Source organism: Stigmatopora argus, chromosome 2, assembly GCF_051989625.1.
Source record: "Stigmatopora argus isolate UIUO_Sarg chromosome 2, RoL_Sarg_1.0, whole genome shotgun sequence".
NCBI classification, from domain to species: Eukaryota; Metazoa; Chordata; class Actinopteri; order Syngnathiformes; family Syngnathidae; genus Stigmatopora; species Stigmatopora argus.
The window spans coordinates 9,896,687-10,176,661 of record NC_135388.1 but is presented as its reverse complement, the minus strand read 5'-3'; the positions used below and the strand labels follow the sequence as shown (position 1 = coordinate 10,176,661).

At 39.9% G+C, this 279,975-nt stretch overlaps 26 protein-coding genes and 3 long non-coding RNA genes across 43 annotated transcripts in view; 20 read left to right on the top strand and 9 right to left on the bottom strand.

Annotated features, from left to right (window-relative positions):
- ctcf (CCCTC-binding factor (zinc finger protein)) overlaps positions 1–6,090 on the bottom strand; it is an 8,201-nt gene extending 2,111 nt beyond the window's left edge. The window contains exons 1-11 of one of the 2 annotated variants that reach the window (XM_077590280.1): positions 5,924–6,090; positions 3,866–4,135; positions 3,605–3,784; positions 2,006–2,372; positions 1,735–1,905; positions 1,508–1,641; positions 878–998; positions 637–786; positions 404–564; positions 119–301; positions 1–26 (exon numbers count right to left, since the gene is read on the bottom strand). The exon at positions 1–26 is cut by the window's left edge and continues 116 nt beyond it. In XM_077590280.1, the coding sequence (XP_077446406.1) occupies positions 1–26; positions 119–301; positions 404–564; positions 637–786; positions 878–998; positions 1,508–1,641; positions 1,735–1,905; positions 2,006–2,372; positions 3,605–3,784; positions 3,866–4,114 (1,742 nt within the window). In that variant the 5' untranslated portion in view covers positions 4,115–4,135; positions 5,924–6,090. Of the gene's footprint in view, positions 27–118; positions 302–403; positions 565–636; positions 787–877; positions 999–1,507; positions 1,642–1,734; positions 1,906–2,005; positions 2,373–3,604; positions 3,785–3,865; positions 4,136–5,124; positions 5,749–5,923 lie in introns of those variants that run through there. The other variant, XM_077590288.1, reaches the window with a different exon arrangement.
- Positions 6,091–7,687: 1,597 nt separating this feature from the next.
- LOC144067046 (uncharacterized) lies at positions 7,688–14,544 on the top strand. Its single transcript, XM_077590524.1, has 8 exons — positions 7,688–7,895; positions 8,713–8,816; positions 10,698–11,166; positions 11,397–11,489; positions 11,561–11,597; positions 11,797–11,868; positions 12,268–13,395; positions 13,931–14,544. The coding sequence occupies exons 1-8, from the start codon at positions 7,797–7,799 to the stop codon at positions 14,179–14,181; spliced, it is 2,253 nt and encodes a 750-aa protein (XP_077446650.1). The 5' UTR covers positions 7,688–7,796; the 3' UTR covers positions 14,182–14,544.
- On the bottom strand, positions 10,578–49,237 carry cog4 (component of oligomeric golgi complex 4). 4 transcript variants are annotated; one of them, XR_013297817.1, is made up of 25 exons: positions 48,889–49,237; positions 48,242–48,324; positions 48,024–48,138; positions 47,343–47,517; positions 46,877–47,070; positions 46,710–46,815; positions 46,247–46,404; positions 46,116–46,174; positions 45,555–45,679; positions 45,350–45,468; positions 44,885–45,051; positions 44,641–44,809; positions 44,345–44,407; positions 44,157–44,270; positions 43,993–44,085; positions 43,840–43,923; positions 43,650–43,751; positions 42,766–42,894; positions 42,181–42,344; positions 34,010–34,075; positions 26,412–26,576; positions 23,561–23,707; positions 22,000–22,091; positions 15,546–15,663; positions 10,578–10,927 (listed from the first exon to the last, which is right to left on the bottom strand). XR_013297817.1 is itself a non-coding variant. In XM_077590503.1 (20 exons), the coding sequence occupies exons 1-19, from the start codon at positions 49,021–49,023 to the stop codon at positions 42,210–42,212; spliced, it is 2,325 nt and encodes a 774-aa protein (XP_077446629.1). In that variant the 5' UTR covers positions 49,024–49,237; the 3' UTR covers positions 33,425–34,075; positions 42,181–42,209. The 4 variants fall into 4 exon arrangements, 2 of the variants coding, with proteins under 2 accessions (XP_077446629.1, XP_077446636.1); XR_013297819.1 differs by lacking the exon at positions 10,578–10,927 and adding an exon at positions 13,788–14,134; XM_077590503.1 differs by lacking the exons at positions 10,578–10,927; positions 15,546–15,663; positions 22,000–22,091; positions 23,561–23,707; positions 26,412–26,576 and having other exon boundaries at positions 33,425–34,075.
- Positions 15,376–18,706, top strand: nudt21 (nudix hydrolase 21). The gene is made up of 7 exons (XM_077590571.1): positions 15,376–15,683; positions 16,610–16,810; positions 16,883–16,946; positions 17,276–17,365; positions 17,486–17,561; positions 17,631–17,745; positions 17,954–18,706. The coding sequence occupies exons 1-7, from the start codon at positions 15,562–15,564 to the stop codon at positions 17,973–17,975; spliced, it is 690 nt and encodes a 229-aa protein (XP_077446697.1). The 5' UTR covers positions 15,376–15,561; the 3' UTR covers positions 17,976–18,706.
- On the top strand, positions 19,187–25,736 carry ogfod1 (2-oxoglutarate and iron-dependent oxygenase domain containing 1). The gene is made up of 13 exons (XM_077590536.1): positions 19,187–19,428; positions 20,081–20,226; positions 20,477–20,523; positions 21,250–21,350; positions 21,428–21,544; positions 23,282–23,373; positions 23,440–23,568; positions 23,661–23,774; positions 23,897–23,976; positions 24,515–24,720; positions 24,792–24,914; positions 25,033–25,091; positions 25,483–25,736. Exons 1-13 carry the CDS (start codon positions 19,266–19,268, stop codon positions 25,630–25,632), a joined length of 1,527 nt encoding a protein of 508 aa, XP_077446662.1. The 5' UTR covers positions 19,187–19,265; the 3' UTR covers positions 25,633–25,736.
- On the top strand, positions 25,998–30,556 carry tradd (tnfrsf1a-associated via death domain). The gene is made up of 5 exons (XM_077590557.1): positions 25,998–26,095; positions 27,318–27,469; positions 28,158–28,438; positions 28,684–28,795; positions 29,952–30,556. The coding sequence occupies exons 2-5, from the start codon at positions 27,319–27,321 to the stop codon at positions 30,248–30,250; spliced, it is 843 nt and encodes a 280-aa protein (XP_077446683.1). The 5' UTR covers positions 25,998–26,095; position 27,318; the 3' UTR covers positions 30,251–30,556.
- gnao1b (guanine nucleotide binding protein (G protein), alpha activating activity polypeptide O, b) lies at positions 32,227–40,709 on the top strand. The gene is made up of 8 exons (XM_077590546.1): positions 32,227–32,716; positions 32,892–32,934; positions 36,701–36,842; positions 37,208–37,368; positions 37,534–37,662; positions 37,886–38,015; positions 39,183–39,336; positions 39,425–40,709. The coding sequence occupies exons 1-8, from the start codon at positions 32,599–32,601 to the stop codon at positions 39,610–39,612; spliced, it is 1,065 nt and encodes a 354-aa protein (XP_077446672.1). The 5' UTR covers positions 32,227–32,598; the 3' UTR covers positions 39,613–40,709.
- A 237-nt stretch (positions 49,238–49,474) lies between the features above and the next one.
- LOC144070706 (uncharacterized) lies at positions 49,475–53,875 on the bottom strand. The gene is made up of 3 exons (XM_077595137.1): positions 53,437–53,875; positions 51,891–52,631; positions 49,475–50,251 (listed from the first exon to the last, which is right to left on the bottom strand). Exons 1-3 carry the CDS (start codon positions 53,675–53,677, stop codon positions 49,920–49,922), a joined length of 1,314 nt encoding a protein of 437 aa, XP_077451263.1. The 5' UTR covers positions 53,678–53,875; the 3' UTR covers positions 49,475–49,919.
- Positions 53,876–54,944: 1,069 nt separating this feature from the next.
- gfod2 (glucose-fructose oxidoreductase domain containing 2) lies at positions 54,945–60,211 on the bottom strand. Of its 2 annotated transcripts, none has more exons than XM_077589034.1 (3): positions 59,701–60,211; positions 58,564–58,914; positions 54,945–57,491 (listed from the first exon to the last, which is right to left on the bottom strand). In XM_077589034.1, exons 2-3 carry the CDS (start codon positions 58,814–58,816, stop codon positions 56,599–56,601), a joined length of 1,146 nt encoding a protein of 381 aa, XP_077445160.1. In that variant the 5' UTR covers positions 58,817–58,914; positions 59,701–60,211; the 3' UTR covers positions 54,945–56,598. The 2 variants fall into 2 exon arrangements, with proteins under 2 accessions (XP_077445160.1, XP_077445149.1); XM_077589023.1 differs by having other exon boundaries at positions 59,727–60,210.
- A 547-nt stretch (positions 60,212–60,758) lies between these two features.
- On the top strand, positions 60,759–62,446 carry LOC144065857 (L-rhamnose-binding lectin SML-like). Its single transcript, XM_077589057.1, has 9 exons — positions 60,759–60,908; positions 61,020–61,052; positions 61,120–61,188; positions 61,326–61,461; positions 61,681–61,790; positions 61,866–61,910; positions 61,987–62,119; positions 62,185–62,288; positions 62,373–62,446. The coding sequence occupies exons 1-9, from the start codon at positions 60,875–60,877 to the stop codon at positions 62,390–62,392; spliced, it is 684 nt and encodes a 227-aa protein (XP_077445183.1). The 5' UTR covers positions 60,759–60,874; the 3' UTR covers positions 62,393–62,446.
- Positions 62,447–63,767: 1,321 nt separating this feature from the next.
- thap11 (THAP domain containing 11) lies at positions 63,768–66,457 on the top strand. Its single transcript, XM_077589045.1, has one exon. It carries the CDS (start codon positions 63,901–63,903, stop codon positions 64,765–64,767), a length of 867 nt encoding a protein of 288 aa, XP_077445171.1. The 5' UTR covers positions 63,768–63,900; the 3' UTR covers positions 64,768–66,457.
- Positions 66,458–69,233: 2,776 nt separating this feature from the next.
- Positions 69,234–73,496, top strand: nrn1lb (neuritin 1-like b). The gene is made up of 3 exons (XM_077589644.1): positions 69,234–69,500; positions 70,532–70,679; positions 71,501–73,496. The coding sequence occupies exons 1-3, from the start codon at positions 69,440–69,442 to the stop codon at positions 71,802–71,804; spliced, it is 513 nt and encodes a 170-aa protein (XP_077445770.1). The 5' UTR covers positions 69,234–69,439; the 3' UTR covers positions 71,805–73,496.
- A 394-nt stretch (positions 73,497–73,890) lies between these two features.
- On the top strand, positions 73,891–80,167 carry slc38a8b (solute carrier family 38 member 8b). 2 transcript variants are annotated; one of them, XM_077592739.1, is made up of 10 exons: positions 73,891–74,556; positions 75,618–75,816; positions 76,512–76,668; positions 77,262–77,366; positions 77,448–77,505; positions 77,606–77,720; positions 77,799–77,946; positions 78,510–78,712; positions 78,869–78,923; positions 79,421–80,167. In XM_077592739.1, exons 1-10 carry the CDS (start codon positions 74,368–74,370, stop codon positions 79,521–79,523), a joined length of 1,332 nt encoding a protein of 443 aa, XP_077448865.1. In that variant the 5' UTR covers positions 73,891–74,367; the 3' UTR covers positions 79,524–80,167. The 2 variants fall into 2 exon arrangements, with proteins under 2 accessions (XP_077448865.1, XP_077448856.1); XM_077592730.1 differs by having other exon boundaries at positions 77,262–77,505.
- A 2,939-nt stretch (positions 80,168–83,106) lies between these two features.
- On the top strand, positions 83,107–88,492 carry cmtr2 (cap methyltransferase 2). Of its 2 annotated transcripts, none has more exons than XM_077592710.1 (3): positions 83,107–83,240; positions 83,950–85,229; positions 86,058–88,492. In XM_077592710.1, the coding sequence occupies exons 2-3, from the start codon at positions 83,970–83,972 to the stop codon at positions 87,096–87,098; spliced, it is 2,301 nt and encodes a 766-aa protein (XP_077448836.1). In that variant the 5' UTR covers positions 83,107–83,240; positions 83,950–83,969; the 3' UTR covers positions 87,099–88,492. The 2 variants fall into 2 exon arrangements, with proteins under 2 accessions (XP_077448836.1, XP_077448844.1); XM_077592718.1 differs by having other exon boundaries at positions 83,162–83,240; positions 83,955–85,229.
- A 9,926-nt stretch (positions 88,493–98,418) lies between these two features.
- On the top strand, positions 98,419–108,866 carry LOC144069776 (calretinin-like). Its single transcript, XM_077594830.1, has 11 exons — positions 98,419–98,712; positions 103,552–103,628; positions 104,579–104,668; positions 104,791–104,871; positions 105,361–105,417; positions 105,659–105,736; positions 106,123–106,178; positions 106,255–106,294; positions 107,094–107,147; positions 108,155–108,226; positions 108,299–108,866. The coding sequence occupies exons 1-11, from the start codon at positions 98,619–98,621 to the stop codon at positions 108,413–108,415; spliced, it is 816 nt and encodes a 271-aa protein (XP_077450956.1). The 5' UTR covers positions 98,419–98,618; the 3' UTR covers positions 108,416–108,866.
- A 3,088-nt stretch (positions 108,867–111,954) lies between these two features.
- Positions 111,955–117,822, top strand: LOC144066711 (aspartate aminotransferase, mitochondrial-like). The gene is made up of 10 exons (XM_077589972.1): positions 111,955–112,128; positions 113,959–114,115; positions 114,201–114,329; positions 114,401–114,460; positions 114,567–114,728; positions 115,276–115,380; positions 115,533–115,683; positions 115,969–116,134; positions 116,212–116,362; positions 116,769–117,822. Exons 1-10 carry the CDS (start codon positions 112,046–112,048, stop codon positions 116,889–116,891), a joined length of 1,287 nt encoding a protein of 428 aa, XP_077446098.1. The 5' UTR covers positions 111,955–112,045; the 3' UTR covers positions 116,892–117,822.
- A 501-nt stretch (positions 117,823–118,323) lies between these two features.
- On the top strand, positions 118,324–125,358 carry slc38a7 (solute carrier family 38 member 7). The gene is made up of 13 exons (XM_077594834.1): positions 118,324–118,384; positions 118,615–118,772; positions 119,346–119,763; positions 120,417–120,470; positions 120,741–120,885; positions 121,995–122,133; positions 122,834–122,932; positions 123,412–123,466; positions 123,547–123,661; positions 123,864–124,011; positions 124,080–124,279; positions 124,354–124,405; positions 125,113–125,358. The coding sequence occupies exons 3-13, from the start codon at positions 119,509–119,511 to the stop codon at positions 125,213–125,215; spliced, it is 1,365 nt and encodes a 454-aa protein (XP_077450960.1). The 5' UTR covers positions 118,324–118,384; positions 118,615–118,772; positions 119,346–119,508; the 3' UTR covers positions 125,216–125,358.
- A 1,682-nt stretch (positions 125,359–127,040) lies between these two features.
- Positions 127,041–130,907, bottom strand: LOC144069259 (lysosomal protective protein). The gene is made up of 11 exons (XM_077594509.1): positions 130,601–130,907; positions 130,150–130,261; positions 129,935–130,072; positions 129,095–129,253; positions 128,938–129,029; positions 128,776–128,860; positions 128,572–128,718; positions 128,357–128,505; positions 127,681–127,843; positions 127,484–127,573; positions 127,041–127,415 (listed from the first exon to the last, which is right to left on the bottom strand). Exons 1-11 carry the CDS (start codon positions 130,771–130,773, stop codon positions 127,332–127,334), a joined length of 1,392 nt encoding a protein of 463 aa, XP_077450635.1. The 5' UTR covers positions 130,774–130,907; the 3' UTR covers positions 127,041–127,331.
- Positions 130,908–131,554: 647 nt separating this feature from the next.
- On the top strand, positions 131,555–136,989 carry drc4 (dynein regulatory complex subunit 4). Its single transcript, XM_077594495.1, has 11 exons — positions 131,555–132,050; positions 132,167–132,262; positions 132,982–133,179; positions 133,265–133,465; positions 134,021–134,075; positions 134,612–134,817; positions 134,911–135,066; positions 135,303–135,383; positions 135,455–135,664; positions 136,551–136,616; positions 136,705–136,989. Exons 1-11 carry the CDS (start codon positions 132,048–132,050, stop codon positions 136,825–136,827), a joined length of 1,395 nt encoding a protein of 464 aa, XP_077450621.1. The 5' UTR covers positions 131,555–132,047; the 3' UTR covers positions 136,828–136,989.
- Positions 136,990–139,733: 2,744 nt separating this feature from the next.
- On the top strand, positions 139,734–159,911 carry LOC144093031 (stereocilin). The gene is made up of 29 exons (XM_077626291.1): positions 139,734–139,806; positions 139,906–141,024; positions 142,184–142,208; positions 142,318–142,858; positions 143,894–144,781; positions 144,858–144,920; positions 145,224–145,349; positions 149,713–149,879; positions 149,948–150,134; positions 150,225–150,340; positions 150,790–150,922; positions 150,991–151,173; positions 151,321–151,359; positions 151,424–151,600; positions 151,941–152,090; positions 153,282–153,340; positions 153,631–153,754; positions 153,888–153,970; positions 154,082–154,217; positions 154,527–154,732; positions 155,458–155,548; positions 155,624–155,795; positions 155,866–156,029; positions 156,678–156,833; positions 156,916–157,058; positions 158,213–158,361; positions 158,571–158,668; positions 159,241–159,388; positions 159,572–159,911. Exons 1-29 carry the CDS (start codon positions 139,734–139,736, stop codon positions 159,658–159,660), a joined length of 5,805 nt encoding a protein of 1,934 aa, XP_077482417.1. The 3' UTR covers positions 159,661–159,911.
- Positions 159,912–161,855: 1,944 nt separating this feature from the next.
- Positions 161,856–204,478, top strand: furina (furin (paired basic amino acid cleaving enzyme) a). 3 transcript variants are annotated; one of them, XM_077622104.1, is made up of 16 exons: positions 161,856–162,041; positions 167,039–167,363; positions 182,415–182,513; positions 184,393–184,488; positions 185,823–185,951; positions 186,161–186,237; positions 190,709–190,797; positions 194,549–194,721; positions 195,577–195,789; positions 196,535–196,635; positions 197,035–197,138; positions 197,362–197,479; positions 198,014–198,193; positions 198,286–198,410; positions 199,577–199,684; positions 201,657–204,478. In XM_077622104.1, exons 2-16 carry the CDS (start codon positions 167,118–167,120, stop codon positions 202,253–202,255), a joined length of 2,457 nt encoding a protein of 818 aa, XP_077478230.1. In that variant the 5' UTR covers positions 161,856–162,041; positions 167,039–167,117; the 3' UTR covers positions 202,256–204,478. The 3 variants fall into 3 exon arrangements, with proteins under 3 accessions (XP_077478230.1, XP_077478239.1, XP_077478249.1); XM_077622113.1 differs by lacking the exon at positions 161,856–162,041 and adding an exon at positions 164,859–165,025; XM_077622123.1 differs by lacking the exon at positions 161,856–162,041 and adding an exon at positions 166,909–166,959.
- Positions 204,479–205,185: 707 nt separating this feature from the next.
- fes (FES proto-oncogene, tyrosine kinase) lies at positions 205,186–216,089 on the top strand. 3 transcript variants are annotated; one of them, XM_077624463.1, is made up of 17 exons: positions 205,186–205,522; positions 206,443–206,616; positions 206,773–206,869; positions 207,030–207,213; positions 207,969–208,106; positions 208,186–208,305; positions 208,404–208,526; positions 209,578–209,776; positions 211,018–211,197; positions 211,304–211,426; positions 211,544–211,597; positions 212,546–212,664; positions 212,753–212,847; positions 213,291–213,414; positions 214,134–214,291; positions 215,344–215,466; positions 215,561–216,089. In XM_077624463.1, exons 1-17 carry the CDS (start codon positions 205,310–205,312, stop codon positions 215,701–215,703), a joined length of 2,367 nt encoding a protein of 788 aa, XP_077480589.1. In that variant the 5' UTR covers positions 205,186–205,309; the 3' UTR covers positions 215,704–216,089. The 3 variants fall into 3 exon arrangements, with proteins under 3 accessions (XP_077480589.1, XP_077480585.1, XP_077480591.1); XM_077624459.1 differs by having other exon boundaries at positions 211,015–211,197; XM_077624465.1 differs by lacking the exon at positions 205,186–205,522 and adding an exon at positions 206,069–206,209 and having other exon boundaries at positions 211,015–211,197.
- Positions 216,090–224,558: 8,469 nt separating this feature from the next.
- Positions 224,559–230,199, top strand: LOC144091821 (ammonium transporter Rh type C). Of its 2 annotated transcripts, XM_077624483.1 has the most exons (11): positions 224,568–224,919; positions 225,722–225,914; positions 226,327–226,477; positions 227,245–227,392; positions 227,465–227,631; positions 227,696–227,833; positions 227,998–228,134; positions 228,362–228,486; positions 229,348–229,421; positions 229,525–229,598; positions 229,693–230,199. In XM_077624483.1, exons 1-11 carry the CDS (start codon positions 224,703–224,705, stop codon positions 229,724–229,726), a joined length of 1,458 nt encoding a protein of 485 aa, XP_077480609.1. In that variant the 5' UTR covers positions 224,568–224,702; the 3' UTR covers positions 229,727–230,199. The 2 variants fall into 2 exon arrangements, with proteins under 2 accessions (XP_077480600.1, XP_077480609.1); XM_077624474.1 differs by having other exon boundaries at positions 224,559–224,919; positions 227,245–227,631.
- A 417-nt stretch (positions 230,200–230,616) lies between these two features.
- Positions 230,617–242,214, top strand: LOC144068913 (uncharacterized). Its single transcript, XR_013298334.1, has 3 exons — positions 230,617–230,709; positions 231,319–231,348; positions 240,885–242,214. It is a non-coding gene; the product is annotated as an uncharacterized LOC144068913 (long non-coding RNA).
- Positions 236,903–244,787, bottom strand: LOC144068906 (uncharacterized). The gene is made up of 3 exons (XR_013298333.1): positions 244,471–244,787; positions 243,612–243,812; positions 236,903–237,058 (listed from the first exon to the last, which is right to left on the bottom strand). It is a non-coding gene; the product is annotated as an uncharacterized LOC144068906 (long non-coding RNA).
- A 2,025-nt stretch (positions 244,788–246,812) lies between these two features.
- On the top strand, positions 246,813–249,243 carry LOC144068898 (uncharacterized). 2 transcript variants are annotated; one of them, XR_013298332.1, is made up of 7 exons: positions 246,813–247,029; positions 247,211–247,296; positions 248,381–248,497; positions 248,562–248,678; positions 248,744–248,860; positions 248,926–249,042; positions 249,106–249,243. XR_013298332.1 is itself a non-coding variant. In XM_077593818.1 (6 exons), the coding sequence occupies exons 1-6, from the start codon at positions 248,261–248,263 to the stop codon at positions 249,144–249,146; spliced, it is 513 nt and encodes a 170-aa protein (XP_077449944.1). In that variant the 5' UTR covers positions 248,201–248,260; the 3' UTR covers positions 249,147–249,243. The 2 variants fall into 2 exon arrangements, 1 of the variants encoding a protein (XP_077449944.1); XM_077593818.1 differs by lacking the exons at positions 246,813–247,029; positions 247,211–247,296 and adding an exon at positions 248,201–248,264.
- A 934-nt stretch (positions 249,244–250,177) lies between these two features.
- LOC144069278 (uncharacterized) lies at positions 250,178–251,932 on the bottom strand. The gene is made up of 3 exons (XR_013298435.1): positions 251,797–251,932; positions 250,356–250,432; positions 250,178–250,272 (listed from the first exon to the last, which is right to left on the bottom strand). It is a non-coding gene; the product is annotated as an uncharacterized LOC144069278 (long non-coding RNA).
- A 1,019-nt stretch (positions 251,933–252,951) lies between these two features.
- On the bottom strand, positions 252,952–260,757 carry kif7 (kinesin family member 7). Of its 2 annotated transcripts, none has more exons than XM_077594825.1 (20): positions 260,588–260,757; positions 259,398–259,788; positions 258,666–258,863; positions 258,176–258,575; positions 257,736–258,083; positions 257,241–257,433; positions 256,953–257,120; positions 256,627–256,779; positions 256,401–256,513; positions 256,176–256,291; positions 255,924–256,079; positions 255,654–255,859; positions 255,379–255,576; positions 255,170–255,295; positions 254,924–255,100; positions 254,638–254,853; positions 254,363–254,572; positions 253,802–254,000; positions 253,575–253,736; positions 252,952–253,500 (listed from the first exon to the last, which is right to left on the bottom strand). In XM_077594825.1, the coding sequence occupies exons 2-20, from the start codon at positions 259,726–259,728 to the stop codon at positions 253,130–253,132; spliced, it is 4,041 nt and encodes a 1,346-aa protein (XP_077450951.1). In that variant the 5' UTR covers positions 259,729–259,788; positions 260,588–260,757; the 3' UTR covers positions 252,952–253,129. The 2 variants fall into 2 exon arrangements, with proteins under 2 accessions (XP_077450951.1, XP_077450952.1); XM_077594826.1 differs by having other exon boundaries at positions 254,363–254,569; positions 260,588–260,756.
- A 1,683-nt stretch (positions 260,758–262,440) lies between these two features.
- On the bottom strand, positions 262,441–268,864 carry LOC144065729 (fibulin-7). The gene is made up of 8 exons (XM_077588766.1): positions 268,662–268,864; positions 267,042–267,201; positions 266,798–266,968; positions 266,325–266,450; positions 265,555–265,734; positions 265,338–265,475; positions 264,485–264,620; positions 262,441–263,924 (listed from the first exon to the last, which is right to left on the bottom strand). Exons 1-8 carry the CDS (start codon positions 268,728–268,730, stop codon positions 263,561–263,563), a joined length of 1,344 nt encoding a protein of 447 aa, XP_077444892.1. The 5' UTR covers positions 268,731–268,864; the 3' UTR covers positions 262,441–263,560.
- Between the last annotated feature and the right edge of the window lie 11,111 nt (positions 268,865–279,975).

Genomic DNA, 279,975 nt, shown 5'->3' with positions numbered 1-279,975 from the left:
TTCTCGGCATGGCGCAGCATGGTGTTCTGCGCAAACAATAAAGACAAAGTGACAGACATTTATTAATAAGGGCTGTGATGCGAAAGAGAGCCAAATGCGATCGAACGTGTCCACCTACCCTGCGGGTGAACGTCTTGTTGCACTTGCTGCAGACGAAGGCGGTGGGCACAAAGCTAGGGTCGTGGTAGCGCTTGAAGTGCATGTCCAGAAGCTGCTTTTGTCTGAACGTTTTCTCGCACTGACTACAGGAAAAAGGCTTCTCTCCGGTGTGTGTCCGCTTGTGCATGATCATGTGGCGTTCCTGTGAGGAGGGGGGCATTTGGACAGGCAAGTGGTTAAAAAAATAAATGAATAAATCAAGCAATCTCAATCTCAGACACTCAAAATATTTCCCACGACGTGCCTGTTTGCAGCAGTAGTCGCACTGGTCGCACTTGAAACGTTTCTCATTCTTGTGAGTCTTCTGGTGCTGGATGAGAGCGTATCGCTCGTGGAACACGGCGTCGCAGTAACGACACTTTTTTCCCTTCTCGATAAATGAATGCTGCTTTCTCAAGTGAACCCCTGAAACAGAAAGAGAAATGTTGGGTACGACCACATGCGGACGCAGCGGTGAGCGAAGGCGCCGTCTTTTACCCAGGTCGCTCTTGCGGGCGATGACGGTGTCGCAATGGGGACAGTGGAACTTGGCCACATTCTCCGTGTGTTTCTGTAGAATGTGCATCTTCATGGTCCCGCTCTGGGTGAAACGAGCGTGACAAATGTAGCACTCGTACGGCTTCTCGCCTAAGAGAAACGAACGGGTAAGTGGACTATCCTCACATTCTTTGGTTTCCAATGACATTGCAGAACAATTGCCACAAAGGAGTAGTCCCACCTGAGTGTGTCCTCATGTGTCTTTTCAGTTTGTACGTGTCCCTGCTAGCATAGCTGCAAAGACTGCACTGGAAGGGACGCTCCCCAGTGTGAGAGCGGATGTGGCGCTTCAATTTACTCACCTAGAAAAGGGGCAACACAACACACTAGGTTCTTACAGCTTTCATTACTGACATTAAAGAGTTTGTAAGACCACTAAATAACAGTTGTTGTGGGATGATATATTTACCCTGGAAAACTATAGAATTGTTGATTTATTTGGTTTGGTAGCACAGTAGTAAGGTTGTTGATATGTTTTCATAGTTTCACTGTTGCACTTAGTAATACGTCACAATACTGTGGTCAATGTAAAATATATATATATATATATACACATTTTTTTTTTAATCTAGAAAAGTCCAGTGCTGGTAGAAACTGAAAAGAAAACTTCCCCAGTGCTTTATTTATAAAATATATATTTTGGGGGGTTAGTAAGAAAACCTAAACGCATAAAAACATTGCACGGGAACCCAGGTTATGATGTCGCAAATGAAAACAAAAGCAATCACTTGTGCTTTTATGTTAGTGGCAAGTATGAGGTAACAAAGAACACGCCTGATGACATCGTGTGGTGGGTGATGCGATGGCTCACCTCCACACTGCAATAGTCGCACATGGAGCACTTGAAGGGCTTCTCGTGCGTGTGCTTGTAGCGACGATGGCGCACCAACTCTCCGCTGGTCACAAAGGCCATGTCGCAATCTGTGCATTTGTGTGGCCGAGTGCCTACAAATTTAAGAAGGGGACAAAAACATACAATGAGGACCAATTCTTCTCCCTCAATTTCCACCGACTCCTTGGCTTTGCCGTTTGCCCTACCTGTGTGAGTGTTGAGATGGTTTCTCAGCAAGGTGACTGTTCTGAAGGCCCTTCCGCACAAGTGACATTTGTGCGGCCTTTCGTCCGTGTGGCTTTTCATGTGTCGATCCAGGTTGGAGCGCCGGGGACAAGTGTAGCTACACAGTTCACACTGGAAGGTCTTCTTCACTCCTGCTCAAGTCATGTCAAAGTAGTAAGTGCACACCTATTTTTCCTCACAAACAACCCCTCCACCCCTAAAAAACTAACTAAATGAATAAAAATATCGTACCCTTTTTCTTGATCTTAGTGGGCTTGGGCGGTTTCATGTTTCCAACTACTTTCTCTGCATTGACCTCTGACAGAAGCCCTTCCTGTTGCTCTTCCTCAAAGTCGTATACAGACACATCCATGTCTCTGTCACCCTCTGCATAGCGCAGGCGGCTCTTTTTCCCCTTCTTTCCTTTGCGGATTGTCGCAATGGGCTGATAGTCGGGGTCCTTCTGCCATCCGGCCTGAGACTCAGGAGGATCCTGCTCGGTCACGTCGCCGTCTTCCTGTTCCTCTTCTACCCTCGTCGCTTGGAGCTCTTCGTGGACCGCATGAAGCTCCTCTTGCTCTACTGTCTCCACTTCACCATTGGCCCCCACTTTTACCACCTAAATGAACAAGTAGTCATGTTTGACAGACATACCCGTCCAGACTAACTAAACAACGATTATGTTGATTGATTTTTTTGCGTTTCAATGAAATTCAATACTTGGTTAATCAATATGTCATTCTAGATAAGAGCGAATGAATTTAAATGTGCAAAAAATAACATTTAACAAGACAGTTGAGTTATCAGTTGCTAAAGTGTGTATGCATTTTGGGGACACCATGTGTGCCTGTGGGTTTATGCATGTTAATCAGAAACAATTAATACATTCTGGATATTGCCCCTCATAACACTATGTTTTTAATGACAAAGTACAGTGGTACCTCGAGATACGAGCTTAATTCGTTCCGGGACTGAGCTCGTATGTCGATATTCTCGTAACTCGAACGAACGTTTCCCAATCAAATGAACTAAAACAAATTAATTCGTTCCAAACCTCTGAAAAAACACCAAAAACAGGATATTGGATTGGGAAAAAAAAGTTTTATTTCTTCTAATTTGCCATCTATCAACAAAGTAACACATAACTAGTGGTTTGATATTACTAAAATTGTGTTTAATATTAACAAATTTAAATTAACTTTGATTACGATGCAGACACTCAAAAATAAGTTTAATCTAACCTTACACTAAACTTAATTCTAATTTTGTATTTAAGTTTGATACCTTTATTCTCCCGGGTTGGCTGTATTTGCCCCGCCTCCACCCTGACTTTCAATATCGATGGGCTGTTTGCTTTTGTATTCCCTTCAAAATATTCTGAAAATGATGCACACAAATGTCCTCACAATAGTATAACGCACGACCACTTCCAACGAGAAGTAATATATATACTCCTCGTAATAGCGATTGCTCCGCCATTCGCGCTGAGTGACGGGAAAAAAAACACTGAAAAAAATGCAACGCTCCGCCCAGTGCTCGTAGATATCTGTTATACACGAAAGAGATACGGCAAAAAAGACAGTGCGCTAAAATCATAAACAGCCTCTCATACTTTACTCGTATCTCAAATTGCTCATATGTCGGGGTGCTCGTATGTCAAGGTACCACTGTATTGCACTCATTTGCTTCCATTGACTATGATGATGTCCAATTGATTGAAACTGAGATAACCTGGCTGTGAATTCTTGGATGAAGTAAGAATTCCAATCAATGTACTTCTCTTTTGAAACAAGGCTGCTTATTGTGCAGAGAAAGCTTTAACACTTCTCCTCCCCAACAGATCCATCTTACCTGGAAGCCTTCAGGTAAGGGCAGGGTGTGACAGATAACTGGCTCTGCATCTTTATTAGATGATCCATCTACATAGGTCGCTTGGAGGCCATCCACCGAAGTTGAAGTGACGGGAACCTGCACTAGTTGAAGCTGTCCAAGTCCTAGAGCAGCTCCAGCCTGTTCCTCCATGTTGACAACCTACACCCAACAGTCAGCATTTCAACGCCAACTCAAAACACCCCCTTTAATCAACACCCAACGCCTCATTGTCCTACTGACCTGAAGGGTGATGATCTGACCCTCATCCCCACCAGTTACAGTAACCGTGCCGCCTCCTTCCAACACCTCTGTCTTCATTTGTAAGAGGGCCGGGTCCAGCGCGTCCATCACCATCATCTCCATGTTGCCGGGAACCTCCACCGCCTGCGAGGCTCCCGTGGTGCCTTGGATCACGGCGTCCCCGGCTTCGGGCAGGACCCCGCCTTCGGGAGCCAGGGCGGTTTCCATGGAAACGACGTCGCCCTCCATGGTAATGGGCCGGTCAACACTCTAAAGTGTAGTGAATGGGAAATTTGCAATGAGCCGATTTCATAAATTTTGCGCGATCAGCTATCAGGCAATGACTAATATAGCGGGTTTGGCGTAGAGTCCATTATTGTCGTACACTACAGTCATCTGATTAATGTATTTTCTTTGCATGAATTTGGCCAGATATCTGTTTAGTGGTCACACTTTTAAGATGATTAATCATAACAGCCCTAATTTAAACCAACCCTTAGAACTGAGAGTTGAGGACATTCTACCAAGCTACATTTCAATTTCGAGTTCTATTTCATTCATTAGGTGACTTTAACTCCGATAGACAACCCCTTCATTTTGAACTCTGGTTATATCCCTCAATATCACTCTAAAGTTGAATAATAATAAATGTAATAGCATTAAGAATAAATGCTTTTGACACACTGTTCATAAGTTTGAAAGTGATCAAACATTTTCAACATATAGAATTGCAATTTTACCTTTCAAACCTTTTTGAATAAAACTAAAAAAACAAAGGGAATATTTACAGTTATCTCCCTTTGTTTTTAATTTTAAAAAGAACTCAATAATTTTACAAAATATATACAAATAATACATTTGTTATTATGGACTCATTGCATTTAATTGACATGGGTAAATAGTCAATCAATTTAAAATAGGAGGTACTAACTAGGTATGTTTACAGTCTTTAGACTTTACGTGCCATTGACTATCATAGACGTTCAACATATTTTCACTGGGAGGGGCTAAATCAAAATGAATTGGACGTCGATCGCCGTTTTATGGCTGCTGAAACCTGATCCCTCAATGCCATACTTCCCAGATTAATGCGATTGGATTTTTACCAACGCGAATTAGCCAAAAAAGACCATCACAAATGACTTAAAACTAGTCAGTGGGCTTTTTAAAGGCATTTTAAGACTTCTGAGCTATCGGGTTTTTCAGGTCTTCCCGGCCGTAAAGCCGATGGCTTAAGTTTAGATTGAGATACCGCTTACCGAGGTTCAAAATCGTCCAGGCAAAGTTTGACGGGTTCGTTTGACCTCTTTCTGGGCACATCTGATGAAGCCACGAGTTCCACGCGGGTATTGCAACAGGAACTTAGTTCGGGGACATATGGGAGCCGTTTGGAGAGGGGCGACCAAACGTCTCTCATAAACTGGACATCAAACGGCATCAAAGCGGATGGTTTGATGAGGGTGGAAACAAGTCACTTAGCATCCTCGTGAGTCCAACCTGAGCTTGAGCGGCTAAGAAAGACACTCGCTACGGTAGCGTGCTGCGGTTTTGCCCAAGTGGGGCTACCACGACGGGACTATATTCGAAAGTGTCTATTTTAAAACAGACCCCCACCCTTCAAAATCGACTTTATCATCCGAATCAGGCGTTTTGCCGTGCGAACGAGCGATTGAAATAGCAAGGTTTCGAGCGGCGCCAACTAAAATGAGAACTTCAATTTGTTTGTTGACTGGGAGGCGCGAGGACGATTGAAAACAGGAAACAAAGGGCACGATAAGATGGACGTCAGGCCTAAAGTAAGTTAAAACATTAGCACACATTCGGACGACCATCGCCAAGTGGTTTACACGAAATCAGACGCAAAAAGCACCAAAACTGTCGCCCGACACGGGGAGTTGGAGTTTAGAGACAGATTTAGTGAATATTGGATAACGATAGAGGGAGACAAACACCCCCCGCCAGTCGGTAACGTTAAGCCCCACCGTGACACCTAGAGGCCGACGCCAGCTCCTACAAAAACGTTTCCGTATTTGCGGGCAAAGTACGGCTTCGACTTACCGAAGAGTGCTTGTTTTATGCTTATATACACTTCAGTGCCTGTGGAGTGCGGCCGGTAGCTTCAATCCTCCGTGGACGTGCGAGAAAGCTGTGCGCAGGCCCGATAATTTTCTCCCGCTTTAGAATAGAGGGCCGCACACAAAATGGCGGTCGCTAAGAGTGAAGGCGCATGCGCACACCCCGGGCCCGGCGGTGAAGGGGCGTGGCCCCGACAGGACCTAGGCGCCAGATTTGAATTCGCGCGTAGGCGTGGCCACGCAGGCATTAGTCGGGGATGACGACGTGCCTGAAAGTATTTGGAAATATCATAATCATGTGGGCATTTTTTCATGCAGCTGCTCGATATGTGTTCTGCCAGCTATGGTCATAAAAATGTTAACATTTGGTGAATTAGGAAGTCGTTTGCAGAATTGACCACAGGGGGGCGTCTGGTCGGCCACTTCTGCTCCAACTTCTGCATTGAGTTTTATGGAGGGTGCGGGCACTGCTCTTGGTTGAGGATCAAGATAAAAAAATAAATAAACTTGGCGACCAACATAATATTTGCATTTAAATTTTAACATGGGCTGCTCAATGTATCCATTTTGAAAAGCGAATTTGGTCCTGGTCTAGAGTATGCTTGCTCACTGTTCAATAACTTTATGATTGACAAAAAGGTAGATTAAGAGTAAAGTTCATCATTTGTCTGTTTTATCATTTGTTTTGGAACTGTCTACGGTGATAAAAAAATAAATAATAAACTCACCTTTCCTGTGTATTCTTTATTATTGTGTTGTTTCTTATCATTGATTAAGAATTATTATATGGACTTTTTTCTAATTATTTTTTTTAAGTGAAAATGTATTTTAAGTGTTTCCCCGTCTTTAGCTTTTTTAAGGTTGTATTGAAATGTAAACATTTGATCTGGGAAAGCTAACAGTTTTGATGTCACTGACGGTGATAGATGTCCAATCCATTTGAAGTGATGGAGCTGATAGTAAATGATTGCTGCTAGCCATCCAGTCAAGATGGATTTGACGTCTGTCGCTGTCAATAGCAGCCACCAAGTTAACACTGCCCACAAATTGTGGTCAAACAACAATAATTCATTTACTGCCAGCCTCCCAGTTCAAATTGGATTTTATGTTTATCACTACCAATAGGGGCCAATCAAATATTTGAAAAAAATCCAAATCCGACTTTTACATTTTTGCCATTTTTTTCCGCAAACACTTCAAACATAAAACCATTTGAATGAAAACAATCTATCAAAAAGATGACTATTTTGATCAATGTTTTGTATTTTGCTTGATCAGATGGGATCCTTCCTTGACCAATCAGTGTATCCTCCAGAAACGTATAGCTTTAAAATCTAAAATCAATTTGATCTGAATTTAAACTGTCGCTGGGGTTTCTGGTATATTATCCTTGCGATAACCAAGGGACTCGTGCAGTCTCGAAAACCCCACGAAGAAGACGGGGGTAACTCGGAATCGAACCTACGAGTTCCAAACTGTAAGGCGGATGTGCTGAGCGACTTGGTGCCACATGTAAAATAAATAATGAATCCATTACATAACCATTGGAACACGATGTCCATTTTCATTTCATATCATCCAAGTGCACCTCTATTTTTCGTGAATCAAATGTCAGCATTGTCACTCCATGGCTCCACGTTTACGTTCTTATCCTTTTTTTTCCCCTCATCATTTCACTCTCCGAGGGGAGGGGGCATAGGAAGGCGAGGCCCCGTCAGTCTGGCCGGGGCCAGCTAGCCCCTCCCACCTCGGCAGAGGCATTACATATTGCTGGTGCTTGCGCTCTTAGCAACGGCGCCTCGGCAACAGAGCCCAGGCAACAGAGCTCCACGGCAACAGAGCGCCGTGTCTCCCCAATGGAGCTGCCATTGGGCGGACCAGCGCTCAGGCACTACACCCAGAGCCGACCGAGACCCCACCGGCAAAAACTCAACTACCGTCCCGGCAGAGCGCAGGTACGGCGAGAGATGAATCCGAGAAGGAACCTTTTGCTAAGGGAAGGTGATGTGTGCGTGCGTGAGGGGAGGAAAAATGGAAGGGAGATGTATTAGGGTGCAGAGGGGAGAGGCAGGGGGAAGGGAAGGGAGAAACAGAGGGGGGAGAGCCGCAACGCAAAGAAGCCCGAGCCATTGTGCCGGTAACTGGCTGTGTGAAGACACCACAAATGCCATTTGCCTTGATCTCCAAGAGCGTGATTGCCTTGAATGGGCTTGCAGATGGCAGCTTGGCTTGAATCTGGCTTTTCTTCACTGACAAAAAAGCCTGCAGCCTTCTATTTATTTATTTTTTTCCTCCCAATGTTTTGCATTAAAAATGTGCATCATGTGATTTGTTTTCACGGCTCCCCGACGGTCGACGTGTAGTCACTCCCTTGGAGTCGGGGAGACCGAATCCCGACGATTCCCTCGGCTCGTATCGCATGGCAGTGACTTCTGCTAAATTTGCACTCTCCTGCAAGATGGTCCGCTTTTGTTGCAGCTTGTGCTCACAGATCGCGATCAGGATGATTCAATATTGATTGATATTGCATTATCCGCGTTGGCCAAAGCAGGAATCGTGCACGTCGAATCATGTACGCACGTTACTGAGCAACTGCCTCTCAGGAGAGGAGACTGAAGCCAAAATATTCCAAGGGAGAGTCAAGTGAAAGACTGTGTGGGTTTTGTTAGGGTCAGCGTTACATAACATGAAGTTACATTTTCAACCGCAAACCGTCCTGCTTTGACTGTGATGTAAAATGAACATTTTTGTATCTTCTACAAATGCAATCAGGAGACAATAATTGAGAGTGAAAATGAAGTTCTTGAGCTCATCGGGCGTGTCGATGAAGGAGTGGAGGAGTTCTTTACAAAGAGAGTTCTTCCTACTGATACAGAGTGAGTATCACCAGTTGCCCTTTTCTGTACTGTACAGTCCTCTGCTTTGTCTCTTGACACTATATGTACGGGGTCAATAATCACCATCAAATGCCTTTGGTGTCCAACAATCCCTCAGTCGTCACGCCAGTGCTGCAGAGTTATGAAAGACTGAAGTTTCATTATAAGTTGGCAAACCTCTGAACACATTCCAGATCAATGTCGTATACGTTTTCCTCATTTTATTTTTGCAGATTTTGGAAAGTCCTGCATACTGCTCTGCTGACGACAGTATGTGCAAAAAATGTGGTTAAATGATACTTTGAGGTTTTTTTAAACTGATTTACTGTCCACAACAGGTAACCTGGCTAAACAAGTGATTTTGATCACATTTTTTTAATGATATGCTCTACAATATGTGTGGAATTAGGGATTCTGGGTAATTTCTGCTTTGAGAAGGCCTCTAACTGATAAAAATATTTATTTATATACAGTATAATATACAGTATATAATGTGTTTATTTTTTCATTGGAGGTTGAAACTGTGGATAAATGCCAACTAAATAATCACACCTTACACTTTCACTTTTTATAATACTATGACAATGTTATGTTAAGATTCATATGTAGGGAAATATTAGAGGATGAAGATTTTAATAACATTTGTGGCAGTAAACTGTCAACTCAATAATTTAAGGATATTTCTAAAAGAATCTCAACCATCGTAAATTTAAAATATTTGTCAACTATTTCCACCCTGTCAGCAAGTGCCCTTATTATATATTTTGTAAATTTCATGTATCCAGTCTTATTAAACTTTTAGAGATTAACCACTATGCCTTTAAAACAGCATTATATGATATATAAAAATATGCGATCCATTTAGACTGGCAGAGCTGGCAGTGAATGTGCTGATGATATTATGATCTTAACTTGAAGTAAAATTGTAAAACAAAATTAATGATTACATGACAGAAATCTCATTTGGTGACAGAAGTGAAAATATAAGAAATTCTGCCATCAAGTTGTTCCTTTGATGCAGTATCAATCTTTAATTAGGGGTGTCCAAAATCCAGTCTGGGACATTTATCTAATAGTTGTGTCGAAAAAAAGTGTCAGCTCACCACATTGACATTCGCCATGAGTGTGGCGCTACTTACAGCTACTACAAATGAATTGATTTTATACAGAGCTTGTCTAGCAGATAAAAGATGCAACACACGCTTTTTGACTAAAATAGCATTATCACTCTTCATTCAGTCAATGCCTAAACATAGTTCACGTTCAGCAGCAAAAATGGTTTGATCCACTTTCTGCCAAAGTGCACTTTGTCAATGAATCACAGTTAACACGCCTTACCTAAACACTGTTAGAACAGGTCAGTGAGCCAGCCCCCAAATTGTGGAAAATCCTCAACTCTTTGGTTTTCAAAAAATAGACTTGCTTGATTGAATGATTTAAGCGAATGTATTGAATAAAAAGCGGAAAACATCACAGATTTTTCATGTAAGATGCCCTCGTAGACAAAAGTCTTAAACAGAAGTGCTACTAAGTTTCATTTTAAACCATTTATGTCTCCTATAAATATTGGAGATAGCCATCGGGGTCGAAATGTTACCTGATAAAAAGTTTTCCATCAACATGCCTTGAAATAATCATTTGTTTATTACAGGGAATCTTAAAATCTCAGGTTAGAGTTGACATCCTTTTCCCTTTTCAGCTTTTTTTGCGTCTCCTATGTAGGGGAGAATGGGGTTGTTTGTCAAAATTTGACTCCATCATGAATATCTTCCCATTAGTAACCTGTGTGACAACCAACCCTTTTTTCCTAGATATTACTACTATTTGAATCTAATATGAGCATGTGTTGATGATAAGATACATTTAACCTTTGACCCATAGGCAAGCACCAGATGAGGAACCTGAGTCTATCACAGTGGATGAAGTGGTTCCTGCCACTTCTGTCCCTTGTGTCCCTTGTCCACCCCCAACGAAAACACTTCGGAGGAAGCTGGGGGATTTCTTTACCCTCCGAAAGCGAAGAGGTGTGAAATCAGAGACGGGCCACGAGAGTCGACCCAAAAAGGCCTCCATCGCTGATCTCATTCGCCCTCTTAGGGAGGCGGCCAGAGCTGAGAAAGAAAAAGATAAGGACAAAGTCAAGGAGCAAGACAAGGAGAATGAAAAGGAAAAAGGGAAAGAGCAGCCCGGTGGTGTTAGCGCAGAGGCAACGGCGCAGGAAACACCTGCTTCTGATGCTCCGGCACTCAGAGGTGAAGTAGCGCCACCCCGTCGTGCTCTCAGGGAAGGGAAGTCCCAGTCTCTTATTTTACTGTCGGGATCGGCAGCAGGAAGCGCCAATGCCAGAAAGGTTAGTGCCGCCGCACAATCAAAGAATGGAAGTTCATGAATTAATGAAATGGAAAAAAATGACGAATGCCATTAAGAAGAGTAGAAAGATTGTGCTTCTGTTTCCTTAGATTGAGTGTTGTAAGTGTTAACATACCTGAGTTGGCAGTGTAAAAATAAGTTCATTTTTTTAGAGCAACTGTTTTTGGCAACCCATGACTTAAGATGTTTTTTATGTCGGGTGATTCGCAGAAACAATTTGAAGGCCAACATAGCTTTGAACAGAAACTTCATCTTATGCTTCAACGTATTGGAGTTTCCAAAGCACAGCCAGAAGAGACGCAGGTTTGGAAATGCATGACTTTGTATGATGTATACATTTTCCCATCACTTCATGGTCTCATTTATTTCCATAGAATCCAGAGAGAGAGATGAAAAAGGCAGAATCCGAAGGTACGTCCATGACATCAACATGAGTCACGATGATGAGTGAAAATGGGCCAAGTTTGGACATTTTACCTCGATCATTGAACCATCTTTTTGCATTACATTATTGATTAAGAATAAGCAATTTATTAAATGAATGTACCAACACTAGAGACATTACTGCCAGCTAAAACCTTGCTTGTGTTTTCCTGTTTCCATCTCTTAGGTACCATAATTGACAATAAAGCTGAGCCCACTCCAACCTTTGCAAAACACAGAACTATGTCAGCATCCTCAGGTAAAGCAAAAGAAAAAAAAACACGAACCAACATTTATAGTCACCTATTCACGTTTTTCCGCGGTCAAAATCTTATACTGCAATATCCTAAAAAGAACAACATTTATAGTCACATATTCACGTTTTTCCACGGTCAAAATCCTGTACTGCATTACCCTAAAAAGAAGGATTTGTAGCAGCTGCTCAGATGAGGTTCTCAGCAGGCTGTACTGATACAGCAGGGTCATGTAAACCACTTGATATCAATGGAACCGCCATCTGTTCATCAACTTTATGAACCTTGAAGTATAACCTGAAAACTTACAAACAGATGGAATAACGCACACAAACACAACTCAACTTGTTTTGCTGCCAAGTGAGTAAGATTGTTTCATTATTGTTGTTTGTTTATTTCTTCAGATACAAGACGTCAAATTCGTCCAAGCATGTCAGCACATGAGTCAGCTGGAAAACCGGCTTTGCCTCCAAAGCCGGTCCTCAAATCTGGGCTGGGCCCCTCAACATCTGGCCGCAACACGCCTGAGAACGACTTGGTCCAAATAGCGGAGGGGGAAACAAGCACACCCACTAAAGAAAAAAGTCCAACTGCTGCTCCATCTGGCCCCTCCACTCCCGCTGAAATGTCAAGCGCAACCCTCCAGTTGGCTGACGTGACCATCTCAACTTCTCAGCCGGATGTGCTCACCACTAACACGATGCCCGCTAATGGCGGAGAATACGACGAGAAGGCTTCCGACCCTGAAGCTCAGTCTATTAGCTCCGAACCACACGCTTCGAGCACCCAGTCGGTCCTTAACGGACCCCCCAACGCTCTCCCTTGTACTTCCCCAGATTCTCCCAGCCCCTCTGCTGCTTCCGACTCGACAACAGTAACTTCCATTTCTGCCCTGGCAACGCTCTCTAGTAAAATCAGTGAAAGCGAAGCAAATATGGCCGTGAAACCGACAAGTCCAGTATCGAATGGTTTGGTTTCCGTTAGCGAAGTGGCTATTTCTGTCAGTTGCAGCGAAGAAGCATCTCCTCCAGTCCCTATGCAAACTGGAGACATCAAATCCGACCCTGCTACCAGTCCTCCTACTCTAACTGTTGAAGATTTCGGCGCAGCATCTCCGATCGGTACGAAAAGCACAGATGTGGCCCCGAGCTCAACTCCTCCTGAATCTGATAGCTCCATTACCAGCTCCCCCACCCTTCCTCCTACAAGCACCACCTCCACTCCCACCACCAGATCTATGGACTGTGTGGAGTCTTCCCCTCCCATTCTTCTATCAACCTCATCCAAGGAAACCAAGCTCACCGAGTCCACCACCGCCACCAGCGCTAATGAGGTTGCTTTGATGACTCCAGATGCAATTAGCTCTGATCCACTTTCCTCGAAGAAGACCATCTCTATCGTCACATCAGCCACCACCGCTCCTGGAGACTCCGGCGTTACCAGACAAGGTCTAGTCGTCGCCCGTGAAAGTCCAAGCCAAGATTTACAAACTAATCTTGACGAAAAATCAAGCCCTACTGTAAAAGATGCGGGTAAGCATTGCTTCAAAGTGTAAACCCGAGGTGTCCAAACGTATGAATCCGAGAGTAAAGTAGTACAGAAAAATAGCAGCGAGGGGTGGGGGAAGGCTCAGCGGAAGAACTGACTAAATGAGTCATCATGCTAGCATGGGTGGGTAGCTCCCTTTAATCACGGTTAAATCGGTTATTCATTGCTGACTTAAGAAAAAATCTGGAGTAATTTGACTATTTTCATTATGACATTTTCCAGACAAAACAATCTCTAGATTAGCATCTGATTTAGAGCATTTTGATTGATCTTCCAAGTTGAAGTTCCAAATGACAGTTTTATGACTTTGTTAACAGGAAATACCAAATTAAAGACAATCTTCTTGCATCACAAATTTTAACTTTGCTTCTACAGCATTCCATTCTTTAGACAGAAGAACATTGGCTGAACTCTCCTTTGTGACCTAGTTGGGACACCTTTTGGGATCTAATCCTTCATTTCTTTTATTTTGATCTGAATTTCGATGTTTAATCGTCTCGTATCCTCTCTGATTACCAGATATGAAGGCAACATTGGTCCAAAAGCCCAAACGAGATGAGGAAAGTGCCAACGGTGAAGCCATGGCCGATTGTAAAGAGGGAGAGCACTGTCAGAAGAAAGCCGCTCAAGACGACGTTGATGAAGCGGCAAAGAAAGAAGCCCGAGAAGCAAATGTGGAAGCTGAAGACATCACAACTGCGAGTGAAGAGGGGGCCACTCAACCTGCACCAGAGAAGGAGTTTCCAAATAAAGCAGAAATAAATAAATGAAATGAAAATAATAATAGTAAAGTATTGATAAATTGGGGACCAACTACTGTGATGAAGGCAGGTTAGGCCACAGTAAAAGAAAATGGTTAAATGATCCATGGCACTTCCTAAACAGGGACCACCATAATACAGCAGCACAGCCCACACCTGGTTGGACCAAAGAACTAAGATCCATGGTGTGATGTAATCGACAAATCCAGCAGTGTCTTTGTCTTTTTGTTTTTGTTTTTTTTGAACGTGTTGGAAATTGCATTGCACGTATGATTATGTACCATAAGACAGTACTGTGTTTTAAAGAAACCATGTTTACAATAGATGGATAAGATAAAATAGATATGACTATTAAATGGAATATTGAATTGAGTTTTGGAAAATGCTTTCTTAAATTAATTAATTTAACAAAGACATCCCACATCACCCCGTCACTCAGTCACTGGCGCGCGTGTGAACACAACATCTCAAGCAAGATAATGAACAATTCATATAAGGTCTCTCTACTATTCCCAAAGAAAAATCCCCAATGTCATGCACTTGACAAAATTCCAATTGCCTTACTAATGGGAATTCCTAGCCACAGTGGACAGGACTTCTTTCCCCGAGAGAATAAAGCATCCTGTGTTCATTGAGGACACATTATATTGTACATTAATGTAGGTCTCTCGGGTCCAAGCCTGAGTGATGAAAACAAGGAGATTCTATTATAATGGCTTGCTTGATTCAACATAATTAATATACACCTATAAAAAATTATGAGACTACATTTTCATATTTTTTTGGTGTGGTCAATTTGATACCTGGTAGCACTCGAGGAAAGACACAATTACTATATAGAGCAGAGACCAGTCCATATGATTGGGAGTGGTCAAAAATTCAACCAAAAATAACACTAATGTTAACTTTTTCAGATACATAAATTAGCATAACATAACGTTTCCAACTCCCTTTTTTCCTGACATGGAGATTATGTGGAGAATCAAAAACCGACGTTTGAGACAATGGTGTCACCGTGGTTACGGGCATTTTTTGTTATGACCCAATCTCAGAGATCTATACCCCACGAGAAACTATTGTCTTAAAATATCTACATTTGTGAGTGGCAAATTTTCCAAGCAAAAAAAATTAACAGCATACAGAGACTCCGACGGTCGGATGTAACTACTCACTCCAACCAGTAGACGGCACTGTTGTTATAATCGCCTCGTATTTGACCCGGAAGTGGAGCCACGACGGAAACGACTGCGTTCGAATTGTAAAGCATTTTCTTTTGTAGTCGTCCGTATTCATCTCCTGCTGCTATTTCGAACCTCACGCCATTTTCTAAACACATTTGGATAAAGTTGCCTTGGAAGGGAACCGAATCTTACCGTGCACAAGCGAGATATGTCGGTTGCGCCTCCCAGTCGCTCGAACACAGGTTGGCCGCGCGGCGGGGCGGCTCAGTTCGGAGGCAAATACATGACCGGGCCGACGAAGCCTCTCACCCTGGAGAGGACCATCAACCTGTAAGTTATCTTTCTTCACAAATATTCTTATTATACATTGGTGACTATAATAGTTACCGCATTTCCATAATGGTGACAATAATAATTACCGCATTTTCACAAACCCGCCACAAGTTTTTGTTGCTAATTTCAAATCTTCCATCCTTTTTTTCCTTTTCCCTTTAATTTACATGAACTAATTGGTATTTGGGATACCCCAATTATTAGACAGATTCTTCATATATTAATAGAAAAAAATGCAGAGGCTATTTTTAAGTGCCCACTTTGGGGTAAATGTATCTATTGCTTTGAAATACACAGAAGAAAGTCTGGAGAAGAAAAAAAACAAATAACCTAAAGGGAAAAAAGTAATGTCAGGTTTACGTCCACCACTTACTAAAACATTCTTTTTCTGAGTGAATTTACTATTCTTACTAGCAAAACAAACTTTAAAAAAACGATCAAAGAACGCGTGAAAATATTTTTAATGACAAATTGAGTTTTTCTCTTGTACTCACGTGACCAAATCGAAATTCTAATTTTATTTAAATGCTTTATAAATGTGATTGTATCGTTGTTTTTGAAGTTTATTTTTGTTTGGAATATTTATTTCAATAAGCATAATGTTTCAAATATTTATTATTTGTGGAAAGTGTCGCTCACAACATGTCAACAACCCTCATACCAGTCCGGAACCTTCTTAAAATAGCTGAAGAAGAAGAAATCAGTGAATGACATGACATGATAGACTTTGAATTGCCATTCCAAAAGAATGGCTGGAGGAATTTTGCCTTATTTCGGTAAAGCTTCGGTTAAGCGTCTTGAGCTACTATATGTAACCCAGTTACTCAAGTCGTCAGACGAAGAGCATTTATCTCATCTCAGGAGGTGCGACCACCATAAAGACAAACACGACGCTCACAATAATAGACCTCGTGTGTTTTTAGGTACCCGCTCACCAACTACACGTTTGGGACCAAGGAGCCTTTGTATGAGAAGGATAGTTCGGTGGCTGCCAGGTTCCAACGGATGCGTGAGGAGTTCGACAAGATGGGCATGAGGAGGACAGTGGAGGGTGTGCTGATTGTCCACGAGCACAGACTGCCGCACGTCTTACTTCTGCAGCTGGGCACTACTTTTTTTAAACTGTGAGGGTTTCATGTTCGTCGGAACATTTTCTTTCAATCATCGTCTGATGCTTTTTCTTCTCGCTCTCTCAGGCCTGGTGGAGAGTTGAGTCCAGGAGAAGATGAGGTGGAAGGTCTGAAACGCCTAATGACCGAGGTACGTGTACTTTGGAATGGCTTAAATTTGCTCAATTTTAAACTAAATCCTAAACTAGACAGATGCAGTAAATTGCCTGATAGAACTGCAGTGGGTGTGGCTTGCAGTCTAAGAATCTCAGTACAGTCGTACCTCGACATACGATTGTAATCAGTTCCGAGACTGCGATCGTAACACGAGCATGTTGTAAGACGAGCATGTCGTATCACGAGGTACCACTGTACAATATCGAGGGCATGTTTTTCAGTCCAGTAACCCAAATAACTCAATCCAGTTGACATGTTCAACGGCGATTTAAGGTTTTCTATTGTCATTCTTTTGAATGTTAGATTCTTGGACGACAGGACGGGGTGAAGCAAGACTGGGTGATTGATGACTGTATTGGCAACTGGTGGCGCCCTAACTTTGAGCCTCCGCAGGTTTGTCCTTTTCAACAAGTTTTTTGTTCGAAACTCGATCCATTTTGGAGTGGCTGACAGCGAATGATGACCAAACTATGATCAATCAATGCCATCAACAAATGATGTTTTTTTTGGCAGTATCCCTACATTCCAGCTCACATTACCAAACCTAAGGAGCATAAGAAACTTTTCCTGGTTCAGCTTCAGGAAAAAGGTCAGTATATCAACTTTTGACAATGTACAAACACAATTATTAGATATGTATGGATGTTTTTTCCCCCAGCACTGTTTGCCGTCCCAAAAAATTATAAACTGGTGGCAGCGCCCTTGTTTGAGCTGTACGACAATGCCCCCGGATATGGACCCATCATTTCCAGTCTACCGCAACTCCTGAGCAGGTATTTCCTAGATTTTTTATGTTGCGGATTCATGTGTTTTGGTTTCAATATCCCATAATAAAATATGGACACCTACCGCTCATAGTCATGTATGTAAAGAAAATGTTTGTCAGTTCATCATTACAGTCCTTGAGAACAGTCGCTTTATTGAATGATTTAAATTTGGACAGTTGTCTGAATCATTGAAAATACTCTCTTTTTTTTACAGGTTCAACTTCATCTACAACTAAGTAGGCCTGGGCGATAGATCAATGTAATTAATTATTCGAGTTGTTTTTTTACTGAGTATGATTTAAAAAAGAAAAAAGAAAAACAATCAGTTTCTTTTCCCATATTGTGGCACATGTTTCACCTCCAAAATAGCAGCCATTTTTCTTTTTTTTCCCAGGATAGCTAATACAGTTATTTTATTGTTTTTTTGTTGTTGTTTTTACTTTACAGCAGCGGTTGGCAAGTAAGCCATAGACTCGCGTGTACACGCGTCAGGGTCAAAGTGCTCCTTAACTCATTCACTGCCATTGATTGTGATACACACATCCTTTTCAATTGAACTGGGTGGGTTGGCAGCGATCATTGAGAGATTTCATATTTTGGTCATATCACCCAGCCCTACAACTCAGTGAAGTTCATTTGGCTGTCTCTGTGAGCGCAGCCCCATCCAATTGAAAGGAAGTGAAGGTCATGTGGCAAGTGCAGAGAAAAGAGACTTTTCACCTTAACTTTCAGAAGAAAAAATGTATCCTCTTCTGAATATATTGACAGTCTGGATAGTTAAAAAAAAGTTCTGTTTTTAAATCACCATGACATGCTTGTTTTTGTAGAAGAGCTGTTTATATTGTGTTAAGTTCAGTCTGATTTTAAGCCTTCTCAGAAAAGGTTTGATTAAACCAACAATTACTTTGTGTTTACTTTTATTTTTAATGTTGTTGTTTTCTTTTAATAAAAAAGTCATTTAAATGTGTGTGCCTTTATGTTTGATGGGATGTATGTTCCCTAGCAATGCATTGCCTGAACAGCTTACTTCAATCTCTGGCAGGCTTGATGCATTTATTTTGTGTGTAAATAATTTCAAATAGCATTAATAAGGACATGTTTGCCTACAGGTGGAACGAAAGTGTGTAAATTAAAATAGCTCTAAATTGCTTAATCCTCAAGAAATTTCCCCATTAATTTATGAAGATGGTTTAAAATAAAATAAAAACAAATACTTTTCTTTGAAAATTCAACCATAACCATATTTCCATGTTAATACGGTTTATTTAATTGGAAATTTAGTCGAGTTGAGTAGGTTCTATTCGAGGAAAGACAAGATTTAGGTTCGCCGCACAATGAAACTTGCGTGGAAGTAAACTGCTTTAAGATGGCCGCCGGAAGTGACACCGCCGATTCTGACTTGTCGCATCTACAAACGTGATGCCCAATTTATACTGGCCTTGGAAAAAACGACATCATTTTCCTGCGACACGTCCATCTACGTCACAGTAATGGGGACATTTTAACGCGTGTTAAATTCCTCAACTATGGCAAGCAAAAGGGCACAAGGGGATTGTTTTAAGTCAAACAAGAAGAAGAAGAAGCTGAATAACTGCGGAGAAACGGCAGAACTTTGCTCTGTCGTTCGAGACGAGAACGTGAAGCGGGCAGTGAAGGAAGCTTGGAGCCAGAAGTCCAACTATACTCACGGTTCGTGAACTCAACACAGGCACGAACCATTGGACTCGATCTTAGCAGTGACAACATACACATTGTTTGAACATTGCTATGCATATATTATAAACTATTACATGTAAACAATACTCGTAGTCGCTTTTTCCCCAGTTGAAGCTATTTTACACAAAATATTTCCACGTCTGTTAACACGAGTTTAATCCTTTCCTTGGATTTCCACAGTTGTTTTGTCGTCTCTAAAGAGTCATAAAACACTTGAGAAGCATTTCTGATACGGGTTATAAAATTGTTGCATGAAAAGATTGGGTTTATTTAGGGCTGCCATAATGTAATTTAAATTAATTGATCAATATGGGTAGGAGTGAGTGAGGTATGACCAAATTAGGGTGCCTGGTGCCCAGAGTTGGCTGGGGTAGGCTCCAGCACCCCCCGCGACCCTTATGAGGATAAGTGGTTCAGAAAATGAACTCTCTGATATGTTTAAGAATTTAGAGTAACCACTCGTAGTTTATGACATTTCTAAAAATGTAAATGCAACTGTATGTTGCTTTACAAAGAAAATCACAAGGTTTTATTACATGGATTTTCTGGACAATTAGTAAATTATATATGGTCTCTAAGTTGGACAATTAGAATGTGAGCCAAATATTTTATTCATGACTCGCAGGTGATTTGGAGTTGGACTGCCATCCTTTCCCTCATTGTATCATTAAAAACTTCATCAGAAGTGAGAATTTCTTGGAGAATGTGCAGAAAGAACTGCTAGCGCTCAACTTTCACGTCAAGTCCAATGATCTCTACAAATTTCAACAGGTGATCCTCTATTTTTAAATTCCCCATGGGATGGGTATGTTCAAACACGGGGGTCTGCAACCATAGACTCTGGAGCCGCATGCAGCTCTTTAGGCTAATATAATAGTGTTGCCTTCATTATAAGAAATTTATTTTATTTTTTAGCGCCTCCTGACATATTTGATGTTTTCATCCACTATGGCTCTTTCAACATTTTGGGTTGCCGACCCCTGGTCTAATAGCATTTATTTTGTTTCCCCCCCACTTACAGTCAGTTGGCTTGAGAAAACGGACTGAACCACACATCGCAGGCGTGAGGTGAATTTTTAATAATAACATAATATTGCAAAGCAATTTTCTATCACCTTACTTTTCCCACAATTTATATAGTTTTGTCTGAACTGTTATTTAAGTGTAAACCAGCAATATATTGCTCCAATGTAAAAACCTTGCCATGGAGGATGTTGCATGACTAAACACCACCGTTAGAGGGTGCCAGAGAATTCCTTACATTTTTAAATTGTGGTGTTTCATTTGGAATGGGTCAAATGATCCTAAAGTTAGTGGAAAATACGATTAATCACGATTAATTAAATACGACTCTATGTCCAAAATGAATAAAAACCAAATTGTTTAATAAACCTCGGGTTCTGAAATATGACCACATCCCAGCATTTAAATGAATACAAGGCTCAAACATTTTGATTTGTTTTAGAGGGTGAAATACTCAGTGTATATTTTTTTAAAGTAACGATCTATTTAGAAAATGCAGTCCCTAAGGCAATCCACCCCAGTGAATGCAAACCCTGATTAAAGCAAAACGCTTCCTCTTTGGATCATTTATTATTTATACTGCAACAAAATGTCATGGCAGCTTGGAACAGTGGATGAATTTACCTCAATATTGAGACCTCCAGCATCTCCATATTAAAACATTTTACCTACTAGTTTATTACAGATCTGTATGGAGAAAATGGTTCAAGTGGACACTAGTTTCCTGTTATGTCATAAAATTGTCTTGCAAATCTTCGTGTCTCATTCCAGATCAGCTCTATTTACTCAATTTCGGCCATGGCTGGAAGAGGTTTTAAACGTGAAATTGGAGCCACATGTGGACATTTCTTGTTCTAAATATGAATACACGGGTAAAAATGTTTTAAAAAGCATCATCTTGTCTTTTTTATCGTTTGAGTTGACATTTATCTTTCCAATTTTTTCTTAGATGTTCTTTTGTGCCATGATGATGAACTAGAGGGGAGGCATGTTGCCTTCATTCTTTATCTTGTCCCTCCGTGGCTGAGCAGCGATGGAGGATTCCTCGATCTTTACCAAACGGACGGTGTGTTTGTGTTTGAAAGCAGCAGACGTGAAAATATTTATCCAAAAATATCACTAGTAAAAAGGTAGGAATATGAAGTCAACTCCCACAAAAAAAATAAGATTCCGACGGACTTTCAAATGTACCATACTAAAAATGAACATTTCTAATGTCAACTTTACATACCTTAATTTCCGCGCAATATATGACACCACCCAAATATCAAAATATTAGAGAAAAAAGAGCAAACCAAACTAAAAGCCACAGTGTCCATTTTAGCATGGGATAGTGACATAAAAATATGTTAGACCAGCGATTTGATTGATCCAAAAGGATATTTACTAAGCAAGTTAACATGAGTGTTGCTGCTCGTTAGGGGCGCCAAACAATATGATAAGTTCCACAAAAACATCAAATCACCACTTGAAGCCAGATCGCTTACAATTACTGAGAAGAAAAATGAAAATACACTTTACCTTAACTTCTTAGGCTACAGCAGCTTTGGCCAACTTTGATCCTGGTTGGCCCCTAACCAGTCTGTTTTCCATGTCTCCCTTCGCCAACACACCTGAATCAAATCAATAGGATCGTTATCACATTTCTGGACAGCTTGCTGATGAATTAATCATTTGAATCAGGTGTGCTAGTGGAGGGAGACTGGATAGGGGCCCCCAAGGACCAGATTTGGGCACCCCTGTATTAATTTGTATTCCATTGCATACCTGTCAACCTCGGCCAATTGCCCCCCTTATTAATGATTGCAATTCACCTTATTAAGCGATTTAAAAAATGCAACGCGGCACGTAATTACTCACATTAACGTCTAAAATGATCTCCACAGGGTGCCCAATCAGTTTGCACTAAATTCAAGATTCTATAGATGTCGCTGTATGACCCTGACAGCCTGACTCTCTGAGTACATTGCTTGCTGGCACGTTATATTTATATAGTGAAAACATACCTGTCAACCTCTGCCGATAACTGCCCTTATAAATGATTATGATTCCCCTTACAAACCCCCCAAAAACCTTACAAACACCGTACGGTCGTACGGTGTTTGTAAGGTTTTTGGGGGGTTTGTAAGGGGAATCATAATCATTTATAAGGGCAGTTATCGGCAGAGGTTGACAGGTATGTGAAAAGGCGGACGTGTGAAGGGGGAATTCGCGTGCGCATATCATGCTTAAAGCATGACAATATTAGTAGTCAACGATGAAAAAAAAATCCTGTACAAAAGTTATCATACGGCGTACACAATTTGAAATGAACGTATAAAATATGGGGAAAAACGCATAAGTTAACAGATATCCCATAGTATCAATTCATTCAGTCGTCTTTCGCATCTTTGTACGGGTGTCTGGAGCCTATCCTCATTGACTTCGAGCCAAAGGCAGACTACACCCTAGACTGGTCGCCAGTCAGCCGTAGGGCAAACACAGAGACAAACGACCATTTGCACTCACAATCATACCGTCACCAGCGGGAATCGAGCACGCGCCAAAGTCAGGCGAGTGAACCACTACACCATCAGGCGTTTTCGTGGTACCTATGGTTAGCTGCAAATCATTACTTTTTAGTGACACTGACAACAAGTGGGCATGTACAGTAAAAAAAAAAAAACTAGCCTTCTCGCAAACGTGGCCTCAGAAATGCTATCAACATGCTAGTTAACTATCCTGAATGTACCCAATGTCATTGAATCAAATTAACGCCCCTTTTTGGTCATTTTCTTGACTCCCAAAAATGTGTTATCCTCAGCTCATGTCCAACCACAGAGTATCGTCAAGTCCATCGTGCCTTCCTGGAACACGCTGGTCATTTTTGAAGTGTCTCCGGTTTCCTACCACCAAGTAAGAGTTTTTGTTATCGGTTGTGCTTCGAGGAGGCAAACATTGACGTCGTTTGTGCCCTCGCAGGTGTCTGAGGTGTTATCACGGGAAAAGTGTCGCCTATCTCTGAGCGGATGGTTTCACAGGCCCACTCCGGAGCGTCCTCCCCCCTACGTGGAGCCTCTCGTTTCGCGCGGCGAACACTTACCGAGAGACGTGAGTTGAAATGCGCACACGGCGGGATTAATGGAACTATTTGCTGATTTGATGCCCCCGTCCGTCCGTCCGTCCGTCCGTCTCCGTTACAGGAAACAATCCTGCTAGAGTGGATCAATCCACTCTACTTGGATATTTCCTACCAGGAGCAGATTCAGGAAAAATTTGAGGAATGCTCGGAAATTCAGCTGAAAGATTTTCTACGGGTAAAGCGCTTCTCGATTGGATGGTGTTAACGCACGGGGTGCCGTTGACGGCCATGTACGTCCAATCTTGTCAAGTGAGAGAAATTGCAAAATTGTGTGTGTGTGTGTCGTTGCGGTATCAGGAGGAGAAATTCAACCAGGTGCGTGAAGCTGTGCAATTGGCTCAGATTCAGTGGACGCGGAGGGGTCCCGACAATAAGAGGTTGGTTTTAATAGTTTGAATTTGGACAAAAATAGTAAGAAAAAATAAATAAATTAAAGCCCCATGAACACCTACTGTTACTTGACATAAGCCACAATTTTAAAATGAGGTGTAACTTACACGAGCCAAAGTGTGATGTCCACATAAATATGTATATTTTTATGAATAAATGAAAAAATATATGAATCAAATGTGAATTAAAAAGAAAAAGTACAATAAATAAATGTGGTTATGGCCCTCAATTACACTCAAGTACAGGGCAGTTTTATCTTTTTTATTTGTGCAAAAAGAAATCATGAAAATAAATGATTCAGAGAATATTGACTATTTTTTGTCATTTTTTTTAAGTTTTAGAAGTAGCTACACATGAAAATATTTACTATGTTTTGCCTGCCATTGACAACTATAGAAATCCAATTCATTTAAACTGTAGTGACTGGTTGTGAATGCTCATGTGATCGCTAGAGTTTGGAGATTTGGCGCCTAGCGGCGTACCCTATGAAGCATAAGATGCTGACACATTTCTCTTATAATCCAGACGCTACGACACAGCCTGCATGGACACTTTGCCCGAGTGCGTGAACGCTTGTTGGGAGCTCCTTCGTTCCGAAGCCTTCTTCCTCCTCCTGTCCAACTTCACAGGCCTCCGCTTACACTACCTGTGTCCCGCTGACGACGATGACGACGACGAGACTAAAGACGAAGAAGCGGCAGGCGCCTCAAATGAAAGGCGCGAAAAGTCAGGTGGGTTCAAATTGCTTTTGCGTCTTCCTTTGTTGGTTACCCCACTCAGTGTTTGGCGCTCGTCCATTTAGAGCCGAGCATCCCCAAATGCTGCGGTGAACTGCGACGATGGTCACACGGCGGCTACACTTTGATGCACGATTCGGCGCAAGCGGAATATGCGCTGGACCTCCTTTTGCCTTTTTGCTGTGCAGGTGAGTCCAACCCTGACAGGAAATTGCCTAACAACACTAAGCTACTTTTTAACAAAGTAATTTTTCTTCCATTATATGATGTTAATTTACTCCCGTCAAATGTTTGAATACATTTCAGAATGGAACGCAGAGTTCGGAGGCTACACTTGTTACATTGCGAAAGAAGAGGACGAGGAGGTGAGTCCTAAACGGACAGACAAGCAGATCCAGCGGTTTATTAATAAATGCAATAAACTGAATTTCATTTTTCCAAAGTGCTATAATGGGGGAAAGTCGAGACTAGAAATGAAAGGCATTTTTTTTTAAAAATCATTAAGTTGCGACGTTATTAAATAATCCTGATTAATCGCCGATATCCATTTTGTTTTGGACATATTTTAAGATTTTTATATTTTACTACTCTCCACTTTCCCTATATGGATTGTAACGAGCACCTCAATTTTATTGTAGAATTGTGCACACGGGTGTGAATATTGTTACTACCTAACATTAATGTATAAAGCATTTATACGAGGTGTTGCCTTGCACTTTAAGTTCTCTAAAAGTTTTGTTTCTTTTCTTTTCAAAGTTGCTGACCATCAATCCCGAAGATAATTCCCTGGCCCTGGTGTACCGAGACAAGGAAACTCTCAAATTTGTCAAACACATCAACCACAAAAGCACCTGCGATTCTACTAGCAGTCGATTCTATGACTTTTCTTTTGTGTATTATGAATAAAATGAAAGAAAAAAAAGAAGTCTCTTGCACATTCAACTTGATTTAAAATAAATATACGTAATATCAATGTAACATTATACAATCTGCACATAAATGACAATCACTACATGGCTAGAAAGACATATTTCTACTGTGCTTTTTTTAAATAGATGACAGTAATATGGATGAACGAATCTCTAATTGCATTAAATAGAGCGAATACATCCACATTTCATTAAAAATGTATGACCCATAACCGAGAACGAACGTAACTGCTGCCCTACTTTTAAACTCGAGATTTCTTCCTGACCGAAAAAACCCTCAACCACTTCCTTCCGGGTTTTGCCTCGCCCTGAGAAGGAATTCACCAATCAAAATAGTTTCTCTTTGCGCCTCAGCCAATAGGACGATTGAATACAGTTACTGTGTCAGCGGGTCAGCGTTTAGAAGGAAGTGTCACCGAGCAGTGTAACAAAAGTTTTCGGTAAGTTCGCTAACGCTTTAGTCAACAATAACTTTGCAAACAAGGCAATGGGAGTAATTTCTACAAATGTTAGTTTTTCATAAAGCAAAAATTAACTCGTAGATTTAAGCTTTAGGGGGCAGTTGAGGTATCGGCGGACTATTGCCAAAACAACCACAATTCCAAATATATTCTACACGCTACATCGTATATTAATTAATGCGTCGTATGCATGCTTTCCCACCTATTTTTTATATATTTATAATATATATTATATATATTCACTAAAGTCAAATAAGATATAGGATCATTTTTAGTCCTTAGAATTATTACTAACCTTGGATGATGGTGTTTTGTTGCCATTGACGGGTTTAAATGTCCTATCCATTAGCCACATACTGGCAGATCCTGGCAATGAATGGTCGCTGCCAACTCTCCCAGTTCAAATACAATGATGATGTCACGATGGAGGGTAGTAAACTCTGGATTCTTGACGATACAGCTGTTGAAACAAGGTTCACATGAAGAAATCTCTCAAATTTGGCAACAATAATGGGTACATGCGTCAGCAAATTAATCTACAATACAACTATTACATAGAAAACAGCTGCAGTTTGTGCAATACAAAATTATTGCACAAACGGCTGTTTTTAATTATTGCAAAGTGATTTTCAGTCATTCATGTTCAAATACATAGCATAAAAAAGTGAATTGTATACAATCCGTTAAAAAAACCCAACAATGTTAACTATTAATGGAGAAAAAACAGAAAAAAAATCTCAACTCCATCACCATGAGATGACAGAACTGTAAAATCTAAAATATTTTTGAGCAACACACACCAAACAAATCATATTTTAAACTATCTTTAATCCCCATACAGCTGCCAAACTAATCTCACGGTAAACTTTCAGAGCACCCTAGATTAGATTGCATTTAATTAAATACTGGCTAAATTGTTGCGATTCCTGAAAAGCCAAGTGTCATGCGTCCTGTGTATTAGTGAAATCTGAGGGCATGTAGTATAATCCATCTGAAACCATGCTCTTTCCCTGCGCCGCCTTGTCCATTCTGTGTATTGAAACGGCGTAAGTGAGCAGGGCCTCTAGTTCATCCAGGGTGTGGGAGACGGGGGCCGTCACCGGATTGGAGGGAGGGAGGCTTCATAGTTCAGATTAAGTGTGTTTTTATGTCCTGAAGGTTGCATTTCTAAGTTGTGCTTGTGGCTTTTCCATATTTATAGCATGGCTGACAAGGTTTTAGACGGAGGACCCTGGACAGGCTGCGCTGTTATGTTTCTGCGCTCGCTCTGCCCAGATGCAAACCTGCTATCTCTCTACAAGAACGAGGAGGGAACGTTCCTTCTTTTTAAAGTCATCAAACTGACTCTTAGGGGTGAGCATTGAATTTGGAATGTACACTATGAAACCCTCGTGTAACAAGCACTTGTCTTTGGAAACTGGGCAGCAAGGCAGAATCCAAGTAAATACATTGTCCAACCAAATCTACAGACTTAAAACCTAGTGAACATCCAGAGGTATCCTCAAAAGGAATAGTTTTAAATGAAGCAAGCAATAGTTTGCTTGGTTCAGTTCATGGTGACAGCAATTTTAGTGCCCACCACCACCAACTAGCAAGATTATAGAGCAATGTTATTTTTTTAAATTACACATTATATTTGAGATTTACAAAATATAGCATAATCACAATAACAGCTAGTGTTGCAAATTTGGGCTTTTATCTTTTTCTTACTTGTAGAATCTAGATTCTAGCTAGCTAGTACTGCTGAACAAGTGGACTAACACATAAATAATTCAAGTAAAAACATGTCTTCTTGTTTTGATTTGATGCCTAACTGGGTCACATGAGGTAGAGTGAGAATGTTAACATTTTATAAAAATGCAAAATGCCAGGACACATATTTCACTCCTACCATGATAAAAACATTTTGCTCGCAATTTTGCATAAATGTTGAGGAACGCGTGTTCCATGTATAATAATCAATATTTGAAATAGAGAGAAAATGTAATTTAGGTGGGGCAGTATATGAATGGCATTTTAGGTGAGTGTATTCTTTGATTAGATTCCGCAGGGGGACTGGCCGGTTACGAAATACTGAAATTTCACGACGCCGATCCCTACTTTGGAGTGGAGGTGAAGTTTGTGGATCTCGTGGCGTGTCGGCAGTTCCTGGAGAGCTACGGCTCCGGAGCGGTGCGTCAGGCCATCTCTCAGCACGCTTGTCGGCTCCTCGCACTGGCTCAAGAGTTCACCGTGGAAACGCAGCTCAAGGCGGGAACGCATATCTTGGATCGATGTTTGGACAAGCCGGAGCTTTGTCTGCAGCAAATTCATCTCTCCAAGGTAGGGGTAGATCGGATTTTCAGGCAAGTACATTAATTGGGGGAAACGAGGTTGTTTGTCCCTGGGGTTGGTTGTCACAGATGTTACAACTCCATACTATTTAAATATCAGAATCGGGTAAACGCGCTAACCGCTCATCCACTGAAGGTATTCATGAAAGAGTAAAAAATGTGGCAAAACACCTCCTACTAGTTCTACGACTTTTTTTTTTCAGTTTACAGCCAAATGTTCTTATTTTCTGACAGCCCGAGCGATTGCGCGATGAAGAAATCGAACGACTGGAGGCCCGTCTGAAGTTGCAAGTCCTAGGGCCGGAAGTCCCCAGTAACTGCTTCAGGTTTCAAAATAAAATTTTGGGTGAGTTCAAAAAATGTTACTTACTATTTATTATTATTTTTCGAACACATGCTGCTTTGGGCAAGAGTAATGTAACGTGTAAAAATGTCAGAGAACATCTGTTGCGTTTGTCATGCGTTCATCTTGCTGGCAGTTTGACAGATGATTCCATAATCCAACCATTTATGAATTGATGGTCACAGTGGAAGGGGAGATTAGCGCAGGGTGGCAGATATCTGTGGATTGCATTCATTTGAAATTGCCATTGAATTGTCGGTACATGGTCGATTGGTCGCCGGTCTTTTGGTCGCCGGTCTTTTGGTCGCCCGGAAGGTAAGTGATAATTACCATTTAAATCGTTTCTCAAATTCCCTAAATACAAACTGCAAATTACTATTTAGTCATACTTAATGCCCTAGTAATTATTAGGCTAAAGAAAAGCTCCAAATTTCCCGGACTTCCATTGTTTTTTGTTGGAGAACTTGCTAAGACCCTGACTGACGTAGCTTCTTAAAGGGACAACTCATGTACATACAAACTCTTATACACTCACACGTTGGCTCAGTGAAACTGCTCATGGCCATTGTTGGCTTTTATTGATGCGTAGACCGTGTTATTTTACCTTGTTTTGTCGCCGGTCTTTTGGTCGCCCGTTGTCGCGGTCGGGGCGACCAAAAGACCGGCGACCAAAAGACGGCGACCAAAGGACCGGCACGGAATTGTCTTGGATCAAAGTATAGGCGCCGTCAGCTATGCAAACATCAGCTCAAACTACTTTTTGGTGACTTGTCGCTACGACCTAATTTTTATCAATTTATTCCACAACTATTTTTGAAAGGGGATTCATCATTTAGACGCGGTTGATTTAAAAAGTGTCAAAATACGTTGTTGGGGAGATTCCTAATCCCTTGATGTCTCAATTTGTATTGAACATCTATACAAAAAAAGGAGAACTACATTGTTCAGATATTTCTCTATTATTTTAAATTGGTTGCCATTGACAGGAACAGACATCCAATCCAATCCAGTTGGCAACGATTCGTTCATTCGCACGTCGACTAGTGAAAAACTCGTAGAAAGAGTTTTCATTTCGCTTTTAAGAGTCACATGATTGGACATCTATCATCCTCTGTGGCATGTCTAATTTTAGTTTTTTTGATTTTTCCTTTTCAATCAGAGGACCGAATGCTGACGGCGGCAGACGTTCAGAACTTCGCCAACGGAGTGGGCCGTCAGTGGAAGCACGTGGGGAGGACCCTGGGGAGGGAGTGCCGCGCTCTGAATGATACGGCCATTGACAACCTGGCCTACGAGTACGCCAGGGAAGGCCTTTACGAGCAGGCCTATCAGCTCCTGAGCCGCTTCGTCCAGGCGTCGGGGAGGGCGGCCAAGCTGAGCCGGCTGGTCAAAGCGCTGGAGGACTGCAAACTCACCGGCCTGGCCGAATCCATTCTGGACATACAGCCGCGAGAATGACCCCGCGCCAACGCGGAGGGAGGCGCAGTGGTCGCCGGCTCAGGAAGCGAGGCTCACCTCTCAACTTTTTGTCCTTCCTGCTTTTACACACACACTGTCAATTCTTCATTCCTGGCGTCGAAAAGGATTTCTAGCTTTTACACTGAGTTTCGCGGGGGTCTAACTCGTAATCGTGGGGTAAAATCATAGCGGAATTCGTATAAATAATTTACTGTTTGGTCCCTTTCTTTACATGCAAAGCTATAATAGTACTCTGGTAAAATCATATCTGTTTTGATTCAATAAAAAAATCACCATTAAAAAACATTGACTAATTCTAAGTTAACTTTTTTTTAAGTAACCAAAATCAACGAGAAATATACTATATTACACGCAAACGCCACGCAGAAAGATGGGAACCCTTGATCCCAAAACTCTGAGGCAAACCAGCTAACCACTCTCCACTGTTTCACCAAGACAGATTAGTATAACCCCCCCCAAAAAAATCCACTTTGTACTCATGCTTCGTTATGCCCCACAACTGCATTAGTGTAATTAAACCCCAAAAACATTATTTTCACCAAATCAAATTCCCCCTGGTATATTTGAGCATTAATCCTCCTCCCTTTGCTCTCATTCCCATCACTCTTACAGAAACACACACACACACACGCTCATATGATTAAACTGTTGCTGCCGAATGTGTGCTCGTGTCACATTGTTTCAGTGCAATAAGGCAAATACGGCAGTAGAGCCATGTGTGTTTCCAATTTTTTTTTCTATCCTGGCCCTAGAAGTTGTGGTGCCATGATCTTGTCTGCTTTCATTCAGGTGGAGTGTCAAAGCCCACCAGCCCTTTGCTATACCACTTGGCCCTCCATCCACGTGTGATTTGTGGATTAGAGTTTTTAAAACACTCCCACACATACACACACACACACTGCCCCGCTGTCAGATTTCCAAGTTATGCAAAATACATTTATCACCTCTCAAAACTGTAGCCACAGCTGCCATCAAGGTGATTAGTTCTGTACATTTTTGAGTTACTATGTTGAAATTGATTAGATCTTAATAGGGTGGCGCACGTCCAAGCTTTTTAGTAATTTACATGATAGAAGGGTTCATATTCTCCGTTTGCAGCACTAATTACAAAGATTATATAAATATATATGTGTAAATATAGTGCTATGTGTTGGCAACCGATTCAACCTTGCAGCTCATGTTGGTTGGGATGGGCTCCAGCATCCCCCGCGACCCTGGCGAAGATAAGCAAGATCTAGCTAGGTGTCTGCTTGGTTTGGAAAATCTAAAAAAGTGAAATATATATTAATAATCTAAAAAAATGTTTTAAAAAACATCCCATTAGAAATAGAAGCAATTGATTACAAATACATACACTTCAAAATGAGTGAAATCCTCTATGTTTTTAAGATAGATGTATTATTCTAAAATCACTGGGAATTATTTCATCTTTATGATTTTTAAATTTCAGGATTTTTTGCTGCCTTTTCAATTGAATTGTTGAGATTTTTTTAAAATACTATTTTTCGTATATCCCTACAATTTCTACACTTTTGCCCACCATGAGCGTTCATTAGCTGCCACCCTCCCACTTCAATTGGCTTGGACGTTTCCTCCTGATAAACCCCTCTCAACTCCCAACAGGAGGACGATTGGACGTCTTGCATCGTCGATTGTGGCGAAAGAGCATGATGATAGCTTCCATTACTCTATGAAAACGATCTCCACATGAAACTAGTCATCTGACTGCGACCCCCTAATAGAAAGACAAGGAGGTCACCGTTTGCCATTTAAAGGTCACTTGCCTCATTTGAATATTATTATTTTCTCACGACGTGATTCGAAGCCGTGACGTCAACGAAATCGTGTGCGCGAGGTGTGTCTCTTGCAGGGAAGGGAGGAAAAAAAAAAGGGGGGGGGGTGCGTGGGGGTTTAGTCGCGGCAGTACCAGCGCCGCCCTGAAGAGAGGGAGAGAGAGCGAGATAGAGCGAGCAACCCACACCCCCTACCAGCAGCCCTCTCCTCCCCACCTAACAACAACCTCAGCCCCGCAGCTAGGCTCTCTCTCACAACGACCCCACCCCGCCCCCAACCCCTCTGAGAGAGGGGACGGAGTGAGACGCGCACCGAGCAAGACGAAAGGAGAGCGAAAAAAAACCGACTGGAGTGCTTCGGGTTGCCCTCAATCCGGGCCTACTAATGCTGTAGCGGGAGCCGGTGAGAGCGTCGACAAGGAAGGCGAAGGCACTGATTGAGGAGTCGGCGGGCGTCGGGCTGGACCAAGGCGGAACCCGCGCGGGGGGGAACACGACGCTGCTTCTTCCTTCATTCGCTTGTTCGTCACCATCATGGGATGTACGCTGAGCGCGGAGGAGCGAGCCGCTCTGGACCGCAGCAAGGCCATCGAGAAGAACCTGAAGGAGGACGGGGTGGTGGCCGCCAAGGACGTCAAGCTGCTTTTGCTCGGTAAGACCGCATGCCGGAAAAGAGGGCCAACATCCCCCCCCCCGGGCCCACCTGCTTGCTCGCGTCCCCGCCTTCCTTCCCGCACCCGGTCGGGCCGCTGGTGCTCTCCGTGGTACTGATTTCAAGCAATCGTCGCCAACCCCTCCCTCCTTCCCTCCTTCTGTGTGCTTTCTAGGCGGAGGGGAGTCCGGCAAAAGCACTATCGTCAAACAAATGAAGTAAGTCCCTTATTCTCTCACATTTTAGAAATATTCTGTCTTATTTAAGGCCTTGCACATACATAAATATTAGATTTAGTTAGAAGAAAAAAGGGCCTCCATATTCCTGCCCCTCCTTCCTCCTCCCCACCCTTCCTTTCCTCTCGGTTGAGCCGCCATGTTTCCAGAGGCCGAAGCCCGAGAGAAGTGCCCGGAGGTTGAAGCACCTTTTGGCCGACGAGGAGACGCCTTGATCGGCGGGTGCTGTTCGCTCAACCTCGGTGCTGAAATGTGCTTAGCCCTTGTTAGGGCAAGTGACTATTTTTGGTCAGTAGAAGAAAAAAAAATTAACCCCATGAAGTCCTGCACTAGGTGGACACCAGGTGGCAATTAAAATAATTATTATCATGCTTTTAAAAATAAATACATAAACTCAAAATGAATAAAAACAAAATTTATAAAATACAAGGAATAAACAAAAAACATCCAATATCATGTATAGTTATGGCCCCTAATACACTATAAATGATTTTTTTTTAAAATATTCATGATCTCTAACTCATTTCTTTCCGCAGACAGTGATAAACTTACAATTCAGTCAACACATTATAGGGCAACTGAATATTTCATATATTAAAAAAATACTTTACACCATAAAGACATGCATAATTTTTGGTGATTCGGGCCACCATATGTATTATCATTTGAATTGTGGCCTACTATTAGAAGCCAGGCCTCCATTGTTAATTCATCATAATTAGTTTGTCTCATATTTTCATGAATATCTAAAAATGACTAAATTATTTATAAAATTGGAAAAAAACCTCTAGTACGGCACCCAATAAGTTAATACATATGAAATGTCATAATATTCAACTCATTGCCTATCATCAAAAACGACAGACGTCCAATCATTTATCTTTCACCGAGAGGTCTTGCAGCACACATTCGCTGCAGCCTCTCCCAGTCAAAATGGATTGGACGTCTTACGGCGACCGATATGTTTTATAAATGCCCTTCAGAGGGTTCATGTACTTTTTGACAACCAATGACGGCAGTCAATGCGTTGCCAGTGAATATCAAATGTCAAACTCACCCTGGCCTGCCATATCCTAGTCTTTCCTGTCCTCTCTCGTGGTCATCTATTGCCATCAATGGCACCCTAAGAGTTAAAAGACAGAGAAATTGTAAGCTGTCGATCAAATCGCCAACTCTTCAAAACCTATCACTCCCAATCAAAAATGTATATGTATATGTGAGTACAATGACATTAAAGCTTTCCATTTCAATTGAAATTGGACTGGAGCTCCATGGCAGCCAGCGAGTTACAAGACCACTCTATAAAGGGTTAACAAGGCTTTTCGGAAAGGAGGGGGGCTTTCCGCTCGCTCGGGTCCGTGGTTTGCTGCGGTGTGGGTGTTGTTCCTCTTCTCCGAGCTGAGTGTGTGTGTGAGTGTGTGTGTGTGTGTGAGGTCAGCACGGCTCCATTAGTGAATACCTCTGCTTTTAATCTTAATGGCTTTAAGTGCCCGATATCGGCGGGAGTACTTTGCCTATAAAAGCGGATTTACGCAGAAATGTGGCTCTAGAAACCGCATCTAAACCTAAGCTAAATCACTCTTTGATGTTTTTAAATCACTGTTGTAGCTGCATCCTAACCCTCTTAGTGAAGTTTCGAGATGTTTTCCGGGTAAATCGTCCGAGTCTATTGTCAATTTTGTGATGTGAAGCGCCTCTGCAGTGCAGCCTCCCCTCCTCGGTAAGCCCCCCCCTCCACCTAAAATTCCAGATTCCTCATTACTCTTTACCTATTTCTCCTCTGAGACGTCTATTTTCCATAACGACGGCGAATGCAACAGTGGAGGCCACATTAAAATAGGTACATGCATGGATAGATAGAAGGGCAAATAAAAAACTGATAGGGTTTCTGCAAATGATTGATGTGAGGTGAATCGATGATTGTAGTTGACTAATCACTAAATTTGTTTGTGACGAGTGGACAAATTGGTTCATATGATAATTGCTGTTCTTTTACACGGGGTTGTACGTTAAAAATAGCGTGATTGGTCCAGAAATACGATGCCTGGGAAAACGTGGAATCTGAATATTATGGATTTACGTAACAGAATACTTGTTTTCTGTAGCAAATGTTTGCAAATATGGCATTTTGATATTACAAAAACAATCATGTTTACAGAAATGTAAAAAACACATTTTCACACTGAAAAAAATGATTTGTGAGTTTACTTTTTTAATGAAAAATGGAGTTAGATCTATTGATTCAAATTAATCAAATTATGAAATGGTGTAATGGCGGGTGCTTGAGCTTATCCCAACTGACTACGGACCAGAGGCAGGGGGACACCCTGAATCGGTGCCCAGCCAATCGCAGGGCAAAAGGAGATGGACAACCAATCATAGTTAGGGGAAATTTAGAATTTTAGTAAGAAAAGCCATTTCGCTTTGGCTTGGAATTCTAATGTTAAACCACCAATCCATTCTCAAAATAATTGTCGATTTATCGTAGCAGCCCTAATGTGCACGTATAACCAGATGACCAACTTGCGTAATACTTGGTGGACCCCAAAGAGGAAATTAGATGCTGTAAAAGTTCCACTTTCAAAATGGTAGATTACGTCAAATGATTTCTGCTGTGTTTTACATCAGCCGGGCAGCCGAGCTCGCGCAAGACAAAAATAACATGAAAGACTGCAAATGGCTCACGTTGGTAACTTAGCAGAGAGGAGGTACAAAGTTAGCCTCATAGGATATGAATAATTGAGTTGCAAAAAGCAAGCCCATTTGAGGCGGGGGATGGGGGCCATGCACTAACTTGTGCTAGGCACTGACAGAGAAATTCTATTTTTACACTTTGGCGTGATTGGTCCAAGCGGCAGATGTTAAAATGGAAGACAAAATGACATGTTTCGGATTCTTTTGTCAGTGAGCAAAAGGAATGTCTACAATATTTGGGAGAAAATAACAGCAAAAAGACACTGATAGAAAAAAGCAACTTCAGGAAATTTCAAAATGACGGCCTTAGCGGCCCGAATCGTGCTGACGAAATTGTTACGTGAACTACTAAGGGTTATTTTACCCGGACTCTTTATTAATTCAATCCTGTCTCACTGTGTTTTTTTTCCTTACTCGCTTCTCATCCATAATTGCGCAATTTTGCACACAGCCATCTCTAGAAAATATTAAAAAGCTCCTGTTTGGTTTTCCACGGGCAGAAATTGTTGGGCGGATTTTTTTTGCAGCGTGGACGTTACATTACTGGCACTAGGCGTCCAATCCGTTTTGACTGGGAGGGCTCGCATCGAATGTCAAAATGGGATGGCTGTTCACTGGCATCAATGGCGGTGAATGAGTTAAATAACGTTAATTTGGCAGTTACCATACTTGGGAGGTTGATCGGTTTCCTACTTTATGGGGTGTAAATAGTCATATGCACAAGTTACCGTGTAAAAAAACTGGTCTGATCTGGTTCATCTATTACATTTATAAATGTCAGTGGCAGCCCAGTTTTGGACAGACTGATAGATGAGAACTTTCTTGCCAGTCATACGCTAGACACTGCTTAAATAGCACAATAATAAATGTCCACTGCGTAATAGTTTTTTAGTCTGCTCCATAATGCAGACATGGCGTAAATCACTGGAGCCATTTTTTCCCTCCCGCTTCTCTCTCTATGTCCTGAGGTAAAAAAGACCAGCAGTTGAGGGCCAACAGTAACATATGGCAGAACGGGACATTTCCTTGTGCTAATATCTGTGTGCGCCTGCAGGATTATCCACGAAGATGGCTTCTCCGGGGATGACGTGAAGCAGTATAAACCCGTGGTCTACAGCAACACCATCCAGAGCTTGGCGGCCATCTTGCGAGCCATGGACTCACTGGGAATCGAGTTTGGAGACAAGGATCGAAAAGTCCGTTTTCCTCGGATACCAAATCCTTTTAAAACCCTTTCACCGGGTTATATATACTAAATGTCGCCTGTTCCTTAACTCTCCAGATTAAATGTTGCGCGCCTCGAAAAATGAATTTTAGATCATCTGCCACGTAAATCGATCTGAAGTGTGCCTTTTCAGTTCAACTGATCAAAGACTATTTCGCGCAACTCCACAAATAAGGGAACATGAAAACAACTACTAAATCCAGACGTGGCTTTGAGAAAAGAAAAAAAATATTTCCCTGCCTGGCCGTACCCTTGTCTTTCCTGTCCACCCTCTTGTCAAATTGTTGAAGAATTTCAAAGTCTTTGGATTTTTTTTTTTGTTATTTCAACTTCTAGGCGGATGCCAAGCTGGTGTGCGACGTCGTTAGTCGCATGGAAGACACGGAGCCGTACTCTGCGGAGCTCCTCGGCGCCATGAAGCGCGTTTGGGCTGACGCAGGGACTCAAGAGTGCTTCAACCGGGCCCGCGAATACCAGCTCAACGACTCGGCCCAATAGTGAGTAGCGCAGATCAACGTGCAGCCTTTCCCAAATTCTGAAAATAGACATGGTCATACCCTAGTCGTTCCCGTCCTCCCTATCGGATGTCGATCGCCCTCGGCGATATCGAACGAGCTAACTCTCTGGAGCAATCCTAATATCTTTGGCCTTATCGTCCACAGCTACCTGGACAGTTTAGACCGGATTGGGGCTACAGACTACCAGCCCACGGAACAGGACATTCTGAGAACCCGAGTGAAGACCACTGGCATTGTGGAAACTCATTTCACCTTCAAAAACCTCCATTTTAGGTGGGTCCAACAGCTCGATTGGAGTCTTTTCGACTGACTTCTCAAGATCCACGCAGAACAATGAATTCCCCAAAATGAAATCCTAGACTCTTATCTTCTATCACCATGAAAAGAAAGTTCGATCTCCAGTAGGACATGTTGGTTTGGCTTGACCAAAGTGTCGCTACGCTTGATGGACAATCCCAAACTGGTCCCATTTGAATATGAATCTCTATTTCTGCAGGCTGTTTGACGTGGGAGGTCAGAGGTCAGAGAGGAAGAAGTGGATCCACTGCTTTGAGGATGTGACCGCCATCATCTTCTGCGTGGCTCTGAGTGGTTACGACCAGGTGCTCCATGAGGACGAAACTACTGTGAGTGGAGCTCCAATCAGTGATTGAAAAAATTGCCACATGAAAGGCGGTAGCGTAATGACTTGAGAATGCTGTACATGTCATTCCTCTGAATCACTTTGCGCAGCAATTTTGTAATCTTACATTGCTGCTTGTATAAGCGCAACAGTGGTGCTTTTGTCAGGCCAAGAATCCAATTTGGTGGCTTTTTGTCGCGGTTCAGCTCAAGTTAAAGTATCAAGCGGTGAGAGAAGCACATGATTTCTCAGAGTGAACCACAGTCTTGGAAAAATACATGGCAGTACCAATGTCAACATCTAAAAAAAGTTGCAGTACTTCATTGGCTGCCAATGATAGCGATAGGCTAATTTGAACTAATTTGAACCTAGATGGCTAGTAGTAAATGTTCATGTTTCGGCGCCATTGACTTATTCCTATTAGAATTTCTATATATATTTTTGATATGCAAGAAAAGACTAGGGTACGATAGTGTAAGGGGTGTGTCCAATTTTACGTAATTGACAGTCAAAGAGTAAAAAATATCATTAAACCTTTTCTAGGGCAATCTTTTAACACAGGCTGCTATTCATTTTGACTGGCGATTGATCGCTGCCAGCCCACCCCAGTCACATTGGACACCCTGCGCCATCACTGGCTCCAAATGAGGACCAATTACAGCTATTTCTCCCAGTTTAAATAAATTAGATATCTATTGTTATTAGTAGTAGCAGAGTTAAATAAGAAAATAGTGTATTTCTCTTTTTGATTTTAATTGCAATGATTTTGTTCTTATTCACATTCTTAGATTAAAAGTGTATTCATTCATCAGTTATATGGAAATAAGCAAAAATAATGAATTATAAGATATAAAATATATCATTATAATTTAGTCCTGGTGTCTACACTTGTAATGGTAATATTGTTGCCTACGTGACCAAAATGTGATGTACATGTATTGGGACACCAGGTATTTAAGGCAAAAAAATATATAATAATAATAATAACAGTCATTTGCCCAACGATGTTAGAGAAGTAGAAACATTTCCTCTTTTTTTTAACTTCCGTGTTGTAAGTGGTAATATTCTAAATTGACTTCGTGGTCAGAGTAAAAACTGGTTTGTCAATCACCGTCAATGGCAGCCAAAGAGTAAACAATGGATTGAACGTAAACAACTCTTGTCACGGCAGAACCGCATGCACGAATCCCTCATGCTGTTCGACTCGATCTGCAACAACAAGTTCTTCATCGACACCTCTATCATCCTCTTCCTCAACAAGAAGGACCTCTTCGCGGAGAAGATCAAGAAGTCGCCGCTAACCATCTGTTTCCCCGAATACACAGGTGAGCGCCGGGGTCTCGTTGGCCCCCAACCACCTTTCCGGAAACTGACCGCGCACTTAAAAAAAATATATATATATCTTTCCCCCAGGTGCTAACACTTACGACGACGCCACCGCCTACATTCAGGTTCAGTTCGAGAGCAAGAACCGCTCTCCTAACAAGGAGATCTACTGTCACCTGACCTGCGCCACGGACACGGGGAACATCCAGGTGGTGTTCGACGCCGTCACCGACATCATTATCGCAAACAACCTGAGAGGATGCGGCTTATACTGAGCACGGCCGTCGCCGCAGAGTGCGCGATGTGTTGCCCGTAATTTTCATGATACTTCAACAAAACAAACAAAAAAACAAAAAAAACAAACACACACCCACACACAAAAATATGTAATTCTACACGTCCGTAACGGACCCAAAGAGCTGCCGTCAGATATCGCGTCGGATTCATGTCATGATTTTGTCCTCTTCCTCCTCTTTATGAGTTTGCAACCCCGGTTTTGTCTATGAATGTCAAATGAGCGGGCAAGGAGAGGTGCCAGAAATACAGCGCAAAAGGGGCAAATAAGCTCAAATATGGTGCGGAAAAGCTGTAGAATGGCGAGACCACACAGAAGATATATATCGGGAATGGGAGGGCCCTTCACATGGCACAAGGATCGGGCTGCACACATGACCCAGTAGCCCGCAGGTCCGTTCCACTCCTTTTCTCTTGTACTTCAACAGAAAGGAAGTATTATCCTGGCTAGAGTGCTCTCATAAACTAAGAGGATCGCCTATTGGCCAATAATATGTCACAAAGGAAAACATAAGTCGAATAAAAATCATATCGGTGCCAACCATGTGAAAACAGATTAGATTCATAGTTGGTGATTATTTAAGCTTTTGGCCATAGAATCATTTATTTATTAAAGCCTCATGTCCCATTCTCTCCATCGTCCTGAACATTTGATTTCCAGACAGGGAAGGTTGTGCTCGTAGCCCTCAATGTAAATCTGCTTAGACATAGAAGACTGCACAAGGAGAATATCATCAGAGACAGCCGCTGTCTGTGAGGGGTCTCATATTCAAAAACTCCACCTTAATACCACCACCCACCCACCCTTATCTGTCCCTTTTCACAAAAAGTACAGCTCTCCATTTCCCACACCCCGTTCCTGTATACACGTTTCCCCTCATATTCTATCCGCCCTCACCTTAAAAGCACCGTATTGTATATAAATATATTACAACTATACCAGATTTTTTTTTTACTGTGAATGTTTTTGTGCCACATCCCATCTTATTCTGTAGTTCATTGGTTGCGCTCATGTGGAATGTTTGTGCTGAGCCAATCGAATGTTGTGTTTACATTAAAGCTACACTTTTCCTAACTATTCCTCGCGTACGTGTGTTCATGCTCTCAAATTTAAAAAATATACGCTTGATTTAGGTCGGGGGTGGCTGAATGACGGCACAGAGTAAATTATAAAAACATTATTGAATATGGCCTGCACAGCAAGCTTGAGTTTAGCCTATTCTCTGTCGCATTTCTCTGCTTCAAGATGGAGCCTCTCCGGTAGCTCAGTGACATAACACACGTGACCCAACATGATGAATTCAATGTAGGGAGCAGTCTACAATTTCAGTATTTTTTTTTCATTTCATAAATAAATTTAGCTAAAAAAATATCCAATGTGATAAATTGAGCTATGTTGGTTTTAATTTGTTTACTTTTTGGGTGTTGCCTTGATTTTTTTTTGTTCAGCTATGTTTGTTTTAGTAGTGTAAATAAGTACACCTCCCACACACACACAAACATATGAATAGATATTTATGCAAAATCATTATGTTGCTTGTAGTCCTTAACACATTGACTGCCGCTAACATTTGTAGACATCATTTCAACTGCAAAGGCTAGCCTATATTGATCAAGTGTCGAATCCAATTTGACTTCAGTCTCTCTTAGTTAAAATGGGTAGATCTATCGCCGTCAATGCCGACAATGAGTTAAAACAACAACAAAATTAAAACTTGACCCCCCCATTGGCCCTTACTTCCTTCAACATTTCAGAAAAGGGGCTCTCTAAGAAAAACATTTGAACAACCCCGATTTAGGTTAACAGGACCGCCGCGAAAGCATTCGCTATCCAAGAGATTAGGAGCAGCTCTCGCGTGGCCGCGCTCGCTCAAACGTATTATCCAATCGCGATGAATGTGAAAAATGCGGGCGAGTGATTTATTAGGTTAAAAGTGTTTCATCCTCGCAGACCGGCGGCCATTCTTTTATTGAATGAGCGGGCTGGATCAGCTGTCTGACCCGCTTCTGTCACTTTAATGGCTGTGATTTTCATTAGCGCTCCGCTTCGCCCTGGCGTCTCAGCCTCCTTTCGCGCAATTACAGGTTAGCAGGTTGAAACTCCCGGAGTGACGCCGTTAATAGACCTTTTAATTACACATCTAAGACTCGTGTCATATTTAACAAGAGCGCTCAATCACATTTAGGTCACAACCTGTTGTAATATTACGAGTTTAAGTTTAAAAAAAATCGAGGTGCACCCTTGCAACAGTCTTTTTTGTGGTTAACCTGACGGTCAAGCTAACGTGTTAAGTAGAAAGAGCACATTAGCTGCCATTGATGGTGATAGATGTCCAATCTGCGAAAAATCTGAAATTTCCCGAATACGGGATGAATAAAGTTATCTAATCTAATATATTTCAAATTGGATAGGCTGGCAGCGATCGGATGACCCTCCTGCTTATCCCCGTCAATGGATGTCAATCAGTTACATCAGAGCATTTAGTTAAATGTTTTAACACGGTCTGCCCAAGTCTGGGTAGAACCACTTAACAGAAAAAACAAAAAACCTGGATGGTCTTTATGCAAATGCATTTCATCAGAGTCGAAGCCTCTTGATGTCCTCACTTCGGAAGTCGATGCGCAGAGCGAGAACCTGACGCACTTCTGCCGGGGTCAGACGCCATGTAAGGGGCCCCGAGTTTGGTCCCCAGTAGTCCAAGATCTCAGTGACCTGTTTGAAGCAAAAACAAGGGACGGTGAATATTTCACAATGATGGATTTTGTTACATTTCTTGTCTATGAATTTTATTTGTAAATATACATTGTTTTTAACTCAAATTAATGCTAATCTTAATTAGCACTAGCTAACAGGCTTTCAAAGGTAAATAGTTTGTATTTATTTAAGCAGCATGTGTAATTTTCTTTGCTAAATTGTCTTTTTACATGGAATGTAACACACTGCTTGAAAACCATACACATTGGGACCATTTCTGGGAGTGTTAGCAGTCCACCAAACCATAGGCTATCATTGCATGTTCTCCATATTACTCTAATTAAATTTTGATTGATGGCCGAGATGGAACTAAATTTTGTAGGCAGAAAAATCCCCCCGAAGTATACGTTCGTGTGTTCCGGAAAGCACTACAATTTACCCTCTCCAGGTTAAGGATGGTGGCCATCTGCGTGAGACGTGCAAACTTGTCCCTGATGGTCCAGGTGGTAACTGTGGTGAGATAGGCCACGAGGGAACGAAGCTCTTTATCGAACTGCAACCCTCCCAGCTGCAGAGGAAATACCTGTGTTTAATCTGTGTCTTCGTTAAACCAAGATTTTCATTCACACGCACTTCTACTGTTACCAGCGCTTTGCTGTGGTGTTCTATTTATACTTAAGACATTGTTGAAAACGTAGCAAGAGACAATCATGCCAAAGACCTTCTCCCAGTCAGGGACTTGATCAATTATTGCTGAAGGCCTCTCAATCGTTAGCCTTAGCACGTCAGCAACAAGGCCGGCCGTGGCGCTCGCTGCCACCTTGTGGCCAAACTCGGTTTTCTCACCGACAAAATGTTTCATTTGAAATCCGAGAAAATAATTGTTAGAGCAGAAGTAAATAACAAAAAACTAAATGTGGATGGATAGCGAAAGAGAACAAGTGTTTAAAATGGGGGATACTAACAAAATAACAGACGTGGGATTAGCTAGCTATAATACACAGAGCTAGCTATAAAACACATCAAGCTAGCATTAGATATGCTAGCTATAAAAACAGTAATACCCTTTGAAAAAAAGAATTGCATACTGCTATCAATATGACGTAAATTAATGCTATTTAGCCAAGTTATGACAAACCTAGTAATACAAGTTAATAAAACTCATTTGATAAAATACCACTGTTAACTTGTTAAATGACTTAGAATATACTCAAAATATGTTACTTAGGAATACCTAAGAGTTTGAGTTATGTTTACTCAAAACCAGCTTGACTTATAGAATGTATTTATTTATTTATTTTTTACATTGTGCCTATGCCTTACCCTGCTGAACGAGCACTTGAGGACGGTCTTCTCCATCTCGATGGATATCAAACTGGTCATCAGGCTGGTCAGTGTGTCGTAGATGAGAGGAGAGATGGTTGTCTAGTGGACAAGGAGGAAGTTCAAAAAATGTATGCCAATTCTAGGAACATGACATTTTCTGAGCACGGACCATAAGTATGCAAAGTACCTTGAACTCAGCCATTAGCTGCTCTAAGTTGACAATGAGCTGCTGCACCCAGGGGTCGTTTGCTTCATAGTCATTAAACTCCTCCTGTAAACCAGAGCGGCTGTTACCGCGGATGTTTCAAGGGCACGCCGACACTGCGAGCGAATGTGTGACCTCCTCGATGTTATGTGAGATAGAGAGGAAACTGCTGATCCAGGGCTTAACTTGAGGCTTGATGGCTGTCGTGTTCAGCTCAGTCAGACCCTCCTAAGAAGGCAAAGTTGGCTTTTGTAACGTGTACACGTCATTTAGAACGTGGGTGTTTTTGCAGCACCGACCTGCAAAAGGTCCTTAAACTTGGTAGATGTGTTCACGAGGTCGGACAAGCAGCTCTCAATTTTGGCTCGGTCGCCGGAAGTCGACCCTTGACTGAACAACTTGGAGCAATCATTCTGCACACAACGCAAAGGCGCAATTGAGCAGAAGAATACTAAGAAAAGCCATGCAAATCTGTGATGGACGTTACCTCGAGGTTCCCCTTCAACGTGGAGATATTCTCACTGCATACCTCAGCGTTATTGAGCGTTACCTGAAAGCCCCAAATGTCACATATAGTCAGGAAGATTTTGAGTACCACTGACACCACTAGACATTCAATCAGTTTGGACTTAGGCTCTGTAAAATTGGCCAAATAGCATACGTGTCATCTGACTCAAACCAGAATGTGTCGATTAGCTTTTCCCTTGGAAGAATAATACGCTGGCTCAATTGGTCTGAACTATAAAGGTTATCTCCAGTGTGTAAAGGGTGTGTTGATCTCACCAAAAAAGCAGCCTTGGCATTTTCAGCACTGTCAATGTTGAAATCGGTGTTGAATTTGCCCTGCTGCAAGCTGCTTTGCATCAGGCTGACTGCGCTGCTGACACCGCGCTGGATGTCCTGCAGCGTGGTGGCTGGGAAGCCCTGCCTCAGCTTGTTGTACAACACCTCCCTGGCAGGTAGAGGACACAAGCATGAGACCCCGGCGAGCCCCAGCACACACAGAGTCCGTTTCGGATGCGCGAACCTGAAGTCGGACTCCAGCACCGAGTTGGCGTGGTTGATCATGGCGCAAAGGCAATCGATGCTGGAGCTGGACAGAGCTCGACTGATGCACTTCTTTACGATGTAAAAACAGTCATCCACCATGCTGGATGTCAGCAGACCTTTCTCAAAGGTGTCCATTGTAACCGCCTGAAAAGAAAGAAGAAAGGAAAATCCCACTATGACAACAAAAAACGTGATCTGACAGTTTGAGTTTTGGAGCCACCATTCATCTTTCACAATTCGGTTATACTCATTTTGCCTTTTCCTTTAAATGAGTGCCCTATTAAGCGTTAACCTGAAAATTGGCCCCATGTCAATTACCTGCTCGTAACCCAATCATATCATAAGTGTGGTTACGAAAGCAAGTGTCTGTTGTTGCAACCCTTTATTTCTATATTCTGCACATACGCCATTAGTGAAATTGAAGTAAAAGCAGATGGCGGACCTTATTAACAGACTCTCTCATGTAGTATTCCTCCATTGGAATGTAGTATCCAATGAGCTCCTGCATGTTCCTGCTCAGCACGCAGTGCTTGAGCAGCTTCTCCACATTTTGATTATGTTCTGATGGGCAAACACACACATACAAAAATTTCAAATAGCTATATGTTCAATGTCAAATACAGACAACAATCCCACACATTATTTACCCGGTGTGATGCTCTGCGGGTCTCCCACTTCAAAGTCAGCCATTATACGTCGGCGCAAGAAGCGCAGGTAAAGCTCTGCCCTCGCGTTCATTAAAGTGACCTCGGCTAAAACTGGGTCCAACTCTCTGTTAAAGGCATTAGACACAGTGATTAAAATAGTAGAAATAACCACAATCTTTAAGTGGGACTAAAGTTTTATTTAATTTTTTTTTACAGCCTTGGATGCCATTTTACCAGGTTTGTACCACAAATTCAACTGAAGGTGCCCAAAATGCCATTTTTAAATCGTGATTTTTTTGGCTCTTCTGCAGGCGTGAGGGTTTTTTTCATCTTTGATGCAAAAAGTATCCTTTTTTTTATTGTTTTCAATTATATTCATATTGGACATATTGTGAACCAGCAATGGTTTATCTTCTGTATCATGGACCTGCCTGTATATATTTGAAATATCTTTAATATCAATATACAATCGCTCTTCAATGACATCAAGTATACAAAATAAAATTTTATGCATGAAACAGTTTAAAATATTGGCCTTTGGTGCCTCATTGGCTGCCATACCTGGGTTCGATCCGCTCTCCGGGGGTACTCTTCATCATGCTGCTCTGGACAATCTGAAACTACATTCAGCATTGAGAAGGTAACATATCGTGTTCGCCATTAATGCTGATTGTCATTTATATACTACATACTTTGCTGAGGTATCCTCTTTGCTGCGTGAACCGGTCAACTATCTTCTGGCTCTGTTGGTCACATTCCTGCTGCAAGTGAGTGATGAGCGTGTAGAGGTGTCCCGGACCGTAATAGGTCTCTACGATAGGCTGATGGGTCTCCACAACACGGGCAATGCCTGAAAATGGCAAGAAGTTTTCAGGTTTTTAAGGGCCAAAGAAAAGAACATGCATGGAAGCAATTACGAGGACTTTCACATCAACAAATGTGAGTGCGGATGGCACTAAGTACTGTATTTTCTGGACTATAATTCCCTTTTTTTAACCCATCGTTAAGTTTAGGCTCGACTTATAAATGCTGAAAGAGGGGCACTCTAGGCATGCCCTCAACCTTCAGAGATGGAAGACTTGTGAGAATGAGGACATTTCTTAGAACAACAAATATATAAAGATATAATCTGTATAATCAATTCTTTCTACTGACCTTCTAGCAACAGCGTCAGCGTATCTGCGAATATGAGAGGAGCTCTTTTCTCGCCCAAATCTCCCCCCGTTGCTAATAGCAGGTTCTCTTCCGCTTTGGAGGCCAGCTGTGTATGACAGTGTGTGTGAGACATCAAGACTTTTAGAGTCCCCTTGTTCTCTACTCACCTGAGAGCAAAGATACTGTCCAAAGCGGGCAAGGCCTTGCTCGTGGAGGCCCAGCAAGGGGAAGATCTTGAAAAATCTCTCCACCTGCGCCAGATCCACGGCAGCCACGGCTTCATCCAACTTGTCGGCCACGATGACCTTCAGTTTCTGCTCAGCCTCCTGCAGCAGGAGCAGATTGGCATCCGCCGTGCTGCCTGTAGCAAAATACGGTCGTGTCAATCAAAATTGCGCATTATAATCGGGAATGGTCATTTGACAAAATGGAGGCTTAGCATGGAGGAAAGCCATTGAAATAAGCTGAGGATCTTAATTTTCACATTTTGTGGCAGCTGTAGCCACGTCTGAACTGATTTATTTTAAGTCATTGGCTGACAGTGAGGGCGATAGACGTCCAATCCAATCCAACGTAGACAAATGTCAAATCAGCCAATTAGTTAAGAGCGCTATTAGCAATTATTCAACATACTTTCGTCTCCCTGCCGGCTGAGCTCAATGACTGACTGATCCAGAGAAAGGTATCTATGGATATGCGCAGCGGCCTGTTCGTAATCTTCATTCCGCAGAGCTGTCTGGACGCCGTCTGTGCAGAACTTCAAATCTAGGATGTCATCGGCACGCTGGATGACGTTGTACAGGCGTGTCTAGGAAATCATAGGTCAAAATCTTTAATATCTAGAAAAATGTTAAGACGCTCATTTCCATCCATTATCTACAATACAGGTACAGACAAAAATGGAAACAACACCTTCAGTATGAAAAAAACAATTTGTAATAGTGGAGTGGGCAGTATTTCCAAGTACTGGCCGCCCTGAGGGCAGGCAGGCATTTTAATAATGCTGGGACTCTTTTAGCCAATGAAATGCAGGTATCCCAGATTGCCGGCCCTTAATTGTAACATTATTGACCTTTATTTGAGTCTAAGAGTGTCTGTGTGGGGGTGTAACTGACATTAAAAAAGACCATGTTTGATATGATTTTTTTGTGTTAAACATTATTTTCTTCACGATCAAAGGTATAATTAAGCTGTTGACATACTTAAATTCTTGGAGAATAATGTTTCATATCGAGTTCATTTATTATATTTTCCTTTAAAATGAATGTTAAATGGATTGAAATCTAATACTTTGCTTAAGTTAGATGTTCATACCTTGGCCAAGTCTAGTTGTCTGACTTTGCGGCTGACATTCTCTGCTAAACTGCAGGTAAAGGTGATCATGCCAGACAGTTGGCTGGCATCTCCTCCGATTAACTGGAGGTTGGGTCTAAGAAGTCAGGAAGAAAAGTCAAAAGAAAATCAGAGCTTCTGTGTCACCTTGGGACTGGCATTAAATAATCCAGAAAAGGATGGACGACTGAAAATGTTACCCCATCCTCTGAAGTGCCAACATCTTTGTGTGAATGCTTCCCTCCTGTGCCACCAGTCGGTCCAATTCAACCTCCACCGCTTTCTAAACCGAATCGAAAAGAAACTGAAAACAACGATCAAAGGGACAATGTTACAACTGTAGAATTGTATTTATTTTGGAGTTTGGTTCATTCTCGAACCATGCTTGTAAACCAAAAACCCTTATATCCCCAAAATTACTTTCTCATCCATCACTGAGAGTAATGAATGCCTCAAGGCGACTAATTATGATTTTTTAGATTATTTTTTTGCCTTACAGGGGACTCATGGGAGCCACTCCAAAATGTCAACGTTCTGTCGTGTAGAACGGCAATACTTTACACATACATTTTAATTACGTATTTTCTATACGAGAGAAGGGGTAAACCTGAGTTCTTTTTCTTTTGTATTTTTTACTACCGTATATTTAACGGTTTAACCGTGTCACGGCCCAGCTACCTTTCTCCGGTATTTGTCTTCAAAATATTATTAAACACAAATGTTAAATGTTTTTTTCTCGGTAGTCTTGTTAGCTACGGAAGCCACTTCCGGAAGTTTGCTAGCATAACAATACGTCAAGCATATTTCCTATCGTGATTAAATGTCATTTGTGTCATTTTACACTTACCTCTTCCACGCAGAGCTGCTGGTAGACTCTCTCCAAGTCGTCCAGCTCCGTGAGGGCTGAAATAGTGTCCATACTTACGGAGGAAAGATTGCCAGAATCGCATCTTTTCGCTGGGACGGATCCACTGTCAGCCATTTTCAGCTGAAGTGGCGAAATAAAGTGTTTCCCTGGTTTATTTGCCAGGCACGACTCCTTTCATTAGCTTTCCTCTGCTTAAAGATTCAAATAACTGGTATAATACGAAATTATTGGATTCAGATTAAAATAGACATACCAACATTACTTGTTAATACATAGTGCCACCAAAAAGAGGCAATTTAATTTAGCCTGTAAAAAAACTCGGGGGAAAAAAAACTTAGTTTACGCATGCGCAATGTCTTTGTATACAAATGATACAACGCCGCGTAGCGAACACACGTGGAACATTATTTTAATTATTAAATAATAGATATGATACAACGCCCCGTAGCGAACAAAACAGGGACTTTATTTTAATAATTAAATAATACTGGACAGTGGTTTGCTCCATTCAAAACAATATCTCGGTATATAAAATGTACATCATCTTGGAGTAACAGGAACAACATTTGAAGTGGCTGAAGTTTTATTTCTAGTTTCTCCAGTTGTATAAAGGCTTAATAAGCCTTTTTTTGTTTATTAACGATTGGGTCTAGGTCCCACCATGTGACAATGTAAAAAAATGAGCAAGATTCTGTCAATTTTAATATTTTGGTGAATATAAAAATTCAATAGAAGCTCAAAATAAATGTAGTTTGGCATTTTATTTGTTTATCTTTTCTCTATTTTGAAATAAATGACCGTATCGGCCGCATTGTCTTGTGTTATGGCGTCATGGCATTTCTTCGTCGTTATCCTGCAGTTTTGTGCATGTCGTCTTTTTATGCGCTTATAAGCCGTACCTTTGATTCAGTCATCATTTTTTTGTCTGACAAATGCGGCTTATATGCGAGTAAATACGGTAAGTGGAAGGTCACTTATGTTAAGTGGGAAACCAAGGCACGATCTTCAGGTTATTTGGGAAGCAAGAGCAACTGAGTTTGTTCCTTCTCAAACTTCTCCCATTTCTTCTGCTGCTCAGCTCTTTCCCTCTCCAGCTCTTCTCTTTGTCTCTTTAACTCTTCGGCTTCCTCCTGCTGTGCTCTCCTGAGGGACTCTATCTCCTTCTTCTCTGCGGCGGCCTCTCTGGCGTTGACTGCCCTCAGACTTTGGAGGAGCTGCCGCTGATCTTGCAGAGCCTTCGCCTCCTCCTTCTGCGTCCTCCTCAAAGCTTCGATCAACTCCCGCTCTCTCCTGTAAATACGTCTCTCGGCCACGCTTACACTCGTTTCCTCACAGTTCACACCTGAAAGAAAAATGACACCATACAATAAATCATGGATGGGGATTGCACTAATATTTACCACAAGATCAACCTTGACCAACTATTTTTCAATGGATTTCATCAATTTCGATAAATGTCTTTTTCTTTTACTTTTTAAAAGGAATACAATACCGTAATTATTCTAGCATAACGTGCACCCGTGTATAACGCGCGCCCATAATTAGTGACTAAAAATTGGTATGAATTTTGTTTCAGTTTTTCTGAGCTCACACCACTGAGCGCACTGGTAACTGGCAAATGCTGAACACATGTCGCCATGACAAAACATTTATTCACATAAGGTACAGAAACCTGGTAAAACAAACTACTACCAATAGACTTTTTCACCGAGATTTGTGTATAACGCGCACCCGAACTTTGCTTCAGTTTTTCGGTACAAAATTTTGTGTTATACTTGAAGAAATACGATAATAAACAAGGCGAAACTGAAGGCAAGTTTAAAAAAAGTTAAATGCTAAACAAATGTAACCACTATTTCTAACCTGGAATTAAAGTGAAAAACGTATTTCATTCTCCGAACCGCTTATCCTCACAAGGGTCGCATGGGTACTGGAGCCTACTATGAAGACCCGAATAATAGTAGGCACTGGAATAATAGTAGGGAGTGGAAAATTCCAAATGAATTAATAATAGTAGGCACCGGAATAATAGTAGGCAGTGGAAAATTCCAAAAATAATGAATATTAGTAGGCACGAGATAATTAGTGTCTAAACAGATTCGATGCATAGAATTAAAGCTATGATGGAATATTTATAATGTATATTGCAACTCTACCAGTGGCAATTGCATACCTGTCAACTTATACGTTTTTCCCGTATTTTATACGTTTTTTGATCATTTCAAATTGTGTACGCCGTATAACAACTTTTGTACGGGATTTTTTTTAAAGTACGTTTTTTGTAAAACAGATCTCGTTTTACGCATTTCGGCTCTAATCCGGATCGTCTCGGTCACTGGTAGCAGACGAAAACGTCATCGTCAACTGCTAATATTGTCATGCTTTAAGCATGATATGCGCACACGCATTCCCCTTTCACACGAAACAGGAAATGATTAAATCATTTCCTGTTTCGTTATTTAAGCAGCTATGAGTCATAGCGCTTGGGTCTGAATACATTCACGGTCGCGTCATGACAACGCGGCGCGACCATAACACTTTTACGTGCACCCTATGTGAGTAAATATGTGCCGCGTTGCATTTGTACGGTTTTCTATTGCTTAATACGGGGAATTCCAATCATTAATACGGGGAGGAATTGGCCCAGGTTGACAGGTATGCAATTGCACGTTCTTACTAGTACTAGTACGTTAGTAAAAACAGCATGTGTGCTTTACACGTAGAAAGTTAATGACATAGACCAATGTTGCTGCTGCACGGACTTAATTGAGGCAAAGATTAATAATCGTAGGCACCCGAATAAGAATCGTAGGCATGCGAAAATTTGAGTTGAAAAAATAATCGTAGGCATACGATTATTCGGGTCTTGATAGTATCCCAGTTAACTACAGGCACGTAAAACAAATTTTCAAACCAAGCTTAAGTGAAAGCTGACTGTTGGGAAACCCTGTACAATTAGCAGGTTTAACATCAATTTTTACCAGGAATTGCTCTATTGTCCGTAACCTCTACGGGACACGTCTCCAGACCAACATTGGAAGTGTGCGAGGATAAGTTAGGCTTTGTTTGCTGGAGTGCCTTGTGCCCCGGCCGCTGCACCTCGGGGTGCCTCTTTGCCATGTGTCGATGCAGGTTGCTGGTCTTGCCGTCGGGGCACTTAAGCTTCTTGTTGCAAATCCAACATTGAGCACCATCCAAATTGTCCAGAGGCCGGAAATGTTTCCAGACGGAGCTACGGCGTTGGTATTTCATCTTTGACTGGAGCGAATTTTCAACATGGGCGTGTTGTACGTTTGCCTGACTTTCCTCCACGATTTCTGCGCTAACTTCCATGGGGGTGGCGTTTCCTTCAGAATCCACGTTAGCTTCATTCACAGTTTCATCTGCTTTCAGATTCACCTGTGGGTGGGTCTTTGACATGTGTCGGAAAAGGTTGCTCCTCCTGCCCTGGGGGCATTTGATCATCTTCTTGCAAATCAAACACTGAGCACCGTTCACACTGGCAAAATGATCAAAATGTTTCCAGATCAAGCTGTGATATTTGGATTCACCACTTGACGGGAGCTCCGCTTGGATGGCCGCTACGTCTGATTTTTCCAGATTTCGCCTAACAGGCTTACTTTCTTGTACAGCTAAGAGGATCCCATTTATAGCAGAATCAATTTCATCTTGTTTTGCAGGGGCAAAGATGTCAGACTCTCCATCCTTCAGTTCCACCTCCACTTTGGAGAAAGAATTAAGACAGTTAGTAATGCAATTAAAAACAGAGTGTTTATGTCATCACCTTTCCGATGAGGATTTTTGAGAATGACTTATAATTTTACATTTGATTTCATATTGTTGAGACCAAATAAATAAAAACACTTTCATACTCATCCAATTGGCACTGTGGCATTTACAGGTTTCCTTCTTCTTGACATTTTATATTTGAAATTTTAATATACTTTTTTTTAAATGCCATTGATCAACATATTCTCGTTATACCTAATGTGAATATTGTGGGCTCCATGAATTAAAATGTTTTGTCGACGTTTGTAGAAACAGTCTTTGTGATGCTAAGCTTTTTAAATGACCACTTATAGCCCCTGGCACTTGAAAGGACAAAATTTAAAGTACAAAAAGTACTAACGATTAATGTTACTCAGCAAAATTGTTTGTGTAGGTTATTTTCTGTCAAAATCCCAATTCAATTAGTTATTATTCATGAGTAGAAATTGCTAACTAAAACAAAAAAACACCAGTAGTATCGTGTTTTTCTTCATGTCGTCGTTTTAGGCGCTGCATTATTAAGACTTTGTTATTGCAGTACTATGATTACTAACTTTTTATCAAATAAGAATTAATTCCCAATTCTTTTTTTCCAATCAACTGTCACATATCCTCCGGCAAGTAAGCAAGCAAGCGTGAAACTGAATGAACTGAACCATTGGACTGAATCTTTTCTGCGAATCATTTGGTCGAACATATCCCAAAGATTAAGTTGGGGCAAAAACACTTTGGTCGTCGACACCTAAACCTAAAAAATACCTTGTGCTTGTCCTATTTCCATGGGCTTTTGTTCGAAGTTGGCGTCAATGGCGGTTGTTTTGCCGTCTAATTTAGCTGCTAAAGCAGGCTCGTCTGGATGTTGAGTCCGCAGATGCCTCAACAACATTGTGGTGGTTCCCTGTTCGTGTTTGGACAAGATATTTTTACATAACACGCACACAACCAATTCGTTCGAAATGTCTTTAAAATAATCCCAAACCACACTCCTTTTACGAGACATATTCCTTGCCAAAAGGCCACTATTATGCTTTGGTCTAACTGCTCCAAAGAGACATTTTCTGGCAACTCTTTTAGGTCGCTGAGCGGCTCACTTGGACTTCTTTTGTGTTGTACATGCGCTGACAAAGAACATTAGAAGTACAACACTGCCCCTAACGGTTAATAAAATAACACAAAGTGTAAAACGTGCTGTACAATGTAATCTCACTTTAGATTTGCCTCCTGAAAACTCCATTTTCTTTTTCAAATCTTTTTTGTGTGTGTAGTACTTCAAAGATATAATTTTAACAACGTGGTATATAACAGACGCTTAGAAACAACGAAACAACAAAGAAAAACTATATATATATATATATATATATATATATATATATATATATTTATATATATATATATATATATATATATATATATATATATATAGTATGTTCATATGCAGTATTTGTATATAATGCAACTAATATAGGAATATCAAAAAGACCGATTGCATAAAGACAAGTATATACAGAAAAAAATGATTAGAAATAAGCAACCAAAAATGAAATTAAAAAAAAAACTCTTGCAAAAGAAAAAAATGTTACCCAGTGCTATTTTTTCAACATTAAAAAAAATCACAAAACCTGCACATCAGGGTTTGCTATTAACATTTGGTAAATAAAAACACTTATTTAACATTATACCTTTCTTTACATGTTAAAAATCATAATTAGAAAAAAAATGTTGTATATACTTTCCCCCTGACTAAATAGAAATATATAAATTAATAACAAAAAGAATAGGATTCTCTTCCTCTTTTATTTCCTAGTATTAAAATGTGGCCAACAAAAGGGTAAAAGTAGAAGTACCTGAAAAGAAAGAGGAAAAAAGTAACTAGCATTTTATCAATTTCACTTGATTCAGAAAGGAAAAAAAAACACCCTTTAACTAATAAAACTGTATTTATTAAAGGAAATATCCACAAAATGAACAGTACCCCTCCAACTTAAACACAACACACTGTGCTCAGAAGAATGGTCTGGAAAAATCAAGGGGGCGGGGGGGAATAAATAAATATTACAGGTTTAACAGATATTCATTCACAGACTGACCAAAGTGAACAGATGGACCACAGTACATTTTCCACAACCAAACATAAATAAGTAATAACCCTCACACAAATAAATGTTAAATTAAATTTGCAGCGCGCTGGCTAAAAGAGGAAGCGCACCATGTTAAATAATCTTACAGTATCAGTGCAAAAAAATTTAAAAAAGGTGATATAGCATGAGAATGTTTGGAATGTTTATTAAGAGGGCTGAACATCATCAATTTTGTTTTGACAATTAATGTAAACTTTTATAGTACAACAATGCACTGATGGCGTTGTTAGGTCAAATGTTTTGTTTTTAATAATAATAAAACAATCCTAAATGTAGTTAACAGCGAGGGGCGACAATGATGAAATCTGCTGTAGTTACAGTATCCAGTGGTTCACAAATCAATTCCAGCGTGGATTTGAGGAATATTTTTTTTGCATTTTGCACCTCAAAAAAGTGTTTTAAAAGGAAAACAAATGTGAACGACTGAGTTTAACCTCAGTTGTTTGTCAATTAGGGCTTGTAAAGCCACAAGAATTAAAACGCTGCTCCTTTCAATAGTTGACAAGCCTCGCTTTGGTTGTCACAACATTGAGTTTGAAGCAAGAAATATATAAAACGCTGTAGGTTCTTCCGAGTAAACGAAGTGTAACAGGTTTGGGAAGTTAGAGTTTATAACCAAAGGCCTGCCAGTGAATTTTAAACACAATCATATTCAGGGAAAATGAGATTTCCCCACCGTCGTCAAAATATCAGCTCATTTATGAGTCCACAAAAGAATGCACTCACAACATAGCTTATTAAACACAGTCTTTAGTATTTTTATATAATTAATCTCATTGTCTACCAATGGCGTAGTGTCAAAACATCGCGATAAAAAGGTATTCAATGTTAAAAAAAAACTTCGTCAGATCGGCATTATTCCAACAAAACTGAACACCATTAATGGAATATCTGTAGAATTCTGCCAGTGGCAAAAAAGAATCAAATTTGTTAGTAAAGTCACTTCAACGTTTTCACAATAAGGTGCCAATGGACTTGGATAATTTTCTTTTTTAATAAACCATATCTACTAAACAGAACGAGAGCTAAAGTATTTACAAGCATTAAGTGTAAAAATAACAACAATAACAACAAGCTCACTAGTGAATAGGAACACCACATTCCTCAGGCAAAACATTCTCCTTAACATACTGGCGGCCATTAACGGGAATGGATGTCCAATCTATTTGTACAGTTCAAATGGATAGGACGTCCATCGCCATATAAAACTGCCAGGGAGGAAACAGGTGACCAAAAATAAGCTCCAAGTAGTCGTGTAGTGTAAACTAACTGAAGTGAAAGCCTCACGCGTTTTAGTAGTCGCACTCCTAAAATAAACTAGTCACAAAAAGTCAGGGAAATTTTAGGATGAAAACAAAATCCATTCATTTATGCCTTCCTTTGGGAACAATTTGAAAAAGAAAAAAGTTCTAGTTAGATTTTTTTCTCCACAATGACCTTCTTACTATGTCGTTACTGCTTGCACGCAATTAGCCATAATAGTGTTATTTAAATAGACCTTATTGTCTGTCAGCGTTTTTTAAAACATAAAATGTTTGAGAGAGAAAAACAGACTTCAGATTCCGCACCCAAAAATGAGTTAAAACAGCTGTCAGACCTGTAACTCAACAAAAACAGTTTTTTCCAGTGTACCGAAAATTTGAATATTGGCAATAAGATGGTTGTGTGCATTCGAAACTCCAGAGAAGGCTGAATAAAATGGACGTGTCAAGGCTAAAGGTCACTTAAGATCCACCCTGATATTTAAGGCCAAAATCCCGACATATTTGCAACACACGTTCAATTAGTTCTTATTTCTCTGCAGGGCCTCGCACAGGTTGTGATTAGGATCGGGCTCTTTGCTCATGATATCGACACACTCCCACTCCCCGCTACAGCTGGAGCGCTTGACGGCCTCCACCACCGTCTGTACGTAGAGGCCGTCCTCAAACGTGGGTGCCGCGGCGACCGGCCCCCGCGCCCACAACCTCCGCTCCTGGTGCGCCTGGAAGGACTGTCTCAGGGCCTTGACCATGGCGCTCAGGCCCCGAAGGTGAGGCGCGGGCACGTCTTTGGCGTCGGGGCCGGCCCAGCCGCCGTCGCCGAGCAACAGCTCCTCGCTTTTGCTGCCGTTGCGCTGACCGTAAAGCTCGGTCCCCCTGGCCACCAACCTCCCCGCGGATCCCACAATCATCACCTCGTGCAAAAAGGATCCCGGCATGTTGAAGTTGAGGGTGACGGTGCAGCATGCGCCGCCCGAGCACGGCCCCATCAACATTTGAAAGAAACAAAAATCGTCGCTGGTGACCCGCCGGATGCCTCTGATGGTGTCGTTTTGCTGCACGAAGGTGCGCAGGAGGCCGTGAACGCGCTGCGCCCGCGTCCCGGTCAGGTAACTTAAAAGGTCGACCACAGCCGAGCCCACCGTGTGCAGGCCCCCGCCTCCCATCAGGTCCTCGCAAGTCCAGCCGTACGAGCGGTCCAGGAGGCTGGGGCCGTACACGCGTACGTCGCATACCTGCACTTCGCCCACGTAGCCCTCCACCAACAGCTTCCTCATGGCGGCAAACGTGGGAAGGAAACGCAGGGTGTTCCCCATGATGCTGAGTAGTTGGGGGTAATACCTGGCTGCGTTTACCATCTGGAAAGAATCCACTGCAGTCGCGGCTTTCTCGCAGACAACATTCTTACCAATGCCTACAAAGAGACAAAGGGAGAGTCTCATCTTATTTTTTGAACCACTTTATCCTCATTAGGGTCGCGGGGGGTGCCGGAGCCTATCCCAGGCTGACTCCGGGCCAGAGGCGGGGGACACCCTGAATCGGTGACCAGCCGATTGCAGGGCACAAGGAGACAGACAACAGTGCACAGTCATGCCCACAACTAGGGACAATTTATTGTGTCCAATCTGCCTACCATATTATTCATACGTTCTCTCCTTTAGATGCAATTTCAAAGCCATTTTCAAGAATTGCCATGATTTGGTGTTTTCCCATTAAGTATACAAACCCTTTGAAGGTGTGACTATCAGTTTGAATTAGCAAAATGTCTAACTTCCTGCTTCATGAGATGTAGTGAAGAGATGATAAAGGACAAAAAGAGAAGGCCTCATTGGTTTGGATGGCCATGCCGGGTAGATAGAACAATTTCAGTCAGGAAGTTGCAACTATAAGAGGAAACTGAGGTCAACGCTCAGGAATTCCAGTCGAAAACCGTATAGCTCCACACCGTAGGGTTCATCTTTTTGTTTATTCTTAACTCATTGATTGATAGCAAGGTTATAATCGTTTTTTTTTAGGTTTTTCATGGATTGTTTTTTCTAGTTTTAATGGTTTTAATTCTTCTTGAAGTTTTTTTTATTAATGTGGTTATTTTCAGGTGCAAGATTAAAACAAGAATAAAAGAAAACTATGAACAGAACATTTTTTAAAAAGTGCTTCTAAGGATAAAATTAAAAGAATGTAAGACTGAGTCTCTTAATTTTAGTTACTTTAATTCAATATATAGTTTTAGATAGTATTTTTTAAACTTTTCATTCATTTTGGTTAGCTTTTTTTTTAAATTCTAGTTTTCGTCACTTTTCCCCCATTTTCATCAACGATAGGAAAATTGGTTGAATCAAAGTTTGACTGTCACAAATTATTCAGATGGTATACTCCTCTTTGTAGTAATTTCAATGTGTCATATTAACAATCAATTTGAACATAAATCAACAGTACATGTCATGCTACTGTTGAGTTAAATCACAAGTGTGCTTCAGACTTCTTACCCAGTGCCTTGACAGCAATCTGCCTTGTCATTGAGGGTGGAATATAAATACAAACAAGGTCAACATCTTGGTGCAGCAGGACGTCATCAGATTGACTGGTGTGAAAGGGGATATCGAGCTCCTTTGCCAGGCTGCGCGCTTCCTCTTCACTCCTCCCCCAGAGGGCATGGACTTCGAAGCCCTCTGCTTTTAGCATTGGGACCAGCACCCGTGCCGTGCTTCCCGTCCCGAACACGCCGACCCCTGGCAGCATGACGGCGCCGCTCGCTGCAGCCTTACGTCCAAACCATGCTGACGTTCACATGCTCACTGTCAGTATCCTGTCTGGTGGCTGCAACTGTCACTTTACCCCTAAAAAATAAGAAAAAGGTGAATATCAAATACTTAAGTAGATGGCCGTATTTTTGTCAACAATACACAGTAGACGAGTGATGACCTCTATTAGCGTGCACACAGACTACCCTAAAAGGATACTCTGTACTGTACACTTTGCAAATGCAGTGACTGTATCAGATATAAGTAAGTCACAGTGATATTTTATCAACCACGTGCAGTGATTTTTTTCTTGTTTGCCATAACATATTTCTAACATTTGATTCATCCCTGCCAATATTTATTTGATTAGACAAATTTAAGTTTTTTCTTGCTCGGAGCAGATTTGGGACCACTTTCCAACATCATGTATTTATTCATCTTCATAATTAATTGTATCTTTTGCATGGAAAATGTGGCTCAGTAGCATTGGAATATGCTAGGGGCACCTCGTAACAATAATTTTCTTTGTTTCGGGGCTTAAGATGTCATAAACTGTTCAATCCTTCATTCTGGGGAGGAAAATAAGTCTTCATTTTATACTTGGAAAATAATGCAAGTCTGGCTCTGTGTTGCAACCAAGCAAGTTTATTTAGTGGCCAACGGACTCTCTCTTTTTCCACATTTATCGACAAGGGAACGTGGCGAAACAGCTCAATAATTAACCAGCGATAACACCGACATCATACATTGTAAGTGAGTGTGCATAAGAATTGTTAGCACGTTTACCAGCTAAGCAGTTAGCCGCGACGAAACTAATTCAAAACAGTATAGGACGAAATAGAGACTTCGCAGCTAGAGAAATAAAACAATAACTCCACATACGTGTGAAAATTAAATGCAAAGCCTACTGTGTTTTTGCAGGCGAGTTCCTCAATGACAAGTGTTCCGCCGGGCGCTGCCCAGTTGCTAATGATAACTTCAGCATACTAGATGGAGGTGAGTACTGAACCAGAGATGCGCAAAAAGAAAGACGCCCACTCTGCAGGAAAACCCAGTGCAAGCAACATTATAAACGCATAGCTTACAAATAAATTCATTACTTTCAGTATGTGTTATTAAATAATGTATTGAATGAATGTTAGACATTCAAGAGGTTTCCGTGGCCATAAAACAAGTGAGGTTTGTTCGCCAGGCATTGACATCACGATGTAGTGGTTGCCATGTTTGACCAGGCGTACGTAGAAAAGATCGTTTAAAATTTTAGTTTTAAACATGTCGACATTTATGAGCAATTTGTTTAGTTTGAAAGAAACTGAAATTTTGTGTCTATCTTAAAAGAAAAATGTCTGCTTCAAAATAGTAATATTAATTGAGAAAAGATCGCGTTCACGCGTGACAGACGCGCTTATACATTTGAAATATATATACACATAAGGTTAGATGTCTAAAAGAGTCGGCCATCTTGCGTCGGAATAATTTCTGCCAAATTCTAGTGCAGCGTCTCCATAAAATTCTAATTATCGACGGATTTGTAAGTTGTTTTGTCAATAACAGAAAAATATTAACATAGCGTTATTCAGGCTGGTTGTTGAAAATACATATTTCTTCAAATATGCGGTTAGTTTACTTCATTTTTACTGTTTATAAAAAGAAGTTCAAAAATTGAGGAAAATTGCCAAGATTGCAAACAAGTCCCGGTTTGCTTATAGTGCGCATCAGATATCTAGTTTTACTTTATGAAGATGTTTATGGCAAGACGGGGTGACTGCCTCTGCCAGGTGACTTTTTCTTAAAGCAGTACACAACATTATCCCATTCAAAACTAGCACTGTACCTACTGTGTTTGAATTGTGGAAATGATGCATCCGGTTTCAATCCGAATTGGCTAAAAATATGATTTGAGCTGCCAGTCTGAAGAAGGCCTAATTGACAACACACTGCAATTGGCAGAATTGAAGAGTGGGGGTGGAGCTTTTGATTAGCAGCAGTCGATATATAAATAGAAGTGTTTCCTCACTTGGGTAAATTTACATTACAAGTTATCAGTGTTTAAATCATGTTCAGAAGTTTTGGACTCAGCTCAGCACTTTGTAAGTATTCTCTTTTTGCTAATGGTTGTGTTCAAGATTGAGATACAAAGTCTGAAGTAATCCACCAATAAACAGTATCAATGACTGTTTTCTCAAAACTGTGTTTTCTAGTGCTGACAGCAACATGGTTACTCCTCACAACAGGTGACTATCAAAATTCTAGCAATGAAAAGGTCTTTTTTTATGTTCACATTTTTGTATTTCTTTCCAGTTGTCGAATCTAGATTCCAAGTAACCACCTGTGAGTTAAAAAATTCGGCTATCCATCTCCTTCACTGTGGTAAGAGTTCAGACTTGGTCTTAATTGTAAAACCTTACTAGGTTTAACCGCAAACGTATTTTTTTAATTATTATTTTAATCCCACAATTTTGAGGAAAAAAAATGAAGCCAAATGGCATTTGACCAATGTGTGACAGGAAATGGTGTCATCAATGTAAAGCAGGCTTTGTATGGTCGTTCAAGCTCAGCAGTCTGTGCTGTGGGAGCAAGTCCTCAAGAGGTGGCGAACACAAATTGTGCTCGCCCAGAAACTCTGAAATACCTCAAAGCAATGTACGTATATTGATAAATGAGAAATCCCCTGTTTTTTTGTTGGGGGGAATAGATTTTTTTTTTGACTGAAATGATCAATGGTATTTAGTTTTTCCCATTAGCAATTAATGGTGCTTTGTAAATGTTCTACATTTTGATTAAAAAAAAAACAACCTGTGTGAATCAGGTATTAATATATTAAACGGAATTTAGATGATTTTAGCTGTGTTTTGTCTGCAGTTGCAATGGCAAGAAAGCATGTGAGCTGAACTTGGATCATTTCCAGAATCCTGATCCCTGCATCGGCACACTTAAATATTTGCAGACCAACTATACCTGTTTGCCTTCAGGTATGTCACTTGCATTCTGTATTTTAAAAACAATCACTTGATACAGTTGCTAATATTTTGATTTTACTCCAACAGTTACCGTGGTGGTGTGTGAGAATTCGGAGTCATTTTTGTATTGTGGTAGGCTTGAGCCCTTGGACACATGGTGAATTTTGTTTTGGTTCTGATCTCTATTCCACTTTCATCTCAATTCAAGAGGAAGGACAAAGAATTTTCATCTTGGGGGCAGACTATGGACGGCGTGATCGGAATAAATGTTCATTCAAAAGGGCTCCGCATGAGATGGAAAACACAGAATGCACGCGCCCGACAAATATCGTTGCTACAGAGTATGGAAGGGAAGGCTGCAATTGTATATTTAGCTGATGGGTAACCCTTTCTTCTCCATTGACAGGTGTAATAACAAAGACAAATGTGGGATCAAAGCCAACAATGCTTTGTATGGAGACCCCTGTAAAGGCATCTACAAGTACCTGGAGGTTGCTTACACATGTCTTTGTAAGGAGTTCATATCAAATTATTCATCACAACAAGCTTGTCTTGATTATAGTTTGACTGTATGGATTTTTTTTCCTTCCCCAGATCCTGGGCAGCATTACTAAAGGAAAAATTGAGTTTCTTCAAATGATCTTTAATAAAGATGAAATTCATTTTAAGCAGTGTCTTAATAGATTGAGGGTTGAATGACCACAGTTTATTGTTAAATATTCCATTTGCATTTGATTAATGGAGGTCTGGTAGTTTGCAGAGGGAAGCCAAATTTGAATCCTTGAAGGGTGATTTAATTTCTAATGCATTTTGTCTCCAGTGTTAAATTGTATATGTATATATAAAATGTCCAATCTAGTGTGCTTTTTCAATATAACTTTCTTTAAAAGACTACATTTGACCCGTGGAGGGTGCCAGTGATTCTACATGACAATGGACAGACATTTTTGCTAATGGCTAAATTTACATAAGCTTAATATCATGATCTTATCTTTTAAAGCATGAGCTTCAGAAATTGGATTTGCTTTAAAATGCTGTTTTAATCTAACCTAAAAGAAATATTTTTAATTATAAAGTATTATGCCTGCGTTTTTATTCATGTTGAGCAAGATTTGGCCAAATTTTAGAACAATAGTTCAAATGTAATATCACAATGCTTAAATTAGCTCATTTATGAAGCAGTCAATTAAATGATCCTTATTTTTGGGGATGTGGATTTTTTTCTGAGGAATGTTATTTTTGTTTTGAGGAACATAGCAGGGATCACCTGGGGCCTAGAAATGTCACCAATGTACTTATTGTGTACTGATTAATGCAATGGGCAGCTCATTTGATTCTACTTTGAATTCACCATTTGTTGCAATTATTTGGGAATAAATCAGTTTCTTCGCAAAGATTTCATATTGTGACTGGTGCCAACCCTGTTATCCCTTGTATAAAAAAATGTATGTAGCAATCATATCAGTTCATTTTAATAAACTTTTTAAAGTACTTTAAAAAAAATAATAATAAAAAAACACCTTACTGTTTTACGTTTAATCTACTGGCTGCCTTTTGCAGCCAATAGTATTGTCAGTTTAAAGTGGACCTGTGTTGCCATCACTGGCATGCAATGAGTTGATTACTTTGAGAACAAAATTAAACTTTTCTGTTACTCTGGGCTAAAAATACGAATTGCTAATATAAAAAGTCGAGTTTTTCCCACTTTTTGAAAGCGGGTAAAACAAAAAAGTTGTCAACAAGGGAAGTAGCTTTTTAGTAGTCGTGCATATGCATCGCAAGGCATTCTGGGATTTTTAGTCCTAAATGGAGGGCTGCTTCGTTGACATCCAAACGGAGAAATCTAAGAAACCGTAGACTTTTTTTGAACCAAACACCACCCTCGAATGACTTGCAACGGTGTATTTTATGTGCGTGCATTCCACCAAAAAGCGTTATGTTTAAAATCCAGCACAGTCCAAAGTTGGCTACGTCCGGTTGAAAATAAACAGGAAGTACTTGGTGTTGTGGAACGTGTACTTCCGGCTACAGGCCGCCGAAGGAAGACAACGCACAGAATAAAGAAAAGTGTCCAAAATTAAGGCGCCGATTGACTTTGCTGGCCATCAGCGTCGGTGTTAACATGCCTGGATTCACCTGCTGCGTCCCCGGCTGCTACAGCAATTCGCACCGGGACCGGGATCTGCGCTTCTACACCTTCCCGAAGGACACCGCGCTCCGAGAGTTGTGGCTGAGGAACGTCTCCCGGGCCGGGGTCAGCGGCTGTTTCAGCACCTTCCAGCCCACCACGGGGCACCGGGTGTGCAGCGTGCACTTCGTCGGCGGGAGGAAAACTTACAGTATCCGCGTGCCTTCGCTTTTCCCCCTCAGGGGCGTCAACGAGCGCAAACATCGGCGTGGCCGAGGGAAGAAGCTGTCCACGGCTGCATCCCCCGCCGGAGCCGCCGGGACCACCACCACCACCACCAGCACCACCAGCAGCCTCGTCATTAACACCGTGTTGGGGAGCACAGCCGAGGACACCGGCGGGGAAGCCATCGACGACAGCATCACGGTGGTGCAGATCGGTCAAAACGGGGAGTATCTGGGTACGGCGCGGCTTCCCGTGGCCACCGAGGCGCCGTTCACCGCGCCCGTCGGGGCCACCACCGAACTCGCTGCCGCCGTAGCCGTCGCCGCCACCGGCGCGAAGGACGACGCCTCCTCCTCGGCGGAATCGCAGCAGACCTTGGTTCAGTACGTCAGCGTGACCAGCAGCCCGCTGGACCACTCGTACTCGTTGACCACCGGCACCACGTCGGCCGAGCTGCTGCGCAAACTCAACGAGCAGCGGGACATCATCGCCCTCATGGAGGTGAAGATGAAGGAGATGAAGGCCACCATCCGCCAGCTCCGGGTGATGGAGGCCAAGCTGCAGGAGGACGTGCGGGAGCGGGACCGGCTGCTAGGCGGCCACCCGTCGCCCCTCAACGTCACCAAGAAGCTCTAAGCAGAGACAAATCGAACTGAGCATTTGTACAAAAATGTATTTTCAATATCTGCAGAGTTGATTTTTTTCCCCCAAACCCTCATCGTGGTGCATACAAATGGCTAGCTGTAGCTCTGGGATTGGCAGTGACAATTCGAAAGCCGTTTGAGCGTTTACAATACAGTCGTGCATTCATCTTAGGTACCGCTTGCGAGGGTGGTGCTGGAGCCGATTTCAGCCAACTGTGGGTAGTAGGCGGGGACACCCTGAATCGGTGGCCAGCCAATTGCAGGGCACAATGCGATGAACAATAATTCAGGCTTACACTCGTACCTAGAGTGTTCAACCACATCGCCATGCATCTTTGGTGTTTTGGTATGTGGAAGGAAACCGGCGTAACTGGAGAAAACCCACGCAGGAACGGGTAGACCGTTCACCTTGATGAAGCAAATTCGCGAGTTGGGTTGTTTTTAATCACAATATTTTAGCCATTCATTCGTTTTGAATGTGTATTTTGGTTGAGAAAAAAATGTTTCCATTGGGAATCAACTAGTAGTGTTATTACAAGAATTTACCACTATTTGACCTATTTTCAACTTCTTTAATATTCAGTTGAAGGTGCAAGTACTAAAACACTCAAAACAAATCCATATGATAGTAGAACCTGGGAAAACTAGTAAGGACTATGACAAACATTTATTTTTACTACTGAATGACATGTCCAATATATATTGTTGACTTGTTATCTCTACTAGTTATGTTAAAGCACAAAATGTTACGTATACAGTAGCATCATTTTATGTTAGTAGTAGAACTAGTAGCATGCAGTCTACTAGTCCTGCAGTCCTTCTTTGGGCGTTTACTCAAAATACTTGTTTAAGTCCATGTACTTGCTCTTTAATCTCACTAGTAAGACAATGCTGCACACCAGTAGTGTGTCAAACTATAATAGTGCATAGTTGTTAATGAGGAAGGTTTTGCCTCAGCACTGGTAACTAGTAGTTGTTGTACTAGTATACCAAAGTAGTCCATCAATTATACTGCATCAGTAGACTCAAAAGATTAAACAAACTTGGAGAAGACTAGGTTTTCTAAAACTGCCCTCCACTTCCGTATGTGATTTGCTCTACTAGTAGGACATTGTATACATTTTGAGCATTTTGTTGATGCTAAAAGAACCAAATGACAACTTTTTTGTGATATTAAAGTATCAGTGCATTGAAATTTGTTATTAACAGGTTAGTTTGCACACTATTAGACCAAAGGTGGCAAAAAAAACCCTGTCATCATTTCTGCTAGCGTGCCTAATTGTCTTACTAGTACATGAACTGAATATTGATGATTAGGATGTAAATAAATACTCCAACGGCTTTCCATTATGTCACTTATCTTTTACTGCTATTTACTCAGCTTTACAGTCAATAATTTGCATAGCTTTGCCAGTTAGTCCAATTAAAATATTAATGAGAATCAAAAGAAAATATCAGTAGTCCAGCATATTCATGTTTTCATGATTGAAATGATATTAGAGCTATCCGTCAACAGAATTCTCTGCCAATAGAGTTTTTGATGCATTAAAGGCATGTTTTGCTAAACCTTTTTTAGCTGAAAATTAAGACCTCAATTTGAAATTTGATTTGTGCTTGGTGAATGGTAAATGCTAAAATAGAAGGATTTTTGAACCAATGAAAACTGATATATAAGATCAGCACACACTTGCAAATGAATATTTTTGTTTCAATTTTTATTTCTGTTGGCATTATGAATACAGATAACAGTAATTCTGTCGCAGATTTTACAGAGTGAAGTTGCAACCTATCAACATGCTGCTTATGTTATTCATAACTGCTTGTTTTTGGTGTTTTTAATATCCCTGCGGACAAGGTGTTTCTCAATTGGCACAGTTTTATTACTGGCTGCATCACAAGAAGTGCTTTAGCATGTGTTACATACGGACATTTTTGATTTTTGGATTGACATTTGTCACATTAAATGACATTTTGAAGTAGATTTGTTTGACCTCTTTCAGCCTCTACCTGAAACAATTAACTCTACTACCAATCCATACCACTTTAAATGGGTTATTGACAGCATAGTCGCGATATGATTTAAAAGGCTTTTAACCCTTTCAGGGTCAGATCACCACAGTGGACATCTACTCAAACGTTACCATTATCTTAACTCATTGCCAAATAAATTCACAGTATAGCATGTGGTATTTAGTAAAAGAGGAACGTTGATATTGAAAGCAATAGAGGTCCAATCAATTCCAACTTTAAGGGATTGGAAGCGATCTATTGAGAAATAGATTGCTTCCAGCCCCTTTCTGTTAAAATTGATTGGACGTCTATTGCCACAATTGGCATCCCTCCCCCAAAAAGATTACCAGAACAAAATATCCACAGGACACACTAATCTAATTTCAATTCATTGATTCCAATGATTGAAATATGAGTATTTTGAGTCACAGGGGGAGTGAAGTAATACCTGTTAAAATTACAATTCATGATGTTAAGAGTAACATTGGATGAAGGGGTGAGTATTCCACAGAGGGAGTGCCCAGACTCTAATCTCATTTGGACCCCCCCCCCCTTACTTCCGGGTTACATAAAACTTTAATCCAGTCCTGTCAATCAAACAGAAACAACTACGTATCTTTTTTCCTCCTTTCTTTGCTGCCATTATTATAACACAAACCTTTAATTCAGCTTCACCACTTCTGATTGGGTAACGGATCTAGCAAAAAAAAAAAAAAAATCATAATTGTTTCAGATACTCCCACCACATTTGACAGTTTAAATTTAACAGTTACACAGCTATATAATTCATGATTTTTTTTAAAAAAGCTGACCACGTAAAATGTGTGTGTGAAACAAACAAAGAGCTGCCAACAAAGTAGTTTCCACGATGATGTATTGATTGAGGCCAGAGGCTTCAGACACAGACAGATTAGTCTTCAGTTAATGGTTGTATTAAACCGCAGATTAACAATGGGCCGCCATTCCTCCTCTGTCAGTTTGCAGATGTGAACTAGGATTTACACTAATGCACGGTATTGCGAGCCATCTGTAGGCCGGTGTAGCACATGATTTGGAGGCCAAGAAGGGCAGAATAAAAATGGTGAGCAAAGAAGAGAAAATAGAGAGTGAAAAAAGTAGGAAACTGAAATTGGATTGGCCGTCAATGGCATCCAAACATGAGCATTTTAACATGTATACAGAGTCATCCCCGTCCTCACCTGGGCCTCTCTGACCACCACTCATTACTTCTCACCCCTGTTTGTGGAAAAATGTCTGTTAGGGCAGATATATTTACTTTATGTGGGAGCAGAGCATGTATTTGTTTGCATGGCAGGGGGAAGAGTTGGATAAATCAGAGTAATAACTCATATACGCTGGATTTGATCATATTGATATGACGTACATTTTGAGTAGAACTGGCATGGCAGCACTCACACGCACTGTGTTCAAAATGAAAGTGGACTCTTGGTTGGTGGGCGAACCCCAACCCCCTCTGTAAAAAAGTGTTTTAAATATGCACAGAAACTGGAGTATACTGGAGTAATTTGGTTAACAAAGGAAGTACAGAAATCAATTAGTCCCTTAAATGAACTAACTAGTTTTAATGTGCCGCATGGGAGTTTGATATGTAATCCTATTGATACCCCCACCCCTGCAGTTCTTCCAGTTTTATTGAAGTGGACAATCATTTTCAAAGGCAGGCAATGCGTTAAATATAAGCAAATGAAACCAAATAATATATTTCAGTGTATATTCATTAAACTAGTTTTGATTACATTTGTATCAATTCATACATGCATTCATGATTATTAAAACATAAAAATACAATAGTGAGTGATCATTTCAAATAATTATACAAATAATATAACAATAAATGCTATTACTTTTTTTTTATAATGACAAAAAAAACTAATTTACCTTGTAAAGAATTAACGGTCTCAACTGCCCCCTAAAAAAAGATACAAATAGTCACTTATTAAAGATCTTAAGTGCCAACTTTTGGATACATGGCCACTGTAGTCACCACTGTACCTGTGCACACTATATATGTTTTTGAGATGGCGAATAATGTGTTTCATTTTTGTATTCCCTCATTGAGCCACACAAACAATCTTTGCCTCGTGGATTGTGTCTACTCTCAAAGGATCCTCTTCTCCCACATCAAAGTCTCAGGTGGGCCACTCTCATCTGTATTAGGACACCATCTGTTCACAGAAAGGGAAAAAAACCCGACACATAATCATGTTGTTTTACATCTCCCGGTCCACACTTGTAAACGTGGGATTGCATTACAGATCATTGTTTGTTTTGCACACTATTACAATGTCTCTCTCTCTCTCCATGTATTTTTAGTGTGTGTCAATAAAGGTTCTACTAAATACTAAAGACCGGAAATTAGAATGCTTTAATCCCGTGTGCTGCGTTGGGTGGTATATTGCCATTGGTCCAACCCTTTCATGACGCACACTCACATACATATACACATTTGGAGATATACACACGCACAATGATAATCCAGGCAGCTTGCGCCTGTGCACGTTGTGTACTTTTGGAATCTCATGAATTCCCTACGGATGGTGGCTAAACGCTGGACATTTTTGTGGATTTCCATGTGACATCTGAGCCTCTGTGTTGAAGCAGGGACTCAGCTTCACGGGACTCTGCTGAGCCCAATGATGAAGTCCCGGCCTGGCGTTGCAGTTCTCTTCCTGCTGCCTATCGCCCTCTCCATCAGTAAGATTTCTTTTATTTTTTTGTTTGAATTGAATGTGATTGTGCAAAACATTGTTGCAATTTTGATTTATTTTTAGTCTTGAATGATTTTGGATAATCCAGCAAGTCACAAAGTAGTTTGAATGACTTCTATATGACTTGACAAGATTGAAATGCTGATTAAAAATGTGTGTATAATTTCACATGGAAGGCTAAAAAAATACTTAATTCTTCTATTATAACTTTACGTTGAACCGTGTGAGAACAGTGATGGTTGTTAATAGTGTTGTATGTAACGTAGTGCAAAATTGTTTGTTAAAAGGATTATGAAATATCTTTACATGTAAGGCAGCTGTGATCATACAAGTGAAATCAGTACAAAAATTGTGTTGAAATTCTTTATTCTATCCTTTTGTGATAGTACGCAACATTACCGATTACTTAACGTTTAATTTCTAAAAGCGTACAGGGAGCCCACAAAAAGAACATTTAAAGTATTATAATATTTACTCAATGACTAACATTGACAACAACAGACATCCAATTTATTTAAACTGTGAATTCTGGCTATGTTTCAGTGCCATCCTCCCCACTCAAAATAAAACGGACACCTAATGCCGTCAATGGCGGCCAGTGAGTTAAACAAAGGCCCAAGAAAGGGTCAAATCCAACTATGTTTAAGTTACAGTTGTAACTTCAAAAGCATCAACACATATTTAACACAGTGATATTTTCTTAAAGTTCGGTATTAAAGTGAAACCCTACTATTCAAGTGGCAAAACCTTGCTTAAATAACGCTTTCCAGAATAAAAAGAGGGTTTCGTCTCATCAGTGCCGTTATGTAAGGACACAATGACTTAGGCTTTGACAATGTGTAATCCTTCCAGATGAATACAACACAACATATTTTTGCATCTATTGGATCCTTACAAGCATAAGGACAATGCATTTGACTAAACTACTACGTGAAATCCCCCAACCAAGGGAATTGCGATTCTTTGGCCACACGCGTTGCAAATGTACTTTGATAACAACTTTTTGCTTTTCTCCAGGCTTGGTTCGAGTGTGTCACGGAGCCGCGATCGCTGTTTCGTGTGGTTCCATCTACAAGAGTTTTGCACAGTGTTTATTGACACTTGGGGACAGTTTGGTGGACATTCAAAAAGACCAGGATGTGCAGGATATAAGCACAATCTGCAGGTGAGAATCGATTTGTCAGCTTTGAACTCATCCATGCACTTCATTTTTTTAAAAACTTTTGTGGTGTTATGCGTACCTTGCAGATTGAACTCACTATCAAAAATCAAATCACGATGTATATCATGATCTGCCTGTTTTTTTTCAAGGATTGGAGGATATTTGGGCTTCAAAATAAGGGAAAAATCAATCTAGACTAGATATTAATCAATAATAGGTAATAAGATGTAATGGCTGGTGTTTATCGTATCTGGAATATTCTGAGCAACAGGCTGGCAAATTATTCAGTATATTTAGACAGCGATTACACAAATAGTGCCCCTAAAAATGAAATTTTAATGGCATTTTTTTGACATTTGCTGTTGTCAGAAAATTTCTTACACTTGACTTTGCTGTTTAAGTTGTTTTTTCCCCCCATATTTACTACTCCAACACATTCTTGTCATCTCGGCTTGTCTTCATGATTATTCACAAGTAGATTCTAAAAGGAAATGTTTTATTTTGCGAGTGTCAAGGTGGGAAAGCCTACAAGAACACCTGAACATGCTTTAGATTTAAAATAGTGACCTGATGTCTGCGTAACATGAGATTTAATGTGATTGGCTCTGAACATCGCCACACCTCCTTTTATAAGAGGGTGTGCATGATTTCAATCACAGTATATTCCGGTTGATACTACTTTTTCCTTTAATTGAGTGCAAGGTTTTTGCTCAAATTGACCAATATTTGAAACAACCTATCTTGGACTCACAGGCTATTTTTGACCTGACAATATTTGATGCGATTCCACCCCCAATTTGTCTTTCCTTCCTCATTTCTTCAAGGTCTTGGAATGAGTTTCATGCTTGTGCCAACGCGGCCATGTCAGGCTGCCCTAAAGAAGCAGCAGCAGTGTGGGAGTCCTTAAGACAAGAATCCCGGAAGGCCCAATTCTCCGGAAACCTCTACGACATGTGCGCCAGCCTCACCACCCTTGCCCCCAGCACTGTGCCTGCACCCCTCACTCCTCCCCCCTCAGATCAGACCAACCAAGAGACACTAAAGGGGACAACGTGCCAAAGGAGTCCTTCAATCGCCGCAATCATCTTTCCAACGTGTGGCGCTTTGGCAGTGTTGCTCTGGATCTAGTTTCTTTATTTTCTGATGAAATCCAGCTGAGAGTCGCTAGTATGGCTGCTTCTTTTACACACACAATGTTCAGTATTGTCTATTTTTAAAGTATATTCTCACCCGAGGCCACCCAGCGACATGAATTACCCACAAGTCTTCTCGGGATATCGGTAACCAGATCAGGAGAATAATAAAACCGGCTTTATTTTTATTTTTTTTAAGTCGCAATAACAGTCAACAGTCGGGGAGAGTTGATCCCAAACACATGAGCGAAGATCACAGGTCAGGAGCGCTTGTGATTAGGCCTCAATCCTAAAAATGAAGGATTTCAGAGAGTCAGGCCCAAAGTCTCATTGTGTCTTTGCTTACAGCTTTAAAATGTATTTGAGCGCGATCAGATTAAATACTTACGTGCTCTCAGAAAGAAGACAAACTAATTGAAGTATATATATTTTTTCGGGCTCAAGACGAGTGGACCTGATACACCTGCCAGTTTTTGATAGAAGGTATAATGAAGAACTTCACTTTATAAAATCCTGGCCTCAATTTTAAAATTTTGTGTCTTACAAGATGTCCATAAATATGAATGCTAATTCTTATTATCTTGTTTTATTAACTCATCATTGTTTTTAATATGATTTTTATAAACTTTTATATAAACAAACTAAATGATTAAATAAATGTTAATAAATCAAAATGTATCTAAATTAGGTGAATAATATCAGCAATACACTCTCTTTAGCCCCCCAAATTATTTAAACTAGGAAATTAGATTGTAAATCCAGATTTTTCATTGCCATTGACGGCACTAGACATCCAATCCACTTTGACTAGGAGGTCTGGCAGTAAATGATGCATCGACTAGTCATACTATATTTGACGTCTTATGCCGTCATTGACAGCCAATGATTTCAACGACTGCCCTAGAGTTATCATTATTAATTATTTTTATTTCGCACATATTAGTACACTTTATTTGATTTTATAAGTTTTATTCATGACCTGTTAGTGAGTGGGCGTATGTCCTCATGGGGGTGCATGCATGCATGCATGCAATCTTAATACTCTTAAATGGTTTCATAACAATTGTGGCATGACTATATTAGTAATCTCCCATCGTTGCGTGTTCGCTGTGTTGGTGCGCCTCCAACCTTTTGAGGTAGCGCGACGAAAACTTTGAAAAACCTCGGAAAAAAAGGAGCGCAAGGACGACAGCTCACCTGACAGCTAACAGGTCAGAGGTCAGATGGAAATGCACTATCGCTGCAGCATGATGATGAATATTAGGAAGCAGAAGCTGCTGAGCAAGCTATTCTGCCCTGTTATATAAAAGACTAATGTATTAAAATTTTATTAAAGTCAATTATTCCAATAATGTACTTTTAGATACTTTGCATCAGTGTCATTATTGAGTTTAATTAAACAATGCCGTTGTTGACGTGGAAGACGACTGCTTACATGTTTAATTAAGGTTTCTCTTTTTAACTCTTTCACTGCCATTGACAGTTATGAACATTAATTACATTTCATTTGGGTAGCATTGAGTAATCATATTTTAATTTGATTGACGGCGATTTAAGATGTATTGCTTTTGTTAAAATGCAGGCCATTATAGAACAATATGAAATGCAGTGACAACACTGAAAAATGTTCATGTATTTCTTATGAAAAAATAAGATAAGTATTCCACTAATAAATGCCTGTTGTTTACCTTTTGAGAACATTGTGCAGTTTATGAATAAAATAATAATTTATGCATCTTCTTATTTATATTATTTTACACTACTGAAACAAACTTCTTAAAACAAAGAGAAAATGTCCAGTGAGAGCAAACCAGTCAAATCACACCCAAATAGTAGCTCAGTTTATCACATTGAGAGAGCAATTTTATTTATTTATTTATTTTTGTTAAACAAAATATCTAAATGTAACTTATTTGAAACCTTATTTTATGCTGCACTACTCATTTACAAAAAATGACTGACTTGTTCTTTTTTTTTTTTAATTATATATATAGATGTATATTTTTGTTGCTTTGTTGAAATAAAAAAACAAACAAAGTGACGAGGCAATGAAGTACACCTGGGCAAGGCATATGTTGGAGTGGACCTCATAAGCTAACCAGAAGACAAATACTACTATAAATGCAGGAACAAGACAAAGCTACATATGTTCTTAACAATTCTTTTTTTTAAATAAAAAAATGAAGGGTTTAAAAAGAAATGAGAAAAATACATCTTCAACATAATTTCTAATTGTTGTCAAATGAGTTGCTGTTGAGTTTGTTGCTCTTTCGACATCAGTACCTCCAATTAAGTCTGTCATAAATCAATCTTCAAGCTAACCCGAGTGAACAGAAGCCAGGCAGACGCCCAAGTGTCACATTTGTCACCTGCGAGTGAAATATTTAATCGTTCAAACGTCCAATTAGACCACGTGGCTGAAGTGGCTCTGCAGAGTGCATGCTATCCCCTCTTTAGGATCACTTGAAGACCAGAACGGAATGAGCCAGGCGGCATCTGGGCTAGACTGGAGACATTAACCGGAAGCTTAAGGAACGCCGATCAGGGAGTAGGACGTCATGGAGGAACTAGCCCGAGAGAGCATCAGCCTGCTGGCTCGCTCCGCGTCTCATTCCGATCCCCCTCGGCTGGGATCTTTCGGCGCCGTCTTCATCATGCTGAAGTCGGCACTTGGAGCCGGACTGCTGAACTTCCCCTGGGCCTTCCAGAAGGCGGGAGGAGTGCACACTGCTATTAGTGTGGAACTGGTAGGTAGACACTCACAGAGTTTGCAGTATGTTACGTATTCTCATGGTAGGACGACACTGACTTTGGTTTTCTTGGTTTCTACCAAGTAGATTTAAAAGGAAGGCTTCTCCCACAATCAGTTCATCTATTTAGTCCTCTAAAATCGCTTTGCAAGCCCAACTACCATTGGATGCTTGTCTTCTGACGTGACAAAGACGTGCTGTCGAACGGAACATTTATTAGCTCTTGATCATCAAGTTGAAAAAGAGTTACATTTTATTCTGGTATGAGAAATGCAAAGAAAATTTGAGAACAAAATAATGATTTTCAATGATTTGTGATTGCCGATTTTCATAAAATGGCTGCATTATGTGACGCTTTTCAACTCGCTTTGTCCACGTATTCACTCGTATCTGGAATCAACTTCTGCCATTAGAAAAGAAAAAAAATACAATAGCAAAATGGGTGCCATGTCCCCCAACAGCTAAAAAACAAATGTAAAAATTTGCCCCTAAAAATTGACACACCAAGTAAAATTTCTCTGACCCCAAAGCAGAATAACGGAGGCCAGGTTTACCGTAAAACCTGAAAATACGTAAATCCTCGACTAGCAGGATCGAAATTTGCGAGCTAACCCTACAGACTTTAAAGTCTTTGTCTCATTGGTGTGAAAGAAGCGCACGCTTTTCACAGATGTGCTCTAATGAAGCCAGGACTTGAGACCTGTAGCTGTCATTGTACGGTTTCAACAGATTGGCACTGCGCGAGCTTTCCAGGTAAACCAGTGGGGCCCAACAGGATAGGGGTAAGTTACAGTTTCCTTATTTAGATTGAGGCCCCACATTAACAACAATAACATACCTGTCAACCTCTCCCGATAACTGCCCTTATAAATGATTATGATTCCCCTTACAAACCCCCAAAAAACCTTACAAACACCGTACGACTGGTTTTTTTGGGCACTCTACTGATAACCTTTGAATAGACATCCACTTTAGTGAGCATCATCCCTGAAAAGAGTTAACAAATGTCTTGTCGGTTGATCGTTTGGAGATGGCAACTGTCTTTTCTACTCGTGCAGGTGTCTCTGGTATTCCTTGTTAGCGGACTGGTCATCCTAGGCTACGCCTCGTCTGTCAGCAGACAAAAGACGTATCAGGACGTGGTGCGAGAAGTGTGCGGACCAGCTATCGGGCAACTTTGCGAGGTCTGTTTCTGTTTCAACCTCTTCATGATATGCGTGGCTTTCCTGGTGGTGGTGCAGGACCAGCTGGAGAAATGTGAGTCCATTTAGCATGAAACACGCAATTGTAATATAGTTATTTCTAAGCGTTTTTAATGGCATTTCCATTCAGATCAATCAGTGTGGTTGTTTTGAGTTACAAGAATGGTCACTGAAGAAACTCTGCTTATATTTTAAGGATTTTTTGTATATTTTGTATAGCTGGGTTTGTTTTGTGTTGTGTTGCACTCATTTTTTTCTAAGCCATTTTCTTAAACATTTCAGGGACAGTGCTCACTTCTGCGGGTCTATGTTATCGTTACCTTGACAATTTCTCTGAGGCGGACCGTGTGCTGTGGTTGTTAGTAAAATCCATATTCGAAGCAGCTTTTGACAGCATTTAACTTTTCCTTCGAGTCAGTATTAACATAAACGTGCTTGCGAGGATGAACTCAACCTGGCTTTCATTTTTCTTTTTGTCATCTTGTCCATCCCACATCATTCTAATCCTTTTATGTTTTTTGCGGTCTGAATTTTAAACAAAGCATTTGATTGGATTTCTAAAGCACACACACCCGCCATCCATTTTGATCAGAAATGCTGGAAAGCAGTACAGATGGGCTCAAGCACTTAGCGTGATAACACGCTATCAACACACATATTTTCGTAAATGTGCTATACGCACATCATTCACATGACGTAAGATTTATCATACATCTTTGTCCGTTATTATATTATATTTGTGTTCTTCAGTGTGTATTTCCATGTATGAAGCGGTCACCGGGTCAGGTGAAGGGGAAATTCCCTATCATTGGTACACTGACCAACGTTTTGCCCTCTTCATCATGTGTCTCGTCATCATCCTGCCACTTTCCATCCCTAAAGAAATCGGCATCCAGAAATACACAAGGTTTGTGTGCATCTAAAGGTTATTTTATGCAAGCATTTTGTTGCCACACACAAAAGTCCATTGTTTTTACATGATACCCTTTGACGTTTTTACTTGATTAAAAATTTTAATCCAATTTCTTAGAGGCTTTGCAATTAGTTAATCTTGATTAATCGTGTGGAAAAATATGTCCCTAACAATTGACTCTGTTTCTTTCTTTTTTTTTTAGTTTGAAATAATTTTAATGGAAAAATTAATCAAATCTATCCTGGAACATTTTAATACCAAACGTTAGAAAAATAATTTCCCAAATAAACACCAGAAAGATTTTTTGTCAGTACAGTTCAACATTTGATTGGTCTAAAAAGCCCCACACATACAAACAAATAATAAGGCAAATAATTTTCGTTAAGTTAATCCCTTGATGCCTAATAATTAATGCGTTCTACCCCTAGTTTTTACATATTTATTGCATTTTTACAAGATAGCGATCACATATTTATATGATAGTATCATGTAAAAACATGATACTGGACTTTTTTTTGGGGTGCCTCCGCAATACGCCTCTGTAATATCCTATTGTCGTCATTGGACATTTTTTTTCTTGACTGCAGTGTACTGGGAACACTGGCTGCTACTTATCTATGCGTGGCGGTGATCGTCAAATACTATATGATGGAGACCCACAGCGCAATTCTAACTCCAGAGCATACTCAAGGGTCAGTGCTTGTGAAAGTGTGGCCTAGTTTGAACATAAAATTACACAAAAATATCCAACCTGCAATTAAATGTCGTTACAGTGTGGGCTCATGGGCCTCCATGTTCAGTGTTGTGCCGACCATCTGCTTTGGTTTCCAGGTATGGTCCATCGTCAGACCACACGCACACACACACATGCAAAAAGATTTAGTTTTATTGGCTTGCTGTATTTTTGACAACACGTTGCTTGTATTTGTAGTGTCACGAGGCCTGTATAGCAATCTACAGCAGCATGGAAAACCAGAAGATTACACACTGGATAGTTATTTCTGTCATCTCCATGCTCTTCTGTTTGCTCATCTACACTCTCACCGGTGAGTTGACCTCAAAAACATTCGTCATTTTGACATGGAAATAGTTTCATGTGTCCACTCTTGTGTCCTTTTCACCAGGAGTGTATGGATTCATGACATTTGGGCGAGAAGTTGCCTCTGATATTCTGATGTCATATCCGGGGAAGGATGTCGTCATGATCATTTCCAGACTGCTTTTTGGAATATCAATCATTACTATTTATCCCATTATTCTTCTTCTGGGGAGGTATATCACACCAAAATATTCATTTTCTTGTTTGGCAAAGTTTTAGTACATTGGTCGTTTTAGAGATAGAGAACATTTTAATGAAGGGGTTCATTCGGCTCCTCCCAGTTAAAATGGATTGGACGTCTAGCGCCGTCAATGGCAGCCTTTGAGTTAAATCAAAGGGTTTAAAAAGCCATCGTGCCTTTAAAAGAGTAAGACACAAACAGTAGTTTTTTGCTCTCTAACAATGACCTAAACAGGTAATAGCTTCTATACCTAGCTGTAAATATTAGAAAACACTATAACAAAAATATTGTTCTGTAAAATGAGCTAATCAAGCCTTTAATTGGTCACCTACTATTACCTGTTATTGTGGAATAAGTAGCAGAAAACCAAAGAAAAGAAACCTTTTTTTGTATTTCTAAAGCCAGAATGTCATCCAATTCCGTAACGATACAAATGTTTACATGTACTACTCACCAAAAATGAAAATACTTTGACCTTAAGTAAACTTTTTGGTGAGTAGTAATTGTGAACTTTTGTGTCTTGGAACTCTAAAACAAAGTCGGCATACTTCACAGATCCGTCATTCTGAACCTGGTGGTCCGAATCCAAAGGCGGCGCTGGGGAATCGTCACCAGCGCCTTTGAGAGTCGCTGCAGAGCTCTTCTCACTTTTATATGGATCACCATCACTCTCCTCATCGCCATGTTCGTCCCTGACATGGGCGAAGTCATCAGTGTGATTGGAGGCATCAGCGCTTTCTTTATCTTTATCTTTCCTGGTACAGTACTTTTTTTTAGTTTTGATTTCATATTTATGCATATATACTGGCCACAGCATTACCTACATGAAACGGAGGCCACATTGCTGGAATAATTGGATGTAATGAACTTTGACATGTACTGTAACTCACGTACTTGTCCGTCTTGTAATGTAGGTCTTTGCTTGATATTCATCATGCAAAATGAGCCTGTCTCCAATCCAAGAATCAGGTGAGTATTAAATGCAACACTTTTGTTTTTGCTCCCTAGACAACAACTATCCCAAAATTGGTGGGTACTTCTCCTATTCAAAAATAAAAAAACAATTGTAAATGATAAATTTCATGATACCATATTTTCTGCTATAACAATGTCTGCCACAATTTGATTTGATACAATGCCCTTTGATAGATTAAATACAATATTACGTAGACATTTTACTCAATCAGTTCCATTTTCCCTAAATAAATACGATTTTGAGCTTCTTTACACTCATAAATTAAACTATTCCAGTAACATTACTTGAAGATGGTGGTACTTTAAAAGTAGCTTATCAGAATGCATTAAACAACATAATTAAACAGATTTGTGTGTGCAATGTTTGAGTTAACTAGACGTTACTTTCTGCTTTTATTCAATATGTATTGTGACCCTGAATCAATAAAACAGTACCCCTTATTATTCCACTGTACGTGATTGCAATTTTCCATCTGTACAACATTTTGCAGAGTCGTTTTAACAATTTGGGGAATCATAACTGTTGTTGTTGGTGCCTTCATCTTTGGACAAAGCACGACGATTGCTATAATGGAGCTCCTTGACAAATTCTGAAGGCCTTCATCATCATCATCATCATCTTGGTGCTTAACTGTTGATGGAGCACTTCTATTATTTGCACAAGTGATAAGTATTTACATTTTTTTTTTTGTATCTTCTCGGTCATTCATTCTGTTGATGTTTAGTAGTTAGTGTTATCATTGTGTGATGTATTACCTAAATATGTCCAAGTGTAACATGATAAAATAAATATTTTCTTGTACAGGTATTTGATTGTGTATGTAGGAAGTCTCGCAGTCATATTAATGTTATTTGAATTGAGAATAAAATGAAAACATTACAAAATGATTCTGCCTAGTCGCTGACAGGGGGCAGTATTGCATGTTATAGAAATCTATATTGAGCTAAATAAATACAGAACTGTCATTCATACACTGAAATACTATTGCAATCATTTTGTCATCTCTGTATGTGAATCGTTTGAGTGGACAAATGATTTTTTCTATATATTTTTAAATTTATTTCTGCCTTGCTTGTCTATTGAAAACACCTAGAGTTGATTTTTATCTTCCTCTGTCAACGACCAAGAAAAATGGCTGCGGAATGCTAACTATCACTGCCAATGACTTGGATGAATTATATCCTCATACTCACATGCTCACTTGTGTGCAATGGAGCAATGTCTAAGTGGAAAAACAGAAGCTGCTCTCATAGATACATGCAGTATGATGATATGATCATTAAACCATAAACCATCAAGAAACAGTTGATTTCTGTAATTTTTTCCCCACCTGCAGGTTTCATTCCCCAGAGGCTGGAATGCTGCATGTATTAAACCAGTGGGACATCATGCAGTTTTTTTCAACCTCCAGGCCAAATGATTTAATCCAGAAAATGTGTGTGTGTGTGTGTGTGTGTGTGTGTGTGTGTGTGTGTGTGTGTGTGTGTGTGTGTGTGTGTGTGTGTGTGTGTGTGTGTGTGTGTGTGTGTTAGGGGATTGTCCAAAAATATAACACCAAGTCCCCTAGTTGCTCTTCTGTTAACTGTATGTAAATTGACTATTAAGGAATCCCGAATTAAGGCAAGATGACATACAAAATATGGTCAAGATAAAATTAAGTATCCTGTTTTTTAGCGATTAAGAGTGGAATTGCATCCAAAAACAATTTGCTGGTCATAAAAACATATAAGTTACAAATATTTCAATTTAGCGCGACTGCCAATAAATCCCTGAATTTCCTTAAATGCCTCTTTGAGGTTTTCTACAGACACAATGATAAATACTGAGTACATGTGCAAGTAGATTAGTGTGACAACAACATAACCCCATAATCATCACAACATCACCCTATGCGAACCAACAACTAGCTTAATAACTAACAAACAGATGGACAAACACAAGTTCAGCCTTACCAGAGTCATTTGGATCCCTGAACATACTACCAATACATGAACAATAATCCAATTCATCATGATTCAAGACTGATCAAACAGTTGCTGAGATAGTTCAATCAAAATAGGCAAAGGACAGACAAACGGACAGGCCATTAGAATCTTGCATCCACCACTAAAAACCATCCTTCATTCTCTATACTATTAGATTATGCGTTCATTTTCCCTCGCAGCATTCATTACTGCGCCGTCCCCTGTAGCTATCATGTTATCGAGAAATTACTCGTAATGTCCGCCTCTTGCCGTGGTAATTTGTGGCGCCCTGTCTCTTAAATGTTTAATTGTTCCTGATAAGAATGTCAGAAAAGGGGGCCGGATGGTAATGGATGTGGTTGCAGTTCATTTACTATGTATGTAGTATGTGTGTGTGTGTGTGTGTGTGTATGTGTGTGTAAGTGTAACATCATTTTATTCACCTTTCTGGGCTGGCGGGTTCTGTCACATTTTACGTATGACAGGCTGTATGCATGTATCTGTGTGACCTTCTTTTTTACGCATCAATGTGATGCCTGGCAGACTGAGATCATCATGGATGGAGATAGCGTGAGTCCATCAGTGTGAGGTTGCTCTTTACTGGACTGTTGACAGCAGGTCTTTGACCCGCGGGGTAAGCCCTACGTATGACAGGCTGTATGCATGTATCTGTGTGACCTTCTTTTTTACGCATCAATGTGATGCCTGGCAGACTGAGATCATCATGGATGGAGATAGCGTGAGTCCATCAGTGTGAGGTTGCTCTTTACTGGACTGTTGACAGCAGGTCTTTGACCCGCGGGGTAAGCCTGGCACGCTAATATCGGTTGCAGTGACAGTGTGCTCACATGAAGGGGAAATGTGTTTTACCACATATTTGCCAGCAAACATAATGAAGGGCATTCATTCAATCATTTTTATTGAAGGGCATATCCTCGCAAGGTTCGCAGGGGGTGATGGAGCCTATCCCAGCGAAGTACAAATCGCAATCAAGCATACTCCGTAATGCACACAAGAGGTGCCAGTGGTTTAGCTTCAAATGGAAAGACACAATGTTTACAGGTACCATTTTGGAAATCCTAATTGCAACTGTACATCCCAGTGGTCCATTATTTATGAATAAGGCTCCCTCTGTGGGTGTCCTGCTTTTGCTTTAAGCCCGCAAGTCTTCCATCTCTTATCAAAATCGAATTTACCCACATGCAGTATGCTGTATGCATACTCTATGTAGCTATAAGAAATAGGCCCGAAGCAGAGAAAACATCCATAATGTTCATTCTCGCTAGACTGTATTGCCAATGTCAGTTTGAGTCAGCTCACATGTCAAAGAGTTCTGATAATAAAATTATAACATGCTTACGGTGATCACTAAGTCGTCCGAAAAGATTTTGAAATTAGATCAAAATGCAACACAAAATCTTGGACTATTTAACCGTCTGACATATTGTAAATAACATGATTTGTCAAAATGACTTGACATTGCAGTGCATTCACCATGTAAGTAAATGAATCTACAAATCAGTGACGCTTTGAAGACAAATGTCTTGGGGCATACATAAAGGGCTATATGCAAGATGTATGCAGATGTTTTATGATTCATTAGGTAATTACGAGTAAAACTATTATTGTGCAGCTGGTTTGACTTGAATGTATCTCCCAATTTAAATGAAAGTAACATCTACACGACAAGGACAACCCTGTTATTTTTTATATCTTTAAGATGTTCACCCAGCCTACAAGATAGTATTTAACCCTGCCTCATTAGATTCGTCTTTAACCTTTGTGATAAACGGCTAATACTTATATATTGAGTATTTAAGCCTTTATAGGGCAATCATTTAACTCATTCATCAGCAATTAATGGTGCTCGATTTTATACATTTGACTACTCATTTTGATTTTGTTAACATTCAATTCATTCATAAATTTATTTTGAAATTTAATACAATCAACTTTATCATATTACATTAGGGACCATAACCAGAGTACACGTCTGTTCTTAATCATTTTCATTTTATTATTCTTGTTTTTATAACTATTTGATCAATTTATAAACTTTCATGAAGTAAAAAAAACAGTTTAATATACAATACTTAAAAATACTATCGTTAATAATAGTTAACAAATACATAATTGATCATAAATATTTGTAAACTATAAAAAGCAGTCACTTTCCCTATGAATGTTCAATAAACCGAAAGTCCACCACACCACCACCACCAGTAAACAATGTTTTTTGTAAGAAGGGGAATTTCACTTTAATAATCACCATTCTAACGCATGCGCAATGAAGAGACGAGTGGTCACGTGACTATGTCGTCCGGGTTTGGATTCTGCGAGTGACTGGTAAGTTTGCGACTATTATGACTGTTTACATCGCTACATAGCGTACGCGATTACACTTGAAATTTTTATTCACATTAAAAGATGAATACGTCCATAATCAGTTTTTTTGGCTTACTAAATAAGTCACGTTTTTAGGCGCTGCCTTTGATTTACTTGTCTCTCGAAATCGCCTCTTAAACAAAACAAAAAAACACTATGAACACATCGCAGCATTTGTTGTGGGAATTTTTCATTCATAATAAAAGCCTGGAGGTCAAAGCTTTTGTGTTGCTGCTAACCAAATATTTTTATCTTATTTGAGAATACAAAAAAATTAAAACATTTAAAATTTAGATTGTATCTGACAGGTGATAAACAAAATTAATTTAGGTGGTAAAAACTACAACACAAACTTCTGTTTTTGTTGCATGGACCAAAATTGGTCCTAATCTTTGCTATCCTATAATTGTAAATATGACACCATGTGGTAGTGAGACTTAAAAGTTGACATCATATCAGATGTTTATGTAAACAATCACTTCTTAAACATTGCAAGTCACTGCTCTCAATGCAGTGAGCAGTCGTGTGTTGCATTCAGGTGCAACACCTTAACGTATGTCAAATACTTCAAGTTTATCTCCTTATTTTAATGACACAAAAACCTGATTTTTTAATGTCCACTTACTTGTATTTGTGTATCATTTTGATTTAAATGAATATGTTTTTCTAGGACAGCATAAGGCGAGGAGAATGATCTCTGGCAATGGCACTCGGAAGAAAGTCTGCAGGCGGGGGCAGCAGGAAGTGAGCAGCGTAACAACCTGCGATGCCCACGCACTGACTGAGATTGAAGCCCTGTTTAGTAAATCCAGAACCTACAACAAACCGTCCAATGAGGAGTGGTGCAGTCCTAATGCAAATGTCGCTCTCGGACAACAGGAGAAAGTTGAAAATGTCCGCCTCCAGGCCCTGAAGGTCTCCCTCAACGCCGTGAAGAACCAACTCAGCGACAAGAACATCGAGGTGTGGCATCAGCACACCAGCTCCACCAACCGGGCCGGGAAAGTCATCGCCACGGTGCGCTCCGCCGCCAACGCGGAAATCTGCACTCAGGCGTGGTGCAAGTTCTACGAGATCCTGGGAACGTTCAGCGTCCTTCCCGCGGAGGCGCTCCTCTCCGGCGAGCTCAACACGCTTCACCTGTGCGAAGCACCGGGGGCTTTCATAAGCGCGCTGAACCACTACGTGAAAACCAGCGAGCGCACGCGCTACTGCGACTGGAGCTGGGCGGCCAACACGCTCAACCCGTACCACGAGGCCAACGCGGAGGACGCGACCATCGCGGACGATCGCTTAATCGCCAATACTCTGCCCTGGTGGTTTTTTGGCTCAGACAACACTGGCAACATTATGCTCCAAAAGCACCTGCTGGAGCTGCAGAAATTTGTGGCAAACATGCGGAGAGTGGATTTAGTGACGGCGGACGGGAGCTTCGATTGTCAGGAGAACCCCGACGAGCAGGAAGCGCTAGTGGCGCCGCTGCATTACTGCGAGGTGACCGCCGCTTTGCTGCTCCTCAGCCCCGGCGGCTCCTTCGTGCTGAAAATGTTCACTCTGTACGAACACTCCTCCGTTTGTTTGCTCTACCTGCTCAACTGCTGCTTTGGCTCCGTCAGTGTTTTCAAACCCGCCACGAGCAAGGCCGGGAATTCCGAGGTCTACGTGGTTTGCCTCGACTACCGCCGTGGGGAGGCCGAGAGGCCTCTGCTGTCGAAGCTGGTTCGGAATTACGGAGCGCATCTGGCGGCGACAGAGGCGCTTTTCCCAGAATCCGCCATCCCGCCGTCATTCCTCACGCAGCATGAAGAGATGTGCGTGTACTTTCACACTCTGCAGGTGGAGACCATCACGGAAAACTTGAGCTTGTTTGAAGGAATGAGCGATGAGCGCAGGGAGAGGCTCGAATTCATCCGGGATTGTACGGCTCGAGACTACCTGCGACGTTTCCAGGTAGGAAGTCAAATTATTTTACTTTCTATCAGTCTTTGCAGTAATATGGTAATATTTAAAAAAAAATGGGTGATTGTAAATCTGGCGCCATCATGGTGTATTGGTGTAAAAGATTATCTTTTTTTTAACTCTATTGATTTATTTTTAGGTACTAACTCAGTGACGCCGATAAGCAATCGAACGATCAGTGGCAGTGATAAAAACATCAATGCCAGTCTTCCCACTTGAAATGGATTGGGTGTTTATAGTAACTGTCAATGGCAATGAACAATTTACTACAAGCATTATGATAGTGACCACAAAACCTCAATATGATCTCAACTCATCTCATTCTGAACCGCTTTATCCTCACTTGGGTTGCAGGGGGTGCTAGAGCCTATTCCAGCTGACTTCGGCCAGAGGTGGTGGGGGACACCCTGAATTGGTGGCCAGCCAATCGCAGGGCACAAGAAGACAAACAACCATTCACGCTCACACTCGTACCTAGGGGCTATTTACAGTGTCCAATCAGCCTACCATGCAATGTGGGAGGAAACCGGAGTACCCAGAGAAAACCCACACAGGCCCCGGGGAGAACCATGCAAACTCCACACAAGTGGACCGACCTGGATTTGAATCCAGGTCTCCCAATGTGCGGCTGACGCATGGTAGAATTAATTATCTGCCAATTTGGGCTCCTGCTGAATAAAAAACACATTTAAAAGAAATAGCTTGCAAGAAATTAGGATACGATTTTCCAATACTTCTTTTCTTGCAGTCTTCAAAACCGCAATCGTCTGCATGATTCAGGTGTCGGCGTTCACTCCAGCCCATTGTCTCTGTGCGCAGGTTACGTTCCTCCCTCGCAGTCGATGGATCTCCCGTAACGTCGTCAGCCCCGCCTGCTGCCGTGCTTCGGTGGGCCGCCTCGCCGGACCCAGGAAGCAAGCGGCGGGATCCTTCAACGAGCGCAGGGAATTGCAGAACCTGAGCTGGAAGGAGCGCGTGGAGAGGGGTCGCCATGCCGACTGGATAAAACGACACCTCGGCGAGCCCGACGGGACCAGCTGTGTGCTGCGAGGACCCTCGTCCGACATTCACGCGGATTCCTGGTGCGTCATCGTCGGGGCGGCGCTACCCGTGGTTCGAAACTCTCCTTTCTGCTCGGGGATCTTGCTAAACTACATGACGGAAGCGCGGGAGGCCTTAGCCGAGCGAGACTTGTCTCGAGTGGCTCCGTGCGACTCCTGCCACGTGAATAGCGCCGCCTCCCTTTTGTCAGAAGTGGCAGCGCTTTGCGTCGACGGTAGCGGGACGAAAGAGAAAAAGAATTGTTTGGTGTTGGGGAGTCGTGCCGAGTGGGACGTCCCCGCACTGCAAATTGAAGAGCTACTTGTCACGTTTCCTTCGGAGACATCGCGTCTCGAAGGGGGCCTCGGCCCGACGTACGACGCGGCGCCGGCGTACCAGCGAGGACTCGTCCGTGGCATCCTCTCCGCCCTCCAGAGTTTGACCTCCGGCGATGCGCTGTTGATGCCCGTGCCTGCCGCTCTCACCCGCGTCTCGGCGGCCGTCGTGCTTTGCTTGCACGCTTGTTTTCGATCGATGGCGTTTAGGTGCCCGCCCCCGTCGGGCGGCGTCGGGGCCGTGCTGCTGTGCGCCGGATTCTGCCCCCAAGCTGCCGCCCCGATCCTCCCGGCCCTGACGGAAGCCTACGACTGTATTGGCGAACTGCTAAACGAAGCGGCTGAATGTCATTCGGTTTGTGACAGGCAAGTGCTTCAATTCGTGTCCATGGAGGAAGTGCTCAACTCGGGCTTGACCGACTTCTTGCGGACCATGAACTCGGAAATCATGCGACACGCCTTGCATCTGCTCGTGCAGGTCTAAACAAGGCGAGACAATGACCAACAACACTTTAAAAAGCGTTGGCTTATTTTATATTTTTATGGAGATTTTTTTTCTTTTTTTAATGATTTTTATCTTTTGGGGTTAAAGATGTTTTAGTGATATCATGAATGATATGTTTTGATGATTTATCATAAGGACATACAGCCAACCATTATGCTGTGTTGTAACTATATTTTTTTTTGTTGGGAGATAAATGCTGAAAATGTGCAAAAACTGATAAAACAATACCGTATGTACAGTGTAACCCAACAGTGCTGTGGTTAAGCTGCATTAAAATGATTAGCATCATTTCATTATTTTCATGATTTTGAAACATTTTTTAATATATTAGTATTTTTTTCAAGGGCATTTGGCTAAAATGACAGCCAGTGACACAATTTGGTGTCTGGTACGTACGAGTCCTTTCCTGTCTGGTAGTTGTACCCCATTTTGGTAGTATAGAACTTTTCCACATTGAATCATTCATAAAATATTTTTTGTTAAGTCTACATGCTGGGATCGACTCCAGCACCCCCTCACTGTTTGGGCACTTTGACCCATTTACACAAACCTTGGAGCCTTTGTCAAGAGGCTTTTTTAATTTTTCAAAGGCTTCACATTGTAGTTTTCCAAGTTTGACTTTTATTCGGCTTTGTTTTATTAATGTTTTCCAAGAGCTAATCCCTGTTCCCCAAAAAATAACGGTGACATCCATGCATCAAACCCCTCGCTCTCAATAAAACGCACGCTTAGCTGTATTCACTAAGGGTTTTTCAGGAGAGATTTAAAGAAACAAACAAACAAAAATCCCATTGCTGAGCCTCATGTCAGTCACAGATGGTTAGTGAGGCACTACGGCCTTCCCCGGAGTGCCTGTTATCTTCAGCAATGCGTTATTTTGTCCCACGATGTGCTTTTTTAATGTCTTTCTATCTTGTTTTTAGGTCATCCTTCTACATGTCACTTTACTCGTTCCCTGCCATTGACGCTCATAGACGCCCAATTCATTTGAAGTTTGGGTGTTGCTTCCCAATGAACATTTGTATTGGATTTCTACTCGTGACAAATTAATATCAATTCACAGATCCATGATTGTGGATATCTACCATCGTCAATGGGACTGAAAGAGTTTGTGGCTCTAGAAAGTCTACACAAGCCTGTAAAATGCCACTTCAGGATGATAAAATTCCAAAGAATGTTTCACATGCAATGTACTAACTCAGGAATGTAACTCAATTGCTCTTATTGTATTTCATTTAAAAAGACCATTTTGTCCACTATTGCTTAGCCCAAAATTTTACAACATAATTGCAGAACTTCATATTTGGGAATCTGATAGTTTACTTGGCTTTGTTTTAAATTTAATTAAAACATTTTTGCCCACTTTTCCACAATGCACACTCATTATTATTATTATTATTATTATTTTCCCACAGATTACTTCTTTCGTTTAAGGATCTTTACTTTTTCATGATTATGGATGAGACTTGAAAACTGGATCTCATTGCAAAAACAACTAAAGAAATAAAAAAAGGACTCAATCACACATAATCTGACACACAGACCATCCACCCAAACAAAACCCTCAGATTAATTCAAATGGTTTGGGAGATTTAGTTTCATTCACGCCTGAAGATACATTTAAAACATTCATTGTTTACATTGTGCTGACAAGAGAGATTTGATTTTTGTTTTCTCCTAGACCAAAGCTTTAATCATTTTGTGCAATATTCTTGCCACTCCTGCAACACATTCATTGCACGTTAGCGGGCTTAGTGATTGTTCGATCGCCCTTACAGTTGAAGAATCCAGTAATCTTTTTGTTTTTTTCAACCCGATTGCAATCCTTTGTTTAAAAAGTGAAAGTGGAAGATTTTCAAGGTGACCTTTGCTTCCTTCAATGAGTCTGAATGCAAGAATAAAAGCTGCTTTAAAGGCAAAGACACTTTAATCATGCGCATACCCGTGGACATAATCTTTAATACATTGAAATGTCAATAAAATATTTTAGCCAATCAGCTGCGAGTAACATAGATTTGTCGCCCTTCCTCATTATAATGATCACATTCACCTGTCCTCAAGTTTTTTGTGGTATAACTCACTGCGGAGAAAGAGTATGCACAGTGTGTAATTAAAAAAAGTATTTATTCTATAGTATATAAAAGTGAGAAGGTCTTGTTTAGGATTTCTCTTGTTATAGCGGACTTGTACTGCCAAAACCTTTTTGTTGAGGTCTGCACACATGAATACATGTGAGTATAATGTGCTTATCTGATCTAAAAGTTTCATGTTTTGCCCTGTTTTAGACAAGCATTGATTGTGAAGTGCTCCATATGAATTGAATTGAATTCAATGCTTTTATTGTCATTATACAAGTATAATGAGATTTAAAGCTTCACCACAAAGTGCACAAATGCCAACACACAAACAGACAAATAAATAATCAATAAATAATAACAATCAATAGGATTTTCTTATTTTTTTGTCTTTTTAGTTTGTGTTTTTAGATCATACCAATGTTGTGGCATTGTAGATTATGGGAAGTACATCTCCACCCACTTAAGACTCAGGTACCAAATGCACAGGCTGTCAGGGGCAATGTGAACAGGCTGTTAACAAGAATGACAGTGCTGCTGGGTAAGCGGTAAATAAAAGTTCAAGATGAAACAGTTCTTAATCCTGGCAAGTTGCAGGGTGAATGTTTTGATGACATTTGCTGCATGTACTCATTTTGACATCATGGCACACAGTGCAGGGATCGCACCACTGAGCAATCCTGGGCCACCATCCGCTATCTGTCACGGTGACAGCAAGCACGCCAACGAGTCCCTTTGCTTCTTTCGCAGATGTTGTCTGACAAAAACTCTTCGTTTCCTCCACGAAAAATGGATCAGGCAAACAGAGGGACGGGAGCTCAATCTTCATATTGGGAAAAAAAATGAGATGTAGACGCTGCCATCTGGCCTAAAGGATTGTTGTAATATTTTAACATTAAAAGCAAGGGTATACGTTAAATCCCTCACGATTTGACAGACATTTGAAGTGTGATGGCTGGCATTGAATCATGTTTTAGTCTCATTGATGGCATAAATGTCCAATCTGTTTTGTGGATTTTGCTCAATTAATTGTGACATTTATGAAATAACATGACATGGTAATATGTCACAATTACTATGTAGCCAGTGTAAACAAAAACATTTAGAGTAGATCTGGTTTGTTTTTTTATCGTTAATGAGTTAAATAAACATCAAATTTATATTTGAGCTAATCTTGTTCTTATACAGTTAGCAATTCTGATTAAAAAAAGAAGTATGATTTTGCCTCATTTGGGTGCTGCTGTACTGATAATACAATGCTTAATAAAAAAAAATACTAGATAGATTTTTTTGATGGTTTTCATTCAATTATTTACCTGAAGCGGAAAGGTGGCTACCATTGTCGATTTGTTTTAATTCTTAACTAGTATAAGTTTAAACTCTTGAGGTAAATTATACTGTAGTTATGCTTTAACCATAGCTCAGTTAGTTTCTGTGGTTTTCCCAGAACTCTCAAACATGAAAGGAACAAAAAAGCCCCTTCAAAGCTATAATCCAAACGAACTGTAATAGTGTGCTGCGGAGTCTTCTGGGGTAAAGCAGTCTTGCATATAAACTTACAGATAATGTCACGCACTTCTCTGCGGTATCATGTTAATCCCTAAAACCCAGGCAGTTCTTTTCAATACAATTCAACCGGTTCAAATACTACTTCTGCGCATGTTTAAAAGGAGCAGAATTGTTTATGTGATTTCGAAGCAGCAGTTTTCTTCTCAAAGGAGTGGCTCCTAAACTAGCATTAGAAACCCACCCAAAGGGGAAAATGGCACATTAAAGCCATTGAACTGAAAATAGTAGGTGTTTTTTTTCTGTTTACAAATGACAACAAGCAGTTAACCTCTGAAACCTGACCTGAAACTCGATTGCGGGCGGAAGTAGTTGTTTGCAATTCTTTGCTGGTATTAATTTGCTTTTTTATCTAATTGTGCTGTTGTGATATACCGGGTGCCAATCTTTTGGTAATTGTTGGGTCATGTGGTAGCTCGTTAGAAGAGCCCGACATTGGATTTCTATTCATTTGATTAGTTTACGTCTCCATTTGTAATCATAACGGCTGATTCCAATGACAGCACTTTCCAAGTCATCTATTGCAAAAGAGGAGAATCAATAGCTGATAGATGAACTCTGTGTGTCAGTGCTTTTCTCAAATTACACTTATACAGTGGAACTTATCCAACGCTATTCAATTGAGCCACTAGAGGCAATTGCTTGGACAAAAAGGGTCAATAGAAAACTAATCAGAACATTTGTTTCAGCCAATCAATTCGTAGAAATTGCATTGTTTCGTAGATTTTCGTCGATTGGATTGTGCTTGTGTTTCATGGTATTGATTGGTCATCAAATCTCAATTGTCTTCTTGAAATTTTACGTATTTTATGTAGACTAAAACTAGGGTCATTTCTGAAGTGGAGTACATTTTATGTCCCAGCCTTTAGATTTTGAATTTTGAAGCCCAAATACTCTCACAGTTCTTGGGTCGAGGGTTTGATTCCAGGTGGATTGCATGTTCTCCCCGGGCTGGTGTGGTGTTAAACACTCCAAATTGCCTTTAGTATGAGTGTGAGCGTAAATGTGCCCTGCGATTGGCTGCCCACCAATTCGGGGTGTCCCCCCCTGGTGCCCGTAGTTAGCTAGGATAAGCTCTGGCACCCCTTGCGACTTTTGTGAAGATAAGTGGTTCGGAAAATGAATGATTCAATGTTTATCCAACCAATTCAGAAATGACCTATATTTGCTACTGTTAGTTTTGCAACCAAAATGTGAGCCAAACCGCATCAACTTTTCTGATTTAGAGACATATTTACCACCATTTCTTGTTGACAACAGTGTTGACTTACCTTTTAGACATGTTTTCCCCTATCTGGTATGAACACATGTTGCACCATGACTGCAAATAATCACTTGGATGTCTCAGGTGACATTATTACTAGAGATGGGGTTGTTTTTGCACATTGGAGGTGTGGACTCTGGAGGTCCGGCATCGTAATTGTTCCCTGTAGAGAACAAGGATTTTGCATTTCGTCTCTAGCGCGTGCTGCATTTCGTCCGTTGGTGATAGTGCACACAGAAAAAAAAGTAAGTAAGTAAAAAAAAAAAACTGAAGTTAGATATCGTCATTGTAAGTTGTTCTAATCAGCGCAGTGGAAAACCCTCACATTATTAGCGGGAGAATGGACTGAAAATAGAATTTGGCTTTATCAGTTTACAGCATCCTCTCTGAGCCAAACTACTCGTTATCAGCCTGCATTGTGTCGCTGATAAAATGGCTGATTACTGCAATGAGGCAATCTGTCACTCTCATTTACACAAATGTGTAGGCTGGCACTCTGATTGCTGCTCCAGCGCATTAACGCCAGAGCAAATGTCTCTGCCAGTCAAGCCCACAAAGCCTAATTTGATTTGTGCGCACACTTCCACACAAATAAGCCCACTCTGGAATTTTCTTGCTAGCCAACAATATGCACGTTGGGGGTATTTATTGCTTATCTGAGCGTGTAATTATGCAATTTTTAGAAGCTGTGCACCAGAAAGGAGGACCGTGGTGCGTGTTTGTTATTGTAATCATGTTTCTCCGCTGCGATTCCTGATTGTCTGCGTGATGGGATGAGCGCGAACGGGGCTTTAAAGGCCCCCCGCTGATTAGCGAGCACATTAACTTAAACTACTCCGGAGTTAAAGATGTCCGCCGGGTGAGACGTGCAACCCCTCGGGTCACATCACGGCTTGATTGGACGTCCTCCCGGCCATTCAGGAGACAGATTGCTTGTTGGATTGAATATGCTTTGCGGGCCCTGAACATTAATATTTTAAATAGCAAGCAGAGGCTTCTTCTAAGTCTTATCTGCAAGGCTGTCGCAAATCTCCTCTGGACTTTTTGTTTACACTTTAGCCGGTCACTTTCGGGTATTGGGTATTCTGCGCAATGCCCTGTGTTATCTCCTTGAACACTACTAGGTTTGCATCATGATTCTTTTCGGGAAAACGATGCAAAATTCCACAACATAAAGTGAACCTGCAAGATTGACACAAAAATTTAATTTTGGGAGGATTTGGGCAATTTAAGTGATAGTTTCTGTTGATTTGGGGGCAGTTTTGTGAGCACTTTTGGCTGATCAGACTTTACAAGGGTAAGGTTTCGTTTTAATTGAACACCATACCTGTCAATTTATACGTTTTTCCCGTAGATTATACGATTTTTGATCATTCCAAATGGTGTAACAAGGGTGTTAGACTCGGGTTGGTTTGCGGGCCACTTTAACGTCAAGTTGATTTTACGTGGGCCGGACCATTTTAGATATATTATTTAGATTTTATTTTATAAATGGATTAAAAGAACTGGATTAAAAGCCCTGCATATTCAGTTTTTTATAGATCTAAAACAATGTTTATTTTAGCTTTTTCATATGTTTTTAGATTTTACAAAATGATTTTTGAACTAAAAACACAGAAAAATTGATTAAAAAATTACAATTATTGATATAAAAGGGGGAAAATCAGGAAATTTAATATACATATACTCTACATTTTAATTTGATCCTAAAACAGAAAGTTGGCACTCATGATTTACTTTCCCGGGCCACACAAAATGATGCGGCGGGCCAGATTTGGCCCCCGGGCTGCCACTTTGACACGTGCCGTATAACAACTTTTATATGGAAATTTTTAAGTATGTTTCTTGTAGAAAACAATCTCGTTTTACCCATTTTGTCTCTAATCCGGATCGTCTCGGTCACGGGTAGCAGACGAAAACGTCATCGTCGATTGCTAATATTGTCATGCTTTGAGCATGACATGCATACGCGCATAAGTCATTTCCGCCTTTTCACTATATAAATATATAGTGCGCCAGCAAGCAATGTACCCAGACAGTCAAGCTGTCAGCGTCATACAGCGACATTTACAGAATATTGAATTTATTGCATGCAGAAAGCTGATTGGGAACTATATGTCCACTTTGGGTGAAATTTTGGATTTTTAAGTGCGCCCTATGCGAGTAAATATGTGCTGCATTGTATTTGTACGGTTTATTATGGCTTAATAAGGGGAATTGCAATGATTAATAAGGGCAGCAATTGGCCGAGGTTGACAGGTATGGACCACTCACATTTTAAGTTGGTAATGTATTTACGTAGTACTGTTTGTCATTTGGAGTGGATTAGACATGCACTGCAAGATCTGTTATATAATAACTGTTAAATAATGTAAGATGATGTCAGCTTAGTGGTCTTTGAGTGTCGCAGCCGAGATTGTTTATTGATTGATGACCTGAAATGCTGAGTATCCACATAAATGTAGAAAAGACACAATATATATTTATTAGTTTAGGAAGTATCCATCCAAAATTCAAGCCTTTCACTTCATCCTTTTTGTTCCGACACATCTGTTCTTAAAGCCACGGTTGATTTGCAGTGTAACATCCAAGAACATTGGTCTCATTTGGGGAAGCAGATGCTGCTTCTTCAAGCTAAATATTCAATGTTGCCTTTCTACAGGGCGTCCCACAAGACGAGTGGAAAATCGAAGACTGCCGGAACATTTTCTCATCCCCAGCTTAGTTTGCTGCTCCGTCATAATACTATATTTCATATTCCTGAGCAATGGAATCTTTATCAGTGAGCGTTTGTTGAAAACATGCTGTTTATTTGGAGAAGCTTGCCAGGAAAGTGTGATTTTTTTTTTCCCCTCATGCTTGAGTTAACCATCCAAATTAGCCTTTACACTTTCAATGTCATTTTAACCTTCAGCAAATGCCCGAATGTTTTAAACCTTAAACTTTGTCCAGCACTCTCGTATGTTGCATCCATTCTTCCCCCGCTCGTCTTCTTGTCTGTTTTGCTGACAACGCGTGAGCATGATTTTGGTCGTCAGGTTTTGCTCAAATTCCTGAGGCATGCAACATAGACAAATTAATTACATGGACAGCCATCTGACTTGTGTGCAAATCAAGGCAGTATCCAAAGATGCTTTGAGCATATTTAAGCTTCAAATTTCTTCAACTTGAAATGGGCGACGAGTGGGAGGGAGGTTTTTATATCTGCATTACTTCTTGTTACATTTGAACTCTACTCTTTGGACTTTTAATGAGAAGTTATTCATGTGACATTCATTTTAACATAAAACGCATTTGTTTTGAACACAAACGCCATTTCAAATGAATATCTTACTGAGTCCCAGAAAAAGTAAATCCAAAAATACCCTTTGGCAAAATGTGCTTCATATTTTTGTCAGTTTCAAAAACTGGCCTGTTTGAGTAAAAGCTGGTGTAAGAAATGAGGTTCATCCTCTGAGGCACTGCTACAGCGTAGCAGAAGGTTATTTTTAGATGCAATGAAACCACAATCATTGAATAAATCATTTAAATGTGGAATAGGAAGCTTCATTTATTATAAATCTTTTTTTAAAGCAAGTTTTAATTGCCCTTGACACAGGAAGAAACACGAGTGAAGCAGAAAGCAGGTACGCTCGCAAATCCTCCAACTAATTTCGCATAATCCCAAACGCGTTTCATTATGAGAGCATTTGAGGGAAAAAAATGGCCACACGCAGCAAATCCTCAACGACATCCGGCCACCTTTCGACGTTTCATCTTTTATTTCCGTGTTAATTATGCGAGTTATGTCGCACGAGCTCATCATTTTTAATCGCCTATTTTAATGAGGCATTAACTCGATTATGCAGTTGGCAGATGTCACTGACCTACAACCTTTTTTCGGGACTGACATGCAATACGAACACCGCAAGCTGTTGAAAATTCCAACTGTATTCATGCTTATGCATGAACGTACATAAAACAAGTACGTCTTTGCGTAGTGTGGAGGACGTTGACTCTTTAATGGTGGAAATCTTTTGTAAAGCAAAACAGATAAGGATCTTTCTTCCGTCCACTTTTTTTGGGTGCATTTTACATACCTAGAAAGATTCACACCATTCTTACCTCCAATACTTTCTAAGAATCCAAGAAAAAATATTTAGATTTTGGCCCAAACATTCCTTTTAAATTAAGAAAAACACAAAAAAATTCATTTCCAAATGCAAAAAGATAAAATGCCAATCCTTAAAAATGCTACTTTGTAATTACTACTACAAATAACACATTAAATCAAGGCACACAAAATTATCAACTAAGTTTTGTTAAAAAAATGTACAACAAATTTCAAAAAAGCTTCCCTATTCATTATTATTTGCCCCATTTATCTCAGACCTGGAAGTCTAATCAACAGGAACTGACCAAAAAAGGTCAAAAAATCAACAGAAGGCGAACAGGAAAAGCCTTTAAATTGACAAGAATGTGATACAATATCAACTCATTGCCTGCCAATGACCATGATAGACATCCAATTAATTTAAACTGCGAGGAGTGGCCGTGAATGCTCATCTTTCAGTGCCATTGACAGCGTTAGACATCCAAACAAATCTTAAATAAATAAAAAGATGACCAAAAATCCACACCAAGTGACCCATTGGGGAAAAAGAGCAAATAATATCTATCCTGTGCCATTTTTTTAGTTCATATTTATGATACTTTTATCAATTCAAGCTTCCAGCATATAGCAGGTCGCTAACACCGCATGCACTCGGGCAACGTGAGTGTTCATAATCACATGATCAGCGGCCCCATTAACGTCCGTGTCCCTGATCCATCATGTTGCTTTTCCCGCATCCAGGGATTGATCCCGCGTCTTTGCCTCCGTCATCAAAATGAGAGCAATCGGGCCTGGGCAAACATGCCGTAATTATTATTCATACACTTCTTATGTCGCAAGCGCCTATAAATCTAGCTCACTTCCCCTCCGTCGCTATGCTTTGTCACACAAACGCACACGTGCGCGTAAAAATTCACAAACGCTGGCGCTGGCCGCGCCAATTATCTCTGTTTTTGTTTTCTTCATTTCTCTGTTATCAGCGCACAGCCTGGAGGGAGGAGATAAAGTGTCTTCTTCTGCTTCTGCAAACCCATCCCCCTCCCCCCCACCCCGAGCACCCATCCTTCACACCATCTTCTAGGGACCGAACCACGGAGCGCGATGCACCAAGCGTATGAGTAAGGAGATTAGGAAAAAAAGATAGGAACAAAAGCATGTTGGTGATTTAGGAGATATGCAAGAGCGGCTGCTTGGTTTTACACCCTGAGTGGGTTCCATTAAATGCGGCGAAGGGGGCTCTCTGACCTCGGCGGGCCAGGAAGAGTAATGTTTAGTATGGCGAGAGGGTCGAGGGAGGTGGGAAAGTGGCAGCGATGCTGAGGCGAGGGTCTCGTCCCATCTGCCAGTTGGTTCAAATCAAATGTCAGAAGAGGAGACAAATGATGGAGACAGTGATTGCAAATGGAACAGGGCATTAAGTTTGGGACACTCGGGTGACTTGAGGTCATTTTTGGAGGCCAAAGAGCTTTCATAAACGGGCAAAAAAGACGATCAGACTCCTTGTTGGCGACTGTCTATTATAGGGTTGTTCAAACTATGGCTTCCCAATTTTCACTGGCCTGCAGTAAATATATATAAATATATATAGCTTAATATAAATAAAATGCCAAAAAGGCTATATATATATAAAGTATATCAAATCCATTCAATTTTAACTACTTTTATATATTTATACATACCTGTCAACTTATGTTTTTTGCCGTATTTTAAATGTTTTTGATCATTTCAAATTGTGTATGTCGTATAATGTTTTACAAAACGCACGTTTTTTTTGGAAAACCGATCTCGTCTTCCCCATTTGGGCTCTAATCCGGATCGTTTCGGTCACGGGTAGCAGACGAAAAAGTCATCGTCGATTGCTAATATTGTCATGCTTTGAGCATGACATGCGCATAAGTCACTTCCGCCTTTTCACTATATAAATATATAGCGCATCAGCAAGCAATGTACCCAGACAGTCAAACAGTCAGCGTCATACAGCGACATCTACAGAATCTTGAATTTAGTGCATACAAAAGACGCACCGTCTGTTTGGGCACCCTGTCCACTTTGGGGTAAATTTGAGACTTTTAATTGCCCATGTGAGTAAATATGTGCCGCGTTGTGTTTGTAAGGTTATATTCATGCTTAATAAGGGGAATTACAATCATTAATAATGGGAGCAATTGGCCGTGGTTGACAAGTATGTTTATAGATCATTTATTATTTTAACCCCCCACTCTTTCCCCTCACCTGCAGCAAAAACGGGTCTGTTTCAGCGTGTTTTCCCTGCCGAGACGCTCCCTGGTGGCGGGCAAGAGAAGTGCGCCGCTGGGGGGCGAGGGGCTTAAAAGCAGCGCGTGAGGAGGAGCGGCGAGCAAAAGCGAGGATCTACACGGGCAAAAAAGTTGATCTTTTCCATTGAGCGCACCTAAGAGCATCCTTCCTTCCATCCATCCATCTATCTATATATCTATCCATTTATTCATCTATCCATCCATTCCAAGGAGGGGAGAGACGAGATGGCAGCCCAGAGCCAGCAGCCTCCTCACCTGCACCTGGCCGAGCTCACAGCCGCCCAGTTTATTGATATCTGGAAACATTTTGATGCGGACGGTAAGTACATTTATCTCTCATTATTATTATTATTTTTAATTTTCTCCCATCAAAAGTTTATTACTTGCAAAGAGGAAAAAAGCAGCACACTTTGCAACTATTAATTTTTTTCTTGACTTTGAAAACCATAACATTAAAAAAAAATGAAATATGTTATATGTTTTACCATTTATAGGGAGCTCATTTTAACTCAATGCCTGCCATTGACAGCACAAGACGTCCAAGCCATTTAGAATTCAGGAACATCATTTGTATTGATTTTTTTAAAAAAAGAGAACTTTACAAAGATACAGAAATGCAACGTCATACCAGGTTTAAACAATAAAAAGAGGCAAAATGTCAATCATTTTTCATGTTATGACATCATGAATTTTCCTAATGTCAACCAAAATATGTACTTCAAAAAATGCAAATGTTGAGATATGAGTGGACTTCTTTCTGTAACCAGATTTGTATTTTTAATACTCGTTTCTATAGTCTGCCAGTGATCATTTGCTGTCAAATCTCCCAGTTTAAATGAGTTGGACATCTTATATTGCCACTGGCAGGCAATGAGAATAATACCAAGAAAAAAACTTGAGTTTTATAGGGGATCCTGTTTTTACTCATTTGAATGAATTTGATGTTTTATTCATTGAACGCTCTAAATTGTTCCAAGTTATGAGTCTGAGCGTGGTTGGTCGTTTGTCGCATTGTGCGCTGCGATTGGCTGGCGACCAATCCAAGGTGTCCCCTGGCTACTGCCCATATTTGGCTGGGATAGCCTCCAGCACCCCCGTGACTTTAAAAAGAACTGAGAATGAATGAAACATTATTTTATTAACATTTTTCTCATATTTTATTTTAATCATAAAAAGTAATTGATACCAGATTTTTCCAAGTTTTATTAAAAATAGTCACTTGACCCGTGAAGGCTTAATATGTCATTATGAAATTGAATATAAGAACACATTACCTTTGAACTATGTGATTGCATTTACGAGTTAGATATTATTCCATAATCTCTTGTTATTTGTCAATCGTTAATCTGCTGCTGCCCTAACACCTGGAGTTCCCCTCTGAGTATCATTTAAGGATTATCTTATAATGTGGTTATAATATGCATTTAAGACTGGGGGAGTGGTAAGGGACTAAAATTGTATAATATTTATTAAGGAGCGGAGTGAGTGAAGAAAAGAAAAGTGGAAAGAGGGTGAAAGCGAGAGAGAGTGTGGGGGGGGGGGAGTATACAATGGGGGTTTCATTTAGAGGAAGGTGGGGGTGTGTCATGGAAACAGATGAAAAATGCATAGGATTTATATTTAAACAAAGAAATGAGATGATGGAAAAAAATAGGAACAACACGATGCCGAAAGCAAATATCTTTGCCAAAAGATGATTAAAACAACATATTTGACTTTTATCTGTTCGTGAAAGCCACCAATTCAGGTCGGATTTGGTCAGGGTTCTTATTTCCGTGTTTTTTACCAAAAAATCATGTGAAATTCAAATAAACCACATCTGTCAAATCAATTGAGTTCATGTGATTGTTAGTAGGTCAGAATAAGGCTGGATATCAGACAACTGTTGTTGTCGCACTTCCCATTTTCATGGGATTACCTTCTCGTGTCATTCAAAAACCCTCTGACCTCTAATTGTTAATCCAAACAAGGCCTTATTCTGAGCTAGAATTACCTATCACATACACCCTTAGCTATGGCTATCTATGGGCTCTCCCCCATTTTCTCCATTATGAATTAATCTCACCATTACAGGTTTGACCGCTTGCATCATTTATAGGAGGTAACTGCGAGAGGTCTATAAGTCTTTCCTAATATTATCAATTTGGTTATAATATGAGTTCATTGGCATGCTCTGCACTCGGTGTCAATTGAAAATTTGTATTCCTACAAAATGATCACAAAATGAGCACATTTCAGTGTCATAGATGGCGACAAACGTCCAATCCATTGGCTTTTCCTCGGGAATTCCTAGGAACAAATGAAACTGGTACAGGTTAAGGCACCGCTGCACGTTTAGAGAAGTGAGACGCAGGTGGTCGTCCCAGATAGGCAGCAAGGCAAATGTTGGTCAAACAACACACAACACACAACGCACAATAACCATTCAAGCAATGCAATCTCAACCTGCCGACCATTTTGAAGCGCTGCTACATTTGGAAAGGCCCTTTGAGTGTCAACCAAGTCAAATGAATTGACATTTTATGCTGACCACATGGGCCATCTTGAGTTTTACATCACATTTGACATTAAGGAAGGGACAGATAAAAAGATGAAAAGCTGCGCTAGGTGCGAGGAAGCACAAATCAAGGGACATCTCCGACTGCTGGAGTGAGACTTGAAGATCAATGTAAACTCGGTTCACCATCGATCAACAGCCATGCTTTATACTCGCTCCTTCGCGTGACAGATTCATTACAAGGGCAGTTTGCTCTCCATAAATAATCGAGGTGTTTGTGCAGAACAGTACAGTATAGTTGCGTCCAAAGCTGCTCCTCTGCAACGGCAGCATTCGTGTCCAGTCAGCGGACTGCTCTGTCTTTGGGGGATAGTTTGGCACTGGAGCAGAATAGATATTTGGAGTTCATTTTAAAAGGTAATCCCCATCACAGCTGTGACTCAGATGCGGTTAAAATGGGCATGTAAATTGGGATGCAAATCAAGAAAGAAGAGTCTCTGAAGATCTCTGAATTTAAGGTGAAGTCTTCAATTGTGCAACCGTCAGCCATTCTGACAGTTATGTAACCAAGTTTTTTTTATTATGGACTTTTTATCTTTTTATGTGATATTTAACCCTTTCAGGCAACACTACTACAACTACATGTCAAATGGAGGCCGCAAAATAATTTCCCATGGGCTGCAATTGGCACCATGGGCCGCAGTTTGAGACTCCATCCTATATGAATGTAGTAATTTTTTTTGCGCAAACATTTACATATCCAAGATGAACACTAATCCCAACAGTAAAATAAACATTCAGATACATTTTGACAATCTAATTGGATGCAATCCTGTGCATTGAAATCAACGTGCACACTGAATCCATTTGAAAGAGTACAAAAGAACAATAAAATGTGACTATAATCAGTAGAAATAAAAGGGATTGTAGTTCACTTCAGCCTTCCTCCCATATGTATATGTGCCGATAATCTAGGTTCACTCCACTGGATCCATCTGTAAAATGTGCTAATGAGCCCCTCAGGGGTCACAAGGTAAAACAACTTCTATGGTGCTGTTTTTTTTCTCCCGACTGTTTTGATTAGAACATAAATTCCCTAGCAAACCCAATGTAGTGCAATTAACAGCTGCTGTGTTCATTTTTTTAGCGTCTGCGAAAACAAAAATATTGTAGACTTGGCCAGCAGTTCAAAAAGTCACCAAGCATGGTCAGACCTAATGATTGTCATAATGTTTTACATTAATTAATAACCGGCATCAGAATGATCTAGCTATGTACTGAATATTCCGCACTATACGGTGCAAACAAAAAGACTTTAATTTTCCTTATCTGATGTGCCTTATATTTGGATCAATATCAGTTAACCATTGTGGGAGATTCCCTTTAGCACAGCTCCATCTTGTTGATGAATAACACAATCCCCTACTACTACTACCACCACCACCACCACTACTACCACCACTACTACCATTCCTACTACTACCACTATTACTACTACCACCACCACCACCACCACTACTACTACTACCACTAGTACTACTACTACTACCACTAGTACTACTACCACCACCACTACTACTACTACTACCACCGCCACCACTACTGCTATTCCTACTACTACCACTATTACTACTACCACTATTACTACTACCACCACCACTACTACTACTACTACTACCACTAGTACTACTACCACCACCACTGCCACTACTACCACCACCACTACTACCACCACCACTACCACTACTACCACTAGTACTACTACCACCACCACCACTACCACTACTACCACCACCACTACCACTACCACTACTACCACCACCACTACTACTACCACTAGTACTACTAGTACCACTACTACCACCACCACTACCACCACTACTACTACTACCACTGTCTGGCAGTGTTTTCTTGAGCTATCAGTTGCTTTTAAATTGATGCCAATGGTTCTGAAAACGTATCTCCCAATAGTGTATTTTACTCAAATAACTGATGGGATATGTTCATCATTTTCCTTGGTGATTTAGTGCTTGTGATTTAACACCAGACATGAATATTCATGTTTCGGCAGACAAATTAACATAGGATAGGAGTGCCTTGTGATTTATTGCATGTTGTCCACTTTTGATAGACGCCCACGTCTCAATTAGTCACCGGGCGGGCGTGATGTGCACTTCAAATTGATGCCTTGGTTTTATTCCCTTGGGGGGTCGGTGGCTTTGGGTGTTCATTTTGTAGCTGCTGGTGTGTACTAGTGCTAAAAACTGTGAATGGAATTAACAAATAAAGAAAGTACGTACTAAAGTACAAAGCAGCTAACATAAAGTAGAATTCAACTCTTTGATGTACTTTTTATTTTTTAAATATGTGCTTTAAACACATCATTCAGTTTGCAAACATTTTTTTGTTAAACAAAATAACTGAAATTCTACACATTTTCCCACATTAATTTCAACATGTCAGCTAATGGAAACGTCAACGTGATTAAAGTCACCAAGTTTTAAGAAGTTCAAAATAATGTAGGCTCGACTCAAGCTTATTGTACGGACCATACTCAATTATATATTCATAATTTCCTGCAGGCCAGTAGAAGTTGTGCAGCAGTCCACAGTTTGTCAGAAAGTGTCATAAAACTTTATCTGTGTCTCTTGTGTGGTGCAGGAAATGGTTACATTGAAGGAAAGGAACTGGAGAACTTCATTAGAGAGCTGGAGTTAGCAAGACGAGGAGCAGGCGTGGTGAGTGCTTAATGTGCCATTCCAAAAAGTGCCCCAATTATTCATGTTGTCTCGATAAATAGTCCAGGACTTCAATTTTTATTTTATTTTTTGCCACACATTTGTTTCATTCTTTGAATCCCAGGCGAGACCCCAATTTTATTTTTGGTTGGTTAGTGGACTGCAATATGGAGTAAAGAAGGTTGATCTCAATCATTTAGAAGGACAGCGTACAAAAACATGTGTACATATTTTGTAGAAAGCTTGACTTAGAAAATCTTTTTAAGCTCATTTTGAAATAAGTTGAAATCTTAACATTTCATTTCATAATGCTTCGTTCTTGATTTACGTGAGGTTATTTTGACAACATATGCTATCAAACTGTTTTTTTTCTATTTCAAAATGAGCTGAAATCCCTTTAAAAAAATCCTGAACATATACAGGCTTATTTTGAGACCTTTTGGACTTTTTTTCTTTCATTTGTTATAAGCAAAAAGGAGCCCGTTTAAAAAATGTTTTGTTCATTTTTGACTTGACAATTTTTCCAGTGTGAGTGATCTTTCAAGGTATTTTTTTTTTGAATTTCATTTGATTTTGTGACCTTGCCATTGAAAGTTGGGATAATTATTTAAGTTTTTTATTAATCTACATTAAATTAACATGATTAGGTTAGATACAGTGCTGTTAGGGTTGAACATTGATATAAAGATGGTTTGTTTCTGAAGCATTCACAAACGCAGCTTTATTATTTTACCCTGTCAAAAATGACAGTAATACAATATCCATGAGTTCATTGAATTAGACACGTGATTGAACATGATTTTAGACTTGTGCTGTGTTGATGAATACCATTTTATGATGCACTTTTTTATGATGGATTTTTACAATATCCTGAAAAGTAGTCATTTTGACGACACGACAATACGACGAACCTTATCGCATCCACATGTTGACTTGGTTGCCCTTTACAGGATCCTTCGCATGCTATGTTCAAGGAGAAGATGAAGGAGTTCATGGCCAGTTTTGACAAGAACTCTGATGGGAGGATTGAGATGACTGAGGTGAAGACAAAGTTGACATCTACTTCTTGTATAAATACAATATCTAAGTTGTAGTAGAAGAAAATCAATCTCAATCACTATCCCGAAACACTATTTGCAACTCACTTTCTCTCACTCCTCAGTTGGCTCAGCTTCTGCCCACAGAAGAAAACTTCCTGCTGTGTTTTCGAGAGTTTGTGGGATCCAGCTCTCAATTCATGGCTGTAAGTTGCGTGGAACAAATGGGACTCAATCAACATGAGGGTCTTTCCAGAATTGGGGGACATTTTAACAGCCCATCTTTCAAAACTTTAAACGAGAAGGGCACTATCCTCTTTCCTGATGAGTCAGTTTTCTTGCCATTGTTTTTCTTTTTTTTTGTCTTGACTAGTCCAAATTTATTTGAAAGATGGAGCTTGTTCTGTAGAATGTCAAACCCCTGCTAAAGTGTGGGGTTTGATGTTGGAGCTGCTCACAGTGTTAAAGCCTATTCTGAGACCGCCATACATTATGGATGGAGAACTGCCTTCAGCAGAGGAAAAGCATTTAGTGTGGGCGTTTTTTAGTGCCCATCTTCAGGCAATTCTATATTTACTCGATATCTGATGGCCACCAAGTTTTTTCTTTTACAAGTTGGTTACATTTCGGTATGCTTTTTTATAATGTTGCCATGTTTGCAGCTTGTATAACGTCACTAACCATTTTCTAAACAGGCTTGGCGGAGGTATGACAGTGACAGGAGCGGATACATTGAGTCCAATGAATTGAAGGTAAATCAAAATAGCTAAAAAATAGTAATCATTCTGAGGGTGTGTGTACTTTTCAAATCAAATCGAACCTGTGAGTTATTTTAATCTCATCCTACATTAAACAATTCAATGATCACAATCGCAACATTCTTGAAAGGATGTTTTTCTTTGGCTTTTCTGTCGTCATTATAATTCTGGCACAAGTGCAAATTTGAAGAGCAATATTTATTCAGAGAGATTGCTGATTGCTAACTCTCATCAGGGCTTCCTGACAGACCTGCTGAAGAAAGCCAATACAAGCTATGATGATAAGAAGCTCAGCGAGTACACACATACTATTGTGAGTATTATTTGACAAACACGTGCTTTCCGCCCTGGAAATATGAAATTGCAGAATCTCCCACATTAAATATTTACACCTGCCACTGTCTTTTTTTTTTTTAAATAAATCTTTTTGTTGATATTTCACTTAAACACAATTCCAACCTCTTTGAAAGCCTAAAAGAACCTTTTTAGACCAATGATAGTCTTTTTGTGTGCTACATTGATTGTTGCATTTATATAAAATGATGATATTCTATATAATGTACATAATATTATGTCAAATGAATGTTTCTTCTGTACTAGTATATACAGTAGATATGTTAATGTATGCGTCGTAGTAGTAGTTAAACCATGTCTGCGTTGCTCCTGACATAATTCACCACGAATCCTCTTGTGTTAAAGTTAAGGATGTTTGATCTAAATGGCGACGGGAAGCTCGGCCTCTCTGAGATGGCGAGGTTTGTCGCAAATCCATAAACATTCTACATTCTGGTCACAAAGTATGATTACAATATGTAAACTTTCTCATCACAGGCTCTTACCCGTACAGGAGAATTTCTTGATGAAGTTTCAGGTAGGATAATACACATTTTAGTCCTTTTGGATTGAATTAATCAATGTGTGTACAGTAGTTAGCATAATATACTGAATACACTATACTAGATAATTGTATGGCTTGGTTACTTTATAAATCATATGGTGGTCATTTTTCATAACCTTACATCTGCTAGGGAGGTTATGTTTTTCTCTTGGTTAGAGAATTGATGTAATAATGAGTTTCACAGATAGATACACAAAATGGGGCAATTTACAGTATCCAGGCCCCATCCCCCTATTTTATTCACAAGTGATACATGAGTAAAACTAGTAAGTGTTATTTTGTACTAAACATGACTGCTGCCTTCTTCCTAAAGTTTTTGACACCATACATAATTTACACAAGCACTCAGCGATAAAACAGAGCTGGAAAGACGTTACGTAACTAATGTTATTTTTCTGAATAAAATGCTCAATCCACGTTGAAATCCCACAAAACTACAATCTCTCTAAATTATGTCTAATCCATTGCGTCCAAAAATAATAGTTGACATAGAGCCATTTGGTGATGACAAAGAAGAAAGGTTAACGTTTAAAGGGCAAATAAAATGTTAATCTTCCAGTCAACATGTACGTATTGCATGGTCCCGCATATTCGGTCCATTTTGTGGAGCCAGATCAACAATTTATTTCTGACAGAGGATTAGCTAGTGTGGTCAGGATTATTTTAATGCTAGTCCTAGTTATCATAATCTGTGTGGATTAATATCAAACATGGCTGTGCTTTCTAGAAATGTCCAATGGCTTCTAACAATGTTTTGCTCTTTTGCACGCAGGGCATCAGGCTCACAGTCAAGGAATTTGACTCCCTCTTCACATTCTATGATAAGGTGAAAATAGACTTGCTTTTGTGTGGGTTTCTTTTCGGGTAAGGTTTAATGAGAGAACTGGCATATGGTACAAAACTACTCTTCAGATTCTTCAGTGAAATTTAAAGTACTATTGATACATTTGGGGTTCGATTAGTGACTAGCTGATCTAGTTATTTGTCAAGTTTAACATGTATTATTATAAAAGCAGTACGTATCAATATATAATCCCAGGGGCAGTTTAATACAAAACATTTGTCTTTAAAGGTCTGTGCTGATACAGATCAAAACAAGGATTTTGGATGACTAGCATAGCTATGGGTTAATGACCAGATGATATCAACACAACATGAGCTAATTGTATTCAAATCTTTCTGTCATCAACCCATAGTTAAGGTTAGCCGTTGCTGATACACACTAAATCGCTTTTACTTATGGATAGTAGTATTAGACAAAATATCGGCTCCCTGAAATGAATACAAATTTAAGAATTTATCTGCTTAATTGTTATTCCTTGAAGGCATTATCAATGAAATTGATGTGTTTTGATGAGCGACAATACAAAAAAGCAGATTGAAAAGTAAATCTATACTAGTTTGCCACCAAATTTGGCAAGCATGGAGCACTCTGGCAAAATGTACTGTGAACAGATTAGGGCAAATTAGTTTTTTTAGGGGGAGGAATGGAGAACACCATATATGAAACCTGGTGACGAGCATCATTTTGCCAGCGTGCAATGCTGCCTCAGGGCCTGGACAGCTTGCTGTAATGGATAGAAAAATGAATTCTCAGAGATATCAATATATTTTGATTTCAAGCTTGATCTTTGCAAGTTTTATATTATAATATTTTTTTTTTTGTGGGTTATTAGTTAGTTATGACTGGATAAATTAAACCAATTGTAAAGTACTTTTTTCACATGTGGTTTTTCCATTTTTAAAATAAGGTCTAAACATTTCAAGTCATTATTTGGGTAATAAACATGCAATTTTGAATAAAATCCACCTCACGCTTGTCCTACTTCTCAGGACGGTAACGGCTACATCGACGAGCAGGAGCTGGATGCGCTGCTAAAGGATCTGTCTGATAAAAACAAAATGGTAATCATCGAATATAGTGGAATTTGTATCACCGAGGTACATTTTTCTGACCAAGAAACCGCCTGTTGGCAGGATGTGGACGTCACAGGACTTTCAGGGTACAAGAAAAGCATCATGGCTCTGTCAGACGGTGGAAAATTGTATCGCACTGAGCTGGAGATCGTCCTGTGCCGGGATTCTGAGCTGTGAGAACCACAACACCGCCTACCCCCACTGCCTCCCTCCTGTTGTAACCTGGTGCATGTAAGACCTGCTTCCACTGCTAGAGAGAAAATTAAAGTGCTTCTAAAAGCACTCGGCCAACTGCTGGCCTTTATCTTAAATCTTTTTGACATGGTGAAATAGCCCTAGAAATTAAATTTGTGTATCCAATGTTTTTTTTCCCATTCTAATTCTTACTCATTCGTTGCTATTGATAGGCATCTAATCCATTTGAGCAGTTCGAAGAATTAGATGTCAATCACCATGAATGGCAGCCCACGAGTGAATTTTGCATTAAGCCATCATTGCCCTCCACTTGATTCATATGTTTATGTATTCTATTTATTGAGTTGAATTCAAGTCACTCTTATTTATTTCATGCAGCTTGTACTGTTCTATTAAATATATTACCGAGAGAATGAATAAATATAACATAACACTCTTGCTCCAGTTATTCTTTGCATTAAAGAAATCATCCCTCAAACCGCAGGAGGATTAGTTCACCTTGCAACAATGCGACGTGAGAAAAAATAATTTCATCCCGCTGGAGTGGAGGCAAGATTACAGTTCGGGCTGAGAAAGGTAACCGCGGTGGCAGCGGGAGTGATAGAACTTTCTCGCTCCAATCTTCTGCCAACACAAAGCAAGATGTAGGACTGGGAGCTCCTCCATTTTTCATGCACAGAAAGCTTTTGTGGCGCTTTTAGATAAAAGTGAGCCGAGTGGGCAAAATACGCCAGAGGAGGATTTTCACACAGCTCACTCCTACTGTATAAATGCAAACAAAGGTGCAATAAAACCTGAGAAGACAACTGGCAATTTTTGAAACATATTTTTACATACAACTTTCCACATGTACTGTTTATTCAACAAAAGTATCGTCTGTAGGGAAGCTGCCTTGGCCACATGGATAGCCAACTTTCGACATAGATACAAATATCATCACAACAAAGTAAAGAACAATCTTTATTTTATTAAATGTAACATGTTATTTCCTCACTATAGTCTTTGTTAGTGCATTGTAATGTGTGAGTTAAATAATAGTACTGAGAGGGAATTGTAAGTCCAAATAATATTAAATCGACAGCATCAAAACAATGCCCCTACATTGTGACAAGTTTTGGAACCGATTAACCGCGGTAAATGAGGTATTACAGTCGTTAATATTCTGTTAAGATCCACACCAGGTCTTTACGGTGTTAAGTTTATTTTATTTTAATGACCAAAAACGGCATCTTTCCTTTCAAAATGATCCAACCTCAAGCTATTCATTAATTTTCTCCGTTGGCATCAATTGAAATTCAGTACCTACAGTTTTTTGGGAGGTATAAGCAATCCTCTCCCTATATCTCCCCATTATGGAACATTCTACTTCCATCAATTATACATCAGCACTTTCATCTTTAATTAAACTCTATCTTTGAAGCCAACATCTTCACACACCATCGCGTCACGACCAACACACACGCACGCAAGCACGCACACTGTCGCTCTTGTTCCAGAAACGGGAAGGTGCAGCAAATGTTCGGTGTTGTACAAATGTACACAAATACCCAGAGGGGCATGGGGTGACAAGAGGCAGCGTTGACGAAACTGTTTACCGCTGACAACGAGGAAAGAGAGTTATATCCGCTCTGATTCCTTCACACACACATATTAGATGCTCAGAGTGAGGGGGCTGAAACTGGGGAAACAGACATACAGTATGAGAATACTCACTTATTGGAGCATATTCACTGAGCCAAACAAAGAACAGATATAATCATTATGTATGTACAAAAAGGCTTTTTCTTGATGTGCTCCAACTACATTTATAGTATTGACAACATAGAGTATGCTAATATGCATTATATAGGCATAATGTACATAATTAATCCATCTGATATAGAGGAAATAATGTTTTTAACTCTTCATAGTGACTATCTTTAGCATTTTTTGAAAAAAATGATTTTGAGTCATGGTATAGTACTGGATCCTAGATGATATAATTTAGTGTTCACATTTGTGAACCCCAGGTATCAATATTCTTGAAAAATTAATGAAATATTAATCAAACTAAATGAATAAATACAGTTAAAATGAATAAAAATAGAAATACACAGGTCACCATGATCATAAAAACACTAAAGTAGTTTTTTTGTTATCCTTATACATTTTTCTTCTCATTTTTTTACAGTATCTTATGTATTAGTTATTGCTGCTATTGACAAGAATAAATGTCCAATTATTTAAATTGGGGGACTGACTGAGTACTCATGTTTCAGTACCATTGACGGCCCTAGACGTCCTATCCATTTCGCTGCCATCCTCATCCTAGCCAAAATGGATCACTCACAGCCAATGAGAACGCTTTAAAGGATTAATATTAATTTTACTAACTACCACAATAGATACATACTTTGTGAATAAAACACATACCTGAAGTGGGAGTGAATGGCTTACTAATACCACAAGTTTGTCCTCAATTATTTTTTCCAGAAATTGTAAGCTCTACTTAAGAAAATCAAATTACTTCAAAACTATCCACAATTTCTGGTTTTAGGAGTAAGCACATTTACAAACCTTTGATCAAAGATTCTCTTCATATAAAGTTGACTGAGCTTACCTCTGCTCTATATTAATGCTGTAATATATGTTCAAATTCTGTAGGATTAATAGGATAGGAGGAAAAGACTCCAAATGACGTAACATTAATACGGTTGAGTGCATTGATGGTGTTTGCAGTTTTCTGGACAACATCTGTGCTTTGCAGACAGCCTGAGGTGTAAAGAATTACCCTGAAAACCTTTGCATGATCCAAAGTCCGAGACTTTTTTTGCCAGTTTCTTATATAAGTCGTTTTGACGCCAATTTGAAAACACATAACCTCAAAATCAAGTGCTGTCTGGGTCATTGGGCGACTGCAAAACTCACAAGCTCAAAATACTACTGCTTTTCCACAGTGCGGAAGGAAGACATTTGTTTAAAAAAATCAAGTGACACAGTAATTGGAGTGATATTATATACTTTAGATTTTTGGAATTATACTTGGTGTATTTCGAGAAAAAGGGGGGGGGGGGCAAGGGGTTAGGCCTCACAGTGGGGGACCTGGGTTCAAATCCAGGTCGGTAAACCTGTGTGGAGTTTGCATGTTCTCCCTGATTTTTTCCAGGTTCTCTGGTTTCCTCCCACATTCCAAAGACATGCATGGTAGGCTGATTGGACACTCTAAATTGCCCCTAGGTATGATTGTGAGCGTGAATGGTTGTGTCTCCTTGTGCCCTGCAATTGGCTGGCCACCAAGTCAGGGTGTCCCCCGCCTCTGGCCCCAAGCCAGCTGGTATAGGATCCAGCACCCCCGCGACCCTAGCGAGGATAAAGCGGTTCAGAAAATGAGATGAGATTTGGACAAATGTTTAGGTAGGACTCTGACCTCTAGTGGGGAGATACGTATACTGAATCCTTGCGGAGAAGATCTCTGATACAAGATGGCCGCTGGCTACTTACACCGCCGACTCAGCCTTTTGACATCTAGCCTTATATATATGTAATTCCTAAACTCCCAGCGTCCCGCTTTGGCCGTGTCTGCCCTTCAGCCGTCCACATCCTGCCAATCTCGACTCCCAAAAGCGCGCAGAAATGGCCCTGCTCAAGTCCAACAAAGTGTTCGTCTGTTTGGGGAACATGACCCCTTCTGTCGGGGTTCTGTCCGCCCGTAACAGGTAAAAATGACGTTATCATACAATGCTGGCCGTGCCCGTTTAATCAATCTTTTAACCGCGAAAGCAGGTCCTCATGTCAACCAGGTAAGTATTAAATTCAAATGGCACGGTATACGAAATCTCCTATTCTGTCGTCAGCTAATGTTAGCCGCATTCATTGGCCTACTACGCTACTGCAAGTAGGGGTCATTGGGTGACAGCAGGCCTTTGCGGCGGAATTTTGAGCTTGTTTGCGGCTAACGCGTTTGGGAGTGCTTACTGGACACGTGATTTGGACATGTTGTGGCATTTGGGGTATAAATGCACTAATGTACTGGTGAAAATCACGCTGACGTCCTTGTCACCTCGCCAAATCGTGATACACACGGATAAGCCATTTAAACGTGATGTTTCCATGCAAAATTGAAGAGATAAGATGGAGGAAGGGCTAAATGCTGCAGTGTCGTGTTTTTAGTCGATGAATATAGTTAAAATTAATTTTAAATAGTTTGTAATGACAGGTTTTTAGCGAAGGAAAATCCCACGTCTTTCAGATGACGTTGTTGTTAAATTCGCGTCTCCTGATTGGCTGTTTAAGGTCGCTTGCTGCTCCTGATTGGTCTAACTTTAGAGGCGTTGTTCACACTGTTATTGGCGCTTTAAGGGTCAAATTAACAATTGTTAATAAGGGATTTCATGTATTTATTTTATTGATCTTGTGGTCTACGGGGTCATTCTGTCTTTGAAAATGTATTTGATATTTTCTACAGCTCACCACATTTCCGTGTGTGTGAGACAGAATGTGTTTTACAATTTTAATCTCGTCGTTCCAAAGAAGTTTATTTTAACACGTATTAAATACGTATTATAAATGATTCTCAAATTGGACCTGTCGAAAATGTTTACATTGGCATTATTATTAGTAGATGTTTGTGCCAAGAGATGACCCCATGGCGCCCTTTGGTCTATTGATCCTTGATAACTTGTTGAGATGTTCAAAGGTTCTATTTGCATGTAAACTCTAATACATCTTTTGGAATGTGTTATCTATTTTCCTCTCGATATTCTAGAATACCAAAACACTCGAGGCATCGTCAAATTATGTAATAGCTGCCCAGATTGAGTCATTTTAAAAAAAATGTTAACCGTTTATAGGGCAAGTGACAATTTTCCAATATTAAAAATCTAAATAAACAAACCAATAAAACTTAACCCTTTGAAGACCATCTTCCAAATATGTGAAGATTACATTTTAGGCCACGTAGGCCACAACATGAACATTTGGTAAACTAATGTGCCCGACAAGACTCATTTTTTTTACTTTGCTTTAAATAAGTCTATGGCTCACACTTATTCAACATGATTAATTTGGTCATTTCTAATTATTATTGTGTGCCTGGGGACCATTGCCCTTTGCAGACATTTCAATCCTAATTTTAGCTGCAAAGTTAAGAGGCTTTTAAAAAGCAGAAGAAACCCGAGACCTGTGTTAGCCTCTGTCTCTGTAACAGGGAACTCAGCATCTTGTTAACAAGAGACCCAATACACATTTAATCCAGTGTATTTTAACAACATTTGTATCACTTAACGGTTAGAACTTCACAGGATAAACATAAATGTGAGCTTCATAGAATTCTTGTGATCGTACGCCTTGAACCCACGTCTTGTTCACGTGCTTCTCTTTCAGCATGGTCTCCTAAGGTCACATACTTTGTTAATCTAAAGCATTACAGCTCACACAATTATTACATCAGCATGACCGGTGTAAGAAAAATCCCTAAGACGCTCACAGTGGGACCTTTTATTCTTGAAATAGTGCTCCAGTTCATCATGAATGGTTTGTCTTTGCAGCTCATGGTGGGGAGGGGTACAGATGGGCCCACCTGACCCCATCCTGGGGGTGACCGAAGCCTTCAAGAAGGACACCAACCCCAAGAAAATGAACCTGGGTGTGGGAGCCTATAGGGATGACCAGGGCAAGCCCTTTGTCCTCAGCTGTGTTCGCAAGGTAAGACGGCACACGGCAGCGAGTCGATGCTAGAAATGTTTCTTTTCTATTCATTTCCATAATCTTTTTCCATCATGTCCTCCAGGCAGAGGCCTTGATTGCAGCCAAACAGCTGGACAAGGAATATCTTGCCATTGGCGGTTTGGGAGATTTTACCAAGGCTTGTGCCCAGCTTGCTTTTGGTGATGATAATGAGGTGTTAAAGAGTGGAAGGGTAAGTTGGTGTGTACTCGCTTAATGACCGCAGAGAAGGTTCCAAGTTGTAATGAAGTCAACCTCCGACAGAACATCACTGTGCAGACCATCTCCGGAACTGGATCTCTGCGCATTGGAGGAAACTTTTTGGTAACACGTGCTTATATTTTGAGTCCTTTTAGTTGAAAAATGGTAAGGCAAAGCTGAATGTTGTCATTTTCTAAATGTGTTTTTTTTCTTTTCTTCTTTTGCCCAGGCTCGGTTCCACGGAGGCCCTCGTGATGTGTACCTGCCCAAGCCGTCCTGGGGTAACCACACACCCATTTTCCGAGACGCCGGCATGCAGCTCAAAGCGTACCGCTACTACGACCCTTCCACATGTGGCTTTGATTTCAACGGTGCTCTTGAGGACATCTCTGTAAGAATTGAGCAATTGTTTGGGCAATTCTTTTAAGAGGAATATTTTTAAGTGAATCATAACATGAGACCCGACTGTTTTTTTTTTTTAATTTAAATATTTGCTGTTGGGACGTGCAGATATCAGTATCAGTGCTCATCTTTGCACTCTAGAAATTTAAGGACTAGTGTTTGCTGTATTTACACCTATTAAACAGTGCCTTCTAGTGTTCACATTAAGACACAGCATTACTGGTAAATTTTGAATTGTAGTTAAATGTGCAGTAAAAATTACATAAAAACTGTTGTTAAATGTCCACCATGACAACCTAATACTCTCAATTCAGATTTATGTAGGTGAATCATATGCCACCTCCAAGAATTTTTTTTAATCTTAGTCTTTACAGTCCAAAGTTATGGCAATTACATTTTTACAGTTTTCAGCTTAGAGCATCTTTATATTATTATATTGTTGTTACATATATTTTTTTAAACAAGGAAATCAGTCAGCTACATAATCTTTAAAGAATGACTAATCATTATTATTATTATTTTCTATATTTATACAGAAAATCCCCGAGCAGAGTGTGATCTTATTGCACGCCTGTGCCCATAACCCCACCGGCGTGGACCCCAGGCCCGAGCAGTGGAAAGAGATATCTGATGTTGTAAAGGTGCGTCTTTCTGCTCTCATTTCTTAGCCACACTGATTTCGCAATCAACATTTGTGATGGTTCCAAAGGCAGCGTAGATTACCACACTATTGATTCTTTTCTCTCCGTCTCCTCCTTCGTATGCTTACCCTCCCCTTCTTTATGGGTTACAGAAGCGCAACTTGCTGGTTTTCTTCGATATGGCGTACCAGGGTTTCGCAAGTGGAGACATTGACCGTGACGCTTGGGCCGTGCGCCACTTTATCGAGCAGGGCCACAACATCGTGTTGTCCCAGTCTTTTGCTAAGAACATGGGTCTCTATGGTCAGTTTTAATGCACTACAGTAGGTCTTCCTAAGTACAATGATGGCATTCCGAGTAGGAATCGGGAGTGGATTTTCACTCCCGGTCCCATCTGCTCACAGGGAAAAAATAATACTCCAATGTTTCTCCAAACTACTCTCATTCCACTCCCATTTTTTTAAACAATCATCAAACATGCGTCTAAAAAATTGTGGGTTTTTTTGCATTCCCATTATTATGTCGGACTGCTAAAAGGCAAAAAGTTTCTTGAAAATGGAGCCAAACAAGTTGATGTTGTATTGACAGGTGAGCGTGTGGGTGGCTTCACCGTAGTTTGTAAAGACAGTGAAGAGGCAAAGAGAGTGGAATCCCAACTCAAGATCCTTATCCGGCCTATTTACTCCAACCCGCCAATGAATGGAGCAAGAATTGCAACAACAATTCTTACCACGCCAGAACTGCGCACAATTTGGTAACTTTGGGACCTTTCAATACGGAAGGAAATGTCATGATGCGAGACAGTCACTGTCACTTCTGATTCTGCTGCAGGTTAGAGGAGGTCCACGGGATGGCCAATCGCATCATCAAGATGAGAGAACGGTTGGAGGCTGGCCTGAAAAAGAATGGCTCTACCCACAACTGGCAACATGTCATCGACCAGATCGGAATGTTCTGCTTCACCGGCCTGAAACCGGAACAGGTATGTTTCACCAAGCCACACTTATTTTAATTTGTCTTTATTCTTGTTCCTTTTTTCAATCCGTTACAATTTGTTCTATTTTTTTTTTAGTTTTTTTTACTTTTTTAAAATATTCAATTATTGATCTTTTTTTAATTAATCAGTGCTTTTTTAACCAAAATATTTATCACTATTTAAATAATAGATTTTTTTGTTTCCTAAATTGATCTTTCAAGTAATTGATTTATTTAAAATAATTTGTATTCATTTTAAATTACGCTGGTATCATTGATTGTCAAATGGGAGCTGAAAAATATTGTCCCTTGGTCCTAAATTTGACACACCTATCTGATTGTAATAAAAACATTTAGGAAAAAAAAAATCATAATTCATGTCTTTGTTCCCCACACCAAATCTTTCTTTCCAGGTTGAACGCATAACTAAAGAGTTTTCCGTGTACATGACCAAGGACGGCAGAATCTCAATGGCAGGCGTGTCCTCCGAGAATGTTGACTACCTGGCCGAGGCGATCCATGCCGTTTCAAAGTAGAAAGAATCATGCTAGAAAGTGGAACAACACCTGAGCGGCAAAGTTGGGAGATTTATACGTGATTTGATCTCTTCTGAACATTTGTGGTATACGTACAATTAGACATTTTATCCGACGTTGTCACGGTACTGTCCAACTTGCTGCAGTTAAAACGGTTTACTTTTTGGGGTTTATTTGATTTCCAAAACAATGTCATTAAAAAGCACACCTTGCTCAATTGATCATTTGAAGTTGACTGAGACCTTTGGTAAAAAAATGTCAAAGCATATTTATTTTGTGGAGGAGACCTGACTGCTGTTCTGCTTTTGGCACACTCACTTAAAATCATTGGGGTAATAGTTAGACAATATTGCGTTCAAATGTTTTATTTTTATGTAGCACTTTATTACTTAATTCAAAGAAAAGCACTGGGATTTTTGAGATTATGTTGGCACTCTTTTTGTCCTTGGTGAGGAAATACGTCATCTACGGTCTGATTAGTTTGTCACCTGACCTAATCATGCGTTTAGTAGATTTCAGTTTTGTCACTCTACCACATTTCAAGGATTTGAAAGTCTTAGTACTTTTGACGTTTTTTGGAGTGTTGTCGGTTGCAGAGCAGCAGTTTCTCGGTCATTTCATTTCAGCCCTCAATTTAGTCACATATAATGAAAATAGAAATTGGGCTCTCGATTCGTCAATAAATGGGTGATTGATGTTTTTTTTAAATCACAGTGCGGGTTCATTTAGTTCGGTTCGGTCACATTTACGTAAGAGCAATTGGTATGGGTGTGTGTATCTGTAGGCTTTAAGAGAACGAAATGTCAGTTGGTTCTTTAAAATTTGAGTGTTGAGGGCATTCGAATGTGATATGTTACATTTTGCCTCTGTATTCTGCATAGTCAAACATTGCTCATGTGCATTGCAGAACAATAAAAAATATATACAATAATTGTGTTCCTGCTATTGTCTTTATTTTACTCTGGTAACTTTAATATGACATTTTTAAGTCTACCTCCCCCTGAGTTACTTTACATGAATTGTGTTCCATTTAAATTGGATCCTCAGTACTAGAACTTTGTAGTTCCACAATAAATAATAATAAAAAGTGGTACTATTATAGTGATGGTGCCACAACTTGTAATTAGTTTTTCTCCAAGTGTATATCGTTGGACTAAATTGTGTTTCTGTAAACTGCTCGATATTGGACATATACTTAAGAGGCTTGTCATTTTTTCTATTAAGGTTTCATACTGCACAAGTAGGCCAAAGTAACCAAAAAAGTTATTAGTAAATTCTACTTGTACTCATTGGTGCGGGAAAATACTACATGGATATCGGATCAATGCTCTAAATGCGTACGACATTCCTTGTGACTCTATCAAATAAGTACTACATTTCCCACAATTCCACAGTCACGTGATCGATCGTCACGTGCCCTAGTCCATGTATGAGGCTTGCCAAAACAGTCCTCCTGTCCAGTTAAGCGCAGAGGAGGCTCCTCCATGACAAAGGTATTATTACATATTTCCTCTAATTAATTAACCTGGAAACGAGGGGTTTAAAAATGAGCGGAACAATGATTGATTCATGGATTTTCCGGAGAATAAATGTAAAGTCAAGAGTGAAGCTAGGTTAGCTAACTAGTGTTGATTGAAAAGCACAAGCTCGAGTGCAGTGACAAGCAACGCCTTGTTTACAGAAGGCTAACGACATTATTATGCATTGTTACCCTTAATTGCAGGCTGATGGAATCACTGAGAAGATAACTTGCATTTAATTCCACTAGCACAAAAGTTTCCGCAATAGTCTGCAGGATTTTATTGAACTGCCCACGACGTTTGTTTCTATTCCTCAGCCTCTTCAGGACATCATTGACTGGATGACCACTACCTCGCGGAGGTAAATGTTATGCTTGTTACATTTTTGTGAATTTGATTACGTATTTGGTTGCCATTATGCCGAATAACATAATTAAAAATCATTGAAAAACGCTCTGTTTAAAATGAAAACGTTCACTGCTATCTTTTGGGTTGTCCTTCCCATTTCAATTGCTGATCTAAATTTAAAAAGTGCAATTTATATAATAGTTTATTACAATAAAACAAGTGGAACATACTGGGATACTAACTAGGCCTGGCTATGGGTATCAAAAATTATAATTGATCAATTTAAAAACAAAAAAACAAAAAACATTTATTTATCTATTTTCAATATCTGAACCACCAACCCAAAAAAATAAATATTGTAAACAAGACACAAAAATGCAGGTCTCCCCTCCATTGATTTAACAAACACGTGCAATTGTTGGACTTATTATTTTAGCTTTGACTTAAGAGCAAATACTTTATAGTATTCGTGCTTAACTATATGGCAGCAGACTCAACTTACTTTATAACAGTTGCATTCATAGTTACTCCCATTTACTTTGAATGTTCATTTTTGAGTCTAACTGTAAACTATATTTAATTCCAGATGACCATATGGATCCACCAGCTCACTAACATTATTTCCACGTAAACATTCCAAATTTATTTGCCCTTTTGCCCAAGCAATCAACATTCCTATTTGCCCAAAGCTGGATTCAGAAAGCTGGGAACTTGGCTTAGCAACCACTAGAATTGGTGCCAATTAGCTGATGGCCATTAACACCAATATGGATGACTGGGGAGGAGTTGGCTGCAATGACTCGGGAGAGCGAGCGTGGCTGTTGCAGAGTCCCAGCATGGAATCGACGCCTCACCAAGAGTCGGAGAGGAGGCCGGGCGGCAGCGTGTCATCTTTAGGAGCCGTGTTCATCGTAGTAAATGCGGCTTTGGGAGCCGGTTTGCTCAACTTCCCAGCGGCTTTTAATATGGCAGGGGGAGTCATGGCAGGAGTCATGCTTCAAATGGTGAGCCTCTAACAAAATGGCCTATTTCAATCTCTTCATGCAACTCCACTTGAAATGGCAAAGGGTGAATTTTAATCCAAATTCTATAGCGGCAATTCGTATATTCTATAGATGCATTTCAATTCCTCAGAGTAAAATAGTAAATGGGTATTTCAGTTGAGTCATAAGTTTCTCCTCCATTTTGATAGTGACATTTTGATGATGTGAGTTACATTTTTCTTTGGTGTTAAATTTAGGCAGAATCAGTAGCTAATTACAAAATAAATATTTGTACTCAAGCTTTGTAATTTGGTCATATTTTGCTTGATTAAATGTTATATTTGTTTAACAGGACACAGTCAGATTGTTGACTGTATTATGTTATATAAAAGGTCATCCATGTGTGTTTAAAACCAGGCAGCAGGTGCTTATATTTTGCTGCTTATGAGTACAATATAATGGTTGCTTGCAGTTAAGTGTATTTAAATGGTTTTTTTAAATGTTGGGGTTTGACCCAAATTCAGTTTTCTGTCTGTGTTATCACTTAATTTAATGGTAAAAATATAACGTTTGATTGATACTTATTGGGGAAATCTAAAGGTTTTCAACCATACAAAATACAAAAACTTTTATATGATAGTAGGATGTAATGTAAAGGATAATTTCTTTTTCAGTTCATGCTGATCTTCATTATCAGTGGTTTGGTGATTTTGGGATACTGCTGTCAGGTTAGTATCACCATACCTCCTCCACACTCTTCCATCTTCCAAAATACTTCTTTTTTTGTTAGAAGTAGAACCCATTGCATGCTTAGATGGGCATTGTACGCTCAAGCTTTCACTTCCTGAATGGCACAATGTGTTTTGTCTGCGCTTTTTCCACACACGAGCCACGTCAGCACTTTAGAAATATGTTCATACACTACACTACATTAATTTGTAATATTGTTATAACGTCTCATCGACAATGGGTCTCATCAGCTGATTTGATTCTCTAAGGTCAGTAACGAGAGCAACTATCAGGAGGTGGTACGAGCCACTTGCGGAAAACTCACTGGAATCCTATGCGAGGTGGCCATCGCCGTCTACACTTTTGGCACGTGCATCGCCTTCTTCATCGTCATCGGAGACCAGCTGGACCGCCGTGAGTCGAGTCGCTCGTTCGTCAGACAATTCTCACACCACATCCATTGCGCGTAAACAAATTATTCTGAAGTCAAACTGCGTCAAACCGCCCTGAACAAAAAACGTGACAGACGATTTGGACGGATGACTTAACATACCTGCATACTGGTGATAAATGGACGAGTGCATGTGTGAAGTCTACCAAGACACTGATACAGTCCTGATCTGATTGGGGCCTTCCTGTCTTTGTATTGCAGTTAGCTGATGTAGTCTCATTCTAACGTCTATAATAAAATATTTTGGGGCATTTAGTAATTGATCCTTGATATCCTCGTTTGCCTACATTACTGGCTTCAACTCCCCAAAACTTGAGTTCTCCAGGCTTAAAATCATTTTTAAAGCAAAAGTGATTATTATTGGTCATTCAAAAAAGAAATGTAACCCTATTAAAAAACGGGGTCCACATATCACATTGTGTTTATTCCAATGAAGACAGAATTTCATTTTTATGTGTAATCGAGGAGAAAACCATAAATAAAAGGCAATATTTCCTGTAAGTAGAAGGCACAATAGCTGTTGTCAGACTTTTTTTTAAATGCCAGTACTATTTTAGCCAATGCGTTTGTCAATGACTGCTCTCACAAACGATGTCCTTTTCTCTGTTTAAACATTATTTTTCTCTGTTATTTTACTTCTGAGACTGTTTAATATTTGCATCTACAACATAACACTCTAAAGTTGTTTAAATTTCATAGTTTTTAGCTCATTTCCACTCATTTAAAATGAGAACATTGATTGTGAAAACCCATTTCGGTTCAGCTGTCTAAAGGGTTAAGCTAATGTTGCCCTAGTTCTTAATTTGTTTTAAAGTAAATATTAGTATGACATTAGAATTTGTATTACATGCAAATGAAGAGTCTCTTTTATTGGTGTTAATAATCTCTTGGGCAGAAGTGGGATGTTTTTACTGATGAAGGCCTGGTAAATGTAAAGTGGTTGAAAGGTTCCCACGTGAGAGTGTCATGTGCCACAAAATCCCACAACGCTGACATCGACTGAATTTGTCTCCCGCTCGCGTCTGAAATTGGACTCTGGCCTCTTGATCTAATGCTTTTTTTATTGTCACAGTGATTGCGGTGGCGTTTCCTGATGGCTCTGTCAGCGGCTTGTGGTACACCGACCGCAAGTTTACCATCGTAGTCACCGCAGTTATGGTCATTCTGCCTTTGTCCATTCCCAAAGAGATTGGCTTCCAGAAATATGCCAGGTATTGCAGTTGCACCTTTGCTTTAGCTCGGCCAAAGTGGTTACGTGCTTGTCGTGTGACTCTATTTCCACAAAACTTTGTGGCAGAAGAACAACTTCACTTCAGTCAATTGACCAATAGTTTTACTTCTTTGAACAAAAAAAATATCAAAATTGTCTTGAATTTCTTTTTTATTTTACATTATGAAAATGTTATGAAAATTCCAAGCATTTAGTTTTTTTCTCTCTCTCAAATATGCTGCTGTTTAATAGTTAAAACAATAAATAAAATTAGCATTAAGGAGAAAAGTAATGTTTTTAAATCACTCGCAGAAATCTGCATGTCAGGCATACATGAAAATATAACAAATTGTCTAATGTTTATCAAAATATCGTATATTACGTTCTCTTTTAACCAAAAAATAAGCATTTGTAAAACAACTAAAATATTGTGAACTTAACATTTTCACAACATATTTTTATTTATAGTATTTAGAAATGTAAAGAGCCCGAGCACTATGTAATTTTGAGTTATAAATTGTTCCCTAATTTCCTTGTTGAAGTGTGCATGAAAAGTTAGCAGAAACAAAACATTTTTTCAATTGTACCAAACCTATTTCAAAATATTCTTCCATTTACAACATTTAGCAACCAAACATTTTTTTAGATGATATTCAAGACACATTTGCTCAAATCTCTTAAATTGCTCTCTTTTTTTCCAGTGCTCTGAGCGTGATGGGTACCTGGTATGTTACCATCGTTGTGATTGTGAAATACATCTGGCCTGATCAAGAGGTCATGCCAGGAATTGTTCCCAGCAGGTGAGAGTACCGCTCACTCTTGTTATAGTTTAAATAAATTGGACATCTATTACTATCAGTGGCAGGCAATCGGTTAAACGCACTTTTAAATGCACAAGCAATTTTCAAATGTTATCTTATGATTCTTGTATTTCTGTTAGTATTTATTTATTTATAATTAGATGTATTTAAAAAAATGCAAGCAATGTAAGATAAATAACAGAAATGTTTCATTTAGATTCAGCATCCACGTATGTGAACGCCATTGTTTTTGTAGTTGAGTACACTTGTTAACTTGTTACACTTTGTTAAATACCCAAAAATTCCCACTTGGCCTATGAAGGGTTTTTAACTCTGGCTGCCGTTGACGAGACGTCATTCTAAATATACGCCAGTATAAGTTCCACGCATTAAAATAAATGTACTTTCTTAAAAAAAACAAAAAGAAGTGTTGGTTCACTGTACTATCTACGATTTGTTTTGTCTTGTCTATGTTACAGTTCTACGTGGACTGCAGCTTTCAATGCAATGCCAACCATATGCTTTGGTTTCCAGGTATTGACATTTTCGCCATTTAAGTTTTGTCTCAAAAGTTTGCCTTAAGAAAACAAATCAACTGTTCTTTTTGCTCGCAGTGCCATGTCAGTTGCGTGCCAGTGTTCAACAGTATGAAGACCAAAGCGCTCAAACCTTGGGGGCTTGTTGTTACGCTCAGCATGATAATCTGCCTCTTTGTTTACACTGGGACAGGTACAGCCATATTTGCTTGTAGTTACTTGAGGTCAATCACTATTGACAGGATAAACAGTAATAAGTGCTTTGAATATGGGAGTGATGCATTTATTTTTTTAGAACATTGTATTTTAATGTATTTCTTTCAATCATTGATGCAAAAGTATGTTTTCCGCCTTGCAGTATTCAAGTGTAGTATTCATTATTTTCATTTTGTCAGGCGTCTGTGGCTTCCTGACGTTTGGTTCCAGCGTCAGCCAGGATGTTCTGATGTCATATCCTTCGGACGACATCGCCGTGGCCATCGCCAGAGCCTTCATCGTCGTCTGCGTGGTCACTTCCTACCCCATTTTACATTTCTGTGGCCGGTAAGGTGAAAATGGCACCACCGCGTGCGTAATTGATTGTTGACTGCGATTTTCTCGTACTCTTGCAGGGCCGTTATTGAAGGTCTTTGGTTGCGCTGGCAAGGCGAGCACGTGGAGGTGTGCGTGCGGCGTGAGCAGAGACGGAGGATCCTGCAGACCCTCGTGTGGTTTGTCGTCACCCTCGTTCTCGCGCTCTTCACCCCGGACATCGGGCGCGTCATCTCGCTCATAGGAGGATTGGCGGCCTGTTTTATCTTCGTCTTCCCAGGTTTTGTGCACTTTTCTTTGTGTTCGGAGTTGTTGTGTGGCTCGTCTCTTGATGATATAACTGTTGTTCTATAGGTCTGTGTTTGATCCAAGCCAAGCTGTTGGAAACAGACAGTCGATCTGCCAGGTGAGATTTTTGTTGTTGTTGTTGTTAATTCACAGAATGGACTCTTTATTTGATTAAATTCTGCCATTATCATGTTATATTGTTAACGTCATATTATGTTAAAATACATAATTCTACTAATTTTATCCACAAACCCCTAGGAAGGCATTTTTCTGTTCCATTAAAATGAAGTTCTCCAGCTGAATTAAAAAATAAATAAAAGTCTGTCTAGATTTGAAAGACATGCTGCTTAAACAAACATTATTTTCCCTAACTTGACTTCCTTTTCTTTTCTGTCCAAATTGAAAACAAGATTTTTTTCGCTAGGGTGCACTTATAATGGGAAATCCCAACACATTCAGAATTATTATACTAGTGGGCACACAATTAGTAGAAATGAGAATCCTCCGCTCTAAACTGATAACAGTCTGTTGGGAATTAATTTCCTGTGTGGGTGCGTATTTACAACAACAGTATCGCAATGAATCATTATTTTGCTGTATATATGAGGTCATTGTGGTTCAACTTTGACAAAATGCCATTTTTGAATATGCAGCGGTTTTAATTTCTTGCTAAACCATTTCTGAAGCTATCTGTGTTCCTTCCCAACTCATTTTGCTATGCTAAGTCACAAACTTAGACACACTCGACAACTACAATTATAGTTCGGACTGTAATTCAAATGGAAAAAAAGCAGACATTCAGCTGATTGGTGTTTTCCTTCCCAGCTGGCACGGACTGGTGGTCTTTGGTATCGTCATGGTTACGCTGGGAGCATTCATCTTCGGCCTCACCACGACCAATTCCATCTATCAGGATGTCATCAGCTAAAGGGAACATTTCTTTGCAGTACTGCAGACATTGTGCGCTCCGGTGCAATTCTGAATTAGTAAATAAGATGTGGAAGCTTCTTGTGACAACTCATTTAATCAGCTCTGACCTCCACCTCTTTGCACATCTGTCCAATAGAACCGGGAGTAAAGGGACGACATCCCAAGTCAACCTTAGACACCTATAGGAGTAACCTTTAAATTGCATGTTTTGTTTTGTTTTAAATTATTTTTCTTTTCAAATATTCAGTGGTTTAATCTGTAGCTGAAGCAGTTTTCCAACTGTTGCCAGTTCACAGCTGCTTATAATTGTGACTGGCTAGAGGTTATACATTCCTGTTTACAAGCACTAAGGGACTTTGTATAGAAAATATCTGAAAATTTGATTGTTACTGTAAATGATTTTGTACATTTTAAATTACGTGTAAGGGTAAGTGACTGTTTGCAGTGGCCAATTGCAATTGAGATTTGCACCTTTTTTTGCTTTGTGTCCAAACTGAAATCATTTTGAATACATATTATTAGTGATTTACACAACACTAAATCAATACTCTCCATACCGCTTGAGATGTTAGCATTTATGAAGCCATTACTGAGTTGGCATCTTTGCGCACAACTTTTGATTGTTGGTATTTACGTAAACGGGTGTATAATACTCTTGCTGGAGCTCAAACCAAAGCTTGGAAAAAGTTCTCTTGAGCTCCCGAGGCAAACGCAACACTACAACCAAAAAATGTCCAGTTGTATATTTCAAAGCAATATTTCAGGTTTTCTTCTATGGGCTTTTAAAGGGATTACAATGTATGTTATTTTTATTACTTTAAAAAAAATCTGATGAAAGTGGTAATGTTGATTTTTCTTTCAAGCTAACATTTGTGTCAAATGTTTTGCCTATTTCTTCTCTTTTTTGCCACCGCGATTCATTGAATGACATGAATATCATGATTTGTGTTATGTGTTAAAAGAAATGCTCATGCTGTTTTCTCCAGAATGGTGAATAGGCTAAAGATTTGAATAAATAGTGTTGAGTAACTTCCACAACTTGGACTGGCAGTGAATGAGCTAAGCTATGATGACTTGGGAAAAATACCAACTGTAATGTATGTATAATGTATGTCCACTGTCCCCAAAAATGAAAGGGTTAAAAAGGTCATCCAGGCAAAAGGGGGAAAAACTGGTAACTTGAAATGTGAGTTTGATTTATTCTGTGAACAAAGATATAACTCAACACACATCAAATTGTTTACTAAAACATCAATTATATTTTTTCCCCTGCAGGTGTGGCAAAGTTGCTAGTCTTTGGGTCCGTCTGTGTTTCATTTGGCGTGTTTATCCTGGGCCTCACCACGACTAATTCCATCTATCAGGACGCTGTCAGGTAAGTTGAACTATTTTGACATCTTGTGAGCATTGTATAAATTACCTTCATTGTAATTTACGTATTATTTGCAGTCATCTAATTGCAAGATAATGCAGAAATGAAAGTGTGACATGTGCATTTATACTTCTGACTCTAAACATATCAAAACTTTGAAAGCAATTTGTTTACTTACCATTTATTTCATGACAGAAGCAAGTATCAAAGCAATGTTATTGTTTTCAAAGAAATATTTCAGGTTTTGTGGTGAACAGGCTTAAAAGGAATGTATTTTTTTATAATAAAAAAAAATCTAAAGTCAGATTGACTGTTACTTATTTTTTAACATTTACGTCTAATGTAATCATGAATTTCTGTGCTGTGTGTTGAATAATCACATGCTGCATTATTGATTTGCTAACAGAAAGGTGTTTAACCCAGAATGAAGAATTTGCATGATTATATTAGAGATAGTTGAACAGTCTTTATTAAAAATGCAGTTAAAATTTGATCAATCAACTTCACATTATCGATAAAGCAACTTGCATGAGTGTAAAGCGAAAACAGTTAATTACATTGTTTTTGATTTGTTTGGGTACAAATTTTCTTTGGACCTTGCCCAAACCGAAGTGAACCGTGTGCTCTATAGAAGAAATACAAGATCACAATTTCCAAACGTCTCTTCCCTTAAAATCCAAATTCCCTGGAAAAATAAGTCTCATGAGTGAGTGCAAACTGACCAATCCATTTTCCATCAGGCTTAGTAGGAGCTATTTGTTAAAAAGGACTGGAACATGTGAAGAGCTGGACCAGGAGCCCACTGTGGAACCATGTGACCTGCACCCTGAAAATACAGCAAATCAACATTTCAAGTACCACACAAATAAACCACTACGATCAAACTTAACTTACCTTTACTGTCAGGAATGTTATATTTCCATACATTTGGTAGAAACCGCCAACCTGGTTGTCAACGTGCCAGGGCTGATACCGAGTCGTAGCCTGGGAATAATGTAAACAAACCAATATCCTCAACCCCTTTAGCAATGAGTCAAGTGATCTTAGTTTCTTCAAAACGTGTAATGATGACATATCTTCTGGAGCTCTACCTCTATGCCCAGGTCTTCCACAAACCACTGATCCCCCAGGAAGTTGCAGGCCATGTCCGTGTCACCATTGTAGACCAGCGCCCGCAGGCCTAAAGAAAGCAACTTCAGATAGACGTCCTTCACTGACGCGTACAGGTTGGTGTAACTCCTCCCCACGATGTCGCTACGGACAAGACACAAAGGCTAAGTGTCAAAATAATGCAAAATTTTAAATGTAAGGAAACGGAATCGATTTATCAAATGTTTAATGTCTTGGTTTTTTTTTTTAATTGTATTGTTTAATGTAATAATGTATTGCCGTGAGGCACTTAACTAAAAGGTAAGTTTACAGTGGCAAAACATTTATAAGTGTAGTTTTACGAAAAATCAATGATAGATGTTCACTCAATGTGTGTGAATTTTAATGAGTTTATCACTAGTAGATGACCAATCCATTTGAAATGGGAAGGAGGCAGCAAACGATCTCCCACATCAAATGGATTGGACGTCTAGCGCTGTCAATAGCAAGCAATGATTTAAGAAATGTCTGATCAGCCCATACTAGCTATTACTTTGCAGTTAAGTGAGTATACAGCAATTTGGTATTAAGATACTAAGTATTAACCCCCTTGGTATCGGTGAAGCACTAGTTATGGCATGAAAACTGAATTTCATCATTCTGTGGCTTCAAAAATACCTGCACAAGTCCCATTTTGGCAGAATGTCAGGAATATGCAAAGCTTTCCTCACGTCACCCCGGTTGAGCCAGTTGACTTGGGCCGTACTATTAATGCAGGGGGGCACCTCACCCAGGGAGATGGCAAACGACGAACCGTCTGAATCCAGCTTCACACAAACAATTTCATCAAAATCAATTTTGCGTAAGCCGAGGGCGAGCGTGCTCACACTTACGTCGTTGCTGCGTTTGCGGTAGTTCTTGAACAGGTGACTCATGGCCCTTTCATAGGCTGGGTGAAACCCACCGCGACCCTCGCAGTTCAAGTAAAGGGCGTACTCATTAAGGCCGCTGTTGTACACTATATTAAAAGCCACACCGACCTAAGGGAAGATTAGAACAGGAGGACTTTTGACATGCGTCACACATATACTACATACCAGCGTCTGGCATTTCTGGGAAGTGGAGTTGGAAAAGTCACATCTTTGCTCCTTGCAGCAGTAAATGTTTAGATCACGCCACAGGCTGCACACGTGCATCAATGTTAGTGTATATATTGCTGACATCGGCAGCCAAGGAGTTCAATTAAAACACAAACTTACTCTTCTCCAAACAGTCCGTGGTAGTAGCCAAAATATACCAAAGTCTGGTCATTAAGTGCATAGCTGCTGAGACCATTTCCTACAGCAAACCCCTAAAAAAGGTAATATAGGCTTAATGGTGAGCTCCACACTTTTATTGTGTAACCACATTACGTACCTTAAAGTTGACATTGTTGTTTCCCGTAGCAATGCGCAAGCTGAGTGTTGGTACATAAATTCCACCGTAACTTTCTCCAAAGATGAAAAAGTCATTCCTCGTGAAGCTTGAAAACTTGGCAAAAAAACTCTGCAAGGCTCTGTAATTGTCCTCGGCGACCTAAACGCAAGTTGTAAATGGTTGCGTCTTAGTTCCTTACACACTAGTAGGGCTGCCCTAAATAACTATTTTGATGGTAGATTAATCAGTTATTGGTATTGTGATTATTTCACTAGTTGGCTTATATATAAATTACATGGTAAGTGTAGGCTTTAAAGTTTAGTTACCAATGTTTATTGAAATATTGCACAAAAACTGCACAGAGAAACGTTGAACTATGAACACTGGCTATCGATGTTACTATATTTTATTTTCCAAATTAAAGTAGATGTTTGCTCGTATCTCAATTTGACAGATTTTTAAGATAATCATTTGCTTTTTCCGAGGGCTACAGAAATCAGAGAATATTTACAGGTCTTTTTCTCAACTTTTTGATTATAAGAATTAAAATAATAAAATCCATATTTACTGAAAATATAAAACATTTTGAATTTAAAATATTGTTTAAAAATAAAAGAAATTGCATATACTGTTGTACTGTTAATGAAAAGAATGTAAATAAATATTTGCTAATATGAGGCTGATTGTTTTTTCCTTCTTCTGGTCACCAATATCTCGAAACCATTGATCACCTCTAAACACAGTTGCTGATTCATTTCACATCCAAGAAGCTGTCCATTAGTTGAATCATCAAGGCAGACATGCACGGTAGGTAGGTCAATAAATCAGTGACTAACTCACCTGATCGTCATCTGTGGCATAGTCCCCATCATTGGAGTAGGAGAAGCCGACCCCTGCGGGGGACTCGATATAAAGCACATTCGCGATCCTGTTCCAGCTGAAAGTGTTCTCGTACAAAGTGCTTCCGTCGTCTCTCACCTGGGAAGAAAATGGAAACACTTAAGTTACTTCAACGGCGTGTTATGTTACTTTATTCACACAGCGGGAATGCTAACGTGGAGAGGTCCATTCTCTGACAGGAAACCATCCAGCGAGCTGCAGCCCGGTCCTCCGTTCAGCCACAATACCAGCGGGTCTTTGACAGGGTCCCTTTGAGAGGTCACAAACCTGCACCACACAAAAAAACAGATTTGTCATTTTAGTGGATGTTAGAAAACCCATTGATGTACAGAATACCAGTCACAAATATGCAAAAAATGGACAATAACATTCATAACTAGGGGCAATTTAGAGTGTTCAACCAGCCTACCATGCATGTTTTTGGAATGTGGGAGGAAACGAGAGTACCCGGAGAAAACCCACGCAAACTCCACACAGGCTGACCGACCGGGGATCGAACCCAAGGCCCCGCAACTGCGAGGCCGACATGCTAACCACTCATCCACGACATTTTTCTTAAACTATTAGGAAAAAGTCAGAGTGTGTTTGCTCCACGGTGCTCCTCACCAATAATGTAGAAACTTTCCGGGTCTTGCCTGGAGGTGTCCCGACCACTGACGGTAGTTCAGGTTGAACGTCAGGCCGGGGAGGTGGCTCACCTCGTCGGGGGCGTAATGAGCCCAAGATCCGAGCTGGAACACCGCAGACACGGACAAAACCAAAGGCAAAAGATGATCCATGGCGTGCTGGGGGAAACAAAAAGCTGACGAAAGAGTAAGAGAAGCTACTTTTTATACACTTGCGCGTGACTTCCTCAAAAAACAAGTCACGTGACAGCGCTGCTTCGTCACGTGATGTTATGAAAGCCGACACTTTCGTTGCCAGAATAAAAATGCCTCGCTTGATGATATTGAAATATATGTATATTCATGCGTTTGATTACTGATTTTGAACAAATTAAACTGCATTACGACAATTTTGTTGCATATTCTGTGGTGAGAAACGAGAATAGATCCTTGTATCTGAGTACAAAACTGAAGATTGAATGAAAACTTGAGTAATTGATGCATGAAGAAAAAGAAAGTGGAGAAACAGGAGGTAAGTCTTGATAACTTACTAGTGTAATGCCAAATCTATTTCAATAGAGGATATTAAATTTATAATATGTCCAGTCCACAATTCTCAAATGCAAATTAATTAAATGCCTTCTGCCATCAATTGGAAGTGCACGTCATTGTCATGCCATCACTATATTTTACTGACATAAATAGGTGACATTATGCACATTATAAATTAATGAGGATAATTTTCTGTGTCCAACATGTTGATCCCTTCCGAAACTAGAGGACAATGGAAATTCATGTTTGAACTAACTTCAGTTTATCACCAAGCGGTGACAATCACTGGTTGTCGATCAGTCCCACTGTGTAAAAAGGATTTGGAATGTCAAACAAATCAACATTGGTAGCCAGACTCCCAAAACTCATAAATTACCTTCCAACGTGAACAAAATGATGGATTTTCAAGAGTGTACCTTGAGGCAAAAACCCATTGGCAGCCTGAACTCTTTTAATCCAGTTAAGCCCAAGGCTGTTTATGTTTTACCACTGGCACATCATCTGTAGTCCTTTTTTTTTAATTCAATTTTATGAATTCCTTTTGCATGAATGTTCTTTCACTCCAGTATAACATTGCATCAATTATCGAATAAATTTCAAAACATTCAAGGGGATTCCGGGATGCCTATGTCCATGTCTTTCCTTCTTTCTCAACTTTCTGTACTAAATATAATATTTTGTAAGAAATCAAAAGCAAATCCAACAAAATTCCGATTCTGAGGCTATTTGTACTATCTATCTAGTACTACACTACTATGAACTTCCAGGTGAGCATCTATACTGCCCCCTGCTGGCAAGCTTGTCAACAGGCTGCAAAACGTTGCCATGGCAACTCTGTTTAAAGCTCCTCCAATTTGCCGCTCCTTCTTGAGATCTTCAAACGACGTACATCCACAATGGTGAGACAATGTTTTTCTCTGTACTTGTAAGGAGCTTAACAGATATTTTGGATCAGCATGAACAGCCCGAACGTGGAGCAAAATGACATTTTGACTAACATGCTAACTTTGTCCAGCCGCCTAAAAACAAAAGCGCAAGTAAAAAGTCAGCTAAGGTCAAGTCTGCTGCCCTCATAGATGGACTCACCAAGGACGAGCTGTCCAAGGAGCAGGTCAGAAGAAAAAACTATGCCACAAGAAACAGATATGTGCAACATTTATTTCTTTTGCAGAGTGGTTATAAATGACTCTTGCTCTTCAAGTACCACCATATAGATCAATGACAAAATACTGTTACATTTTAAGCATAAAAAAATGATTGTACTTGATGTAAAGAAAACTTAGCCAAGCAAATACACTCACATTCAGTACTGGTAACTCTTTATGGGGCATTTTTAAATTGTTATTTTTGTCAATTAAGAAAAAAACCAAAACTAAACCCCATAAAGAACTGGAAAAACGTGATGTCCACATATGTGGATGCCAAGTCTCAATTATAGCTGTGATATGCTCCAGCACCCCCTGCAACCATTTCAGAAAATGAATGAATATAATGTATGAAACCAGAGATATAGTAGTACTACATACTACTATTATGGCCCCCAATAACAATCTAAAGTGCTCTAAAATGCTCATGTTTCACCGCTATTGACGGCACGAGACCTCCAATCCATTTTGCCAGGCAGGAGCAAATGAACCAACGTTCCATCAAAATGGATTAGACGTCTAGCCCCCAGCCGATGAGTTAAATTAGTGCCCAACAAATTGTTCAAATGAATAGCTTTCTGATAATGTTCGTAAACCAAGCCATTTTAGAAAGCCCATATATGTAGGGAAGCTGTCAGTGAGTTAATCTATGTGACGAAGCGATTACAAAATGCATGCATTCCAGATGATGGAGCACATTGCCAACCTGCGAGAAGAGCTGGACAGAGAACGGGAAGAGAGGAACTACTTCCAGCTGGAGCGGGATAAGATCCACTCCTTTTGGGATGTGACCAAAATGCATTTAGAGGAGGCCGTGGCCCAACTCAGAAATGAAGAGAAGAGGGTTGAGGAGGATGCGGGCCGCCATCTGGTGGAAATCAAAGTAAATTGGTTAGAGGGTCAAAGAGGGTGACCTCCATGGAAATGGAAATTCATTAATTATGGCATCTTTCTGTTTGTTACACCAGCTCTATAAGCAGAAAATGAAGCACCTGGTGTGTGAGCAGCGCAACACCATGTCTGAGTTGCAATCAGACCATCAAACTCATCTGGAGACCGTGCAAAAAGAGCAAGCCGAGCTGGAGAAGGAGCTTCACAAAAGGATAGCCGGCATCACCATAGAAGCCCACGGGCTGGATATTGAACACCTTGTTATTGAGCTAGAAAAGGTGAGGATGACTTTGACTTTTGAATCAATTCTCATTAGTGTTACACCGATACCAAGTACAGATACTGCATTAAAAGTAGTATGTCATAAGTACTAAGAAATTACATTTTGCCTTTTTTGAGATTGACTTTCCAATCACACACAGAATGAACGCTCATTTATTCACTGCCTGCCGTCCCTCACGTAAATAAATTAGACGTCTACAGCTGTCAATGGTAGCATATGGATTAAAACAAATACAATTTGTCCCCTGGCCAAGATGCAAAACCCCCCGCCAAATAGCTTTTTACTACTAGATGTCCAATCCATATGCGGTCGGAGGGTGGAATCAAATCATTTTTTTATTACTGCCAAGCCCTCCCACTTGAAAAATAGATTGATCTCTGTACGACCAAGAAATTGTTTTACATGGAAGGGAGTATTCAGCAATGATATCTCTTAAATCTATCAAAAACATCATATAGGTACAGTATACAACATCAAAAATGCAATCGGTGCAACACTAATAATTATCAATGCACTTTTCTTAGCCAGCCTTTTAATTATTTGTTCACAGCGACACAATGAAGAAGTGACTAAAACAAAAAAGAGCTGGGAGCATGAACTGACAGGTAAAACTTGAGCAATTGCTTCTTTCTATTTTTATTTTTTTAAATACCGTATTTTCCGCACTATAAGATGCAACGAAATAACTTACATTTTCTTAAAGTGCAGTGCGCTTCATATATGAAACATTGGTTAATCCTTACGCTACTATGTTTTATAATTCGGTGAACTGTATATATGAAACAAATTTTAAGGCCATTTTTTGAAGATGCGCCTTATTTTGTGGAATATACTGTATACCTTAAAATCTAATCCTCGGCATAAACTGAGCCTTGCCAGAAAATCGCTAACATTTGCGACTGCATGACTTTTAAAAACTCTTTATATATGCCACAAAACGATGCATAAGGATTAAATTTCAGCAGATGGTGCAAAAATCATGTTTTAGTTGCTTTAGACCAAGAAAAAAAACAGCAGGTAGCCAAGATTTCGAGTCAAAAATCCAAGCATAAGTATGCGAAAAAAGTGTTTGTTTTTTCATGGCAAATAATGGGCATAGTGAGCTCAATTATTGTGTCAATTTGTTCATAAATTTGAGTAGAAACAGAGGCTCGCTGCAAGGAAAAGCTGGAGCTTCTGCACCAGGAGCTGCTCAACATGAGAAAAAAGGAAATCATTGAACGAGAGACCCAATGGAATAGTCACACGAGTGTTGTGATCACAGATCATCACAAAATATTCGGGGACGCGCTCTCGCTCCTCAATCAAACCATGGAACGAGATCTTTTTCACAACGATTCGTTGAAGGTGAGGACATTCATCAGACATTGTTGTTTGAGTCTTTTATAAATATTTAACAATAAAATGACCCTTTAATATTTACGTGGTTTTATCTCCCAGAAACTAATTGAAGAAACAAAGATAAAACAAAAAGAGAAGGAAAAGACTTTGACTCGTGTACTACCAGAAAACAAGCGTCTCAATAAGCTTCTCCTCGAGGTTGAGGAAAAAACTGATGACGTTCAGAGAAAAATGAAGAACCCCATTCGGAAAGAGGTTCTATTTTTTTATATTTTGGTTCATAAGTATGCATATTTCATGTTGCACCAGCCTGAAGTTGCATTTCTGCAGTCCAATCATACGATGTGAATTCACATTAGTTGGTGTTTAGGAGAGAGTTCATTCACTGCTAATCCCCCCTGGGTTAAAATATATTGGACATCTGTCCCCGTCATTGGCAAACAATGCATTTAAATGTTGCTGTCAGATGCTTGATTTCTAGATTTTAACAGGACTCCATCGAAAAGATGAAAGAAAAGGAACTCGAAGATCAGAAAGAGAAATTAGAGCAACTAAAGCAGAAATTGACCGAGGTAAAAAAAAAAATCTAAAGTGAAGCGTTATGAGCTTCTCTTACTATCCGCATACTTGAATTGCCCCTCAGCTTCAGCGGGAACGAGATGAATTGGGTGCGACCCTCTCTCGGCACGTTGAGAGTGCTCAGCGGGAAGAAGATGAGAAGAACGCAAAGATGGAGGAGAAAGTCAAGGACTTGATGGATCATTTGGAGACCACTCAAGCCAACATCTCCACTTTCTTATTAGTCTCTAATTTGGGCAAATGTGAACACAAGAGCAACATAAGCAGTGTTGAGGTAAACCCCTCCCCCTTCTTTATTTTCTGGACTTTAAGTCACATCCTTTTTTTCTCCACAGTTTGGTAAACATGTGAAATTGTGCTCCCAGGCTATAGTTAACTGTTACCCATTAATTTTATGCATACTTTTTTTATTCTAATGTTATTACAATAATTATGTCTGTATTTGCTACTTTAAAAATGTAATTAGATTAGATTAGGTAACTTTATTCATCCCGTATTCGGGAAATTTCATTGTCACAGTAGCTAGAGGGTGAGAATACAGCACAGGAAAAGACATTTTAGACATAAATAAATAGGTAATAAATAAGTTAATAAATAAAATAATAATAAAAATAAATAAATAAATATATAAATAAATAAGCGTGTTGCTGAAATATATATATATATATATATATATATATATATATATATATATATATATATATATATGTATATATACATACATATATAAATATACATATACATACACATACATACACAGATGTACATGTACATTAATTATCCATCCATAAATGTGGCACATTTATATTTCATTCCTCTTCATCATATATTTTCTGGCAGGTGTGTTTTACACTAAGGTGGGGTTCATAGTCTGTAAATATTCTGAAATTATTCAGGTTCTGTATTGTCAGTATAGAAAATGCAAAACAAAAATGTAATCTCCATTAGTGCAATTGAAAAAAATATATGTATATAATTATAATGTTTTATATACACTTAAAGTCAGCTTTTTTATAACTTCCGACAAAATACACTTACATTTGTGGTTTTGTTTTGGCAAGCAAAGGAATACTTTTACGAGCAAGCTAGCTAGAATGCTGCTCGTACTGAAATGTAAATAATTAGAGTTATTTTAATTTTTTTCTCTTTCTACTTCACAGGAAATATTAAACTCCAGCAATACATCCATTAAGGAGTTGCAATACAAAATATCCCAGATATCCAAGGTTAGTTGACCTTTGCCCGGTTGACTAAATTTGTTACATGCAACCAAATATATATTGTTTATAAGGAAAACGTGTGTTCTTCTGGCAGGCCCGTCAGGATTTATTGCTGAGGTATGAGAAAAAGCAAAGAGCGCTCGGTGTTCCCGTGGATGACCTTTGTGTGCCATATGACCCATTTAGGAATAAATATTGGGTGTATAATCAATTTTAAATCAAACAACAGAACCCAGGACGTCTGATTGGTCAGGACTTGTCTGGTTTTGGTTAACTTGAAAAATGGAACTACTAAATCAAGTACCGTTGAGCTATCAAATTTTGCTTTTGTCACATAATGGAACATTTTATGTACATTTGATCAATTAAATTTGCATGAATGGAAGAGACAAAGTCTGATTTTTATTCACTACTTGCTTTTATGTAGGGGAAAAATGAATCTATATATTTTTTCCAAGTCTAGTTGATAAAAATTGAATGAATACAGATTTTAATGTACATGACTGGAGGATGTGAAAATGGAAAACATTATGGTGTTTACTTAAATGAACTGACGGCCTCTCATTATCAAAGGCAAGCAATGAGCAAATTTATAAAAATACATATTTGGAAACCATGTTGGGTCACACCTTTATTCTAAATGCTAATTTTGTGGCCTACATGACTCATAATGGACTCATAACTAGGTGTCTATGAGGTGAAGTATTTTTAAATGACCCAAAATAGTCACTTGCCTTAACAAGGTTTAATGAAACAATTATTCATTGAAAAGAACGAGAACGGTCCAAGCCGTGGATTGCCACTTTTGTTACAATTTTAGCAATGCAAAAGCTTTTCAAATGATGCAACGAGTGACAAAAACATCTTTTTAATTAGGCCATTACTGTATGTATGCCTTATAAAGTACAGCAATAAAGAAAGGCATTTTTCTCATTAAAAATTTTGATTTTTACGGGTGGGGACTAGCTTTCACACAGATGACTAGTTTTCCATCTAATGAGTGAAAATGGATAATTTCCCAAGGCACACTGGTCTAAATTATTTTGTATTAATAGACCACAAATTAAAACGACGATGACCTTTTTTGAGCGCAAATCAGAAGCATTCTGAACCCGAGAGAATAAATGTCTCGTGTCACTTTTAGCCGACAGCACGCTTTGGTAAAATCTTCTTCTCCAACTAAAACGGTCCCAGTCACGTCTTGTTGATCTCCAAGGAAGTGCTACACATTGGATGATGGCAGTCAAGCCCTTTTGAAGACCCTGTCTATTAATATTCCTTCCTAAATACACTGATGGCTAGGATGACATCGCTGGGACTTCAAACCTTGGAATGAACCCAACAATTCCAATCTCGACATCTAGTTGCCAGTGGAGCGCCACGCGGGCTGGATCCAATTGCGTATTGTATTCTGCGGTGAAACCAGCTCCACTGCATCAAGTGATTGCTCTTCCTTTTAGTATTAATAATAGAGGACCAAGTTATTGTTCTGGTGAAACACAGTATTCTGCCGCAACAGCATCGCAGTGAGGGGTCCTCTAAGGTTTCGGGGCCCCGTAGACTTTGTGACACCGGGGTGCCGGCTGCTCTTACCTTTGCACGGGGCTCAATTGTAACGCCGATAACCGAGTCCGAGTGGTGACAACCTGCCCCATAACAATCAGGTCAACACTACACGTCCAACAAAGACAAACCCTCACGGTGAGCTCCTGCTGAGAGACGGCTGAATGGCGAATTAGTCAGCAGGAGACTACGGAAAAGGGCTAGACGACCTGGATGTGATTAATTTCATCCAGATTTTCCCCCCATTTTCTGACCTTTTCATGACCCTTTCCCCGTTTCAGAATGAAGAAGACAAAAAGATGATATCAAATGACTTCACTAGAAGAAGCTTGCGTTTTAAATATATATTGCTGTTCATACGCATTGATGAAAGTAAACACCGGTACCAAGTAGGCGGGTTCAAGGAGAGTGAAAGCTAAAGAAGCGAGAGTGTATGTTGATACCAACACACTGAGGATGATGAAACTCACTTGATACGTCTCGGTAGAAACAAGGGTGAGTTCTTTCATCTTTTCCATTGTTTCGTACTTAGAAAACACAATTTTAAAAATGTCAATGTTGAATTTCATTGTTGAATATTTTACTATTTCGACACAATCTCGACATTAGGAAATGTCTTGTATATGCTAGATTTGAAATTGCATTTGTGATCCGTAAAAGGTTTAGTTAAGACATGGCCTTATCTTGTTTAATGGTTTGTTGTTCTTGTATCAGCATCAAACTGTGAGAAACCTTTTTGTGTTGAAAGAGAAAACATATTAACAAAAAAAAATCCAGTCATCTGGATTCAACGTTTGCGGATGAATGTGCAAATGTCCAAAGCTCATGAGTCATGTTGATGTAATTTCTGCTTGGGTTTGTTATGTTAACAAGTGAAATTTAAGTTTTTTTTAAATTTCCTAGAACATGAACAATAGAGGAAGAAAAAATATTTACTGATTGATTGTGCATTTTAGAATGATTGCGGCTAAAACGAATCATCATTCATGCAATTTTGTAGCCTGGCATGAGATGCTCCTCCCCTACTAAACAGGAACTTGAGCGTTCCATCGTTTTGATTATTTGACGCAGTTGTGATGCGCACTTAACTTGTAGTCACCTCATAAATTCCACTTCTCTTTGGATAGTTTCACCGCCTTAGAGTGCCTGGTTATTGGCTGTGAGTGCACAAGCTGTCAGGGATTTAATCATTCAAATTTGGGAGGGTCGTTAACCGCGCTCAGTCTTTCGTGGATAAAGATGACACTACCAACTTTAAACATCTTAAACATCAATATGAGGTGCGCGCATCACATAGCAGCTCCCAATTAAAGCTAAAGTGCTGATACAATACGTGCTTTATTAGCCATGCCCTGCAATGTAAGCAGATGTGGCAGCCTGTTATTGCGCTTTAATCTTCGCGCTTTAATCTTCATTACATCTCAGGTCAATCCTATCAGCAAAAGTAAATTGAATTGGGCTATTTCTCAAAATCAAGAGAAAAAAAATAGTAATCATGAAAAGCCATCCACTCTACGTATCTCACAGGAATGATCTGAAGACCGCCGACAAAGATTAGGCATGACTTCTCTTCGATTTACAAGCGTCCTAATTTGTGCGATTTTACTCGGACAAGGCTCGCCTGAGAAAACAGGTTAGTACAATATCAATAAAAATCAACGTGGGTTTTGTGCCCACCTCCATCTACTGAAACTGTTCTGTTGTCTTTCTGCCCTGAATTGCATCCATTCAGCAAGGGATGGAGAGCAACCACGGGATGTCATTCTCCAGGAGCTGTTCTCTAAACTGAGTAAGGAAAGAGATCGGAATCCTCAAGAGAGCTCACGGGAAGCAAGCAAGAATGTACTTTTGCACCCTTGGATGAATAGTATACTGGGAGGCCTTCAAACGCTGAGTGGACTACTTCCTGCTAAGTCCCTGGCTTCACTAAACCAGCCGTTCGACCGACATCACCTCTCTGGCTTCCTCTACAACATATCTCAGTACCTCCATGATATGAGCAACGGACCCGAGGCGGCGGCTTTTGATTCGGACGATGAACAGCTTTGGGAGAAGGTGCTTTATTTTTTCCTCCAATCCGAAGGGAACGCGGCACAGAACCAGTGGAGCGGCCGCCTACCGCCCCGACCCAGGATCCAAGTCGAGGACTGGTTTCTGTCTCTAAGGGGCAGCCCCCACTGGGACTGGCTGCTGGGGGTCTTGCAGGGCCTCACGACCCTCGTGCAACGGCAGCCTCACAAGCCCGTTCTGACTTTGTTGTCTCAGCACTGGGGGACAGTGAGCGCCGTCATGGAGGCCGCTTTTCAGGCGCTGATCAGCGGGACTTACGGGCAGGCCAGCGCCGGCTTGCAGGGTTTCATCTGCGCGCTGAAAGGTCACGTCGACTGCCCCTTCGGCATCGGATGGCTTCAACACCTGCTCGGCTTCATGGAAACGCGCAGCTGGAGGCCCGTGGTCAGTTTGCACTCGGCGGGGGAAGATGGCCAACACAGGACGGACTCGAGCGGACGCGTTAAGCCCTTCAGTTTGCCCCCCGAAGCCACCAAGCAAAAAGTGATGCTGGAAAATAATTCTGGGGATGATTCAAGCGCAACACGGGATGAGCCAGATTCCTTGCAAAGCTTATTTCTGCAGGCGTTGACGCGCTCAAGCGGGAACAACTTGGCACAGAAAAATCTCGCCCTCGTGCAGAATTTAGATAGGCTCAGAATGGGCCTTCTGCACAGAGTGGGCAGTTCCGTTTACGGGAACCTGAAAAAGAAAGTGTCACAAGTCACCAGGGCCATGCTCGATGACGTCAGCCAGGCGGTGGATGCGCCCCAGACCGCTACGAGGGGACAATGCTCCGTCGGTGAGTATGAGTTTTGAATAGGAAATCAAATCAAATCAAAAGCCTTTATTGTCATCATACACAGCTATGTATAACAAAATTGTGGTGCTACTCCACAAAGTGCGCTTTCCCAGTCAAAACATAAATAAATAACATAAAAATATAAAAAGTCACGTCTTAGCAAGGTAAATTCTAAAATATTGCACAATCTAAGATATTGCACATCGCATCGTTTAGAATAAATATCTCAAGTCGGTGAAGCTATTATCCTCCACCACAATCTTATTGAGTTTTCTGACAACACGGTGTGGATTCTCGTTAAAACATTTAATGATTTGCAGATGATGGCCGGTCTCCACCACCATCAGTAAACCAGTTTTTCACATTTTCTTAAGCGTTTGTCTTTTTTTTCACCTTAACTTAAACACATTCTGAAGCAAAGTGCAATATATTTTGGAAAATAGAACCTATATGAACACGAAAAGAGATTTTACAATATGCGCCTGGAGATAATTCCATACCTTAGAATGTACCAAGTGTGATTATTGAATAGCATGTTAGAAAAAAAACGATTTTCCTTTAGAAAAAACAAGCTTCTACTTGGACTTTGATACAATTCAGTGACAGCCAGTCAGTTTAGGTATGGTGAGACCATTTTGAGATTTGAAAACACATACTAACAGAAGATGGCCAGGAATTAGTTTCAGTATCTTCTCTCTCTTGCATCTTCTAGTTTAGAGAGTCGTGGAACAGGCATTATTAGGCAATATTTCTTTTCTACCAAAAAATGACAAATGTTACTGCAGTTAATGGGAAGTGTTTTCTGTTCTAAGTATGGCTTTTGTACAAATTCATTTCATAGCTCAGGCTTTGTTTCTTGGGACTTTAATTTTTATTTTAAACCGCTTTTTAACATTGTTTTTATATTTCTGAAACACCCCTCGACTCATGAAAAACAAGCATTTCAGAATGCTTTAGGTCAACTTGGTCTTTCCAGTATTTTATGTGGATTTAGCTAATCTCTTTGCCCTTTCATTTTTATCAGTAATATTATATCAGGGATTTGAGGGATTTTCTGGCGGATATTGCATCAGATACGGTCATGGGCGCGTGTGTGTTGTGGATATCTAGTTGCTTTTTCCAACTCACTCTCACTATTTATTTTCATGTCTCTCTTAAGGTGACCTGAGGCGGTTAATCTTATGGTAAGAGCATTGAAACACTATACCATCTTATTTCCCACTGGCGGCAAATTGTGTGTTAAAACCGATGATAGTATTTCTAATGGCTTTTTTTTGTGTTTGTGCAATAAAGGGGTATCAAAAACAACGTGACTTGGAACACTCGAGCTTTGGGGCTTAACAAGCAAGGTCTCCCAAGTTCTTTGCCATTCCTCTCTTGCCCCCACAACGATGGACAGAAGTCTCAACAAACTGCTCCCCATCTTACTCCCGAATCCTCACCGTCCCGTCAAATCAATTCTAAAGGCCTTCCCGATCAACGTCATCGGTCAGAAGCGAGAAGTGACGGCGACCTCCAGAAAGAAATGGAGTACGCGACCACCATCGAAATTTTGGAGGCAGCGTGCAATGAATCCATTCCAGGCCTGAGCGGTGTCTCCAACTTCACCGTTTTCCTCTACTGCAAACTTTTGGAATGGGAGAACGGCTCAATGAGTACAGCAGGGGCTGAAATGGCTCTGGACCTGCACGCTACGTGTTCTGACGCAGCTTGGTATCTTTCCGCGGCCGAGGATGACCTCCTGTGGGTTCACGTGTGCAGTGAGTTTTTTGCGCATGAATTCAACAACACAGTCTGTGCCAACTCTTCTTTCTGGCTGCAAAGGTCACATCCGGTGAGTACAACTTGATTTAATGATTCTAGTCAAAGTACTGTGGACTCTTGTTACTTGCGATGGATTGGGACCAGGAAAAAAAATGGGATTTAATGGGGATTGAATAAAAGTTTCACATGTAAGTGGAGGATTAATAAACAAGCAGCAGTTTGGAAAAAAAAAATACCGCAAATGCCTAAAGGTTTACTACACTTTCATTGTATAATCTATATTAGTGATGTATAGTGACGGGTGGAACAATTTATAGTCTTTCCAAAGATAGCAGGAGGTATGTAGTAATTAACGCTGTGGTATTGAAAGAAAATCTAGGCACTCTCTGAACTTACTGCGTGCTCCGTCTTTGGTTAAATCCGCATCTCAAGATTTATAGACACCATGTTGTGAACCACCATTTGTGTTTATAGCGTAGGCATGCCATAACTTTGGGAATTTCACTGCATTGCACAGGCGCAATATGTCAAGTTAGGTAACAATATAGCACATGAGCAGACTTTCTTTTGATGAAACTTAACGCGTACGTTGTGTGAAAAACAGAAGAATTCCGATTAAGCACAAGTGTTAAACAGCGTGATTCAAAATTACTGCTAAAGCAACATTTTATGACCTTTTCACTGGAGAACTGGATGTTTAACCACTTGATGGTGTCGTGGCTCATCAATTCACTACTGTTCATTTTTGTTATTGTTGCTTTTACTTTTGTGCTTCTGTTCAATAATTTTTCAGTCATAGATTTTTTGCTTCACTGAACAAAACTCTTTTTTTTATTTCAGGAAAAAGCTTCAGTACATTTGATAGAGTATTGTTTTGACACCAACTTGAGAGCTTCATTTAGTCAGGCTATACAGGGAATATTGTATCAAGGTTTCTTGCTAAAAATAGCAATTTTAGTAGAGCAGGTTTGCTATGTTTTTGTTGCGTCGCCGTGGGGCATTTGTGTGCACGGTATCAACACGCAAAATGTGTGGGCGAAGTGATGCAAATGCATTTGGTCCTTTTTGCAAAACGACAAAAACAGTATTCTTTCCCCACTTACAGGCTACCAGGGCACACAACTTTCATGTGTTTAATCACACCAGCATTAAGCAGCTGTGTGTGCATCTATCGAGCGGTGGGACAGGAAGCCCGGCCCCCGAGGAAGGCTGTTGGGCTCAGATGGGCAGCGGGCTGCTGAGTGCCCAGGCTTTCCGGCGTTGCTTCCTGCCCAACACTTCCGCCCTCATCTCAGCTCTGTGTGGGAGAGAACCCCTGAATTCCCAGCGCTCCTTCCCAGAAGGCAGCTGGGCCGCGATGTATTGCCTCCGACGATATAATCTCTCCCGTCTCGATGGCCTCGGGGGGCCTTGCCAGTATGAGGCGTGGGCCGTGGAAACGTTCCTGAATGTGACAATGCTGGAATTGTGTGGGCAGACGCATGGACTGAGAGAGCACATGTGCCTGAATGCATCGCTTTACTATCAGCTTCTTAAATCAATGCCTCGCCTCTTTGATTTTTGTGCCGAGCTCAGGGAAAAAGCGGAAGACGGCAAGTGCTTACTTCAGAAGTTTTTCGACATGCTCCCAGCTCAATATGATTTGGACTCGTCCCAACTGTGCGTGAACCCGGCACCCCTGCTGCTGGATGTCTTACACAAGCTGAGCGTGTGTCAGGTAGAAGGAGGGGAGAACCGATGGTTTTTTGTGACTCTCGGATACGTGTTGAGAGTGCTGGACTTCATGGTGGGCATCTCGTCGGGTCTGGATGAGGGGGAGGGAGAAGCCAGGCAAGGCTTGGGTCAGGCCATCCTTCTTTCCAGTCTCCTTGACAACGCATCCTGGAGCGCCATGGAGCCCGAGGCCTCCACGAGCGTCCTTCACACCGTGGGAGTCTTCCTCCGCCGCGAGCAGAACGCTACACTCAAAGAGGATCTACTCAGTTGTTTCAGTGTAAGACAGAAGTCACATACACACTCTCTCAGATAGCAACCTTAATTAGCAACTCAATGGCGCTTTTGCTTATCAGCCCGTCTTGTGGGACCTCATCGAGCAAGACAACAACTCATCTGCTCTCAGGGTTCTGTTGCAGGTATAGTGAGGCCACGGACACTAGGTTCTTGCAAAAACACTAATTACCAAGAAGTTTTTGCAGTAGGTTCTTGCAAAAACACTAATTAGCAAGAAGTTTTTGCAGTAGGTTCTTGCAAAAACACTAATTACCAAGAACTTTTTCATCTAATTGCCCCAATATTGATTATTTATCTATCACACTAGGAAGAACAGAATTAAATGATTTTCTGTTAGGTAGCAGAAGGTACAAATAACGTGTACAGGTCCAATTAAAAATGTACTCACTGAGGTGGACATTTTGATTGATTATTCTGTTCTGCAGGAATACCTCCAGATGCCAGAAAACAGCTTTCGAACTCTTGTAATGTCTGCCGAGAAAGACGCTGTCAAGAGGTTCTTGTCCCGAATGCATCAAAGCTGGGATCGCATTCAAGTTGAAACCAGACGGGTGTTATGATCGCGCCGCGTCGTGTGACGCGATCGTGGAAGTAGGTCGACCCAAATGCAGGAGGCAGGAGAGGACGAGGCATTAGCGTGATAACGAGTCCTTTAATGCATCAACCAAAACGTGCAAACAAGCGTGGCCGCATGCGGCGCGCATACGGACAGAGGCGAACAGAAAGGCAGCAGCATAACGACCGCTAGCTACCGCTAGCAACTGCTACTACAGTCCATGGTAGAGTGATGATCCGGCGACATGTGATGACGCGTCGCTTCCTTAAATACCGGAACCGAAAGTAATCATTGGATTGGCTACAGCCGGTACGTGTCGACGGCAACCCAGGAGGGCCAAAAGGGCACTCCTGACAGTACCTCCCCCCTAAGGGACGGATTCCAGACGCACCAAAGCCAAATGTCCATGAAAAAAAAACGGAAAAGCAGCCAGGGAGGGCGGGCGGGGACCGTACACTAGGTCCGGGGGGCGTCCGCGCCAGCCCGTGAAGCAATGGGAGAGTGACCGGTTCGGCGGGCGTCCGCACCGGCCAGAGACGAGGCGAAGACGTGGTCGGTCCGGCGGGCGTCCGCGCCGGCCGATGACGAGGCGTGGGCATGGTCGGTCCGGCGGGCGTCCGCGCCGGCCGATGACGAGGCGTGGGCGTGGTCGGTCCGGCGGGCGTCCGCGCCGGCCGATGACGAGGCGTGGGCATGGTTGGTCCGGCGGGCGTCCGCGCCGGCCGATGACGAGGCGTGGGCATGGTCGGTCCGGCGGGCGTCCGCGCCGGCCGATGACGAGGCGTGGGCGTGGTCGGTCCGGCGGGCGTCCGCGCCGGCCGATGACGAGGCGTGGGCATGGTTGGTCCGGCGGGCGTCCGTGTCGGCCGGTGACGAGACGTAGGAGAGGCCTCTCCAGCAGACCTCGGCGCTTGGAGAGGAGTGGGAGTAGCTGGTCCCGCGGGCCTCCCTGCTGGTGCTTTGGGTGCCGGCCAAGCCCCCTCCCTTTAACAGACAACAGAACTTTAGCATGGTCGTCGGGTACCTTACCCTGGCTGTTCGGGGGGTCGCCTGCCCCCTCGGTCGGGAGGGCAGGAGGGTCACTCTCGCCGTCGCCGGGCCCCTCGGGCAGGAGGGCAGGAGGGTCACTCTCGCCGTCGCCGGGCCCCTCGGGCAGGGGCGCCGGAGAGTCCCTCTCGCCGTCGCCGGGCCCCTCGGGCAGGGGCGCCGGAGAGTCCCTCTCGCCGTCGCCGGGCCCCTCGGGCAGGGGCGCCGGAGAGTCCCTCTCGCCGTCGCCGGGCCCCTCGGGCAGGGGCGCCGGAGAGTCCCTCTCGCCGTCGCCGGGCCCCTCGTCCAGGGGCGCCGGAGAGTCCCTCTCTCCCTCGCCGGCCCCCTCGTCCAGGGGCGCCGGAGAGTCCCTCTCTCCCTCGCCGGCCCCCTCGTCCAGGGGCGCCGGAGAGTCCCTCTCTCCCTCGCCGGCCCCCTCGTCCAGGGGCGCCGGAGAGTCCCTCTCTCCCTCGCCGGCCCCCTCGTCCAGGGGCGCCGGAGAGTCCCTCTCTCCCTCGCCGGCCCCCTCGTCCAGGGGCGCCGGAGAGTCCCTCTCTCCCTCGCCGGCCCCCTCGTCCAGGGGCGCCGGAGAGTCCCTCTCTCCCTCGCCGGCCCCCTCGTCCAGGGGCGCCGGAGAGTCCCTCTCTCCCTCGCCGGCCCCCTCGTCCAGGGGCGCCGGAGAGTCCCTCTCTCCCTCGCCGGCCCCCTCGTCCAGGGGCGCCGGAGAGTCCCTCTCTCCCTCGCCGGCCCCCTCGTCCAGGGGCGCCGGAGAGTCCCTCTCTCCCTCGCCGGCCCCCTCGTCCAGGGGCGCCGGAGAGTCCCTCTCTCCCTCGCCGGCCCCCTCGTCCAGGGGCGCCGGAGAGTCCCTCTCTCCCTCGCCGGCCCCCTCGTCCAGGGGCGCCGGAGAGTCCCTCTCTCCCTCGCCGGCCCCCTCGTCCAGGGGCGCCGGAGAGTCCCTCTCTCCCTCGCCGGCCCCCTCGTCCAGGGGCGCCGGAGAGTCGCTCTTGCCTTCGCCGAACCCCTCGTCCAGGGGCCCCGGCGCGTCGCCGCCACTTCCGGGCGGGCAAGAGCTGGGCGGGAGAGAGCGGGGCGGGAGAGAGCGGGGCGGGAGAGAGCGGGGCGGGAGAGAGCGGGGCGGGAGAGAGCGGGGCGGGAGAGAGCTGGGCGGGAGAGAGCTGGGCGGGAGAGAGCTGGGCGGGAGAGAGCTGGGCGGGAGAGAGCTGGGCGGGAGAGAGCTGGGCGGGAGAGAGCTGGGCGGGAGAGAGCTGGGCGGGAGAGGGCTGGGCGGGAGAGGGCTGGGCTCGAGGAAATCAGCCGGGGTGAGGCGGAAACCGGGCCGGCCGAAACCGGCAAGGATGTAATCTACCAGTCTGGGACTTGGCCAAACGGAGCTCGGCAAAACGGAGCTCGGCAGAACGGAGCTCGGCAGAACGGAGCTCGGCAGAACGGAGCTCGGCAGAACGGAGCTCGGCAGAACGGAGCTCGGCAGAACGGAGCTCGGCAGAACGGAGCTCGGCAGAACGGAGCTCGGCAGAACGGAGCTCGGCAGAACGGAGCTCGGCAGAACGGAGCTCGGCAGACCCGCCGGTACCGGAAGCCTGGTTCGTGGCTTCGGCACGGGTGCGACAGGCGGCCCCGGTGGCAATGGGAGTATTGTGCGTGGCTTGGGCACGGGAATCTGCGGAGCTGGGAGCGGCGTGGTCGGCCGCGGAGCTGGGAGCGGCGTGGTCGGCCGCGGAGCTGGGAGCGGCGTGGTCGTCCGCGGAGCTGGGAGCGGCGTGGTCGGCCGCGGAGCTGGGGGCGGCGTGGTCGGCCGCGGAGCTGGGGGCGGCGTGGTCGGCCGCGGAGCTGGGGGCGGCGTGGTCGGCCGCGGAGCTGGGGGCGGCGTGGTCGGCAGAGGAGCTGGGAGCGGCGAGGTCGGCCGAGAAGCCTGATCCGGGGCTCGAGCGTCCAGGCCCTGCCTTTGCTTCTCCCTGCGACGTGGCGCTCGCCGCCGCCTCCGGGAGGGCGTCACAGCATGCCGATCACCACGTGGTGGCCCATCGTAGCTGGCCAGCCAACCAGGTGAAATACTTCGCTGCTGCGCCTCCCCAAAAAAACAAGACGGGCGGTGTTCGAAACTCCTACCGGAGCCCCCCCGCCGGCCGCCACGCGGTGGTCCTGTGTAGATGGCCCGCGGACCTGGCAGATGCTGGGCGGAGTAATCCGGGTCTGAGTAGTCGGAGGGGAAAAAGCGATCCTTCTCCAGTGGGGCATAACGTTCAGCGTCTTTAGTTGGAGCGTATCGGATTCCGTATCGGCTAAGAAAATAGCCGTCCCAGACCGAATCTCCAGCATCCAGCTCACCTAGCCGCTGGCCGTCCTCCTCTTCAGACAGATCGGAGCCCCAATATCCAGCCTCTAAGTCTATTAGCCCCCCGTCGTCCTCACCTTCAGAAAAATCCGTGTCCCAGCGGACAAAAACTTGGCGTTCCAAAGGGGCCGAGGGAGGCTGGCGTCGACGAGCGCGTCGGCTCGAACGTGGGTAGCCTCCCGCTGGGTCCATTATGGCCGGATCATTCTGTTATGATCGCGCCGCGTCGTGTGACGCGATCGTGGAAGTAGGTCGACCCAAATGCAGGAGGCAGGAGAGGACGAGGCATTAGCGTGATAACGAGTCCTTTAATGCATCAACCAAAACGTGCAAACAAGCGTGGCCGCATGCGGCGCGCATACGGACAGAGGCGAACAGAAAGGCAGCAGCATAACGACCGCTAGCTACCGCTAGCAACTGCTACTACAGTCCATGGTAGAGTGATGATCCGGCGACATGTGATGACGCGTCGCTTCCTTAAATACCGGAACCGAAAGTAATCATTGGATTGGCTACAGCCGGTACGTGTCGACGGCAACCCAGGAGGGCCAAAAGGGCACTCCTGACAACGGGTTTGTCGGACCGAGTCTGTTACACTCGAGGAATATTCAAAGTCCTGCTTTCTCCTTAAAAGACTGTGATTTTTTTAATGTATTTAGTATATAAAATAATAAAATGAAGGCATTCACATAGGTGGACATATTTCGGGTCATGTGGGCCACATTGTTTAACATTTGTTATACAGGTGTGACCTACAAGACCCAAAATGACCGTCCCAGTCAAAATGGCTAGCGGCGTCAATGGGAGGCAATGAGTGCTTTATAAAGGGTTAACAAAGTCCTTTTTTCTAGGGTCGTTCATTGGCTTGTGTTTGTCATATACAACAGATGTTGCCATGTTATCTGCACAGGCAATTTTGAATGTATGCCAGATGCTCTGTTGGAACTGACATCTGTTTTTGTCCTATTCATCTTGTCAGGCTTCTCAAAAAGAGCTGCAGGCCATGGAAACAATGGCTGCTGCTTTTATCCATAAATTCCCTCGAGTAACCCCAGAGCTCTTTGTCGACTTGTCCCAGTTCATCCCATTCATGTCCGTCTCCGACATCATGAGTTTCCCGGCCTCCGTCGTTGTGAATGACAGCGTGTGAGTCGCTGACGGGCGACGGATCAAATTTAGACCGCGGCATCCTGACGCAAAACTTTTCTTTGAAGCTTGGCTGCCATTCGGGACCACAGTTCCGAGATGAAGTCGCCACAGAAAAAAGCGTTCATGAAAAGACTCTTACAGTCCAGTGAGTTGGGTGATGTGACCACCTGGCCAACATACTTCCTCAGCTCTGTCCTTCCGTTACTGCCTTACCTGCCCGTCCGTCATTTTCAGCAGCTGACCTCGCAACAGGTTGTACCAATTTTAATGCTTAACAGTGAACATCTTCTATTCACAAGAAAAATGAGGGAGCAAAGTAATGAAGGACTCTTTGCTATTTAGCTTACGCCTTTGATGGAGTTGCTTGGCAACAGCAGCCTGGACGGTGTAAGAGGACGCCACGTTGTTCGGACTATTTTCAATAAAAATAACGTGGTCACCGTTGATAATGTATCGAGGTGAGACAGTTCAATCACGACTACGAGCGAAACGCTGTTTGAAGATGATTTCATATTGATTCTATGCACAACCAACTGATATTTGCCCACATCACAGTCTGTTACGATTCGATTGATTGGTTTAATATGACGATCAGTTACATTTCATCTAAAGCCATCCAAAATATAGAGCAATTTGGATGTTTTTGACAATTTTGTTGCTGAAGCATCTCATTTTTGACCAAGGTAGCAATGTCAATCATTGTGTTTAAATTGAATCAATTTGCACTCGATTGTGTTCAACCAATCTATCCCGATCGCTGTATAGTTACCACCCTAATCCGTATTAGGGCCACAATTGTATACAATTCATCTTTACTACTACATGAGTGTGATACATTAGTAACACTTCTGGACCTAACGAAGATGATGATGAAAGATGCTCCAATTACTCTGATTATTCTCTGCAGGCTCGGTGCCCTTGCATGTTACTTGGATCCACTTGACCTGCATCCATTCCTTCTGGACGCAGCCATTTCACCCGCTCTTCAGAAGCAGCTGGTTGAATGTGTGTCCAAGGGCTTTATCAGCTCTAGCGGCAGGGTGAGATGCTTACGTTCATATCGCTATCCTTTTCTTTTTGTGTCTGACTAACTGTTCTTCTTGGGCAGCTATCGTCCTGGTTGATCCCAGCAATGCGGGCATCAAACGCCAGCCACATGGCTGCAGCAGAGTTGACTGACCTCAGCGCACTCCTGCCGCAGTTAGGAGCCTCATTTTTAATGTCACTCCCGTCACAGCAGCTCGTAGATCTCTTCTCCCAAACAGGAATGGGACCATATTCTCCAGCGCAGGTCAGAAAGGCGCTGCTTCATTTATTGTCAAACTTGAAACTGAGACTTTATTTAAACCAGTATGCATCTGAAAGATATGTCTTGTTGTTATATTTCTTCCTCTAGCCCTCAGTGGCTCACATTCATCTTTGTTTCCTATTTTTCCAGGCTTTTCAAATATTGGCCAAGATTTCACAAGACACCGATGTAAGTACAAATTGTTCAAACTATTTGCTACATATAGGTAGCCTAACTTTCACCTTTCTGGCAGCTCACCTTGGAAATATTGTGCAGACTGAAGCCGTTACACTCTGGGCTCTCCCCACTTGTGCTCAGCGGTCTCCGCTGGTCTGAGATCAGTCAAACTGCTCGCTGTCAGTGTTGGGATGGTGTGCTGGCAGAGCTCAAGCCTGGCCATAAAGCGATGTTATACAATGCCATGCAAGAGGTGATGGAGTTACTAGTTATATCGTAATTGATCTCCAACACTGTAACTGACCTCATTAGCTTCCGTTGACGGCGATAGACGTCAAATCCATTTAGATTACGAGGTCTGGCAGTGAGCAAACAATTTGAAACCTGAGTAAAATTGGATTCGATGTCTTGCTGTCAACGGCCATGAATACGATCAAGGGATTTGATGTCAATCACTATCGATGGCAGCGAATGAGTCGTAAGCATTTGACATGACTTTTATTTTGTAATCAGATTTTTAAGCAGGAGTCCGTCTGAGGTGGAAGTACTACATATAGAATTGAAAAAATAACAATGACCTTATCTATCAGCAGGCTTTACACAAAGACTCCCTCAATGTCAGTCAGGATGTGAACTGCCTCTTGCCATTGATCCCACTGAGGAAGTTGAGTGAGGCCCTACAGGGGGTAGGCCTCCCGGGTGACATGCATACATATGGAGACATCAACTGGTTGCCCCAGCAGGTGTGCATGCATATTTTTTACCCCGCTAATATAACAATCATAGGTTGTCAGGAAGGTGCAGGAATGAAGAAATAGCCAGTAGAAGCCAAGCATTAATCATCATCGCGTCTCTCCCATCAGCTGTCAGGATCTTTAACAAAATAAATGGATATATATATATATATATATATATATATATATATATCGGCAATGCACTTATTTATTTATTACCTATTTATTTACCTCTAAAATGTATTTTCCTGTGTCTGTATTCTCACCCTCTTGCTAATGTGACAGGGAAATGTATCTAAAAATCTAATCTAATCTAATCTAATCTGCTAAATCATTGGACATGCTTGAGATGAGCCTTTCAGAATATTAATGCACCATGCGTGCCAGCCTTCATCACGCTAATTAGCTTGGTTCTGACATAACAGGGCAAAGGAATGTCCTATAAATTAATAATAGCTACATGAAAGGGCTTTTGTCACAGCCCGGCGTCTATTAAATTGCTTCCAACATGAAGGAAGGCCGATCAGCCGCAGGAGATTTTTTTAAATCAAAAGTGGAGTTAACCTACTATATTATACACATAGTACAGTATAAGTGCATGTCTATATGTATTTCCATCATGTTTTATAACAACTGGGAGGATTTTGACACTTGTCTTGATACAATATTAAAGCATTTTCAAGTGCAGTTTATGTTAATTGTAAAATATTCACCTTTGAAACCCTCTATAAAGCAGGTGACTATTTTTGCTAAATACAAATAGACATACTGGTCATAATATCAACATATACAAGTGTGGGCTGCATGACCCCAAATGTGGTGTTCATATATCTGTGGACCCCAAGTCTCAATTATAATAGTATATAGTTTATAAATAATGATAATTATTGCATTTTACATATTATGTTACATAGTGTTTTAAGTGAATAAATACTTTGACAAATGAATGAAATGACTTTTTTTCCAATTAAAGTAAACACAAATTCACTCCGATTATTGACCCTAATCATACCTTAAATTTTACATTTTTTAAATGGGTACAAGACGTAGCGGGATTAATTCCGTGCAATATTTGAAGCCGTAAATGGTGATCAGCAATAAAAAAATCCCTACTATTAAACTCGGGCAGTAGCTATTGTTTTTTGTTTAAATTATTTTTATTAATTCACGCTGAATTCCAAACTTTTTTTGTCTGGACAGGCTCAAGTTCTGTTTAAGTGGATGCACAACTCCAAAAATCTCACCAGCAAGATGGTGAGGTAAGTCTAACGTGTTACCAGTAGACGTCCAATCCTTTTGAATTTGGAGCGCCGGCTGCGAATGAACGAATATTAATTTGCTGTCGACTCTCCCAGGTCAAATGTATTGGACATCTACTAGTTAAAACTAATGTCAATTCAGAGCATAAGGATGAAAACACCCAGTGAGTGGAAATCACCTCTGTAGCTATTTTTAGAGAGAGAAAAATGTCCTTGTTGTCGTTGACTCCTGGTCTAAATGCTAAAATGTGCTTACGCATCCAGATGTTAACAAACTTGTGTGCTCGTAGGGAACTGGGCCAAGTTGCGGCTGGAATGACCTGTGACTTTTTAAGGCTTTGGAGCAATGACAGCAATTTTACAGAGTTGCTTAACTTTGTGACTATGCTGCCAAAAAACATGAGACCTGCTCTGGTGAGAAGTTAATGCACCAAAAAATGTTGATTTATTATCATTTCCAAGTCAATTACCTTTAGATTTGCATGCCAGTGTCTCAAAAAATGTCTTTACGTGCTTACTTTTATGTGTGTGTGTGTTGCATAATCAGCGGAAATGTATCGTAGAGGAAATGCGGATAAATTCTAACCTTGATGCCAATGCTTTAAGCCCTCGCCTTTCTGCTACTTTACCGCAAGTATCTCCTTTTGTAGTATATGAATGCAAACCTTTTGTCAATTCCAGTAGAAAAAAACAACAAAAAACATACTTCTGCTCTGCTCTCTCTCTTTCTCTCTTTTTCAGCGTGACAATGATGGACGACCTTTCCAATACATCCCTCAGGGCTATTCTCGACCATGTTCAGTCACACTTAGCTGATTTCCTCCAGCTGCCATATTACAAGCAGTCAAACATGGCAGAAAGGGCTTTAAGGGAACTGGTAATGTTATTTATAATCATCATTCAAGCATCATTATCCTTGTAATGGTACAGTTTTTGAATCAATTCTACTATTGGCTTGACTAAGATTGTGCAGATGTATCCATAATGGGGTTCAGGGCTACTTTTGATGTATGCGAAACAATTATAGGTGCAGTATAAAATATTTATTCTTTCGAAAAAATGATGGTTACATATTGTATGATATTTTGAACCAGCGACATGCATTAAATTTGAAAGCATTTCAGAAGATTGAGGATATCAAATTTTACAATAAATGTAAATAGTAACAGAATATGGCACTCTGCAGGGGTTCTCTTTGCATAATGTGGGTGAGATTGATGGTCCCATTCTGGACTTGCTGGGCCCCCTTCTGCCTTTTTTGGATAGAGACAGTTTGGCCTTGGTCGACAAAGGTGCTCTGGCTTTGCGACTGGAGGAAATGAGGAGCTTCTGTTTTCCCAAAGAAGCCTTGCCAGATATCAGTTCCCTGCTTACACAGAAAGACTTCATGGGGTAATCCGCCTTTATAGACATGATATAATACAGCAATAGATTTAAGAAAGTTACACTCATTCCAAAAATCTAAGTCATAAATAATTTTAAAAAACAATTATATTCAGGTAAATACAAAAAAATGCACTAGGTTTTCAATAGATTTTGAAATGTATGTTTTTTAAAAACTTTTAATCAGCCCAGTATTTACCTTGCTGCCTGCCATTGTCAACAATGGACGTCCAATTCATTCAAACTATGAGGGCTGGCTGAGTGCTCATGTTTCATTCGTTCATTTGACTTATGGTTTATTCTTAAAAAGGTTACAGGGGGTGCTGTTGCCTATCCCACCAGGAAGCAGGCAGGTTACACCCTGAATTGGTGGCCAGCCAATCACATGGCACTAGAAGACAGACAACCCTTCATGCTTACACTCATACCTAGAGTCCATTTAGAGTGTTCAACCAGTCTACCATGTATGTTTTTTGGGATGTGGGACGAAACTGGAGTACCCGGAGAAAACCCACGCAAACTGGGAGAACATGCAAACTTCTCACAGGACCGTCGGAACCCACCGGGGATCGAACCCTCGATCTCCGAACTGTGAGGCGTATGTGCTACCCACTCGCCCACAATGAGTCAATTATTTTGGACATCTAGTGGTGTCAATGGTAGCTAGTGAGTTTGATGAGTACCCTATAAAAAGGGTTACTATGACAGTCAACAAAACATGTCTCATTTTCTAGGGAGCCATCGAAGTGGCAAGTTGGAGACATTGAATATTTGGGAAGGCTGCTGTTTTCCCTTTCAACAAAACAGATGAACTCCATCCCACTGGTAAGCACCACTCCCTGTTGAGTAACTTATTAAATTTCATCACACGGCTGTCTAAAGCGAGCACCCCCTGTTTAGAAAGTGTTGAATAAAGACACAGTGGAGCAGGTTCTTGTGGATCAGAAACGCTGGGAGAAGAGCGTCACTGGGCAAGTCTGTTTGAAGTGGCGTATGGACCAACATCAGAAAAATGAGAGAACCCAGAGCCTCATGAGAAGGATTGTAAAGGTTCAAGACAGTGGTACAAAAGGTTCAGTATGTATTTTTTTGTATTTTTAATGAACTATATGTATAATTGACCATGAATAGTACGGTTATAGTCCCAAGCTGTGCGGATATCAGAGGTACATTCCCGTCGGCGTGGGCATCATCTCAGTTGAGCCGCATGTCACAAGTCGACTTGACAGAGTGTGTGGAAGTCTTTGGTCAGGATATGTCACTAAGCTCTGAGCAGCGCCGGGCGCTATGGGGCAGACTGAGGCAGGTCAGTGAACGAGCGTGTTTCAGGGATCATTGAATTGTAAGTGTGTTCTACGGTACAGGTTCAAACTTAAAGTTTGGGGATCAGATCTGGTCCACAATATCATTTTGTGAGGTCTGATAAATTAAATCACGTGCTTTGACTTCATGTTTCTTGCAAATGCAATTTCCCTAATCTTCAATAAAATAAATAGTACAGAGATCAGAAAAAAGTTACTTTTTTTTTCCCTTTTAAAAATAAATATGTCAAAGTAATAGTAAGATGAAGAAAATATTCAAATTTCCACTTTTTAATTAACAAACAAGTGGAAAAATAAAACATAATTTTCTATGGTCCATAACAATTAATACTTTCTAAACAGCTGTTGATTCATTTAATCACTGATTAGTTGTCGATTCATTAATTCATTGTTGTATCACTAGTTGGCAAATAATGACCCCCCCAAAAAACCAACTACGATATGGCTATATATAAAAATAATGAACAGAATAACAAAATAAGGTAACTTATTATTAAAGCTAGATTTATGTATAGGATCTCATGACATTTGTCTTTTTGACCTCAAAAAGTGTCAGGTGATTTATTCTGTGTCATAGTAAACGGATACCAAGGATACTTTCAATGTCCTTATCAGTCTCACGTCCATTTCAGGGGTTCCATCCGGTGAGGGAGCTCAGAACAGATGACGTTCTGACTCTTGGTTCTCTGGTGACTGAGATGACAGTCAGAGAACTGCATGACAGCCCGCTAAGTGATGTGGCTGCATTGGCCCATCTGGGGACACTGTCACTCTGGAGCACAAAGAAGGTCCATTCAATTCAAATGTGAAGTTGATGCATGTCGACTTGAAAACCTTTGCGTGTGCCAATCACTCCTTTGGACTTTTTAGATGAGAACGGTCATTCTGGGGGTGATGCAGAGGGGAAACTTGAAAATCGAGCGGCTCTCAGCCATTGATCTGGCGACATTTGGGCATCTGATCTGTGGTTTATATCCATTGGAGATGAAAAGATTGAATGCTTACAACCTCAGGTGAGTCAATTGAACCGAATGGGAGGCCATTTTCCACTCTTTGCGTTTGAAGTCATCTAAGGGATCAATCAAATATATGTCTTTGCTTCTACTTTTTCATATTTTCTTTTATAAATAAGTTAGCCTTGATTGAGTGTTTCACACTACCTACCCTATGCAACCCTCTAACGTGTACATGATAAGAATGTGACAAAAATGTTTTTCTTATACTTTTCATATTTACGTTTGTCCTCTTGATCAGCAATAACAGCCAGCCAAACAGCTTCTACTTCTGTGAAAAAGCGAACATTAGTACATAATGTCAACATTTCAACCTGCATTCCCAAGACTGTATTTATGCCAAATATTTTAATTATCAAATAAATCTTGACACTCAAATGTTACCATTGACCTATGAGACGAGCTATTCGTGCTTTCAATACAATGTACACAAAAACATAAAGAGTTGCCACCTAAGCACAAACTTTCATGCAAACAGACTAAGTACAAACCAAATAACAAGCACTAAAAATCTCTTCTGCCTTCATGCTGCACAAATCAAACAATTTTATAGAAGAATTTGTGAATTAGAAGAGTATAAGCCCATTTGCGAGTTCCTCAATTGGCACAACAACATACCAACAAATAGATGTAGAGCAGGGGTGTCAGACTCGGGTTGGTTCGCGGGCCGCTTTAACGTCAACTTGATTTCATGTGGGCCGGACCATCTTAGATATAATATTTAGATTTTTTTTATTATAAGTGGATTAAAAGAACTGGATTAAAAGCCCTGAATATTCAGTTTTTTATAGATCTAAAAAATGTTTATTTTAGCTTTTTTATATATTTTTATATTTTACAAAATGATTTTTGAACTAAAAACACCGAAAAAAATTGATTAAAAAATTACAATTATTAATTTAAAAGGGGCAAAATCAGGAAATTTAATATACATCTATACTCTTCATTTTAATTTGATCCTAAAACAGAAAGTCGGCACTCATGATTTACTTTCCCGGGCCACACAAAATGATGCGGCAGGCCAGATTTGGCCCCCGGGCCGCCACTTTGACACATGTGATGTAGAGTAACTAAAAAGACGATGCCCACACGGTGTGTGAATATTTTGCATATGTTACGAGGAGTAAATGGGGGAACTTTTCTTCCCGAGGCAGCGTGGCGGTCCGGTTCCTTCGGGAGATGTCCTTGCCATGCACAGAACAGCAGATGGAGACTTTGACAAGTCGTTTGTCCAGATCCGAGGCCTTTGGTCCAGTCAGCGCTTGGGGACCAGAAGTTTTCACTGAAATTGGGACACTGGCAGGTACAGACAAATGTAATGTCCCAAAGGATGTTTTCCTTGCCAACCTTTTATAGTCTCTCATCCAGAGTGAGGAAGGACAATTCTTGATGGATTGGAACAATTAAAAATAAAATGTCCTCTGGGTTTGAGAGTTGGAATGGAAAAGTTTCTCTATTTTGAGGTGCATTGGTGATCTAACGACTGTGTTTGTGAACTTTCTGTATTCGCAGCGGGCCTGGAAGACATTGTTTTGTCAGCTCTGACACGAGAACAAGTAGAAGGACTCACCAGTGAGGCAATCAGGTTGCTGTCACCCAAAAAGATGGCAGTACGTTCCGCCTTTGATTCCATGGCAAAACATCTTGTGTGTATGGTTTCTTTCAAGCCGCATCTCAAGACCCGAGCCTTTTTCGGATACAAAAATATTCTCTAGGAGATAATGCTAGTGGAACTATTCACTTCGGATAACAGAAAAACAGCTGGGTTCGTAGAAAGTAGGACTAAGGTTGAAAACAAGCTTAAACCGCATATTTAAGCATATTATTTTTCATTTGGAATCATTTTAATTCTACCGTTCATAAGATACGGTAGACAAAATATAAACATTTTGACTTGCTAAGAGTTTGTGTGTCTAAACATTGTTACAAACATCAACCCATACGTGAAATGAAACAAACAGGTCTGCGACTACTCCAAATGTATTAAATTCCAAAGTATTTCATTTTCAACAGAACTTTTGTTTTAAAAAGCACATCACACTTTTGAAAATTCTAAACACACAAATATGTATAGAAAAGAGGTGGATCAGCATAGAAAACAACAACAAACATGATAAGACTCCAACAAAAACACATTCTGCCTTCTCTGTTGGTAATACTAAAAATGACAATGGCCTGCCAGGTGGTGTTCAGTGCCGTTAAGTTGTCTTGGCTGACTGTGGAGCAGGCGTGGGCCTTCACTGAGGACCAGTGGACCGCGTTGGACAATGAGCAGAGACACGCCCTCGGACTCGCTCGCTACGAAGGAGACGTACTGCTTGAGAGGAGAGGTATCTACTCATACAACAATGGTGATAGAAACTAATTGAATTGGTTGGACCAAGGCTGTTTTCATAATCCAATTTCATTTAATTAATAGGGTAATGTGCACTTCTATGCAACGCCTGTGATTTTTATGGCGTGAAGCCAGCACTCGAGAATGTTTGTTGTTTTATTTATTTTTGTCTGCACAGGGAGAAATTCGGCTACAACGGCACTGAAAAGAGACTGCTTGGTTTTAAGCCTGGTTGCTCCAAGTCTCTGGTTATGGCATCTCATTTGAAATGCTTCAGGAAATTTAATTAGCATTTGACACCCCTTGTCATACACATATTTGTACATAAATAAACATTCTGAATTGTTTTATTGCTTCTCTATGATGGTTCCTTTAGTTAATGATGCAAAGGTTTTCATTTAAATGACTGTTTTAATGCAATGTATTTTTACAGTATATTTGTGTAGTATACATATATATATTTTTTTGCATATGAATTCCTATCCAGAAAAAAGAAAGTATATGTTGTAAATGATCACTTGAATTTAATTACCCCATATTTGAAAAATAAAATATACACATTTTGCCTCAAGCTTCACTAGTTCATGTAGTTTTCAGTACGATTGGTAGACCGTTTAATTCATGTACTACATACTATTAAAAAGTCTATAGACACCTGTTCAAATACCTGATTTTTCTGTTAGATAAAAATGAGACTGACAATTAATTTTATAATAATATGATTATATAATAGTCCTACAAAATGTGGTACTTAAATACAACTAAATAGGGCCAATAATAAATAAACTGCTACCGCCAGTCTGAATTTTGGCAATAAATAATTCCCAATAGTTTGAAATATCAGTCAGTATTAGCACAAAACTAATACCTAGGCTTCTAATATAAAACAACAAAGAAAATGGCAGCAAAATGTGTTAATCAGGTGCACGTTAAACAATAATGTTACAAATATTAACTCATTTTTCTTAAGAACACCAACTGATAAAACTATTATTGTGTTTAGCTTGTGTTTGTGAGCCACAACTGTTATTTCTGTTGGCTTACATGTGATAGAGCATGTGATTCCTTTACTTTGGCCCTTTCTCCAACTAACAATGCGACTTTGTAAAGAACTTTGAATGGCATACGTATCTGAACTTTAAGGTGCTTACACGCTTTTCTTGGTTTGTGTAAATTCCATCACGAGCAAGGGTACAGCGATAATAGTGCAAGTGCATTGGTGCTGGTGCTCTGCTGGTTTCATGTGAAATAAATTGTAACTCTTCAATATGTCAATAATCCTGTTATAATGGGAAGACTTTGTTTTTTACACAGCGAGGAAGGACTACCATTCCAACAATTTCATCTCTAGATCCTTTTATTTAACATTTAGTGATGTAAAATATAATAGCTTATGTGAGATACATTTTAATTTAATGTTTGGTTAAGTAGCTTTTTATTCTCCTAAATTGAAGCAGTATTTTTTATCAAAAATGTAACCATGTCTGTTTGTACATAATGGAATTTGTGCAGTCCCAACAGCCTTACTTTTTTATAATTGAACTTAAATTGAATGTTGAAGCGATTATCTCTCAGATTGTGATAGTACTGAAATGTTTTCAATTTTGTTTAATTGCTGTGAGGAAGTGTAAACATTTGGCTCCTCTTCAGGGCCATCTGCTTTTGATTTTTTTATTTTGTAGAAGCACCCTTTTTTCAAAATTCATTTGACTATGTCCATATGTATGTTGATTATACTACATGTTGACTACTTATTTATTTATAACTTATTTATTGATTATTAGTATTCGTTGATTTGTTTGTTGTTGTTATTTGTGCACTTCCCTACTTATTCATCTTGTTTGACTACTTATTTATTTATTGATTATTTATTTATTATTTATTGAATGTTAGTTTGTTTGTTGTTGTTATTTGTGCACTTCGCGGTGAAGCTATAAATGTCATTATACTACTTGTATATAATGACAATACAAAAGCATTCAATTCAATTCGATTCAATAACCACTTGTCCAACGGGCTCCCCTATTAACATTGTATTTATCAATAAAAAATATAAATATTAAAAGAATATTCAAAATAACATAATGATTAATAATGAAAAATAGTAATAATTTATAATGTTCACGTTTGTTTATTGACCCCAAAAATAACTTGCTATATAAAGGGTTAAAGGTCTGACATGTCAACATGTTTGTAGCATTTTAACCCAAATATTTGAATTTCCATAACATCTCTCTAAAGTAATACGTCTTATGACATCAATTCGTCATTTCCCTAGATACGTATTAAACATTTGGACTATTTTGAAAAGATGGACGACCTTAGGATAAATAAACTGGCCGCCTGCTTGCGAAGCAAAACGAATTGACGTTACAACGCCATTTGCGACCGAGAGGTGGTGCTGTCGCCACGCTTACACGGCTGACTGTCTCCGGAACGTCCCCACTCAGTCCACGGCCCGTGACGTATTTCCTGGGGCTTGTGTGGACCACTCCGGTGGCACACCACAGAGGGCTATCATGACTATTTATAACCAGCTATTCTCTCTTATCAAATGTTCGCTGGTTTTAGTGCGCTGTCGTCGTTTCTAGCACCGCCGGGTGCGAGACAACAACACGCCGGATCGAGCAGCATGTAAACGGAAGCTGGTAAGTTGAAGCCTCCGTAAGTTTGCCGTTAGCGCTGTCAAGACACATTCGGACTTGTTTTGGTAAATGTTCGCTTTCGGCGAGTCCGATTCTGAAGGGACGGCGAGTCCGATCGGGACGCTGTGATCTCGTGGAACCGGGGAGCTGTCAGTGGCTCCGGGCTGGGAGATCACGCACGCCGAGGTGACGTCGATCGTGTCCGGTTTGATTGGGTGACGACCGCCCGGCTTCCCTGGATTTGGACATTTCGATACGCTTGTTTTTTTTAAAGCAAGGGGATGTTGATAAAGGGTGGGTTTGTAAAGTCAAGAGTACGTGGGCGAGCTACCGTCAAAGTCAAGTTTGCGGGCTACTTCGTGAGGAATTTTTGGGGAGATTATGACTACGTGGTGGTGGCGGTGGTGGGGGTGTCTGTCACGGGGTTGACGCGTGAGGTGAGGCGGAAAACACGCTCCTATCGGCGGATGCATCGCAGACCTCCAGTGGAGGTATTTCTACGGGTCTGAGAAGTTTGTTTCTCAAACACACCTTGTTTACTGTTTTAAACAGCCAAAACAAGAACAAATTGCATTGTTACGGTTTTTGAAAGGATTAAAAAAAATCACCAATCAGATGAATTGTTGATGTTGCAAGATTTAATCTGTATATCGCTCATGCCATGAAATTATTTTCTTCTGACACAAAATAATTGTTTTTATTGTTTTTAAAAGTGCTGACCAGAAAACACTGCCCTGTCCTTATTTGATCAAATTAACATTCTTTATTGTCAGTCACCGCGCAAGTTTCTATTATTATTTTACAAATGATTGACCCATGTTGAAAATGGCTTGCTTTCTTTACCATTGTAATTTTGCTGCAGTTTTATTTCTGGTCTCCTGCAAAGCAATGATTTGGAGATGTGAGGATTTTGCACAATGCCAGCAAGCCTAATGTGAATTTGGAAGAGGAAGGCACTGAGAGCCTTGGTTAAGCAGCCACGCTTGGTTCATTTTTGGTGCAATTTGTACACAAACAATCTTTAAAATAGAATCTTTATGATACGCTGTAGTTACACATGCATACATATGAAATTAAACCCAGTGCTTGCATAACAGTTGGATGAAGCGTGGTTGAATCGGTTATTTCTGCACCACACGAGGCTTGGGAAATTGACCCGACTGCACTCATTTTAGAAGCTGGGGATTCAAACATTTCTCAGAACATATCATGGGTCCAGGATTTTCATTACTGACCAAATTTCCAACCACTCAAAAAGTTTGAAAATCTTTATCAATGAAGAAATTGAGACTGTTTATGTGACATGGTAGATTTGTTCATAAGAATTATCAAACGACAGTTGTCAAACTGGTGGTATCTTCATAAATTGCTTGATATAATGTGTCCAAAGGGGGAGGTTGTTTATTCTGCGTGGGATTACTTATGAAAGATGCCACATATTTCAAGCAATGCTTATGGACAGTAAAACGTCAACATTTTTCACTCCCTTGTTTGGCCACTGGAGATTTGAAGCTAGTCCGTCGTTGTCTGTCAACTCCTCCCCTTCTGCTCATGGACATGTTTTACCACGTCGGTAGACTGCAATTTAATGCTGGATTCAATTGTGTGTATTTACAACAGCGATTGGATTTTACGTCACCTCATTTCTGAGACGGAAATCCAGTGTTAACTACGGCTTATACATTCAAATTGTGTGTGATAAGTCACCACACATTATATAGCCAACTCTCAATTACTTTTTAAAAATATATTTGATAAGGTCCAACTCACCCACGTCCCCAGTAAGGATAGGCAGTATAGAAAATGGATAACCGGTTATTAGGAATTTATACAGAATGTCTGACTGCGAGATTTCATAAAAGAGAAATATGATTACAATAATAAAATTATTGATATTCTATAGAAATGTTCTATATTTAAACTGGTCTTATTAATGTTAAGAGGTCTGAGAAGCCAAACTCATCCGTTGGGGCTATGCCTGTTGTGTGTTCCATTTTACTGAATCTGACCAAAATGAGCCTGTTCAACTGGAATTATTACTGTAAAGGAACGCGGATGGTTGAGTCATTCCATTTCTGGTCAGATTAGATTCCAGGAAAGTAGTCGCGACTTGGAATTTTCACAGTTGCTTATGCAGTGTTTGGATCCTTCGTCTCTATTTTGTGTTGTAAAAACAAACTTGCCATTGTAGAGTGGTAAATTAAAAATTGGTTTATTTTGGGTGGTAATGATTCATCCAATCAATAACAACATTTATAATAAAAAATTCACAGATAAAAAATCTGAAAAAGAATACTGAAATAGAAACATATGCGTATACTTCCAAATAAGAGTCTAGATTCCTTCATTTAAAAGAAATAAATGTAGTTATTTTTGTCTAGATCCTTACAAAACATTTCTCAATGTTTAGTGATCAAGACTTATATCAATACAGGTTCTGCAATTGAAAAAAAAAATATTTGCAGTTGAATAAATACTCGACTTAATAGCTTGAAATATCATTACTTGTTTAATACTTTTTCTCCTTCCATAGACAAATGCGCTTGGTAAGTAGAGGTCAGCTAAACAGAACGTAATAAGGTTGTTCTACTTAGCAAAGTAAAAGAAAATATTTAACAAATTAAGCTCATTTGAAATCTCCCAATGTTTGTAATCTTAGCATTATGAGTCTTCTAATTAGGGCGTTCAGAATTTCCTCCATTACATGTTGACTGTCGTACATATGGTATCAATTTACTGTGTTCCTACCACAGACAACTCACAGAGTGTCGGTGAGCTTTGCTTTATGTCTCTGGTGAATAGCAAAATAGTTCCCGCACACACCAGTTGTTAGTGTGTGCGCCTTTTAACCCTGCTGTTAACTGAGTGGCTGAGCTCGTAGGTGAGGTCACAGACTTCTGTACTTAAAAAGTCAGCACATACTAACCTCAAACAGAGGTTTAGAAATGTGTTTACTCACAGCACCAAAAGAAAGAGGCCAAAGTTGAGTGAGTAATGGCAAATTTACTTCCTTTTTTTTGTAACCCATGTATTCTACATGGCTTTTAAAAAAACGTAGTTCAACTTTTATTTACTATTCTCCAAATGTGGCTTATTGTTTTAGTTGATCTTATATCTGTTATCCAGGCAAAGAAAAACCAGCAAAATGTTATTATTAAACTTTTGCACATAAGATTTTCATCTAGGTTTTTCAAATACCTGCATTTTGGTGGATTGAAAATGCTCTTCTAGATATTTGGCTGTTTGTCCTTTATTTTGCAATGCATTGACCAGCAACTAAGTCAAATTGTTCTGATTTAAGACTATTTAATATCAATGTTACTTTGACTGCATAAAGGTTATCATCATAGAAAAGTCAAAATTGTTTAGGAGGGCTTAAATATATGCTGAACTTTATGATTGAGATAAATGTACATGGTTGAGATGATTTTGAACTTCCTCAATCCAGCTAGCAAGATAATAAAAGAGATTAGATGTCAGACTGTGAAAGAGGACACAAAAAAACCCTGAAAAAAAATTCCCTCAGCAAAACAATGACATTTCACACGGAGTCTTTTTTTGTCATTGGATAACTTAGAATAATTATAGATTGCATACCCAAAACATTTTTTACTTCATCCCTTAAAAGCATTTATTGAATTATAGGTGCTATAATGTGACTAAGGCATTACGCATGAATATTACTGCTTATTAACCATTAACCATTTAGCTTCTAAAGACAGGATCATTACTAAGCAAAAATAGGAGGAAGATATAGCACATACAGAAGCTTAAAAAAATAAATAAAGCAGGAAACCCTGACATTAAGGTAGTCAAGTTAAAGTACTTCCCCATATCCAGAAATAAATAAACAAGTTGTCTAGGCAGTTCTTAACACGACTCAACAAAGACAAAGTAATGAGACACTATGCTGAATGCCCTTTATATAGCATAAAGAAAAGCCATTTAATCTATAGGGTGAGCCCTCCCTGGAGACAGCTGCTGTATTGAATGCTGTGATGTGTTACAACAATTGATAAGACTTGAACAAGATAAACAAGTTTGTCCACTCAAAGTAAGAAGTGAATGCAATGAAATAATTAAATTGGTAACCAAAACATTCATTTTATACTGGGTACAGCTTGCTTAACCGATATTCTCCAAGACTGTAGGGGGCAATAAAAAGTGTCTACTTCATACAAACACTAGTTGCTCATCCATAGAACAGTGTGGGTGGTTTAAATGTAATCAGATGCACAAACAATAAAAGAGGAAAATTAATTTTATGGAGCGGCAGACGACATTTAGAAGCAGCGGGCCGACGCTCCTAAATTAAAGTAACACTATTACTAAAACTATTGCAATATCATGGGAAAGATAATGATAGTAAATGAATTTGACTGTACAAATTAAGCGAAATGCTGCTCTGTTTTCTCTGGCCACGTTTTTTTTCTTTACTACGCTTTTGTACTTTATCTTTAATCTTATATACTAGGATGGATTGTGCCCCTGAATGTGTACATTTGTGCAATTGCTGCTGTTTTTGTGTTGCAAAATGCAAGGCCACACTACATTTTCACCAATAACTGCTCTTAACCTAATGAAACATAGCACAACACCGGTGAGACACTTTAAATATCGTAATATCAATATTCATCCAGTCACTCATCTCCCAAGCCGCTTATCTTTACGAGGGTCTTGGTGCTGTTGGTGCCTATCTCAGCACACTATGGGCAGTAGGCTGGGGACATCCTGAATTGGCTGCCAGCCAATCGAAGGGCACAACCAATCAAATGACTTCCCGCCCACACTCGTACCAAAGTACAATTTGGAGTAAGCAGGCAGGGGGGAGCATGCAAACACCGGATAGCTGGAGCCCGAAATCAAACTCGTGAGCTCAGAACTCTAAAGCGGACGTGCTCACCCCTGTCTACCGTGCCCCGTAATATCAATATATTGTGAATGTTCCGATATCCATAATGCAGGCCTGAATGTATTCATTTTTTTCTCTTTTCTGACAGTTAAGCTGTGACCTTCCGTCTTTGTCTCTCCACGCACCGGCAAATACCGTGGGCAGCCGTGGCCTGGCGGAAAGGTGCAATGCACAGAGACGGCGCTGCTTCTGCAGAGCCCATGGGCGCTGCCCCATCGTCTCCCTCTGCGAGCAGCTTTCGAATGACTCTGGTGGAGTTGCTTTTATGCACTTTGCTGATCCTGCTGCTTTCTGGACCGGAACCAGTACTGGGTCAAAAAGTCTTCACCAACACATGGGCTGTCCACATACCTGGAGGTCGGGAGGAAGCAGAACAAATAGCCAATAAACATGGGTTCATCAACTACGGGCATGTAAGTTAAACACTTCTGCTGAAATCTTTTGGTTTGCTTGTGTAGTTGAGTCCAGACACAGAAAGTTCAATGTTCTGATTAGATCTTTGTTGAATTATTTATACTCGTGTAAGTAATATAGTTAAGTGAGACGAAAAATATTTTATTTTCCATTAGTTCCTTGTTGGCTCAGTATCAGGTGTAGGCACTATTTGGCATATGACTTAGCAATAGGGATGTGTATGAGTCCTCTGGGTCCAGTTTAATCAGTTAGCATGCCATTTTATAGTGAGACTGCGTCTTCAGAAAGCTGCGCTTGACTTTCAAGCAGCATATTGTAAAAGTGAACATGTGGCCAAAAACAATTCTTTTTGGCGTCAGCAAATGTAATCTGCAAATTATCGCCTTTATTCAGGACTTGATTCCAGAAAAAGGTACTTGTCAGCAGCACCGTATCTGACAAGACCACAGCTTGAAAGGCTGCAGAAATTTAACAATATACAAAGATATGATGTCATCTAAAATAATTAGCTTAGGTTTTTGTTGCAGGTTATGAGCAGCAATTATACTGCTTTTGAATTGGGCTGGGATCACTTCTGTTATAATGTGATCTCAATATAATGACCAGGACGCAATATCCATGACATGCGTCTGTTTTTGTCTCTTACCACTGAGTTCAAGTTCTACAGTCATGTATGTTCGAGCACTGATTAGTCTAAAACTGCTTCTTACTGCTTCTTAGCAGGGGCTTTGAGCAAAATAACATTTCTAAGCTTTTGGTATCTGTGTGTCTGACCACACAGCTTTAGTGTGATCACACATCACTTGTATGTATGACGCAGCTGTTGTGTGTTTGCGATGGAAACAGGAAGAATGCATTGAAGATATTTGCTGTAATCGAACACTGTAGCTGGATGGCTTTCTCTATTCTCTACCTAACATCTAAAAATATCCTCACAGATTTGTTTAGCTTCATCCATTTTCTTTAGCGTTTTTCCTTACTTGGTTTTCCGAACTTGGATTATATTGCTTGTGAGGTCAGGAATACAATTAACAGCCAATTGCAGTGTATACCTTCATTCTTATTCCCCTTGAATTCTCATTATCAGAGCGTCAGTGAGATTTCAAGTCAATACTTGATAGATAGATACATTTAAATATAAATAAGTAAAATGTATACCTTTTTCTTTTCTTCAACTTTTGTCTCCCATTTTGTCACGTTTTCATATGTCCCCTCCTCAGCCAGAATAACTGAAAAGCACTACAGACACTAGATGACAGCTTTTGAAAAGGTCTTGTGCCCTTTAGCAAGGCCTTTTACAGTGTCCAACAGAGACCAGCCATAAAATAATCATTCCAAACCCTACAGACACAAGATGACAGCTTTAAAAAAGGTCTTTTACACTTAAACAAGGCCTTTTCAGTGTCCAATAGAGAAACCATACAACCATTTACTTGTATGTCATTACTGTGCTATTTCATGACAATCAAGGTATCTAATCCAATGTAAAACCTGATGGGTAACCAAGCATAAATCACTGAATATACTGTCTGAGCTATACATATTATCCATCAAACAGTGAGAGTAATATCTTCATCAGCCCATTTGCCCTTTTCTGTGTGTGCTTTGGGTTCCATTTCAATAGATGTTTTGTGTGTAAATATGGGTATTTTTAAATTTCCATGCCACTTCAATGTTCACTATTTCCAAATGAAGACTTTGAAAGAAATGCTCATGATTTGAAAATTGCTTTCAAATGATAGGGAACAGAGGAATAAATAAAACATAGTTAAATTAATTCTATTAATCGTCTGACGCGTGGCTTGATTGTTATTAGGACTAACTGCAAGCTTGTTTCTACAACATTCACATTTTAAAGGCCTTTTCCTGCCCAGATCATCAAAACTGTTCTCCAAAAGAAACATCTGTTTTTGGTTGCAGTTCCATTTCATGTGTTAATGCAGATTAGCGTATACACCAGGAGATAATTATACATAAGAGTTGGCTAGAATGTCTTTAATGAGTAAATTAAAAATGAAGAAATTGAAATGTTGGAAAACAATATCAAAATCGACGCATGAATCAACCACCTGACAATGAAGGAAGCATTCCCCTTCAAAGATTCGAAAGTTGTAGCATTTTTGAGGCCACTGGATTTTCCTGAGGCATTTTTGTACCAATTATTCAACCTTGTACACAGCTCTTGAATCTTCCGCGATCAAGGCAGTGTCACTATTTAACATGCTGTTTTGCATCGTTAACCTCTGGTTCTAACTCATACATGGCCATTTAACAATTTAATAGTTAATTTAATGGCTAATTCATTGGCTTTTACCCCTTAAGAGGCTATATATATTCAGCTTCAGTAAGTACTTAACAAAGTGAGGAAATGAAAAAAATATATAGAGTTTATACTTATTGACAAAGTTGGTCTCGAACAGATTCTACCTAGACATTATAAGATATAAATAACTTGGCAACCCATGGTGGCAAAATGATCAAAAGGGATTTAGGACCTTATTTATATTCTGCTTGAATCCTATTTTTAATTTTTCATCTGGAGACCTTTAAATAGGCAAAGCACCACACAGCAGAATGGAAATGTCTTTGTTGTTCCTGATTGAAGGTAAAAATAAATAAATAATAATAAGTCTGGAAAAAGATGTTTAAATAAAATCGGGATTATCATTGGCTGCTAGGTTTTGGTAATCTGCTCAACAAGTACGAAAGGATTGTGTCTGGACTTTTGTAAGAAAGAAACTACATGTTTGCTCTTTGGCCATATGTTTCTACTTTATTTGATGAGTTTCATAATGTTGTTTCAGCAAGGAATGTCATATCTGTCCAGGCAATGATTAAAGAACCAGAAAGGGATGAAGAAATGGCATTTTGTTGAAATTCCTTAAACAGCTAGTGTTTATTTAAAAATCTATTGTTTAACATCTAAGCATCTGGTCAACTACTCCGTCATAAGATAATGACAGACTGCTTTTGTCTTAGTTTGATCTTTCACAGTCATAACTCATTTAACCTGGCCTCCATTATGCTTTCGCAGATCATTTCAAACGTGTTACTTTCATGCAGACTTTAATGACCCTTTAACACTATGACTATCACATTGCAATTTCCCCCAAAAATGCAATCTCATCTTGAAGGCCCTGAAATATGAAAGGTTTAGCAAAACAAAAAAGCAAATAAAAAACCCGCCCTTATATTTTATGTGTATTAGGGGCCCACATTAAGGGCATTACAGGCAAATTACATGAAGTTAAAATCTGGTCGAGACAAAATAAACATTTACATAGCTGAAATCTGGCCTGCCAAGACACATGCTATCAAATGATGATGATATATGTAATGCAATTTATTGGAAGATAAATGATGTCTATTATCTTTTATGTTTAAAATTATAGCTGTCTCCTTTTTTTGGTCTCATGCTGTTGTCAGAGTTGATAACATTTTGTGACTATCACATTTTATTTTTGGCTGCAATCATTGAACCAAATATACTTTGAAGTTGCATCCTTAGACAGCTTTGAATCACAATACCAGTGTTGCATGGTTATTAAGTTGCTTTTGTCAGAGTTCATTCAATCCTTGGCCATACAGTGGCAAACATTGGGATTCTTTTTCTATTAAGTTACTGATTGTATTTTTTTAAAAAAATGCTGCATGCTATAAAAGTTTTATATTGGCCATAACCAGCATGTTTCAAAAGAAACTGACAGGAAGAAATCCATAATTGGACTCTGGAGAGCAGAAGCTGTGAACTCTATGGGGGAAATATGGTTTGAAAAAAAATGTTGGGGAGACATCTAAAAGGATTGGACCAGAGATGATGGGCAAAGAAATGTGCCTACTGAGCGCTGAAAGGAGCCGCTCTGCATGATCCGCACAGGTGTTTCCTCTCTTCTCCCGCATTGCTACCAAGCATAATTTATTTGACTGACACTAAGCTTAAGAAATTCCTTTAGAAACTACATCCATGTGCATTACATTTCCCAAAGAAAATCAGGGTAGGAAGGTGGATTCAATTAATAGTTATATGGTTTTAAATATGTTACGAAAACTAAATTTGGCTACTCTTGCTTCTGTGTAAATAATGATGCATGCAAGAGCGCAAACCAATCGGACTATAAATCTACTTTGTGCACGCGTTGTGTGTGTGTGGCTCCAGTTTTTTTACCTAGGTCTACAATGTGTTGTGTGTCTTGTGTCTGTCTTGCTACTGCAACCAAGTGCACGCGTTGTGTGTGGCTCCAGTTTTTTACCTAGGTCTACAGTGTATTGTGTGTCTGTCTTGCTACTGCAACCAAGAAATTTCCCGAATACAGGATGAAATAAAGTTCTAACCTAACGTTTTGCCCATTTTTCATCATAGCCCCTTCGATTTTCAGTTTACTCAAGACAACCGTGTAACTCAACCTTACAGGCGATATATTTCCCCCGCTTAATATTTTATTAAGGAAAAATGTGTGTTTTGTGAGTGTATTTACTCATGCAGTATAGTCATTAATCATTGATTCACCAGCCAGTACTTAACCATCTCCAGCCCACTGTCAACCAAACGATTGCAGTTTTTCCAGCGTGGTTTGTAACTTTGTAATGGTGTAGCTTTTTAAGATTTTTCTTGTTCTGTGAGTTCGCAGTCCAAAGTGTGGGGACCTTTCCTTACGTGTTTTATAAAACTCTGACACCGCAGCCGTATTGATTAGCGTCAATGTCTTTCTTGTTTTTGGTCCAAGGGTCACTCTGAAAAAGCTGTCTTTTATTCCGCACTTTGGCCTTTTATGAAGCAGATCTACATTTCTCTTCATCGCAGTGCAGGCACTCTTCTTTGAAAGTTAATGAACTGCAGATATTGACTGATCCGGTTCGCTCCGGTGGAGACTTTAGTGAAGACAACGTGGAGCTAATACAGCTGAATTAATGTACCTAAACCTTATTGGCCATAAAACATTTGAATGAATAGTGCAGTTGATTCATTTTATCAAGCTGGAGTGTAGACATTGAAAATGCAAATTTATTGCATTTATTCACATAGCGGTACATGAATAACTGGAGTATTATTGTGGCAATAAATTCAAGCAACACAATCTTCTGAGAAAGACACTGGCTCAGATGTCTCATTTTTAAATCTCTCAACCAACCAATTTTGTTAAACCATGAGAAACTGGTCATTTTTCAACTCTTTCGCAGCCAGACATTGTCATAATACTGTAGTTCCCATATTGCCAGCTATATTTAGATGTGCAATGTATTGTTTTGATAGTGACTATTTAAGAAAGCAAAATGCTAGCTCTACAACTATGAAATGTGCTCGAGCAACACTAAATTGATTTCTTTGCGTGACATTTGTCAATAATTTCATGACCTACGGATCACGTCACATTCTGTTTATACTGTACCCATACGTACTTTTTGTCCGAGTGTCCCAAATAACTGTTAGGAGCGCCTTAATCTACCTATCTCAAATTTCAAGTGATTGATTGAATGTAAAAGGTTGCATTCTCACTGAAAACCATGTCCAGAGTAGCTTTACAACATCAAAATAAATATTACCCCATTGTAATATTTGGCTGATTTCCCAGTGGGATATAACTAACACTTGACACAAAAGGGGTTTTGCGCCCCGGTAAATGATTGTTAGATGGCTGTTTCTATTAATCACAGTAAACATTCATATTTGTGCTGCAAAAACGTGGCTTTTAAGTATAGGTTCAATTTTCGGCACCCTCTTGCTTTGTAAGCCGAACAAAAATAAAATCAACCCAGATAAACGGATCCAAATTAGACATGTACCGGATTACCTTTATTTGATCCATCTTAATGCTGTTTTTTTCTAAATTTAGGGTGTCTAAGCTTGGTCTTAACAGGTGCCAGTAAGATGCTTCATGCTTTTTCATTACACTAATTTTGATGGAAAAAGTGGCTTTGAATCACGGATAATTAAACACACTGCTCATCTGTCATTTCATAATGATTAATACATGAAAAATGTCTGTTTTGAAGGTTTGCAGTATTTCTTTAGATTATTTTTACTTCTAGCCGAACCATTATTTGTCTTCAGACTCTGCACATGCCAGTACTGTAATTGTCGTCTCGGCCAATCCCCCAAAATGTTGATCGATCTAAGTACAGTCATTTTGACTGAGTGTTCATCAATCTCATCTTGAAGAAATTGTAAATACAATACACTCCTTGGCTTCAACCCTCTTCGATCCTTCCAATGTTTTTCCCAACTAGTTTAAAGATGCATGGCATGTGCTTGCCATTATTCTGCTCAGTACAACATTGGCATAAAACCAGAAGCCTCCTTAACCCCGATTGCAACCTCACACACAGAAAACAAGATTGCCCACTATTTCTTTAACCGTATTTATCTTTGTCCATGACTAATTTATGCTCATGTACGAAGCAGGTGATGACCTGAAACTTTACTCATGGTCCTTGGTAAACAACAACTAAAGAACAGATGAAAAAATAACAAGCTCATCTGCAGGAGGCTGTCTCTTGCCGGCAGCAAAGGAGTGAACACCCGTCTTGCCAGGGGTCCTGAGAACCGTATCGGCACTCACTCATTACTCGGCTCTCCCACCGCGCAGTGATGGGGGGTGGGGGCGGACTGGGATGAAGCAGACCCACACTCAGGTCACAAGGTCTTAATAGGAGCCAGATGTGCCGAGGGGACACGAAAATACATGGACGGCACCTCTCAAAGCACAGGAATGTGCATGTACGTACAGGCGTAGAGGAGGTTGAGTCATTTGCAGAATTTGTCTGAATGCAAAATGGCTACCTTTTTGCAAAGCTCCAATGTGATGCGTCTGGTGTTTATAATATTTAGTGCAGATGTTTGTTAGCATGATGTGTTTCTAACTTGAAAAGTTATGGTAAAGATCGTCTCTTTCAATCAAATGCAGTGTTTTCTTGGTATCAGCTCTCTTGGGTGTTTCTACTCAACCTTCAGAAAGCCCTGAATGTGAACCCAGACTAAAATCATAAATCTGGGTGGAGGCAACAAACTCATCACTTTGAGGAAGGAAGCAAATTCACTGGGCTGGGCTGAACTCAACTGACGCATTTGTGCCAGTGGCTGAGTGATAAGACTGTTGTTAGACATCTTCTTAATGCTAATGAGCTTTGTTATTGCTGGAGAAGACTTTGTCCCGAACTGATTTCCTGCTGGATTGACACGAGCAGAAAATGCAAGACACTTGAACTTCAATCCTGGAAATCGCAATCTTGGCTCGTAAGGGTGCAATATGTAGCTATTTGAGTATTGAACCAGGCTTGTAATGAGCCAGCCTCTCTTGAATGTAGGCACATACATCAACAGAGACTTCTAAGGGAGGTGGGGCAGTCGTTTGAGGTGCAATTTGAACCGGGACTTGATCTGATAAGCCTTTTACAATGAAAACAACCAAGTGAATGTTGAAAAGCCTGTGTTAAGCACCACTTCAGGAGGAATGTACAATTTGGGTGGAGCATTTTATGATGGCTGTAAATGTGTTCTCCCCCCTATGTAACAGGAATCCTCAATTGTAACACATAGGTGAAGTTGTGCTACTGTGTCACAGTTTTACATTTCATGGTGGTCACTTTAAAACAAAGTTGTGCTTAATCCAGAGTGAAATGGGCCCATGTCTAATCTAATGGGGTTTCTATAGTTTGGCCCTGTATCATGAAGTGGCAAAAGAACAGGAATTAACCTAAAGATAAAGATCCCATCTTTATCCCAACTTGAAACACAGAAAGCACCATAATCTTTTCACAGTTTGTCAACGCAATTAACAGAATTTTTTCATTATTATCAGGCACACAAGCAAGAAAAAAATCCTTAAACTGCAATTTGACTACTGTTTGAATAAATGTTCTCCTTTTTTCTTTTTCAATCCATGCAAAAGCTACTCTGGTCTCCCAAGACAGCATAGTGTTTATTTGCAATGGATGTTTCCAGTAAATGTCTATGGTAAACGGCCAAATTGACAGAAACGGTTGCACAGTATGCCAGATTAGTATATATGTATATATACATGTGTGTGTGTGCGTGTGTGTTGTGTTTCAGAATATGTGCATGTAGTGCTGATGTAGGAAAGAATAAATTCCATTGGGCTCACCACAACCCCCACCTGCATGGCTCCGATATTGAATCCCTGGATGCCTGTTATGGAAGGGAGGCCATCTCCAATATTATGAATAATAAGGTTGCTGATCGTGAAGTGCTGCTCTTGGGATTGGTTGCCTTATTTAGTCCATTTCCAACTGTTGCAGTTTGTTGCCACAGAGTGGTCTGATTGGGAAGGTGCATTGGATTTCCATTGGGAGCATTATTGTGTATTATGAATAACGAACATAATTTTATGCCCTTTTCTCATACAGTAGATGTTCTGCTTATTGCGTTCCATGCATTATGTTTTCCATGTAGTATATTTTGAAGTGTTTGTTTTGGGAGTCTTCTTTCCTTCTAGTGTACAAGCCATATAAGACACAGCATACTGGTTCATGTTTCTTAACAAGCATGGGCAAATACACCTCCGTTAATGAATGTAAAAGCCATTATACGAGTGTCACTGATAAAATATGAACATATTTGCTTTGCTTTTTAGTTGTAGTCCAACAGTTACAGCTCCTGTTCAATTAAATTTAAAACAACCACATAGATGGCCACATTAGAATTGTTCTTTTCCTCTCTAAATCTTATGTCAGGTGCAGAAAAGCAGCCAAGACCTTGAGATTTAGCAGATCTTGTATTAAATGTACATTTCCAGTAATGTGATTGGCAGAATTTCATGGTGGATTTTATTTGTAGGCCCGGCCAGCTTTCATTTCCAGTGCTGTTATCCAGTGGATTTCATCATATAGGTTCCTAGTCCAATTGGCTTGCAGGGTTCCCTGAGTATCTAGCACCATCATGCCTGACTTAATTCTAATGCCCATGCAGGAGATATGCAATTACTGTATCTTGGAAATAGCCTGTGCCTAGTTGAGCATCCACCATCACCCATTACTATAATATCTAATACCTTTTCTTAAATCTCTCTCACACGCACACAGTCGTTCTAGGGGGAAACATTTTTAATCCCAGTGCTGGCACCAGTTCAGCTTGATTGCCTATTTTAAGGCTGCTGTTTTTCTCGTTGCACTTCCAGTAAGTAAAACTGATGCGACTTGCAACTCTTTTGTCTTTTAACCAACCTAATCATGCTAACACATTTTATTTTCAAGGTGAAAAAAATCAGAGAGAAATCTGTAATAACAATCTTGCGTACATGTAGCTGAATCCTTATAATCGCGCACATAAACGTAAAATAGCGTGAGTCTCTGCGGCATAGAGAACCATGTTGATTGTGTTGTCAGACTGTTGGAAATAGCTGTGGTTGGCTTTCTTGAAATTGTAACAGCCACCATGAAGCCGTGTGGTTTGTGCATTCAGTGAGCTGAATTCAGCAGCTGTGCTGGAGGTTCAGACTGGACTGCAGGATGATCTTTCCGTCTGCGAGGTCGAGTGACATAAAAGACCGCCGCAGGATATGCACACTCTTATGAAAATGAGGCCACGCGGAGTGGGATGCAGCTTTTTGTATTGATATCAAATAGGTTTAAGTGCCTTTTTTCTGGGTCACCTAGTGAGCGCTTTGTGGTAGATTTTATAGTTTCATTTAGCCTTTTAAGTGTTGGCCTAAAACCAGAGTGACGGTTAGACCATCGCTTGCAGTCTTTGTATTCATGACCTGGTTCTGTGACATGATAGCCATTCAGTTGTATATTTTTAGAATTCCTATGGGGTTCCTTGCAGGGTTCCCTGAGCATCTAGGATCCCAATGTCATGCCCTTCCCCAGTACGGTTTCTCATGTTAAAGCATGAACAGAAGTGTTAACACGGCTTGATCCCATTGTCAATATCAAATACAACAGTAGTCCTCAATAGGTGTCATATTGATAACTCTCTTTACCTATAAAGCCTTTTCACACTGTCCTTAGCAAAGTGTCCTGTACAACCTCCTATTCATTTTGTATGTTGTGCTGTAACAGCGCAGGGCCCTGCAGTTCACTGTTACTGCGCAAGTACTCTTTTATATTGTTTTGGTCGAGTCAGCACCCATGTATACTGAGTCTCTAAGAAGCCTATTAAGGTGTCACACATATCACTGTTGCAGGTGCAGGTTTGAATTTTCACTTCTGTACTTGTAGCAGTTGGCATATGGATGTGCAGCACGTAAATGCTGTGAATTAGTTTAAAAAAATAGTGTGCACACACTATTGTATCTGTACCTGTGCAATATATCTCTTATTTTCTCCTTTGTATGAAAGAAGTGAAGCCCACTTCACTTCCTGGCTCTATTAAAGCTTGTTTTGCCAATAGATAGGCATACTGCAGTGGGTAGCCAATGGGTCACAAGTAGATGGGATAATCTGAAATAAGAGCATTTGATAGGCTAACACAGTAGTGGCATTTAAAATTGTTTGCCAACAGCTATTTTGCCTACTTCTAGGAAATATTGGCTTCTGTTGACATTTTTCTCCACTACTCCACATCATTAAATTTATTTTTCCCCCTTTTTAAAATGTTACGCAAGATTCTTTCCGCTAGGACGCACTGGATCCAAACCTATTGAATATAAATTTTAATGAGTAATTTCTGCTACATTCAGAGGTAAAACAGTATAAATAATGCGACTAGACTGTTGCATCAAGCTCTATTCAGGATTCTTGTCACATTGATGACAAGAAAAGGGATGTTGACTGATTGACCTCAATAACTAGAAGTGGACCACTTAAAAATTGCACTCCTTCAAGATTTGTACCCCTTGACATACACCATGAATCCATCAATTTATTTTCTACCACTCATCCTGTTCAAGGATGAGCTGGAGCCAATCCAATTGACTTTGTGGGAGATATGCGGTACATTCAACCTATGGGCAATTTAGCAAAGGAAGAAAACTACCTCCGAAAAATGGTGTCTAGGCAAACGGAAGCTAAAGTACACAAAAAAAGGGTAAGTGAGACTAAATAAGGTTTTTAAAAACTCAACTACCAAACAAAACATGCTTTAGAAAGTTACTTTATATGAGTTCCATTGCTATGCAGTATACTGTAAAAATGCTTTCCAATATGTTGAGATGTTTTTAAAGAGCTGTCCCATGATGCCCCTATTCTATAGTTTTAGTGTTATAAAGTATGCAATGGTCAAAGAAGATTGCAGTATGGGGATTTTGACCAGACTTAACAGTCTTCTTTTAAAGTTTTAAAAATAGAAATGGCTTTATTTCAGTTTTCTATTCATGCAATATAATGGTTATTCAATAAAGCTTTAGAGTAAAGCAGTCATTGTTTGCAGACTGTTTGTTTTTCGACTGCTCAGAGAGAAAAAACAGATGTTTTTTTCTTTTCCTTCAAATGTATACTCATCATATTATCTTACCACTTTATTGGAGCTGTTAGGGTCCATGTGACATATTTCTGATAAGAGTTCATTGAAATAAGGTGAAGACGTTTTGGCTTACCCACTGTAGCTACACAGACAAAAGAGAATATTTCTCAGTAGAGACGTCCATAATGGAAAAATTAAAGACCGCAACTTATAGGGAAATCTGGTTTAAAAAGGCCCAGTGGACCTCTGTCAGGGTCAGAGGAACACATTTTCTATTCATGTCCATTCAAATGGTCCATCATGGCGCTAAGGAGAGATAAAATTAGGCAGGAAGGTTAAATCTTATCAAGTGCTGACACACTGGCAGTCCCCTTTACACAGTATTCTATGTCTGCAAACCAATGTTAAATTTCAAGACATCTTAAAATCAGTCAGCTAGGAAGCAGTTTATTTGTTTGAATTTTTTAATCTAATTATGGGAGGTAGCACGGTAATGAATGCAGCGCACTTATTTGTCAGCGTACTATAATTCTGTCCAGCACATGTATATCTTTGCCTGCAGCAGGAGCCCACTGTGGGATTCATCCGCGAAGTAATTTACCTACACTGAAATGTCAGTGAATTCATTTTGGATCTCTTCTGCCTTTCCTTTCACTGGGGAATTATAAAACCACTACGGAATAATGCAATGCAGTGCAGTGCAGTGAACTTTGGTTTAAAATAGAGGCTACACTCTAGAACCACCTGTAAAAAATTTCAGTCAGTGTTGTATAAAAAAAGAAAATTAGTGTTTCCTGAATTAGTTATCAGAAGACATCATTATTATTCAGATAGTTGTCTTAAAATCTAATTCATTTAATGGTCCACAATCTCAAATGTCCCTTTTGTAATATGTTTTTCCACCATGAGATTGAAATCTTCAATTACTAGTCCTTGTAATGTCAAACGCAATGACACACTTTGTGCCTCTGTGACAAGGCTGCCTCACTTGTGATGAACCAGTCTTCCTGCCTGACCCTTTTCAATTTCCTCCATCTCAGTTTAGTTTACGCTCCTTCTTAGATGCCTCTTCCCCACCACATGCCCCGAGCACACAAAGGGCGCACATGCACACTAGTGCACACACGCACGCACTTTCCCTGACAGGCTAAATAGTCATAAGTGCAGTAGAATTCCTCCACTAATGAGGGTGAACTCATTAAGGCATCTGCATGAGACTCTGCAACACATTTGAATGAGATAATCCTTCAACTGTTAATTTGACCCTAATGGGCGAACCTTTGATCTCCAGCAATCTGATAATAAAATGTTATTTCCGACTCCATTTGGCAGATACTTATGGCTGTGGCATTTCTGTTTTTCGTTAAGTCAAATGTAACCGCTTGTAATACCTCAACTTGTTTTTTGTACAGTATTACACGACTATATTCTCTTCGAAGATCAATGTGTAACTGTAAAGTAGGTCAGATCAATTGCAAGCATTGCATAACAAGTATTCTCTTTGTAGTACTTACAGAATTGGTACATAATTTGTGTTTGTGTTAATGTGAGCAGAAATGTTTTACATGAGTTGGCCCTATAGTCGAGTGGTTAGCACGTCGGCCTTACAGTTTTGAGATTGAAGGTTCAATCCCAGGTGTGTTCTGACCTTGTGTGGAGTACGCATTCGCTGGTTTCCTCCCACGTCCCTTTCAGTTTCGCTGGTGAATGTTGGAGGATGGCCATTTTCAGGTCACTGAAGAAATGATTGATTCCGTTTAAGTCAGAACTCAGGCCTGGACCAATCAAGAATAGTAGTCAGCTGTTCATTGTTTTTTCAGTGCCTTGCCACAAGTCTGCCTCTTTTGCTCTTCATGCATTTCCTTTGAACTCATGATTCGCGATTGCTCGGACTTTAATCGTGTGGCATTTCTCAAGCACAATCATTATAATCACACATAGCTCGGCCCCATTACAGATGTAAAACCATATCATTGACATTCAGTAGACAGCACCGATTTAAATATATGAAACTCACAGCAAATGGTCTGAATGCTTATGGGTATCTAGGATTTGTTTTCTTGCTTTAATCTGCAAACATAAACAAAAGCAATCTATTGTCAATATGCTGTTGTGTGTTCATTAATGGGGTAAAAATAATTTTAAATTATTTAAGCAAATGACTACATCAAACCTAACAAAAAGAGGAAAAACAAGTGCATGCCAATTTCATTCAGTATATGTGCCAATATAATCCCACTTCCTCTCTATAAATACTTGGGTGAGAGGTGGGTTCTCATCGATGCATGAGGTGACACTCGTCAGCAGCTCTGCCAAAACTGTATACATTTTATCCTCGTCAACTCCACAAGGTTAAGGTCTTCCTTCGTGTGCAAAAATCCAATAAATGATGCCCACAAAACCTGTGACTGTACACTCATGTTGATATGATTTGATGTCTTCATAATTAAGTTGGTCACAAAGATCACGTTGTCAAAATGACAAGGTTCATATTGGTAATTAGAGCTGCCACTCAGTAGTCAGATTTAAAATTAAACCTACTGTCTATACGGACTTGTCATTAAATAATAACCAGGGGGTGGAACAGTTAAAACGAATGAATATTAATTACATTTCAATGTCCAGTAATTTATTTTTACATTTTGGAGAATTAATCAACGTTGACAATTAAATGACATTCTCACCGCAAGTAGCATGTGTCTTGACCGTATTGAGACCTTTTAAATCACAGACTCTGGTGTTATTGAAAACTCCTTCCCAGAAGAATTCTCACAAGGTGTATTTGTTAAGTAGACTGCACAAAAACAAACACAAATGTGAATTTTAATAAAGACCATGGAATAATGGCCATGATCATTAATGTGTTACCTTGATAAACCTTTTCTGCTCTATCTGTGACCAACTCACTGCATCAGTAACGGTCACTCTAAAATGCCCAATCTACATTTTCCAACAGCTGCAAATGACTTTTTTACCAAGTGGAAAGTACTTAAAGCCACGAAAACAATGTGGTCTGGATTAAATGGTGAAACTCATTAGCCGTTAAGATCGGTACTGATTGCCAGATGATGGCCGGGCCGCAATGCTGCAATGGACACTCTTGAGTGTAATGTGGCAAGTGTGCCTGTGTGAATATTTTGTTAACAGTTGAGTTGTTCCTAATGGGGGGCAATCTCTTGAACACATAACTAGTTGCATTAATGTGGGTTTTCTTTTGAGAGCATTTCTAAGGTGTTCATTTTTCTCCTAACACACCAAAGTTAACTGCATTTTGTCGATACTACTAAAAGTTGTTGAATTGGCCAGTAAAATGCTATATCTTCATGATAGTGGTGGTTGGCAAACATTAAAGTGCAGCTTGACCAAATCGTCCTTGGTTCTTGTGTACTAACAAAAATCCGTCCTTCATTCATCCATCTTCCATTTCACTGATCCTTACAGCCGATTAATAATCCGTAATAGGATTGTGATGTCAACAAGTAAAATTCAGTTCAAGTCAAGCAAATTTGACTTGATGTTTAGAATGCTCAAATAGCAACACCTGTTTTTTGTTGGACACTTTTCGACATGGAAACACTGCCATACCAAGCCATCGAAAGTTATACTGTTAATTTTTTAGTATTTTTTTTTTTTAAATTCATTTATTTATTTTAGCAATCTGTACTTGACTACTCTCCATTTTTTTGTATTACAGGTTTTTGGTGACTATTATCACTTCAAGCATCGTACGGTGGCGAAGCGATCGCTGTCAGATCATAGGAGTACACATGTGCGTCTACTAAAAGATCCCAAGGTAAGGGCAATAGATTTGGCTTTTTCTAATATATTCAATGACATTTGAAAGAATAAAAGACAGATTGATAGCATTAATAATGCTATTAAAAGGAATGACCATTATTTTCATTATTCATTACTATCGTATATTTGTGTTTTATCAACAGCAATGATTTTGTATACAATAGTTCATTCATCTCTATGATTATGTAGGATAAGTAAAATGCAAATAAATAACATCCATATGGGCAAAAGCAGATGCTTGGCTTAAACGCTGTTATGTTAAAAAAATGTCAAATGTCAAATTTGTCCATACTAGTTGTCATAAGTTTGATGGAAACTGAACAGAATCTTCCTTGGGGAGGCCTGCAAGTCATAAACACGCATCTGTAGGTTGCAGTTCAGTATTCTTGACTGATCTTGATGGGAATTTCATATTTCTGTGTTTTCCAGTAGTTCTGCATGTCATTTTGAGGTTAGTTTAAAAACGCATATGTCCTACTCCACTGGGAAGGACAGAGTAGGAATGAGTAAGACATTAATATTCATAGCAATGGGAATGTGGGGCATTTTGAATGGTGGGAAAGAGCCTAATACTCTTGTGTACATTGCTCATTTTAATCATTGTAAATTTAATTGGCAAAGTGAAATCAGGCCAACAGCAAGAGCATTTTCACGTAAATATTTATTTGTACATTCAGTCTGAGAGCATTGTTAACTAGGAATAATTTTGGAATAAAATCTGAGGGAATACAATTGTTATCCAGCAGATGTTTGTGATGAATAAGGTTTTTGAGGTGACCTCAAAATTGTTTTTGTAATGGGATATCTTTTTACTGGAAATGACGCAAGATAATGGCAAAAATGGTAAATAATTATGCATAAGATGGAAAGACAGATTTCAGATATTTTCCCAGGGTTTTATTCATCATGTGTATATTTTAGGTCTCCTACCTTCAACATCCTTTATGCTTCATACTTTATTCCAACATTATGTCCAAAAATAATAAATTTTCTGGCATTAAATGAGTTCTTAAACTCGATACAAAGCAAAGTCATGATGATGCTTAATACCCATTATAAAATTAGCTTCCTTGGTTTTGTGGCTTTGCAACACAGGTGCGGTCTGGGGGGAAAAAAGCAATCGTCTGCCATCCTTGCTAGAGAAAAGGCCACCTCCCTCTCTATTTGTGATTTCCACTGAGCCTCCATTTCCTGTTGTTGAATTCCTCTTTTCCCCAATGCACCTCAGAGAATGTGAAGCATCACCCTTTCAATGTATCTTCTTGTACGGTTCACCATGGGTCACAGTGGCACCCTAGTATCTATTTTTGCATTTTGTTTTTTAGTTGTTTTCAACCAATTCCACAGTTTTCCCCCTCAGATTTTGTTGGTATAAATAGTCATCAGGATCTGGACTTCAGCCAATTCTAAAATATATGAGCTGAAATCCTTCTAATATGGCCTGATGAGGACTTAAAACTTGCCTATACACCTTTATACCACCAAATGCCATGTATCTCCATCTTCTTGGCTGGCTTAGTTAATGAAAAGAGCGAAATTTTGGGGTGCAGTTCTCATTTGTGGTTTTGTAGTCTAACGAATGCAGGAGTGTGAGCTGTGTACTTAACTTTTTTTTATTGTTACTAAGCCATTATGCCCCTTGTTGAAGTACTAAAACACATAAATTATTTAATAACAACTCAATTTTATTCTTGTGGTCCAACAAGGTTTACTGTGCATAATCCCACTCTGGCTTTTATCTCACTATAAATTGTCACCACACTGAGAATGAGGATATCCATTAACTTGACAGGTGACACAATTGCTGGCATCTTATTTTCCATTATTAATGTTGGCCTCATTTTTGTTTTTTGTTTGCTCTCTTCTTTGTTTAGGTGACCTGGGCAGAACAACAGTTGGTCAAACGTAGGAAAAAAAGGGACATCTATGTACAACTTGATGATCCAAATTTAAAGGATCAGTGGTACTTGGTGAGTTGCAGTTTTCCTTTGTGTGGGGCTTGTATTCGTTAGTTCTTATCGGTTGGGCTATTCATTAACCCAGAATCAATACCGACAAATAACTCTAACACTGATGTTTCCCCCAAGTTAACTTAGTGTCCTTTGTGTATCTATTTTGTCTCCTTTTGAGAGAAGCAACAGTCTAAATTTCATTGCTGAACGGAAGGGCAGCTTCTCTTTTCTGGCTTGCATGCTTAAATTTGAGCCTTTAATTCCAAACATAGTACAATGATAACAAATAATACTACCCTGATACTCCTATTTTTAACATTTCACAGAAATTCAATGACATGCAAGGCTCCTAAAAGAATACTATATACCAGTTGCCATTTCTTGTTCCTCTGAGGGTGTGTGTGAAGAACGTGAAGATTCATTATAATGCAACAAAATCGACTTACTATCGTTGACAAATATATTTGTTAAAAAAACATCTGTGAAACAAACCACAAAGTTTCTCCATTCAATAAAAGATACGTTTCGATCGTCAATGATGACACAAAGAAGTGTAAAGAGAATTTGTGTGGGAAAAGCATTTTCATTTCTAATTTTAGATATGACAGAGCACAAACTTGAAAATCTTAAATTGCAAGTGTCAATAGAAATTGGATCAACAACTTTTGCTTTTCTCAAATCCTTTTCACCACTGAGATCAACTTTGCTTTTATCAAAATATAAACATGCACTCTTCAACGCGGCTACAAAAGAGCTCTGTGCCTTCCCCTGCTGCCTTTTCCATTTCCTTCATGTGTGGGTAGACCAACCTCTTTTTTTTGTTGTTTAATTTGCTGAAAAGCAAATGAAGAGGAGAGACAGCACGACGCAGCGCGACGCAACTTCATTATTGAACTGGAGAACTACTGCATTGTTTTAAAAGACTATAATAACCAGCTTTGTTCTCAATGAGATGAAGCAGCTTTAAAAAGGAAAACACTGTTTATTGTCTTGGAAATGCAGTTTTTTTCCGATATGATAATGATACTTGACACCGTAGAGTTGTTTGATGAATTGTGTGAAAAAGTACAGGGTGACACAAAAGAACGAGAACTTTTTAACAATCCAATAAAATCAAGAGTGACGAAAGACACATTGAAATCTTTAAAACATCCCATTTAAGAAACAATGGAATTTTCATATGTAATAGTATTTATTAAGCTATTAAAATAATTAAGGCATGCAAAGCGTTGTTAGCGCGTCGGCCTCACAGCGGGGGGACCTGGGTTCAAATATCCACTTTTTTTCTTCTCTGTTTAGATTTTTGTCAATGCAAATACCAATCTTACTTATTTAATGTCCCCACCCCTCAGTACAATTCGAACCACCATGACTTGAATGCAAGAGCTGCTTGGAATTTGGGATACACAGGTAGAGGAGTGGTGGTGTCCATCCTGGATGATGGAATAGAGAAGAACCATCCTGACCTGAGTCAGAATTATGTAAGTTTTATTTTTATTTTTTTAAATACAAAGAATACTTGTCAGTACTAATTATTTACACTGTCTCCCACTTTACTCATGTTCTTTACCTAGTTATTTTGGTGGGGGGAAAAGTATCTTTAAATTATTATTTTTTTGCCTTAGTCACAGTCAAGTAGTTTAACTTTCCACGTCTTGAAGGTTTGACTTTGGAGCATACTTTGTTTTAGGACCCAGATGCCAGCTATGACGTTAATGATGGGGACCCAGACCCTCAACCACGATATACACAGCTGAATGACAACAGGTACATCAATACACCTAATTTCTGATCATTGTGTTATGTATAGAGATCGTTTTTGTTGTTTTCATAAATTCCTAAAATGCAGTTACTACCAATATTTTATATATATATATATATATATATATATATATATATATATATATATATATATATATATATATATATATACACATATATATATATATATACACATATCTATTTTTATTTTTCTGCACTGGGAAGACATTAATAGCCTTCTAGCTTTTGTAGAATGAGGAAATCTGCCCTCGGATAAAGGAGATGTGTGAAGAAACAGATTTATTTAAGTGGCCTCTGGAGATGGCATTAGATGTTGTTAACCTCCATGGCCATGTCTTGCAGACAAATGATTGAATTAAGTCATGAGAATTAATGAGACAAAGTCAATCCAGTTTGCTCAAAGCAAACATGCCTACAGTCTATCATCTCCAATTATTGTGACTTACCCTACATGTTTTTCTTTTCTTTCACTTGAAACTCAGACCGTTGGTGAATTTAATGCAAAATCTCTATTGCGCTATAATTTTGTGATCAGCAATATATCACGAGTGAGTTTTACCAAACGCAGATTTGACACCATAAAATAAAGTGAGGGAATCATATATTTATAGTCATTAGTTCAGCAAATACTAACCAAATGAATGAATAAATTGCTTTATTCTGGCTAAGTATCCAAGGTTTTATACAAAAAAGACCTCGGACAGCATTTAGATGGTGGCCTGGTCACCTGGTGAGTGTTGAGCTTTGTTTAGTCCCAGTGCATATCTTGTCTCAGTGAATGACGCAAATGATAAAATAAAACAAAAGTCGACATGACCTCCTGAAATGATCATCACAGATCTACTTGGAAGGGGCATGACAAGACTGTATGAAATGATCATGCAGTGTATTTTATTTGTGCACCACACCCTTGGGCAGGGGTGCTCAATTATGTCAATCGCAATCTACCATGACAGTAATATTTGACCCAGTTTGTTGGTTTCCTGTGTGCCTCAACAATGTCTGCTCCATTTTGACTCGGAGTCAAAATGATTTGACGTCTCTTCACATTAATGGCGCTCAATGAGTTGACATAACAGAGCAAAGTATTCTTTGGAGTGATACCTGCTGTACAATGTTTGAGAAACACTGTCTAAAGCATTTTTACACTTTTTTTAAAATAAACATCAAGTTTGTTTAATGGTTTTGGTGGCAATGGTGTACCAACCCATCATTGACAAAGTCCAAATATAGGAAGGTGGAAAAATGTGGGTGAAAATCCCTCTGGGGGCTTTGCATACTTTGACACTAGCGCCTCTTGCGACTCATAGTAGCCCACAGCCCAACTAAGACATTTAACTCCATATTGATGCTGCACTCTTGCTGCACATCTCTCTATACATAGCTCATCTCTCAGCTTATCTTTTGCCACGGAGCTCCTCATGCCTGCCTTGTGGCAAAACCAAAAGAGTGGCATGGTACGTTCTTGTCTTTGCCCTACAGTGGGTCGGTGCAGATGTGTGTGTAAACAACCAGTAGGCAGGAAAAACCCAGCTTGTGTGACTTTGACTGAAAGTGTCTGTTACCGTGCAGAAAGGCCAACTCTGTTCAACCTCCATAAAGCTGTCTTTCTTCCTCGACATACGGGCTGCAGTAAAGATGGCAGGGTAGCAATGTGACTATTCACACACTTGTTTATCCAAGACAGCATGCTGTCGAGATGTTTTTTTTCCAAAAACATTCCTTTGAGGACGGGTTACGATTTGGCATTTTCTGAATTTAGTTTTTCCTCAATTTCTTGGCTCATGAGTTCCAGACTCATTGCAGAGGATGCCAACTTAATTTAAAAGACTTATTTTCATTACTTGTATCCCAGAAAATATTGTTGTGATTTCTCCTAATTCTGGAGTGCAGTGTATGGGTTATTTATATTTACTGGACACTAAACTTTGTCTTTCTATGCTTAAATTTATGTTCTCTATACTCTATAAACATCTAGATCCTTTGGTAAACACTTTTATTTTCGCATCGGAAAATTGGGAGAATGGTTGGCTAACATCATATGAGCCAAAGCCTTTTGATTTTTGTAATTAGTAAGTGTTGGTTTTAGGTGTACAATTTGCTTTATGAGGCAAACGGAGAAGAGTTTAAGTTAAAAAATGTGGCAAGGGCCGTTAAGAACAAACGTAAATCAAAGCTTCGTATCACTATCAAAGCATTATTTGATGTAGATTTGCTTAGCCTGAGAAACAATCCAGGTTGCAAATCTTATTTACAATTAATTGAACAGAAAGTTTTTATTTAAGAAACTAACAATTCCCCTTTGATTTTAGCGATTATATATTATCTGAAACTTCTCGTGTGATTAAGCACATCAATTCAAATCTGAATGTTGATGATTGTTATGAAGGCCAAGCTATGACCTAAGTTTCAACCAGCTTTTCTGACAATAATTGTACAGTTGTTTTTGTCCTTTACAAATGTCCTTCCTCAGACACAAATACATCCGTCTGACTGTAGCCTCTCTGTAGCCAATCTCTGGAGCTGAATCTCAGCTAGCTTTTGAACATAGATAATGGTTTTGCAAGTTGCTGATATGACTACTGATTATGCTGTTGGCCTTGGGCCCACATATATCTTTAATGTAACGCAATTTTGTCTCTCTGTTTAGAGTAGACCTTGCTGTAGGGTTTAGTAAATTGTGTCCCTCTAATCACAGTCTCTGTATTAATGCCACTTTGTCAGATTTATTAAACACAACGTGCTTTATTTCCCGGAAGAAAGCAATTTGTTTGACCCTCTAGTTTGCTGTATTTTGTTGTGTGTGTGTGTGTGTGTGTGTGTGTGTGTGTGTCTTTAGTAGATAGAAACTCAGATATTGGTGCGAAATAATTAATGTTACCTTTTTTAGTATATTTTGTATCCGTGTATAGGTTGTATCTGATATTTGTAACGAATGATTTCTGACTGTGTTATTTTAATTGTTATTATTTGTTTTCGCTAACAAAAGGGAAAAAGCACATTTGGATGGGATTTTGCCCACAATACATTTCTGAGGTATCGGATCAGACTATCAGCCGATCCAAAAAATCAGATGACTCAGCTCGCATGCAAAAATATGCGGTGGGGCATCCCTGTACAGAAGTCTCAATCAGTCAAAATCTAAAAACATCTCTCTGGCTGCATTTGTATTCCATAAAACCATTTTTCCGACTCATGAGTCATGACTGTAATGAATGTGTCAAAAGCAGAATTTGAAAAGGTTCGCTTGAATGCTCGTCATTTATCTCTTTTTCATAAGCTAAGCATATAAATAGTATATTAGTGGTTCTTAACCTGGGTTTGATCAAACCCTAGGGATTCGGTGAGTTGGTCTCAGGGGTTCGGTGGAGCCTCTGCCACGGATGTTAAGACAAATTGACTCATCATATCTATTCACGATAACATTCCCCACTTGACCATCACTGGCTGCAGATGATCACGTGACATTGCTTGGCCAATCAGTGCTGTGACGAATTTATATATCGTGAATTAGAAAAAAAATCATGTTTTATTTTACACTAAAGTAGGGTTCGGTGAATCTGCATATGAAAGTGATGGGTTTCGGTAGCTCCAATAAGGTTAAGAACCACACCAGTAGCCTGGCAAAATAGTTTTCAGAATGTTCGATGATAAATTGCTCTGGAAAAAATGCCAAGATGATGTGTGTGGGTTTATTTTCTTGGCGTTTTTGTTCTGATGGTTTTCCTTACTGCGTCCTTTTTTTTAAACAATGCATGTGTAAGTAGGTCATCAAGCATGCGCAATTTGGCTAGGTAAAATTTGGATCTGTTCTATCCTGATTTGGCACAGTGACATACTAAGCTTTCAGACTTAGACTGGTAAAACCACAGTGAGGGTCTGTGGTATTTTGAAGGGCATAAGTTGTGAGTATCCATCTGGCCGACAGGGGGAATGCACCTGACTGGAATGTGCTGAACAGCCACTCTGTTTTGGACTTCGGAACATTTCAGGGCCTGGAGCAAGATACATTACAATGGAGGCTTTGGAATAATGAAATAGACCGCGTAGAAATGGAAAATGGTATTCAATAAAATCCATCTCATATCCAGAAGATACATTTTGCCCTTTCCTTTGACTGATTTTGTGCTCTGACTGCTCCAAGGTTAATTCTTGTAAATAATGTATAGTACACTCACTCAGTGACTTACTGTTTTCTCTGTGTATTTCTTTTTTTACATTTTCAGATAAATGGGATTTTAGAGCTGTTTGAATAAATCAAAGCCAAGGTTTTTTTTTTTTCACTCTGCAGTATGCACCTGGAACCGCAATTCGTGAGCAGCACTTTCTGTCACAAGCAATGTTATTAACAGAGTGTGCTACTTATTCTTATAAATATGTGACAGAAGCTATATTCTTAGCTGAATGATACGTGATACTTAAAAAAAAATATGCTTCTCAATCTCCATTTTTTTAGGCATGGAACACGCTGTGCTGGTGAAGTAGCCGCAGTAGCCAACAATGGAATCTGTGGAGTCGGTGTGGCTTACAATGCCAGGATTGGAGGTATGTTCTCATTGATTAAGAAACCAATTGTCATGACATTTTTTATAGAGAAACCAAGTACTGAAATTCTTGCATTTTAAATATAAAACGTATAATGAAATATGCACATGTTTAAGATAACAAGTGTGGTCTCACTTGAAGGAATAAAGAAAAAATAATTTAGTGACAATTTTCTGACTAGGGCATTTCAGACATTGGAATGAAAACCATAATTTATAACAAAATGGCATGTCAAAGATGACAGAATTGATAGATGTTTCCCATTTTGTTTGACTTGATTGGCTAGTGGCTTTACTGATCTGTGTATTGATCCAGATCGATGAATCGTTAACCCTAGTTTTAACTAAAGTTGTGAATCACCAATTTCATAACGATACGATATACTAATATAGATTTTCTAATTTGCCAAAACTGCAAAGCGCCGGGATTATACCAGGTCTTTTGATTTATTTATTGATTTAGATTATATATTTTACTCCACTATTACCTGTGTAATTTGAGTCTGTTGCATTCAAATCACAGTAAGGTGATTGCATTTCATAATACTATACTGCTTAATGCAGATTTAAAATATCAATGCATCTATTTTTTTAAAACCTTAACACTAGTGCAAGGCCTGCCCATCTTTTCCTTGTCATTTTTTTGCCACTGATTTTGATTAAAAAAGGCCTTTTTTCCTTCCATGTCACTGGGTCACCAAAACAGGTACAGATGTCTTATCTAAGGCAAAAGTCACTTGATATGAGTAGACATGACAGCACTGTTGTGTCTCTCATCTAACAACAGAAGGGGTTTGGAGATTTTTGATGCCACATCACAGACTTGGGCTGACATAAAGTCAACAGAAAACATTTGCACAATGTTTTTTTTAACTCATTGCTCTGATGTCTTCACTACCACCGCAACAATAACAAGGCCTGGCTGCTTGAAACAGTTTTTTATTATTAATGCATCGGTTGGTGGTGACAGACACATGGGAATGAAATATAATTGGCAAGAACATTCTGAACTTTCTTGTGTCTAATAGCCTTCAATAATTGATTATTTTTAAAATAATTAAAATTTTCATGTTTTCATTGTTGTTTTCACCCTGAAATTTTTTTTATTGTGTAAATTACTTTTTTTGAAGCATTTAAAAAAGTGACTAATTTTGGTCATTTAAATGAAATTATAATAGAGTACCGTATTATACGGACTATGAGTCACACTTTTTTCATACTGTTATGTTAACAGATGCTCATTTAGACTGTTCTCCCTTTTGCTATTGTGACTTTAACGTATATGTTTGTTCTAGGTTACTGATAAATGAAATATCACCCAAAAATATGCATCTTATACTCCTATCCGCCTGTTTTTTTAAAATTCCTCTTCATTGTGTATTCTTTGGCCAGTGCGACATATAGTTTGCATTTTGGGGATATTTTTAATACAACTGATTTACGTATTGAATGTACTTTTTACTCCCGATGTAAAATAAAAATGAAGACATCACAAGGGTTAACAGTAGTCAAACTAGTCAGTAGACTTTAAAAACATCTGCTAACAGGCTGTTTTCAATTGCTTCTATTGTGGTTTCTCTAGGTGTAAAATTTGCTTCTTTAAACTGCAGGCGGTTCTTTTATCCTCGTGCCTGTTCTCTCATTTAGTGTCTGCTTATCTCGTCTCAGTGTCACTTCCAACTGTCGTGTGAAATTAGGACCCCTCACTAAAAAGAGGCATCCCACTCATCTTTACGATCATTCTAGGTGCTCGGTTGTGGGAATATTGCGCACACTCTCGTTAAGATGAAAGGTGCCTTGTGTGTGGTCTCATAGGTGGAGCAGTTCACAAGTGTATTACTGTGAAGTCTGGTTTCGAGCAGAAGATTTTGGCCTATTTGAGTTGAAACTAATTTTTAACAGCCGTTATTCCTTTTAAACTCTTAGTTCTACCATTGAAACTCTTAACCGAAGTGTGAGAATGGCAGCCTTTGTGGTCTCCGATCCCGTCTTAACTTTCAAAGTTATTCCTGGCACCAAAGAATGGATTCCAAACTCTGTAAAACAGTTTTAAAATAAACCTTTTTAGAATCTAACATATTATTGCCAGGTTTGGGGTCCAAGTATGAAATTTGTGCTAGCACAGCCTGCGGTGGCATGCTTCGCATTCACCGAACATTACACTTAGGAATGCAGTCTAAATATGGAGGAAGACCAATAATAAAAATGTAATCAAATAAAGAAAAAGCAAGAAATATGGGCATAAGTTGAATTTGTTGTTTTTACAGACAACCCGGCATAAGCCTTATATGGCAAAGTCTGTGTGAGTTGATCCCTAAAGTATGAATATTTTCCTTGTTATCTTGCTTATTTATGACATGTTTGGGGAGACATCCCTTTCATAGGATTTGACGCAACCACAGTGTTATTCTCATTTGCTGCTTTGCACTGTCTCAATGATAGTGCCTGGTTCCTCTCTTCCGTAGGAAGGAAATTATTCATAGCACTAAATGTTTTTTGGTCATGAGTTGTGGAGTTTTTTTTATTTTTATTTCTCACCACCAACAGAGACTAGTACTTGCATGAATTTAACCAGACATAACAGTGCTGAGCTCACAAGGCATTATCTGCATGTCCTTTTAAAAAAAAAAAATCTACTATGCTTATTTTACCCTCTGCTGTCCCAATCAAAGAAAAAATAATTCTCCTGCATTCATGTTTCAGTTTAACCACTTTCATTTAGGTGGGCTCATGATGAGTCACTCTTAGGTGGTTTTTCTGTTAGAATATTGTGGAATTAGAATGACGTTTTGGCGCCAGTGCGGCTAACCTTGTTCTTTTGCAAGCATTTTGAGCTCAGCAATTTATTTTTCATTAATGGTGATGATGTCATTGATGCGTAAAAAACAACAACAAAGATGCCCAAACACTGCGGCAATATTGCTTTGTTCCTCCAATTCAGACCTTACAAAATGGGACGCACAATGGCATTAATGAGCTCTACAAGGAAACCAAACAGCTTCATCAAAATCTAGGCTGCTGCAACACAGTATTTTTTTTAATCTACTTTCTTTCACTAGGGTTTTTGTGATGTTATATCTCACTAAACCGCTCTGTGCTGCAGAATTTGGCTTTACATTTGCATCGCATTACCTAGAGATCTTTAGCTGGGGTGTCAAACTCCTGTTTGTTTCAGGCCACGTTCTATTTAGGGATCCTGTCAAAGGGCCAAATAAGGCTGCCGCAAATGATCGGCAATTAATGTCTCGATTAATCAAACTATTTAGATAGTCCATGCATCGTTTACAGACTTGCTGACTTCTAATTTTCCAAGTGCTCATTATTGTTTTTCCATACAGCCTATCCTCACAAGTGTGTCGGGTGTGCTGGAGCCTATCCCAGCTAACTTGTTTTTATTTTTTATTTTTTTTACATTATAATTTTTAAATAATTTTTTGTTCCAAAGCCTTATACCTAAAAGGAATTTTGAAAAATACAGTATACTACTGTATCTAAAAAGAATATAAAGTAGTTGAAACAAAATAGCTCTGTATGTAAAACATTCTACAGGACAGAAACGATGCCAATTTCACTGAAATTATATTTTACAGAAAAATATGAACTGGATGCACATGATTTTCTCTGGCAGGCCACACAAAAGGACGTTGCCGGCCATGTCTGGCCCCTGCGCCGTGTATTTAACACCTGTGATCTATATAAACTTTAGCACAAGACATTCACGATACTGCACTTGTGTGACACCACTCACGCAGGTGTGCGCATGCTGGATGGTGAGGTGACAGACATGGTGGAGGCCCAGTCTCTGAGCCTGAACCCCCAACACATTGACATCTACAGTGCCAGCTGGGGTCCAGAGGACGATGGCAAAACTGTGGATGGACCCGCCAAACTGGCCAAAGAGGCCTTTCTGCGTGGAGTTACTGAGGTGTGTACATGTGCGGGGGTGGCCATTTGTAAGGGAGAAACTATTTTCTGAATATGTGTGGTTCCTTTCAACACTCTGTAATTGAACTGTTCAAGCATGAGAGGACAAAAGTGGAAGGAACAAAGCAGGATTTGACACTGACAATTATGAATGGCAGAAAATGTGCTCTGAAAGCCACCAGTCAGGAAAATTATCAATTAAAGCACAACTGAAAGAAATTCAATTGGAACCGGTGATTAAATGACGCGTGAAGGTTCATTTTAAAACTCTTTTTAGCCAAGGTCTCAAAGCAGATTTTCATGGTTTTGAAAATGGATTTTTGCTTGAAGACTGATTTTCTGATAAAACGTTAGGATTTCCCACACAAAGTCCTGGAAAAAAAAGGCATTTGATTTGCAATGTTTTTTTTTGCCTCTCAAATAGGTGGGTTCTTGGTATCCCATCTTCTTTGACTGAAGTGAACTATGTAGTAATGTAAAAAGACATTGATAAGCAAGCATTCCAGCCCGGGCTCCCACATATGAACCCCACTTGGAAACGCATCAGAGAAGCTACACAAATTGTTTAACTGTGGGATTCGAGGCATGTGCTGAAAAAACCTGATTTGAGACCGCTGACACAGACTACTTTGATGATTACAGCAGGGGTTGTGCTGTGATTTGGCAGTGCTTGGCACATTTTCAATGCATAGAAGACTGTGCCACTCATTAGCATAGAGGTCAATTATTAGACTTCAAACATTAGTTGTTTCATTCAGATTTTGTTATGTTGAGGGATAGCTTTTTTAAATTACCTTTTGCTTTTGAATACGGGTGTTTTCCCATGTTTCTCTAAATGTTCTTTTACAACCTACAGGGTCGTGGAGGTTTGGGGTCCATCTTTGTGTGGGCATCTGGCAACGGTGGGAGGGATAAGGACAGTTGTAACTGTGATGGCTACACCAACAGCATCTACACCCTATCCATCAGCAGCTCCACCCAAAATGGCTTTGTCCCTTGGTACAGCGAGGCTTGCTCCTCAACCCTCGCCACCACCTACAGCTCGGGTGGCCCGGGTGAGAAACAGATAGTAAGTTAATTTTGATTCTGCAATCATACTGTAAATTTTTCGATTCCAAATTTTTATTCGGAGCAATCCGATCAAGGCACTGCTTTCAGTTCTTAAACATCTTTACCCAATCATCCCGGTGAACATGAAAGGTTGTCAACTCATCGGCTGCCATTGATGGTGACCTGCTCTAAAAATGAAGTTTTACATTGTGCCGATTACTAGTTTCAAGGTTTAGCTTGGTTTTTAAAAGTCAGTTAGTTATGAAAATGAAATTTGCAGCCTGCACAGTTTTTGTTAACCTCTATTTACTTGGATTTTTTCTTTTCTTTTTTTATACATACACGATATAAGCAGCGGCTTGGATAATGAATGAATTATTTATTATTATTATATAATATACACAATTTATCTTATTATACATAATGTACATATACACAAAAATAGTCATGTTTGGTCATTTATCATACTTTTGCTGTACCAAATTTTTAATGAAAATTTTTTTCAAAGAGAAAATTGTTTAAAAAATTAATGCAATCGCAATACCGCAATATTTTTGCTCAAGGTTATCGCATTGTCAGAAACTTATACTGTCCCCTCCCGTGTATAAAATCACTTTCATATTTTTCGAATTATGTACTTGTGCATTTGAGCTGGTTTACTGTTAATGGCAGTGAATGAGGTATGCCACCATTACTTGTGTATTTGAGCTGATTTACTGTTAATGGCAGTGAATGAGGTATGCCACCATTTATTTTCCTTTCAGACCACAACAGACCTGAAGGCTAAATGCACAGACTCCCACACAGGAACCTCTGCCTCGGCCCCACTGGCTGCTGGGATCATCGCTCTTGCTCTTGAGGCAAAGTAAGTGCTAGTCATGAAGTTAGACTATTTGTAAATATTCAATAGAAAATGGTAGGAATAAGTAGGGCGTGTCACACAATGTGGCTCAACAAGCAGGAATTCTGACATGCCCAAACGTCATGCGACATGGTCGTGAGGTGCCCAAGATGCCAGAAATGCAGACTATAGCCTTGACTGGTCGCCAGTCAATTGTATGGCAGACATAGAGGCAGAAAACTATTCCCTAATCCTAACCTTTCCAATCAATCCCATGCTTGCCACCGTCGAAGTCAGGCGAGGGAACCGTCGGAGTCATACATAACTTAAAAATGACTTGTGCCCCTGTCAGCTGCTTTCAGCCTGAGTTCAGAATGTCAGCCATTCATGTGCGTGCGTGTGCTTGTTTGCATTTTATTGCAGCAAAAATTTGACCTGGAGGGACATGCAGCATCTGGTTGTGCGAACTTCTCACCCTGGCCACCTGTCCACTAATGACTGGAATATCAACGGGGTTGGACGCAAAGGTACAACTTCACTTCTTCCTCCTACATTATTAGTTTTACTTCTTGTCGCTATTATATTCTGGAATGCCTTTTTCAATGCTTGATTGAGATTTGAGATGCTGGATCTGATCAAAAACGTCAGTTTTCTTGAAGTGGCGTGCATTCATTAACTTGAATAGAGGATGTTTCTATCAGAAGACCAGCTGTCATGTCTTTCTGCTCTCTTTTCTCTCAATTCCTGCAGTCAGCCATCCATATGGATACGGCCTCCTTGATGCCAGTGAAATCGTCGCACTAGCAAAGACGTGGACCAACGTGGGGCCACAACGAAAATGTGTGATCACCATGGTCAACGAGCCAAAGTTTGTGCAACAGCCATCCATCATTGTCCTCCGTCTTTAACTTGAGTAGTTAATTCTCTACAATGTTCTGAAATAATAGATACAGTTTCACCACCTCAGTGTATAATATCTGACAAAAGTCACCCGTGCAAAACATAAAGCATCAAGATGTTTTTATTATGCATTTATTTTTTCTTCAACAGTATTTCAGGCTTTACCAGCCTTGTTAAAGTTATATAGGCTTTGCTGGTGGTTTTTCTCTCCACTACACATCAGAGAAATTAAATTCTGTTTATTTATGAAACCAATATTCTTTCCGCCGAGTTGGAAAACATTCCGCCTTTCCCTTTAGACGGCTGTAAAACAGCACAGAACACACTCCTGTCGCTACAGGTGGTGAAACTGTAATCCTTTCAGACTATCACACTGGTCAGGAGTTAAGTTAAGTAGCCTTCTGATCCCAAGATTAGGAGGAAGCTTGTAATGGTTCTGATGGCACTCTGACTGAGCTCTTTTATATGATGGACCCCATCTGAATGAGGCATCTTTTGACAGGAACATCGGGGGACACTTGTCAGTTAACAAGAGCGTGGATGCCTGCTTTAATAGCCCCTATCACGTGAGCTCGCTGGAACACGTCCAAGCTCGGCTCACTCTGTCGTACAACCGGAGGGGCAACCTGGCCATCCACCTCATTAGTCCTGCCGGGACGCGTTCCACACTGCTTCATCCAAGGTACGCCAACACACAGCTGCACGCAGACGCAGACATGGACACAAACTGCTCGGTTCAGTGTGTTTACACGCCCATGTAATATTTTCCTGCAGGCCTCATGACTACTCATCGGATGGTTTTAAAGACTGGGCTTTCATGACCACCCACTCCTGGGATGAGAACCCTTCTGGGACGTGGACGCTAGAGATTGAGAATGTCGCGGGGGCCAGTGACTATGGTAAAGGCTGCGACTGTGTTTGTTTTGATTTTATGATATATAATTGGGTGTTGTTCACATTTTGTGTGTTTAAGGATTTTTTTTCCCTTTTACCAATAAGTCTTGGCCATTTGAAGTTTACTGCAACATCTGGAAGGATTACATGCTAATCCGTTATCAAATGAAACAACTATTTCTTACTCAAATTCGCGTTTGTTAATCTTATAACTGTCCCCATCTTCTTTTCATGAAATATTATTTATTTTTAACTTTTAAAATACGTATTTAATAAAATAATATATATATATACTTAAGATAAAAACAAATGTAAAAATGTGCATTTTCTATATTTTACATTTTTACAATTTTGTAAAAAGTAAATAAAACAATTTATGTAAACTGGTTAATCCTTCGAAAGAATGAAATGTTATATTTATTTTTAACTTTTAAAGTACATATTTAATAATATAATATATATACTTAAAATAAAAACAAATTAAAAAATGTGCATTTTCTATATCTTACATTTTTACAATTTTGTAAACTGTAAAAACGATTTATGTAAACTGGTAAATCCTTCGTGGCAGACCTGTTGGATGTATTGCAAACGTGTACATAATAAGTCTTAAAGTTTTGAGACTTTTCAACATTTAGTTGAATAGGATAGTTTCAAAACTTTTAACCAAGGTTGTACAACCCTGACGAATGAAAAAGTCACTTAAATATTTAATTTATAAAAAGTTCTCATTGTTTTGTAGATCTACTGAATTAATGGAGTAGCGTTTTTATGTTGCTCAAGTGCCTGTCTGTTCCATTCTTACCAACATTTTATTCAGCAGTGGAAAAAAAAAAGAGGACAAATTTGAAACCTGTCAGCGCTCTCCTCAGGAGTTCTTACTGATGAGATGTGCAGGAAAGAGGATTTTTGCACATACAAATACTCTTATTAGGCACAAAGAGACATGCGTTGTCTTAAAATTGCTGCTCTTTTCAATGTGTCATTTTCTGTCAATGCGTGGAAAAAATCTGAACGTTTTCTAAAGAATATGCTTGAACAAAGTCTACCCTTGGGAGCTTGAACCTCTCTGAATGACAGAATTGCTTTTCACCATGGACCATTTTTTTTCTTTTTATGAATGCTTTAAATATATATGAAAATATCTCTCCTGGCTCATCTCTCATCTCAGGCACTCTAACCCAGTTCATCCTGGTGCTCTACGGCACGGGCTCCCCTGATGATTCCCAGCCTGCAAACATCAACTGTAAGACATTGGACCTCAAACAGACATGCCTTGGTAAGACGCCGTGTTCTACCAGCGCTCACATGAAGATTATGAATATTACAAGTGATGAGAAAGTGGGAGGAAAATTGGAATAATCTTAGTTTTGCTCAGCTTTTTAACTACAAGCTTGTATTGGCTGCCATTAATGGCATTCGATCACTCCTATCCCAACCCACTCAAAATGGATTGGATGTTTATCGCTGTCAATGCCAGCCATAAAACAGTAAGACACATAGACAAAAAACAATTTAAAATGATCGACGGCCATTAGTTCAGAGACATGTTACGCACACTTAAAGCGCACCCAAGCCCTTTAATGGCCCTTTAACATCCGCAGAACATACCTACCAAATTGAATTTTGAATTCATTCGGAAATAACAAACTAGTAGCATTTAGTGTCCTCACCAAGAAAAATAACAACAGAGTAAAACCCTGAGCCTTCCCGCAGAGCGGTCTAAAAGATTTTTTTTCCTTTCTCACCAATGGCACTGAGTTAATGTATCAAAATGTGTACCACCTTTGCAAGCAACACAAATAGCTTCAGAGAAAGACAAAAAATTGGTTCTTTTCTCGCCCGCCTTCCCTCACCGACCGCCCCATGTGAAAAAGCAATTATAGTCCAAAAAGATCAACTTATTCACCACTGATTGTGATATTCGAACTGAATTTGACATAAAAATTAGCTGTTTTTACATTAAGAAGTATGGTATGTTACCACTTGCAACATTCAAACCAAGAAAATAGAACAGCCCTGCAATTGTCACAACATCTTAGGTTTTTACGATTGTTTGATCGCTGTCACTCCTCCCGGTCAAAATGGATTGGATGCCTTTCGGCGTCAGTGGCACTGAAACATGACGAGTGGCACACTCATCCTGACAGTTGGCAGCCATTAATCAAATAGCTTCCTTGAAGATGGACGACCGAAACCAGCTAATTTATGTTCTACCACAGTTACAGTCTGTCCCCTAGAGGCAGACATGGGTAAAACATACTTTCAGGCTAACCCAGCAGGGAACACGCACTGGTTCACCTATGAATGCTATCTAATATGCATTGTAATTCTCTTAACTACCATTTGCACAGTTTTTTTCAGACACGCGCGTTTGGTTATCTGGTGAATTAGATTCATTTTAAGGATGATGATTGTAATTGACCATCTGCATAGTCCTCCCAAACATACACCGTCGATGCACACATTTTCTGTATTGTGTGACCTCTCCGGGGTCATGGGACGAATGGCGCAAATTCTAGCTCACATCACCCTGGACTGTTCGCTAGTCAATCAAAGGTTGGGTATTAAGACTGACAACCTTTCACACCCCCTTCGAACCAATGTAGCATAAACAGTGAGTTGACTTCAAACACAACCAAAAGATCAAGAGCTGTATGAAGATAAAGCCCCCTTTGAAGAGCCCATCAGGAGTTGCTAAAGCGCATGATTTATTTGGCATACTTTTTACACTGAAGGCCCTTTCGGCGCAACCCTCCCGTCTATCTGAGTTTGGAAGCATCTCTGGATAGCTCACGAAAGGCTAAGTAGTCATTTTGTCCACGTCCTTCATTTGGTGTCATGATATTACTCCTGAACTTGATTCATACTCAGTCATACGGGGCGGGTGTAAATCTCCAATCGACGGTAATCATTCTTTTGACATAATGCAAAGCTTGCGAGTAATTAATTTATTACAATATTTTGTACACCTTCAACACAGTTGGATTTCTCTCAAAGCAATAATTAAACAATTTTGACAATTGTGTTGCTAAAAATTTGTTACTTTAATGAAAATCATATGGAATGGTTCTTTCTGTATTTATTGCATTATAATCAACTTTGACTTGGTAGGCCTCAACCAATAGAACGATTCAGATTGGTGTATCGTTACACCCAGGAATGTTCCACTAACATATTTTGGTTTGAATCACCTGATTGAGGATGGGAGGATTGTGCTAGGATTTACACTATTTTTCTATGTGTCGCAGAGTGCAATTCTGGCTACTACCTCTACATGCAAGGCTGTGTGACAGAATGTCCAAGAGGCTACGCCGTGGGCTCTACGCCCGTCAACTACACAGTGGGCAACAACATTTCGCCGGCCTCCGTCCCGGCCTGCCTGCCTTGCCCCCTACCCTGCCTGACGTGCAGCGCCCTCAGTACCGACGCCTGCCTGTCCTGCACCGCTCACAGATTGCTCAACAACATCACCGGCACGTGCGATCGCATCGCCCAGTACTTGCGCGAGTCCCCCGGCAGCTTCATGGCGGGCACAGGGAACGCGGGGGTGCAGCCCCAGCTCGGCTCCCAATTGCCCGTGACCGTGGCCATTCTCAGCTGCATTGCCATCGTGGCAGTCTTCGCGGGCGTCTTCCTCCTGCTGCAGCTGCGCTCCGGCGCCGTCATCAAGTTCCCGTCCCCGGAAGCCGCCGCCGGTGGCTTCAGCCTGGGCAGGAACAGGGTGGTGTCGTATCACGGCATTCCCACGGTGTGGGGGGACGACAACGTCAACACTGATTCGGAAAACGAAGAGTTTGACATCCAAAATGAGAGAACTGCCTTCATCAAAACACAAAGTGCTCTTTAATACATTCCTTTTCTGCCCTGCTTTTTAAAAAAAATCTTCTCCACCAACTGTTGGCTAAATAGGGCTGTATTTGGCTTTTACACGCTTCTCCGATTTTCGCCCCTTGAGCCTCCTGTTTAAGCGGCTTTCTATCATTCTCAACTTCCCCTTTAAGAGACCTGACAAGAAGTCGCTGCCCCATTTGGGTGCGCCTTCCTCCGCCACCTTTTGCTTTGTGTATTTGCCGCCCTCTTCCCAGCTCTTATTGTTCCACTACAAAGACAAGTATTGGTTTGCGTTTCTTCCTCTTTCCCTTTTCTATCAGTCTCTGCGCAGTAGCCGGATGAGATTGTTTTGAGGAACACTAGCGTGCCAATGTCTGTCCTGCAAGGGTGTGTCAAATCTGGCCCACGAGAAACAAACAATTTGGACTTGATTATCAACTACTATCAACATCCCAAAATGCCTTGCAACTTCATATCTTTTTTCTTTTTTTTCTTCCTCATCAGCCATCGTGACGGGGCTGTCTTTCCTGCAAAGCGAGCCACACACGGTTTTCCCCAACCTGTCGAGATCGAGTTGGGTGGGAAATATACAAGCCTCAAATGTCTGTATTCCTCGCAGCGATCACTCGTCAATGTGTAATCGTAAAAATGTACTCGATCACCCCCGCAGTTCTAGAGCAGCTATTGTGATTGGTCTTCTGTAGGATCGGGCTCATTACCGAGACAGCAATACGTTCCGTGGGTCCGGGCATATTAACCCTACAAAGACAAATTATGCAAGCTTCAAATTAGTATTGACACTAAAGTATGTGTTTGCCTCTTCGATCGCGAAAGAAATAGTCGTCTTCTGAGGCCGCATTTTTCTCCCAACCGTGTTGTCGTATTCTGACTGGTGTGTTTTAGTCCCACCTCTTGACATTTTGAAGTCTGCCCTGCACTGCCTTTCAACCAAGCATCTTTGTGATTGAATAGTGTGGCAAATTTCAACCCATGTATCTCTTTACTAGATTCGCTGAATTGATTCCCTGTGCTGCACCATCTGGCACTCAATTCCTGCTGAGAGAGGTTGTCATAATGGTGATGATGTGCGTACAAAACCACAGCTGCTCACCCTTCATAAATACCTCTCATCACTCAAAGTGGTTTCAGCCATCAACAAAGTGAACTGGAAATTTTCACCAGCTTTCACAGAAAAGGCGCTCAAAACAAGTAGTGGAAATTGGACGGTCCAAAGGACTGACATTTTCTTTTCGTTTGGCACATTTAGGTTTCCATCCAGATTGGCATCTAGATGTTATTTGCACTCCCACGCTCCCTGGACGATTCCTGTTGAAGTGAAAAGTTTTTTTTCTTCTGACGCTGACAATCAATTTCCCTGTTTAGAGAGCAAGAGGCAGGCGCAGAAAATAAATCCGTTTAAAGCTAACCACTTGTGTCGAGAAGCCCCCCCGGAAAGTCTTTCTGGCTAACAAGCAGGCACTGATGTGAATACGGAGGTGTTTGTCCCCGATGTGGCTGCACTGGACTGATCGTGGATCAACATTAGTGCCTACTGACATTTCGGCTTTAAGTGGGGTACTAATTTGGAAATTACACGCGGCTTGGGATAAAAGACTTGTGCTATTGCGTGAAGCGTAAGAAAATGAGCGAATGCGACACCAAAATGGGTTTCAAGAATATATTTTTTTCGATTTCTTATGGGCTGCTTGCTAGCAAAGATTGGGTCAAATGGGTGAAAAGGAGCATTAATGTTGGTAGAACCAAAGACAATCATTTTGTCTCATCTCAAAGATGTATGGCTTGTTATTTGTCAATCACCTATCAAGTCCTTATCACTTTAGTTTGTGTGCGCGTGTGCGGTTGTTTCATCTGTGTTGCGACACTCTGTATTGTTGAGCTGCTGTGAAGGAAGCCGTGAGAATGTACCCCATCAACTTAAAATTAAGGGCTCTGAAATCGGTTCCGCGTCTTCACGAGCTTGGTCAGTATACATATGATGCGTTCGGGGAGTCTCGGTTAACCCCGTCGACTTTTCGCAGTACCTTAAATGTGTAACTATGAATACTGTACACGAATGACTTGGCTTACTTGGGACAAAACTCTAAATAAGGCCTATTTTTGTACTAAATCAATGGTGCCGTGTAATTTTCTTGTAATTTAAAGATGTCTTTCTTTTTCTTTTTTTATTTAATTGATGTCAATTATAGATTCTACTAAAATAAAGATCTATGCAAATTTGCACGCTTTTTACTTGATTGCAACTTAAAACTGCATGACGCCACTGGCTGGGTTATTCGATAAGTGAGGACATTTTTAAAAAGAAGCGTTATATTTAGAATTGAATTCAAAATGTCCTCCAAATCTAAAATAACCTATTGAGTAAAGAGCATATGTTTTAAAGGTTTTCATCAAAAACTTAGGAAATATCATTTCATGTAAAAAAAAAAAGAAACAAACAGAGAAAAACTAAACCTCATTGTCCCCTCAAAGCAGTTTGCGATACTACATTATTCTCTTTACTCAGTGTAGTGAGACTATGGGATGGCTTGCTTGTGTAATTAATCCAATGATTTTACACCGTCTGTCTCATAAATCCAAATAATGAAGTGAGAGTGGCTCTGCACCGGGCTATAAAGCAAACCATTGTTTTTATGCGACAATAGCTCTCAATAAAAGACGACCATCTCGAGCTGTTAATAAAAGCTTCAAAAGTAACGTTCAGCTCGTTTGCAAACTTGCTCCCTACTCAGCCTCCATGCAACTTTTGGAAGTCAACATTTGATTTAATTATATTTAAAGGCACTTCCAAGAGTCATTTGCTTTTGTTAACGGTGCTGGGTGCCCAATCCATTCTGACGGGGACCATCGATTCTGGTCTTATAAATATAGCCTGATTTCAAAGTCAAATTTGCAAACCCAACCAATGTAAAATGAGGAAATGGTGCCTAACACCGGGCAGGGAAGTAACTTAACTCGGTTGGTGCAGCTGCTTGAACACCACACCACATTGTTTCTGTCTGTCTGTCAGTTCCTTTCAGAACCCAAAGAAACTGCTCCGTAAAGGCCAGAAATGGGCTTTGGGGATGACTTGAACTGCCCACATGCTGACGTGGCGGTCCTGAAGCTGCTGGACTCTGAGATTCACATGATGGAGCTCATGAAGAAGTGGATGGGGCAGAGGGCGAAGAGTGAGAGGAACTTTGCCACGCAGCTGCACCACATGGCCGCCCTGGTGGACAAGCAGCCCACGTGTGGAAGCGACCACTTCAGTCAGCTCAACAAGGTCAGGCCACGCCATTTTGCAGCCGATTGCACTCGATCACACGTGGGAATTAGATCACCATTACTCGCCACATTTTGTGGCTCACATTGGGCACCCATCCAGCATTTTAAAGTCTGCCACAATTCGATATTATGCGTGCATTCAATGAAGCTACATTTCACCAAACGCCATTAAAAAATGTTTAGAGCACTTCTCGCGTTTGATTGAAAACCGTTGTATTGGACAAAACATTTTGGGGGGTAACAACCCTCTTACATGGCTTTAATATTGGATAGAGTTTGGTGGAAAAACATTTGAATGTGCTATTTTCCACTTTTCAATACATTTCCGAGGTATCGAATCGGGACTACCTGTACCAAGGGGGGTGTCAAACCGATTTGGCAAAGGGTCACAGTGGTCCTGGTCTTTGTTCCAACCGATCCAGTGCCGATAGTTTAACCAATGCCGTGTCTTCTGAAATAATTAGCACCTGACTCCAATCAACTGATTAGTCTTGCAAAGGGTATCTTCTTGTTCAGTTTGAAGGAAATCCTGCACCCACTGCGCCCCTTTGAGGACTGATTTGACACCTATACGTACCATAGTTTCTCATCAATACTAGTTTGAGCTTTAGAGGGTTAAAAACCAAACTAATCCCCATCAAGACCGAGCGTCTGCGAATTAAGTGGACATCTTATTTCGCGTCAGGTAGGGCACTTTTTTTTTTTACATTTGGTTAACGACCCAACATGTGATTTACAAATATAGATGTTCACTTCATTTAAGCAAATAATTGTTCTCAGTAGTCAAATGTCAGTCAATGTATTCAATGTGTGCCCTCCAAAAGTTGAAATAACTATAATAAGTATTCTCAATATAAACCTGCTACTGCTACTACGGATCTACACTCAGTTCTCCTTCTCTCGTTTCCTCCCCCTCAGTCTTGGGGGACTCTGGTGTCTCAGACCGACCTTCTGAGCCAATTGATGAGAAGACGTTCTGAAGAGCTGCTGAACGGACCCGTCAGCAAACTGACGCTGCTCATCCGAGATAAACAGCAACTCCGCAAAACCTTCGCGGAGCACTGGAGCTTCCTGAGGCAAGAGCTCAGCAAGGTGAGGGAGTGAAACTACTAGTACTCATAAAATAAAAGTAAAGCGTAAAACAAAGACAATTGCAAGTTGTTGACTTCAAACAGCAAATGCCCTGTAAAAGCCATTTTTGAGATGAATGCGTTGAATGTCTGAAAAGAGGATGTTTTTTTGCCGCAGGTGACCCAGACAGAGCCGGATAGGCTGAAGAGCAGCTACAGGCAGGCGGCAAGAGACGTTGGTCAGGCAAAGAGGAAGTTCCAGGAAGCCAGTAAAGGTGAACTTTTCTACTTCTCTAAATATCGCTTAAATATAACTCAACAGTTTTGCTCTCGCCTCGAGCTGAAAATAAATCAATAAAAAGCACATTACCCACATTTTTCCTGTTTGGGGGTGGGTTGACCGGATCATTTCTTGCCAGTGGCGTATACTTGCAGATAAAGAGCGCGACAGGGCGAAAGAGCGTTGCCTCAAGGCCACTGTGAAACTCCACGAGTCGCACAATGAGTATGTGCTGAGTGTCGGTGGTGCTCGAGTCTACCAGCAGCAAAACCACGCTCACATCCAGCCTGATGTGCTGAATGCGCTGCAGACCCTGCAGCAGGAGATGGTGCTCATTGTGTAAGAGATTTAGGATTCTGCTTTGCATCCCTTCGCTGATTTACAGCTGAGCCCTTTTATAGAACACAAACAGTGGGGTTCTGAAATTTCATTATTTAACTTCTACATTTTAACGATGGATGCATCTAGACTCACAGGGGCATGCGATCAGTCCGATGGACATCATTGGCGTTCAATTCGTTAATAATATGAAAATTTCTTGATGAATAGATGAGTAAACTAACAGATTAATAATACAAAAAAAATACTTTCCCCCCCTCTCCTGGCACTACGAGGGCTCCTTAGATTTTCTAGACGGACATGTGAAAAAAATCTCCATTGTTGGACCTGAAAAATAATCTCTATTCATTATTTTTCATTTGGGAAAAAATGGGGGGGGGGTTTATTTAGTCATCTGTGACTAGTTTATTAGTCTGTACACATTTTATTAATTGAATTGAATTGAATGCATTTATTCTCATTATACAAGTACAATAAGAGAACGTTTCACCACATATTGCACAAATAAATAATCAATATATAATAAACAAATAATTAGTCCACAACATAAATAAGTAAGGAAGTGCACAAATATCAACAACAAATAAACAGATAAATAAATGATCAATAAATAATAATAAAAATGTGGATACAAATTGCATACGCCTTCAAACCACAGTTTAGTCATCTCTACTCACAGTATAATAGTGGCAACACATTTTTAAACATGCTTACACATGATGCAAGTGAAAAAAAGCTCTCTCTTTTGATGCCAGAAAGGAGATCCTGCAGGAGTATTTTTACATTTCCTCCATGCTTCATCAAGAAGTGGTGCACATCCACCGAGAAATGTCCACGGCTATTACATCCATCGATCCCCTCACGGAGTACGATGGCTTCATTCATCACAACAGGTAGTGGAGTTCAGTATTTTTAAACGGCGCCATGCCGGCCAGAGAATTCTTTGGTGAAACCCTGCCTGTGGATTTACAGGTCTGCGGGGGAGAATCTTGCTTGTACGGAATTTGATTGCAGTCTTTTGGAGAACACAGAGAACTTAAAACCTCAAGAAGTGCAGCTGAACGACTTAACCATGGAGCCCCTTGAGAACAAGTCAATAAATATCAGACTCCTTAATGTTCTTTCATCTTTATGTGTCTCCATTTTTTGATTCCATGCAATTTCTGGCTTTTTTTTTCTTCCTGGCCCAGGCTGTCTGCCGTCGAGGACGATCTGCTGTGCTTGAGCCGCTCTCTCATCCCACAGCAGGTTTCAGTAGAACAGCTGGAGCTGGAATTGGAGGCGAAGGATGGCGAGGGCAGGAAAGGGCAGAGGTGAGCCAACTTTCTCAGTTGAAATGGCTAGTAACATTGAAATATTAATGTTCACTGACAGTCTTACCAGTTTTAATAATTTGGAATTTTGTTGTTGGCAATGGGATAAATTAGTTGTTTTAAAATTGCTTTTATTGAGTAATTTACTTATTGGTTATTTAACTGGTGTGTATATATAGTGTATGTATGTATGTATATATATATTTATATTTATATATATATATTTATATATATAGAGAGATATGTATATATGTGTATGTATATATGTGTATATATGTATGTATATGTATATATATACTATATATATATGTATATGTGTGTGTATATATGTGTATGTATTTGTGTATATATATACATATATATATATATATATATATATATATATATATATATATATATATATATATATACACACAGATAAATAAGAAGGAAAAATTGTGTAACTATTTTTAAATTCTCACCAAACTGTTTAAAATGAGGTCCAATTTGCAGAAATGAACCAAATCTTTTTTGTATCAAGGAAGATATTTTATATCCGTTAGTGGCTGGCAGACTTGGTGTTCCTTTGAACAAGCCCTTATCACCCAATTTCTATATTCTGCCTTCATTGAATATTCATTCTAGTCATTTCAGCCATCTTAAAAAAAGCTTCTTTACTCGTTTGGAAGACAATCCCTGGAGCGCCTCGTGAAATACACTAAAGACAAACTTTGGGTGTATGATACCGTTTATCATAAATCTGTATTCCACGTTTTCAAAATTGATACTGAAAGGCATTTATGTGATGAACTATCCTCAGCAGTTCATTTTACACTCAACTTTCTCTGGAGCCCCCAATGCTGAACTGCACAAATCTTAGAGTATTTTTTCTTTATTTTAGTCTTTTAAAAGTCCACTTTCAGCTGACGTGGAGTGGAGGATGTCATTTCCGCCTTAGTATGAAACAGATGTTTGTTGCTCACTGCAGAGGATAAAGAAGATAAAAACCTCTGACTTGTTTTGTCCCGCATGATCCAGTTTTGAGTTGATTTGATTCCAATCTCGTGGGCAGAGTCTACCAGCTGACCAAGAGACTTGCTCTGGAGGAGTGTCGGCAGCAGGTGGCGCTACTCCAAGGCAGGAGGCTGAAGATGGAGGTCCAGAGGTTCATTCTAAAGACAACGTTGGAGCAGCTGGGCTCCCGAGAACCTCCTCCTGCTCTTGTGCTGGAAAAAGACACTTACCAATCACTTTTGGTCAACAGCTCCAACGTACGTTTTCCAACAAATATTCTGCACGGTTATATAATAATATATTCCGATTCTATTCCTAACTGTATTTTTTTTCTGTATAAATCATATGAGAAATGTCAAAGCCATAAAACTAAATCTTCCTGAAGGCATCTTTTATACTGCTTCATTGCCAAATACCTTACAATGGCCTCTTTAAAGAAAAAAAAAGAATAAGTAAATGCAAATGACCTTTTATTTTTTCAATTACTTTCCCACACCTTGACAAAGAAGACATTTTAATGTGCAGACTGTTCCACAACAAAATCCATGAGCACAATCATTTACAATATCAAGTAAATTTTGCAGTCCTGAGAAGACATTTTAATGTTTCAAACTATAAAAACCTGCCGACTCTAATTATTAACTCATTCTGAGCTGACCTACCGACCCTAAAAAAACAATTAACATACGGGTCATCCATAAATTGTGTCCATATGTTCTTCAAATAAGACCTCAAAGTGATAGTACTGCTGAATTTTATGATAGATGAGTGATTTTGATGATCATCATAGGCAATTTATAGTGATATTGACTCATCTAAACCGCACATCAAAGCTGCTTACTCTTAGTCAGCACCAATAAAACATCTTGGATTGGATTGGATAACTTTATTCATCCCGTATTCGGGAAATTTCATTGTGACAGTTCATGGTAAACTCCGTAACTTTTGGAAAGGGAATATTATTATTGTTCGATTACATTTGATATCATACATTTTTTGGGTTGAATTTTCATTTTCCTCCCGTTTTTCGTGGTATTTGCGGTACACAGCGAAAAACGGGGGAATACTGCGAAAATATTTTTCGAAGTACTCCCTAGTTTTTTGCGTTTTTTTCTGACTGAGAAAATCCTCATTTGGATCACCACCAAATAGTCCATTATGATAGAGAGCCGTCTTTTCCGTACCCTTGACTTTTGTCATTAAAGATTGAAGACCTGCCAAAGCGCCACTCAAGTAGTCGTGGTTGGGTTTTTTTCTTGCGAAATATAATGTTGAACTCTTGAAACTTTGTTGCTATGTGGCATGGTCCAATATCGATCACTCTTGATTTTTTTGTATTGGGGCTAACGAATTAATGACAGACTTATTGGTGCCCGTGTTGCTGTAGGTTACAAGTAAGGCAGTAGAGGGCGTGCATGCATAGTCTTCTGTATTCATTGCTTTATATGATGAAAAAGAATCTGATTATTCAGGTTTTTCCATGTGATTTTCTGAGGAGGCGGATCGACCTCTGGCACAACAGGACTGGTACCACGGCGCTGTTCCCAGGCTGGAGGTTCACCAGCTGCTGCAATGCGATGGAGATTTTCTGGTGAGAACCAGTCTGGAGAAACAGGGCGACGTACTTTCCGTCCACTGGGACGGCTCCTGCAAGCATTTCCTCATTCAGAACATAAACGTGAGTGACGCCGCCCGACAACATGTCGGCAATTCACGACCAGAGTTTCAATCACTCTTTATCATGTGTTTTATCACGGCCGTCAACGTTTTTGGATGAAATGTAGAACGAGTACCGCCTGGATGGGGAGAGCTTCTGCAGCATCCCGCAGCTGATCCATCATTTGCTCTCCTCCCGACAGCACATCACCCGAAAATGTCATATAGAGCTGAGGAAACCTGTGCTCAAGGTTCCGCGTCATTTTCCTCCATGTGATCGCTCACTTTGCTGCTCCGTTACCATTGACTGAGAGCCTCTGCCTGCTCAATAACGCTCTCTCTCTCCCTGCTTTTTGTCCCTTTGATAGGACAAATGGGTCCTGGAACATGAGGGTGTATTATTAGGAGACATCATCGGGCAGGTAGGTAAGATTAACTGGATGAAAATATTTTCACATCAACCCTGGTGTATTTTTTTTTCTTTGGGTCACCTTAGTTTGAGAACCAGTCAGCTATTTCGGATGGAAATACTATCTTTAACCCTTCATGGCACACTCATTGGCTGCCATTGGCAGTGTTTGAAGTCCAATCCATTTTGACTGGAAGAAGCTGATTGTTGTTTGCCTGGCAAAATGTGTTGAACGTCTAACGCATTCACAACCAGTCCCACCAGTTTAAATTAATTGTTGCCTGTCATTGTTAATAGCAAGCAATATTTTAAATTCTATAACATTAACAATTCGGTATGATATAAGTATGTCCCACATGACTCGAAACCTAATGCTCTGATACGAAGATACAAAAAAAAGGTAATCCCAAAGATATTTTGACGACAGGGGTCCTATACATATATTTAAAAATATAGATATAATAAAGATTATGTTATGTTGTTTTATGAGTAAACAGTCAAACATGAATCAAATGTTAATTAAATGAATACAAAATAAATTTCAAATAAATAGAAGTAAACTCTCTCTGGGAGAACAGCCAGTTAATGCTTATCTTTCAGTGACAGCCAGCCTCTCCCCGTCAAAAGGGATTGGACGTCATCAATGGCAACCAATGTGTTGAACGACTTCCCCACTGAAGGTTAACAAACTAGGCAATTCCGAAATTCAAGCATTTTATTTCTTCCAGGCTGAACGTTCCTTTTATGTACTGGATTATTTAAAAGCGCGTGTCTTAATTAAATGTATAATGAGTCGACGCAGCTGCATAATTGGTTGCTGATTGCCGAAGTCTCTTCATCTCCAAACAATGCTTCTGATGAATGGCCTCGTCAAATGCAACCGGTGTAGCACTCGTTTGCGTGTCAATAAATTATTCACGCAAACATCTTGCCGCACTCAAACTCTTATTGGACCTGGCAGGGTAACTTTGGGGAGGTGTACCGTGGGACTCTGCGCTTTAATAACACCCCTGTGGCAGTCAAGGCTTGTAAGGAGAACCTGGCAGCAGAACTCAGGAGCAAATTTCTGATGGAGGCCAGGTAAGGAATCTATGAAACACCCCCACCTTCAGCGCCACACGTGCCCACCCGCCTCTACTTTGTATGAAAATGTTACTGTGTCACACAGGATCCTGAAGCAGTATGATCATCCCAACATTGTAAAGTTGATTGGTGTGTGCACCCAGAAAGAGCCCATTTACATTATAATGGAGCTGGTTGAAGGTATAGTGATTGAAGGATGGAGTTTTTCCTAAGGGGAGCTTAAATGCCTCATTTTGCTCGCATCATAGGACAAAAATTGTTAATATATTTAATATATAAGATTCACGTTCACAGTTTGAGATCAGTGAACTAGTCCAACCGTTGAGAATCACATCACCGTGTGTAAATATTGTGCTAAGAAATACGTAATATTTTGCATACCTATTTTCAACGTCACTTTAAAGAAGGCAAACATTATAAAACGTGGAGTCGAATCTAAAACATTAGATTTTTGTGCAAAAACTGCAGACACTGGAACTTTAGCGTGTGAATCATCTTGACATTTTTCCGACTTGATGCTTGCCATAACTCCATCGTGAAGTAGGAAGTAGCCAGGATCCCAGAAGAAACACGCTCATAAACATTGAACTGATTGATGCAAGCTGTGTTCCTATTTTGACAAGGTGGAGATTTGCTGTCATTCTTGCGTCAAGATGGTCCGAATCAGACTCCTAAGACCCTGGTGAGGATGACAGAAAATGTTGCAGCCGGCATGGAGTACCTGGAGAGAAAGAAGTGCATTCACAGGTAATGCATATACGGCACAGTATTCTCAGGTTATTATTTTATATCACTTTATAATCCATATTTTAAATTTATAGACGACGTGATATTTTATCGGGTGGCGTTTGTAGTTTTGCTGTTGGTTCCTCCTTACTTTTACTTGTTCTGTGGTTGGACGAAATGAAAATGAACCCAGAAATAACTGCAAACAACTTGACAATAATTAATATTCTTTCATTTAAGTCAAGTAATTGCAGGTAGGCTAAATGTTCACACCAACAGAAAAGGATAAAAAGGCTGCGTTTAGGCATGGCAGCATAAATAAAATGCTTTGCTGCGTATAATATTCACTGGAGAGATGCAGCTTTATCAAGGAAACACAGAAATACCTTGCCACTTGGCGGATTGGCTATCGCCAATTCACCACGTGGCTTGAAAATGGGGAAAAAAGTGTCTACCTTCAAGAGTTGAGTAATTGTACAGAGAAGGGTTTAAAATGTCCAAATAATATTAAAGAGATGCTGCAAAAACCCTGTGGCTACATTGCAGTTATCGGCCTTTTTCTGCAGATCTTGGAACCTATTGACCGCGCTAAACGAGGGATTACTGTATCGAGATTGCAAATAAGTGTTAGTTGTTTGGATTTTGTGACAGCTTATAGCAAGTGATATCTTCTCCTGCGTCCTTTCACTGACATCCATTTGTGCGTACACACATACGCACACTTGTCTGTGTGTTCCCAGAGATTTGGCAGCCAGAAACTGTTTGGTGACGGATGGGGGAGTCGTCAAGATCAGTGATTTCGGGATGTCACGACAACAGGATGATGGCGTTTACTCGGCGGAGGGCAGCCTCAGACAGATTCCCATCAAATGGACGGCCCCTGAAGCGCTCAACTATGGTATCACACGTTGACCTTTGCCTCGCAATCACCATCTGCGCACACCCGCATAATGGTAGCACACATCAGCAACCCGTTAACTCCTATGGAGAGCTGTTTGAGCATTTTTTCAGTAGTGTTTATATCCATTTAGCTCATTGGTGGCCCCTGATCATTATTTTGATCTCCATTTGACACCAATTTCACTTTTTTCGCCAATTTGAAAAGCCTCAACTCGATAATAATGCCTTTGTGATGTGGTGCCAAATCCATATTTATCGTGGGCCTCATCATAGTTATGATTTTCTTTGGAGGTCCGTCATATTTGCCTGGTAGGGCTGACATGAGAAGCCATTAATCGATAACTAATTTATTATCAAATGAATAAACAATTATTTTGATAGTTGCTATTCATTTTTGACTAAAACATTTGTTCAAATCCTCTTTTGTGAGTTTCTTAATAGTATTTTAAAACATGTTTTAGTTTTTTCATTAAAAATGAAAAAGAAAGGGTAAGAAGTTGTTAATCTTATTTTTTAGTTTAGTTTTCTTTTCTTTGTTCATTAATACATATCTATTTAAAAATGAAAACAGTACATAGTATAATATTTTAACTTTGTTTTATTTTTGATATTTATTTATCCACTTTAAAATGTGATTTGGGGCTTGAAATATGATTTGATATATTTATTTCACCTACACCTTAAAGTCGACACATACGATTTACTTTTGCGGCCCACACAAAACGATGTGGCCTTTGCTTTGACACCTTCGCTCCAATAGAAATAAATCATAATGATGTTACTTGATGAAATGAAAATATTTTTTCACTTCAATTGAAAAATAACAGATGTCAATCATTATTTGAAATGATCAACGTTTGAAATGCAAAGATAAACGTGTGATTGATTTACTCTCTCACACAATATTTGAAATATATTGGTATTGATGTCGTTATCAACCATAACAGCCCTTCTTTCCTAAGGTTTGTTTAGCTGAATTGTGGGTGGGTAGGTTTTGATCTATAGTGCTCGTGTCTGGTTCAACACTGCCCCCTGCTGTTTTTTTCTCAGGACGTTATACCACGGAGAGTGATGTTTGGAGCTTCGGGGTTCTTCTGTGGGAGGTCTTCTCCTTGGGAATGGGGCCTTACAGCAGCATGAACAACCAACAGGCCAGAGAGGAGGTAGACAAAGGTCAGGAAATAAAGTGCTGTGCTTAAACAATTCTAATGATTTTCAGTCAGTGTTGTACTTATCAATATTATATGTCTATGTGTATGTATTTCAGGTTATCGTATGCCAGCTCCACGGGACTGCCCGCTGGAAGTGTCCACGCTTATGAGCAGCTGCTGGCAGCATGAACCCCAAAATAGACCATCTTTTCACAAACTTAGAATGGCTCTCTATGACATCTGGAAGAATAAGACTTAGTACATTTTTTTTTTCTGATAGAAATATCAGACACAAAATCATTTCCCAACTTCTGAATCCGCTGAGGTAGAAATGGATATTTCAGTGCCATCTACGATGATAGATGTACAATCAGGGCTTTGAAAGTTGTGGCTCCAGAGCCCTATGTGGCTCTTTTTTTTAGCCTTCGCTAATGTGAATTTAAATGAGTTTTCCACGCAATAGACGTCCAATCCATTTGAACTGGTCAAATGGCTTAGATGTCTATGTATGTAAAATTAAATCAGCGGAGTCTTTTTAATTTTTTTAAATGCTCACAATTTCCTAGCACATTTAAAGTTGGAAAAACAAAATAATGTGCACAGACAGCCACAGAACACAAAAATAAAATTTGTTTTTTAATATGAGTGCTCCTTGCCCGGTCTTCAATTGACTTTAGTTTAATAGATGATTACGTTGCGACCTCTAACCCCACCCTGCTCTTCACCATTTAGCCAGCAGAGAGGCAATTTTCTCAGCTTGAGTGCCGGTAAAAATCGGCCTCCTCATCTGGTCGTCAAAGACTATAACCCCCCCTCTCCTGTACATCACCTCAAGACATCTGCAAGATAGCCATGACCTCCAGCCTTGACACACGGGTGTGAGTGTGTTGGAGTCAAGTGAGTTCATCTTTTCTTTTAATAGAAATTTTAAAGGGATTTAGAAGCATTTTGGAACGAAGTTTTAGCAATAATTTGCCTCCCGGCTGAAATACTCTGCGGAGAAACGTGCATGGAATACCGCTGAAACAGGAGTGTGAAGTGAGTGTTTTTTTTTTTAATTTGATGTAATTGCGAAACAGAGAAGCTCGTGTCATTGAAGAACGTGTCAAAGTCACTAGATGTACTGCCAATTGCCTACGAGCTTCTCACTGGCACACCTTCTCCACCCAGGGACAATCAGAGTAAAGAGTATTCAAATTAGAAACAGGCAGCTGCATGTTAATAAGAAACCTCCCATCTGTAGAAGAGCCCCAAAAGGATTTAATATATTATAGCTTGAAAATGAGATTCTGATCTATATTCAATGCTAATTATTGGTAAAATTTGATAAAACCTGGCATCCAGGGTGATGGGGGGGGGAGAAAAACAATTACTGCCACTTTGATCAAATTTAGATTGAATCAATAATTTTACAACTTTTTCCAAAATCCGGGTGACCTTAATAATGGTCAACTTCATTCAAAATAATCTAAGGAGTTAAAGAGAGATACATAAAGAGAATTTGCCATTACCTTCTCAGATGCTGAATTTGTCAATTTCTTTTAAAAGCCTTCTATTTAAAATTATTATGGAGATTAATTGAAATCATTAAGTTCCAATAGCCTTTATTTTTTTCCTTCCATTCATAGGCTGCATTGTAGCAACCAAATTATTAAATTTCGACTTTGATACATTTGCAAGATACAATATCTAAAACAGAAAATTCTGATCATGTCTTTGTTGCGTCATTAACCTTTTAATTTCTCAATTGCTTCTGGAACTGCATTATACGTTTAGTTTGAAGTTAATTATTGTCAATTATATTGTCTTATAAAGGCGTGCACACTTTGCAGGAACTGAGTTCCTCACATACCTGAAAACCAACAGGTCGTGACTGGTTTCATCTGTTCATATAAAGCATTCTATTGCAAACGATGAGCATCTCTGGATTAAAAAAGGGTCTGTAAAACACCAATTGAGATCTTCAGATGGATTACTTTACGTGTGTTCCCCTTCAAATTAGGGGTCCCACTATCATGGGTTTTTACACACTATTTAAATGGTGGGATCTTGTCAATGAGTATTCAAAAATAAATCTGCAGATTCCATAACTATTGAAATTGTGCAGTAAAAAAAATATGCAACAGTTTGCCTCTGCATAGTTGTAACCGATGACCTAGGTGATCAAAATGGGATTAAAGCTGTGTTTTGCTATTTTATGGCCATTTAATAAAAACTTGAATATGCTCAATTATTATATTTTATTTTCCTATTCATAATTTTAACTAATGATTTCATCATTATAATTACATTGATGAATAATAATGTTAATTAAAACTATATTTTATGATTGTTTTTAACTCCTTGCATACCAGTGACAGCAATAGACATCCAATTGGCTTAAACCGGCAAGACAAAAAAAACAAGACACTCCACAGGGTTGTGTGCAGTGTTTATGCAAATTTTGATGTTTTCTTTTGTTTTGTTTCGTAACCTTTCAGGGTTAAGGCTTTTGAAATTCATTCAAGCTTTATCTTCATTTACTATTAATTATAACGGATTAAAAAGGCTTGTCTCATCTCATGCCACACGTGGTTGACGTTTTCAAATAACGTGACGTATCTTGTTTTCGTCTGTTAGGATTGTGCTCTATAGTAGTAGAGTTGATTATCCACTTTTCAGTCAAACAGAAGTCTATCAACACAAAGGCCTCTAACTACTAACTTATTTGTTAAAAATCTCAAGGGACGGCACCATCTGAAAGTCTTTTAATTTAAAACTATGTCGCCTATATTAACAATAGTCATTCTCATTAAAGTTTTATCAGCAGGCATCACATAAACCTTGTGCTGACACAGACTTTACGTCGCCAAAAGTTGATGCCCTCGAAACCAAACAACTTCATCTTTTTTTTAATTTTAACCTTGTGTTACTCCAATTTTAATCTTGTTATATTCATATAAATTTTTCTCTCTGAATATTACATTGTATGACTTCTGGCAATTTCCCGCGGCACACCTGACCATTGCTCACGGCACATTGGTTGGGAAACACGGCCTTAGAGGCCCGGGCCCAGGTGTGCCCGTACCCTCCTAAGCTCCGCCCCTGCAAGTGACCATTTTTAGTATTTTGAAAACAAAAACAAAATAATCCAGGGTTCCAACCAGCCCCTGTTCTCTCGCCCCCATCTACTTCTTCCCATCACGCCAGGGGTCCTACTGGGGCCCCAGTGAAAACCGCCACGCCGTTTGTTCGCATCGACGGGGTGGGGCTTCCCTCCTTTTCATTCCATCTGTGCTCAACAAAGATAAATAGATAGCCATGAGTCTCCTAGTTTTACGAGAAAAGTTAAGTCAAAACAAAAGAAGCCTTTACTGTACTATAACACAATGTAAGCATACCAAACCGGCTTGGGGGAGGGCCTTGCTTTCGTGAAACTTTTAATGTACTGAATATTTGAGTTGTGAAGGGTGTGTAGCCTGTCCCTCATCCATCATCATGACTGTCATGAAATTTAAAAAACATTTTTTCTAAACTTTCTGCCCCCCACGCAGTGGTTGCTCAACCCTTTTCATGGTGCGTTCACTGATTTTAAACCCATAGGAGGATAAAAGCATTGGAACCGACATCCATGTGCTGTTTACACTGACGTGGAACTCACAGATGCACAACGGTGCCCTCAGACTCCCCTTTTCAAATTCCCTTTCAGGTCTCGGTAGTACAGGTGTGAGGACATTTCTTCTTTAATCTTCTTCTACTTTCATTAACTCAAGAAAATTAATGGGTGGGGATGCATCACCGTAAATACCCTCAGATATATAGCCTCATAAATCATGGTTTAAATAAAATTGAACCTGACTGCAATTATTTATTTATGCATACAGTATAAGTGTAAATTTGTACCGTAAAAATAACCCAGGATTGTGAAAAAGGGTACTTTAATTTCAATTTTTATTGCAAAATTACACATGAATCAAGTCTGAGCAGTGATTTAAAAAAAATCCTCTTGTGATTAACCCTTACAGTGATCACTACAATAGAGATTTATTCAAAACTTCTCATTAGCTTAACTCATTTCCTACCAGTTCAAGTTACAGAGTATGTGTTGTGGTAGTTAGTTAAAAGAGGGAAATTGATTTCAACTCCCATCGGTTGATCGCTTCCAGCGTTTCCCAGTTAAAATGAATTTGGCGTCAACATCAGCCAAAGAGTTAAGCGTTGTGACATTAGACATTAAACATCCTTGAATAATAATTAAAAAAAATCTTCCGACATGTGATATGCCACAATGGCATGTTAATGGTTTCAGTAGAGAGAAAGAATAACAATAATGACAGGCAGGTCACCTGCGTTTGGTTCTGACACCCCGAGGGTGTGTGTGTCAGTGAGTGAGACCACGTGACAGGACGCAACCCTCCTGTTTACATCCCGGCAAGGTTATGAAAGGGTCACATTGTCGTCAGTGATCGCGACGTTTGCCGGCAGAAAACATTTGCCTTATGCTCCTGTATCTCCGAGGCATCTGTCTACTGTCTCCCTTTTCAAATTTCTACCTGCTTAGTCACTCACGTCAGCCGTTCTGGAGGAACTTGAATGCCTCGGCGCTGTTAAATTAATCAATAGAATCATCTTATCACCAGCGACAGGATTTGCATTTTGGCCTGAGCTGGAAAGGTTGCGCTCTGAAAACTTTTCAGGCGCCCTGAAGTAATGCCAATGTCATCTACAAAGGGAATCTTAGCGCACTTAAAGGATTAAAATTAAAACGTCCTGAATATGTTAACACCCCTTTTTATATGAAAATGAACTCATGCTTAAAGAAAATGCCATTGTAACATGAGAAATAAAAGCATATACATTCAGCAATGGTATTTGTTTTACATCCAGAAAAAAAATGGAAATTCAATTTCCTTTTGAACTAAAAATTACTGTAATTTTTATTGTAAAATGGCGGAATTATGAAATATACAATTAAAACATGGGGAAGGATTAGAAGGCAAATACATAATAAATGTTTAACATCAAGTAACTGCAAGTATGTGTGACTGATAGAACTCCATTTATTATTCTCCCCTTTTCTAACTGTTGATGTGCAATCTATTGTAAAATATTGTACAATTTTTGCAATACACACTGATTTTGTGGCTGTTTAGACTTAAACACTTGGTCACAGAGAAAAAAAAGAATAATTGAATAGAATAGAATTCCATTTAATGTCATTGTACATTGCACAATAAGATGATAGAGCTTTCACAACTTCAGCACATACATCAAGATCAACGTAAATTCAATAATGACAACAGTTCAAAGGCAAAGTTGAAACCATAAATACACACATATAGAGATTTTTTTCTGGGCAGAGGCTTACTAAGTTTCCACAAGGAACATATAAGACAAGAAACATAAAAAATCACTACCTTAAGCGTTAGCCACTAGTTTTACGAAACATTAACAAAAATAACAATGTACACTTTGAAAACATCTGTGAACAATTCAAGTTAAATTGACAAGAATTTCAGTGCACAAATCATTTACTCAGTGGCAGGCCGTCAGGGCCTTCAAGGCCTTCTCTGCTGGCCTAAGAAATATCTGAATCAAATATTATATTTTGTCCATCAATACTTATTAAATAATTCCAAATTGTCTGTTAGCTCCCTTTCATTGCTTTCCCCCCTGGTTGCACTGCTTCCAGATGTGTTTTCATATTGAAGCATTTAACCAATCACATTTCAGCCATAATTTGTTGCCAGGGTCAGAAATCTGCCTAAAGGCCTTCACAATCAGTTCTGCAGGCTCTGCTGCATTAAACAAGCGTCAATAAGACTTGCTTTAACCAATCAGATTTCGAGTTGGCAACACCACAATGCCTTGTCGCAGGCATAGGGATACGTCATCGCTTTCACTAACTATGATTGGCTAGTGATTAGCCAGAGCTACCAAAATGTATCTGTAGCGAGCTGCACAAGCAAATATATTGTTGTGTTGATTTAAAGCCATTTTCAAGACGGACTATGCCAGAAATACGACAGGACAGGCTCAACTTTCAGCATTAGCTTCGATATAAAAGAAGGAAGAAAGAAAGGAGGATGGATATTGTGTACAGTTAAAAATGATTTTTGGTGAGTAAAATATGGCTATATTCCTAAATAATATTTCAATTGTGGGCCAAGTTCTGATATCTGAAAAGCTCCAGTGTTTGTATTTAAGCTCCAGTGTTTGTATTTAATCACTAGATGCTGCTAGGAAGTGGATTTTACCCCATTTTGTGCATTGTTTTATTGATTATTTTTATGTGTCGCAGCTGTAGCTGCAGTAGAGGTTTTATAGCCATAAAATAGTTTTTGAGGGTTGGATTGATTCGTTGAAGGTGCTACGAGAAAATGCACGGACCGCCACTGCATTTACTTAAGTAGCAAAGATTAACTCATTCACCGTCGGGCTGCCTCAGTAGTAGGAAAGATTTCAAGTAATTATTGATACAATTATTACATTCATTAACCTGCAGCAATTACTGTTTATTTCACAGCCATTTTTTGGAGGGTAGCTAAACCCATAGTTGTCGATTTCATGAAAGTGTCTTTTATATATTATATTGTCGTGTATGTATTTTAGAGGCTTTTTCTATTTGACTCATCACAAACTATTCTTAATATGTACAAAGTGTGAAGCGGCACTTCAAAAAGCGAAAGATACGAGTCCCGAGGTGAGGACAGCTTAGAATTTATAGCCTCATTGACAAACTTATAGTCACCACAAAAGCCCCATGACAATGATCAATCATCATTATACATAATGGCAAGTCTTAAAGGGTCGAGCGCAGAAAGAAAGGCAGGGTTGATCTTCGTCTTTGTAATTGCTCAATTTCACTGGTGTGTGTCTCATATCCTCGCTGACTGACAGGTGCTGCTCGTATCTGTCGAGGCATCGTCCTCCCGCCATTGCGCCGCGGTACGAGCCATGTGATGGAGAGCGAGTTTGGAATGTAGAGATAACATCTGAAACCTCCATACGGTCCCACTGTCACATGCTCTCGGACACCAGCCCAGGTGAAATATTTCAAGGTGACTTTGTATCATTTTTACATCTATTAGAATGAATAGTTTGCATTCCCGCTGAGGCCCTCCCTTTTGTACACTCACTTCACCTTAATTCTTATGAATTTATGCTACCTACAGTATATAGAGTGTTGTCTTTTCAATGGCAATTTCATTCAATAGGTATTGTTTTAGCGCTATTATAACTGTTGAAAGTTGGGTGTCATGCTTGTACAAATTTGTCAACGCGAGGAAACGATCAAGATATAATAATTTCTAGACGTGGGCTTCAATTATGTTTTTTGTTTGTTTGTTGAACTCATTGGCTTCCAATCCATTTTGACTGGGGGGTTGAATGAATGATCGTTTGTTTTTATTTATTTTATGAAGGATTTTAAACAAAGTAATTTTATTTGAAATAATTTATATAGTATATATTACTCATGGCTTTTTGTTATTTATTTTTTACTAAATGATATATATATATATATATATATATATATATATATATATACATATACATATATATATATATATATATACATATATATATATATACATATACATATATATATATATATATATATATATATATATATATATATATATATATATATATAATGTCTCTTCAGAGGCGCATTATATATTATGTAATGAGACACCACTAAAACCACTTATAGGAAGCAGATATGATCTGGAATGTTCTTAATTTCACAAAAACACCAGGTTCCCTAACATGTGACAAAGTCTTTTGAGATAATCTCCAGATCGCGATGGTGTCAGAAAGCTTTTTTTTTCTGGTCTTGGTGCCACAATTGCTGTCAGTAGACACGTGAATGGGCTCCTTATACAATATTCTATTCCCCTATCCTCTTAAACACGTGCCTGATCTTAGGACCAAAACGTGACAATTTTAACCTTTATCAATTCAGGTGAGGCAACTGAGAAAAGATTTTTACTTGCAAATTTACAAAGAAAGTCAAAATAAAAGTAAATACTTTACTTAAAACATTACGGCACCAGCCTCAAATTTGAATAAAATGAGGCTGCAATTATCACAATGCATAATAATTCATTCACTCATTCATTTTTTGGAACCGCTTATCCTTGCATAACATTTTGAAAATAACAATTTTGTTGTTTTAAGTAATGCCAGATGTTTTAACAATTTTTGTTTACAAAACTCCGATCACAACTTTTCTTTCTCCCGTCAAGTTTTTCTTCATATCTTACTTATTATGTCATTATTTTGATATTTCAATTTGTAATTTTATCTAACCATTTTTATAAACAAATCACTTATGTTAAGTAGAGCCACAGTCAAACATTTTGAGTCAATTTCTGAGTGTCAACATTTTTGACCAAATGTGTGTGTTCTTTTTTTTGGTCTATTTAAAAAATGACCTTGTGCTTAAAAAAATATTACTTGATAGAGAAAAATGTAGGGATTCCCACTCAAAAAAAGAATTAAAAATAGCTGTCAGACCTCAAAGAGCAACAATTTTGTCTCCCAGTTGCAAAAAAAATCTCCAAAAATATAGATTTAAAACTACGAGTATTTTTTAGCTGTCACACTCAAACAAAGATTTAATAGAAATAGCACATGATTGTTTTAAATAGATATAATATATGTACCTTTCACTTCATTAATGTTACCCACAAGGGCAACTGATATTTAAACACAAACAAAACTTATCTCAAGACACAACGCAAATAATCAAATTGTACAATGTCTTGCATCACACAACAAAACATCAATTAACTCATTGGCTGCCAATCAGTCACTCATTGGATGCCATCATTCCATCCTTGCCAACTTGGATCGGACGTCTCGTGCTGAATATGTTTTATGACCACGTGAATCATTTATTATGACTTTTCATGCAAATTCATGAAATACCTAGCCTCTATAAACCTTCACACTCTCAAGGTAACAAGTGTGCACTGCTTATGCAAATTTGATATCACTGCCATTAATTATAGGAATGTCTGTGTAGTCCAAGTTTAGACTCTCCACAGTTTAATTCTCTGTGTGGTAAGGAATGTAGATTCATCGAGAGATGTTGCAGGTAAAGGAGTGGTGTACCTCCTCTCAGTCAGGTGGAGAGTGTATGCTATCCATGTGCTTTGGAGTTCATGAAAACATGAAGCGCGACACGCCTCCCCGTCCTCAGGTCTTTATAAAAAGCAGGTGTGATGCTGCGGTAGACAGAGAGCGAGCTGAGCATCACTGAGTCCACTCACCATGGGGAGCTGCTGCCAGGCCATGTGCAACGTTCAAAAGAACACCAATGTGAGGGTCAGTCTGCCCGTGGTCTGCTTCGTGTGGCAGATCGCCATGGTCATCCTCTTTGGGGTCTTCATCCGCTACGACGACGAGTCGGACGCTCACTGGGAGGAATACAAAGCGGAGAACAACATTACCAGCGATATTGAAAATGACTTCTACTTCAGATATCCCAGTTAGTATTTTTGTTCATTCTTATTTTTACATGTTTTTTATTAATTGTGGCTAAAATGTCCTTTTTTATTTTTCTTGGGACATTGCATTTCTTTAAATAGTTGTTATATTTACTGGATCATGAAAAAAGGCCAAGATATGAGACACCTATGATTGTTTTAAAAAAAAATATTGTAAGAATATATCATTTGAGTCTTTCATGTAAAAATTCTGACTTTTTTACACGGCTATAGTTTAACTTTTGGCTATTTTGACTAGGGGGAGGTTGATAATTACTTACAACTATTATAAATCCATTCATTCCTTTCAATTTAGTTAATTTAGTCTTGTTTTATTTTTTACATTGTTAGAATTCATATATTTTTATAATTACAGAACATTATTATAAAAGCATATAATGATTAATAATAATGAAAATCATTCATTCTAATAATCTTTTTTTTAATAACCAAAAATAGTCAGTTTGTAATGGGTCAGAGATCCTTGGTGGTTATTGACCATGAAAGGGTTAAATCTTTTTTTTTGGGATCGTGAAGATCATAAATTTAGAGAGAGTACATATGTACATTTAGTTAAAACATTGACATTTTGAATAAATGTCTCCTGTACAATTTCTGTCATTAACATATGTATGTATGCCTTGATTTACACTATTACACCCATGAAAAAAAAGCATTCAGATTTTATTTGATCACCCAATTCCTTCATTTGTATCTACATATACTTGAACGATAGTAATTATTGCTTGTAAATCCTCTTTGTGACAACAAAATTTAATCTGAACAACGTGTCTATATTTCTAGGTTTCCAGGACGTCCATGTCATGATCTTTGTTGGATTTGGTTTCCTGATGACCTTCCTGAAACGCTACAGCTTTAGTGGAGTTGGCTTCAACTTCCTGATCGCCGCCTTCGGTCTGCAGTGGGCTCTTCTCATGCAGGGTTGGTTCCACGCCCTTGACCCCAACACTGGAAAAATCACCATCGGAGTCGAAAGGTGAGAGGAAGTCTTCATTCTATTAAGCTAGTATAGTAGTTGTTTTACTTTGAACTGGAGTTTCCACTTTCTAGCAAATTATAATTGTTTTATTGGATTGGATTGGATTGGATAACTTTATTCATCCCGTATTCGGGAAATTTTGTTGTCACCGTAGCAAGAGGGTGAGGATGCAGGAATAGGAAAGGCATTTTAGACATAAATAGATAGGTAAAAGTAAGTTAATAAATAAATACATGAATAAATATATAAATAAATAAGCATGTTGCTTAGCACACTTAGTTTAGGCTTCTGTCATGTGATGTCTCGGAGTCTAACCCTGAGTGGAATGGAAAAAGCTGGACCTTCAAGTCTGGCAAGATGAGGAATTGCAAAAATGAACTGACTCTCTCAATTTCAATCTCTCTTGCAGTTTGATCAACGCTGACTTTTGCTGCGCCGGCTCTCTGATTGCTTACGGTGCCCTGCTGGGGAAGGTCAGCCCAGTCCAGACGTTGGTTTTCACCCTGTTTGGAGTTACCCTCTTCGCTGTGGAAGAATACATCATCCTCGACCTCCTACATGTGAGTCAATTAAATTGACTTGAATTGAATGCCTTTATTGTCATTATACAAGTTCAATGAGATTTAAAGATTCGCCATAAAGTGCACACATAAATAAGTAGTCCTAAAAAAATGTATGTACAATAAAGAATGAAGTGAGGTTTGAGATTTAAAAAAAATAATGCTACTTAATTTAGTCTAGATTAGGCCCTAAGTGCAAAAGTCGAGTTGGTTTTCTTTTTTGCTGTCGCATGCAGCATTCAGCATTAATGACAGAACAAGAAAATCTCCATACATTAGAGATGACAAGATAAACACCTCTCATTATGCCGCATTACTGTCACACATCAATGCGGATTACCACCACAATAATGAAACAATGATATCTGTCAATCAAAGTTAAGCCCTGATATCTTTGTTCAAGGTAATGCTTTGGATTTACTCATTCAACATATGATGAGTGCACCCAGGTATATTTTTGAAACATGGGGGATCTAGAATTTTGCAGATACGAATCATTAGTTAAGTCACTGGTTCCCATTGACGGCGCCATACGTCCAATCCATTTTGACTGGGAGGGACCAATTAATTGTTTTAAATAAATTGGACACTTATCTCCATTTATACCTACATTGAGTTACATACTATGAAAAAAAAATAAACTTGTGTGTCTATTCAATTGTGCATGAGCACAAAGGAAAGGTAGAACTCACTTGACTTTAATGAGGAGAGACGATTGGAAATTCACGTCATTTCCATCTATAACACGGATACAAATTTTTCAACAGTGCAGAGATGCCGGTGGCTCCATGGTCATCCACGCCTTTGGGGGATATTACGGTCTGGCTATCTCCTGGGTTCTCTACCGACCAAAACTTAAACTAAGCAAACGCCTGAATGGATCCGTGTACCACTCGGATTTGTTCGCCATGATCGGTACTCGTCTTCCTCCCCTAGAAACTGCTTGCAAGTCGCGCCAAGCCACATCTGACTCTCCCCGTTTCACAGGCACGTTGTTCCTGTGGATGTTCTGGCCCAGTTTCAACTCCGCCATCACAGACCACGGCGCCGGCCAACACCGAACGGCCATCAACACCTACATCGCCCTGTCATCATCCGTCCTCACCGCGGTGGCCATTTCCAGCCTGTCCCAAAAGAGAGGCAAACTGGACATGGTGAGCGAAAGGTGGAAAGCACCCCGCCAGGAAACGTTCACTAACGTGACTTGTCACCTGATAGGTTCACATCCAGAACGCCACCTTGGCCGGCGGCGTTGCCATGGGAACTGCGGCCGAGTTCATGATCATGCCCTACGGCGCGCTCATTGTGGGCTTCCTCACGGGCATCATCTCCACTTTTGGCTATCTTTTTGTCACGGTGAGCAGAAGGATAAAACAAAACAAAACAAAAAAACATTTTTGCTAATGCCTAAACTGATTAAATTTCCATTATCTTAGCAGTTAACTAATTCAAAGTCTTTAACGGCAATAGACATTCAGTCCATTTGACTTTGCTGTGATTTTTTTGTTCCCGTTTCCTAGCCATTTTTGGAAAAATACCTGAAACTGCAGGATACATGCGGTGTCCACAACCTACATGCCGTGCCGGGAATGCTTGGCGGCTTTACTGGCGCAATTGTGGCCGCGGCTGCCACTGAATCGGTCTACAGCAAACAGGGGTAAGCAGCTTCCATGCTCACACGATTAGAAAAGAGTACCATTGTTGATTGTTTTCGAGCATTTTATTGCAATCCAGTTGAAGTAAACCGTAACACTAAGCACAGTTAACTAATAAAATTGCACATTGCTCAGGTTGCTCATTAAAATTGAGTTTTTAGTATGTGATTTTGCAACAATAGCCAAGGTTGGTAGACATGCTTCTGAACATCAATTTGTGTTCCTCCAGACTAATCGACACCTTTGACCTTGAAGGAAAGTTTGAGAACAGGTCTGTCGGCACGCAGGGAGGCTTTCAGGCCGCTGGCACGTGTGTGGCCATTGCCTTTGGCCTGGTGGGAGGAGCTCTTGTCGGTGAGTCCCACTTTCTTTAGATTTGTTCAAATACTTCACCGTCATTGTTAAAGTGAAAATACAGAAGGGTAGATAGAACATTGACATTTCAACTGGAAAGGTGGTCAGTGAATAATCATCTTTAGTGCCACGGATGACAATAGACAGTTGGATGTTGTTTTCTTTTTATTGTTATTTTTTTTCTTTTTTCAGTCCATTTTGATTGTCTATCGCCATCAATTATTTTTTTTAAATTATTTTCATTTTTTATTATATTATACTTATTTATTGATTGATTTATATATTTATTATTATATTATACTTATTTATTTATTGATTGATTTATATATTTATTATTATATTATACTTATTTATTTATTGATTGATTTATATATTTATTATTATATTATACTTATTTATTTATTTATATATTTATTATTATATTATAATTATTTATTGATTGATTTATGTATTTATTGTTATATTCTACTTATTTATTTATTTATTTGTATATTTATTATCATCATTTATTTATTTATTCATTAATTTACTTATTTATTTATTCATTAATTTACTTATTTATTTATTTATTAACTTACTTCTTACCTATCTATTTAAGTCTAAAATGCCTTTCCTGTATCTGCATTCTCACCCTCTTTCTACTGTGACAATGAAATTTCCCAAATACGGGATGAATAAAGTTATCCAAGCCAATCCAGTGCCAATGCCAGTGGTTAGAAAGTTTTTAAGTTGACCACACAAAACATTTTGACAATTAAAGTGACTTTGGCCCTTTAAGATTGGAAGCTTAAAAAAAGTTCAATGAAATCCAGAACTGCAATACTTGATTTTGAACACTTTTTTTCTTTTTGGTTTTTGCAGGTCTCATCCTCAGGATCCCCATCTGGGGAGACCCCGCCGACGACAACTGCTTCGATGATGAAGTCTACTGGGAGGTGAGTGTTTTCTTGCCACTAGGTGACGCAGTTTCTCTATGGATAGACTGAAGATGCTGGTGTGATGAGCAATTGGAAATGATGCTCAAATTGTGTCTTGCAGGTCCCCGAGGAAGAGGAGAGCATCCCCCCAGTGTTGGAGTATAACAACCACATGATTAACAAGCACCACGAGCTGTAAAGTCACACATATTTTGAGCTACTTTATTTTAAAAAAAAATCTTTTCAGAAAATCTCATCAGAAATCTCTTTTTTTCCCTCCTCCTTCCAGATCGGAGTCCAACTTCTCTGTGGAGCAAAGCTAGTCAAGAGAATCAACCTAACCCTCCGCCATGAACTTGACCGAACGAGAAAGAGATAGTATATGAAAAAAAAGAAAAAGAAAAGATGGATACTAACAGATGTTTCAGACTAAGAAACATCTGACAGGGGAATGCTTAACGTGAAAGTTTCAATGTAAGTGTGTTGCAAACACATCTCTTTGCATTGATGACCCGGTGAAAAGGTCTAAAATATTCGTCGTGCGTTTATCAAAAGGCATTTGTTAAGAACATTATTAGCCTCGTTAATCGTAACCCTTTTAAAATGAACTGAAGATGCTGGTAAGAAGCGTGTAAATACTCTTAGAGTCAAATTGTTTATTTTCCAAAGATGACTTAAGTTTTAATGATGATATGTGACATTTTGTGTACTCTTTTAATGTAATAATGATATTTTATTGTTGCTCTTCTTGTTTTTTATGTAAATGCTAATTAAAGACTAATTATTCTTATTTTCATTATTGTTCGCCATTGGCATTGTTTGTGATGGATTCCTGGTCAAAATGAAGTCATAACTCAAACTCAATGCTTTGCTCTCCCATGGGTCACTTCTTACTAAGCTTACACACTTTACAAAGATATAAAAGTTCAATTCATTTCCCGTGGCAAAAACATTTCATTAACATAAGCATCATCCCAAAAAATAATAATGATAACTCTAGAGACCAAGACCATAATGTTGTATACAATTTTTGGAGTGATGAAATGAGTTTCACCAAATTTTGATAAAGATATCCCCATGTATATTTCCAATTGCCCCGATTTAAAAAATAAATACATAAATATAAAGATATATCATCAGGAACTGGCCTGAAAAAAGCTACTAAATCTACAGGCAGTAGCACAGAAATGCCCTCCAATCAATAGGAAATGATCCCAAATATGCAGGAAGTGACCTCAGGTTGCTCCAAAAAGTGCAGGAAGTGACCAGTGAGCAAAGTGACCTGCAAGTAACCTGAAATGAACAAGTAAGTCGTCCAGAATTATCTCATTGCCCAACATAGACAATACATGAACGCATTAATGCTACTAAGGTGCTCTTTACATTGTAAACAGTTGAAGTGCAAAGTAGTAAATCCAAATCTTAAAATGTTTAAGAAAAAGAGAGCATTTTTACAGGAATTGCATTTCTACTGATTACAATATTTACTTGAATTTATTTATCAAATACAATGTTCGCAACGCAAATGAGTAACGTGGGAATATCAATATATCGATGAGCTGATTTATTTTTATTTCCATAAGCAAACTGTTAATTTTGGGTTACATTTATTGAGAGGGGGAAAGTGGACACCAGGAGTTTATGGCTTGCGTTTTTTGTTGCTGCATATTATTGTGATGGTAACAAAGTGTGGAGGGGTCAGTCAGTGGGGTCGTTTCCTGACCAATGGACTGTGACTTGATGAACTCTTAATGCGCAGGGAAAACATATGCTTTCTGTCACATGAACATCTCGATCAAGTCAACCTTATTATCTAGCTGGTTCTTATAAAAGGTCTACACAGTGTAACATTTTACTGTCCTGTATATTTATCATTACGGTGTTCAATACTAAGCTTTATTTTTATCCTTTTCAGGGACAATGGACAACTATTCAAAAGTCTACAGTAAGTGACTATTTTACACGTTTAAAAAAATGTTTAACTTTTTATGAGCAAGACACTAAATTTGGTCATTGGAAAAAAACAATTCAGTAAATAATATTATTTTAGTTTTTTTTAGTTATTAGTTATTATTATCCTAAAATAAAGCATATGAAGTCCAAATCCATGCAGGAAATGGTTGATATAACTTTGAAATGTTCTTACTTTACTCAAGTATGAATTCAAATCAAAATAAAATTTAAAAAAACATGTCCATTCAATAAAGATTACATTAGTAACCCCTGTAGAGAAATGAATATGTTAGAAAATAATCCCATAATTTTGGGGAGCAAATTTAATCCCATTCTGCAAAAAAATAAACGTAATCAGCCACATAAATCAACAATATGGGCCGGCAAGCACTAGGTGTTTCTCTTTGGCGATCTTCAACGAGAGGACCTTTTGAAATGAGCTTGGCCTGCCGAGAATGTTTGTGAAAGCGCTCGCTCCGCTATTGTCCTCCTGGCTCCGGCCTCCTCTGGAAGGCTGCGCAAGGCCTGTAATCAGATTAAAGGCTGCCGGGGAGGGGAGGGGGGGGGACGCGGAGGAATGGCCGAGATGCTGTGGAAGTCCTCCGAGCGCTACCCGCCATTGAAGTGCGGGAGAAGAGCTAAATAACGCAGCGGGGGAGAGGCGGGAGCCAAGCCGGAGGGACAAATTGGCCTCTTGTTGCTGGGGGATAATGGAACAATGAGGGAGGGGAGTATAATCAGGGAGTATAGATTTGGAGAGAATAGGTGCAATGGGAAAAGGAGGAGAGTGAAGAACTCCAAAGGCTGAGGCTTCATCCCACCCTGCCCCGGCAATTATATCACCTTTGTGAGCTGATTGACGCCATCCATCTGGCCTCAACGTGGATTTTTCTCCTGGTTGAAGTCTTTAAAATGGGATTTCATCCCATCATTTTTTTTCAGGGAATATTTAGAGGGTACGGTAAAAGTTCAGGGAACCAATAATTGCATAGCATTCAATTGAATTGTGGGTTGAACTTTTCAAAGTGAAGAGTCAAAATGAATAATAGCAGTAATGACCATGTATACGCACCATTGGGGAAAAAAATTCCTACTTTGTGTCCATAATTCCCTAAAATTATGTTTGGCCTCAGCCTGTTTGGCTATTAAGATGACCTACAGTTTTTCTCCACAACTTTTAGTCATTTGCGCACATTAAAATAGCCGTTTCTCTTCGGAACATATTGAAAATGCTTCAGACATGTTTCTGTTGCATTTATACAATTGTCTGCTGTTTTCTTTAAAAAATACAATTTGCAGGGTGAATATAAAACAGAGGTTATTCTTTTACAGTATTTTTTTATGCAGTACCTTTAGCCCATTTCTAAGTTTAATTATTGAAATTCTCGTTCAAGCTTGATGACATTGGGTGGGGTCAAAGGAGAAAATCTCAGGGGGTTTGAACCTCTGTGAGGTGGAGTGCCATCAAAATCACTATTCATACACCAGCAGCACTTGTATGGGTCCATAAAGGCCGTTTTAGTTCCCGCCCTGTTTTCAAAAGATGCCGACCAGCTTTAAAAGTGTGCAATATCAACTGGTTGCTTGAACTAATTGGCAACGCCACCTGCTCCTGGTCATCAATTAGTAAATGTTCTAAATGTATTTGATGACTTTGTTAAATCAACTCATTTCTTTATGCCAATTTTTTTCTTTCCTCATAGTACAAAGTTTACATGAAATAATAATACATTGTCTTTAAACAATTTGCTAAGATTCATAAACTGTTTTAAAGCTTTCAATTTTTAAAAGACAGCATTTTAGTAACTCATTACCTGTCACCGATAGCAATGGGTGACCTATCCCTGACTGGCGACCAGTCTAGGGTGTCGTCCGCCTTTCTCCCCAAGACAGCTGGGTTAGGCTCCAGCAACCCCCGCAACCCTTTCGAGGATGGGCGGTATGGAAGATGAATGAATGAACGATAGCAATGGTCGTCCAATCCATTCTAACTGAGTAAAATGGCTTGCCTAAATTGGACGTCTACCACTGTCAATGGCACTGAAACCTGGGTCCTCCCATTTCAAATGAACGCACATTTTATAGTTACCTGAGAGAGAGCAAAATAAAATTCAACTAGGTCACACCAGGCTGACTGAGAGATGGCGGTAAATTCTCACTCAACATTACAACAACCGCCAATAAACGCCATGAAGACATTTGGGTTAAAGGCGGGGTGATGGGGCTGATGATTCTCATGGGGGTGTTTGGGTGAAAAGCAACAGCATACGTATTGTTGGAGGCCCTGACTCGCTACCCTGGAGAGCTCCCCGTTCCCACGGTTTGCTCAACAAACAAATGTACCCCCGCTCACCCCCCTAACACACACACACACACATGCACACCACCGTGCACCGCACGCAGGATGATGTCATTAATTACCATCAAAATGAGCATGACAGCAAGCAAGTGTGCATGTGTCTACTAGCGAGGTTTTGTGTACTTGTGTGTGTCGGTGTGAGTGTGGCTAAAAGAGTGAGAGGGAGAAAGAGAGAGAGATATGGGGGGGTGAACCCAGAGAATGAAAAAGAAAGACACCATTGTCCTTTTTTGGAAATAAAGAAATGTCCAGTGAAGCAAAAATGGAACAAATTTGTGCAACTGGAAGGGCGAGCTGGCTTGTCACGTCTCGTCAGAGGCTCACAAAACATGACGAGGGGCCGGCAGTGACATCACTCAGGGTTACCTCTCACACACCACTGTAATGCACTGTAATACACACACTGTACTACACGCTTCTGAACAGCTTTCCCACTTACTGAAGGATGTTATGTCATATTGTCATATGTTTGAGATGAACAAGGTGACACGGCTCCATTGGATTGAAAGATTTTCTGGCCCTCAGCAGAAAATGTGAAACATCTTCAAACTGGTGTGCCAACAATATATTTAAAATTCGATCATTGACCATGTAGGACACCGAAAGATGATTCGTAGCCTGGAAATTCAGAGTGACAGCATAGACAAGTGACAGATTCAGCCTTAGAATGAGCCTTAAAAACCATGGTCGACGTGTCTGGGTTGTTCAATTGGCCAATTCTGTAGAGCAGTGTCTGTGTGTGAACACAACTGGACCGAGTGACGATTATTGTCCAACGTATGAATAGAATGCATGAGATGGGACGCCGTCTCATCAACGTTTGCGCTGATAATTGTGTGTATTTGATCTCCAAAAAGTGGAAAGAAATGGTCTTAATTAGAAGCTTTGATTAGGAAGCCAATGCAAAGAGAAACAAATGCGTGCTTTGTTTCTTTGAACAAATATCTCCTCACAGAGATTTTCTATGGTAGCAGCAGGGATGTTGTTTTGTGTGTGTGTATGTGTTTCCCAAATGTTGGGAAAGTATTCACGAGTGCCTCTTCCTGCCAGTTCTTTGGGCACTTTTGTTTTGCTTCTCTTTTTATTGGGCTAAACTCGAAGACCTGAAACTTCTCTTTCTCTCTTGATTGAAGCTAGAAATTTGCATCTAGGTAGCAAAAACACACATTTCATTTTTTCAAATGAGTTGGATGTCACTCTCCGTCAACGCCAACTGATTTATAAATATCAATTAATGCAATTTCTTGATATGTAATAATGCGATAAACATAATTCCGTTCTCTCTCCCTTCTATACAAGCGATCTAAGCCAATCTCGTTAGTTCCGTTTTTTACATGCCCAATCAAAAGACCCAATGCAAAACAAACAAAAATGTAAAGCGTCACAACAACGGGACAAAAACGTACTCTAATTATACAGAATATGTGGTTTATTACGCCGCTGAAAGGTTGTTCTTGTCCGGCCGCGTAGCCCCTTAATTTCGCCAAATAAGGCAACGCTATGATAAGGTGGGAACGGGCGAATGCCTAAAACAAACTGCGGAGGGGCTCTGGCTCAGCAGCCGGGGGCTCAAGATATATTAAATTACCATGATTGGGACTTAAAGGCTGTTTGAGAGGCTGAGGAGCGTCAAAGCGCGGCTATTCATGTCTGGGGATCCGGGTCAATAGGTTGGGGAAGTTCACAGGGCCTGAGGGCATTCTTATGCAAATCAACAATACAACAGCTAAAGCTCAGTGAGTTGGAAGATATAAATGACCGTGCACTCATCTACTGCCTTACGCGCACACAAACGTGCCGTCTTCTCGCCACTGTTTGATTGGGATTTGCCGCTCTAGACGGCGATAGACGTCCTATCCATTGGAACGGCAAGGGAGGCCATACCTCCAAGTTCAACTGAGTTGGACTGAAGTGAAAAAGTTCATGGGATGATTTAAAGATGATTCAGTTTGAAGTATTATCACATTTTCAGTATATGGATGTGTCTTAGGCCCCCAAGTGGGTAAATACGACCCCATTACTACCATGTGGTACTGATATTAATTCATTTTCTGAACCGCTTATCATCACAAGGATCGGGGTAGGCCGGTGACAGAGTGGTTTGAACGTGGGCCTCACAGGTCTGGGGTCGAGGGTTCAATCCCAGGTGGGGCCCCACTGTGTGGAGTGTACGTGTTCAAGGTGGGCTTGCGTGGGTTTTCTCCGGGTACTCTGGTTTCTCCCGCATCCCAAAAACATGGACGCTAGGCTTGTTGAAGACTCTAAATTGTCCTCATTTGTGAATGGTCATTTGTCTTGTTGTGCCCTGCAATTGGCTGCCAACCAATTTAGGGTGTCTCCCGCCTGTTGCCCCTAGTTAGGTATCCAATCCAATAGTCTCCAGCACCCCCTGTGACCCTTGTGTGGATAAGTAGTTCAGAAAATGAATGAATAAACAGTTATAACTGTTCTTTCATATTTTCAAATGTTTAAAGATAAGTGAATTTTTATTTTAAGAAAATAGGGCTTTGATAGTTTAAAAACTTTTGCACCCCAAAAATGGCCTAAAGCATTTTTTTTACAGTAAATAAGAAAAAATGAGTGGTTTTTTTTTCTGACCCAGCGATGTCGTGTCTGTGGACCTAAAATTAATGCGCTGTTATTACCGCCACATCAACTCTAGTTTGCAATTTCCAAATGTAGTTTCATAATTTCCAGCTTCCAACCATTGGCGAGTACTGAACGTGACATTTGACCGACCATCTATATTTCTACTGGATGCTTGGATAATTGGGGCTTTTTAATGGACAAAACAATAATGAGCTGTGACATAATGCTAATGAATTTACCAAGTCTTTAATTTGAGCTCCACACAATTGCTTTGGTCAATCGGAGAGAGGGTCAATTGAAAGAGGACCCCTGTGATGAAGCGGCACGCGTGTGCCGACTCGTGTCAAGCTGCGTCCCTGGAGAGCGAGAGGTCGCGACCCTTCTGTCCGACTCACTATGGACATCGCGTGGATTTTTGTTGATCTGTTGTCTTACATTGTCACGCTCACTCGTGGAAAAGAATGACGCTGATTCAAATAGAACTTGCTGGTTCCTCCCTAAAGCAAAAAGTTGTGTGGCTACTTCCTTTAGAGCTGCAGAAACGTTCACTCTCAAACACTTTAATACCAACATACGTTAAGTTAAAAACACACAGTAATTGAAAATGGGCGTTTATTTGAATGACCTTTCAATACATTGGCCTCAATGGAACAACTGACAATTCTATTAAAATTGATGTATTAGATTCGAATTTGCAGTGATGGAAACTTGGAGGATGTTCATCGCCATGTTGGCATCATTACATCTCCTTTTTCTGAAAAGACAAAAAAATAAGAAATGTTAATAGTTAGTATATACAATAAAACTGAGCGTTCTATCAAGTTATTAGATTCTTTCACATGGCCGAATCCATGTGCGTGTCAATTTTCATTTCCAAAGTGATTTGTTGAATGTTTTGACGTCAATATCCTGAATTTAAAATGTTGAAATAAGGCATGGTTTTTCTTCTTTATGATTTAACGTCTTAAGTTTAAATTAAAAACAATGTTAAACCATAAACAGGTTTTTTTGCTTTTTGACATTTTGTGAAAAATAATCTTTATTATGATATGATTTTTCGTGCTAGCTGAGTTTGACTTTCGAACATTCTTTTTTTTTTTGAGAAAGAGAGAATGGCAGTATGGAAGATGAATGTATTTTCAGAAAAAGAAAAAAGTAAACGTCTTGAATTTAAACTCGGTTGTCTCACTCAAATATCCCAAAATATTTATCACACTTTTTAAATATGTAAAAGAAAGGTGTTCCAGTGCGGCATGAAAAAAACTTGTAACACGGATCTTTTTTTCAAAAATTCAAACCCCATACATGAACGCTTTCCCTCCATGAACGTTCCTCCTTTTTTTGACCTTTGCCCCATGTCTGGCATTCACGGCTGGTCTTTGGAGCTGCCAATCCTCAGCGCGCCACCGTGCTTCGTCCCCGAGTGGATGAACGAGCCTCCCACCTCCGAGCCCCCAGACAGCATGCAGTTTATGCAAATGAGCTTCTTTTCATGTGCCACTTGAATGTAAACTCGACAAAACAAAGAAAAATCTCTCACACAACCATCCCCCCCATGCAGACTTGCCATTTCCGTTTTTCATTTGCCATTGATTTGAAATGATTTTAATCCTGGAAAGACAAAGACCAGATTAGCTGAGTGTGCCGGACTGTGAGTTTGTGTCATGACGAACGATGCAAAGACCGACGCCAGGTTTCTTTGAAAGAGCCATGCCAAAGTGATGAATGTGACATTCCCGGTGTTCCCAGGCTCCTGGTGCTTTCTGAAAGGGCTGACGGGTGGGAAGGGGTAGGCGAGTTGGCGGGCGCTTTCGGGGTACTCGCCGGTCGGCTGAGGGGGGGTGGGGGGCTGTCGTTCGGACCCAGCTGTTGGGGGAGCCTTCGTCTCCCCTCTCTCTCTCTCCATCCTTATGTGTGTGTGACAGGCTGTTCTTTTTCAAGGACCACGACCCCCTCTGTCGTCTTAACTCCAAGAGGGGGCGGGCTTGACTCAAATGAAGAGTCCAGAGTCCAGACATTTCTATCCTGTGAACTTGAACTTGACTGCCAGTCTGGGAGCTCGGCGGGAGGGAATGGAAATGCGGCCCCGGATGCTTTTTTTTTGCATATCGTCACCTTTTTAGAAGAATTGCCTCAGTCATTTGAGGGTTAGGCTTATTTGAATTGTTGTTCAAATTGGCAGTAGATTTAAAAAATTCAACACATGGTTCGGTGTTTTGTGTTTCCTGGGAAAATTCCCAAGCCATTATTTTAAGATGCTGTCAATAAGCGTTAAACGTTGGTTTTTAAGTGAAACTATTAGATGGTGTAATACAAAAATACTAAAATATGAAGTCATTGGCTACGATTAATAGCATTGGACGTCCAAATCATTTGGAATGGGGGGGGGGGCTGGCAGTGATTATTTCAAGAAGGCGTGTTATGTTGTATGTGTTCATTTTTTTATTTGACTTAGAAATGAATGGGCCACTTATTGTATTGAATTCAACTGTGTTAAGACAAATTTCAACCCTAATGCAAAATTAGGAAGTCATTGGCTGCTATTGATGAGAATAGGTGTACAAACCGGTTTTACTGAGAACCCGATCAAGTCAACATGGATTTGGTGTCTATCTGGTGACAAGATCATTTAAATTCTAGCAGTTTATAGTTCATTATTATTCATTATTGACTTGAACTTTAACAGCCATCTAAAGTTTATCACTAAATATACCGATTATCACCTAAAAATAATCAGAATGAGGGGGATTCTGTCCAAAATTGTAATCATTTTTAGTCGATTGGATTCTTGCAACTGTTTTTATAAGTCCACAAATGGATGCTGCAGCTAGGAAGGTGTGATGGTGTGCACAGTGTATTCGTAACTGTGTTTATATTTTTATTTCTCATTCCTGTTGCAGTTTTTTGTCATTAACTGTCTTGTTAATTTTTTTTGTTTCTTTATTTCATTTTTTCACATGTTGAGTTGATTAGGTTAATTTGATGTAAAGTTTAACATTAAATTACCTTGCCTAAGAGATCAACAAAAGCATTCTCAGATAGTATAATTTTATCAAGTCTTTGACTACATTTGGCAGCGAGCAAATGGATTGGACATCTCGAGTTCATTTAGTTTTAAGAGCCACATTTTTGGACGTCTCTCAGCGTCAAAGGCACTGAAAGCTAATTTAAATATTGGTTCGATTGCACATTTATCTCCTGTTATTAGTGACATGCCGTAGTTAAAAGCAATGAATGGTGAACACACGTTGCCTTTGGGGGTCTTAACACCGCCAACCCACTCGACCATGGGAAGAAGAAAAAAAGGTGTGAAAGGTCCCCTGTCACTGTTACAAAGCCAAGAGCAAGCCCGAGTGGGATAATCAGGTTTATCCCTGGATTAAGATGGGAGTGGCAGCTGGGGTGACCTAGTGGGGGGACTCAGAGATCAGTGGTTCCCGTTCAGGTCCCTTAAATTTGGACCAGACGGCCATCGCGCTTCTGACAGTGAAAAACAGAAGTGCCACGAGGAGACCCTTTGATCTATTCGGTTGGATTTATGGTCATTTGCGTACTCAGTGTATGAATTTGGATTTCACAAATGAATGTATTAAATTAAGTTCTTAACAGTGGTTCAATAATATTATGTTATAAGTAGCCCAGAATTTAGGTGAGATTGTTTTTACTTTAGAATAATATGATATGAAAAAGGTAAAATTCAACATCATTCCCAAAAATATATCCATAATCTTCACTACAAAAAAAGTCCTGAGTACCGTAATTAATGAAGAAATTTAATTTTCTATTTTCTTTTACTATTTACTGATTTTTCATCAGAACATGAATAGGCAAATTACAAGAAATTGCAAGAAACTGTCAAATTTTACTCAACAATATGACTTCAACTTCAATGTTAATGAATTCTATCTCTTATTATGGAGTTCCTAAAACAACATCAAATTTATGGAGGTAGATTTGTTGCATAAGTAAAAGTACAAAATAAGTTTGGCAGGAAGAGAGAAAGTTGTAGTTCAAAAAATAATTAGCAGTTGCAAAATAACTCGAACTAATGGAGAAAATATTTTGTAGTAAAAAAAAACTTATATTTGCAGAATGTGAAACTTTTGATCGTCATAACAAGGGCTATAATAACATTTAGTATATTTCCTCCATCACACTTTTCCCTTTTTAATCACTCATTTATACGTCTCTTTTTATTTTAGCCTATCAAAAATACCGTCACATGAGTCTCATACGTATTTAAAGAATCTAGTGGTTAAAAAGTCAAACTCTACTGAATTCATGTACACCCATCTCCATTCTAATGTGCCGGACGTTTCAACTACAAATGTTAGTTGTCGTATATTCATTAAAACATTTAGGCACAGCTATTAAAAGCCCGCGTACCACACGTTGAACATCTAACACTAGAGGATGTGTGGCGTATTCAGTACGCTATAATGCAGGCGAGTACGGTTTAAAAGTGTCGCTCAGACATAAAGAGTCAGTAAGACAAAAGGCGACTTTTCAGGAGACGTCTGCGGCCGTCTGGATGCTTGGTTCCCACCTATTTAAGCGCCCTGTCCTTCCCTGTCTCACAGGCACCCGCACATGCACGCACTAGCACAGACGTAACGCAGACTGGCCTTTGTCAAGCGGCCCGCGCACAAAGCCGCCATTGTGGAGAGAGCGAGGCCCCGTTCAGAATGATAATGTGTCCGACGACGGCGAGAGTTTACCAACAGGCGGAAAGTGAGAGGGAGGCCCAAAGTGGGCAAGATTTGATGAGGGAGGTGAAGTCCTTTAAGCTGTGTTCTTTCTGGCTCTGATTCAGGGGGCTGGTTAATGCCAAGTGAAACTTCTGTAATATCAAACTTGGTCTAATAACTTTTAGTCGTACAATATGTTGTAATTATTCATTCATTCACCGCCATCGACCGCGATAGACATCCAATCTGTTTGAATTGGGAGTTTTCGCAGGGAATGAATATAGTCCAATCCTGTCAATATGATTTTTAGATACTGATTATAGATTTCACACAATAATCATAAATAATTTAACACTTTGTTCCTATTAATCTCTGCATGTTTTTATTTTCAAATGATCCACTCAACAACATTCCTAAGAAATCACAGTTTCTCCTCACATCTGATTTAGATTAGATCATATTAGATTAGTAGATTAAATCTCGTAGTACTCGGGAAATTCACTTGAAGTCTCCTCATGTTATATTATCATGTCTGTTATTAATGTTATTTTTTGTGCTGTATATTCCATTCAATGTTACACTTTCTCAAAAGACAAACACTATTGATTGTAACAGATATGATTTCAATTTATGAACATGGTCATGATTTATGGTAAGTGCATTAAATACATACAGGTAAGCAAAAATGAGAAACAATGTAACAACATTCTTCAAAATATACCAAATGAATGTTAGAATTACACAAATTGTACACGATAAAGTGTGTTTAGGAGTGGGAGTCTGTAAGAATCCAATTGGGTACAATTTACTTCTCGTTTAAATTTCCATTTTTAAGATATTTTTCGTGCACTCTACAGTTTATGATGTCGTCTAATGCTTGAATATGTACTACACTTGTTTAGTAAATACTACCACAATGTCTTCAAGAGAAAGTATTATTATTAATCTTGTAGTAATTGTGAATGTTGTTGAAAATTGTTACTGCGCCTTTAAGATGGCAGCTTCCCTCGTTTCTATGCAATTATGTTAATAAGCTCTGTGACACGCTCTCTTTTTTATCTTGTAAAGTCCTGAAAAAAATATTTCCTTGTAGTACAAAAGACCAATGTGAATTCATTCAGTGACGCCTATTTTTTTACATTAATATTAGAATTTATGTAAACAAAAATCAACAGACTCTCATCCATATTTGATATGAATTGATAAATCATGTCTTTTCTGATGCATGGCTTAGCTTTTATCAACATTTTTATCTTTTTATTAGAATCCACTTCATTTAGTAATTTTTGAAAAACAGGAGAGAAAATATATACTGAGCCTTTTTTAAGCACTAATTTCAAAACAATACTCCAATGTTCCAATTATCATAATTTTGCTCAAAACCATGCCTTTGCCATTGATTTTTTTTAAAATACATCACTTAAAATAACCTTCAATAGTATAATTTAAAAAAAAAGATTTGCACTCAAGAAAATTTACAGTAAAGTCAATGTCATTATGAAAGGCATTCATCAGTAAAAAATAAAAATAAAAAAAATAAGACGCTATATTATGTTTATTATTACTATTGAAAATACTAGTAAGTTTTAGCCATAAACCTTGGATAAATGAAGTCTAAAAATGTGCATGTGGCAAATAATAATAATTCCATAAAATCCAATAATGATATAATAATTTGGGCAATCAAGGCAGAATTGAGAGAGAGAGAGCTCAACGTGAATGATGATATTTGATCGGTAACATTGACGGTTTGAGCTCATGTCAATAATAAAGCAATTCATATTAGTTTGTAACTCATAGTATGCTATGCTTTACTTACATATGCTAACCTCTTAAAATTCCTCATAATCACACCCATTTCTCATTGACTTTCTTGACTGACAGCGCACGTTCTAATGACTAAATATGCTCCCTTGCCCTCTAAAGAGTTAAAGAAAAAGCGTGACCTGTGAGAGGCCTCAAAAAGGTGACCTGATCACGAATCTCCACTTAGTGAGCTCGCACTAGACCTTAATGACTGCACGCTGGTGCTGCCTTTCTTTTTCATGATCGCAACCCGCATTTTCCAATGCGCAGAGAAGACGAGAAGTCAAAATGGCTCCCATGGATACAACATCATGTTCGCAGTGAGCACACATCCGGTACAGGCCACGAGGCCTTTATTTATGGTCGCAGCTTCACTTTTTTTTACTAGAAGGATGAATGACAATAACCTCGTGTTTGAACATGGTTCATCCTATACAAAATGTCTGATTTTGATACGAATTCTTACAGTCACTTTTCATCATTTATCATATTAGAAAAAGAAGCAAATGTGTGAAATGTATTGGTTGATGTGTTTTTTACTACACGATAATGAGTTATGTACTTTTAAAAGTACCCTATAACTTAGAGTTTATTTTAGATTACATTTATTGTATAATTTAAGTATTTTTGTACTACGGTCGATAATATAAATCACAAATTGCAGCTTTGTGATTGCAGCCAGTGATAGAAACCTATGAACGTCTTGAGAAAAGCAGTAAAAAATACGGCTTGGCGTGGCTAATGAAGTTATTTGATCATGTCCTAAAATGATTAAATCTATCCTCAAAATATAAAGTCATAAACTAAACCTACCAAAAGAGTTCACTCATCTTCTTGTGTTTCTTGCGGCTTCTTTTTCTTTCCCGTAGGTGTGAAGGACATTCCTACTTTCGGTTATCTAGCTTTATGATGGATGATTAACACTCATACAGCTAGATAACCAAAGACAGGAACAGGCTCTGCGTGGTCTCCGCCATAAGAGCACAAGAGTGCATGTGTGCGTCAGCATGTTTGCTAGGGAGACAGATACAGCACAGGAACAACATTAAGGTGCATTTCATCACGTGTGCATGTCATGAGCAGAATTGACAGGCTAAAACTTTCAACATCCAGATTTCTTGCATTTCTTAGTCTTTTTTTCAAGCATTTGGGATGCACATTGATTCATAGTGTAGTTTCTTGGCTGGCAATTATATCAAAAATTAATATTGGACAGACACTTTTTGGTCTCATTCATGTTGCCATCTCGACGTGCTTTATTGAATGCCCTTACCAAAATATACTGGAATTAGGCCCGAGTGCATTCAAAAATAGTTTATCCACCGAACACATGGACAAAGACTATGATTGAATTGTGTGTTTCTTGTTATCATTATTTTTTAGATATTAATGATCATAATAATTCTAAAATGTAATCACATCCTACTCAGGCAATCATCCACAAAAATCGTTGACGCCTGCCCACGTTTGGGAAAGTAGGGCAGGACCAGAAGGACGGAATTCAGGATATTATCAGCACGTTAAATCATTCATTAATGAACTATTCGAAAATGAATAAAATGAAGTGTTTTTTTGCTTGACATGTTGAGGAACATGACCACATGGGATGGAAACGACGGCATTATGTTATTCCCGTGTGACTATACATGCACCGAGAAGAGATGGAACTTACAGGCAGGCGTCTGTACAAGATGTCCATCTGCCGCATGGGTAGAGCCCCGCACGACCACCACCATGTGCTCGTAGATTTAGAGCATCCTTCCGGTTCCAGGTGTGACTAACAGGTGATCGGCTCAATACGCGGGACCACCTGCCTTTGGTGGGCCGTGGGCAGAAGCTCCAACTATTTTGATCTGTCTCCTAAGCTCCTCCAGGCCCAAAAGGGGGGGCGAGAAGGACCTGTTCAGTGGCCGAGAAGGCGCGCTGTCTCCCGGGTGCGGAGGCTGCGCAGTGGCTGCCTGATGATGGAGCCTTCCAATGCCGCTTCTCGGCTCCTCTCGTTCTTTTTCCCCCCCGAACTCCTCCCCCTCATGATCGTGACGTCATTCGGAGCAAGTTACGGACTAGCCTATCAGATCATTGTTTGCCTATTTTCTATATTTCAGATTTTTTCCACATTTCAATTTGGAGCTTGATCATTTGACCACTCAAATTCAGTTGATCAAGATCATTGAAATAGCTCAATTAGTAAAATGTTTGCATGACAACAATAATAATAAATAAGGGAGTGGACTGGTAGAAAAACTCTTCTTTGACTACTAGGGTTTTTTTCCAACTACTAATGCCAATTAAACTCCGACAGGCAAGAGTTGACTAACAGGTAAAACGCCCACATTTCCCTCTGCTGTTCAGATTGTGGTACTGCAGCCTTCATGTATATCTTTTTGACCAGGTGCGTCGTAGGTTCTGAAGAATGGGGAGCCTTAGCCCCCTGAAGGAGAAAGGGATGGCCATTAATGTAGTAGACTTACTGTACATGGTCTTTTTTTTTTTGAATTCAATGACCATGTATAGTAGGGCATTTTTTCTTTAAAAATGCCTATGTATAGTAAGGCTTTTTTTCTTTAAAAAACGACCATGTAAAGTAAGGCTTTTTTCTTTTAAAAAAATGACCATGTATAGTAAGGCTTTTTTTCAAACGTTTTTGGGGAAAAAACAACATAGGTACCTATATCGTTTTTTTTCTGAAAAAAGACTTATGTTCCTATGTCTTTTTTTCTAAAAAAAAAACGACATAGGTACCTATGTAGTTTAAAAAAAAGAACGACATAGGTACCTATGTGTTTTTTTCCACAAAAAAAAGACTCCTATTCCTATTTTTAAAAAGTCTTTTTTTAAATAGAAAACGACATAGGTACCTATGTCGTTTTTTTAAAAAAAACGACATAGGTACTTATGTCGTTTTTTTTTTAGAAAAAAAAAGACATAAGAACATAAGTCTTTTTTAAAATAGAAAACGACATAGGTACCTATGTCGTTTTTTGGGAAAAAAAGACATAGGTCTTTTTTTTCTTCTCGAAAAAAACACATAGGTACCTATGTCGTTTTTTTTAAACTACATAGGTACCTATATCGTTTTTTTTAACTACATAAGTACCTATGTCGTTTTTTTTTTATAGAAAAAAAGACAGGAACGGAAGTCTTTTAAAAAAAACCTTATGTTCCTATATCGTTTTTTCCAAAACCTAAACCTAAACGACTTAGGTTTTGGAAAAAACGATATAGGAACATAAGACTTTTTAAAAATAGAAAACGACATAGCAGTGACGGTCCGTGCATTTTCTCGTAGCGCCTTCAACGTATCAATCCAACCCTCAAAAACTATTTTATGGCTATAAAACCTCTACTGCAGCTACAGCTGCGACACATAAAAAATAATCAATAAATCTGCACAAAAATGTGGTAAAATCAACTTCCTAGCAGCATTTCATGATTAAATACAAATACTGGAGCTTTTCAGACATTACAACCGGGCCGGGGGGTGATTTTCCCGGGAAAAGACAGCAATGAACGTCAATGGCGTACGGGCAAACATTGCCCGAAAATGGGGTAAAATCCAGCCGAAAACAGCATTTATTGATTAAATACAAATACTGGAGCTTTTTAGACATTATAACTGGGCCCGGAGTATCATTTCCCCGGTAAAAAGACAGCGATGAACGTCGATACGTCCATATACGTCCATACGTGAAACGGCAAAAAAAAATGCACTGCCACTGTTTAAATGTCTAGAAGTAAAAAACAAACACTAAAGTGCATGTCATCACAATGTTCATAATGAGCAATACTGTATTTTAAAGGATTAAAGCCCAACCAAAAAATATTTACAGCTCCCCCCACTTACTAATGCACGTTATGATGAAAACAATGTGTTTTTTTAAGTATGAATGCCCAATCAACACGTATTTACAGCCCCGCCCCCGCCCCACCCACTGACTAATGCATGTTATTATGAAAACAATGTATTTTTTAAAAGTATTAAAGTCCAACCCAAAAGCATTTACCCCCCACACACACACTGACTAATGTACGTTATTATGAAAACAATTTATATTTTTTGTGTGTCTATTTTTAATAGGCGTGGCCGAGGTCAGAGTTTAAATAGCCGACGTCAAACCCCAAAATGGCTGATGAGCCAGGAGGCAACACGGGCGTATGCAGAGGAGCTCAAAAGTGACGCTTTGCCGAAGAAAGCCTGACAAACTTCTCACAGGACGATGCAGCACATTCGGTACGTTGTCATTTGGGGATTTCGAAGCCCCATTTCTCGTCTTAAGAGTGATAAGAGCATGATTCGTTGACGTGATGTAGCCCCATGTGTGTGCAGACAGCAAAATGTTTGCAAACAAATTGGCTACATTGCGTTACCGATCGCTCTTTGTTTAAAAAGAAATCATTCCATTGTGTTTCAGTCCCTCAACGAGCACAGACTGCTGGGAAACATCAAGAATGTGGCCAAAACGACCAGAAAGGGGCATCTTGTCGACGGCATAACAAAGTGAGTCATTTTTAAATAGTTCCGATTTTCTCTATCCGTGTAATATTTAAACGTCAGCGTTCAGTATTCAAGGCTTTGCGCAATTGGATCGTTTTTCATCATGATACATCCAACTTTTGAATGAAAACACTAACTAGCTTGGTGTTTTTTTTTAATAGCAAAAACCTGTGGATAGTCTCCCACACAAATGCCATTAGTGGACGTGTAAGGAATAAACAGTAATCCCTCGATTATCGCGGTTAATGTAGACAAGACATGGCTGCGATAAATAAACTGTAAAGTAGGGTCATCCCTATTGATTTTTTTTTTAAATACTATAGTGGCAAGTGTAGGAGTAGCTTCCGCTTGTGAGTTTCACATCTTTCTGAACTTACAAATAATAATTGACCATAGGCTTTGTCATTATCATTGACTCGACAAAAGCCTAATTGTCATCATACCCAGATAACTGCGTATGACAATTGGTAATTGGTACAAAAAATTCAGCCATGTAGTGGAACTGTGCACTCGACTAGATTATATACTTTTACCCCGTTAACTTTCTTAAAGACCTCAGGACCATTTCATTTTTAGTTTTAAATGTGGTTTTGACAAAACATAAGTGAGACATTTATTCAACAATAATGCAGGTGTCATTTTTGACTCATTTCAAAAACATTCCTCGGCATAAGAAGAGAAAAATGGAAGGCTTTTGGATATTTATTTTTTAAAGAATGAATTGATTTGAAATAATTGACTGAAAACCTCAAGGCAGAAATAGGATTTATTTTATTAATTATTTTCATGTAATTTGTACCTTGTGGGCCCCTGTCCAGTGTGTTTTCTATATTTCCCACCACATCAAGATCCTGATTATTTGTTTGTGGACAAAAACATGAAAAATAGACTGGATAGGGGCCTTTAAAGACAAAAAGAAAACCAGACCATCAGGAGTATGTCTATTGCCTTTTGCAGTGTCTGAATAATGGGTACCCTTTTGATGTTTTAGAGTTTTTTAGTTAAATTTGACTTAATTAGGCCCGAGTCTGTATTTCTTTTTTATGTAACGTAATCTAATGTGCCTTGACCCCTTTTTGTTTTCCAGAATTCCACAAGGGGGACAAGGTTTCCTGCCTATGTACAGATAGGCTGACGCACCCCCTCATTTTTCGGTGCAGGGGGTTACGTGAGAACCTATCTCCAAACTTTTTCAAAATAAAAGGTAAGACCTTGCGAATGGTTTTTTACTTAACTTTGTGTATTGACCCCTTTTTTTTGTTTTCCAGAATTCCACAAGGGGGACAAGGTTTCCTGCCTATGTACAGATAGGCTGACGCACCCCCCCATTTTTCGGTGCTGGGGGTTACGCGAGAACCTATCTCCAAACTTTTTCAAAATAAAAGGTAAGACCTTGCGAATGGTTTTTTACTTAACTTTGTGTATTGACCCCTTTTTTTTTGTTTTCCAGAATTCCACAAGGGGGACAAGGTTTCCTGCCTATGTACAGATAGGCTGACGCACCCCCCCATTTTTCGGTGCTGGGGGTTACGCGAGAACCTATCTCCAAACTTTTTCAAAATAAAAGGTAAGACCTTGCGAATGGTTTTTTACTTAACTTTGTGTATTGACCCCTTTTTTTTTGTTTTCCAGAATTCCACAAGGGGGACAAGGTTTCCTGCCTATGTGCAGATAGGCTGACGCACCCCCCCATTTTTCGGTGCTGGGGGTTACGCGAGAACCTATCTCCAAACTTTTTCAAAATAAAAGGTAAGACCTTGTGAATGGTTTTTTACTTAACTTTGTGTATTGACCCCTTTTTTTTCCTTCCAGAATTCAACCTGGTGCCAAGGGGAGTGTCTTTGTCCATTTGAAAATGGATGAAGGCAAAACTGAATTTTTCAAAATGCTGGAGGGCCTGGGCGAACCAATCTATGGATTTTTTCAAAATAAAAGATATTGCAAAGTATATGGGTGTTTTGCCAGAATTTATCTCCAAACTTTCAAAATAAAAGTTTTTAAATGTATGCATGTGTTTGTCTTTATCTAACAAAATGCAAGTAACAATACAAGTTCAAAAATTTATTTACAGAAACATTTCAACTTTAACATACAAGTGTTGATTGGTGTAGCCAGTTTTTTCTCTTTTTTTCCACCTGTAAACATAAGACAAGACATTTTAGTTAAAAGTTCACAAAACAATTTTACACTTACAATTGATTTTTGTAAAATACACTTAAACAAAATAAAATACACTTAAAAGGAAAAATGGGGGGAATAAACACTTAGAAAATAAAATTAGAAAAAAATGGTGGGAATAAACACTTAGGGGAAAAAAGTGGGGGGGAAAATACCTGGAAAATAAAATTTGAAAACAAAACTGGGGGTATATACACTTAGGAAAAAAAATAAAAATGGGGGCATAAACACTTAGAAAATAAAATTAGATAAAAATGGGGCATAAACACTTAGAAAATAAAATTAGATAAAAATGGGGCATAAACACTTAGAAAATAAAATTAGATAAAAATGGGGCATAAACACTTAGAAAATAAAATTAGATAAAAATGGGGCATAAACACTTAGAAAATAAAATTTGAAAAAAAAAGTGGAGGTACATACACTCGGAAAATAAAATTTGAAAAAAAAATGGGGGTATATACACTTAGAAAATAAAATTAGGGAGAAAAACTGGGGGTTTATACACTTAGAAAATAAAATTTGAAAATAAAATTAGAAAAAAAGCTGGGGGAATAAACATTTGCAAAATAAAATTAAGGAATAAACACGCAAAATAAAATGGGAATAAATACTTAGAATTCCTGCTCTAACATTAACTGAGATCCTTCTTACCTTAAAGATTTAGTCAAAGAGCTGTGGAAATGAATGGCCAGTGAAACATCACCATGATGATTTAGGCTTTTATTTAATTTGGATTTTCAGAAGTACAAAGACACCATATGATTCAAGTGGGCAACTTGTGAGGAAGATCTCTCAGGCCTGTTGCATGCAAAAAAAATAGCAAAAGTTATAATATATAGAATGGAGATTCAACTTTTGTTCTGGGGGGGGGGTAGTTTTACCTTGATCTGCTGGCCCAGTCTCCTCTTCTATAACCTCAATAGTGCTCTAGGCATGCTAGAAGAGCTGCATCTTGGTGCTAAACAGGGAACATTTGCACAAAAAAAAGCATAAGTTAGCATATATAGAGCCTGGAGATTCAACAGATAGGCTTAGTTGTTTTTTGGGGGAAGTAGTTTTATCTTGATGCTAAACAGGGAAAACTTGATTCAACCAAGGTATTTGGGGGTCGCCAAACAATTACGGGATAGAGAAATCTTACAAGAAATTTAATAAACGATCAAGATAAAAAATGAAAATTAGTTAGCGAGTGCCAAGTGCTATTTTTCCTTTTCCAGACAAGGCGATTAAATATACAGACTGACGTTAATAGCTAGGACAAGGGTGTCAAACTCGGGTTGGTTCGCGGGTCGCAATAACGTCAACTCGATTTCACGTGGGCCGGACCATTTTTGAAATAATATTTTGATATTTTTTTCTATTTAAATTGGATTCAAAATAACTATCAAACGCCCAAAATATTCAGTTTTTAAAGGTCTAAAAAATGTTTGTTTGAGCTTTTTTTTTTCCTTCATGAGGGAAAATATCTTATAATAATTTGTTTTTGATTTCAAAAGGAAACAAAATATTTTTGGGAATATGTTCAATATTAGAGTGGAAAACAGAATTTTTATAAATATATTTATTTTTAGATTTTACTAAATGCTTTTTGAACTAAAAACACAAAAAGGAAAATGGATTAAAAAAACTACAATTATTGATTTAAAAAGGGGAAAATGAGGAAATATATACATGAATAGTCTTCATTTGAATTTGATCCTAACAGAAAGTCAGCACTCATGATTTACTTTCTTGGGCCGCACAAAATGACACGGCGGGCCAGATTAGGCCCCCGGGCCGCCACTTTGACACCAGTGAGCTAGGAGAAAGTTGGCTTAATAGTTTTGTATACGGCGATTAAATATACAGACTAACGTTAACAGCTAGGAGAAAGTTGGCTTAACAGTTTTGTATAAGTGATTTTTTTTGTAAAAACAGAACAATTACAAATCGGCAACGGGTGTTTAACACTCGCAATGAAAACTATCATTACATCCAACAAACACACCAGGAACTAAGAAGTGCCTTTGGATGTCATTCTAGAGTGAGCATTTACCCAGCAAACTGTCGGTTGATGTCTCGGCGTTGTTTGATTAAATTTAAAGTCTTGCTACACGACTCAATAATGGAGAAAACGGATAACATAGTTTTTAAGTCAAATCGTGATGCTAATGCTAACTAGTAACATACGGCACAAAGCCCAAACTTAAATGGTCGACGATGTGTTAAACCTGGCATTAAACTAAGAGATTTGTTGGCATTTTGGGCTCAATTGATTGCTGAAAAGTCTCCCGATAGCGTGATAAAAACGCATTTAGGCCAGTGAATTGCTCTAAACCTTACCTCGTTGGCGTGCTGGTTAGCATAGGAAGGATTTCCAAAAGGAAAGGTTACTGCACATGCGCTTAAATCAACTCAGCTGCTTCGACAATAGGCGTAACCACGCCCATATTGTCCCCCCACATTGAAAGCGGAAAAGATGATGGCTTGATTACCGCACTCCAAGGTGGTTTGTCCTCTATGTTTTGAAGATGACGTAGATTAGTCGTGAGTTTTGTGGCCTTGATGCTATAAAACAGTACGTAATAGCACTGGCCATTTTCACTTCAATTAGGCGCTTTTGGTAGCCATCCACAAGCTTCTGGTTGAATCTTTGACCACTCCTCTTGACAGAATTGGTGCAGTTCAGTTAAATTTGATGGCTTTCTGACATGGACTTGTTTCTTCAGCATTTTCCACAAGTTCTCAATGGGGTTTAAGTCAGGACTTTGGGAAGGCCATTGGAAAACCTTAATTCTAGCCTGATTTAGCCATTCCATTACCACTTTTGATGTGTGTTTGGGGTCATTGTCCTGTTGGAACACCCTACTGCGCCCAAGACCCAATCTTCGGGCTGGTGACTTTAGGTTATATTGAAGAATTTGAAGGTAATCCTCCTTCTTCATTATCCCATTTACTCTCTGTAAAGCACCGGTTCCATTGGGTAGCAAAACAGCCCCACAGCATAATACTACTACCTCCACCGTTCTTGACGGTAGGCATGGCGTACTTGGGTTAAAGGCCTCACCTTTTCTCCTTTTCTCCCTAACTGGAAACTAAAGAGAGCCATGACATTATGTTCTTCACAAGTGTATGTAAACTTTTGACCACAACTGTATGTCATTTTTTTTTAAATAGAAAAAAAACGACTCTTTTTTAAAAAAATAAAAAACGACATAGGTACCTAAGTCGTTTTTTTTTTCTATTAAAATAAACGACTTCGGTACCTATGTCGTTTTCTATTTAAAAAAAGACATATTCCTGTCTTTTTTAAAAGAAAACGACATAGGTACCTATGTCGTTTTTTCTAACAAAAAAAAGACTTCCTGTTCCTGTCTTTTTTTTTCCAAAAAAACCAACATAGACACATTCTAGCTTCACAAAACTGTTTTCTGTACCTATGTTGCTAGTTTTGCCACCACTGCTGTCAACCTTTAAACCAAATGATAAATAAGCTCATTTTGTATCAACTAACTTTTATAAGGCATTTTATGAGACGCAGAAACTAGCATAGTCAAAGTGCTTTGTATAAAAATCAGTCCATTACAAAATTAAATACAAATATATAAAAATACCGAGAAAAATATCAAAGCTATAATAATTACTAAAACAAACACTTGTTTCTGTTTTTTTTTCCTCAGGCAAGATTTTTCCTCAAGTCTATCAAAGTATTGTTCGAATTGATCGGTCCGACGTTGAGGCTGCTGCGGCGGGACTCCCTCCGAGACCGCATGGCCGGCAGTGACGTCGGAAGGCTGGACGTGCTCGGTCCGCTCTGGACCACTCGGTTGACGGGACCGTCGGAGCCCGTCCGAAGCCACAGCTCCTCCATGACGGCCGGCTCCTCGGTGGGGAGAGAAGAGCGCCTCCAAATGGACGGCAGAGGGGCGTTGACCAGCTCTCGCATTTCCTCTCTGGATTTGGGAGATTTTTCACTTACTGGCGTCCCCCTACCCCCGTGACTGTCCATGGTGGCGACACCTAGTGCTTTGCCATTACAAGGCAGGGCTAAACACAACAAGAGAACGGTTTGAACAAAACTTTCCCGTTGTTTAAGGACGAAGCTCACGGGTGACACGTACCTTTGACCTGCTCTTTTGGTTGGCTGACCGAGCCACAGAGCTCCCTTAGTTTGTTGCTCAGTTCCAGATTTGCCGCCTTATAGTGGTTGAGCTCCTTACTGAGGCCGTGGATCCACGCCTCAAACTGCCGCTGCCTCCCTGCCAGGCCCTCGTCCATTTGCTCTGCACAGAAAACAGGTTTGCGAAGCTAGAATGTGTCTTCATTTCCACATCAGACGGACGCACACCTCGACACTGCTTCAGCAAGAGCTGGACACTCCTCTCGTGCTCCTTCTGCTGTTGCGTGAGCCTCCGGTCCGTGTCGAGCTGCGCGCGGTCAAGCGCATTCTCCAGCCACTGAACAAGCCGCTGCTGCTCGTCCAGTTGCATTTCCAGCTCGGCCAGCGCCAGTTGCAGCTTCCGCTCTTCCTCGCGCAGAGACACCACCTGCAGGAATAGTGCATCAGAAAAGGGTAATAGTTGGAGTGCGGTGCGAAATCAAAAGTTTAAAATTAATTCCTCTTCCGTACCGCTTATCCTCCCTCACAAGGATGCAGCCCCCCATAACCCCTTGTGTAGTTCATAAGATACTGCTTACTTCTAAAACTACAACACTAAGACTGCTATTTGTTATGGGATAGCTATGGGCATCCTTCTCCTGGAGTGTGTTCTTAACCTGCTCCATACAAGAAGGGATACTTGATAGCACATTCTTTTCCGAAAAAATAAATCAGGCTCTTGCATTCAAAAACTCTCCCAGTGAGAATGTTCCAACCACGCGTAGGCAAATTTGGCCCCAACAAACAAACCTTGTCAAAATACTTGCACAGCAGAGCTCTTGTTTCAGAGGCCGACAAGTAGCTGAGTTTGGCCATGAGATTCATCTCCCATTGGGACAACATGCTAGCAGACGCCCTGAGCTGTCTCTGTCGCTGGGTGATTGCTTCATTCTTGTACTCGATGGCTGCATCCAGAGCTTCAATGGCCTCATCCAGCTGAAAGAGGGTTCGCTCCTCCTGCTTTCAAACACGAAGAAAAGCTTGAGATTTAATCCTCGTGCAAAACGTCGGTTCTGCAGTCTGACCTCTGGCGAGAGCAGGTTTCCCTGGCGCAGTTTGTCGTCCAGCTCCTCTCTCTGTTTAAGCAAGGAATCTTTCTCTTGACGTAGGTTAGAGATCTCTTGTCGGATTTGTTGGGAGTCCTGAGCGCTGCCGCTGCGCAGGAGGCCATTCCTTTCGCTCAGTTCCTGCTCCAGTGTCTCGATGCGCCCCGTGAGAGTCACCAGATCTTTGCTCAGTGCCTGGGGAGTTAAACAAACCCTGTCAAAAAGTCAGAGTTTTTCCATATCAACTCACAGGCTACAGAAATACCTGACTGGACCGGAGCCTCTTGGTTTCAAGGCCACTGCGCTCTTGTAACAGGGCTTCTTTCTTGGCCAGGATTTCCTCTCGTTTAGTGAGTTCGCCTTCCAGATCCTCCAGCCCTCGTCTTTGGTCCAGCACACGCTCCATTTCCTCATCCAGCCAGCGCTTCTGCTCCTCTATCTTCTGCTCAAACAAGATTGACGTCATGAGCCAGTGTGGATTTGAAACCACAAGATGGCCAGTCCGCAATACCTGTTGCTCCTCAAGCGAGATGACAGAGCCGTTGCTGCCACTACGTCTCTGCCTCTGGAAGGCGGCTATCTCCTCAGTCTTGATCTTTAGAATTTTTTGCTGTTGCTCATTTTTTATCTCAAGTTCCTAATAAAATAAAAACGTGGTCTGAATACCTCATTTCTGTAATAATCAACAACAACAACAACAAAAAAGGCACAAACAATGACCTTGACTCTGTGAGTTCTGCGTTGCATCTCCGTCTCTAGACGACGTTTCTGCTGACTTTCCTCCCGTAGTCGCTTCTGCAGAAGTTCCTGCTGTTGCCTCATCGACTGAACACTGCGTTCCAGCTCGAGCACCCGACGCTCACTTTGCGCGGGCAAATTAGCGAGATGGGCCGTATCCCTCTGGCGTTGACTAAGCACCTTGAAGTTCAAAGACATATGTTCAAATGCTAGTAAAATATTAAAACGACAACGACACATCGTCTCTTTGGACAAACCTGAACTTTGCTCTGAGCGGCCGCAATCTTTCGTCGACATTCCTGTGCTCTAGTCTTGTCTGAAGCGCTAATGCCTCTCTCCTGTCTCTCCAGCTCCTGAAGTTGCCTTTGAGCTTCGTGCAGCTCCTGCCGCGCCTGCGCCGCCTCACTTTCCAGAGCTGTGATCTTGTGACTGTACTGCTTGTTTAGGGACTGAGCATCCTTGCCTGGAAAAGGCAGCCGCGTAAAGCACACTTCAAATCTGTAGAGACCATTCTGTTAAATGCAAACCTGTTTTGACTAGCTCCTTGATGAGTTCTTCTTTCATGCGGATAGTTACTGACAACTCTCTTATCTTCTGCTGGGCCTGAAGAAGATCCGCCTCTGAAACTCCTTCGAAGCCTCTTAGAGCATCGCGTAGAGATGCCTCACCCATACTGGAGTTGGCTGAAAATCGTACCAGGGATGAATTTGAACTTCTATAAAGCAATCTGCTTGGTGTTGATGTGACCTGCCTTACACTAGATTATTTATTACACTTACATGCTTTTCTGCTTAAAAGTGGATGTTGCTCAGGATCAACTGGATGAGACCCTCTTCCACCCATTGTTCGTCCACCTAAGACCATGTCTTTCTTGGAACAGGTTTGGTTCACCAGCCTGTCATTAAATATGTTTTATATGAGAAAAATAAATCATGCAAATATGGCAACACAGTTAGGTCATGAATGGTATGAGCTTCCTGCAATGTTGTAAACTCTTTACAAACCTTTGTGTCACTCTGTAATGGTTATACTGAGCGCCCTCGTCTTTGATCCCCAAAATTTCTGCTCCACCTGAGGTCAACCGGTCTTCACAGAGAGAGAAATCTTGATCATCACCCTGTCGCGACAAAGACACTATTTAAATTACCTTTGTAAAAGACCTCTTGTTAGTTACACCTCCAATCTTTAACAGGGGTCTCAAACTCTCAGCCCAGGACAATGGTTCGTTACCTGCGAACTTCCATTTTGGTTGAGTTGCATAGAGCTAATGGGGGCGGTGTGCGGCCGTGAGTACAAATTAAGCCCCAAGCTACGCACATTTGGACCGGCTAGCAGACACTGCAAATCTGCAATTAGATCCTGTTGCTCCTGCAGCTTATCACTCTGAAAGAGACAACAAACTAAGTTGTCATACAAGTCACAAGAAAAACAAAAACTGAAAAAACTCTGCATTTAAGAAAATTCTTTTTAATCAAATCACTGTACATCTGTCTTGACAATGTTAATCTAAACCACAACTACACACCACCATGCTCATGAAAGGGGAAAATTGAGACCTGCAACTTGTATTGCTCCATGGCGTCTTCCAGAGCTGCCAGAAAGTCTGTATTCTCCCTCTCCAGACGCTGGACTTGCGATTGAAGCTTTGCTACCGTCTCATTCTTCTCGCCATCTTTCACACTGTCATGCTCATAGCCCCATCTTTCCTCTGAAGAATCTGAATCCTGCATTCACATAACATGAACAGAGAATAAAAAAAAAGGAACTAGCCCCACTCACCGCTAATGATGGGGCTGGTTGAAAACATCAATGGTTGTCCAAAAAAATCAGTCCAAGAGACCCACCTGGTTATTAACAGAAGGCCTCTCCCTCCGTAAAGCGACACTTTCCTCTGTAGAACCGTTGTCAATACCGCTGTCTGGTCCAGATGCGGTTGTCAGTCGACTCCGTTCCTCCTCCACAGAGCAGAGCCACTCCTTTACTCTCAGACTCTGTTCTGATGTCAAAACTCCTTCATTCTGGAGCTCACGTAGCAATCTAATCAAGTGTTAAAAAGGGAATTCTAGTATTGGGGGTCATTTGAAGTCCAGGCCTTCAAATTCTAAATAATTCCCATGCAAAACACTAAAATATGCAGTTCAGATTCAATTTACTTCTTCAGAGTTCAACTCTTAAAAAATAAAAATATTGAAAAAAAAAAAAAAAACCTATGAAAAGATTCTTTGAATGACAGTAAAAAGTGAAGGTTAATTTTTAAAGAATTTTGAGGTCCAATTCTGGAATTGCCCATCATAACCAAGAAAAGTGAAAAAGCAATGTAACAGGAAAGTAATAATAACCTGTAAGCGGTGTCGGTGCAGGTTCGGTAGTGGGCCCCCTGAACTTGGAGCCTGCTAATCTCTCCTTCGCCAAGTCGCGGCCTCCTGTTGGGATCGGCGTGAGAAATGATGCGGGTCTCGGAACGATGGCGGTTTTCCAGGGCTCTTCGGAGGGCCTTGATTTGTTGTTCCAGTCCCTCTATCCTGTCCGGTTCCCGCTTGCAGTTGACTGTGGCCCGATTCTGAATATTGCGGGCCCTTGTGGCGTAGTTCAGTGTATTCAGGCTTTCGTCAAAGTCTGACGAAGATGGGCTGATGCAGGCGATCATCAGGGTTTTTGAATTTCCTCCCAAAGAGTCTTTTAGGATCCTGTGTGAAAACAGTGATGAAAAAAAGAAATGAAACCAAATTGTAGATGTCATATTGATAGACCATAAAGATAACAATAATATAACAATCACCTTGTAATCTTTGAATCTCTGTATGGTATGTGAGAGCCTTTCCTTTTGGGGTCCCCGAGGGCTCCGATAACGTTTCCAAGGGCAAGTAGACCACTGTTAATCTGTATGCTCTCCTTAAGTCGTTCGCCAGTGTTGCCCGTTTTCAATATGCGCTCTGAGCCGGCCAAGTCCACAAAATGGAACTTGGAAGACAACATTTGGGGACCGCCACCTGAGCCGCTCCCGTAGAGACGCAAACTCCCCCGTCGTTGATCCATGTATAAGGTGAAAATGGTGTGGGAACGGCTGGAGTTTGGATTCATTTGGGTTGCACCGGTGTGTCTGGCTGTGTTTCCTGATTCCAGTAAACTCAAAACCTCATCAAGACCTTCTACTACACATTCTTTTACACCGCACAGGACTACAAAAAAAACATGACAACAAATACAGGAGTCATACACGAGAAATTCACAATGTATAAACAAGCCGCAAAAGACAGAAAATGCCATACCAATGGTTCCCTTATCCTCCCGAATGTGAATGTCCTTGCTTGCAGTTTCCACCTCCAACAAGTCCTTGAATTCCTCTTTGTAAACTTCCAAATAGGAAACTCGGACCGAGAAATCTGAGAGGTCGTTTTCATCCAGAAGCTTGAAGACATCCGCGACAGCCCTTGGAATGATGCCTTGCTCTTCATCACGAAATGACGCTAAACAAAAAATCAGGCCAAGAGAGAGTAGAAGTTCAGAGCTAAACAAACTGTTAAATTCATTTTGTGATGCCATGTATTAATAGTTTTACCTGCATGCAGAAAAAGGGACATACTACTTGTCATCGGTATGTTGGTATATTGTGATATGAAGTTATGTAATACTCATTGCAACAAGAAGTTAAGTTTTCAATACCTTGTGCAATTACCATTTTGAAAGAATGTTTTAGAAATATCAATATATTCGCTTGGTCAAATTTTCGCCTTAACCGTAGACAATGGATTCTCATTTAATAGGACACGTTAGATGCAACTAAAGTCATCACAATATCACAATTAATAAAAAAACAAAAAACTTTTAATATAGTTGTTGTGAATCTCAAATATGTAGCCAAATGCATATTATTAAATCCAACAAGCTATAATTACTGAAAATGATTTGCATGTTATAAATCAAATTAGTTACACAATGTTATCTGTTTTTTCTTTCCTTTGTATAAATAAAACATGCACGCATCAACATGTACAACTTACATATATTAGCTTCTCCAATGGTATACGTCTTGCCTGAACCTGTCTGTCCATAAGCAAAGACCGTTGCATTGAAACCTTGAAAGAAGGCATCAATAAGAGACTGGACTGATGCAGAATAAACCTCCTCTTGGCAGCAGGTTTCTTCGAAAAGGAAGTCGCATAGGAAATGCCTGTCGTGTCCAAGGGTAACCCGCTGGAGTTCTGGGTCTACCGTGATGCAGCTCTCGTGACAGTGGAGAAGTTCTTTAGGAAGCAACGGGCGCACTCGCACCGCAACCTGGACTGATGAATATTCCCCTTTGCCTTGGCCACCTGGAACTTTGGGAGACATTTTTGCTACAATGTCACAACTATGACTGGATCATCTTGGAGGCCATCACGGAGCATCCGGCTGTAAGAACACAAAGTTAAAACCATAATAAAAAAAGGAAATAAAGAGGTTATCAGATTCATATTAAAGTCAAACTGTTATAAATGGCTTCTAATAGCCAACGTGTATAAAAATGTGATAATGCAAAATTTCCGTAACCAATTTCAAGGAATCAAATCATGATGGAAGCAGTTGCAGTTAAAAAAAATGCAGTACTGAATCCGATTTTTTAACATATCAAGATTTAGGTGGCCTATTTCCATCATAAAGAGTTTATTTTGCATGTAATGATAGTACTTTGGAAAAAAATAGCTACTAACCTACTTAGTGACATGTGGTCATGGGCTGACAATGACGGCCATAGACGTCAAATTTACAGGAACTGGGAAGGCTAGCTATGAATGATCATGTGTCATTGCAATTGACGGCGATAGATGTCCAACCTATTTGAACCGGGGATAGGTTGGCAGCGAAAATGTCTACAATGCCGATATTTCAAAGCCTACGGCATTATCCATAGAATTCCACGAGTAGCTAACTTCACCAGTCGACTCAACTAGTGGAAATGAGTTACATAAAGTCGACATTTTCCCCTCTTTTGTCGCCATTCGAGATCTTGTAGTTCACGCGCTCGTCGTGTTTATTAAAAAGCTAAGCTAACATTCACGGCTACTTTGCAGCAATCGGAACAAAAACAAGAGAAACCTGAGAGTTTCCGAGAAGTTTGACAAAATGTTCTAATGGATGTCGTACAACGTGCAGTGTTGATAATCACGCGATCATTTCGTTTAGTTAAGATGATCCTTTAAAGGTTACTTACTTGGATGTTGCTCAAGATAATAACGGTAAAAAAAGGATACTATAAGCCTTTTCCTTGGGAAAATGGAAGTGTGGGGGAAGTCATTGGGAGGAGCCAGGAAAGTTGGCTATTGTCTTTTATTTCATTTTCATTTTTTAATAGCTTCATAATTGAGTCGGTGGTGAGCAGCCTGCACATTACGCACTTTTAAAAACAAAAACATACAGATTAAGCACCATCGGAAAAAAAAATAAACACTTGCGACTTCACAACAGCCAAATTTCCGCAAATTTGTTTTACTGTTCTTTACGTAATTGTTTGAAAACCGGACTTTAATGCAGTTCGCCTTTATATTGTGTCCGTTTTAAAGTCCTTGGTACAGTAAAGAATAAATTCTGTACCACGCCTACCCATGTAAGATGTTTTGTCAAATTAGTCCATTTTTTTTAAAGAAACACCATTAAATGACTGAATCTTGTCATTATTCAATTTTGAGTTTGGTAACTGTTTTTAACAATATTAATTTTCGAGTCGTCGGTTGAACTACAATGAAAATACTTTGAGTGTGTGCCCTTATGAATCCGAACAGAAGGTGGCGGTGTTTCTTCGTATTTGAAAAAGCAAAGAAGCTATAAATTAATTAATTAAGTCGTTGCCTGCCATTCACAACGGCAGACATCAAATCGATTTAAACTGGGACTGTCTGGGATGTTTAATCTATTTTGACTGGGAGACCTGCTAGCAACATTATACCGCCGGCCCCTCCCACTCGAAATGGATTGGACATCTAGCCCTGGCAATGGCAGCCAATAAGTAAAATGAATATGCTATAAAAGGTTAAAGGAATTGTGCACAGGAATGGGTTTGCTGTGCAGTAGGCATCTTCCCTTGCATGAATACAGTGCAGCCATACTTTTCAAAGGCAAATCATATTTTTTAAGGTTTAAACAAATAACCAAAAGGCTGGAGAAGACAAACAGGCCGGTGTATGAGCGCTTGAGGGAGACTATTAGTATCTTGTTAAGAAGCAGTAAGCAAATATTTGCAAATAAATGGGAAAGGACACCAGGCCAATCGCTAAAGATTGGCAGGCACTGTTTTTGCCATAGGCAAAGTGAGCGACCGCCCGGGGCGCTATCTGTTTGGGGGTGCACGAGAGCCCACTTTTTTTCTTCAAAATTATACTGCCAGGTGTCTAAACAACACGCCGGGAACCTTTTTGATAAATAGAGCTAAATATTATCCCAAGTATTATATTGTGATTCCACAAGAGAAATGAAGTGTTTTTATGGTTCTGTTGCCAGCCTTTCTGAGTCTGTTTTGTAAGCACTGTTTTTTTTTCTTCCATGAATGAATCACACGGGAGCAAAAGGGAGGTCACACTTGCCTTTCAACTGCAATCGGTGAGTTGTGATTGGAATCCACCGAGAAGGTTATCCGCCCAGGTCGCAAAATTAGCGAAGGGGAAGGAGAGTGAGAGAATTATTTTCAATGTAAATCAAACGTTTAATTCAGTCACTATTTCGCAAGTGGTGAAGAATTATTGTGACTGCTCATCTATAAGAGGTTTTCTTTTGAGCCATCACTCTCCATCTGCCTCTTTTCATAGCTTTTCTAAGGATGACTAACCCTCCGTTCACCAGTGTTGTCATGAGTCAGAGTCAGTCACAGCACGGGGCACCATCAGCACCTGAACACATCTTGTTTGGTGGCAACATTCCCTCACTAACTACTACATACCTTACAGTACTTGTCCTTGACAGTTCTTGATTGAATTATTACACAACATTCACAAACCATTCATGAGGATACTTACAGTATATGTTTTCCAAGACACAAACATACCCTGTTTTACATGAACGGAACCATGAAGGTTATTTTGGCAAATTTGAGCAATACGTTTATTCATGCACTGTTAGAGCATAGTGGCTCTTTGAGGAGTCTGTATTTGGTTGTGTGTTTGGAGAACAGCCCTGCACTGTGGGCTCTTTCGGCACAGAAAGTGTTGCGACAGCCCACACACACTTCTCAGTTCCACCAAAACCAAATATACAAAGGACCTGCGTGAATATTATACATTCTTTTCCAACATAAAAATCAACACAATATTTGTTCACGCAATTTAGTTTTTTTGTATTCATCCATTTTGTAAACTAGCAAGTTGAAAAAGGCTCACATGTTATTGCATACAAGAAAATTTAGGACAAGTGCTTTCATTAGTTAACACTTTTATGTCAAGGTAACCATTTTACATTTGAAAAACTCACACCAACAAACAAAAATGTCACGGAAATTGAATACTAAAAAATAATAATCTCATTTCAATTCACGCTCAAAATTGACTGACATACTGCAGTTGTTGGAAATCTGATCCCATTTAATTGCACTTAGCTAGCAATGTTTTGGGCTGGTGCAGGAACAAAAACTTTTTTATAGGTTTATTGTATATGAAAATAATGGTTATTAGAACAAAAAAAAATTGATCAGTTTGAAGTTTCTATTACTTGGGTAAAAGATGTGTCTGGTGACAGATTTTTTTTACTGAACATAATACATAATATTTTACGTATAGCTGTTTTAACAAAAAAATAAAAAAAATAATTAAATAAACAAAACAGTTCTGATGAACAGAATGTTTCAGTGCCATTGATAGGGATAGATGCCCCATGCATTTGAACTAAGAGGGCTGGTCCTAGTTCAAATACACTGGACATCTATCGCCGTCAATGGCAACCCATGTGCTAATTATTATGGGATAGACATAAATACACAATGAATATTTTTCACTGAATCCATAAAAAGATTGCATTACATTATCATTTCTGTAACAATGTATTATTATTTCATGATAAAGCCCTCTATTACATCCAGCAGTGCAAGAACAGCTATAATGATCACTACATTAAATGCAGTTTTCTGTTTAACCCATAAACCCATAAAGCTACAATTTATTGGTGCAAGTACTGCATATGCTCCTCCCCATCCGTCTTTGTTTCAGAACTCATACGGGGAAACAAACATGGTGACTTTGGTGATGTACCTGCCAAGCTGAACCCGTCTTTCCAGCTCACTCATCTCTACTTCAGCTTCCAGAGTGGCGGGGCCTTGCACAGGGCTGCTCAGCATCAGCTGACCTGTCAGGCGATCCGAACGCTGGACGGTGAAGTGACGTCGAGCTTGCCTTCCACCCAGAAGGGAGAAGCGAAGCGCGTCGCCTATTGGACGCAACGCCGAAACCCGAAACATGACACGGGGAGCCGACAGGTTGGATACAACTGCCAGGTAGTGGTAGGAGTAGGAATTTGGAGCCTGAGAACAAAGCTTGTTATCCACGGGGCAGGGATTACGCTCACAGCGCCTTGAAAGAAAGGATCACAAGCGTTAGTGACATGGCAAAGCTGAAATTGAAACAATGCGAGAGCTGTATCCAATTTTTGTTGTTGTCGGAGAGATAGTTTTACATGGTATTTTATTGCAGTTTTAGTTGACAGCTTCAGTAAAAGTAGAAACTTTATCTTCAAGGATTAAAAAAAATACACAGTTTTTTGTATTGTATCGCCAATAATTTTAAAGTTGTAGGAAAGCGGTCCTCAGAATGTGGTCCAAATAATATCAGTGGTACGTACCTCACAATAGTGTTTCGCAAAAGATTGACTGATTTACATGAGCTACTTTTTAAATGCACCATAGTAAATAATCATGTACAGTACTATTGAATTCCACTTAAGCTACAAAAGATTTGCATTTAATGTCGAACATTCATTGATTCATTTTCTGTACCGTGTATCCTCGTAATGGTTGCCGGAGCCTATCCCAGCTGACTTTGGGCGAAAGGCAGACTACACACTAGGACTGGTCGTCAGTCAGCCATAGGGCGCACCAAGATAGACAATCATCCCCACTCACAATCTCACTTACATTGGTGATGTTTTGACATAAGAAGCGTGAGGGTTTTTCGGACAGTCGACACGAACACACTGGAAACCGCCATATGTGTTGATGCACGTTTGTTCCCTAGTGCAGTTGTTTTGTCTGCTGGCGCACTCATCGATGTCTGCAAAGAGGCAGGAGCCACACAGCGGGCACAAATGTATCATTCATCACCTCTTGTGCGAGGAATCAATTTAGAGGAGTGAACAAATGGACGTGGCGCGCTGCGAGATGCACTCAGGAAAAGAGGCTGTTACCTTTTTGACCCTTTCACGTTAAGGTTACAAGTTCTTTTCGGTGGCAAGGGGTCAGTTGACATCACTAGTAAGTAAGCCATTAATTGTGTTAAATAAAAGACAGCACACCCACCCCTATGCTTTGTTTCATTACTGTTTACCTTTCTGAATATGCAGCCATAGCTTTCTGATGGATTAACTTTTTCTTTAAATACCTATTGGCTGCCATTGTTGCCATCACTCATCAAAAAATATGGCTTCTAACCACTCCCAGGTTAAATGGATTGGACCTCTATTGCCGCCAACAGTAGTGAATAAGATTAAGCAATCGAAAAACCAATAAATATTTTGTGAGGATATGACAAGGTAACCTAAGCAGAACACACTTCAGCTCAAGCGATTGTAGAGAATCTGTATTATCAATTGGAAGGAAATGACTTGATTTAATTTGAAAAATGAAGAAACAGTTCCCATTACCACTAACAGATCCAAATATTCTCTTCCAGGAGCAACAAATTGCAGCTTTCCAAAAAGTTTGGTGCATACCGATATGTGAAAAATATCAACATTCTACAAGACGTAAAATAATCACAACAGAAATGCACCTTTACAGCTGCGTCCATCGCGAGTCACGTTATATCCAGCAGGACAAGTGCAGCGGTAACCACCAGCGGTGTTCACGCACGTGTGTAAACAGAGTTTCCCAGCTTGCCCGTTATGAAACAGCTCACATTCATCAATGTCTGTAACGCATAACGCATTTATCCAATGTAAAAACACCTTGCTTGAGGGTTTAGCTTTGACATGGCTGATTAGTCATACCGGTGCAAGTAGTGCTGTCTCTGCCGGAGATGGTATATCCTGGCTCGCAGGTGCAGTGGGTGGTCCCCTGCACGGTGCTGCACCGTGATGGGCGCACAAAGGAGCCAGCTGTGTCAGCTGCTAGTGTAGCAGCCGAGGCTGGGGATGTAGCAGCCGAGGTGTTTGTAATGGTGGCAAAGACTGAGGAGGAAGTCAGAAAAGGTCATTGGAAGTTGGTGTTAGATTTCACACACTAGCCAAGGACTGATTACACCTTTAAATGGCAAAAAGGGGGAAAAGGCAATATAAAACTAGGCTTCAGAGATCAAGTCTCTTTGTATTCCACAGCTGTGCGCTGGGCAGAAGACAGCCACTCACCCGGAAACTGCCTAGGACTTCAGGCATAAATTCAATAAATCCGACGTTGTGGCTTGTAGTATTGGCTTGTATTGGCAAACTGAACCACTGAGCAGAGTAATCTCCTTTAGTGGACCAGGGAATGTCTGGATTAAAAAGTGTTGTCTCTGGATTTACATAAATCTGTGCTGGACTTTACACTTACACTTCTTCAAGGTGGAACTGTACAATTTAACTGTGGCAGAAGTGTTCCTCTGCTAATAATTGACAGTAACTTATGTCGTGTTTTTCTGTCTCATTTTTACGAATTAAGAAAGAAAATTCATTTGTATTTATTGCCCTGGTTCTGTTTTAGTACCAGTATGAAGGTACTTTAGGCAGGTACCCAATTGAAGACAAGAATAATGATATCGTGACAACACTACTATACATACATGTTGGTACAGGACTTTGGCAGGTTTCTCCTGTCCAACCTTTGGGGCAGAGGCAGTTAAACTGGTTAACGTCATCCAAACATGTTCCACCATTCAAGCATGGGATGGATGCACATTCGTTGACTTCTGTGTGAAGAAAGATACAGACAGAGGTTTGTGGGGGGATGCCACTGTATTTTAAACGGTTGAATTTAGAAAAGTATAATGATGAGAGAAGGGGTAACTGACTAGATCAAATCAGCGGAATTCAATGTTGTCACGTCCTTCTCAGTGAAACTGTTTTAACCCATTTACTGTTCATTATTTCTTTAATATATCAACGTTTACTGTTTAATAACTGGTATTTGTCTGTGAAGACCTCTAGCCTTATTTCCATTTGGGACGATGACTTTGAAAAATGCCAAGACATGAAAGGTAACTATGATCGTTTGTAACCCACATGATGCTTTTGGACAAATATTGGTCGCTCTCACCTTTGCATATCGACTGCTGGCCACTCCAGCTCAGATTTTCCTGACAGATTCTGCTTTCTGAACCCACGAGCTCATAGCCTGGCTCACACAAAAAGTGAACCTCGTGGCCCACACTATGCGATTTGCCCAGTTTTCTGCCATTTGGGGGCACATCAGGTTTTGGGCAGGTGCCTGATAGGAATGATCAATCAGAACATGAACATTATACACAAACAGTATTGTTTTAAGACAGTGTTTCTCTTACTATTGATGGTTCTTGTAGAGTGCTTCCCTGTGCTACTCTGCAGTAGGTTGATTTTCTTTCTTAGGTTGCGTATACTTTGCAAGTAAGAGGCTTCATGAGCCGAGAGAAGTTTCTGGATCTGCTTCAGGGATCCTTGGACTTCCAGTCTGCTTGGACAGTCCTGGAATCCAAATATGAGACCGCAGCAAGTTTAGCCATATATCACTCACTTTAGAAAAAAAGCCTTCACAGCTTATGGTTAGGGTATTTATAGTGCATATATCTATATATATGCACTATATATATCTACATATATACATCAAGAACTGTGAAAAAATATCTGTAAACAAGATCAGTCGCACAAAGACAAATATCACAGGATAGTCCATGATAGGCAGTGAGTGGGTCTGACCAAAAGTGCAGAGTCAATGTTAGGACTAAATCCTTCAAATCAACTGTTGGAAATGCGAGACTATTGAGTGTCAGCGGAGTACAGGCGTGTGCTGTTTGATAATGAAGTAAACATACTTGGATCAAAGTATGTTTGTCCAACTTAAGCATTTGCATGATGAAATGTCTCCTTTCACAAGCGTCTTACTGTAACTCGGAGACTGAATGTTCCCTGTTGTCAGATGTGGTGTGGTGTGGTTCGGTCAAAGATGGCGAGGAAAAACTTATGTAACTAGATGGTATCATGGAAAATAAGAAGATTCAGCAAAACCGATAAAAGTTGAAAATTGAACGTACTGACGTATGCTAGGTCACTCCTCACTTGCTCAATCAAGAGCTGGAACAAAATGTATCGTTTATAAGACTTTTAGGACTTGATCCATGGAAGATTTGCACTCAATTGTGCATGCAAAGAGATGTGATAAATGAGATAATGATAAATGAATTGCTACTTGACTACAGACTACGTATGTGCTAATGTAGGAGTTTGTCTGGAAAATTTCAAACTGTTAATCCCCATTCTTCATGTGCACGTTGCCCTGTCACCTCACGCATGTTTTCAGGCAAACTAAAAATGTGTTTTCCTGCAACAGTTACATAAGAAGAGTCAATATTTGTTGGAAACACATTTCTGATGTGGACAGCAGCGAGGTTTGGAGAAGCTTTGGTCATTAGGGACTTGGCTGGTGTTTATAGCATATTTGTCAAAGGCCTCTTTCTACCACATTTCACATGTACGGTTGACGTTAGCTCAGCGCCTAGGAGGCATGCAGGTATGCGGTACAAAGTCGGTGTAAAGGCCCCCGTCTTGGTCTCTTTTTCCGATGCACAAAAACTAATCTTATACTGTACGGATTTCCTTACAGAGACACACACTGTATATTGAAAGGCACACGGTTGGAATTCACAAGTAAAAGTAGGCCAAAAAAACATTGTCATTTCTGTCAGTTGCAATTAAACTCAGAAGCTTAAAGGCATATTAAAGAGTGACAACTATGTAAATTTTGGTGTATTTATAGGCTGGTGCTAATTTTCTGTGTCTAATTTGTAACCAAAAGCTCTTTCCAAGTTTTCTCTTTCGTTTGTGATGCCAGGCACAAGGCTTCCCTGTACAACTCGCTGAGCAAGGATTAAAATATATAATCTTGAGACTACTATTTTTTTCCATCATTTTCTTCCTAGTGCACGTACCTGTCCAGAGGTTGGATGTAGTGAAATGAAGCCAAGCAGAGAGAAAACCGTTGTGAGTGATACAAACATGTTTCGGCCAAAATCTCAGTCCAGCGTAGAGCCCGCGATGAGATCAGTGATGCCTGAGGAAGCGTGAACTTGGAGTGGGCAGCTCGACAGAGTGCAGGGAGCCCAGGTGAGTGAGACACCACACTTGGCCAGTGGGGAAGTTACTGTGGAATGTTGGCTTTAAGAGCTGAGAGCCAATCAGAGAACCAAGATATGTTCCCTTCGGCTCAACAAACAAATATGGCGTGTACATGTTCAGCGTAGGTTTATTTACACTTTCCTTATGAATAGATGTGCTAGTTCTGGATGGAACATACTGTATATGTAATCTTTAACCTCTCCGAGCCATGCAAATATGCAACTGCTAACACTCCTAAAATACATAAAGCAATGTTTTTCAGGTGATGGGTACACTATGTCGAGATCAAACACCAATTGGACAATCCATCACATACACGCATTATGCTATGACATGTATCGTGATTTTAATACATTATTATCAAGTTTGAAGTGTTAAAAATAAGTACTGTAATTGTAAATCAAAAAAAGAAAATTTGCCATGGCATGGTAACTTCTCACAAAATTATTTTGTTTGTGTTTTTTCTAGGAAAAAAAGCGTTCAACTAGCCTATGCTTGTTTTTGAGATGTGGGAGGAAACCGGAGTACCACTGCAGATTACATGGCTCAAAACATATGCTGCCTGGGTTTGATTGCCACTCGGTGGTGGCGTGGTTTGAGTGCAAATAGTTGTCTGTCTCTGTGTGTGCCCTATGACTGACTGGCGACCAGTCTAAGTCTGCCATTCACCTGAAGTCATCTGAGATGGACTCACATGACCCTGACAAGGATAAGCAGTCTTGAAAATGAATGAATGAGTTACTAGTACTTGCTTAATATAGGGTTAAATACTTGACTATTTAAACACATTACTTTAACTGCCTTTGGTTACTTGTCGTGAAAATAAGAGAAATAAACAAAGTATCACGAGATGGAATTACAAATGTATTCATCACATTGAGAATATATATTTCAATAAATCAATGCCAGTGCTTAGCATTTTTCTATGTTCATAAAAATGGCATTCTGAGTCAAAGAGATAAAAAGAGAGACATAATCCAAGGCAGTCAAATCATATTATTCTTTAAAGTAGAATAACTGGAATATTTTTTCGTTTTGATCATATGGCAGATTAAATGAGTTTTTGCTGTGTTGTTGTTTGCGCGAATAAATTTGGAATTGAGCAATAAAATCAGTTTCCCTACCTTGTGCCTTTTTAACTGCAGATTAAAACTAAATTTTATCTGACAGGTAACAAGAGCACAGTTGTTACAATCAGCGTGATGCTCTTTTTTTCCAGTTCTTGTAACAGCTTGTCTGGAATTGTGCTTAAATTTGCCAGTGATATTTTTTGCACGGGCCATGATGCCTTTTTTCAGGCACATGGCAGGAGTTCAATTCACAGGCAGTGTGAAAATGAGTGGATTGTAACAAGAAGGGGCATATGTGCTGGACAAAATCAGTGAGTTATTACCATTCAAAAGAAGTCAATGTGAAATAATAATATGTATTTTTTTTACATTATAGTAGTTGTTAAATTTTTTGGTTTCTTATTTTTTCTGTTGCCTGAGTTTGAGGTTAAATTGATATTTCTGTATAAATTGTGCGGGAATCAATTATGAAAATCTCAAAGTTGGAGATGTCAATACTATCATCGTGCTACTAAAATTAAATCAGTTCTGAGAAACTCTTACTTAGGTAGAGAAGCAAAATTCATTTCATCAGAATCCAATCGCTCCATCAGAACTGCTACTTTCACGAGTGCTTTCGATTGGCGGCAAAATGTTTGCTTTTATAATCAGAATGAAAATGCAGATAAAGGAATTAATTTTCTCTCATCTCTATTTTCTCTCAATGGACTGTCAAGGCAGTTTCATGCGTGTGAAATGATGTTAGTGCAAACCTTTGCTCAGTTTGTTCTGCATTGCTGCAGGCGAGGTGATAGTGGGGATAGTTCAAATGAAGCTGAAATCAATTATGCTGGCGTGAAGCCTTGTGAGGGTCACAAAATGAATTAATGCCGTTTGATCCTAACGCTTTTTTTTTAAATGGACAAACCATTTGTTTCTTGATTAATGTAAAAGTTGCAGGGCATTCTGTTATACACCTATTTAACTGGCAAACACAATTTGTTTTACCTCATTTTGAGTGTGCAATCCATAACTAGTCTCCATTTTTTACATCATCTTTACTCTAATTGGCCACTTCACTACTTGTTAACAGAAATTTCCAATCGGCCAATCACATGGGAGCAACTCAATGCATTTAGGCATGCAGACAGGGTAAAGCTAATCTGCTGCTCTTCAAATTGAGCATTAGGATGTTGATGTTGACATTCAACTTATCTTAACATAGTGCAAACACTGAAAAACAGATTTATAAAACACTAATGCACATATGGAGAAAACTGTCAGATGAGATTAGAAAATCTATGTTGTTTTGGAAATAGTGAACACAAACTGAGCAGAAACAGTGCAGTGGATAAAACATGCGGACATAATAAAGTGTTTGCGTCCTTTATCCTACCTTGACACTGATGTTGTGTGTCTACATTGCATATTTATATATGACATCGGTGGAATTGTACAGACACTAACGGGTGCTCATTTGAGTGCTAAGTGGTCTTTCACTCATTTCGCTCCCATCATGGTGTTGCATCATGCTAAGTACAAATATTCATTTTATCTCAGGTCTTTCTAATCCTATTTGCGCTCAATAAGGAGAGATAAATCGCTTGGTTATTATCGAATGTAATCTATTACTTCGTTTCACTATCTGAACAACTGTCCACAATGCAAGTGACTGCATGTGGCCATGAATTAACAATGGATTAGCAAATTTGCAAAGCAATGTTTATCCTCTGAGCTTAATATGAATTTTTGTGGCCGAGCCAGCTGTCACTTAGTCATAGATTACATCCTCAAAGCCACCCGTAGAGACTGAGAGCCTTTCTTCGAATGCTCCTCAGCCTCAGAGAACTGTTCTCAACTGATAAGGCAGTAATGAGAAAAGAGGACGTGGATAACCATTCAGCTTTCACAACTGGGCTATTGCAGGTAATTTCTCTTTGAAAACCCTCAGAGGCTGCGTTGGCAGGCTGAAGAGGCATATTAAGGAGCGTTGCTGATAAACACTAAAAAGCTCAAGGTTTTGTGTTGTCTTTGTAAATATGCAGTTTACATTCACGTAACGACAAGAAGAGATTATTGTGTGCAGGAAATTTGAATGTCTTCATTCACTTTCCGCATGAACCAAAAAATTCCAACATTTTTAAAAATGAAAAAATACAACGTTCCTCTTTTTGGACTTATAATTCCCCTGTTTGTGTCTTTCAGAAGCATGTTGAGGTCATACCATCACTCACAGAGACAGGCACTCAAGTTCACTATATCAGCTTTGATATGCAAATCACGCTGGCTGTTGAGAGATTTTATCTTATTAATCTCTTCCCTACTTCCCAAAGCTCCAACGCTTCATTATGAAGTAGAGTGGGCGAGGGGGGAAAAAAGCGTATCTTTAGTGCTTCAGGGCAAAAAAGCCTTTATTAGTCAATTTGCTCATTTAATGGAAAAGTTGAACAGTCGTTGATGAGACCTTGGAGAAGCCAAACAAAGAATAAATACTCTCTCCTTGGCTTTAGTTAAATGCTCATAACCCCACAGGTAATATTTGTCATGCTTTATAATTACATAACTGAGAGGATATAGTATTGTCTATCTGTGATGGGAATTCCACTAATTATACCCAAAAGAAATTCAATATCTCACTGTAGTCCCTAAAATTGTGTGACCATAATGACAACTTTCAAACAACGTTCATGTATTTTGACTTAACGATCTGTGTTACAAAATGTTGACGGATGGCAGTTCGATAACAGACATCTATGTATGTCCGTCAAAGGGAACCAATTAGCTAATTTCCCCAGTGCCAACTCTCTGTTTTAGAGGATTTGATGGATTCTTCAAGGCCCCCCAAATACTATATTTGCTATCGCAGTAGCTGGACACAAAGATGCAATAGGTATTTGAATGAAGACATTTGCACAACACATGTAAACAGACGACCAATATTATTTTGATTTATGGAGTTTGGAATAGGAGCGTGACTACATATGGATTTGTCAAATGCATTGATGTTTATCGTGAGTAATGGTATTGAAACTTGATTATTTGCTACCAGTTTAAATATGGCAGTCATAGTTTAAATTGACATTGAAATGTCCATAATATGTCCTAGCCACATAGAAAAATACTAACATCCATTCTAATTTTGTTTCATTAAACACATTTAGGACTGACCTCATGTAATTAAATAAAATGTAAATAATGAAATTAATTTCCTCTTTTTGGCTGCTTCTTTCAGACATTGTGCTCAACAGTCTGCCTGATTATTAGGCCCTACAAAAAGACTGAGTCTCATAGTATCGAGCACAATGGGGCTTGAGAGAGAGAGTAGTAAAGCAAAGAATGAAGTTATTTAGACTGCTATCAGCACAGAACTGCTGTGGTACAAATTATCAAATGAAAAATTCAATATGTTTTGGACTTGGCCTGTTAGTTGAATCCTAATTTGTCATCTTTGCAAAACATTTTTGCCAATGCTATACGAGATCAAATGCAAAGTGAAGGAAAGAATAGGATTTCGGGAGGAAAATAAGACGTTATTGATCACAATTGACAGGCACAAGAAGAGTGATGGTAAACCATAAAATGGTTTCAAACATAAATAGAGTCAGACGGAATGCTTTATAGAACATTGGGGCATCTTTAAATAGTTTGATTTTATTTAATAAAACAATATTTCTCATAGAGCTTTTTCCATATACGTATCTCAAATCTCATATTTTGTCTATTCACCCAACTGTGGATGATCATTGAACCAGTCTGATTAGTATTCAGATGCGCTATTCAACATCACATCCGGATAATGTCAAAACGTTCAGGTAATGCCTTCGATGCACCCTTCAAGTTAAAGGCGATCAATCCCCAAGCACTTGGACATGAGAAAATTAATCGATCATACGATGTGGAGCCAGTGTGGAGAATGATTTCTGCTGTTCGTGCTTTGCTGTGGCATAAACTGGTAATTCCGACACTGGATTGTGTTTATTTCCTAAAGAAAGTGTAATATGTGGAGTTTATAAACCAATGCACGGTATATTAGCAAGGCAGATGAATCTGAGATCAAAAAATCATGCATTTGAACTCATGAAAACTTGAAGAATATTTCCTTAAATTTGTCATTGGACTGGGTAATGTTGTTTTACCTCAGGAAAACAAAGAATTTTCGATTGTATTTGAAGGCTATGCCATAGAACGGTGTCACCCTGCCGACTGCCCGTATGACTCCCTGCTTCCTGCGACCTCTGGAAGGATTACTTGGGCAGAGAAAATCACTCCAAAGAAATTTTCTTTCATTCTGTTTTAATCAGCCTCAGCTAAAGGACAACATGACCTTTACTTTAGGGCTAAACAGCTGCACCACTTTCAAAAGCCCAATTGTGTCTTTGTAAATGAAACAAATATGGAATGTATTATTGGATTTTCTTTCTCATTTATTCAGCATTAAATGACAGTGTTGTTTCGTGTTGTCCTGTCCTTGGCATACAATGGGAATACACACCTTTGTGTTTAGAAAGAAAAATACTTTCTTCCCTTTGAATATTAAAACTCCTACTGCACCAAGGCTCTTGATCCTAACTTTTAGCAAGGGTTGAGTAGAATATTTGATAGAGAATTGGGCCAATGAAAACCACATATAGTACTTTATGAAGCATTTGAAGGCAAACTGTTACATCTTAAGTTTACAGTCAGTTACTAAAGACAATAACAGTTAAAATCTCAAAGTTGTGGTATTAGTATTCATACTTTGAAGGATAAGAACCACTATTGGACTGATCAATCTTGTAAAATATCAAATTGATACACATCGCAGTATGGAGACCATCAACCTGCAACTAGTGACGGCAGAAACATGCACGTATCTTGCCAGTTAATGTAATGTTAAAATCTTATATATTGTATATATATTCCCCCAGCGCAAATGAACAAAATCGAATGAACAATACCAACAAATAATCTATCTTGATTTGAAAACAAATTATGAGGATGTCATGAACAGCCAGTAGGTACTTTTATGAGTTTGCAATTACTTTTTTTAACTGCAGTTCTGTGTGTAAATTAGTCATTCTATCTAAAAAAAGGTTTTAAGAGTTACTTTAATGGCTCTCATTGAAGCAATGTGCGGACAGAAGTCTAATTTCATGCAGTTGTACAAGCGTAGAGAAGCTTTATTGAAAAGTTGTTGTTTTTTTAAGTAGTAAGTTGACATTCACTGAGGGAAGACACACTCATTGTGTCAATGTGTAACACTGCTAGCTGGTGTTTTTATATCATGTCACCAACCAGTATAAAGCCAAATCAAAGATTTGTTTCAAACCAAAAGTCTAAAGGTTGAAAGATAAACACTGGAAAAATCTTCAGTATACCATCTGAGATTTTGCATCAGTCAGATTTAAAGCATTTTTACAGTAATACGCTGTCACTTTTTGATTCATCATCAGCCTGACACACTGAATGGGTTGGCAGCCAATCACAGGGCAGCATGTCATTTTTGAAAAGTACTATTGAAAATTCCATCGCTTTTTAAATGACATATTTGTTTGCTGGTAAGCACCTGCCATGTGCCAAAAAAACCCTACAACAACAATCCATACGCCTCGATAGCATAATTGAGTTTTTTAGCTGCAAAATGGCCAATTTTCTTTGTTTTGACATACACAATTGGCTTATTGCTATCCTCAATGCCTGTTTCATAGTCCCTGTCACAGATAATGACAGCAGGGGAGGTGTAAAAAACAAAACCGAAAAAAATATCCAAAATATTCACTCTATTTATTACCAATGTGCTTACACTGCTCAAATCTCTGTACACCAGTTGAATCTCTGTGGAGCCAAGGCAACTCATTTAAACATGGCAGTCAGTCTAAATCAATGGCACTCATTGCTGGCTATCAACAGCCTCAGAGGAATCAATACACATCACCCCCACAAAGGCACAGTGTTCAGAAACACACACACATGTAGCACTTATATGTAACCGCCGCAATTGAGGTGGTGGCAGATGTTTGGTTTTGTCCACTTAAGTGTGTCATTGCAAGTGGATGGTGTCTACACTGCTATTGACAAGTCTTAAAGCAGTCTGCTTTTAATGGCCCTCTGATGCTTTGTTCTATTTCTATTCTATTTGTATGATTTCAAACCACAATGGAAAAACAAACTAATTACAGCAACACTAAAAAACAGCATGCCCGGCATGACAAAAATGTCCCTTAAGTTATGTAATTGTGTTTTTTCAATGCACTCTATCACACTGCAATTAACAAGAATCTGTCATATATATATATATATATATATATATATATATATATATATATATATATATATATATATATATATATATATATATATATATATATATATATATATATATATATATATATATATATATATATATATATATATGCATACGGGCCTGCGTGGGTTTTCTCCGGTTTGCTCCCACATTCCAAAGACATGTATGGTAGGTTGATTGGACACTCTAAATTGCCCCTAGGTATGGGTGTGAGTGTGCATGGTTGACCCTGATAAGAAAATGAGATGAGATGAGATGAGATTCTGAAGGGCTGAAATGGATTCAATGGGTTTTTAATTGTCACTTTACTACACCTTGACATTGTTATCGAATAAAAGTAAGATGACCTTTTATATACATAATAGCTGGAAGTTTTAGGACAATTGTAAGAAGTTGTGGTGAGAAGACAAGAAAACTAGGTAAAGAGTGGCCTTAAATATACCCCCGAGTAGCACCGATATCCGTTAGCGCATAGAACAATAATCAGATGAATACTTCTTTGTGTAGAGGGCTGACAAGAAGCTACTAAGGATGAGAGCTGAGTCCTATCAAGTCCTGTCACTTCACAATGTCACTTTAAATGTGAGGTCATGCTATTGACCGTTTAATCGCGGCTTGAGCTCCTCCTGTGTGTGGAAGATCCAACCGGAGGGTATATGGTTTAGCAGCCGGTGGGAAGCGATGGATAAGGGCTCCCGTAATGAGCTTTGACCATCCTGCAGAGCTGCTGGGAAATGGTACAAGTGAACCAAAGCGTGATGAGGTCACAGGCCTTAAACAGCTTGAAGCAATAGAAGCTAAGCGACATTTAAAGCTGTGAATCCACAGAACATTGAACTTGAGTTTGGAATAGATTGTGCATCAACTGCAGAAATTCCAAGATGAGATGCTCACTTGTGGCATCAAGCTACTGCTTTGGAATACTGGCATTTTGCACCCCATCTTGGTCCTACCCTAGGTCCTTACTATCAAAGTATGAATTTAAATCTATTCTACATAAATGGAAAAAAATGTCAAACTTTCACTATAATGAAACATTTCCTAGTGATAACTCAATCACTTCTACAAACACTACTGATCACTATACATCAAAATATTCTCCATTAGCAATTAAGTACTTTGAATTTGAGTGTACATTTTTTCAAGTAACATCTGGTCTATTGTTTTTTTTGCCTGTCTTAAAATACACAGTGAGTGCTCAAATATTGAAATCTGTGGTCTTGCCTGAGATCAAATTTGGAGTACATTTTTGTCCGAATGTGAGCAAGAATCAAATGCACACTCGCTTCAAAAATTCCCAAATCTCTAAACAAAGTCTGGTACTAGCTTCTTAGGAATGTGTACAAGCATAATTTAAAACATGGTCATTAATTTCTGGAATGTATAATAGATTTAAATCCAAAAAGAGGCCATAAACCTAGCTCTTTGGCAGAAATATTGCTAATTGCATGTCACTCCCAAAGCCTGCTCCTTGGAGTCCTCTATGTCTGCTTCTGTTTTTTTTAGTTTTATGCCTACTTGTTGGCAAATGAGGGATGGGCTTTTTTCTTCTTCTGGTAATGCTCCTGAAGCCCAAAGGAATAGGTCAGTCTCAGATGCATGCATCATGAAGTAGTTCCTTGCAAATTAAGTTTGAGAGAGTTACTCTCATTTTGTATAGTGACATTTTTAAATGCATATGTATAACCTAGAAATTCCATTAGCAAACATTGCTAAGGACGACAAATTAGTCCAAAATTCATTAATACTGTGTTATCATCAAGCGGTTGATAAGGATTGCCGCTGCGTGACTTTCGCTGTCGAAAATCCACGTTTTTGCTGATCTGTTAATTGGCTGCCATGCCAACATCTTTAAGCTGCAAATGAATTCTGAATGCATATGTGGAGGTTTGCTCAACCCTCTGCAGTTCTCATGGTGCTCCCAGATAAGCTGGTGCAGCAAATGGCTTCAAGATGGCGCTGGGGGCAGTGGAATTAGCTTCCATTGTCATGATAATGACAATGATACTCCTCCCTCATCCAAGTCCGACCGGCCATTGTATGGAAACAGGAAGGCAATTTCTCCAGCGGCAGCGCCCAAAAATCCTCAGTGGGAGTGAAAAGTCCTTAAACGACTCTCCATTCAGGCGAGGCCGAGGGGCTCGAAGCCAATTAAAGTGGGAGTTGCAGAACAGTGCCATCCCATAGACCTCGAGCTGCCTCTAAACAGACACATTAAGTAATACCCTCACCACGAGCACACTATTTGTCGCAAAGAAACGGCTAATCCTTTTACCACATTTTCTTTCACCAAAAAAAACGAGGAGCACATATTGAACGTTCGTTGGGAAAAGTGTTTTAACCGAGTCCGTATAAACACAGTAATGTGAATTATTGATTTGGAAATTCTTTTTTTATTGGACTTGAGGGATAAATATTGTCCTCCTCCATTCATCATGGTTGAATTCCTTTGAGGTCCCCCTAAGGTTCAGAGAGGAGCTGTGCTATTTACGCTGTGAAGCGTTACGAGGCAGGAAAAATCCCAGAGAGCCGTGTACATTTGTTTTTAAGCATTACTACTTAGAAGGGGCTACCACAGTGCTGATGTTTACAAGGAACATCTCCTCAGTTAAAATGCCCTTCTGGAATACTTCATTTATTATGTGGCCATGTTTCCATTTCCTTCTCATTTCTGTTAGTTTGCAGGCTACCTGATGCACACGTTATTTATTTTTTATAGCATTTTAACAGACAAAAATGCAAAGACACAGATTCCATCCGTCCTCGTTTAAATCGAGGCTTCAATAACGGTTTTTGTCTTTTGTGTGAATCATCTCGATGTGCAGAGACCTAAAGCTAGGTACATGTTTTTAGACTAAAAAATGCTTGTTTTTTGATTTTGTAATCATTAGGACAGTTTATACTCATTCATTTTCTTGGTATGTCCAAGGTATTTTCATTCATTCTGTAGTTCCAGCTTAAAATGTACCTAAATGAATTTGTGATTGTTTTCCATACAACTTAAAGCATACATCCAGAGATCAGCATTAATATACACATGTTTTATAAAACAAAATGAATGGATGAAAAAATAACAATTCCCTGCACTGCCCATGGTTAGCTCCAGAAACTACTATTTGCCACTATTAAATCAAGAACATACCACAATATATCTTACACACTTACACACACATAACACAAATAATAGGTGTTGTTAACCAGCAACATCATGTCATCCGCTTCATGATATTGGGATATTTTCAGCCTGCTGCTGTCGAAAGAAAAATATAAGTGCCAAGCTGAAAAATAAGGGCCATTAATCCATCCCAACATGTGTAAGTGGAACAGACAGACAAGAGTTAGTGTCCATGCCATTTACACTAGATGCTACCACTTACAGCAGCATGCATCAATTATCATATACTTATAAAGTATTTGGCCCAATGAAGTAACATTTCATCGGCTAGCAGCTTGATTTTATTTTAGATAGGCTCTTGTACGTTTAAGCATCATGTCTCATATAGTCACTGAAAGCCGCAATCACGCCCCAATTATTGCTCTTTACATGTCATTGAGGATCCAACACTAGTAATAACGTAGGAGGGGAGGCAAGCCTGCATGTTTACCGAGAGTGCTGAGCACCTCTTTGAGAGAGAATTACAGGGTCTTTTCTCATCAGCAGAGAAAATCGGCAATAGACAATTTAAGCACTCAGTTCACATCTCAACTCAAATGTGCCGTTTGTTCTGCTTGACAAATAGGTTTTTCATGCTTCCAAGATTGGACATGTACCATCGTTTGTTTTTTAATGCAAGA

Bases quoted from the DNA above. Each gene is read 5' to 3' on its own strand.
- tradd (XM_077590557.1), top strand. From the start codon at position 27,319: ATGGCTGACAAGGTTTTAGACGGAGGACCCTGGACAGGCTGCGCTGTT. The intron at 28,439-28,683 runs GTAGGGGTAGAT...ATTTTCTGACAG, and splicing joins AGCAAATTCATCTCTCCAAG to CCCGAGCGATTGCGCGATGA. The intron at 28,796-29,951 runs GTGAGTTCAAAA...CTTTTCAATCAG, and splicing joins GTTTCAAAATAAAATTTTGG to AGGACCGAATGCTGACGGCG.
- slc38a8b (XM_077592730.1), top strand. From the start codon at position 74,368: ATGGAGGAACTAGCCCGAGAGAGCATCAGCCTGCTGGCTCGCTCCGCG. The intron at 77,506-77,605 runs GTATGGTCCATC...TTGTATTTGTAG, and splicing joins CCATCTGCTTTGGTTTCCAG to TGTCACGAGGCCTGTATAGC. The intron at 78,713-78,868 runs GTACAGTACTTT...CTTGTAATGTAG, and splicing joins CTTTATCTTTATCTTTCCTG to GTCTTTGCTTGATATTCATC.
- LOC144066711 (XM_077589972.1), top strand. From the start codon at position 112,046: ATGGCCCTGCTCAAGTCCAACAAAGTGTTCGTCTGTTTGGGGAACATG. The intron at 116,135-116,211 runs GTAACTTTGGGA...ATTCTGCTGCAG, and splicing joins CCAGAACTGCGCACAATTTG to GTTAGAGGAGGTCCACGGGA. The intron at 116,363-116,768 runs GTATGTTTCACC...CTTTCTTTCCAG, and splicing joins CCGGCCTGAAACCGGAACAG to GTTGAACGCATAACTAAAGA.
- nudt21 (XM_077590571.1), top strand. From the start codon at position 15,562: ATGTCGGTTGCGCCTCCCAGTCGCTCGAACACAGGTTGGCCGCGCGGC. The intron at 16,811-16,882 runs GTGAGGGTTTCA...TCGCTCTCTCAG, and splicing joins GGCACTACTTTTTTTAAACT to GCCTGGTGGAGAGTTGAGTC. The intron at 17,746-17,953 runs GTATTTCCTAGA...TTTTTTTTACAG, and splicing joins CTACCGCAACTCCTGAGCAG to GTTCAACTTCATCTACAACT.
- kif7 (XM_077594825.1), bottom strand. From the start codon at position 259,728: ATGTCTCCCAAAGTTCCAGGTGGCCAAGGCAAAGGGGAATATTCATCA. The intron at 256,514-256,626 runs GTAACGAACCAT...TTGTCGCGACAG, and splicing joins ACCAAAATGGAAGTTCGCAG to GGTGATGATCAAGATTTCTC. The intron at 256,292-256,400 runs GTTTGTAAAGAG...ATTTAATGACAG, and splicing joins CATTACAGAGTGACACAAAG to GCTGGTGAACCAAACCTGTT.
- fes (XM_077624459.1), top strand. From the start codon at position 205,310: ATGGGCTTTGGGGATGACTTGAACTGCCCACATGCTGACGTGGCGGTC. The intron at 206,870-207,029 runs GTGAACTTTTCT...GTATACTTGCAG, and splicing joins GTTCCAGGAAGCCAGTAAAG to ATAAAGAGCGCGACAGGGCG. The intron at 211,427-211,543 runs GTTCCGCGTCAT...TCCCTTTGATAG, and splicing joins TGAGGAAACCTGTGCTCAAG to GACAAATGGGTCCTGGAACA.
- LOC144093031 (XM_077626291.1), top strand. From the start codon at position 139,734: ATGACTTCTCTTCGATTTACAAGCGTCCTAATTTGTGCGATTTTACTC. The intron at 141,025-142,183 runs GTGAGTATGAGT...GTCTCTCTTAAG, and splicing joins GAGGGGACAATGCTCCGTCG to GTGACCTGAGGCGGTTAATC. The intron at 153,971-154,081 runs GCAAGTATCTCC...TCTCTTTTTCAG, and splicing joins CGCCTTTCTGCTACTTTACC to CGTGACAATGATGGACGACC.
- LOC144065729 (XM_077588766.1), bottom strand. From the start codon at position 268,730: ATGTTTGTATCACTCACAACGGTTTTCTCTCTGCTTGGCTTCATTTCA. The intron at 265,735-266,324 runs GTATGTATAGTA...CTTCCTCCTCAG, and splicing joins CCAAAGTCCTGTACCAACAT to TCTTTGCCACCATTACAAAC. The intron at 265,476-265,554 runs GTATGACTAATC...TATGCGTTACAG, and splicing joins AGACAGCACTACTTGCACCG to ACATTGATGAATGTGAGCTG.
- drc4 (XM_077594495.1), top strand. The intron at 133,180-133,264 runs GTAAATTGGTTA...TTGTTACACCAG, and splicing joins GCCATCTGGTGGAAATCAAA to CTCTATAAGCAGAAAATGAA. The intron at 136,617-136,704 runs GTTAGTTGACCT...TTCTTCTGGCAG, and splicing joins AAATATCCCAGATATCCAAG to GCCCGTCAGGATTTATTGCT.
- LOC144070706 (XM_077595137.1), bottom strand. From the start codon at position 53,677: ATGTCTCGTAAAAGGAGTGTGGTTTGGGATTATTTTAAAGACATTTCG. The intron at 52,632-53,436 runs GTATTTTTTAGG...CTTTCTCCAAAG, and splicing joins GGAAATAGGACAAGCACAAG to TGGAGGTGGAACTGAAGGAT. The intron at 50,252-51,890 runs GTAAAAATTGAT...TTTTTCTTTCAG, and splicing joins GGACAATAGAGCAATTCCTG to GTGTGAACTGTGAGGAAACG.
- LOC144069776 (XM_077594830.1), top strand. From the start codon at position 98,619: ATGGCAGCCCAGAGCCAGCAGCCTCCTCACCTGCACCTGGCCGAGCTC. The intron at 98,713-103,551 runs GTAAGTACATTT...TGTGTGGTGCAG, and splicing joins GAAACATTTTGATGCGGACG to GAAATGGTTACATTGAAGGA. The intron at 104,669-104,790 runs GTGAAGACAAAG...CTCACTCCTCAG, and splicing joins GGAGGATTGAGATGACTGAG to TTGGCTCAGCTTCTGCCCAC.
- LOC144067046 (XM_077590524.1), top strand. From the start codon at position 7,797: ATGGAGCTGCCATTGGGCGGACCAGCGCTCAGGCACTACACCCAGAGC. The intron at 11,490-11,560 runs GTTTGGAAATGC...TTATTTCCATAG, and splicing joins CACAGCCAGAAGAGACGCAG to AATCCAGAGAGAGAGATGAA. The intron at 13,396-13,930 runs GTAAGCATTGCT...TCTGATTACCAG, and splicing joins CCCTACTGTAAAAGATGCGG to ATATGAAGGCAACATTGGTC.
- LOC144091821 (XM_077624474.1), top strand. From the start codon at position 224,703: ATGGGGAGCTGCTGCCAGGCCATGTGCAACGTTCAAAAGAACACCAAT. The intron at 228,487-229,347 runs GTGAGTCCCACT...TGGTTTTTGCAG, and splicing joins GGTGGGAGGAGCTCTTGTCG to GTCTCATCCTCAGGATCCCC. The intron at 229,422-229,524 runs GTGAGTGTTTTC...TGTGTCTTGCAG, and splicing joins ATGATGAAGTCTACTGGGAG to GTCCCCGAGGAAGAGGAGAG.
- thap11 (XM_077589045.1), top strand. From the start codon at position 63,901: ATGCCTGGATTCACCTGCTGCGTCCCCGGCTGCTACAGCAATTCGCAC.
- LOC144069259 (XM_077594509.1), bottom strand. From the start codon at position 130,773: ATGGATCATCTTTTGCCTTTGGTTTTGTCCGTGTCTGCGGTGTTCCAG. The intron at 128,861-128,937 runs GTAAGTTTGTGT...GCACGTGTGCAG, and splicing joins CACGGACTGTTTGGAGAAGA to CCTGTGGCGTGATCTAAACA. The intron at 127,574-127,680 runs GTAGAGCTCCAG...CATTATTCCCAG, and splicing joins TGGAAGACCTGGGCATAGAG to GCTACGACTCGGTATCAGCC.
- ogfod1 (XM_077590536.1), top strand. From the start codon at position 19,266: ATGGCAAGCAAAAGGGCACAAGGGGATTGTTTTAAGTCAAACAAGAAG. The intron at 20,524-21,249 runs GTGAATTTTTAA...GTCTCATTCCAG, and splicing joins CCACACATCGCAGGCGTGAG to ATCAGCTCTATTTACTCAAT. The intron at 23,569-23,660 runs GTGAGTTGAAAT...TCTCCGTTACAG, and splicing joins GCGAACACTTACCGAGAGAC to GAAACAATCCTGCTAGAGTG.
- nrn1lb (XM_077589644.1), top strand. From the start codon at position 69,440: ATGATGAAGTCCCGGCCTGGCGTTGCAGTTCTCTTCCTGCTGCCTATC. The intron at 69,501-70,531 runs GTAAGATTTCTT...GCTTTTCTCCAG, and splicing joins GCCTATCGCCCTCTCCATCA to GCTTGGTTCGAGTGTGTCAC. The intron at 70,680-71,500 runs GTGAGAATCGAT...CATTTCTTCAAG, and splicing joins GATATAAGCACAATCTGCAG to GTCTTGGAATGAGTTTCATG.
- cog4 (XM_077590503.1), bottom strand. From the start codon at position 49,023: ATGGCTGACAGTGGATCCGTCCCAGCGAAAAGATGCGATTCTGGCAAT. The intron at 46,816-46,876 runs GTGAGTAGAGAA...TGTCATACACAG, and splicing joins GACAGTATCTTTGCTCTCAG to CTGGCCTCCAAAGCGGAAGA. The intron at 43,752-43,839 runs GTACTTTGCATA...CTTGTCCACTAG, and splicing joins AGCTAATGGCTGAGTTCAAG to ACAACCATCTCTCCTCTCAT.
- LOC144065857 (XM_077589057.1), top strand. From the start codon at position 60,875: ATGTTCAGAAGTTTTGGACTCAGCTCAGCACTTT. The intron at 60,909-61,019 runs GTAAGTATTCTC...TGTGTTTTCTAG, and splicing joins TGGACTCAGCTCAGCACTTT to TGCTGACAGCAACATGGTTA. The intron at 61,911-61,986 runs GTAGGCTTGAGC...TCTCAATTCAAG, and splicing joins GGAGTCATTTTTGTATTGTG to AGGAAGGACAAAGAATTTTC.
- slc38a7 (XM_077594834.1), top strand. From the start codon at position 119,509: ATGGCCATTAACACCAATATGGATGACTGGGGAGGAGTTGGCTGCAAT. The intron at 123,662-123,863 runs GTACAGCCATAT...TCATTTTGTCAG, and splicing joins CTTTGTTTACACTGGGACAG to GCGTCTGTGGCTTCCTGACG. The intron at 124,406-125,112 runs GTGAGATTTTTG...TTTCCTTCCCAG, and splicing joins ACAGACAGTCGATCTGCCAG to CTGGCACGGACTGGTGGTCT.
- furina (XM_077622104.1), top strand. From the start codon at position 167,118: ATGCACAGAGACGGCGCTGCTTCTGCAGAGCCCATGGGCGCTGCCCCA. The intron at 186,238-190,708 runs GTACATCAATAC...CCATTTTTTTAG, and splicing joins ACACAGCTGAATGACAACAG to GCATGGAACACGCTGTGCTG. The intron at 194,722-195,576 runs GTGTGTACATGT...TACAACCTACAG, and splicing joins TTCTGCGTGGAGTTACTGAG to GGTCGTGGAGGTTTGGGGTC.
- gfod2 (XM_077589034.1), bottom strand. From the start codon at position 58,816: ATGCTGCCAGGGGTCGGCGTGTTCGGGACGGGAAGCACGGCACGGGTG. The intron at 57,492-58,563 runs GTAAGAAGTCTG...GTCTCTTTGTAG, and splicing joins GATTGCTGTCAAGGCACTGG to GCATTGGTAAGAATGTTGTC.
- LOC144068898 (XM_077593818.1), top strand. The intron at 248,498-248,561 runs GTAAGACCTTGC...TTTGTTTTCCAG, and splicing joins AAACTTTTTCAAAATAAAAG to AATTCCACAAGGGGGACAAG. The intron at 249,043-249,105 runs GTAAGACCTTGT...TTTTCCTTCCAG, and splicing joins AAACTTTTTCAAAATAAAAG to AATTCAACCTGGTGCCAAGG.
- cmtr2 (XM_077592710.1), top strand. From the start codon at position 83,970: ATGATCTCTGGCAATGGCACTCGGAAGAAAGTCTGCAGGCGGGGGCAG. The intron at 85,230-86,057 runs GTAGGAAGTCAA...CTCTGTGCGCAG, and splicing joins ACTACCTGCGACGTTTCCAG to GTTACGTTCCTCCCTCGCAG.
- gnao1b (XM_077590546.1), top strand. From the start codon at position 32,599: ATGGGATGTACGCTGAGCGCGGAGGAGCGAGCCGCTCTGGACCGCAGC. The intron at 37,663-37,885 runs GTGGGTCCAACA...CTATTTCTGCAG, and splicing joins TTCAAAAACCTCCATTTTAG to GCTGTTTGACGTGGGAGGTC. The intron at 39,337-39,424 runs GTGAGCGCCGGG...TCTTTCCCCCAG, and splicing joins CTGTTTCCCCGAATACACAG to GTGCTAACACTTACGACGAC.